This window comes from Hirundo rustica, chromosome 6 (assembly GCF_015227805.2).
Source record: "Hirundo rustica isolate bHirRus1 chromosome 6, bHirRus1.pri.v3, whole genome shotgun sequence".
Taxonomy (NCBI): Eukaryota; Metazoa; Chordata; class Aves; order Passeriformes; family Hirundinidae; genus Hirundo; species Hirundo rustica.
The window spans coordinates 6,358,286-6,646,643 of NC_053455.1; the positions used below are offsets into that span (position 1 = coordinate 6,358,286).

The window sequence follows — 288,358 nt, forward strand, 5'->3', positions numbered from 1 at the left end:
TTCATACTTTTCTTAAGCTATAGTTAGTTACATTCAGGTAACATTTTTTCAGATAAACTCAAACTTGCCTGAATGTGTTGGTGGGCTGAGATGACCACACATCTGGGGTCTCTACTTAGCAAGAGAAAGGATCTACCACTGTTTCTCCCAAGATTTGGTGTTATACACTTTAATTATTGCCAGTCATATCAGTGAAGCTGTCTGTGTAGTAAGGTACTTGTAAATGTTCAGAAAAGTGATAGAATCCAGCCCCAGCTCATTTCCATGGCTATAGTGAAATGGTAATGGTGGAATAAATTGCCTGGCATAATTATGTATATGCCAGATGCACTTAATCATTCCACTTCAAGCCTCTTTTGCTAACTGCAATTTTGAGCCCTTTCTGAATTGAAAAGGAATTGGTAAACATGAGTAATTAAAAAGAAATTAAATGGATTTTACAAGTGAATTACTGCAGTTCCTGCAGCATTAATATAATTAGCACCTCTAAAATCAGTCTGAGCTAGATGTCGTTCTTTATATGGCAAGGAAGATGTCTCATTTGTGGTCTGCACTAAAATCATAGTCACTGTGTTAGTGTGGTTAAACATTTAAATAGAACCATGCAAGACTAGTAAGGAGAAACTCATTCTCTCCAATGATTTATTAAAATAGAAACAGAAAGCCATCTCTCATCTGGTGTAAATCACAACATTTCCACTGACTGTTCGATGTGTTGAACTTGCACCATCCTCCATTTGGATTCATGCAAGCAAAGGTCTGTTGGTATTCCTACCCATAATAAATGCTTTTTGGCTCTCTAGCTAAAATTCCTCTTTCAAATGAGACAAAGTTCCTGTAGTGAAAGCAGAAGACACGCTACTAACAGTTCATTTTTTTTATTATTATTATTATTATGTTGATATTTGAAGTACTTCTCCATTTTCAATACTTAGAGGACATGAAGAGCGAAAACAAATTGCCACAAAGAAAAAAAATTTCTGATCAAAAAGTTTCCTCAGAGGCTCAAAGACACCTGTGCTTTGTCAGAACTTTGTGATATACCATAGAAGCTCCATTTATCTGTGAGAATGAAGGTTTTACCAGCAGAGGAAGGTGGGTAAGAATGGCACATCTGTTGCAGGAGTCACCCTGGAGATCTGCAGTCTGGTTTACCAGTCGGGTGTGATTTTGTCTATCTGTGTCTTGGAAGTCACCAAGAATGAGCCCAAAATCACCTGCCTGTGCAGCTTGCTCAAGCATTGTAACACCCTCCCAATGAAAGGTTTTTCCCCGAACCTCCAAAATGGCAATTTGTATTGTCTGCTTCCACTTGAGCTGCCTTTGTAATTCCAGCTACAGAAATTTGCACATCTTTTCTTCGAACTCCATGAGTTTTCTGTCATCCCAGTCAAATTTCTCAAGATCCCTCTGGACCAAAGAGAAGCACCAAGAGATAAGATTCCTTTTCTGTGTATTTTGTGCTGAATACAATGCACCTCCTTGATTTGATCCCAATAAAGTCTTCATTTGCACCTAATTTTCCTATCCCAAGGGTATTTCCTACAGACTGGGATGGAAGAAAACACTATTTGTGTTCTTAAACACAGATTTATTGGAAACTAGGGCGCACAGCTAGTTTGCAGAAACACAGATACCTGGGCACTCGGAGCACCTTGGCTGCTGCCTGCCTCTTGGCCCTGGCACCAAACAGATGGGGATTTGTCTCCTCTCACCAGGCTGCAAGCTGAAAAGTGGAAAGTTGCTCCAGCCATCCATATGTTCAGAAGTACTGGCGAAATGTGAAGGAAAGTTTTTCTGATGAGACGCTTGTCTGCATCCTTACAAACACGGTGGACCAGATCTTCTGCTGTTCCTGAGATGGTTTTCATTTCATTGAAGATACGGAGTTATTCCAGCTGACAGCAGGGCCTGAGCAACAGCACTTTAATGGTTTTTGCCTTTTTTAACTATTAACATTTGGTACGGCATCGTTCATTAGATGAGGCATAAAGTACAAGCCTTTTTTATTAGGTTTTCATCTCTCCTCTCCCATTAGGGAAAGGTTCCACTTTCAAATTAATGTTAGAAGGACTTTAAAGTCTTAGCTATCCCTAATCTTTACGGTTTCATTCGAGTTCCTAATATATCGTTTGGTTTATCCCATGAGCTGGGAGCTATATATTTGAGGGACTTAGTCCAAAGATACAGTATAAGCAGATAGTTTGGTTAAGCTGATTTTTTCAGTTTAAGCGGGTCTAAAGCCCATCATGCCCAGGATTATTTTTGTACTTGTGGTTGAATTTGACAGAATTTGAGCATTCTTTGTGCATTGCAGTGTACAGCTGGGAAAATAGAAGGCAGCAAGGTTAGTAGTTTGTATGTAAAGTAGAGCTTGAAGGAGCACGTAGACAATTTACATTTTCATTCTTTTGTACATCACTCAGGGAGAAAGTAAATATTTTGGCAGCCTAGATCATGTGATAGTGAAACAAGAGACTTCATTAATTCAGATATTTCAGATTCAGCAACAGCAGAAAGGAAGGATTATGAGTGCCCAATTTGAGCCAGCTGGAAAAAACTAAATCTAGACCAAGGTCAGGTACATCACAAATGAAGGAATGGTATAAAATGCATTTAATTTCCTGAGAGCTGTGATAAAATTAAGATAAGAGCCCTGGGAAGAGGGTTTAATATACCACTCAGCCCTATCAAGCCTTACAGGTATGCTAGGTGTGACATAGCTGATTTGAAAAGATGATTCTTAAAACAAACAAACAAACAAACAAAACCCCCCCCAAAACAACAACAACAAAAAAACCCCACCAAAAATCCAACCTGCAGAATGTTCTATTTTTGTTCTTTAAAGAGTTCTTGTCTTTCTGAGTACTGCCATTCACAGAATTGAATGATATTTTTGTACAATATTACTTAGTGAAAACATTGGTGCTCTTTGTCAGTGACCAGGGACAGGACCAGCCTCTCACTCCTGCAGCTCACAGCTCTGTGCTTTCCCTCCCATGGCATTGCAGACCCCAGCACTGCAGTGGGCTTGGCACTCTTTAGCATTTGCCCTTCACAGCACAGGCTTGCTCGTGGTGGGAAAGGCTGCTCCTCACAGGCAAAGCAAAGCCCTGGAGGAGTCCTGCCTCACTGGGGCTGGGAAGCATTTCCTCAAGCTTAACTTATTTCGCAGAGTCCAAAAGGGAGGGAGCAGCACTTGCTAAGGAGAGACTCTGGGAACATCACTGCTTTACACTGTTGTCTCAGCAGTCCTTCTAAAACCAGCTTTTCTTCCAGTGGGTGAAAACTTGCCATCTTCCTCTACTTTTTCCATTTCCCTTCAGTCCATGCCTTCAATAATTTTATTTACATGCACATGGGAATATGTGAATCCACAGGGATATGTTCATGTGTATAGCACACATTTATATAGGGGTGTGTGTACATTTTGATTTGAACTGCAATCACGTTGCTGCTTATCTCTCACAGACTAAGGGCCTTGTTCTAGATGGTAAATTTTCATTCATATTCAATCCTGCTTGAAAATCACACACAACATTTTCTTATTAGACCAGGTCTAGGTTACAGGGGGAGGGAATTTACATTGCCCCCTAGCCCAAACCTATTTTTAATTCCTGACATAGCAAAGGTTTGACGGGTCTGGGGAAGATTCTCTCTGTGTTCTCCCCTCTCCTTTGCTCATTCAGGTAACAAAAATCCTCTGCCCTCATCCAAAGACCAGAGTGTAACAGCTGGCTCTGCCGCTCAAGCAAGAGCAGCCGAGAGCAGGAGCACTGAAAGCGACCAGCAATGAAAGGAGAGGATGGCAAAACACCTGCAGGCCACTGAACATTTCCCAGCAATTCAGCAGTGGCCAGCTGTGAGTGCTAATTGGAGACATTGCATCACTGACCTGCTGGTAAAAGGGAAGGAAAATGAAGCTGCAAAGTTTACCTTTGTTGTGCTCAGTTCTGCTCACAAAGGAGCGACTGCTGCTCCTGGCTTTGCCAAGTGTGTTGCATGTCTGATGCTGTATCCCGAGCACAGCTCCAGCAGCAACTGAGAGGATGCAGCAGGGCAGGAGAGCAACAAGGGCTCAGCAGTGAACTGAAAATTCAGCCGGACTCTGAGAAAAAAAATCTGCGTCACTGTGAAATTCAGATTGCGTGGAGACTCTCTCCATACCAAAGTCAGGTGAAATTTATGTTTAAACAGGAAGGAAACCAAAACTGCTTTCAGAGCTCAGTGTCAATCCACAGTAGCCAGCACGGTGAGCACTACACAGCCAAAATCCATGAGCCTGTCTCTGATAAAATCTTGGCATGTGTCTAGAGTAGAATGAGACATGTGAAGATTTATCTGAGGGTGTCCAGCACTTCTCAGAATAGCTTGAAATAATAGCGAGACAACTTCTCTGGACATGCTTTGTAAAATAAAAGGTTTTCATAAAAGAAGAAAATAATAAACATAATCAAACAGAGAAATATAAGTCGAACACAGTGTAGAGAGAATTCTGACACTGGTAAGACAGTCCAAAAATGTCATTGAGTTCTTTTTGCAGTCCTTTTAGTACCTAGTACTCCAGGTGGTCTGTTTGGCATCTTTGCCCAGTGAGATTGGCAGCAGGCTTTGAGGTACAGTCTCAAAGCCCACTGAGTGCTCCTGTGCTGGCACTGAACCAATACTGATGAAAAGAGCACAGAACTCTCTAGTTTGGTTTCCTTATCTGTTTAAGGTAAGCTGAAACTTTTTCCCTTTCATAGAAACACCTGCTCAGGTGTGGGGGTGCATTCCTACACTCTCCTCAGAGATCCAGGGGGTGCACGCACCAGTCCAAGGTATCACTTCCCTTGATGTTTGCCTGTTATTCCCAGGGGCTGGTGAGCATTTATTTACCTTGAAATGCTGGCTCTGGTGTGTTCATATAGCTGTAGGGTCTAATGCTTGTACAGCTGCCATGTGTCAAGAAATTTTCCATAAAAATAGTAATAAAAATACAAGATTATTACTTTGTGTAACCCTCAGCCTAAGCTGGCTTTGTGGTAGACTAAACTCCACCTCTTCTCTGAACACCTCTGTGCTACCTGCTCATTCCTGGTGTGCTGCTCTCCTGATAATCAGCTCCTAGTTGCAATTGTCTGCCACACTTCTCTGAAGATAACTCTTTGCTTCATTGGTTTGGGATTTTATTGCTCAGCATGAAAAGATGTGATTAGATAAAGAACACATGAGCTGATTGTTGTAGCCCTGTACCAGCAGCTTGTTTTGCCTTGACACCAGGGTTAAATGGAACACACAACTGCGAGCCTGAGGAAGAGAGGCACAGGTCTGAACACTCACAGCACAGGGGCCACAGAGGTGTTTCTGCAGAAAGGACAGTGTGCTGCCCAGGAGCTGTGTCCAGCTGGGCAGGCAGCTGGAATGGACCATCATTTAGCAGAGCCAGCAGTGGGGTGCAACTGGACGTGTGGAAGAAGCCTCTCTGGTGATGGAGAACCTCAGACTGGAAACCGGGACTGCAATGTAGGCTGAAATTACTTTCTCAGGATAAAGTTGGAGACCTCCACTGCAGGGGAGGAATTACCAAGACACCTTGGTCATCTCTGAGGAGAAGTTACACAAGTACTGAGTCCTCAGTGGGTTTGTAATAAACAACCCAACAAGCTCCTCTTCCTCTGGTGGATCCCCAAGTGGATCCCCAGTCACAAGGGTGAGGAATTTGCTGTTTGCTACAACTGAGCATGGCACAACCTGCACCTCTAAGTAATGCCAGAAGAATGCTGACTTCATGCAGAAAGGATCAGCTGAGTGTTGTAAGCTGCCTGTTTGGAAAGCAGGTTTTCCTGTGTCCCACATGTAAATGAACCCTGGGATTGCCCAGGACCTTGTGGGCGAGTTTTACCCTGCCCTGGGAGAAGAGCAGGGGCTGCACCACCCACCCAGGCTGGCAGAGTGTTCTGGCAACGTGGGAAACAAAACCAACTCCACAGAGACATTATGCACAGTGCTTCAGGTTGGGTTAGAAATAGGAGCAAATGACAAACCAAGGGCTAATCACATGAAACATGCTGAGAAAGCGCTGCTGAGAACCCTGTTCAAACCCCAGTGAGCCCACCAGAGTTTCAGGTTGATAATCTGAGTAATAAAAGTTCTTGTAGCCAAAACATGGAGCTGAAACAAGAGGAAGCAGTAGCCAGGCTGCTGTAACCAGAGGCTGAGAGCGCTGCTGCACTCTGAGGGCCCTGGGACCAAAAGTTCATAGTTATCTGCTGGTCACAGAGGGATGCTTTGCCAGATCAGAGCCTCAAAGAACAGATGGGATTTATCCGTGCAAAAGCATGCACTTACCTCTCTGTGAGGCCAAATTTAAACAAGAGAGGAAGAGTTGTTCATACAGCATGGCTCATCTGACCTATCTAAATGTTTTATTTCAAGAAAAAGTTTTGCTTAGGGAATTCTGGGACAGGATCATCTCTCCTCTCTTCTTCTCTCTTCTTCTCTCTTCTTCTCTCTTTTTACGGTTGTTGCACAAATCTTTTGTCTATTACCCTGGGCCTTCAGGTGCTCAGATTGGCAGTACCCATGTAAATGAGCCCTGCTGGGCTCCAGGTGAGCAGGTCAGGACTAAAAAGCCCTGGGTGGAGCTGGACATGGCCTGAAACAAATGGGAGCACAGAGGAGTCTCTTGGGGTGAAACCCCAGTTCTGCAGGTCACCAGGACACCAGCACTGGCAGCAAGCTGGGCTTGGGTAGTGTCCTCTCTGTGACTCCAGCCCAAAGGCTTGGCATCGATTTTTGAAGTATTTGAAAGCCCTGAAATGTTCTCTGCACCTTGCTGCTAATGAGATTTCAGTGTAAAATAAAAGGAACGTTGTCTAACTCAGATTAAACTTGCTCCTGAGTTATTTTTAGCTCACCTAAACTCTTTCAACCCCTTTGGTAAAACTCATCAAAATTCATTTCTACTAAAAGGATGTAACTTCAAAGAAGGCATATGCATTAAATGTCAACATGCTTTACTCATTATAAATTACAGTATCATTAAATCTAACTTGAGTTAAATTGGAAAGATTTAATTTCACTATCTTTAAAATGAGGGCATTTTAGCATGGGAATAAAATTTACTTTAAAAATGTTTTTAAAGTAAAAGGGGGCACAGAAGGTTTATTTTACATGTTATCGTATTTGTATGTAGAAACAAAAGCAAAAAAATGCAGCACTCCATTGTTCTGAGGAAGATGTGGCTTACTTCTGCTCATTTTACAACCCTCTTTTTGGACTTCTAATTTAAACTGTGGAAACCGAAAATGTTCCTTTAAAACTGGTTGTCATGGTTATAAAATCCCGAAAGAAATTATGTGCGTCTGCATCTGCTGAGGGAAACATTTATGGCATGCTTTAGCAGAGGGGGGGCAAGCAACCACCCACCACAACCCATTTTCAGACTCGCTTATTACATTACTGGAATTAATTTATCACCCTCCCCAAAAAGCCACGGAAAGGATTCTCACACGTTTTTCACTGCATGCAGTTCATTAGCAAATATCATATGGCGAGGGGTTAGTTCTGTCAAGTTCTAACAGGTTGGGGGGGTTGGTTTGTTTGTTTTCTTTAGTTGTCTTTGTTTCAAGCAAGCTTATCTAGAAATATAGAGTGTGCTAGACTGCCAGCATACAGTTGCTGTCACAATTGATGTCTTGGATCTTTTCCATTTATTTTTTCCTCCCCTCACACAGCTAGAAAGTCATCTGGCCAGAATAAAAAGCCAAGCTGAATGCTGCAGGTCAGACTGGCCTGAACAGAAGTCTGCATTTCTTCATGGGGCTCAAAAGGATAAAGCAAAGGACAAGAGGGAAAGAAAGCTAAAGAAGAAAGGGGAAAAATAGAGAGAGAAAAGGAAGGAATAAAGGGAAAGAAAAGAGAAATGGGGAAAGGGAAATGGAAAGAGGCATCACCTTACTGAAGGAAAACGAAGCCTTCTGTGAAGCCACTGCGCTTTCATGTGCTTCCAGGGCAAAGTTTACCAACCTGTTGAAACTGTAGGTTTGTTAGAAATGAGTCTATGTTGAGTCAGGCCTCCTCCCTCACAGTGATGCAGAAGTCTGCACATGGCTTAGAAACCATGGTTTGGCGCATTTCATTTTTCATTAAGAAAAGCTGACTGCATAGACAATTAAAAAATTACACCGTGAAAGGCTGAGGTAGCATTTTTTAATCTTTAGGGTGAGTGATCTGTTGATTGCAGGAAATCTGTGCTGTTCCTGGCCCTGCTGCAAGATGTAAATAGCAGATAAAAATGATGAGGGCATTTTAGATACACAATACATTTTGTGTTATCAGATTGTGAGCCTCAAATGGGATTCAGGGAGTCTCCCTATACCCTTTGGTCCAGGGCTTTTGCCATTTAAATATTCTGCTAGAGAAGAAGTCCCAAGCATGAAGCAGAACCTGTGTGAGAAAGTTTGGAATGTAACAGGATGAGCTACTTCTGAAAGGCTGTGGATGTTCTCAGACTCCTTGACTTTCTCCCACCCATGAAATCAGGGATTCTTCACTGTTCTGTTTCTGTGGAAAATTATTTCTAGTGAATATTTTCTACGCTCCTGATGGAAGCCCTTAATTTATGGCACCTGAATGGAAGAATATAAGAAGCTGGAGAAGAGAGAAAGCACCAGGGACAGAATTATGTTCCTCCAATCCTCTTGCTTCCGTCCTTTACATCTCAACAAACAAAACCTTGCCATTGTTTTCAAATCCTTTATGTGACTTCTGAACATCCATGTGCTGCATGATTATAGATTTGGCTTTCCTCTTGCTGCCTGTTAAGTGAGAGACGTGCTTTCCCATGTCTGCACTACCAGAGCTCCTCACTCTGATGTTTCCTAATAGCTGGACTAAACCTGAGAACAGGCAGGCAGCAGAGCTGCATCCACCCAGCTCCCTGCAGCTGTTCCCACTGCTCACCTCTCCTGCTCCCTGCAGCTGTTCCCACTGCTCACCTCTCCTGCTCACTGCTCACCTGCAGGGTACTGCCAAGCTGTGGAGCAGTGGAGCTGAGGTCTTTGAATGTTACAACACACACACATATATATATATATATATATGAAAATCAGATAAATAAACCCAAATTCTCCTCTCGTGTTGAATAGTGTCTGCTCTGCGGTCCTAGATCTCACACAGCGATGTGCTTTTCTTTGAGTAGTGTCTATGTCACTGATTTATAATCCTGTAAGTGGATTGCAAGCCTGATTAATCCCTCATTTCTGTCTGTCCATCTATTTCTCATCTCAGTTCTTTTCTTTCCCATGATTTATTTACCTAGCAGGAAATAAATTGATTCAATCTATTTCCTTATCCCATTTTTTTTCTTATTTGTCTGTTAATTATTAGTACACAGACTCAGCCCCCTGTGGGAGGGTCACCCTCTGCCCTCTGGGTACTTTTGGAGCAGCAGTCTCACCTGCTCTCAGCTGGGATGGATCTTCTGTTCTCTCCAGGGGCTGATGACAGCCTGCTTCACTGCAATCAGATTAATTTGGGAGTATGTTACTTTCCTGGAGAAAATGTCGCAGGATTACAGAGGGGAGAGATGGAAGAGGTTCATTAAATTGGTCAGTCCATCTTCCTGCCAATCAGTGGCAGCTCCTGGCACACTCCAGCTCTGCTCCAGCAATGTTCCCTAAGTGCCTGGTGATGTGCTGCCAGCCCCTGTCCTTGACAATGTTCACAGCCAGCACCTTCCCAGGTCAGGAGCGCTCAGAGCCGCTCCTCCTGCGCTCTGCCCTGCTGCCTGATCGCCTTTCCTCCTCACATATTCCCCTCTGTGAGCACCACAAACAGCTCTTGCTAAAGGAGGTGTTGAGTGACACTAATCCTGGCGGCAGCACCTGTGAAGGAATCCTCCCTGGGAGAGCTTTGCTGCTCTTTGGGAAGGACACCTCAATGCCTCTGTCCCATGCTGCCCACACTTCAAGCATCCCACTCTCAGGCTTGCAGGAACAGCCTGCTCATGCTTGAAAGTAATGATTTAAAAACTTTCTTTAGTGCAACCAAGTGAGCAAGAGGCTTTACTCAGACAGACCTGGCTAGATGGAAATTATTGACCAGGAGAGGGTCTTAATGTGGCTAGAAAAATACCTGACACCAGTGGCATCTCTCTTTATCCATTTCTGAGTTGTGCATTACAAAAGTTCAGGTGGCTTTCGATGCCTGGCTCAATTTGTGCCCTGAACTGAGCAACTGTTTTATTTCTACACAGAGACTTTTCAGCGCTGAAGAACTTGCTTGGTCCATCTTCATTACTTCACCTAATCAGATGTGTAAGGCAATCGCTTCAGCCTCATTCTCTGCCAAATAACAGAATCGTAGAATCACAGAATGGTTTGGGCTGGAAGGGGCCTTAAAGCACATTCAGTTCCACCGCCTGCCATGAGCAGCGACACCTCTCACCAGACCAGGCTGCTCCAAGCCCCGTCCAGCCTGGCCAGTTTAACACCACTGTGGAAAATCAGGAAAAAGCTTCTGTAAGAAAGGTGCCTGTAAAGGGTGCACTGATGTGAGGAAGGAGATGGACTGAACTAAACCTCTGTCTCTGCCCTGTGCTCCTGCCCTGTGCTGGCTTGTACATGTTGTTTATATCTGGATCCTAAATCAGGATTAGCATCAGCCATGGAGAATAAATCTTCATCCTGGAGTGTTGGATGATGCTCTCATAAAGGGAATGGGATGTGCATATATTAACTTGTTTCCCTGGCTTCCACAAGGCTTGTTTAGGCAGAAGTTATGTGCATAGGCAAAGCACTCTGCAAAGCAAAATGGGTGCTTTGTCTCCCCCAGGGCCTCAGAAATTTTGGTGCCTGATCCTGCATTTTTGCATTTTGGAGAGCATCCTGACTACTCGCAGGGTACAATACAAACCCTGTCTGGGGTTGTGGAAGGAGCCTGGGACCTGGTGAGGACTCATCCCATGGATAATGACAGAACTTGCCAGCTCGTTCAGGCACAGCTGCAAGACCACACAAATCAGTGCTGTCAGCCAGTAACAAATCAGCTCCTGCAAATAAATCCATTCCTGCTTCATATCCCATCCTGACAGTTCCCTTTCCAGCGAGGCTCCCAGGGCTGGGATGTGCAGCCTCGACACTCTCCCAAACGCCCACTTGGAAGAAACTGCTGTGCTGATGCTGCCAGTCCCCAGTCTGGCAAAAGCCAACCCCAATTACAAAAGACAAGCAGCAGGACCAGTCCCTGACACTGTTTTCTTCAGCAGTGGATGTTATGGCCTGTTCTACCAGTGTTTGCCATGAAGACTTTAGCCTGTTCTCCCTCCTGTGCTGAGGGTCTCCTCAGCCCAGATGAGGATGCTGAGAGAAAGCTCAGAGAGTAAAAAAATTTAAATGCTCACCAATTAATATCTTACATCATAAATTGAAGAAGTTTTCTGCCGATGTCCCTAGAGATGGCAAAACCTATCTGTGGACAACTAGATTTGGATGCTTTGTCCTCAAACTGAATTAATGCCACTCTGTCTCTCACAGCTGTGATTGCTCCACACCCAGACACAGTTCCTGGCTGGGACAAAACCTGTAGGATCTGGTCAAAGCCGCTTGGAAGGGAATAGAAAAAGCTCCACCAGTTTCTACATGCTTTGGTTTCTGCACTGAAGGAGCACCAAAACAACAGTGGTTTCAAGAACAGGTCAGCAATGTTTTGTGTGTTTATGTCAAAAAATCTCTTCTACCTTGGCAGGGAATGTCACTTGTGAGCAAGCAAATGATACAAAAAAGCATGTCTTAGAAATTATTTAAATTTCCAAGTGAAACACTTCTGCCTCTATGCTGCTGTCTTTCAAAATCTTCATTTTACATCTGAAGTGTAATTTTTTTTGAAGCAAGGTTACCTACTTGCAACAAATAAAATGAAACATTTTATGAACAAAAGGTTATAAGAAAACACTTATTATCTACTAAGATAAAGTATTCTCTCTTCTGACTGATTTGCTTGGGAGAGGGAATTAGATGCTACAGAAGTTTTATGGATGAGGTATCTGTGACCAGTTCAGCTTGATTAATTTCTTATCGTCTTCAGGCTAATGAGAAGGAGGGTCAAGAACTGTTCCTATTGTCTTGCAGAGAAGCTTCATTCTAACAGTAGATTTATGTATCTCCCTCATGCTCAAACCACCTAAAAATAAGATTATGTTTTGTGCATTAATCTCAATAAATTGTGTTCTGCTTTGGTCAGGAAAACAAGAACTATCGCTTTTATGGTGCTCGAGAAAAGTAAGGACAAGAACACTCAAGGTCAATAAAATGCACTTTTTATTCTGTATCAATGAAAATATAGCCACATGTAAATAAAGACGTGTGGAAAAAACAAAAAAAATCAACATTGATCCTCCCTGAAGAAGTACAGTTCATTGTGCTAAAACCCATTTTCCTCTGGGTTAGAAACAGTTGTCTGCCAATGCTTTAAAGTGACCCACGATTTTCCTTGTTGTTGAATATCAGCGAACAGAAAAGTGCAACAAGAAGCTTGCTACAGATAAACCAGTTCCACCCGACCCCCTCACAGCAAGGACCAAAAATGACAGGGGAGTCACGATTAACAAAAGTGCTCCCACTTTGGGCACTCACACGGGTGGCCAAGGGAGCATCCACTCTGCACAAACTGACGTGTGATTTTCAGTAGAAAGATGGTCCTTCCCTTCCTTGACGTAATTCCTGATTGCTTTGCAGGTTTCAGATATGGTAGCAGAGGTGCATTCCTTTCATAGCTGTTCAGTTTCAAATGCTTTATTTTTAATTTTTTTTTTTTTCTTCTCTAGGTTTTTATAAGCTTCCTGCTGTCAAAATACAGTTCTCATTTGCTTTTGTAGAAATAATCCTGAAAGGCAGAGGCATTTAAAATCCTCCCAAATCCTCAGTATATTAACAACAGCAAAAAAGATAGCTGGGCTGTTCAGAAATATTGTTGGGAACATGAATGTCATTTGCATTGGCTAGTGTACAAAGAGCAGCAAGTAGTAACAAAAGAAACATCACCCAAGCAATAACCCTTCCCCCCCAATTTCTTCCTTGGAAAAAAAAAAAAAAAAAAAAAAAAGAGTTTTCTCAAAATACTTTCCCTCCTCACAGTCCAGTGTCTGTGAATCACATACATTCAAAAGCCGTAGTCACTCTGTAGATCGGGTTTTCCAACATGAGCTTTTAAAACCAGTTGTTTTGCCCAACTTCTCCACGAGGGTTGCACAAACACAATTATACCAGCTGGTGCTTTTTTAGCTAATGGGACACCTCCAACTCAAAAAGTAAGGACCTCAGGGTGAAAAAAAAAAAAAAAAAAAAAAAAAAAAAAAAAAAAAAAAAAAAGGGGGGGGGGGGGAATAAATAAAATAAAATAAAATAAAACAAAAAAAGGAGGATTTAAAGCTCATTATGCTTTGAAAGTCCTGATAATGTTAGTGGAAAGATTCCCACCACAAACCAGGTATTGCTCCCTGTTAGGTGCTCAAGGGTGGAGGGAAATACCAGAGCACAAATGTGGGGTGGGGAATGCTGGGCTGGCGACACAAAGAGAAGGAAAAAAATTCACACTGGCATTTCAGCAGAAAAAGTAAAAGCAATAGAAGGCAGGTTGTGCCGAGGTTGGGTGCTCAGCACAACCCCGTGGGGACCTTGTGAGGGCAGGATGGTTTTTTAGGTTCAGCATCTCTGTGCAGGCTTGTACAGCAGCTCCTGCTCAGTTTAGTTTTCAGTTGTCATTTTGGGTGAGGGGGGAAGCCTAAGGAAAAAAACCTCGAATAACAGTACAATGTTTTGACTGTAATGAGGTCCCCTGTGATAACAATTCATTAAAAAATAATCTCCCCCTGCCACTAATTGTCATTATTCTGTGAGCATGCTCCTACCAGGATACTTCTGCAGACACCACTGCAAAGCTGAGGGTGCGCAGACATGGGCAAGATCATGCCCACCCCTTGTCCCTCTTCCTTCCCGGTATAAATTCCCTAGATTTTCTCCATTTAGGAGCCTAGGATGACGAGTTGCCTCAGTGTCTGGGAACTCATAAGCATATCAGAGGGATGGGGGAGGCAGGGGAGGAAGCCTAAAACCCAGGCTCAAGCTCCTGTGTCCCTCACAGAGCCAGCACTTCAGCCTTCAAAGCCTGGTGGGGTTACACTTCAGGAACCCCCACACCAGCTGGCCCTTCCCTGCTCCGCTCTGCTCTACTCCAGGTGTGGATGGAGAGAAGGAGACACAAACAGGACCCAGAAGTTGAGCACATCTGCCCACACCTGGATCAGCAATGCTCAGATGGAGGGCTGCGTGGCAGGATTCAGTCTCACAGCACCTGGAGCTCAGCCTCTTGTCTTTGTCATCCTCTCTCTCCGTGGTAGCAATAATAGCTTTATTTTTAACTGTGCTTCTCCCCAGAGAGAGTTTGCACAGCTTATGTACATATCTGGCTTGTGCAAGGATATTCTAGACAGTCATGAATTTTGAGTAGTTGCTTTGGATGGAAATTACTGACAGTTCAGACACCAAGAGTGTGTCTTCTGGATTCAAATACGTGTTAATTAAAGAGCGCCCTTTCCCTGATTGGTTCAGCTGATTTTTATGGGAATTCACCTTGCTGTCCCAAACACATCCTCTCCATTTCTGCATTCAGCATGCAGCATTTAGTAGGGCATGAAATCTTGGACCCATTTGCATTAGACAAGGGCCTGAAATTAAAATTCTAGTACCCACAGCTCTCAGTTTTGAGAAAGCTCAGCCCACGCTGGGACTCGGTGTCCTGGTCCCTCTGCGAGAACTTGGTTGGAGTTAGAGAAATTAATGGAAAGACTTCCACTGACCTCAGAACAAATATTTACACAAGATGCTCAAAGCTTGAAAATATTTACCTCCAAAACACAATTTAGAAGATCTGCTGAGACCACTTTACCGAACCACTCAGTCACTGGCTGGTATTTAAGCAGGACATGAAAAAATCAGCTCTTGCTACAATTCTTATTAGCATATTATTTCTTCTGAACACAAATAGCAAAACAGATCATTACCTCATTAAACCTGCTGATGCAACATCACTTAATCAATCTCCCCATTTCCACAATTTGCTGGCCTAATGATCTAGGCAAGAAAACAAGGGAGGAAGGAACGAGAGAGAAAGAGAAAAGGTATAAACAAACAAGTAAGGAAGGAAAGCACCGCATTTCATGGTGGGAGATATCCTGCTTCATATTATGTTGCTTTCAAAACACAAAAATTAACCCAAGATAGGCAGCTACACCTGCACACGAGAGCCCAGCCAAGTCTCTACACATAAGAACAGTCAATAGGTATGTAAGGTTTATGAAGCATGTCATGTCCTAATTCACGTGAGAATGGTTGGCAGTACTAATGGGATTTTGTTACATAAACTGTGCTGATAAGCCATTGGAGCTTTAAACAGTTAGCAAGAGTATTTTTATGGCTGGCATGTTTTCCAGACAAAATATGGTGAAGCTTTACCTCTGCCTGCAGCCCCACAAAGCTGCAGCTTTGTTGGAGTGTCCCATGTCCTTTACAGGGCTGCAGATCTCTTAAAGGGCAAAAAAAATCAACAACCAGTGACAAGTAACAGCGGGGAACAAACCTGCCCTAGAAGAAAGTGCTGCAGCACCAGCTTTAGGAGCATCTCTGAATCCCTGTGAAATCAGGGGCAGGGGGAGGCTGACACTGAGGTCAGCTGTGAAATGTGCCCATGGAAGTGAAATAGTGTCAATTTCCTTTTAGCCTATTTCAAACTATTAGTTTCAAACTAAGAGTGCCTATTTAAAACTATTACATTTGAGAAAACATGGTTTGTGTGCAAGTTTTCTGGGAAAGCTCATTAGCCAGTTCTCCACAGAAAAGAGCCACAGCTCCCCTTGTCTGAGTGCAGGGATTTTATTGGGACAGCTGAAAAGTACATTTACAGATCTGCTTTGCACTTCAATGCTGATGAGCTTTTCCACTGGTATCAAATTAAATTCTTAAATTCTGCTTAAATTCTCCTGCTCACATGTTTAGCACTCCTTTGGCATGCATTGCCAGATAAATCCTATTTTATCTTCCTGGTAGCTTGCCCAATTCCCACCAGGCAGATTTTTAAAACCCAAATCCTGCCTTTATTGCTGGCTACTGCCTCTCTCACCCGATAAATTCAATTCACCACCTGATAGAATCAGGCAGCTGGTGGCCCTCAGCCCTTCCTTTAAATAGAAAAGAGATATGTCCGGGAATCTACAGAGCATCAACAGGCAGTAGGAGGAGTTGGGAGGTGCCATTGCACCCTTACACTCATAATCCTCTCCTAAAAGTCCCATTATGGGAGGACTCTGCAGAATAAAACCCTTTCTGTGACTGATTTCAGCAGAAGGATGTTCACACTCACCTACTGCTGACCTCAAAGGGATGAGCTCTGAACACGCCCTGAGTGCAATGGGGTTGTTGGTGTGTTCAAAAGCTGGGTGTAAACTATTACTTGAGGTGACATTTCAGCTCGGAAATTTTAAGGTACATCCTGACTGAGCTTGTTTGCAATGCCAGGACTCCTAATTATACCTAAAATAAAATAAAAAAAAAAGAAGCTGTTGCCAAATAGCATTTGATGATTGGAGTGAAGCAGGCAGTAATTAATCCTGCAGGGACAACAGAGGACTAATTAGAAGCAGAGGAGAAATTTTGTTTTCCTTTAGAAAAAAAATGCCTTTTTCCATGAGAGCTCAGATAAGACACCCAATTTACAAACTGAACTGTGACCTCCAACTAATGGTCCTGGCAGCAGCCTTGGATGCAAGTGAATTCCCAATGATTAGTCAGAAAGTGTTGGGGTTTTGTCTTTTTCTTTTCCTTTTTCTAGGAAATAAAAGTGGTGACAGAGAAAAACAGTGGAACATGTCAGGAAATTCTACTGAAAACAAGTCCAGGACAGGAAAGTGCCCATATGTCTTTGGCACAGAACACATGGAGAAGCTGAGCAGAGCCCTAGGTTTGCATGAGGAAAATACAGAGAACTTTTACTATCACTGCATGGCACTGGTTCAAATTGCTGCTGGGGCTGAAGTTCACCCAAAGCGTAACTGGAGTAGGAATGGTCACACACTTGGCAAAATCTGCTGTCCCTCTCGAGTTGCCCTTCTCAAAATGGCTCATTAAAACCCACGAACACCCCAGTCCCTGCCATCCTATGGAACACTGCGCTGCTCAAGTGTGTACAAAATGGCCACAAATAAAATAAAATAAAATATAAAATATAAAAAAAAATAAAATTAAAAATTAAAAAGTTTGTTTAATAAAATAATGTCCTGAGAATGGCAGGAGGCTTGCCCTGTTATTCCTGTTTAATTTGGAGACTTGTTGCTAAGCCACAGATTGGAAAGGATTTTGTGAGTAACCCTGTGAGCCATCACAGAGATCGAGGAGGTTAGATTCTGGAAAAACATCTAATAATAGAGTCAGGTGTAAACCTTTGAATGTGCCTAGACAAGCAGGGAATAAGCCTGGGAATGGGGCTTCAGCAGACCCTAGGAACCTTTGGAAAATCCCAGGCCTTTTCAACAGTGATGTCCACACAGAATCCAGATGGATGAGAATCCAGAGGGACAAGAATCACCTCCAGATCCAGCCACTTATGAGAAACCTGTACATTTCCTACAGCCTACAGTACAGATGTGCACATCTGGCAGGGCAGCACTGAAAACCAGCTCAAATGCTGTCGATATTTTGATGGCATTTTCAGACACTGTAAGCACCTTTCCTTGGACTGGGGAAGAGGCTGGAAGAGGGTGTGGGTGTTGTTGATGTATCCATATCAGCCCACTGCTTCCAGAAACTGCATAGTCACCGAGACATTATTCTCAGTGTTTGGCACCAAGTGTGGATTTTAGCTGATGCCTGACAAAATGCTTAATTTATTTATATGCCATAGTTTTAGAATATGCCAGATTTCTCTGCTGTCTGTTTGATGAGTATTGGCTCTCACAGCTGTTATCTTGAAAATTGGCAACATGCTCATCAGCATGGTACTTAAACTGAAAACCAGAAAAAAAAAAAATAGGACATAACTAAGAACCTTCAAATTTTACCTCCTGTTTGTGCTATTAAAATCTACAGAACCACCAAATGATAAAACAGAACTTGGGACTTTCTGGAAATCATCTGGTCCAACCCTCTCTGTTCATAGCAGGACCAGCTGCAAATACAGAGTCCACACACTAATAATACATAATTTAGATACTCTATGCCCCTTTCCAAGAGGTTTTTGGGACACTGGAATTGCTTTGGCTCTCCTGAAGCCCACCTTTTCCCCTAACATAATTGAATATCCTTTAATGGGCTTTCCCTGTCCCACAGATGTCACGCCAGAAAGTCTTGCAGCCTCATCCTGTTCTGAAGCAGGGAGGGCTGAGCCCAGCCTAGTACAAAATCCTTTTTATAGGGATTTTAATTAAGGCTAATTGATGTATTCATGGCAGACAGCCAGACACGGAGCTGGTGCACACCACACTCATACTGTGGGCCAAGCAAGCTTGCATCTCCGAGAAGAAAATAACGAAGAAAAGAACTTAGCTGCTTTATAGAAAACAGATAAAAAGGTTTGTGAGAATACTGCCTCAGATTCCTGGTTCCACGTGCCATGCATCGGGGGGCTGATTAACATAAATATAAGAAATAAATACAATTTATTCAGCATGGCCTGGTCAAGCCCTTTTCGAATGCTTCTGCCGTTTGAGTACACAAAATCAATACGTGCCTTCTTGTCCCACTGTGCACTACAAGGTCAATTTTCTGTCTGACTAAATGCAGCCTCAGTGAGGATGATTTTAGTTTGTTTGTCATTTTCTAGATATCACAGCACTGCGCTTTGCACAATATTCTTTATGTCAGTAAGAATATTCACTGCTTCTCTGCCAGAAGAAATGTGAATTTTTTTGTCAGTTTTAGCTCCATTCAGCACTTTGTTTTAAGAATGTGTTTCATTTGGAAAAGCACCACATCATATTGAACAAAATAAAACATGTAGAGATTGTGTTATCCACTTGCACCAAAAAAATTAAGGGAGAGTTATAAAAAATATCCCCAGATGTGGAAATCTAGATGGATCAAACTTTTCCTCCTACAGCCTATTAAGAGCAATGTTAACAAAACCCATTCAAACCCTCCTCTGCAGGAAAATGGTATTTGAAATTTTTATTTTTTTTTTTTTTTAATAAAACAGGTATCACTTTGACACCACCTCGCTTACGGAAAAAAATATTTAAGAAAGAATCTACCCAATTCTGACATCCAAGAAAATAGGCTTGGGTTTTCTAAATGCTCAAAATCCTTGTAAAAAATTATAAATTTCTCACAATATATCCCTCTATGTCCTCACTCCATAATTCCATATTAAACTTTTTGCTTTTTTATGTTTTCCCTTCCAGTTCAGTACATCTTTTCTCCCCAAAAGACTCTAAGCTATTTCATGAGCACAACATCTGTTTTCTGACCCAGGCAATGATGACGTCTGTGGAACGTTCTCAGTTACTTCCAGAGCAACTGCTCTTCGCTTTGCAAAGAGTACAATATTATTTCTGCAGTTTCCAGTCCTTTGAAACTGTCCTGGGATTCAGAATACACACTGAAGCCCGATTTGATTATCAGATTCAACCTTCACACCTGTGCAACAGGGTTACTCTCCATGTGGTGGTAAATGAAGACTGAACTTGAGTCTAGCAAAATGAGCTCAAACTTTGGTGCACATCAAGCCCCTATGGTTGTGCTACGTCTTCAGAACAGGGAAAAGCAAAATGGACAAAGCTTAAGTCTGTCACTTCCAGAATCAGCTCTGCTCTAACCCTCGTGCCCTGGCAAAGACAGAAAAAAAAAGATTTACAAATACAAATTCAGAAGAACTGAATCCTCACAACAACAATTTTTTTTTCAGTGATTATCCTGAAGTGCTGTTCTATCTCTTATATGCAACATTACACAAAAAAAAAAGCTATTAAAAGTACTCTAGTTCATTTGCTTTGGGAAGTGTTTACGTTTTCTGTACACGTTTTGTTTCTATTCCAAAGTTCCCGAAAGATAAAATCCACTCATGTGCAGGTAAGATGCTTTGGACACACAAAGCACGGGGTAGGTGCTAAGGATGCTGCTCCCAGCATCTGGCAGGAACATCTGTACAGGTTTTGAGCTCTTACAGGAAAGGAAGGGAAAGCATGCAGCCAAGAGCTCCGTCCATGTGGTGTGTCGCTGCTTGAGCACTGGCCTGGGTGGAAGGGACACCTTGGTGTCCTTGTTTCACTTCATGACTACAGGTGGTTGTTTTCAGTCCAGCCTGAATTACAGGACTGGGACTCACGCTTTTTAACAGAGAAGGAAAGCTCCAGTCACTCATCACATCATGCACAATGTGAGACAAACCGCTGACAACTCCATGAAACGACATGTAACGCTCCCAACACGGATTTTGGAGGCAAAGTCCTTCAGAATTGCACCAGCCAGAGTCAACCCCACAAACTGGGCCTCTCCCAGCACAGAGATCCTGGGACAGCCCGGTTGTGGGACAGTCCATCCACAGGCTGCTCAGATTGTGCCTGCAGGGCACCCATCGCCACTGCTTTGTGCAAGGCACAAGCTGGGTCCACTGAACTTGCAGGGGACAGTGTGGGAATATCAGAGTCAAAGCACCACTACAAAAAGACCTGGAGACACTGTATTTGTTTCATGAACTTGGTATTTTACACTATTTAGCCACTAAGCATTTGAACTGCTCAAGCTGCACTTGAACAGTCACAGACATTCTGGGCCCGCCCAAGAGATTCTCAAGGTCAGACTAATCCTGTTAACACATTCTCTCGTTGTAAAGTGGCACAAAGTTACACCTGACTTGCAAGATAAACCTAAACAGAGATCCCTTTGCATGCCATGCAGTTCTACCTAGAATTAATATCAGTTATAGAGGAAGAAAAGCAGTCTGTCAAAAAGACAGAGGAATGCCACTAAGGCTAAAGCTTTCTAACAAAGCCAACCCCCATTATCCTGCAGTGCCAACCCCCATTATCCTGCTGTCTCTTTTGCAGCATCACTTCATGGCAGGTTCACGCATTCCAGGAGTTTTGACAGAGTCTGGCCCCCAGACCGAGCCTGTGTGACTCAGCTGTTCACCAGGCAGCCCTGGGCAGTGGCCCTGTGTCTGTCAACCAGCAGACCAAGTCGGGCAAGAACATTCAACATCTGAAATCTTGGCACTTAAACTTTACCCACAAGGTCTGTGCAGACTCCTGCAGCAGCCCTGTAACCACGTAACTCCCTCCATTCCTTCAGAGTCCCGGGGTGGGATTTATCACAGGAATGGGAGGTCCTGTTGTTCTGCAGGTGCAGGTTGTTCTTGCAGTCCAAACCATGGCTTTGCAGAGTCATGGATTTGCACTTGTGTCAGAACAGCAGCTGCAAAATACAGCTGAAAATTTTAACAGAGGCAACTGCAGCTGCGGAGAACTAAAATGAGCAAATGAGCATGTGGCCTGATCACTAGGCTTTGAGAAGAGCTGTCCCTTACTGTGGCCTTTTGTTCTACCCTGTTTTATTTTTTTTTTTTTTTTCTTTTTTTTGGTATCTCAAATTTCTTAAAGAAGGGGGCAGAAACAGGACAGAAAAAAACTATCACCCAAAAAGCCTCCATGAGTTGACACAACAGCAGCAATGACTTCTTTGACTTTCTTATGAGCTTTTGGAGCTTTATGGGCTTGGATTTCACAGTAGAAGATATGTTCTCACCCTAAGATGTAGATTCCTATTGCCACTACTGCAAAAAATGGTTTGTTGGGTTTTAGGGATTTTGTTAATTTTTGGGGAAGTGACTTAGCTCAGTCTATTTTTCTAATGTTAAGAATTGGATCTAATACTGGTGTGTGTTTAGAATGCTCACTAATTATAACCATGTATTTGATATAACTGATTGATAATGATGCCTTGTGGTACGTACAAATTTTACTCCAGGCACTTTTACTCCAGGGATCTTGATACAAGAGGTCATTTAAGCTGGAGGCAGGGAAAATCCTTCTCTGAAGGAGCCACACTGCTCTGCTGGGCTGGCCTCAAGCCACACCAGAGAACATCTCTGAAGCTGCAATGACAATTTCTGCTATGCATCTTGTGTAGCTGCATTCAAACCAGTGCAAATTAAGAGGAAAAAGCCCCCACCACACTCAGGGGCAGACCCAGGCAGAGTCCAAAAGGCCAGCTCCAAACAGGAGATCAAACAAGATCCAGTGCAAAGCCTGCCCTGCTGCAGCACTGCAAAGCCAGCAGCTCCAGCCCAGGAAGGAGAGAGGGAGTCCGAGCACGGCCCAAGGCTGGAAGATGCTGATGGGAGTCAGCTAAGAGGAGGGTCAGAGCCTCTGACAAAGACCTGGGGTCTCAGTACACGTGGGACCTGGCTGTGTGGGCACTGCAAGCCTGCTCTTGAAATGTGCCCCTCCATGCACTGAACCCTTCCATGAGCCCAAGGCATGAGCAGCACTCCAGGCAGAACCCCATCCCCCCAGCACACCCACCACTCTCCCACCCACACATCATCATCCAAGTGCCTTGGACTGAAGAGAATAACATCCTGACCAGTTATCTTCTCTCTTTATAAAGGCAGTTGCAGATAAATGTCCTCGTGAAAGAGAGTGGAGGGGGATTAACTGCAGACTTTTAACTTGAAGCTTTCAAACCTGCTCACGTGGTTCCCAAGAAGCTGAACTACAAGTTCTCTCCATTGCTCAGACCTCGTGCTAAGTCTTTCTGCCAGGGGCAACAGGGGAGACACTGGGAGAGCAACCTCAACCCCACAAAAATGGGACATGCTAATGAAGATACTGACAGAACTGGACACCACCACTTAGTGCTGCAAAGAGAATTTACATAGTCTTACTCTAACAGTTCAGTAAAAAAGGCATCAGTAAAAAGAGGCTTTCAAGAAAGAAGTTACCCCCAAACACTCAGGGAGTGCAACTGAGAGACTTTCTGTTAGTTTCATTTTGTTACATAAATCACCATCATTATTATTATTATTATTATTATTATTATTTCTTACTTATGATGTTAAAAGAGCAGGAGGATACTTGAAATAAAATTGTGCATGCACAATACCCACACAAATAAATTCCAGTGATCCACCCTAGCACCAGGCACGGTGCCCTTCCCTGCCCATTGAGCTGAGCCCTCCCTTTAGGAGGAGTAGGGGAATTCATCACCAAATATACAGTATATTGTCATGGAATGATAACAGGAAACAATACTAACAGGAATCTGAACGTGTCCTTCACGTCATATTAATCTACTGTTTAACTCGGCAGAAAAGACAGTGACGAAATAAAAGCTCAATTCACCCAGCCTGAGATCAAAACTGTCATGGCAATATTGGCAGGTTAGACCCTGATTCTTTAAATAGTACATTGCCTTTGTTAAACAAAAGTCATTCTTTTATTACATAATAGAGATTATAAATAAATGTAAAGTGTGCATGCAGTCAACTGCATATTATACAAGCAATATCTATGTTAATAATTGCTTTCTTTGGCAGGCCAGAATCCAGCTGGACATGCAATATTTACATATCAAAATCCTTGGTGTGTTCAAGTCATATTGGATGCAAGTGAAAATATATATGTATATATATTTACCGTATACACACACACATATATATATGTATAAAGGTATATATACACCTTTGCATATATACTGTATACATATATACACATAGGTATATGCTAAAAGTGGATTTCATCTTTTTCAGATTCGGGTGATTCAGGCCTTGAAACACTAAAAATATCCTGACAGGATATCTGGGGAGGGGACTGGGGTGATAAATGAGACTTGGGGGAAGAGAGCTGAGATACGTTCTTTTCAGACAATATCTTTAAAATTTCTGCCACCTGCTTCTCAAGGGCAGCCATCCTGCTGCTTAGCAGCTGGATATCTTCTTTGAGTTCATGTTTGACTTCCTGCAGCGTGGTTTGTAAGGCCTGCTCAGGAATGGGGTAGAAAGGACACCTAGCATCCGCCTGGATGGGGCTGTGCTCCAGGGGGCTGCGAGTCTCACCAGCTTTATCCAAGCGAAGGTCACTTTTTGTTATCCCACTGTCACAAGAGTCTGTTTTCCTCAGCGGGTTTTTATTTACACCGTTCTCCGAGTTGTTGGACTTGGGGTCATCGGACAGCAACCCCATGGACTCAGCCTTTGTGACGTTGTTCCAGTCCTCCTTCTTCTCCTCATGGGTCGCCATCGTGTTCTTCAGCCGAAGCCAGCCCTTCCCGTTCCCGTTTTTCATCCGCATGGGGCTGTTCACCTTGAGACACTTCTGGTCCCCGTTCCCGTTTGGCTTGAGCTCCATGGCGTCGCGGTTGTTCTGCTTGACGGCCTCGCCGGTTTTCATGTAGGCCAGGGTGGTCTGGATGGGCGTGATCTGGGACACGGTGACCACGCTGGTGCCCGTGATGGAGGCCCCGTTCTGCACGCTCCTGCTTTCCACCTGCAGCTGGTTCCGCTCCGGGTCAATGTGGGTCGAGCCTTGATTGCGCATCTCCTTTTGCTGCTTGAATTTCTGGAAGAGTTTCCGCACAGGGTGGTCCACGGGGATGCTCAGCGTCACCTCGTTCTTCTGGCGCAGGCGCTCCTCTTCCTCCTTCTTGACATCGCTGATCTTCCTGAAGATGATCTGTGGGGGATAAATCCACAGCAGAGTCAGGGCCCAAAGGACATCATATGCAAATATCAATTTCAGATGGGTAAACAGTCTTGAGAACAGCTATTTCTCTCTTAATTCTTAATTCTGATCTCCCATCTTAATATTTTGTAGTGAATTCAAATGGAGCTGATCAAGACACAGCAACCTCAAGGTTAACCACTATAGACAGGGCACATACACGTACACACACACACACACACCCACCCCCTTTCTTAACAGGGTACATTAAAAGTGGATTTCACCTTTTTTCTTGATGCAGAAGATACTACTACTCCAAGAACTAAAAATACCCCGACACCAACAGAAGGAAAGAAACTGAACAAAGAGAAGAAAGCAGTCGACAAAGAACCCAAATACTGTGATGCCAACCTACCCATTACTCACACGCATACCTGCTCCGTCACTATCTTTAGTACAGATCAAAAGGAAACAGTAATTCAGCAGGGACTACACAGCTGCAAGATAAATTCAATGTACACACCCCTCCAGAAGCTGGAAAAATCCCAACTTGCTCAATACTTTTTGGTTTTGCTGTTAGGGTTAGGATTTTTTAGGAGTATTGGAGGGTGCAGTTAGGTCCCGGCACAGGTTGATCAGCCACATGTGTGGCTTCACACACTTCACAAGAGTGCAGAATTAGTATGTCTAATATGTGTAGGTGAACTGGGAGCACCAAGGAGAAGCAGTGTTAACAGGGGCTGTGTGTGGCTCAAAACCCCAGCAATATTCACTATCTCATCATGCAATGCCATTTAATTCTGGGTTATTTCACATGGCAGCATGTCTCAGGCTGCTACAGAAAAAGGAATTTGAGCCTCAAGCTGGGGGAGGATCCACAGAGCAAAACAATTTTAATGATTTTTTGCATGTTACTCATATGATTTTTTTTTTTTTAGGTTCATCCAGTTTTCTTAAATGTGGGACTGAGGCAGAATGGGGAAACTGGTTCTCAGTTTGACAACACTGTGAAAAGCAGCCTATAATTAAATACAAATATGGACTGTGAAGGGATAGTGTGGTTAGAAAAGGAAAACAAAGGAATACATTTGTGTATTTATTTGAAATACACAAATAAAACCCTGTGTCAGTCAGCTGTAGGTTTTTGAAATAGCAACTGGAGTATCCATATTTGAGTATCTATTTACTTTCAAGTCTCAGCAGAGAAGTGCCACGATGACAACAGATCCTTCACTGCATGAATCTGGGATGAGCTGGACTTCAAAGCTTCATCAGAGAGCTTTCAACTGCAGCAGCTATATACATCCTTGCCTGCTGCTGATAGATGCAGCTGCTTATAATAATTTAGTTAATTTGCTTATTAGAAGCCCAGTTAAAAAAAATATAAACAAAACCAAGGGACAACCATGGAAGTTACTTTCATCTGACTCCTCTGACCTAGATGCACTGACGCATCCCCTCATTTGGAGGCTTCCCTTCATCAGCAGCTGCCCTCATGGAGCCACTCTCTCCCCCTCTCTCTCTCTCTCTCTCTCTCTCTCTCTCTCTCTCTCTCTCTCTCTCTCTCTCTCAGGCCACTCTTGCCAAATAATGGCAAGAGAAGTTGCCCTTGATTCAAAATTGAGTGATTACATGTAATTGAAGCCACGCTCTCTAAAGGCAGATTTGGAAGGTGGGTTGTGTGTGATGTTTTGTTTGTGCTTCTCTTTCCCCGGAGGGCAGCACAGCACCTCTGGCAGAAGATACAACAGTGAAAGCAACCAGCTGCGAGGATGTGTCCCCAAGGTGTGTCTCAGGGGACAGGGCTGGCTCCTCTGCTGGTGTTCCTGCTTGGCAGTGCTGCTCTGCCTTGTGCTGAGTCCCTGAAAACATCTGCAGTGGGGGAAGCATCAATGCTTTGAAAGGCTGTGTAGTGACAGGACAAAGGGGGAAGGGCATTAAAATGAGAGTAGGTTTAGACTGGATGCTAGGAAGAAATCCTTTCCTGTGAGGGTGGTGAGGTCCCGGCACAGGCTGATCAGAGAAACCGTGGGTTTCCCCATCCCTGGCAGTGTTCCAGGCCAGGTGGGATGGGGCTCCGGGCAACCTGAGAAAGTGGAAGGTGTCCCTACCCATGGCAGGGGTTGGAAATGGATGACCTTTAAGGTCCCTTCCAACCCAAACCATCCTGTGTTTCTGCGATTCCCCTGCTTTGTGGCCACAAATCTGTTTGACAGCTTGAGCATCCTACCCTCTGCAGCCAGCCTGTGCCTGGCAGCTGCTCTCCAGAGGCAGTGGGGGATGCTGGAAGGGAGGCAGCTGCCAGCAGCCTGGGACAGGCCCATGGCCAGTGTGGCACTGAGTGTGCCACTGGGAAAGGCACCAGGCAACTCTGATAACTTCTGTCCTGCTGCAGGTTTATAATAAGCAGAATGACAACAACAAACACCACAGTAGCATTTTTTGATTCCTCCCCCAAAAGTCGCACTTCACCAAAAATTACCCTCACCTCTCTCTCTCCCCGAGTCCAATCTTGGTTCTTTTGTCCCTCTTCTAGACTCAGTCCAAACCTTCTCCAGACAGAGGTGATCTCCCTGCACAGAATATAATTACCAGAGACTGCTGCTGCTGCGTTTGGCAGAAGAAAAGCCAAAACCCTCTCTAACCTGACACCACCTGTACCTCATACTCCTGAAGTGTGTCCTCATAGAAGTCAGGAAATTACTTTTATAACCTTTTTGCCCCAGAACCACTTGGCCAGGTGTCACTGGGTCGAGCCCAGTGGCAGGGGGGTCTGAGCCTGAGTGCTGTGTCTCAGAGCAGAGTGAACACTTTGGGAGAAGCTGAAAGGGATGGTGGCCAAGGTGGCAAATGCCATCAGATACACGATGCAAATCTGGTCTGGCTGTGTGAGGCCAAGGTCCCACTAACCACTCACAGCCATGAGCTTTACCCCTACTTTATCCCCATGCAGTGGAGAAGACACACACCCAAATCCCTGCTGTCACCTCCTCAGAACATGTTCTTGCTGCTTCTCGCAGGGCACAAGCTGACAGAGCTCTTCAATGAATTATTTCCCTTTTCTTCACTTGGGACAGAAAATGCTACAGCCTGGAATGGTTATGAGCAGCTCCTTTGAAGAAGCAGGTCTGCTAAATGCTGGACTAGTGCAGAAAATGCCCAGGGACTCAGAAATCCAGGGGTTAGCTGAGAGTCAAGAATTCAGGACTGATCTACTTCAGTGGAGCCCTGTTTCCAATGGATCAAAGCTGGGCTGATGCACAGCCCTGGGCCTACTCCCCCCTTGGCTTTCTCATGTAACCTGTATGTCATCATAGCTGTTCATTATTTTCTTTTTCACTCTGAAATGCACAATCAAGCAGACTCTCACATCCCAACTGATCCTGTGGGAAAATGGCACTTTGGATGGAGACTGAGGTCTTGGTCCTCACTCTCCCACTGAATTCCTCTGCCAAGGAAATCATTGCACCCCATGGAGAACTTCCCCCTCTTCTTTCCCCTCAGCCAAGGAAGATCTACCCCTAGCCCAGTAAGGATGTAGTTTTGGTCAGGAGTACTTTAGATCAGTAGAATATGTACAAGTAGAAGAAAAGAAAGATCTCACACAGACAAAGGACAGAAGAAAAAACAAGATTTGAATTTTAGCACTAAGAGAGCAATAGTTATTTTCATTACCAATTTTTTCCATATTAGGAGATTTTTCATGTGGCTGGATTTAATCCACTTCCACGGTGGTTTAAACTAAACCAGAATAGTTAAAATGTGGTTACATTTACAAATGTTTACATGGAGACTTAATTCTATCCATGTCTAATAACTTGAACCAGCTTTTTTTCTTTATAAATAAGAACAGAAAAACATCTCATGCAATCTGACATCTCTATGCAGATTCGGAGAGCACTATTTTGAAATCTTAAATTGGATAAGCTATTTCATTTGTTCCTGACCCTTTCCAGAGAAGTTACACATAGACCTGCCCAAATGTATGTCCCAGACACAATCTTCAAAAGAGTTAATCAGAAAAAGCTGAATTAAGTGTGTATAGAGTTATTCTCAAGGAGTAAAGAGCCACACTCCTGTCTCACACCAAGTTCTAAATTCATTTATGTAACAGACATTAAGTGCAGGACTCCATTTCCTTTATGGATCAGGTTGTGAAAGATTGTTCCATGTGGCACAAGTTTTGTCCCACGGGACCAAGTTCCTGGGTTTCTTTTAGTGCATTTATTTTGGGAAGAAGGGGCAACAGAGATGACATTAATTACTGAGCTGGCAAAGATGAAGCAGAAGTTAACTGATAGCCAGCCACAGGGATTGAAATACTCCAGTTATTTGTCAGACAACAGCAGTTTGAGATTCTCCATCTGATCTCAACCTCAGCCTCCCTTCCCTCCCTTCCATACCAAGAGGTACCTCATGTGAGTGTGAACTCTGTCCCTTCCAAAGGGGGGCCTTACCAAAGGTACTGGCAATGGTTATGTCACTGCTGGAGCAGCTCCTGTGAGGTGCCAGCTCGTAGAACCAGCCCCAAAGCCAAGTGCAGACGGGGGCAACAGCAATGAGGAGTCAGGGAGCCAGCTCAAGGCTGAGACACACACACTGAATTAATGAGTAAAGCTGTGGGCTTTTCAGGTGCTTTGAAATGCATCCCTTGCCTGCTGTCTTTTTATTTTGTAGCAGTACTGTGAAAATCATCCCTCCGTGACCTTGCTCCGTACAGGAGATCTACGCAAAGATCCCTTAATAAGTGACTCCAAGGCAGGTGCGTGAAGGGATTAAAGAACTGGTAAAAGTCTTGAAGTATTACAGTGAGTTGATAAAAAGGGGCAGCTGTTTGACCAGAGATCTTCCTGTCCTGTGCCTGAACATCCCATGCTGTTGTTAGTGGCATTCAACGTGTGCCCGCTCCTCTCCACAGAAACCCACAGAAAGGGACAGCCGTGGATCCAAAGGGAACGCAGTTGTCATGGTGATGGATGCAGCGCGTGTGCACTGACTGGGAGGGAGAGAGGGGAGGAGGGAGGGGGAGCCACACAAAGCCATCAAAAAACCAAAGATTTTCACGGTGTGAAGACCCTGTCCTGGGAGAATTGGTTTGACTCAGCTCACTGGACATTTCTGCAGCAGAAACACCACACCAGTCCCCACAGCTACATCCACTCAGTAACCACGATCACTCTCATTAAAGCACAGACCAGGCTGATGTCGGTGCTGATCACCCCTCAAATGTTTGTTTCAGGGGTAATTATCTTGTCTGCATCAATGTCTTGTAGAAGCCCCATCTCCCTTGCATCTGACTGTTCACAACTCAATGTATTTGCCCAGATCCCTGTACTTTTGTTCCTATTTAATACAGCAACATCTTAGAAGGTATCTGAGATCAGTGAGATAAGGATCATTGGAATCACAGAATCATTAAGGTTGGAATCAAGACCATCAAGTCTGAACCAGGTTAATAAATTTGAAGAAATATAAGGCTCTTTTTAATCTGGACCCATCTGACAGCATAGGTCCAGAGCTGGACTTGAAAACACTGCAGATGGAACAAGTGGGATAAAGCAAGTTGGAGCTTTCCAAGTGATGGAGGCAGGATCTCAGGGAAATGCACCCTTCCTTGAACCACACTGCAGAGCTGGCAGCTGGTTTGCAGTTGGCTGAGACACACCCAGCAGCTCCCTCACCAGCTTTCAGATCCCATCAGAAGGATTTGGACTGGTCCACCTCCTCCAGGAATGTCAAATTCCCATCCAAAGAGGGAATTAGAGTGTCCTCACAAGGTTTGTTGGTCTTGGCCACTTTTATATGAGCTGCTTTTTTTTTTTTTTTTTTTTTTTTTTTTTTTTTAATAGGAGAGCTGCCTTCCCTTGCCTGCTTGGTCTGAAATGACACAAGCTTAGCTGAAGCTAGCAAATGGATTTTAAAAGTTTTAAATGGTATAACCAATATCCAATACTGCAATAACACAGAGCTAATTTTCTTTGGCAATAATGCTGCAAGGCTGTATAACGTAAATTTCCATAAAGACGTCTGCAAAAAATACTATTAATTTTCACATCTTGGAGTGCACTGTACAAAAAAAATTTACACTTTTGTCATTCTAATGTGGAAGGCAGATTTGTGTCAGATCCAGGATTTAGACACAGAATACCCCAGCGCAGATGAATGAGCTATTTCCTGCCCCTGAAAATACATAATACATAAATCCATTTCCTGCTCCATAAAATACACCCAATCTCCAGAGCACAGACACTGAGAACAGGGCTCACCTACAAAGCTTCTGTCTGCATCTGAACTCACCCTCCAGAAGCCCTGCACAGCGGAGGGAGGAAGACAAAAGCACTTGGAAGGTGTGAGTCATTTCACCTGCAGCTGGATGTTAAAGCAGGTCAGACAAGCTGTGCCCTGAGATGCCTGTTTGTCTCTGGTGTCTGTACAGGGAGCTCTGTGCCTGTCGCCTGTGTGCAGACATCCTCCTGGATGCTGGGGATGGAGGACTCAAATTCCTTCCTCCAGCAGTGCAAATGTCAGGGTTTGGTGCAGACTGTGTAAAAAAGCCTCCTGTAAAGTATTTCTCTGTGTATGCATGTGTGTTCTGCACCCTTCATCTTGATGCCGTTTTCATTTCCACCCCAGTGTGCTGAGGTATTGCCTCACAGCCTCGGAGCCCAGCCAGTCCTTACAGGCAAACATTATTCTTTCAAAAGCTGCAGAAGGAGGACAAGCCACGACTGCCCAGGAGTCCCTGCCAGACTGCTGGCTCTCAGTGAGAGCTTGTGGGAAACCAGATGGTTTTGCCTACATGGAGCAACTGGATGATCCAACAGCAGGGAAAGGAAAGCCACCCCTTCCCCCTTGTTCTCACTCCACTGCCCAGGAAAACCTTCCAGCAGGGGAATGGAGATGTCCTTCCCACAGCCCCTAGAAAAATGGAGATCACTTGAGATGTGTCTGTTCTGTACACTCATCCTTTTGCACTGCAAAGCTCATCCCACTCCCAGGTATTGCAGGATAGATCCTGCTTGGATCACTCCCACCACTGGCACCAAGCACTGCCAAACCCAGCAAACCCTTCCCAGACCATTGCTCTGATGGGCTCAGGGGGGTCTAGGATGCTTCATCCCTCAGTCCTTGAGGACTGGTCCCCTCTAGGAGCCTTTAGCTCTCAAAACAGGGACATATCTGGGATCCTCTTTTCTGACATTCTGAGAACTAGGCCAGTCAAGCTCAATTCCTAATGTGTAACCCTTGGTGAAAAGGCTTGCTCCAAAGCTAAAGTGTTTTTAAAAATTTAGGCAGGTCCCAGAGAACACAACTCGTTATTAATACTTGATGTAAAAATGCTTTTAAATCTTATTTTTCAGATACTATCTTAAAAAAAAAAAAAAAATCCATAACCTTCCATAATATTAAAAAAATAAATCTTCCTTTTTTGTTTACATGAACTAAAATGTGAATTTAAAAATTATACTATGAAAGACTGGACAGAAATGCATGAATTGGAAGTGACCCCATACGAGACTTTAGGCTGCTTCCCCTAATTCACTCCTGCAAATCTCCACAAACTCTTAGCTCACTTTATTAATCTGCTCTCCAAGGATGCAGAGTAGATGGTTTGAAATGATGGCTTTATTGTTCTTCTGCTCTGTACACTCCTCAGATAGATTCACTTTGATGTGAAATTCAGCCTCAAAAACAAACTGCTTTAACAACTCTTTTAATTGCTCTCCAGTAAATTCCCCTTAATCCTCCTGTCCCAGGAACTGTTTTGTGTTAAACCATTGCTCCATCTGCGTGTGAGAAAGGAATCGCTGTCGTTGGCTGTGCAGTGAAAATGACTGACTGCTGAGCAATTAGTTAATCTCCAGGATAGGGATGTTGCACTAAACAGTCTTTCATGCTGGATTTTGGAGGAAAAGAAGATTTCTGTAGGTTTGTCTTCCAGCTGCTTGAAAGAAACAATAAGTAATAGCCTTTCTGCAAATTTCCATTGATCCTGACTTCACAGACACGGTAACATGCTACAGCAAAAGCTTCCTATCAAGCACATTTTAATTCTGCTTTGGAGAAACTGTATTCACATACATCCCTCCTAAGCAACTGCAGAACTGACCTGTAAAAGATGTGAAGATTTCCAATCCAAGTAACAAAGTGATGTCGCTTCAAGGAAATGAGAATTATTTCCATGATGCTGAAAAAGCCCTTTCAAGGGATATGTAATGGCCTTGTATGTGCAAGGAAGAGGTTCATTCTTTTATGATTACTTAATAAAGATCTTTGTCCCCCAAGCTGCTCATCTAAAGAAAAATCAGGACATGCAATGAGGGAGAAACCCTTCAGAAGCGCACAACAACAACCAATAGCTGATTTCCAGACTCCAGAAATTCCATTGTCTCTTTACTGCTTGTCCTGTGGTTTAGAAATTGATTACTGTAGGTCAGATTTTAATCTGGTTCCATTTCATGTTCACAATCAATTCTCACAGCACCTGAGTACTCTTGCAGAGAGACATCTGTGCATGCTGGCAGCCAATTAGGCTGATCTGCATTTCTGAAAAAGCATGAATATTAAGAACAGAGTGGTTGAGAGTTTGACCTGTCCCCTTCATACTTGGTATGGATCTGACATCATCCTGATTTCATTTAAAACGCGTCTGGATGGAAGGAGAAAGAGGAGAGAAGCGGGCAGAGATCCAAGTCTCATTTGTCACATCCCCAGAGCATCGTGGCCAAAGACAGAGAGCACCAGGCTGGGATTCACAGGGATGGATTATCCTGCTGGCCTGACCTTCAGCCAAGTGGGAAGTCCTGTACAAATCACTCTGCCTCTTTCTTCATGTCTCCATCTCCCCAGTGTAAGAGAGGATAATAACACTGCCCTCATTTCCCCAATTAACTGGAAATCCCTCTGTCACTGCTAACTATTCACAACTGAGGAGACTAAAACCCATGGCTGGCAGCAGAGAGAGGTCACTGTGCTGTCCTGTTGCCAAAACTGAGGCAGTTCATTAAGAAAAAAAACCCAAACATTGAAAAAAATGCACACAGGTGCTCTCAGGGTTTCAGCTCAAGATCAAGGGCCCAAGGCACGGCTGCCCTAAGATGTTTTGGGCAACAAACCATGGATGTGCAGTACAACATGAAGTCCTGTCCTCATCCTCTGAGACATCAACCCTCTGACTGATTAAAGGTACTAACACCTGCTGACACTTCCTCTGCAAGGAAGGATCAGTCAGATCACTCTGCTGGCGTGATGGACACTGATTCTCTAAACAGTGTGATCACATGTTGGCCAAGCGTGGGGTGAACTAAGGAGTCAGATTTCCAAACAAAACGCCAAAATCTTTTCCTCCTCTAGCAAAATTGTACAGTTTTTCACCAGCTACAAGAGCTCATTTTCCTGAACCAGGAGCTCTCAGTCACTCAGGCCTGAGCACCTCCGGCCCAGAGATGACTGCACCTTTTCATATCCCAGGGGAAAACAATTCACGGTTTTCCTGTAGCTGCAGGTTCAGCTGTTGTCTCTGGTTTCTGCTGGGGTCTCTCTGCTTGGAAAGGATGCTGAAGAAGGGCACTGTGCACCTTTGGAAGTGGGGAGTCTTCCCACTGTTTTTAAATGAGACTCCGGAACTGGAACTGATGGCTTATTTTTGCTGCTTTTTCACTCACTATTTTCTGTTTTCTTTGCTGTAACCAAACAGCAGATGCTTTAGCATGTTGCAGAGCAGACAGATTCAGAATGATTTCGGCAACACTCTCCAAGTGAGCAAAATGCACCTTCCACATACAAAATTATTGCAAACAATAAAAAAGAAAAGCTACTTTGTTTATGAATTTATGATGGGTTTCAACCAGGGTCTGTTGCTGCCTGGCCTTGTTCAGGGTCACTCTGTCACAGAGTGAAATATTGATCAGGAGGACTGTCACCATGGTACAAACACACACAGCCCCTCTTGGGCTTCTGTCACAACTGGCAGCAAAAAAGCCCAGCTTTATCCTCCTAATTCCTTTTCAGGACCCTAAATCCTACACTGAACTCAATAAAAAGACTAAACTGGACCGGGGAGCTGAAATAATGCATTCAGTCAGAGTCTGTTTTCTGCTTATAACACAGAGTTGGTTAAACATGGGGAAATTGAGCAGAGAACAGTTTGAGTCTGACTGCTGCTGTGTAACTATTACTGAGCAGTGTCTCGTGGGGACCCCTGTTCCCTCTCACTGGTTAGCTTTATCCTCTTTGGGAGTTAATCTCACGCCTTCCTCCACTCCCCAACAACTCTCCCATGTAAACAAGTCTAATCTGGACTGGGTGAGCAAACTACTTGCAGATGTGCTCTTGATGGAGACTATCACATTCATCTCACCTTTCCTTTTCTCTTTTCTTCCTTGCAGATGCAATTACTAGAGAGCAAGGGGCAAGGGAGATATTTCTCCTATTTCTTTGTGTCATTAAGGCAGAGAGAAGAGCAGATTTCTCTTGACAGGGTTTCTTTTTTTTTTTTTTTCCATTTTGCAGATGTTTCTTTCTCCTGCAAGAAGGGAAGCTGAGGTACGTACAGAGGGGGAAAGAGAAGCCCTGCAGATGGCTAAAAGATGGCTAAAAGTCTAAGCCCGCTAGACCCAAGATCTTTCACTTCATATGGAAGTGAATCCCAGCAAAGACAGCCTCCACCCACCCCAACCAGATCATCTCATGACTTGCAGAGAACCCCACTGATGTAGAGAGATGGTGACATGTGGCACCCCATGGCACACTACAACCACGTTGTCACCACCAATCCTGCCAGCACATCACCATCAGGCGCCCCAGGGCTCAAGAGCTGGAGAGAGCTTCCCACTGCCTCCCAGGCCAGCTGAGGGGTGCTGTGCTCAGTGCCAGACAGTGCCCCCATCCACAGGACAATTCCCAACCCCACCAGGCAGCCTGGGTCCTTGCAAACTTGCATCGATTGGCCACCGGGTCGATATCTGCTATTGGCACCGGCCTAATGAAATGTCAGTCAGCAGCACTGCTGATTGATCCACGCTCATCTGCGCTGCAGATGAGCTACCTTCCCTGCATTTTACCAGAAATGATTGGAAGAAGAAAACAGCCTTCAGCTCTCCAAGGATGTCCTAAGGGGGACACACTCCTGGGCAGGGAGAGGGAAACACGGTTCAAAGCCTGCAGATGACAGCAGGGTGGTTTGAGCTTGGGGCATGCTGCAGAAACAGGGAAAAAGTGCCCAAAAGAATTTACAAGCTGCTCTTCAGCCTGATTTAACTTGGAGCAGAAAATCAATCATCAATAATAATAGGCAGCACTAATCCACCACTCCCCTTTCCCTGTATCAGAGGAAGTTGGATGTACATAGCTGCCAGAGGCCAACACCAGGGCACAGAGAGGTCATGCATCACTCTCCCAAGGTCACTGAGTTGCTTAGTGGATAAGCTGGGAGGATGGAACCAAGGTTTCCAACCTAAAGCCCCTATAGTAGAAACATCCATACTGCAAAAAAGGTTAAACATATAAATATTCTTCTTAGAATTAAAATAAGATTATTAATGTAATAACAACCTTCCTTTTCACCACTGTCCTGTATGGTGTGTAGAGTTCTGGATTTGAAATAATTGAAAGGGCTCAGCTTTAACTGCAGTTAATTGCTGGAATTAAACCCAGACTAGAACAACTTACTGCTGTGATTTGTGTTGGGAGAGGGGTGAGGAGGGAAGCAGAACTATTACTGTTTGTTTAGTGACAATTTTCAGAAGGTTGTGCTTTTCTTCCAATGAAAAGTATCAAAATCCTCATATTTGGCTTCTGGCCAGCCCTGTTTGTGCAGTGTTCCTGCATATCCCCAGCACAAAGCCACCGGCACAGAGGATTTGCAGAATTCGTATTCTCTTCTCTGTGTTTTTTCCTCTTACTGCTTTTTGCCTGAACACTAAATGGTCTCACTAAATGCCTAAGAGAGTCTCTCCATTTACAAAGTAATACATCAGCAAAAGAATTGCAAATTGTTCCCCAAATGTACTACTCTCTCCTGTCTGCTTTCAGTGCAAATTTAAATTAATTTGAATCATTATGGCTTTCTTTTTTAACTTAAATATTACTGTACCAGACTATAAAGTGCCTGAAATTTAATCTGAAGTCTTCAGACCTGAAAAGGCGCTTTGCAACTGAAAGATTTTTGATTTTTTTCCAGCTGTATCCATTGGTCCAATAAAAAATAACACCCGTTGCTATCAGCCTTTCTTCTGACATTGAGAACATTCTACCTGGCTTTCAGACACCTTGGTTTTATATGAAACGTGCCACCAGCTACTCTGTTCACTTCATCACTTTCAAGGCTTTGTTAATTTATTGAAAAGCTTTTACAGCAGGAGCTTCAATTAAAACAATGCATTCCATTGCCATGTGATGTAGAACACCATCAGTTTTGTTTGGAAGCGGTAAGTCGGAAATTAAGAAATAATTTGAAAAACCCAAATGGAAGGGACAACAGGCAGCCTCTGTACCTAGAAGAGCCAAGACATAATCACCTTTTATTACAAAACAGGGAGGTAAAACATGCTGTCAGATATTCTTCACCTGAATCAGGGCTAATAACAGAGACCAATTTAGTCACCGACTCCAGACTCAAGCTAACTCAAAATCATTCCAGTATTCCTGACTGGAGCAGTTTTAGACTGGTGAATGGGCAGTCATTTGTTTCTTTCCCATTTGATTCTAGATGCCAGCCAAGGACCTGATCTTTTGGAGCTAAAATTAAGGGCCTGCCTGTGTCACACCACAGGGGAGGGTACTAGGACTCCTTTTTGTCCCAGCAGTGTCCCCCTGCAGAAAAGCAGGATCCAAGAGGATGGAGTGGTGCCAAGCAGGAGAAAATGGACAGAAACTGCTGCACTGGAGCTCAACCTGGACGTAAGGGAAAACTTCTTTCCTATGCAGTGATGGAGCACTGGAACAGGTTGCTCAGAGAGGGTGTGGGGTCTCACTGGAGATATTCCAGACCCATCTGGACACAGTCTTGTGCCCTGTGTTCTGGAATGGCCCTGCTTGAGCAGGGAAGTGGGACCAGATGATCAACTGAGGTCACTTCCAGCCTGACCATCCTGGGATTCTGTGATTCTCTGAGGAGGCTGCATTCAGAACTGCTCTCATCTGTCTCTGTGTTCAAGCCTGAAGCTCACACTGCACCGTGGTTCTGTGTTCAGCCAGCCAACCACACCAAAATTACCCCAGTTATTCCTTTTCCTATACAGCCTACTTCCGTATCAGAGAAGACTGAAGCTGTCTAGATCAAAGTCAGGACACTTTGCCAATGCTCACTCTATTCCTACAGATCTTTTGGGTGAAACCCAAGCTCAGATGACCACTGACCATATCCCAGTGTCTACCTTACCCATGGGATGCCCAGCAAACAAAGCCACCGGGGTGATGCCAAGGGAGAATGAGTTTGGGCAGTCCAACAACTCATATCTGTGCTTCTAAACTCAGAGACACAGCACAAAATCCACTGGCAGGGTGACCTGGCAAGTCTTTTAATTTGAAATCAAGACTTGGAAAGGATTAACACCTCTGAAAGACAAGGTCAGCCCACTGCGAAATAGATGTGAAATAACTCAGTTAAACCATTGGGAAATCCAAATTTGACATGAAAAAAGACCAAAAGGTTATTTAAACTTTTAATATCTACTTCATTTAACTATGGAAAACTTGGTGAAATAACCTTAAAAAGTATCCCAGGGATTCTTCAAGTGAAACATCTCTCCCAGCAAGAGCAAAGCTTTTCCCAGTTGGGAGCTCTTGGTTGGCAGTGTGTGATTAAGGAGTGCTGGCTGTTGGAACATGCTGAAATTGCCTTTAATATGATGACAGCCACTGCTTCAGTGGGGAGGAACCACTTGGGATAAAAAAAAAAAAAGACCCAAGACACAAGCATGCAAACATTAAGGAGTATGCTGTCAGGAATAAATAAACCATGAAGAGGATGTGCTACCTTCACCTAAAACTTGTCCCTTTAGCCTTTAGTGGTTGGCATAGCTCTGCCACTGAGGGTGCTTTAGCTACAGAGACTGATGGAATTGCAGTTTTTAGAGGCATCTGTAATTGTCAGCAGGGCAGGCGCCTTCTACTTATGGCATAAACAAATTAAATTAATTTTTAAAGAGCAAAGACCACATTAAATGATTTTGCTAATGTTTTCTCATACTTGAATGTGTACCAGCAAAGAGCTCTTCCTTTCTGGGGCAGAGAGAGTCAAGGGAAATCACCCACAGCCAGGAAAGCCGGGGGAGAGCTATCCACCTAGGGAGCTCTCTACCACTGCATGGAAGCACAGCATCAGCCGTGTGAAAATTCAGTGTGCTGCTCTCTGAAGCCACTGAAGAGATGCCACATGCAGAGATGGAGCTGCTGATGACAGTGATGGCAGAACCATTTGTGGACAGCACCACGGGGCTGCCTACGTGACACACACACACCCTGAGGATGAAGTGCTCTCCCTAAGGGACCAAGGCATATCTTCCCAGCTCAGGAGATGTGAGTGAGGCACTTGGCAAGTGGTGACCCTGTAGAGCCTGCATTTATTTCTGAAGGGCATCCACAGGAGGAATTCCGAGCAGCACAGGAGAGTTAAGTGGTGGGGTTATGGGGATGGCATGAACAGATGGTGCGGTGAAGAACCATTTCCTTCCCACTTGCACGCTGACTGCATTAAATCAATCCCTGGGCTTTCAGGGCAACGAGCTAAGGCTGTGCTGTGAAGGGTTTTAACCATCTGACCATATCCTGCTTGTGGGTATCCTTCTATTGGGCCTCCACACTTAATCTGCTCTTGGGGAAAGCTCCTTCCATGTTTCCCATGTGCTTCTTGGTGATCTTGCCTACCATCTGTATCACAGCCATCACCTCTTTGCTAGCTGCCGATCCCTGTAAGGCTCACCATCTTTACAGAGATCCACAGCAATCTACATTTACATGTTTTTGTTCCCATCCATGTACTCAGGCACTGACACGGGATGCTCCGTAGGAGCTGAGCCTGCTGTTTTTGCAGCCTTCGCTTATCTCACTGCTCCAGACCTAAAGAAATTAGTTTGTAATCCTCAGTACTGTATACTCTGGAAAACCGGGCTTTAAAAGTGATCAGAAATGACCTCCTCATGTAAAACTGGAGTCAATCCCCTCTTCCTGTCTGGGTCTAGAAGAAAACCCTGTACCTGCACCAATAACAGGTCTTAGCAATCAATAACATTGACGATTCTGTATTTGCCTATTTGTGGCCATGCTTCACTGCGTTTACACAGAGTTTGTATTGCTTTCTACCACTCCCTGTGCACACACAATTAATGAAACACCAGCTGGTGCAGGATAAACACTGCTGCAGGGATGTAAAAAGACACTACACAAAAGTACAGATCTCTACCTCTGTTATCTTCTATCTCAGATGCTGTGTTTGCCTCCCAGAGCTCATTCTGAGCTCAGAAACTTTGGCTAAAGCATCTCCCTGTTTATTTCTTTGATTTTTTTTTTTTTTTTTTTTTTTTTTAATGTCTGAAAAATCCAGCTAACACCAAGCCTCCCATACAAGACAGCAGTTCTTCAGCCACCTTCTCCCAGGAAGGCCCTGTCCAGGAGGCTGACTCTCCTCAGTGGGGCTTGTCACTTGCCTTAGATGCTGGGGAACACCTACAAACATGCAACTGTGTCAGATGTTAAGACCATAAAGGTGCTCAAAGGGCTGGAGCACCTCACCTATATCAGAGAGAGTTGGGCTTGTTCAGCTTGGACAAGGCTCCAGGGAGACAGACCTGAGAGCCCCTTCCAGTATCCAAAGGGGCTACAAGAGAGCTGGAGAAGGGCTTTTGACGAGGCCATGCAGTAACAGGACAAGGGGAAATGGCTTTATACTACCAGAGGGTGTTGCAGCAGCCCTCTTGTTTCTCACAGCATGAAAAGGGTCCTGGTTTATTCCTCTTTACAGCTCAGCCATCCTGACCCCAACTAACCACTGACTCTGGCTGCAGCAAGCTTCTGCTGTAGGTTTCCCTTGTGGCCTCGGACTGCTGATTATTTCCTGCTGAACTATGACTGCAGGGATCAGTTTGCAGACTCTGACTGCAGGTTTTCACCCAGCCAGACTGTGACAGCAGGTTCCAACAACAGGCTCTAATTGCAGACCCAGAATGACCTCACAACAGGGATTTTCACTCCTCAGAATCCTTCTTCCTCATCCTCTCCCATTCATGATCCTCACCTCACCATCTAACCCACTCCTTTTATCTTACTTATCTTTACTGGATATAGCTGTGACTCATCAGGGGTGAGGCTGTACTGGGCAATTAACACAGCTGTAACTTGTCAGGGATGAGGTCACCTGTGTTCCCTTCTCCTACAGGAGGGCAGGTTTAGTTTCAATTTAAGGAAGGAATCTTCCCTATGAGGGTGGCACTTGCACAGGTTGCCCAGAGAAGCTGTGGATGTTTCATGTTCAAGGCCTCACTGGATGGGGCTCAGAGCAACCTGTCCTAGTGGAAGGTGTCCCTGCCCGTGGCAGGGGATGTGAAAATGATCTTTATAAGCCAAACAGACCCAAACTATTCCGTGATTCTGTAATTCTATGTTCCACCATGGCACCAGAGCATCTTGCCCTCAAGGAGGCCAGCAAGGATAAAGAAGACTGATGGGGTTCTGCAAGCCCAGTCTCTGTCCCAGAAGATTCCTTACCATCCCTATTAGCAGCTGTCTGACATGTTGGACTGAATTTGAGCCCAACTGGTCTGGCAAGAAGATCTTCATGGGACACGTACTACAAAATTTCTAACAAATGCTTTAAGTTACAGCTGATGGTTCATCAGGCTCAGTCAGGCATCTGTTTGGTACATTAATGCATGGCTGCACTGAGCTTGTAAATTATTATTCATGTACTTCTGTACAACATCTTGAGGTTGTTGGCTGAGTCCTTCACTAAACGGGAACAGGGACAATTATTCATACATGAAAAACATGCATGATTCAGTTCGTCCATTTACATTTCTAGTGTAGCCTTCCTTGGCAGGATGGCCAATACAGCCTGGGAGAAGGATGGTCATTTATAATTGAGCTGCTCTGACCAACAACTGCTCCATTTAAAAATGGATTTACCTCAGACACACGATGGAGATGGAAATACACTACAGTGGCACAGAGTCAAGGCAGGCAGAATTGGTGAAAATCGGGAGGTTAGACATAGAAATTAATTACAGAGATGACAGGATGCTCTGTTAAGGTCAGGGACATGGACAAGGAAAACTGGATGTCTGCGCACTGAGCGGGAAGCAATGGGCATGAATGGAAAAGCAAATTTAATCATAATAAGGAGGCTTCCTCTGACCAGTTAGAAATATCCTGATTAGAAATGGCTGTTCTTTGCTGCTGTCATTTTCTGGTTGCTGAGGTCCCCATTTTCACATTTTTAAGGGAGTGTGAAGTGTTTTAGGCTCTCAGAAAAAGCCAGAGCCTGTTCCTGCGGTAACAGGAGTGCTGCTCATAACAAAAAAAAAGAGGACAATGGACTGCTTCCAAGGGGATATATACTCAGAGAACACGGAGAGGTAAGTTCCCCTGCTCTGGAGGTACAGTGACTGATGGAAAATTAATATAAGAAAACAGCATATAGAACCTTTTTTGGCAGCTGAGACAGCTTTGTGGAGTACTAATAAAAAATCCGATATTCACCCAGAAGTCAGAGGGGAGGTGCCAAAGTTCAAAATATCAAAAGATCACTGACAGTTTAATTAACAGAGTTAAGAGAAGAAGAAGCTTTTATAACTGCTCACACTGTACTCCTTTTTTTAACAGTAACCTACAACTAAAAACTATATTACGGTTTTGTTATCTTCAGGAAGGGAAACAAATTAAGAGCTAAGGCTGTAAGCTTGGAGTAGTAAAAATATGGGAGGGGAAATGAATTAATAATATATATTCCTTCCTAAATGCACGGAATATTTTTGGCTTTCAGTAAGTTACTCAGAAGTGCAATAACAGGGGATTCAGCTTATTTCAGGTGCTTCCCAGAATGTCCCTGTCCCTCCTGACAGCTAAGCCCACCTCTGGAATATATTTAAGCATCTCCCGAATTTGCTCCAGCAGACTTTCTTTGCATGGGACCTAAACTGAGCCAGCTTGCTAATCACAGCCACTGGCAGACAATTAAAAAAGGCACAGTCAATCAGCCATCATTAAGTTGGAAGTGACAGGTTGGGTCTTATTTTTAACTAAAACTAGCGGGATTCATGCAAACTTCCCCACAAAGTTCCTCTTGCACTTTGTTTATAATTTAATACTTTCCCACATGCACTGTAGAAAGCAACCCCAAAATACTTCTGGAAGCAAGGTAAATCTGGGATTTGCAGGACTGAAATGATTATTATGCGCTGAACCAGCACATTTGAGTACTATTACATCTGTGAAGTGTGAGCTGAAAAATAATAGATTAATGGATTTATACTCACACAGAAGAGAAAGGCCTTACACAGGGAGTTTTATTTAGCATTTGAGAACCTATTTATTTATTTAAGGAGCCTTTTTGGTCAAGTCAAAACCTAATAAATGAAATCAGTGCTGTCTCCATTGCAAAACTGCTGTGAAATTGTTACTAATCATTTCCGGATCCCATTTTGGGCAGAGACAGACAACTCCCACTTGGATGAATGCTCTGCCTGTGCCTTTTGAAGCCTATGGGGATCCACTGATATGATTCCAATGAACAGGCAGAAGTTCTCTTTCCTCAGCCATGGCTTTGGGTGCATTTCTACCAGTGTTCCCAGTCTGGCAGAAGTAAGGTTTAGGGAATGAGAAGTCTGTGGTAGAAGCTCATTTTATACCCTCAAGTCATACTATGCTGTTGCTAAAATGTCTGGTGTACAGCTCCAGGAAGTAATGACAGAATTAATTATCTCAGTTTTTTAACATTTCCCCCTTTTCTTGAAGTTATCAGGTTGAAAAAAAAAATCGTAGATCTACACAGCAATTAGGCTCAGCAGCCCCTGTAAGAAGAAATCCATTCCTCTGGAATAATTGCTTGGAGGGGTGTGAGGTAACACAAACCACCTCTGTCCCCACCTTCAGTGCAAATCCTGCCTGCTGGCAAAAAACTTTCTTAACTGGAAATCAAAAATGAAATGGCAATGTTCCTTCCCATTGCACCATGCACATTCCCTCCTGTTCCTTTGCAGTGGGAAGAGATTAAAATCATCAATTTTAATTGATGAGGGGAGGTAAACACAAAATGTTCATTTTTAAATATTTACAAGGTTTAAAATAGCAAACCTTCGATTTATTTTTTTTTTTTTTTATTATTAGCAGTCCTGTCCTATGCAAGCACTGCTGCCTTGAACTGATATTAGCAGACAGCCTGCAGAATGCTTTCTGTGTCAGCCAAGGAGAAGATCTTAACTATGAGACCTTTCTAAACAACAAAATAGTATTAATTCACATAAAGCACAATTGCAAATAATCATCAATCTGGATCTTCACTCTAACACATCCAGTCACATTTTTGTCTCCCTATGGACATTGCCCATTCCTGACATTCCTGTTTAATGATCTTTCCACACACAAACAAATCACCTGGGTTGCACCGCCTGCCTGAGGAAGGGATGCTCATACCTTTTACTGGGGTAGATCAGCTGAGTGCCTTTAGTATCAGCTGCTGAGAGTCTTTGAGTGCAGAGAGCATCACACCATGTCTTGGGTTATGTAACCTAAAAAATGTGTATTCTTTTTCATCAGTTGAAAGCTGTTTTTTGGGAGATGTTTTGTCCTTCTCTTGCAACTCCAGGGGGGAGGGGGACAGATGCCTTCTGATAATGGCCCAGCCATTAAACCCAGGTGGGGCAGTGTTTCTTATCTCTTTCACCACCCCTCCATCCTCCAGGGGGACATCTTCTGATAATGGGCCATTAGAGCCCACCAATGACAAGACACATTCCATCATCCCATTGGGAGAGGCTCCACACTGTGGGGGAGGAGCCAGCTGTTCCTAGCTAGATAAAAACTGGGACTGAAGGACACAAGGGTTCCTGTTTTTCCACTGGATTCCTGGTGGAAGACTGGACCCATTTCATTGCCACTGGACTTTCTACAGGACCATCTCTACCCCACAGAACCACATCTGTTACTCCAGGAGGATTTATCTGAACTGCTTCCAACACCCTGACCAACAGGATGCCAGGTTGTATCCCTGACTCTGTCAAAGTTTTTTCCAGGATTTCTGTTTGCTTCCTTGCTTGTTTTTTTGTACTACTACATTTGTATTTTCCTTTTCTAATATTCTTAGTGAAGAACTGTTACTCCTATTCCTGTATCATGGCCTGAAAGCCCCTAACTGCAAAATTATAATAATTTGGAGGGAAGGGGGTTTACATTCTCTATTCCAAGGGACGCTCTACCTTTCCTTGGCAGACAACTATACTTCAAAACCAAGACACACCAGCACACAGGATTCTTTTTTCCTGCAGCCAGACAATGCTGTTCCAAGATCCTTGGATGAGAAGTATGCTAAATTGCCTTGCATTTCTCAATAAAGACCAGCAGACAAACAACATAAAATGACCTTTTGATTTAGATTTAGACAGGGAAGTTACACATACAGGGAAAGAATAAATCTACCTCTGTAATGCCAAAAGATCATCAGAATTGGGTTCAGTCCTCCTTTTAACAGAGCTGGTGACTTGTTCTTTTTTGCTGCTACAGAAGCATGGTCACAACATCTGAGGAAGGTATTTAACTCAGAGATTATATCCAGAATAGAATATTGGCCTGCTGGTACCCTGGGGGATTAATGTGGCTCTGAAACACCACTGAAGATGATAGTGCAGTGGCTGATCTCTGCATCTGCCTGCAGTCTGAAGGCAAAATGTGCTAATCCAGACTGTGCTATGAATCCACAGTAGACCAAGCTTCCCAAAGATCCCACAGGATATTCAGTGCTGAGGGGAGGGGAGAGGAGACTCTACAACCATCATCTAATTCAATTGCTTGACCACTTCAGGGCTTCAATTGCTTGACCACTTCAGGGCTGATCTCAGGTTACAGCATGATTTTTAAGGGCAATGTCCAAAAGCCTCTTAAACACTGATGGGCTGAGGGTACCAACCATCTCTCTCGGAAGCCTGTACCAGTATTTGACCATCCTCTCAGTAGGGAAATGCTTCCTAATTTCCAGTAAACCTTCCTGTCCATCCCCACACATCCTGTCAGTGGATCCCAGGGAGAATAGATCGGCAGTTCTCTCTCTCCCCTTCCCCTCCTCAAGCAGCTGCTGGGGGAAATGAGGTCACCCCTCAGCCTCCTTTTCTCCAAACCAGACAAGCCCAGAGTGCTCAGCTGCTCCCCATGCTCCTTCCAGCCCTTTCACCAGCTTTATTGCCCTGGATGCATTCAAGAGTTTCATGCTTATCACCAATTTCTGCACTCAGCCACGAGTGCAGCCACAGCCAAGCAAGAGAAAACCTCTGAACTCTGCTCCACCAGGGAGGGGATCCAGAGGTGCAATTGCACCTCATTTCCCACGGTCAGTGTGACCTGAATAGTGCCCAGAGGAGATGAGTGTACGGGAGATGAACAAGTGGCAGAAAGGAGAGGGGAAGGAGTGAGGCACATGGGAAAGAGCCCAGCTCACAGCCACAGAAGTGAGACAGCAAACCCACGCCAGCCCTTGCAGCATTCACTTTGCTCAGACAGCTGTCCCACGCTGTCTGGCAGGGGCTGAACTTGGAGCTGCTGCAGTTCTCCCTTTCAATTTTTATGCTGCTCTTCTACCTAGCAAAGTCACACATGGTCCTCCAAGGACTCACTTCCTCGCTTTGAATGCCTTAAACTCAAGTGCCTGTGTCCCTGAAGAGGGGCAAAGACACAAGGAATTGCTCAGGGGAACAGGAGATGGGTAGGAAGAGCTGCAGAAAAATTCTTGCCTCAAATCTGTAATTCTCACTTGGAAGAATCCGTGGGGCTCTCAGTGGCAGAAGGTGGAGAATGGCCTTTGCTGGGCTGTCAGTAACCACACAGCTACAAATACACAAGGAATTGCTGCTTTATCTGTACTGTTAAATTCCTCATGTGGGTTTGGCCCCGATCCCTGAGCAGTTTCTCCAGAAATTTCCAGCCCAGGACCACCAATCAACAATTTGGACAGGGTCACTTATTTGAAGTCTTGGAGTGGGCTCTTCTCATGAAAGCACATTTGACATACAAGTGTAGACACCATCAGAGGAGGTATTAGATATAAATCAGTGGAACAGTCCTTCAGGAAATATTGCAATTGAGTATTAACATATCTGGAGAGAGCTGTGAATGCAATAAAGCTCAACAATAAAAAAAAGGCTTCAAAAATTTTCCAGAGTCAGTCTTTTCAAGCATAATGGCAGCTGCAAAGTCTGCTAAGATGTGAACAAAATAAAACCAAATTGATTTTTGAGAGTGTGACTTACTTGCTCAGTAATCACATGAAATTGTCACTAAAGACAAACTGTAACTATAGCACCTAATTTTCTGGGACAACATGTTAATATAAAAGAGAAAAAAAAGAAAAAAAATCCACACAACAACAACAAACAAACAAAATAACCAAAAAAACCCAGACAACTAAAAACCAGCGAGGGAGAGAAAAGGCCTGAGACAAGGACGATGTTCTGACTCCTTTCCATGTAAGCAATTCACTCCCCACAGCTGATGGGGACTGAGTGTAAGCACCGGCTGGTGAAGCGCAAACAGCTCTGAACTAAGCTCCTGCAACTGTGAGTAGCTTAATTCAGAGCTCCAAACCTGTGAAAGTGCCCAGGTCACCAGAACACAAGTGACCTGCAGGGGCAAGGGCTGATAGCTGAACAACGCTCTCTGCCTCTGGCATTGCTTCTGCATCACTAATACAGCACACCACTGGGAGGGTCTGGAAAATGAAGATAGGGATGGTGAATGAACCTTGGGACAACCTTCACTTTTAGGACACGTGAATGCAGAATTCAACTTAAAATAAATCTTTTCTCAAAACCATGTGACACAACTGATGAGTGATTCAGTCAAGAAACCACATATGATGCATTAAAACCTCAAGCAAGAAGAGGAAGGCAATTTAAAAAGGAATTATTTTAATCTGAAGGAAAAAAAGGAAAATAGGAAAATAGGACGTGTGTTAACACAGTCTGATGGCCTCACCCGCTAAAAAAATCCCAGAGATTCAGTATGCTGGAGGTATTAGACAACATCAGTTGCTCACAATGTTGTCCCTGCCTTTAAGAGCATCTCAGGCAAAAGAGCTGAGCCTCCCCAAATGGGATTTTGCTGCCTTAAAGGCACTCATCTCTCCTCATATCCCCTTGGCTCACTCTCAGCACACCTTCCAGGAGCAAACGCAGCAGGGGTCAGACACGAACAGTTGTCCTCTTCCCCGGCTGCTCCTGACTCATCCCTTTAACACAGCACAAACCAGCAGGAGGTGACTGTGTGCCTTAACAGCTGTGGCCGAAATCTATTCTGTACGGACGCACAGGAGAATTTTAGCTGTGATCTCAGGAGGGGCAGGATTTCATCTGGGTTTCTCCCCTCACTTGTGCAGGCTGTGGTGGGCTCACAGCTCAGCAGAGGTGGTACATTAGCTGGTACAAATGGAAGCTATGATGAGAAAAGGAAAAAAAAAAAAACAGAATGTGGGTGGAGCAGAGGCCATATGGAGGTAGGGCAGCACTTTTCCAGGACAAATATCCTTGTTCTGGCTCCTGGAAATAAACACGAGACAGCAGAGCACAAGTGCAGGAATGACGTCGAGATGTGGGCATGGACAGTAGCAGGGAATCAAGACCACCCAAGACCCTCAAAGCCTTCCAACCCAGTTCCAGGAAGGCCAGGAAGAAGACTGACTAGTTACCTGATTAGTTACCAGACTTTGCATGGTAACAAATTTGCATAGAAAATGAGAAACTTACCTCCAGGATGGGGAAGGACTATCTAGAAACAGGTACCGCCAAAAAGCCCGGGCATGTGTGCACTCCACAACCCTGGACACCCCAGCTGGAGCAACGCTGGAGCCAGGACTGGTGATCTCTCTTCCTCACCCTTCTTTTGCTTGTTTGCTTGCTTTCAATCATCTCTCTCTTGCTCTGCTCCCTTTCACCCCACCACTTTATCCAAAACCCACTGCTGTGTGCTTACACAAGGAGAGCAGGGACTAACTCATAAAAATTCCCATGCCAAGTGTGTAATTCACTAATTAAACTGCAACCATTTGTAGACCCTCTGACTTCTGTGGTTCCTTTTGAGCCAAGATTTCCATCCTGGGTGCTCACTTCTCTTTGACAACTGGATCCCATAGAGCCCCCTAAAAATCTGTCAGGAGTCCCCTCCTCAGGCCAGGCTCCGTGGCTCAAGCTTGCAGAGAGGCCTCCCTCCAGCTATGGGAAATCTTGAGAGGCACTTAATGAATTAGATATTATTACTATTCTCTTCCAGCATCAGAAGGCAGTAATTAACTCTTTGAAGACTCATCCCAAGCCCTGCTTTATTACTCAATCCTCAGAGGCAGCTATGTAATCTCATTGCTATTTTAAAGAGTATCTTTTCAGAAAAATTATTTTCCTTGATTGAAAACAAAACAAAACAAAACAAAAAAAACCCAAACCAAACCAAAACAAAACCAAAAAAACAAAAACCAAAACAAAACAACCAAACCAAACCAAACCAAACCAAACCAAACCAAACCAAACCAAACAAACCCAAAACCTAGAAGTTCAAAGTCCCAGTTCTGCCTTGGAATGTGCATTAGTGATGCCAGAAATGCAGTAAAGATATCAGAGCATGAAACATGATATGCTGCAATACTTTTGCTGAGCAGATGCCTTAAGGAGGTCATTCAACATGCCAGGCTCTAAATGCTGTTTGGGAGTGAGAAAACACTATTTTCCCACTTCAACAAGACTTTCGCTTCCCTGTCATGTGGAAATAACCTTTTGTGCTTGGTGCTATTATTAATTTATTAGCCTTTTGAACGTCTGAATGTTTTACAGTCTATGAATTGCATCAAAGGACAGGGCAGCACAAACACATGGTGTGTGCACCCAAATCCATGGGTGTGTGTTTCAAAGAGCAGACCTGGTGCAAGAACACTTCTGCCTATGTATTTTTGGCAGGGAGAACAGCCATTTTCTCAGGCACAAACCCCCAAGGAGTGTATTTATGTCATAATTAAATGTCAAACCTTATGAGTGATGACTATGTGGAAAAAGTGCTAAGTATATATTTCTATAGAAATCAATTAAAGGAGACAATTATTTTCTTTCCATTTAGGTTACATGACTCCAGCACAAGCTGCTGCAGCACAGTGCAGCTGTCAGCCCAGCCTCACTGCCTGAGCAAACTGCTTTCTGTTCACCTGATGGAACTGTCCTGGATGGCACCGATTTTCCCGCCAAACGCTTCTGTGATTCCCAACAGGGAATCACGGATCCTTCCAGCAGATAGGAGGTTTGAAACAATCCCCTGAATGACTTTATGTAACAGGACTTGGAGTGTGTCCCTGGTGTTGAATGTAGCATGATCTATTTTGTGCCCAGAAACAAAACACAGAACTTCCACAAAGCAGACTCTGGCTCGGCACATCTGACTGCAATGCCAGGCTGCTTCCAAAACAGTTATTGACTGAAATTGCAGGAGAAGGGGGGAGTTTATCTGATGTGTGTGAGGTATTTAAAAGTTACTGATCATGGGCTCTGTGAAATCAGAAGGGGATGGTCTTCCCAGACTGGGCAGCAAAGAGGGGCCAAATTATTTCCTCCTGGAGGAACCATCCCTCATGGGCTGTGGAGGTGATTGGTGACTACCCTGGACATAATCACCCAATTTTTAATAAAATTAACTCCACTCTGCATGCCCCACATTGACATGACCCTTCTTGGACTCTTCCTCCATTCTCTTCTACTGCCCACACATTCCCCCAGCAGCATTTCCTTTCCTTCTGCAAAATCTAGTGTTTCCTTAGGAATGTTGTTCCTTCTCCCTGGGAGTCACTGCCCCCATGTCAAAGTCCATGTACCTGACACTGAGCTAAACAGCAGGTATCTCTGCTGGGAACGTGAGTTCCATGTATTTTTCCACGTGGGTGATTCTCCATGCCAGAGCCCTGCTGGGAAACCAATTTTCCTTAAAAAACGTGTGTGTGAGAAAAGAAATTCTGTGACAGCCAGGAGGCTACTCCTCATATGCATCCCTGGATGGCAGAGCTGAATTCCAGCACACTGCCCTGTCAGGAATGGACATGTCCTTGTTTTTCTCGGAAAGCCAGCTGGAGTGACAGGTTCACAGTTTTAAGAAGGAAAGAATACATTTTGGTACAATGTACGTGGCATTATCTTGTCCCATGAAATCACCATCAGCAATGCCTGAGCAGAGCTGTCATTGCAGGGCTGTAGCTGGTGAGGGGGAAGAATGCTGAAGTCAAGGCTTGGAGCACTTCTTATCAGCAGAGAAGTGATAAGCTAGAAACCATGAACCAGGTTTCAAGCCCCAAAGCCCTCCTTCAGGTCTGAAGTGGAGTTAACAACCTTCCAGTCAGAGGTAAGCTGACAAGCTGGAACCAAACCTGATTATAACTCAGCTCTTTCAGGCTCCTGCACAGAGAGAGGGGCATTGCAATCCCACTGCATCTGCTTCTTGCTGTGGTAATTTGTGCCACACTTGGGGTATTAATGAGCACAAAAAATGAAACCTCCTCTGAAAGCAGCATTTGTACAATGGTGCAGTGGCTAAGGACAAATCAGACTTATAAAAAGTAAAATTCTAGTTGTGTTGAACTGTTACTGCAGGAGCTGAAATTGTCTTGTGAAATACTGAGGTAGCCTTGGTACATTATCAGGTGAGATGCCAAAGGTACAGCTGCAGAAAAACGTGTTTCAGCAGCTAGAGGATCACAGCTAATGCTCAGTAATCTATAAATCATTGTTACGCGATTTCTCTATGCAAATGAAATTTATATAACCCTCATCAATCGTAAAAAAAATCAAAAAGATGAAATTTTGCAGCCGCAATGTGAATTAAAGGATCCCTTAACCTGTTTTCAAGATACGTTTTTATAGCTAATTAATTTTTAGATGGAGTGTTCTTTGAAAGAACTAATGGATAGTGAGCATTGCTGATTGATTATAAAATGAGCGGGGGGGGTTAAGAAGTGAGCTGTGAATTTAAAATCACTACCCAGCTTTATTAACCTTGACGTATTAAAATTCTAGACTATGCAACTGCGAGAAGCAGGTATTAATACAGCACCTTTGATGAGTGTATTTTATTTATTTAATATCAATGAATTTCTCTTAGTTGGTCTAAAACATGGAGCTCCATCAGACTGTCCTCTGAACTGTATCTTAGAGACCTCAACTTTGGGAAATCTAGAATCTGGATTCTATAAAATATAACTTCACGCATTTATGCGATGGGGTGGAAGAAACCCAACAAAACAAAAAACAGCGACTATGAAGGAAAGCAAAAGAAATGCAATTCATATGTCATCCTGCTAGGACTGCTCTCCAGAGCTGCAAATCTACAGGTAACTTTTGTTGAGCCATCATTACCAACACTGACAGCATTTATCAAAAGGCCACTCAATCTGTGACGACCTGAAAACATCAGGAGGAAATGCGGGGTTGTTAAACACTGCCAGCACCTGCAGGACTGTGCAGCCTCCTGGTGAGAGAAAGGGGAAAATAAAGGGCTTACCCGCTTCCTCAGGTTGCAGGTGAGCGTGAGGTTCCTCGAGAAGGAGTTTGCAAAAGCAGTGTAGAAGTCCAGCACTTTAAGCAAGGCTTCTCGCTTAATTATATGCAAATCGCAGTAGGTCAGAGCCCGTACGTTGGCACACGCGTGGGCCAGGCTGGTTTCCTTCCAGAAGATGTCACCAAACACGTCACCTTTACCTGAAAAACAGCAGGGCAGACTTGTTAAAAGGCAGCGCTTCGGCAGAGTTTCTCAGCACGTGGATGGTTTTTGCACATCCTGCCTTACGCTCCCAATTATCCCAACGCAAGCTCCCAACCATGAAAACTAACAAGGCTAAAAGTTTTAAAATTAGCTGAGGTACTTGAGCATCCTTAGCAGTAGCCCCAGGTTTTTAAGGTATTTATAGATTGCTCTGTGAAGTGTCACAAAGCATAAGAGCCAGATTGTAAAGGTCTCCTTGTAGCTGAAGATACAAGTAATGGATTTTTCAAAGGCTGCCGAATATATTGAGCTTAACTAATGTCCAGGTGATTTAATATTTCAGGTGTCTGTTCCCAAGTGATTTAGGAGTCCTGCTCTTAAAAAAACCTTCTGGCATCTAGGTTCTTTCATCCTCATGTCTCTACAGTGAGGGGCAGGAGCCAGCTTCCAGGGCCCAAGGACCGCATTCTAAAGGACGCTTTAACATTTTTAATTCAGTGTCAGTGGTAACACTCCTTCTGGAAAATTCACCAAAAGCCTCACTGAGGCTTTTAACCTTTAAAAAACCACTTCTAAATCTTAAACACATCCAAAAGTATAGTTCTAAACCCAAATTTATCCATTTAAGTAGAGGCTTAGGCTTAATTCTGTATTTCAGTGTTTGCTGACTAAGAGAGGGTTTGACAGCTGAGACACCTACACATATAAATACCTTCCACCAGAGGGGAAAATTATACCTGGAGGCTACTTCTGCACTGGCAGGCAGTGTAGCAGAACAGCTGATTGAGGACTTGGGACTAGTAGTCCAGTGCCACAGACAAAAGAGCTCCAGGGACTGGGAGTGCTCTGACTTAGCCTAGTTTTGTTCTCTCTGCAAGGAATCCACACCTCCCACACCTGTGCTAGACACCCAAGCAGGAGAAGACGATGAGGACACCAGAGGATGAGACACACTTCCGACCCAACCAGAACCCCAGCATGGGTACAGATTGGAGATATGCTTTCAGGATTGTTTCTTCTGGTTGTCCTGAGGCAACAGAAAACATATTGGAACATTCCAAAACTGCCTCTTGCTGCCTGGACACACGCTGGGCAAGGAGCACAGTGTGGTTTGTGGCTGACACCTCAAATCCTGAAGCAGAAACCGTGGTACAAAGGGAATTTTTTGTTTCAGACCCCCAGAGACATCCCAGCTCTGTATTTTAGCAGTTACTATAAGGGAACTCAAATCAGTTAGTCAGTGGCTATTGATTCCAGGCACCTCCCCTTGGTGAAGGTTAGGGTTGTTACAGTTTTGGCATAAAAAAGGTAATGAATTTTTGTATTTCCTCTTTTTAGAACTCTTAACATTTTGCTCCACTCTATTGTGGGAACACAGACCAGAGGGGTAATCTATCCAACCTTATTACTTTTAGAGGTCAGAGGCTCTATTTCTCTATTCCCATTTCTGCTTTTGCTATTGTATCCAGTAAAACATATCTAACATTTCTCAGGCAGAAGGAAATAAAATGTGCAATTCCTTATCTTCCCTTCTCTGTTTTTATTTTCTAACAAATGTCTCTATAACAGAATTATCCCTCAGAAAGGTTATAACTGCATCTCATTGAGCTGCTTTTAATTCTACATATTTTTATGTCATTAAAATTAACTACAATACATAACACAGCTGGTATCATTTATAAAACAAGGTATTTAAAAATGTTTTCCTTTATACAGAGCATTTTCTAGTAACATTATAATTTATCCAATGTACTGTTTTGAAATTACCTTTAGCAGTTAATTGTCCTTATCTCTGCTTAGAGCTCAAAACCCAGTTTACAGACATACTCAGCACGGTTACATAATTTATAGAAAACAGACCATTTCTGAAATGCAGAAAATTGCTTAATGGGTTTGCTCTCTGAGGTGGACACAGGACAGAGCTGAGTCCTGCTTTCAGTGCAGAGTGCAGTTAAAAGACAGTGCGTTTACCACTGAAATGTGAGCAAACCTCTTGTTCTCTTCTCAAATTTAGGCTAATATGTAGTTAATTTAACCAAGAGGTTGAAAGCAGTGGATGCTCACCCCAAAACTCTGGACAACAGTGTGTTACAGACTCTGTACACAAATCATGGATAAAAGAAGCTTGAGAGGATCTTGTTGTTGTCTTCAGTGTGGCAGGGGACTGCACTGGTTGGGACTTAAAGGCTGGGACATAATGAACTGATTCACTCTTCCATGAGCCATCACTCACTGGATTTGAAGGGTGAAACTCTAAACTCCTCTTACACTGCAGTTTATACTCTTCAGAAAGTACAAAATCTTGGAAGCCTTTAAGGGATCTTGAATTTGACATTTCCCACACACACTTCTGAGCTTGTTTGCTGGTTATAAATGTGCTAAGGAATGTACAGAATTAAAACAAAGCCTACCACATTCTCCAAAACAACCCGTCTTTTTTTCATAAATACAGAGATTAATGTACTGTATTTTATCCCTACTAGCTGTAGTTCACTGTGCAGAGAGAGGTAATTATTCACTCAGGACAAGAACAGATTTAGGGAAAAAAATTCTTTACTCAGCAGGTGGTGAGGAAGTGAACAGGTTGCTCAGAGAAGCTGTGGGTGCCCCATCCCTGAAATGTTCAGGGCCAGGCTGGGTGGGGCTTTGAGCAACCTGGTCTACTGGAAGATGTCTCAACCCATTCTATGATTCTGAGGTTAATTTTATGCATTGCAACTAAGTAAAAACAACATTCTGAGGGTTGCAAACCAGAAAATTTAACTGTATAGGTCTGACACAGCTACCCAGAGACACATACAAGTATTTTTTACTTGCAGGGGATGTTCAGAGCTCCAGGGAAGGTGCTGCTGAGGCTCAGCTGGGAATGCAGAGGTGCTGATGCAGCCTGCATCATTTCCAAAGCTTCTCTCTGGAGATTTACAGTACATTCCCTCACAAATCTGCCCTGTCCTGCATCCTGAGCACCTCCTGAATGGAGGCAAAGCTCTGGGAAACCCTCCTGTCCCTGCTCACAGCGCCCAAAGGATTGCTGGAAGAAGGAATGCTGTAAATTAGAGTGGGAACTACTTGCATACATTTTACACATCACAGAATCACAAAATCCTTTGGGTTGGAAAAGACCTCTAAGATGATCAAGTCCAACCATTAACCCAGCAATGCCAAATCCACACTAAAACATGCCTATAAATGCCACACCTATAGAATTATGGAATCACTGGGCTGGAAAAGACCATTAAGGTCATAAAAATTCAGATTTTGAAATTGAAAGGAACATGGACAACAAGAGGACATGTGAAGGGTGTTGGTGGCAGGCATAATTTCTGCTGAAATAGCTACACTGCTGTCATTCTAAATACGATGTATGCATGCCTATACATAAAATATACATATATATTCATGCATATTCACATAAAGATATTTAGGGGCAACCATATGGTATGCAGCTGTATAACAGGTCAGGATATTTGTATGCATTGTTCTATCTTCTGTATTCTGATAACCTTGCCAAACAGATTTGGGGGGACGGATGTTCTCTGCAGCCTTACACCATGGGCTGACATGCCAATTTGCCACACAGGAGTTCATGCCTGGACCTTTCAGGCAGAAAAATTCTTAATGGCTTCATGGAATCCCCCAGGAGTTTGCAGATGGAATGAAAAAGTGCTTGAACTCTTTTTAAACAGCATCTCAGAACTCACATGTGTATTTATGTAAAGACAAAATTCATCCTCCTTCAGATGGGGACAGAAACTGAACTAATAAATATCCTAGCAGGCATAAGAGCTTGATGGGTCCTTTGGAAGAAAGTTTAGGCAGGCAGTTTAAGAATAAATTCTTGGTGGGAAGTAGCACTGGGTAAAAACACATAAAGGGCACCAAGTCTTCTTAAGGAGGTGTTTTTCTGTGCAGTCTTAGCTAACAGACCAGCTACCTTTAAACCATTTTAAAATATCTCCAAAGCCTCATCAGTCACGCTAGCACGAGCCAGACATGATGAATTATGTTGGCTTTCCATCAGGATGCACTCAAATCTTACATTGCTTATGAAAAGCTAAGGCTGATGCTGTTTGAAGATCAGTAAAACTGTGTCACAGAGAGAAAACGTTCATCCAATCAGCTCAAGTGCCAATAACCATGAAGTGATGACAGCACGCACACAAGCGGAGGTCATCATTACAGATATTGGTGTCTATATCCATAGAAATTCATATTTTTATGTATCTGCAGCAAAACCTCCTGCTGCAGGACAGACGTGTCCCAAACTGATGTAGAAACCCGATGAGCAGGGAGTGAATCAGCTCCTGTTCCCCACAGCAGCCCCATGATGGGCCAGTCCTGCATCTCCTTACCATGGCACACTGGGACTGGTTGCACAGGTTTACAAAAAGTGATGCAAACATTCATGGAATAAAATCCATCTGTGGCTACTAAACACAAAAGGTTTCCCTTTGGGTGAAACACAGCCCAGTGGAGGGTTGGAAACACTCTGGGGAAGCATCACAGTTTTCTTACTTCACCTTTTTACTTTCTCCTGCACATCTGCTGTTGATCACTTTTGGAGACAGGCTGCTGGGCTGGCTGGATTTCTGGGTGTCCCAATTTGAGACAAATTTGGGAGGAAACAAATTTGGGAAAAATTTATCCCCTATTTTTTCCCAAATATTCCCAGATTTGGGAAAAATAGGAGATACCATCCCAAGACATTTGGCTTAGCTGAAATAGTTGTTTCTGCCTAAAGAGGGTATCTGGAGAAGGTGGGGGTGATGCAGCAGTGCAAATCCACCAAGTGCACTTCCCATCTGGGACATCACTGCAAGCGCAGCCCATGATGTGCAGAGGTGATACTGAACAGTGAGAGAGGTCCTCTTGCCCCTGCCAGTGTTTAATCCTCAATTTCAGTCTTTTTCTGGAGCATCCAGAAGGGCCAGAACTTCATCAAAAACCAAAGCTGATCATTGAGCAGCTTATAAATCCACCTTGATGGGACTGCATGTGAAGGGGCAGAATGATGGGAGAAAACAGCATTTCCAGCATCTGAAGCATTGTCAAAGCAGTCAGTAAAGCAGCAATGATACGAGACTGTGCCAAAACCCTGGTCCATGCAAAGGTGCTTTGTGTTATTTAACACAGTGCAACCTTCCCCATCTGCACCTGGAAGCACAAAGGAAGTGACCTTTCTTCCACCATTCAGGACTGCTGCAAGCAGGGCCCAAAGTCCGGAAAGATTTCTCTCCTTATCTCTCATTTTTAGTGTAAGTATAATACTGCCTCACATCTTTTTAGAAGCCCCAGCTCCTGGAGACAGGTTATTTCCATTTTGATTTTATACAGAAATAGGTTTCTATCCTTCCTGACTGAGGAAATAAACCTGAAAGCATGACCATTCCTACCGCCTTGAAAACTCGTAGGGCAAATCAGATTGCCTCAAAGTGTTAGTCTGATTTAAAAGAGCTGTACCACATGATTTTTAAATAATTTTCCTATTCTTGTGCTGGCAAGACTTTCGAGTTTTGGCAGTGAAGCATGCAGGTCTAATTCAAAAACATATCAATTCAGAGAAAGGAATATTTCAGACTCTGGAGGCTGTGGATCAAATCTGTAACACACTAGCTGTCACTAAATTAAGATTGATGCTTCCTATCATAATTAACCATCACGCAGAGACAAAAAAATAAATTAAATTTACAAAATAATATGAAAAATTCAGGTTTGCAAGGAAGAACGAATGACACTTTTGAACGAGCATCAGTAGGACTAAATCTTAAAATGGTACTGCAGATGTCAACCCAGACCTACATGATCTGACTGATTCCAAGGCATTTAAGAAGAACTGCACAGTGCAGACCAGCAAATCACACTTGTTTTCAGACCAGTAACCCTTCAAATATTTTGCAAAATACTTCCAGATTCAGCACTTAAACCCCAGCATAAATCACATTAATTATTTCAGTTCTGCTAGCTGAAAAAAAACCCAATCCTTTTCTCTATGAATCATTTTCCTCTTAGTTAGAGCTTTAACTCATTGGAACACAGGGACTTTTCCTATAGATGAAACAGGACACAGCCTGTTCCATAAACTGCAGCCAGGTGCATGCTACTAACCTGGGTAAATGTTCACAATCTGCCTTGGTTGACTTCACATGGAAAACAAAACAAAAGTTCAGTATAAATTAACAAGAGCTGATTTGATGCAGGGGCCAATTCAGCCACCTTCATTCGAGAAGAAACCCAAGCTGCAACTAAACAAATCAAAATCAGGGTATTAGCCACTAATACTGTGAAATGGAACTGGACTAACAGGTTTTCATGTTCCAAAGTGCATCACATGCATAGTCAGTCTTGTCCTGCACAAAGCACATGCCCACCTGCCCAGGTATGGAAATTCGAAGTGCTGATGCATGGATACCAATACTTGTTAATGCCCATGGATGAGAGCAGTGGAGCTCCTGGGATTCCTGCTCACCCAAATGGGAGCTGCTACTTGATCTTCCTCTAAAGAACTTCTCTCTGTGTGATTTGGTGGGAGACTCAATCTTTTGACCTCCAAACACAAGTAGCATTGAGAGTGGAAAAAGACTCATCCCTATTTTCACCTGCCATACCAAATTCAGGAGGACACTTGTTTTACTCCTCTGATACTGCATCATATCCCCCTCCCAGATAAAAAATTTGGAAATAATTAATGAAGCAGACCTTGAATAAGGTCTGGTTTGTCTAATAACAATTAACTGTGGGTTACTCTGGAATTATATGCAGAACATGCCAAGAATTAGCATGTAATACATAAAGGCAAATAACTGAATACTATGGGATCAGGACCCTAAGTGTGGCTGAAACATGAGCTATTAAATTTATATTCATTCTGACTTGACTAACATACTGAGTTCACTCAGCAGCAGCCCCACCAGGATTTCACTGCTCAATATATTTTTATCGCTATGCAGCTTGAGCAATATTTTTGATCAATTCCTACAATCAACATCTGAACGTGGTAGGCCATTATTTTCTGCTGAAAAAACAACTTCTTTAAACCTTGTTAATCAATATGCCCCGTTTAAGTTACTGCACAACTTCCACAGCCAGCTGTGCAAATAACAGGAGCTGGAAAGCAACTTTCAGAGCCACTTGGTTGGCAATGCCACCGATGTGCAACTCCTCATCAGGAGCAAATGCAGGTTAATTGCAGCAGGGTGAATTATGAGGTGCCCTCTGGTAGCTGATGCCTCTTTTCATTAGCCTGGGGCCTCCAAACCCCTGGTCCTCCTGAGATCCTCTGCTGGCAACACGTCCCCATGCAGAGCAGTGGTAGTTAAATTGTTTACTCCTGCTTGAGACGGTGGAAAATTACTGACGCGCTTCCTCAGGGTCACCTCGCTTGCTGGGAAAGTTTGGATAATTAGAGACAAGATTGCTTGCCCTTCTCCATTCTCTGGCAACTGCAGATGAGTTATGTTAAAGTGTCAGTGTCTCCTTTTCCCCAGCGTAGCAGCACCCCAGCTCTGCACATGGAGTGCTCCCAGCTACAGCCAGGACCTGCCAAAGGTGGGACACTGTCCTCGAGGAGGGGAGGTAACTAATGAGGGGAACATCATGGGCCAACTGGAAATCTCCATTAATGAGTCCTAAAAACTGCAGATCTACAACTGGAGTCATTCTCTTACTGTTACTGTTTCTGAAATGATGATTACTGCAGCAGCTGGGCATTTATTTATCCAAAAAGGAGAACAAAATCAAACCAAAAAATCCCAAAATGTCACAGTGCTGCAAGTTGTCCTGTCAATCACCAGGCTCCACCTGATTTCAAGCACAGGAAACACCAAAGCTGGCACTATTGAGACAGGGAAAATGCTGCTAGATGAAAGGATGGTTGTTCTGTGAAGGTGGAAAAAAAGAAAAGCACCTGGATGGGTTGCCAAGTCTCCTGAGGACACCATTTCTGCAGGCAGGGAGGCTGGATGTGCCAACTCACCCTGGCTGCGAGGCAAGGGAACATGATATGGGAAAATGGACAAAGGGAAAAAGCAGGAAGATTGTGGAATGATTCATGTCAGGACCTGAGTGAGGGTGAAGCCCTGCACTTCAGATGGAAGCATGAATGTCAGAGACAGGACATGATGGCTCTTAACCTGTTTAATGGCCCTACCTGACTCACTTTTCTAGTATATTCCACATTTAAAAATACATCACATCTGCAGGTGAGCATGATTGAAAAAAAAAAAAACCCAAAACACCCCTTTCTCCCTCTCTCTTTCTTTAAGCAAGGCAACTAACATGCTACTGTATTGAACCACACCGCACTATTATTTCCTCTGCAAGGAGCAGAGGCTGCAGACAGCATGTCCTGTTCGTTCCTGCTCTCATAGAGGAAATTAATGAGGATGAGTTTCCAAAGGGTACTTATCGCATTTCCTCTACTCTCGGTCACTGCTGGGGGGTGGAGGAGATGGACAGACTGGCAGCATGATCCTGTGAGTTGACTTTCCCTGGGAAAACCAGTGTGGCAGGAGATGCTTGGAGCACTCAAAGCAGGTACTGAGGTTTTCCCATTAGTCAGTTTTTTTAAACCTGGTTTCCCCCTTAGGCAGAGTCACGTTCCTTGTGCTTGAACTTCTCAAGGCAGAACAGGTCAATAAAAATTATGTTTTTCACTGTCTGATCTGCAGTTGCCAGTGCCACAGCTGCCACTAGAAATGCCTTTGCAACTGCATCTGGGAGAGTTTTTCTTCCACAAGTGAATTTTTAGGACCTAATATCCCACAATTACTCAGTTCACTATTCTGCTAAATAATCTGTCAGAGCATGAAAAAACTCTTCGGTGTGTTCTGTGACTAGAGGAAGCAGTTTATCTTGCTTTAAGTTACATTTACACGTTCTGCCAATCCCTGTAGTACATGATGAACACGGCTCTGAGTCATGGAAGAATTGAAGGCACTTTTGGTAATTAAAGGTAATGCATTTAACTAGATATGGTTAAAAGTCTCTCTGGTCAAACGGGGATTAACATAGACAGTGGATTTAATACACCTAAAAGGTAGAAACAAAAATTTCTTACTGTCGTGTCATTCTTAACAAACAATATTCATTAATAAATGCAATCAAATTTTGCATGTAATCCATTTAGTGATAGCTCTTAGTTCAGTAAATTGCATATTTATTATTTTCATAGTAAAACCCATTTATTTGTTTAAATACTGCTACTTCCTCTTAAACATTTTGTTTTTTAAATAATTGTAAGCAAATATAAGATATCAGCACTGAGATTAATTATAAAAATGAAATGGTCCAGTGAGCTGGAATACAAGGAATCATTTCCTATGGAAATTGTTGATTTAGGAGCTTTCATCGTAATGACTTCACATCTGAATATGGAAACAGATTAATTCTTACATTAAACCTCTCTTTTTCAAAACCTCAGTGTACACTAGGATACAGAAAGGTGCAGCAGGAATTTCCAAAGACCGTGGAAGTGTGTTTTCCTGAGCTCATACTCCAGCTGGGAGAATCCAAGAGGTGCCCTGGGGGAGCTGTTTCCATGCAGCCCCATCCACACACTGCCCAATCCCACCCCAGTCCCAGGCACAGGCACATTTTTAGGGAAGTCAGGAGCCCTCTGGAGCCACCCTTAGAGGGAAGAATCAGCACAGAGCTTCAGTGGGGTCTGACAGCTGCCCTAGGACCAGAAATCCACTGGATTTGCCCTCAGGAAGTGACAGCTCCAGCTTAAGAGAAAGCAAATATTCAACAGGATATGAGTTCTACAGTAAACAGGTCTATTTTAAACAGGCAAGACAGGCTCTGGGTAGTTTTTCTGCAGAGCCACCAGTTTTTCCTCTGTGTAGTTCTGCCTCTGAGGAGGATTCCTGCCCCCAAACCGCTGCGGACCACTCAGTCCCACCGTGTGCCACACCCTTCCCCATCCCATACAAGCTAATGAGGGTCTGCACTGGGCTTCTTCCCAAAACCAGACAGCACACTGGAGTGACAGGGTGATTTACCTAAATTCCCCCATTACTCAGACTTCTCATGACTGTGGCTTGACATATGGTGTAACCCCACCCCCTTGCAAAGTCAGATCAGACCCTTTATTTTCTGTAAAGCCAGCTCACTACAAACAAAAATTTTGCCTCCTTGCAGAGACTGTTTGCAGGTGTTATTCTGGGCTAGAACACAGACAAATGAAAATCCCAGTGCGAAGGTTGATGTGGAAATCCTCCTGAGGCAGTAACATAAAACAATGTGCATTCCCTCCAGCAGGCCGTTTAAAAGATGTCAAGCACACAGATGTTGTTCTCTTCTGCTCAGAGACACTGTAGCTGTGACCAGTGAGCCGTGCTGGGCAGAAAGAGCATTCCCAATGGCACAAAAGAGGAAGGATTTGCTTCTAGAGAAGGATCTCTGGAGACACAGCATCTCCATCTTATGACAACTGCTAGCCCCCCGCGGTCCCAGCTGATGTTAGGCAAGACTCGTTAATATCCGGACCTCAGCAAAAAGAAAACGCACACAAGCCACAAGCACTCCAGCAGGGATCACAGTACCTAAAATAGCCACCACCTCGTCATCCTGGATGACTTCCAAGGATCCTGAGACCACGAAGCAGAGAGCATCAACGCTTTCCCCGGCGTGGTAGATGAGGTCCCCTGGGGCACAATGGATGGTCTGGAACTCCACGGCCAGGGCTCGCAGGCAGCCGTCGCTGGCCAGCCGGAAGGCAGGGTGCTCGTTGAAAACTTTCCGGTTCAGGTGCACGCAGATGTCTGCTCTCATGTCCTTTGGGCAGATCGAGAGGACCTGGATGAATGAAAAGATGGGAAAAAAGATCAGCTGGGGGTGTGGCACCAAGGCCATCGCTGTATGAAATAACCGGATGGATCGGTCTGATGATGTGCCTGAGGGGGGTCTTGAAATCCGTCAGTCTATCCATCCCTCCATGTGGGCCTGACATTTTTAAGTCTGAAGGGATTTTAGCTTGCCAGCAGTGCTAACTGTCTCCCAAGGGAAAAGTTCTTGAGAAAGCCTCTTCTCAAAACAAGCTTGGCAAAACAACTATCCTTTCCCAAAACAATCTTTCTCCAGGTGGTGTTTTGGTGTTTCTCTTGTTCCACCAATGGGATCAGAGAGGTGTCGTTCCTAGTCACCAATCATGTCAAGTCTGTATTGGAACACCTTATAAAAGGTGTTAAGCGTCACACAATAAAGCCTTCTATACTCTTTACCTTCTGAAAAATACTTGGAGTCTTTCATCTTTCTTTCGTGTCCAACAGCGACACATCCAGTCATTTCATAAACCTTTTGGTGGGAGTCTGATCCTGATTTGGGGTAGTCTTTCCTACCCATCTATGCTCTCACTTTGTCTGAAAGGTGATGTGGAAGGCTGTAAACAGACTGTTCTGTTACACTGTGCTCACTCTTAACGGGTTTCACACTCATTTTCCAGAATTGCAGGTGGAAATGCTGTCCTGACTGTGGCTGTCCCTCCAGACCTGGTGCCCAGACTATCTGCCTGCTGCTATGCTCAACCCCTGCAGGAGCACAGAACAGAAACACAGAGCTGAAGAAGCTCGAGGACATGCAAAGACAGACCATCCACAACAGAAAAACACCACATTTTGTTCACACACAGAAAACCCAGCTTTCACAAGCCTTGATGTAGGTGACCACTTACCAACACATGCCCAAACAAGCCCAGGGCTCAGTTTCAGTGAGATATACAAGGAATTACCTGCCCAGGAGGGCTTACAGACTAGAAAACCCAAAGTGATTGGAGGAAAAAGGAGGTAAAATGAAACCTCATGAAATGTAAAGTAAAGGTGAGTGAAGAACTGTCCACTATGAAGATACCTTCACTGCAGATCAATTAAATAAGCCCTTCAACTGGTTTCTTACCTTAAATAGCTTTCCCTATTAAAACAGTAACACAAATACATCTGAATAAAGAAAGTGAAAACCTGTGGGTCCTGTTGGGTTGGTGAACTGTGTGTTTAATATTTGCACACCCTCCTAAACACACTAACATCCTTATAGCCCCAAAATGCACAGTAGCTAATTGCAGTGAGAAACATAAAGCCTTTTAGTGTTTTTCTAGGATAAATGATAGAAAAGAGCATGAGTCTAAGAGCACCCTGGAAGTCTCATTATCAAGAAGACTGCAAATCAATAGCACTGATTAATTTCTCATTGTATGGAATTAATCTGGCAGCTTGCTCTGTAGACAGTGCAGGAGACAGGGACACTGGGTTAATGAGTTGACTATCATGGAATAATAGCAGAGGGAGACTCTGGTAACCCTGACTAAGCTTTGAGGCAAATGGTCATGTTAATGAACTCAAACCATGATTTCTGTTTAATGCAGGAGAGGTATAAAACAAATTACTGCAGAGTATTACTAAAGCTCCTAAAGCACAGAATGTGAAAAGAATAAATAACTTCTATTTTAATAATAATATTTAGTCATTTTCTTATTTGGATAGATCAAAGTTCCTTTGGGATCAAACACAAAATGAATGCAGAAAGGTGAAACAAAAGTTATTCTCCCATTCTCTGTACTATGGCAGTGTGTGGTGAGGAGGGGCTACTGTAACCATCTGCAATAACCTCTTCCACTCCAAATGTTCCCATGAATCCCAGAATACCTGCTGAAATTATAGCCTAGAAGGTCTAAACTTAATGGTTTCAAATGCTAGAGGATATTTGTTCCTATGGTCAGCTACTCTCTCTTTCAAAACATGCATTGTTTCTGAACTGATTTTTTTTTTTTCTTTTTTAATTTTCAGCCAACAGCCAGAGAATCTATGATCTTTTTGAGATAAAAGACCTGCAATAATCAGAAATCTCTTCCACATGTAGTTGTTCATAGAGTATGACCAGGTCACCTCTCAATCTTGAAAAACAAGAGAGGTAGAAGATGCTTTTTCTGCCTAACACTATGAAGCACAGGCTCTCTTTGGAAACTTCCCCTGCGTGAGGTTTTCTCACTTACAACCAACTTCCCAGAGCTACCAGATAATTAGTTTTTATTTTAGTTTACACAGAGTAAGTCAATTTGGGTTAATGATATTTTTCTGCAACAAAATGTTGTACAGAACACATTAAAATCCTCTGCGTAAGTACATTTTATCATAAAAAATAGTAATAAACACATTTGACAAGGCATATTCTCTATAAGCCATCATTTGCATTAGTAATAGCATCTTGTCTGAGTCACTATAGACCATATTCTGTATCACATTTCCATAATTTAGTAGGGGCAAATGTCAATTTTACAAACATCTATTTACCTGAGTCATTCCATTTACCAGTTGAAATATGGGCACACCTTAGTTTTTTCAGTAAAAAAAAATTACTTTTGAGAGTGATTGTTTCACCTCGCCCTTACTTGTGGATCAAACAGAAACTTTGTCTTTATTATAATAAAACAGAAACATGCCATCTTTCTTCATCTCAATAGAAACTTAATGAAAAATTCTGCTTTGTTTTCTACCTTGATTGATGATTTTTAACATTTTTATCTACTCTTGGGCCTGAATCATGGTTATAAGTTTTTCACGTCCCTTTAATACTTTCAGAAATTTAAGTGCTTTTGACTTAACAAGGCCACGAGCTAGGAATTCTCAAACATTGCTCTTAAGAAAAATGGCTGTGTTCATACATGACTGATTACCAAATTTTAGCTTTTGAGCTTCCAAACTGCAGAAAAAATCAGTTAAATTGTTGCAGAGGTTTTTTTCTGTAAGATTCTGAGATGTTCCAGGACTCTTTGTTTGTTTGGAATGTCAAATAATTGTGTCCCTCAAGAATAAAAGCCACTTGGATGCAAAGCAGCACACCATTTCCTCACAAATACAGACTTAAATACAGAGTATTTAAAGTGAACACTCAAAGAATTACTCTTTTTATAGACACAAGCATCATATCTATCATTACACACTGTAATATGAAGAGACGGGGAAAAAAAAAAAAACAAACAAAAACACATTGCACAGAGAAAAGCCAGTCTTAGAAAGCATAATTCAGGAATTTTCTGATGTCATGATAAAGTGATTCTCCTACTGACAAATCACTGTACAGAGATATATGGAGATATCAGTTACCAACAATATCAGCAGTAAATTAGTAATGATCTAAGAATTAGCCAGGAACAAATATGCTTAATTTGAGTTTTCCTGCCTGCTACATAGGCATTGAGAACAGAGAATGAAACAGATGACAAGTAAAACAAATATTTAATATTAGAAGATTTGGCAAGGCATTGTTGACTGCTATAGGTAAATGTAGATATAGGTAGGGGAAAAAGAGAGACAGATAATTGCAACATTCAGCTATGTATTTACTGCATGCTCTTACTTCAAATTCAGATGAATATTTGCCTGAAAAATGATCTCTTACTGATAATACAAGACTTTAGACATTCTTATTGTGAATTGCTCTCACTGAGATCTCAGCATTTTTAAGGCAGCATGCAGCCAAAGAAATACAAACTAGTAGCACCATGGCTGTCCCTGAGTCCATATTGTGTACAAATGCACACATATGGGTGCAAAAAAGATTATTCAGGTTAAGGGAGAGGACATCCTGAATGCTCAGTCAATCTTTTCGCTGTGAAGGGAATGCCTCCAACACATCCTGGTAGCAGAACCAAAGCTCAGCTGGGACATTGGCTCTGCCCTGTGTTGTTCTTTCAGCAGCACCAAGACAAATTTCTGAAGAGGAGATTCCCTTGGAGATTCCGTGGCCTTTTGCAGTGAAACGCACAGTGTGTGAGGCAGGCAGGGTGTTCAGATCACTGATGGAAATGCTTTGCTAAGTGAGGGGCTTTGAGCACTTGGAGGGGGCAGGGGCTTGTGCTGCTACACAATTTGCTCCGTAATAAATCTGCAGCCACAGATTTCCCAGCCAGCCCTCCCCGACATGTCCAGGCAGCATGACAGAACAGAACCTGCTACATATCAGTGCACAATCAGAGGAGAAACTCCTCTGAGTTCTACCCAGAGGAGAATCTTTGCTGGCTGTACCAACTCTGATTTCACCGGGAAGGAAGCAAGGCTCCCTGAAAGGCACGCAGGTACCCACAAAGACCTGAACCACTACAAAGCTGAGGGAGGAGAAAGGAAAGCACAGAATAATCACATGCCCTCTTTGCAAAGGAAACTGAATCTCCTCAAAGTCAGTGTAAGAGAATTGCTGAGCTCTGCCATCACCACCTAGCACCCAGATGAAACAGACCCCAGCACAATGACTCCCAAAGCACCATCATCTCTAGATCATCTCACATGGAAAATGCTGGCAGTGAGAGAATGGCTTGTGGTTGCTGCTAGAACTTGGGAAAGGCAGGAACCAGCTCTAGGAGACCCACAGAGAATTGGCACAAAACATCTCACAGTCTTTTCAGCTTCAGACCTGTAGGGGTGGAGAATTAAACCCCCCAGGAGGCTCCATCTGATTTTTTAACTCTCTCATCCATTTCCTCAGCATGTACAGGCAGTTCAAGATAAGCTTCCTGAACTGCTCAAAGAGCTCTACGGGGAGCAGAGATTATAAAAAATTCAAACAAAAGCAAATGAATCAAAACAAAACCTGCACAGATTAAGAGTGTGTCCAAACAATACCTTTTAGGATGGATTTACAGGTTTAAGTATTTGTTACAAAATCTTCCCCAGCTGGAAAACACTACAGTATGGCTTAGCAGGTATTACAGAATCTGTTAAGACTTGTCAACAAAAAGAGCAGAGGCCAATGAAACATGAACATGAGCTATCAATCCTCTTTCAGCACACAGGATCCCCACATTTTGGGGCTTGTAGGTAGGGAACATATTGACTGATAACTAAGCCAAGAGCTTTGACATTCTGTGGTGTAATAACTAGGGCTGTTTCCTAAATGAATAACTGTAACAAATATCAGAGGTACTAAAAATGCCAGCTTTGAAAATAAAGAAAATAAACTCCTCCAACCTCAAACCCATTTGAGGCCACAGACAGGCTTTTTATTTTGTGGAGAAAGGCTGCTCTGGGTTTGTAGACATATTCAGCAGTCAGAATCAATATCAGCTCTTTTCAAAACACCCACAATATTCACTAGGCAGCTGACCAAGTTACTCAGATTTTTAGAAAGATTTGGCTCATTTAAATACGGAATTCTTTTTCAGGCCTGGCTCAAAATGTTACATTCGGCACTGGATGGAAGCCAAAGAGACAAAGGCAAGAAAACAGCTGATTGGCAAATCACAGCATTTTTCTGTGATAATCAGGTAATTTTGAAAGGATCTCAAGGATGATGTATGGATCTGAGCAGTAATTAACCCTGCATGCATTAGGATAGTCTTTAATACATCACTGAGTATCTTGGCACTAGGAACAGAATGTCAGCAGCAATGGTGTGCTCTGTTTTAATTGCAGTAAGAGCCAAGGTCACTTGGATTTACATGCTCTGAAATCGAGATCTGAAAATCGCATCTAAGTTGAGTTTGGCTTGTTTTCTTATTAATAATAAATGAGGTGAACCAGTGATTAAAATGGATAGATATAGTGGTATCTTAACAAAATTAACTTGTTTTTTTTAACTGAGTAACCTGTTAGAGACATCAAAAAAATCCCTAGAAATTTGCCATAGAGTCCATTAAATTCAGTTTTGTCAAAACAGATAGAATCTGGGTAAGGATTTGAAAAACAGGGCAAGGCGAGAGACAACAACATGTCTTTTACGGAATCAAGTGGTTCACCAGCACAGGGGCTACTGGTCTGTCCAATGCACTGAAAAGTGGCACACTATTACCACCCACAGATGACCCCAAGTAGTAGATCCCAGGCTGCCTAAAGGTTGCATATTTAAAGGTTTTATTGTTTCAGTTTTGTTGTCATATCTACAGCAAGCAAAATTATTGCACAGCCTTCTAATGGGGCAAGGGATATCACACTCCTGGGAAATCTATCCCTAAAAACCAGTTTTTTAGATAAAACAAGAAAAACAAACATCAAAAAGAGTGTGTCATACATCAAAGAAATTCTCAAGTCACTACAGTTTCTGTCACTTAAGGTCACCCTTGGAAGAACGGAATTGTTCAGTGCACCATTTTATTTTGTGCTGCTTCTGGAGGAGGCTTTATTTTCTCACATGCAGCATTATGTAAAGACACCCGAGGACATGAGGGATGAAAACAGATGTGGAGAAGACCTTCCCTGAGATGCGGTCTGGAACTGACAGCCCCTTTGTCTGTGCCATCCTTCTGGTGGCAGTGCTCAGGAAATTGCCTGGCCCATCCACTCAGAGACTTATTCCCCCAGAAATTAAGCTTGTGAGCTGCTCCATTACCCTGGCATCTCCTCAAGCACGACAAGTTCACCATTTATTCTGTACTAATCCCAAGCTATTACATCCAAGAGGCAGAGATAACTGTGAACACTCTTTCCTGGTCCTGCAGGGTGCATACATGAAGCAAACAATCCATAAAGGGAAAACAGAAAGCCCCATCAGCGCACAGGCCCTGCTCACAGACCCGTGGGAAGGACAGTGAGATCCTGAGCATCTCTCCTGCATCCTGTTCTCCAGAGATTCATGGATTCCAACTGTACCTGCTCCTGGCTCAGCTCTGTGAGGTGAAGCACAACTCTGATCACCTCGACCCGACTGGCAAGGAATGACCAACAACCTCTACAGCAAAACAAAAACGCTTGTCTGAAAGATTTTTACCTGCCCTTTCCGGCAGGGAGCTGTGTGCACCTGTCACAGCTAATGTTGTGGAAGTTCTCTTTGGCCACGAAGCTTGGCAGCCTTCTGCTCCTGGTCATCCACAAGGAAATCCAGCCAGCACTTAAGGAGACCTCAGTGTGATGGGACATGGCAGGAATGGCTGGGATGGCGGCCTGATTCCTCTTTGTTGTCTCAGGGTATGACTAATTATTTCTATAGCTCTTGAAGTTCTTATTAGCAGCAAACATGAATAAGCTGGACTGTCCTCATGTAGATTAATGTTTAATGAAGTTACAACCTGCGTCTATTTACCATAAACCCATCTCCTTTATGAAAGCTTAGTGGACCAGCAGTGAATAATTCTAATACTGTGTTATGGTCCTGTGATTTCTGTTTCGGTCAGTGCAATGTGGAATTGCCTTTCATTATCCCAATTGCCACTGATCTTCAGGTTGAAACTAAATAAGATGACTTTTTTCTCATTCAACCTATGGCTTTTGTGAAGGAAACTACTGTTAAAACATGACAGACATTTATTTAATTGCTTTCTGAGCAATTTGTAAGCCATACAACAGCACAGAGGTCAAGATGAGAAAATCTTTGGGTTTTACAGACATTTCAGAGTGTTATCATTAGATAAGACCTTGAGACATCTGCATGTTAGTTAATGGTTGTTCCATTTTCCTGGATAATGACCTATTTCTTACAGAAGAGCTAATATCTATAAATTTCTCATTTGCTGCCTGGGTATTTTAATAAAAACTAAGATATTTGAATTCAGCATGTTTCAAATATCAAATTATTACTGCAAAGATTTTTTCAGTCTACTTAAAAATGATCATATACACAGAAAGTACTGCCTCTTTTTTACCTCTCATGAAAAAGCCCCCAGGTTCTGATGGATGAGAGATACTGTTTAATGCATAAAGACTTTTCAATTTTGTCATGTTTTTATTAGGTGAGTAACCCCAAAATCTACATCACTAAACATTAAAAAAATAAATAAATAAAATAAAATATCCCATCTTGTTTGAGCCACTATTACACCAGGAGATAAGTGTCCATGTATTACATATCTCATCCCAGCTGTCAGAGGAGGGCTCTCACATTTAAGTGATTTAAGATTATGGATCAGAGGCCACTTGCTTCCCCTTAGGTAATAATAATAAATATGCTAATGCTTTTAGTGTCATTGTTAATTCCTTGTTTGTGAGCACTCAGAGACAGGCTGAAGCAATGCGATCTGAAGGCAGGATTTGAAGATGAGCTATTCCCAAGGAGATCAGGAAAGCCAAAATTCTGAGCTTAAAGCAGCTCCAGTTCAATGTGGGAGATCAAGTCCTCTTCCACATACAAGGAAAACACACTGAGGTTTTAAATTTTTTTCAGGGTATCCTGCTACACAGGAAGCAAAGACTAGATCTTCACTTAGCCTCCTTCACTCTAACCTCCACCTTGCCTTCAGTTCTCATGTAAGGACTCATCAGTTTTGGCCAAGGTCTTATTTGGGACCACACACCAAGTGTGTCCTTCAGGGATAAATATTTGAGGCAACAAATCAACACATGTGAAGTGGTAGCAATTTAAATCAAGTTTTTAACTTATATTTTGATTTCAAGCATATTAATTTAAAAGCTCTAGTTATCAAAGAAACACATGTTAACTCTTGCTCCATCAATGCTAGGATTCAACACCACTGAAACCTACAGTAATACTTATATTAAAAAACTCATTCTTCCTTCTTGTTCTTTAAATTTGGGGTTGAAAACAAAGACATTTCAACATGCTGAGTGACTGAATGAAATGTATTACAAATTTGGGGCAAATGATGTCGCAAAACACACCCCAGTGTGACAATGGAGATATATTTGGAACCATTTAGGATGTAGTAGACTGTGTTAGGCAGAAAAACATCCTGGGATGATGGAAACTGTCTGATCTGTCTGATGGAAAATGAAAAGCTGAATTTCCTCAGTAATTATCCTGTGTCATGAGCACATGTGTGTTTTGAAGGATAATAAGAAGCTTAACAAAAAGTTCTTAAAAATTAAGGAAAATGGGAAATCATGTGATGCAAATCTATCCTCACAACAGACTGCTCAGAATGTCATTACTGGAGGTTTGAAAATTAAACTGGCAGAAACCTTTAAGGCCAGGTCCAAGATGTCAGACAAAGCATGGCAGAGAAGCAACCCAAGACCTGGAACAATCATCCTCTCTTCCAAGCTGGAGCTCTGTCTGGACTCAGTAGCTCAGCTGCAAGTGCAGGGCATCCCATTGGCCCCTCTGTACCCACAAAAATAAATCTGAGTACCTTGGGGGTCCCTCTGCCCCCATCCTCCTGCTGTTCTAGGTTTGGTGCAGATGGATGCAATTTAAGTTCAAGGGGTCTTACATCAAGGCTTGAAGGATTAGTGAAGGACCTGAGGCAAGAGAAACCACTCACTCTGGATGACCAATCTCTAGGACTGTACCACTGCTTCTGTGATTTTTTTCAGCTGGAATTTACAACCATTTCTCATTTGTTTGGGTGACATACATCGTAACGCCCTCCTGAGTGGAGACAAACGTAAGACTGGCTGCAACACGGCTTTCCAAACTTTCACTAAAGTTTGCAGCAGTTTTTTTGCAGCAGAAAGCAAACTGCCTGATCCTTGCTCTCGTACAGACCCTGGGATGCTCTCTGCAGGCACTACAGGCCGCTGGAGCTGTTGCTTTTGCAGACTTGCAAGCTGTAAGGGACACAAAAATACCAAAATATCCAACCCGGTGCCCAAGTTCTCACATTTCTCTTGTCTCTGTTCTTCTGTACCATGGGCTTTTCTGGGAAGCTCGATTAGCTGCAGCTACTGATGTCCAGATGCAGAGGTTCCTGAAATCCTTCCACTGTTTTACATAGGGTTTGGATCCAGGCCTACATTTGGGCAAGCTTTTACCAGGGGAAAATTGTTAGAAAGCCTAAGTCACAGATTTTACAGGTAAATTAATTATCTAGCTAAGCAGCCACTTCATCTTACAGACCAGAGAACAATGCTTGCCATGAGTCGGAGATTATGGCTCTAACTGCGTTTTTATCATCTATAAAACCGGACATGCGGAAACTATGGTAGGAAATTTCAGTAATTAAAGCATAGGTTCTCCTAATTAACTGCAAAGCATCATTAAAATCTAATGAAACTGTAGTGGAGTAACACAGGACTCTGGCTTAACTGCAAGGAGATAAATGCAAACGGCAGTTAAATTTTCATGTAGTTTGAAGTTTATGCAATAGGGCCAAATGCATTTACAGTAGTTTAGAATAGAAAAGCTCACTTTTAACATGTAGGAATTAGGATTAGGAAGTGAGGGTATTAGTGTATAAGAAGTTAACATATTAAAAAATGTGGCATACAGAAGCACAAGAATCAAAGAAATAAAGATTTTGGCTACTTAAAGTGGTTGTATTTGTAGTGGTAAACTGAATTTCACAGCAGATGGTAAAATAAGACAACTGTTGTTGCATCAGCGTGATGTAAGACTAAATTTTTTGGTGCACAGACTTCATCCAGGCACACCTGAACAATCTACATCACCCTCCCACGTTGCACCAGATATTCAACTGAAGAAAAAACTTTAAAGCTTAGCAAGCACATTTCAAGAGTCATCTGTCATGACTCTTCCTTAGCTCCTTTGGACCCTTGGCCTTTAAGTCCTTAGGAGGGAAATCATGGATACTGGAGTTTGAATGCCTCATTTAGTCTGACATGTACCAGGTCCACAGGAGCCACAGGAGCATCGCTGACCCTCACTGAACAAAAATCCATACCTAAAACTGTTTTATCTTGCCTTATGTTCAAAGCATTGTAGGTGGAACCCTTCCCTCATCTGACTTCAGCTCTCTGAAAAATCCAAGGCTGGACAGACTCACTGCACATGCAATGAAGAGAGAGAGTTCTTGAGGACAAGTCATGAGGTCAGTCCTGACATGTCATGAATCCCTCTCCAAAGATGACCTTCTTAAATCAGCTTTTGAAGAAACCTAAATGACCAGTCCCTTCTGAGGGCTGAAGTCCTGTAGGACTTCCACCCTTCTATGGATGCCAAAGGTATCACATTCTCTGTACCTCCCTACCAAAGGCCTGAAGTGCCAGTCCACAGATCTGAGCTCAGGGAGATCAATCTCTACTGCCATTAAATCCTATACCAATTATGCTGATGGACACACCAACATCCTGGGCATCAGCAAAAGGTCCAAGCCAATCAAACTCATTTAATTGCAATGCACAGATGCCAATGCTGCTCAGGATAATACAGATGTAGTTTAGACACCAAATTATGCTCTTGGGCTAATTTGAAGACCGATTTCCCATTGATTTCAATAGTTAAGTACATTAAAATTATTTAGTTTGTCTAAATACTATTTAGATAAGACTGGAAAGCAGAAAACGTTTACCACAATGAAAAGTAAAGGCATACATTCAAAGCAGCAAAACAGTCCATTTAAAAAACAACAGTCCATTTTTAAAACAACCTTTTTTTTTTTTTTTCAAACACAAACATAATAAAGGCGTAGCATGCAGTTACGAATTTGTTAGTAAATTATATATAAAGTATAAGCTGCTATACAGGCCACCTTCTGAGAAAGCACACCATGGACACAAACTCTTGCTATCTAAACTGTTACCTCAGGCACTCATACCTTTTCCGTGTCAATTCCTTTAGACATGGACCAGGTTGAGACAATGTAATCCATGACTCTTTCACTAAGGCCTTTTGGGACTTGATATAGCTTTAGGAAATCCCTCACATTGTTCAGCATCTCATGGTACCGGTTGGTGTTGGCATACATTTGCTGGAAAATGGTGGTGACGTTCCCAAAAATAGTTGCATAAAGAAGAGCTGGGGAAAAAAAAATAAAAGATGAAAATTAATATGTATGCTCTAGTAAATGCTAATCATAATTCAAGGACAATGTCAGAGAATTTTATGTTTTTTGCTCTTACATTAGACATTACAGACTTTTCAGAAAAGAGAAATATTCTGGTATCTCATAACACCAGTGTGCTCCACTACATCTGTTTTTGACATTATCAAATACACAGAAATATGCCTGTAGTTTTTAATAATCTTTTCTCAAAGGTACTTTATAGCAGAATTCAGCTATGCATTTCCATATTGCTTTAAAAAACAAACAAAAAACAAACTGCAGCCTTCAAATGGTAAGAAATAAGCCACTGTGAAAAGAAAAAATGCCTTCCATCACTCAGTGCATAATGTCTTCCCGCTACACAACCCATTTCTACCTCATTCCAGAAATCTCACTCTGTTTCCCACCGATTTACTACTGTACATCACCCCTACGTGAGAGGTGGCATTTTTAAAGAAACATGGTGCTCTTCTAACACCTATCTAATAGAAGAATTGTACTTCCATTTCACACAGTGCTTTTTATATGAGCAGGTAGAAATCAGATGTCGAAGTTCATCACAAATACAGGATCACACCAAACTAGGCCACACAATGTGCAGCACAAATGAGCACAAGATTTCTGTTTAAGAAAACACAGCGGAATAACAGTCTGTGTGATGTTGCAAGGACAGTTTTTTTCCTTGTTTTTCTTTTTGCATCATATCTGCAAGCTACAGAAAGATTTCTGTACCTCTGTATCCATTCAGACATATATCAACACTTGAGAGTACAAGTATATGGATTATAGAAAAGTTTAGATGGATGAATGCCACATGACCTTTTTATTTCTTTAGCTTTCTATGCACTTTTGGACTTTTGCAGCAGGACAAACCTGATGAAATATCACTTCTCTTAAGTGCAACATTCCTCATCCTTCTGAACAGCTACTGATTTATCATGCACTCATCTCATCAGGTATATGAGAGCACAAACATCTCTGATGTTAGATGCTATTCCAAGTCTTTTTGTAAATGTATAGAGAAGTCCTAATTGCCCCCAAAATGCTGTGTTTCTGCAGGATTAGAGTTTCTACAACCCGTAATTACAACTAGACTGCATCTGCAAATCCAATGCCTACAACCCAACTGGCCATGCAGACCTACCCAGAAGACACAGGCTGATTGAAAATGGGCCCTGTAATGCTTGAACAAAGAGATTCAACTGTGACACCTGAGAGGCTGGAAGCAGCTAAGGATGCCATGGAGAAAACAGCCTGTCTGAAGCAACTGGCACCTATTACCTCCTCTTGGCAGAGAAGATTTGCAGAAAAATATATGGCCAGAGAAAAAATTATAGTACTGTGTCTCATAATATAGGGTCCTGGAAAAGCTGTACTTTAAAAAAAAAAGGTTTCTTCAAGAAATTAAGGGTAGAATAAATCAGTGGATGAAGCACACAAAATCCAGCAACACCTCACTAAGCCAGAATCCACCAGGCAGTGGAGTCTGCACAGACAAACTCAGCATCATCTCCCTGTTGGAAACCAAAGCCTTCCTTTAGAACTGGAAATTGTAAAAATGGTTGAGTTCATCCAAATACCCTACTCCTCTCACAGGTTACTGCATAGGGGAATCTTTGGCAAAGACGTAAAGAGAACCTACTTTGATCTTCACAGCTCTGGAGCTGTGCCTCAAAGGCTCTCCTCACTCGTGGTGCTCCTCCATGCCCACACCAGTAGCTGCTGAGGGTGGTTTGCAGCTTTTGGAGGGGAGAGAAGATTTTTCATAATTTACCTCTCTCTGTAAATCCTCTCCCCATCCCTGTTTTCTACATGATAACTAAAAAAGGAGGTCATTCATAAAAAGCTGATTTTTATTGTTTTGCAGGTCTTGGTATGCAACAAAGGTTTGAGGATGCTGGCAAACATCCAATGCTGCTGTCACCTTCAAAGAGTTAAGGCTCTCCATCAATAACCCATAGTGTCCATAATTAGCAAGTGAAGATAACTCAGAGAACCTCTACTTAATGAGCAAATATTGAAGTGACAAGAGTGAGGCTTACCCCTCACCTATTGAAAAACAAAGGCAGATGAGCGCTACCAGGGGCATTTCACATTTGGTTGCATTTTAAGTATTTTTGGCAGGTGGAATTGGTGGTAAAAAACATTTGCAAAAGGTTCTGAAAGAAAATAAAAGGCTGTGCCTCTCTTTACAGTAAAAGTATTTAAACAATATCTAAAGAAATCTCTTAAGTTAGTCATACACTTTAATAGTTTTAGTTTAGTCATTCAGTTTATAATAAACAGGAGACATGAGGTTGAAGGTGAAATTAGCAATTTCATGATAGGACTGCTTAAGTCAAACCGCATTTATTCACCTTCTCTTTAATGACTTGAATTTCTCCAAACATTTCCTGTTATGTTCCCACAGTCATGCAATGCTCATTAACTCAATTGTTCTATGTGTGTAAATCTGGAACAGTCTTCACTAACTTTTATAAAGATAAATTTGATGTAGTGATGCAGAAATATTTTTTCTCAGTCCTAAAGGTGAGGTAAGTGGTCCAACTGTAATTGTAGTTTCTATTTTTACTCTTCAGTGTGGAAAATCTCCCCAAAATTACATATAAGAACCCAAGTACTATATACTTTTACATATAAAATCTGTTACTATATCTGTACTTTTATAAAACATTTCTGAATGATTTAGCAATGGTGTTACATAAATGTTTTAGCCTATTTAAAAATAAGAAACTTTCTGAAAAAAAAAAATGACTCAGAGTTACCTAAATAATCCCAAAGCTTATCAGATCTCTTATTATCCTGACTGTATGCTAAATACCTCCAGATAGGAACACCTGCCTTAAAGAACTGAAGGCTTAATTGAGAGATCTGATTTTCCTTATGTCCTGCTCTATGCTGGAGTATTATTAACCCAAGCATACACAGTGTTCCTCTAAACTGTAATTGTAAATGAGATTAGCAAGGGGGTACCAGCCTCTTCTCCCAAATAGCAAGCGACAGGACAGGTGGAAATGGCCTCAAGTTGTGCCAAGGGAGGGTTAGATTGGAAATCAGGAAAAAAATTCTTCACTGAAGGAGTGTCCAGCAGTGGAACAGGCTGCCCATGGCAGTGGTGGAGTCACAGTCCCTGAAGGGATTTAAAAGACACACAGATGTGGCACTTGGCCCATGGTTTAGTGGTGGGCTGGGCAGTGCTGGGTTAATGGTTGGACTCCATGACCATAGAGGTCTTTTCAAACTTAAACAATTCTGTGAGGAAAAATACAGATTTTCATTTCTGCATGTTGAGGTTAGCTGCGACTTCTTCTTCAACTAATTTTTGATATTAGCTATTCCTGCAATATTTTTAGTAAGCATTATTAAAGTTCTATCATTCAGGAGAGATTGGATAAAAACTCCCATATACATTTTTGTGCTGTGTTTGCATGACCTATTTTTGGTATTGAGAGGGTGGCTTCTGTGTACACAGGGGTGGCTTCTGTGAGAAGCTTCTGGAAGCTTCCTCCACATCCAGCAGAGCCAATGCCAGGCAGCAACAGGACAGATGTGCCACTGGCCGAGGCTGGCTGGGCCAATTAGAAATTATGGTAACACCTCTGTGATAGCACATTTAAGAATAATAAGGGAAAAAAGGTATTGTGCAGATGTAACTGCAGCCAGAGAAGAGCAGCGTGAGACTATGTGAGAGGAACAGTATTGGAGACACCAAGGTGGGTGTCTGGCATCCAGGCAGTGTCAAACCACTACAGAGAAACCCAGTACCCAAAAATCTGATTTATGATTTTAGAAGCTGAGCAGTTTTCTGTTATTTCTTTCCACCTCACCTTTATACAACTGCTCAGACTGCAAAATGTTTGCAGGCACAGTTTGGTGCAACACCAGGCAGTGGCCATCTCCTACGTCAAACAGCCTCGCTGAGATGCTGCAGCAGCAAAAAGCTGCCACTTTCCTGACAGAAATAGCTTTCCTCAAACACACCAACACATTTCAACCAAGTTACTACTTGGGAGAAAATAATCCTCCTAAGCCCCGTCCCCCATCACTGTTTTATAGCACTTCTCTGATGCCAGCCCCAGCCTCCCACCTCTCCCCCTCAGGGACACTCCTGTCTGCCAGCTGTGCCAGTGAAAGCACCAACACAGCCCTGTGGTTTTACAGCTCCTCAAAAGGCCAGCCTTGAGTCTGAATCCTTGGCCCCACCAAATATTTTGCTGTTAAAACACTCTCCTCCATCCCAGCAATGTTTTACATCAGTGCTAATCTCTGGGAGATGCCAACCCCAGAGCACACTAACTTTTGCATTTTTCTTCCAAAATTACTCAAAGGAAAAAAAAACCAAAAAAACCACACAACCAAAAAAACCACCTTTCCTCCCCTGCAGCCAGATCACTATTATCCCATGACACATCATCCAATGTATTTATCCTCCTATAAGCCCAAATTGTCACACCCACTTTGCAGAGGAGAAGCTAATGGGCAAAGGTCTGGATTCAGCAATGAAATTCAGCTCTGATCTCCTCACCAAAACCATGTGACTGCTGAAATCAGGGGGGATTTGCACACAGTTGTGCCTGGTCAAAAGCCCACCACGTCTCCAGGTTCCAGTCAGGTTCCACCACCAGCCTGGAGCTCCCAGATGTGCGTCCTGCATTTCCCCTGCAGGTGTTGGTGGCATTCCTACATCCCACTCTGCAGTCACAGAAGGTGCACAACTCCTCCCTGGGTCCAGCTGACATCACCCCCACTTTCCTGGCCCAGCAGCTTCCTGATACTACAGTAATGCAAATCCTAAATTAAGAGGATAGTGATAATAAAGATAGGCCTGTAAAATCCCTGTTAACATTGATATTTGCTTGACAAGAACTAAGTTATTATGTAAATTAGATGATTATCAGTGGTAAACTGTAGGAACTTGCACTCAGTGTTCTTCCCTTTGCAGGGGACACTGCACAGAAGAGAGGGACAGCTGCTTTGGAGGCAACTGGGAATTTGGCATTCCTAATGCATAAATTCTTATTAAAATGAAGGTTTTCAACTGTACTTGTACGGTCGGTCACTGATTTTTAAATGGTGAACCTGGGTACGTTTTTTCTTTTCATGAGCCCACTCAGCTAATGGAAAATAGTTACTTTAAAGCTCCAATGCCTCGCCACCATGCAAATGTGATAACCTGACCACCTGCACTTTTGCACAGAGCTGCAAGCCAAGACTGGATGAAATGGTATTGTGAAACACAGCCTCAAATTAAAGATACCATTGTCCACAGCTATCTGTGGGTTTGGCTTCCTGTCCTGTGGCAGTGGTGGACAAGAGCTGGAGCTGGCTAAGGTTATCCAGCAGCACAGACAACAAAATTCCTCATTTTAACCCCCTGAGGATGGAGAGCCAAGGGTCCTGTCCTGGTTTAGGGCACATTTGGGAGAAAGGCCTGATACTAAGCAGCTTCAGATCAGTTTGCAAACACATTCCCTGCCCAACTTCCCCTTCCACAGCCACCTCAGGTTATTAGATTACTTTGTTCCTTCACCTGTGAAACAGTGCCAGTCACCAGAAAGAGAGCCCTGCACAGGCTCAGGGGGATTCCTGTTGGTATTTGGATTGAATTTCCTGCATTTCTTTCCATCAGAAAGCATTACAGGTCTTGGGACTGCCAGGGCCTGCTTCTTCCTCATCACGTTAGTCAAGGGTGTTAAGCAACATAGAGGAAAGCGCAGCCTGAAAAATGGTGGCAATTACACCACAGCAGGCAGCAGGGCAAACAGCAGCACCCTGTGTTAACTGAATGGTAAAAGCATCACTTTGCTGGAAAAATCCTTATTTTGCAGTGAAAAGGCCTTCATTCTAGAATTTTTTTTTCTCTAAGAGCTTTGAAGTAAAAGGCTGATTAGGGCTTCTTTTACACATTTCATATGCAGTAGAAGTTGGGTTTAATGGGTCACAGCTTTTCATGGTGACAGTTGGGGCAGGAATATTTAACTTTCCATTTATCAGAACAGTATGACACAAACACAGGTAAGAATTAACTAGTGAATTGCATTCTTATTTTATTTCTTATAATAACGCTTCATCTTCCCTGTTTCTTCAGAAATCCATCACCTCCTTGCCAAATGGCATTTCACACACTTCACAAAGTCCTGTGCAAAGGTAAATGTTAAATAAATCACAATCACTTCCCTAAAGAAATTACAGTGGGTGCAGAAGGAATGTAGAGAAGCAGAAGTTAACAAAAGTTCATGAGAATTATGTTCACTATGAATGTCAGCAACTTCTGTGCCTCTAGCACACTTTGCTCCATCCTTATTTATCATTTTCTCTATTTTGAATATTATCTCCAACATTGTCTCATTTCCATTCAAATCTCTTCAGTATTTCGGAAAAAAGCTGAATTGTGTCTGCCAGACAGTCATCCACCTAACACATAAATCTTTCTCTTTCCTTTCTCCATCAAAAAAATATTCCCAAGAGTGCTGTCCTTACTCTTGTTATTGTCCAGAACTAAGACCCAGGGATCAAAACCATCCTGTGCCTTCCTCACTGCGCCTCAGTGTGTCAAAACTGTCACCAATAACAAGCACAGGACACAAAGGGTCTCCAGCACTACTGAACTGCAGCACAGGAACCAAAGGGAACATCTCAAACAAAGAGTTCCCTGAGCAAAGTTGGCAGCTGTCAGTATCCCTGTGTGAAAAGACTTCACAGCTCCGTGCTGGATTTGAGCCGTGAGGCTTTCCTCTCTCGTTGATTTTTCCCCCCCAGTTTAATGCTTTTAAAGGATTTTTTTTTTTTTTTTTTTTTTTTTTTTTTTTTTTTTTTTTTTTTTTAGTGGGACACCAAGTTCTTGTCACATTAAGACGAACTCAGGATAGCAATGTTGCTGGAGGCAGGATGCCAGAACATCACTCGCACACTGAGGGACACCACCTAAATTGCCTGTCTTGTGAAAATATAATGGAAAATTTGTAAACACACCTTCAAAATACTGCAGTGTATGAAAAGGTGCTTCTAGCTCTCTGCTGCTAGGTTCTTTTTTTATGTGTATGCCAGTGGAGAAGTTTGTGCTGTATAAATCTGTGTGCTGGTGTGGTTTAGATACTCATAAATATACATAAACAGTGTAAAGATGAACATACAATATCAATGGGCACAGACTTTCTGCAACTGCAAATTTTCTTTTGAGTCTTCTAATTTGCTTGTTCTTTCTAGTTCTTTCAAATCAAATTTTGCCTATTGATTTAATGAAATGTTCGGTTTTATCTCAGCACAAATAACAAGAATGGATTTGGGACAATTAAAGGAATTATTCCAGCTATAAAATACAGGCCACGTACAGCCCTAAGCAATGTGGTAAACACACCTGGTACCATAACACTGAGATATTTATACAATATCTGTCTGAAAATATTAATGAGACAGGGAACAGGTGAAGCAATATTGCTTCTATTCAATAGAACTCAGCCTGAACTCTGTGTGAAGATGGATTTTTGCGAGTAATTATAGGGTATTTTTAGGAACAAGTAAAGTACTTAACCCTTAATATTAAAAGCCTCAAATTTGTAGATGATGTTTCCATCCTATTATTTTCAGAGTAATTCTGCTTCATAAAAGACCGCAAAACTGATTCACTGAACTCAACAATAATATTTCTTACTCATCTAAGTCATCTACAGAAGCACTTTCTCTCTAATCTTCCATCCAGCAAATTCTGCACTTCTAGACAGAGCTTAGCAAACGCTTTGTATCCAAAATTTTTCATCTGATGCTGACAGATTAGCTCTGATTATATTTCTCTTCCCTGACATGTTTGCACTAAAACCAATGGTAAATAAAAATAGAGTTTCACAAAAAGTTGAAACAATTCACCTCCAGCTTTTATAAAACTAAAATAAATCACGGCAAAACATTTTTCCTCCAGTCTTTTGATTCTGAATATTAGAAACCTGAACAATGGAAGAAAATCACATTTTGATGCAAAAAAATGAGCCTTAACGGCCTGAGAAAAAGTGGAACATTAATTATCTTCACACATACGCTCAGTTTATACTGTAATGGATGTTTTCCACAAAATCAAGCCATGAGCTCCTAGCACACTGCTAGCAATAAGAGCCAATCCAAACTCTTTTTTCCCCAATTTATTAGCACCAGATTTCCATTTTATCAGTGAATTTGTGCACATGACTGGTGTGAAGCCCGCTCCCCACTCCCACGCTTGGGCAGAGCTCAGGGCTGGACCCCAGCACCTCTCCTCTTTTGCTGGAATAATGCTGGTTTTGTCTAAAAAATTTCACACCAACGTTTTCAGACTTTCAAGGTGAATTAACTTTATTCTACTCTGATTATTCACTTTGGGAACCTGTCCTTCATGGCAGTATTGATTTAGCTGTGGCAGATGCTGAGCTGTCACTGAGCCTGACAGCTTCTTCAGAGCTTCCTCTGTGGTTGTCTTGTAAAAGAGTCAATAGCCAAGCAAAACCCAACTGTGAAAACAAGCACATTTCCCACTTTTATACTCTATGAAATCTCGTGTCCTGCTCCGTGCTGCATCCTTCTGGGAGGAGCAAAGAAGCTGGCCTCTCAATTTGGCACTCAGCACTACCAATTAACCCTTTGTGTATTCAAAGCACGTCCAACCCCTGGCTGACCCGTTGGTGGGACCATGTTCATCACAGGTCTGTGGCTGGGCAGTCACTCAGAGCTGCCACAAAACAACTTCTTAGCCAGGGAGAAGGATCTTTGGGAAGGGTGAATGTGCTTAGGAAAGGGTTCCATTCCCTACACAATGCAGATTTGAATTCCAGCATGTTTGGGTAGTTTTTACGTCACTTCAGAGAACACCTACGGTCCTACGAAGGACTGTGTTCACCCTTGTAAAGGGACACAAACCACCCTTGTAAAGGGCAAAATGGCAGGCAACACCCCAAAAACGTTTTTGCATTGCTCATCAGAGGATCACACAGCTAGATAGTAATATACATTTTTTAATTATTATTTATTCATTTATTCATACATTTATATGTAGAGCTGGACATCAGCACTCCAAAGGCTATAAAAAGATCAGTTTTCAGGTAAAACAAGCTGTCCAAATCATACCATACCTCCACTTCTCTCCACCAGTCCCACAGCTCTCCATCATCCCCTTCCCCATAATACCAAAAATAAAAAACATTCCTGGAAACATTGCTAGCCATCGATGTTGTCCTGGCAGAAGGGGTTTGAAAATATTCAAAAGAACAACAAAGATTGCTTACACCATCAAACTAAGACCAAAAAAAAAGCTTGGCTTTTCATTTTGGCCTCAGTGCATGTATTGCTGAACTCTCCATGACTATGTGAGACTGGAAAAGTATCTTTATTTCCTGGCAGCAGCTCCTGGAGCTCTTCTCCTCCCTGTCCAGCTCCTTCTGATCAGCACTTGTTTCTATCTGATTACCTCTGTTTTCTTGCTCACTATTCCAGGAAGGAGATGCTGGAATTAGATTTGCTGCATTTCCATTCCTACATTAACACTAATTTCACTGAAGTCAATGAAATTACACTGATGTCTGGAGAGTGTCTGAGGAGAATAATTGAGTGTATTTTATCACTTTCCTTTGACTTTTTTGGTGACTGTTTCATGGCATTTTTAAATGTCCCATTTCACCAAAATGCACTTATTCAATGAAGTTGCTCTGTGGGACCAGGGAGTTCTTGCTGTAAAGCTCCAGGCACTGCCTGGAAAATGCCCAGGATAGGAACACAGAGAGTGTTCAGTGATAAATGCGACACGTAGCACCACACTAATTGCTCATCCAGCCAAAATCCATCCCCTGACTGCAGCCCCCTCCAGATTTATGAGAAGAGCTCAAGAAAGAGGGTGCAGAGTGATTCCTGCCCTTGGCCACTCCTTCCCAATTTCCACAAACCCAGAGAGCCCAGAGACTGTACCCACATCATGTATTAGCCACCAACCATCTCCACCAAGAATATCTAGTACCGCTCCACAAATCCATTTCTGGGTTTTTTTCCTCACCAAAACATTAATTTTTTCATGCTATTCTGCAAGACTGGCTGCCCCAGCCTTTACACTGACCACCCTCAGCCACCCTTTCTAGAAAGTGAGTAATTGCTCCTCTCCACCTCCTTCGCACCACTCTTGTTTTTTTAAGCCTTCACCCACCGTGTTTTTCCAGTCGTCATCCCATGTCTCATTCCTGTCACCTTTTAGACACCCTTTTTAATCTTACAGCATCTTGCTGCAGAGCAGTGCAGCGTTCTGAAACAACATTAATTTCAATTGCTTGCCCAGGAACCCTATTTGCCTTTTGTTGACTGGTGCTGAATCTTGCACCGATATTTTCAAGGAACTCTCCGCAGTAAGAGTCAGGTGTCATTCCTCAGTGGTAACTGCTTATTTAGAAAACATTACCGTGTAGGTATATCTACCTATTCATTTGTATGCACTGACACTGAATTTCATCAGTCCTTTTCACAATCCCTTCCGTGGTGGGATTGCTGGATCAAACCAGAAACCCTAATTTCAGGATTCAGCAGACCTGCAGCACAAGGGACTTTTCTCCTACGCTTCTCCTAAGCTAAGCTGTCTTCAAAGCTGCATTTAGATACAACTGTGAGTTAAAAATAAAAGTCCGTGCAAAATTTAATTGGTTTAAATTTTTTTAGGTTTATGCCGGCATCACAGCTTAGGTCACAATAACTGGGAAGATTTTATCATCTTTCCACTACAAGCAGGGCTGACTATTTCCCAGAGCAAGACAAAGCTGTTCTTGGATGTTACCCAAGAGTGACTAAGCCAACTCTGAAAGTCCAGTGAAAATAAACGAGAGATTTGACAAAATAAAAATACCAAGATTTGACCCAACAGTTGTAAGTTATGGGATGGGATATCTCTCAAACAGAAACTCTTTAGCAGCAGGAAAAAAACATGAATATCTAAAGGACAAGTTCAAACCTCCAGTCTGGTAGCCCCCGTGTGCCATTAACACCAAATATCTTGTTGTCTTTTTTCACACACCGGTGAGATCAGGCACAAATGCAAGAGGTTAATTTAAGTGGCCTTGACGCCTTTGACATATTTGTTCACATGTTAAGAGCTGAGGAAATGACTGCAGGGTCTCTCCCCCCACTTATTTGTTATCCTCAGTTGTTTCTCAGCTGTTGCAAGGCACTCATAACTGGTCACATGTGCCAATAATGTCCTTTTTTTGGGACAATGACATCTGAAATAACACACAGAATAGGCATTGCACGTGGAATGAAGAGTTTGATGGTATATTCATGTTTTTTGAGCGCTACTAAACACCTGCAGGTATCATTCACGTCGGGTTGTCCTACCACCATCTACTTCTGTGAGTAAGAAACTGCTGCAAACCCTGCAGGACAGAGCCTTCAAACCCCAGGAATATTATATTCAACAACTCATCTATTAGCACATCTTTTCAGGCCTTCCAGCCTGCTTCTCCCCAAGCCTCTGCAGTATGGTACATTAATTTCATACTGAACTATTAATTGCAGTTGACTTTGCAAAGCTCTTTTCTTTACATTTCTTATTCAGTTTCACAAACCCAGTCCCAAAGGAGTTCATCTTATTCCCCACAGTTGTTTGATCAAATTGCAAATATTTCTTTTAATCTTTTCAGGCATTCAGATTTACTAACTATGGAGCAGAGCCTATTCATCACCTCTGCTGATGGTCTGGGAGAAGCAATCTTTCACATATTTCTCATTTTAGGCAAGTGCTTATTCCTGCAAGTACATATTAGTAAGCATAACATTAAAACACATTTACCTAACCTAAATAAAAACACTTTCAACCAAATTTGCAAGCTAACCTGCTTTAGTTCTTAATGATATAAATCTGAAGTCATTTTTCCCAGAGGTTGTCGTCCATAATTCACTGAGGTCAATAAAAAGTAGCTGCTGATGTTAGTGAGTTTTAGGGTTGGCAATAAACACATATGAGTGTATTTTCCTTTGAGAAGCTGTATGAGAAATTTCCCAAAGGCAGGAGAAAAGGTCTTTGGGACACAATTTTAATTTTCTTCATACCTATTCATAGCTAGAATTAGGAATAATAATAATAATCATCATCATCATCATTTCACAGTCACTTCACATTTCTCATTAATGCATACATTTTACAAAGAAAAGTAAATTATTCAATTTTGTTTGATACTTAAACATTTATGATTAAGTTCCACATTTAATCATTTATGTCAATTGTCCCTGCTCTATTTTTTACTAGGAAATTCAGAATGAAATATTTTATGAAATTGAGATGTGCACTCATGGTTTAAAAAAATTACTATACCTCACTTCATTATTTTGCTGCTTTTATTCTATGAAATAGGATAAACTCTAGCCAAAAAAACCCCAAAACAACCAAAACACCTTAACCTGAGTCTTAGTCTGAATTTGTAACTGTAGAAGATCTTCTAAAATGAAAGTAGAAGTCAAATGTCCTTTTTTAAAAATATGCTCTACTTTTCCACCATCCAAGCAAAGTTTTTAAAAAATAAAATAAGGTCTCCTCCCATTTTTAAAACTTTTCCAGCAGAAAACCAAGGGAAGTATTTTTCTCGTTTCGTTGTAGTGTGAAAAAAAAATCTGAAAAGCAGAGGAGTAAGAGAATGAGCAAGAGAGGACTTTCCAGTTCTCTTGAAATCAGGGACATATTAGTTTGAATGTAAAAAAAAACCTTGTGTATATTAATTCTTTTCCTCAAAATACATAATTTAGAATAAGAATAAATTTTCAACAAAAGCAAGGATTTTCCCAAACACTTTTTATTTTACCTGAATAAGTTTCTACCACAAGTTTGGGGGTTTTTTTCACAATCTCATTAACTCCCTTCATTTCTTCCTCCTCTCCACATCTCCCTTCAGCCTCTGCTGAATTCTTCCAGAAGTGATACAGCTTATTTTTTATTTTGTTTAGTAGCTTAGCTGCCTCCCACCTGACATGACTCTAAGCTGTTTTTCTTCATTTTACTCAATGTTGTTCGTAATTATTTAACCTAATTGATAGGATACCTCCTCTGGGTAGAGCTGGTTGCCATGACACTGTAAGAAATTACTCCATATTTCTCCATTCCTGGAGAAATCCTGAATCTTCCTGAAGAATTTATGCAGAACATCTTGCCTTCACCAGCTCCCTACCTTCACACACATCCATAAAAAAACAATTAATGAGCTAATCCTTGAAGGCTTGAAGGCAGACTTCACTGGAATAAAAGGGCTAAAACCGGGGGTGTTTTTTTGTAAAGCCTTCTGCTGACACTGACCAAGACTGCACAGCTTTATGCAATCTCAGCATTGTTTAGGTTGGAGAAGACCTTAAAGATCAGCAAATCCAACTCTTTACCCAACACTGCCAAGGCCACCACTAAACCATGTTCTCAAGTGCCACATTCACATACATTTCAAATCCTACCAGGGATGGAGACTCCACCTCTGCCCTGGGCAGCCTGTGCCAGTGCTTGGCAATCCATTCCATGAAGAAATTGTTTCTAACACCCAAGCTAAACATCTCCTGGAACAATTTGACGCCATTTCCTTTTCTCACATCACTTTATACCCAGGAACAGAGCCTGACCCCCACATGACTGCATCCTCCTGTCAGGGAGTTGCAGAGAGTGATGAAGGCTTCCCTTGAGCCTCCTTTTCTCCAGGCTAAACACCCCCAGCTCCCTCAGCTGTTCCTCATCAGAGCTGCTCCTCCTCCAGACCCTCCCCCAGCTCCGTTCCCTTCTCTGCACGTACTCCAGCCCCTCCATGTCCATCTTGTCGTGAGGAGCCCAAAACTGGACACAGGATCTGAGGTGCGGCCCCACCAGTGCCCAGCACAGGGGACAATCCCTGCCCCCTCCTGCTGCCACACCACTGCTGGTGCAAGCCAGGATGTGAAGGCCCACAGGCCGTGCTTGATGTCACAAGCCAAGGGCAACCAGAGGAAGGCAACAAGCAGTGAGGGGGCACAGGCACAGCACCATCAGCATGAAGACGCTCGTGATATGATTTAGGAGACAAGCTGGGTCACAGCTGAGTGCTTTTGCAAAGCACTCCGCCCCCTCCCCAGTCACATCAGTAAAAGACATAGAGGATAAAACAGAACACAGATGCCCAAGAAAATGGAGCCTAGCCCTAAAGTTTCAGGCAACCTTCCTGTAATTCCAGCAATGAGATTTGAGACAGAGCATTTCAGAGCAGACATGAAAGGCTGAGATGCTTTGCAGGGCTCTGCAGCTCTGGAGGAGGTTTACAGCTACTGAAAAAGGGCCACGTTGAGAGGAGTTCCCGCAAAGAGCAGGGCCACAGTGAGGAGCTCCAGATTAATTTCACATCCTACTGAGAAGAGTGGTCCTTGGTACAAGTTCCCCTCAATTTTGGCAACCCCAACTCCTCCTGCCTAGCTCCTGTATCACTTCAAACTTTATTCCAAATTTTCTCACAATCTCCTCTACCTCCTGACCCGGACGTTTCCAACCAGGACATTCATTTGAAAACATGAAATGAAGCCAAAGCATGTTAAGTACACACCAAGCAGCATTCAGAGCTCAATCTCTACAATCCATTTCGACCTGGCTTTGGACAGTGATCACACTGCTGATATTTGGGCAATTATGAATGCTTTAGAGAACCACAGTTTGTACCTAAGGCAGTCTGAAATGCACAGCATGGACATAAAGTGCATTTGTCCTTGTGAATGTTTCTAGCAAAGCAGAATATTAACTATATTCATTATTTTTACTTACACACCTCACTAGAGCTGTGGTTCTGCTCTTCAAAACTATGCACTCAATACAGCAGAAATTATACAGATTGGGAATAGCCAAGCTTTTCATGGTAAGAAAAAATCCATTTATTTTCATTTATACTTTATTAAGAAACTTGCTGAACAAAACCTGCTTTTATTGTTGTTGATGAGGATTCACTCACAAGGCTAGGATAAAAAAGCTGATAAAAACTTAAGGAAGAAGTCAAATAACAAAACTGTATCTGAAGTCTCTTTCACACTTCAGAGGCATAAGGCTATTTTGAAATTTCTTTATTATTATTATTATTATTAGGGACAGATTCACACCAGATTCAGGAACTGATTTATTCAGCTAATATATTTATTTTCATTTGTGAAAGCCATTTCCAAACGCTGCAACCAAAGTAACAGCAAATTAGAATTCTCAAAAGCTACAATTTACTGATTAAAATTACTAAGAGCTTGCCCATCTCCGTCTCATTTACACAAAATGAATTTACATCCCATTTCCAGGTTCCTCCCCTACAAGCAGTCGGCCAACAGCAAGTATTTCAAAGAACACAGACTCAGAGGGACTGTGCGGAGGGTGAGAAATAATCTTTTTTGACCCTGCACAAGCCCACAGATAATTTAAGCAAACCTGTGCCGACCTCGTAAATCTCCTGCCACAAACAGACACGGAGTCATTAACTGCTCCATGATTTGACAAGTAAAAGAAGTTAATGTCACCAAGAGTCAGTGTGAAGCACACGTGGCAAAGCACGTCCCCTCATGGTCTCCTAAATAACAGATACCATACATATATTTATATTTGCCTTTGCCATCTCCCCCAAAAATATGTAGAGATTGATATGGTTCAGATTTTCTTCTTCCCAGGAAGCTTTGATTTTGAATCCAAACAGGAAAGAAAGGATAATTTTTAGATTTAAAAACTGCGGGCAGGTGGGGGTGGGTTATGGTGATAGGAATTCAAATTAAATCGGTTTTGCACTATTTTATATTCCACTAGGTAACATGAGATGATAAAAAAACTCAAAGCTAAGAATGCTTAATGACAAAATTGATAGGTCAGTCTGTCCCATATGGAATTTATCAGCCTATAATGGAATGAAGGGGACACAGAGTGCTAACAAGTTTTTAAAAGACGTTTTGACAAGATCAGTTAAACGCCTCCTTCTTTGACAAATTAGCTTCTTTTATTGAAATAATATTCTCCCTCAAAGACTTTAACTGGCTTTAATAAGCTCTCAATTTGTTTCCTAGGAAGGGATTTCTGCAATGCTCCAATGATATTTGCATTCAGGGCATTCAGACTCACCAGAGCCACGCTGAATATCTTTGTATTGAAACTCACGGGGATGCTCAGGCCAGTTACCACTGTGGCACAGCCCAGTGCCAAATTACTATGAGTGATTTGAAAGCAATTTTTCATCCAGTATCTTGATTTTTCTTAATTACTGGAAGAAGAAAACTCTTCTCTTTTTGATCTCATGATCCTCACACAGGCTGAGATGACATCTGGGAAAGGCTACTGCACACATTTACCATGACTGATCCCCACACGACATTTTTCACTTCCCTTCAGAGAAAAATAAAAAATAGAACTTCTCAGTACCAACTTCTAAAAATACACAGCACAGTCTTTCAGAATCGAGTCTATTTCTTGCTATGCTTCACCTACTTTATTTCAAATGGAAACGGAATCATTAAAACTCCTCTTTATTAAAATCATGACAGGGGCAGCACACCTGTCCGCAGAGAAGCTGTGGCTTTGTCCTCTGCATGGATCTAAAAGATGACTTAATACTGTACTGTCACTGATGAACTGGAGGCTCTGGAGGCTGTTCACCAGCTCTTTGAATCCAGCAGTTGGTCAGAGAAAAGAACATTACCCAGCACTTTCTTTTCCTAACTAAAAATAATTTCGAACAGGTTCTAAATTTACGGGCTTTACATTTAAATGACAAAAAGACAAGAAGAGTCTGTATTAAGTGTAATGTCTTCTATTTAGAGAAGAGTGACAGTAGATGTTCGGGAGGAAAAAAGTTACATAGAACTGGAATCAGAAGAATCAGACTCAGTGATTGCAGCAGTCCTTCCCTATATGAGCTGACAGAACTTCTTTTTCAACAGTCCCTTTGCTGGGAAGGGAAAGGAAGGGAATGGAAAAGCATAAAAGATGAAGAAGGAGAACTGAAGACTTTAGGTTAGACTAAAAATATGCGATATTTTTTCCTGTTGTTGATAGTAATGGTTTTAGAATCTTTTTACCATCGTTTACATGAACTTCTCACAATCCATTCAAAATCAATACAGAAAAGCTGCCAGCAATTTTGAGAACCCAAAAAGTGCCAGTGTGCTGACAGTTTGACTGCATTATCTGCATTGTTGGAGGTGCTGAATTAACACCACTCTGACAACAAACCTCCAGACTGACTCCTTTGCCCCAGGCAACTCCAGAGACGTATCTGGGAGTTGTGCATTGATTTTAGCACCAACAGAAGCAAAAAGGAAATGAAAGGGAAAAGGCAAAGGAATTTAGATAGTGCTTTGCTAGCCAAGCACTATTTCTGACTGAGAAAAGAAATGACAAACTGGGTGATCAAAGATTTTAAGAAGTCAGCTGCACTGGGATGGCAAACACAGGTGCAATCATCTCCTCTCTGCCTGCATCCCCAACAATCACCTGACCACGGTTATTTTAAGCTGCCTGTTTTCAGCTTTTCTTCTCAAGAAACGTACTATAGCTGCTGCTTTTCCCACAAATAGCAGTAAACATGCAGTGAAAGGCATTTGACAAATGAAAGCCTATTAACTTATGCAAAAAGTATACCTTTTTAAAAACAAAACATTATCTTCATTTTCTCCATTCTCTGTAAGGAGTATAAAATAGCTATAGTGTTTTCAGATGTTTTTTCCATTGCTTGTTAATGTACTCAACTGTTTTTGCAAAAGTTGAAAAATGAAGCCTTCATAATGTAGGAAGCGTTTGCACAAAAAAAAAATACCATCTTGATAATTTGATTTTTTTCAAGAAGTAGGCTTTTTTTCAAGTCTTTTAAAACACCAATTTTGGAAGAAGCATTCCATTTTAAAAATTTACTTTTTCTACTAATGCAATTATGTAATTGTATTAAATGCTCTTAGTCACAGAATTTTTTTTTTTTTAAAAAAAAGAAGCTGGGGCAGGGTACTGCAGGCAAAACTAGTCTGAACACACAGCTTTGCTGTAATGCCAGGGTATTTCAGCAGAAACATTCAGGACACAGAATTTCACTTGGATGAGTGCCTTGCAAAGTGAAATCTGAATCATTGTTAGGGTCTTTGGACAGCGTGGAACATATACAGAGAAAATAAACAGAAGTAGAAAGCATTACTTTCAGAAAATTCTGATGCCTGCACCATTGCATTGCAGTAAGAACTAACCCTGGAATTACTCAGAATCATCAGCTGCTTCTCTTTTTAATCTAAATATTCCCGAGTCACCTTCAATGCTGTTTTTCTGCAGAGACAGAGAGACTCAGCAAAGATATGGGAGGGACCAGGAAGAAGAACTGGCAATCAGTGGAGGTTGCTGAAAACTCGGAGGACGTGGGAAAGAGCTCAGAAGAGTGGCCAGGCTTGGTCATAGATGAGTGAGTTCACCTGGGAGAGAGCACATGGGGAAGAAACAGGCAGGAACCTGGTGCAGGAAGAGGGATAAGCTAGAAAGGTGACCTGGAACCTCTGGAGGGTGAGTGATGAGGGACTGAAATCCCTCAGACCATGGGTGGTCCCTCAGAGAGATTTTCCTAGGGAGAGAGATGAGCAGCTTTCCCTCAGGACACAGAGGGGGGGCATGGGGAATCACCCCTGGATCCTTTCAAAGAACAACTTCTGACTCCAGCTGCCTTTGTGGAGCTGGGTCTCAGATGGGCAGAGCATCCTGGTAGCTACCCTGCCTCATAACATTCTGTTCATGGGACTCCCACTATTTAAAAATACCTACTGTGTTCAACAAGAAATCCACCAAACCTTGGCAAACTCATTTGGCTATTTCCACAGTGTCCTGCCCCATGCTCCCATACAGGAAGCAGGGAAAAGGCACCTTTCCATGGTCAGCATTTATCAGGTTTGTAGCTTCAGCCAGTGCTTTGAAGATTTGTCCTGGTGGGGCATTTTTGTAACCTCTGGTGTTCATCCTGAAAACAAATCCTTGGAGAAGATCCTGTGGATCCAGTTCAGCTGTCCATGTTTACTCACATTTACTCACCCTTGACAGTGGGTATTTATTTTTGTCTTCAGATAACACTCCAAAGCTAGTTTCCTTTCACTAATACATCTCTATTAAATTTCTCTGCTAATTAAAGAAGCCAAGGCCATAGCTAAGGAATTGGAAAGTGCTCTAATGGAATTACTACTCTGAGGTGGCTTGAATGTCATAATTTCCTTCTCCAGCATAGCAAAATCTTAACAATCACCCTAAAGACAAAGAGCAAGAATAAATGCTGCTGGCTTTTTCAGGGGAAACGTCATTATGGATATTAACACATTCAGTGGTAACAGTAATACAGGCATTAAATATAGCAGCCTTGGTGATTGAAATGCCTATAAAGCATCTGCCACAAGACAAAGCATAAAGAAAACTCCGGGCTGAGAACCATCCTGGAAAATTGCAATTAAAAGATCTCCAGCATAATTAAGCTATGGGTTCCATCAGACAACAAGCACATTCCATTTCAATTCTTCTTTCTATTTAAGAAATTATCTAAGCTACTTTAACATCAGGTTATACAGCACCTGTGGTTTTGTCATAATATCAAAGCTTCTTTTCAGTGTAGTATTCCTATAAAATAGGGATACAGTCTTTGCACTATCACATCATCTTAGGGAAGGGGTTAAATGGTCCCTCACTCTTTCCAGTGAACAAGGACATGGTTAAAGAGCCTGGCTAACATCAGATCTCATCTCTTTCACACCACCACTGCTTCTGCATTTAACAAATGAAACACAACTACGACCAACACTAAAATCTAGGGTGCACTGGGACCCCTGGTAGTGGGGAGTTTTTCCAAGGGTTTTTTGCATTTTGCATCTTCCAATGTATCATCTCTGAAAGTCAATGTACTGTAAGGTGTTTAATGTTTAAATTGCTGAGGCTGTTGAGTGGACACAGAGCTGGCATTTAATTTTTTAAAAAGAGGAAGAAAACAAAAAAAGGAGAGGTGGAAGAATAGCAGACAAAATCTTCTCTTTAATTAAGAAGTGCTATTTAAATAATAATGGTGGTGCTAATTTGCACTGCTGACTTTTACCCCAAGTCAGGCAGGTTAGCTTTTAAGAAAGAGTCATCAGGATGGAAGGAAGGAGAGGATGTTGAGGAACAAATTTGACAATGCATTTCCTCCTCTTTTTTGTTTGATACCCTTGACGAACCTCTTGTCAGCAGTTTTAATACGTAGCTCAAGAGCTGATCAAAAACTGGGATGAGAAAATGAAGAAGTTGTAAAGCAGTAATCTGTGGGTTTTCCAGCAAAATGAGAGTAAAAAATATACCAGCACTTGAAAAATGCCTTCCTGTTGTTTGTAGGAATAATTGCTTAGCAGTAGTTAAGCATCAAATCCCAAATTTACTGATTAACCTTTTCCCCCTTTACATCTTCTACAGAAGGTAGAACACAAACCAGACCTTCACAGGGCTCAGAAAACAAATTACTGCAATGCTGAGCTCAAGGCTATCCTGAAAACAAGTTCCAGGCCACAGCTGCACAATAGCACAGCCCTGCAAAGCTGCTCATGTGGATGCTGGGAGCCAGCACCATTCCCAGCCTCCTGCACTCACTCTGCCCTTGGAAAACCAACTCTGAATATCAACTGCACAAGGGTGTCACAGGACCTCCAAGCCTCATTGTGCTTGCCAAGCCACTGGACTCACCACAAACACTGAGAAACTTCCAAATCCCGTGATTATTTCCACAGAGTGACAGACAGAAAGAAACAAAATAAAGAAAGGGATGGAGCACTGAAAGTGAAAAAATGTAAGCAGCAGATGGTTTTACATAACTGGCAAAAAGGGAAAAGTAAAAGGGAAAAAACACCCCACCTTCATTAAAGGGGTTAAAATATTGTAGATTTAAGTCTCATTTTAAAAATTGAAGCATCCTGGGAAGCTGAATAGCTCAAAAGGAGAGAATAGAGGACACACAGGTTTTCATCTCTCCATCCTCAGTCTCTGCTCAGTGCTGGCCAGTAAATCCATATTCCTGGCTGGGTTCAAATACAGGCAAAGTACTCTCAAACCCAAACCTTCCTGTTACTCTCTGAGCCTCAACATCCAACTCATTTGCAAATCTTCCTAACTCAAATCCTCCCAGAGGACTCCGCTGCAATAATATGATAATCACGTTTACAAGACTCATCACAGGAGCAGTTTAATGTTCGTCTCAGCCAACGACACCCCTGGCAAGGTAACTTGCCACTGCTCGCCTACATTTCCTGCCCTAAATGTCTCACAATAACTTCTGGGATCAGAAGTAGCTGCTTGTCCCTTGGAACATATTTGTGTATGTTCATAAAAGCATTTTCTAATTCTCTTCCCACTATGTCAGCCTTTAATCAGAAACAAGGTAAGAAGGCACTGTACCATAATCAAAGATGTGCTTACACAAAACTCCACTCAACCTGGGGCCCTGGAGTAGAATCAAAACCATGAGACCAAGGAATAAAATTTATGATGGAATCAGGATCACGAGGTAAAGGAATAACTTCTCATGAAGGAGGAGAAAGTGCCTTGAAATTCCTCCCCTGCATGCTCCGAGCAGAAGATGCTGTCCCTTTCTTTTCCTCTTTCCCCCACTGCATTGTTTTTTCAGGCCAATAAAAGGACTGACAGACTAACAGCTCAGAACATTTCAACCTGGCTATGTTGGTTGTTTTACTTATGGAAATTTTAGAATTGAAATGCACTTACTTTATTAAAAATCAAATACTGCACTGTCTTTTCCATGAAGGCGTTTCCAATGCAAACAAGCCCCTTGCATGGAACAACCATTCCAGTTTCACCCAGGTTTTAACATGAGCCAGGGTCACTTCTGACATGCCAAAGTCTGAGCCCTTCTTTCTCCATGAAGTCTGGATGAGGAAAACCACACTTCTCTGCCATTTTCCCCTTGGACCATTTCTGCCTGTAGTTTTGCTCATCCTCTGCAGAGGTGAAAACTCAAGGATCTGCACTAAACAAACAGAAACGAGCTCTGCCAGTGCAACCACTGGAAGGAAGAGGCAAACTGAATCCTTCTCCTTGCAGAATTTAGCACAGCTATCTGGTATTTGTATTTTCTTAAAAGTGGGAGTCCTTTGTTTCTGAAATAAGTTTGCTGCACTCTACTAAGTGCTTGATTAATGGACAGCTCTGTAGGTACTGACTGCAAAAAAGGTGGGAGTCTGTCCTTTGTGTGGGAAAAGTGTGCATCAGATTTTCCAGTGAGAAATGGGCAAGATTAAAGCCAAAGCAAACAGAATGACTGCTACGAAATGGGCCCAAAGTGCCTTTTTAATATATGTTTAAAATGTCTCCAATATTCTCTACTTAAAGACTTTGACAACATAATTCTGTGAAAAGGCTTATTTATCCTGCATAAAGAACACAGAGTGCTCACCTCCCAAAGGAAAGAAAATACTTATGGCTGTTGCCATAATAAATGTTTCTGACAACAGCAGAATCTCTCTCCTCTACTAGCACAAAGAAACACAGGGAGCAAACCTCACACCCCAGTTCATTTACATAGTTAGGGTTGGAAAAGAGGAAGAAAAAATCCTGACCATAATTAATTTTAACCTTTTCTAATTTCATCATGATTCGTGTTCAAAAATATTTTCATTAACCAATCTATACAATACTGAGCTACATACTTAGCCTAATTACATTACAGAAATGGTTTTAAATCAGGAAGGATTAATTAGCAGCAACTATTTCCCATGTTATTTCCACTACATGATGGGATCACATGGATTATTTCATAACAAAACAAAAAAAAAGGTCTTTTTCTTACAATTCCATATTGTGCTGTGATGCACAACACAGGCTTCACTCTCTGCCTATACAAACAGATCAGCCATAAAAAAGGGAAGGGAAGGGAAGGGAAGGGAAGGGAAGGGAAGGGAAGGGAAGGGAAGGGAAGGGAAGGGAAGGGAAGGGAAGGGAAGGGAAGGGAAGGGAAGGGAAGGGAAGGGAAGGGAAGGGAAGGAAGGGAAGGGAAGGGAAGGGAAGGGAAGGGAAGGGAAGGGAAGGGAAGGGAAGGGAAGGGAAGGGAAGGGAAGGGAAGGGAAGGGAAGGGAAGGGAAGGGAAGGGATTTAGGATTTCCTTGTTTTATTGAAAGGATGCCCTGTAAATCAGCCTCCAACATAAGACACTACATGCTCTACCTTGTCACAAAAAGTAAGCTGAAATTATTATCACTTCGCATAGCTGAGCCCATGGATCCTGTAGGTCTCCCCTCATTGTCAAAACAATGGGGTAACATGGAAATCAGGATTTTGCGCTGGGATAACAAAGATGGCCTGATCTCAATTATAGCCAAACAGAACTCCATATCTGCATGCATAGTTGTGCCACAACAGCAATTTGGGGAGAAAAATTAGGAAAAAAAATCAATTACCATCTTCACAGAAACCATTTCAAGAAAAACAGTGTATGAGGACAGAGTCACTGAAGATAACAACAGAATAACTGACAAAATATCTCAATCTGATCTGTGAGACACCCAGACTGCTTAAATGGAATCGAGTAAAGTCCACTGTTTAGTACTGGGTTCTGAAATGAACAAACAGAATCAAAACCTAAGAAATGGATTTGTCAAAAATTCAATTTGTCCTCATTTTGTGATACTCTCAACCAAATCTTCTGACTAGGATATTAATTTTCTTGATATTTTTATTTAGGTGTCTTGAACGTGAAGTGACTATAAAGCAAAGGAAAGAGGATATAGCAAATATAAAGCTGATTGCCAAATTTCATTTGGGGCAGGAAATGGAAGTAAGGCAATACTATATCTCACAGAAGTATATTCAGCATTGGGCTTTTTTTTTTTTTTTTTTTTTTTTTTTTTTTTTTTTTTTTTTTTTTTTTTTATTAAAATGTAAGAAGGTTAAACTCTCATCTGCAGACTGAACACTGCATTCCCCAGCTGAGACAGTTTCACCTCCCACTCCAAACTTCCTTCCTTTCGTCAGACTAATTTGTTTTGGCCTGATATTTTCCAACATCAAGGTGAATGTTCCCAGGAAATTTGAGGGAAAGTTATTTTGGCTGGTTTTCGTCTGCTGTAGCTCTGTGTGAAAAATACAGATTTTTTCATTAATTTTTGGAAGTAGGTCTAAGAGTACCAGCAGCCATTGGCACACACCTCAAATTCAATGCAATTATCAATCACATTAGGATAAAATGCACATAAAAACTTCGAAATATCCTTCTAATATTAATCTAATATATAGTTCTAATATTATTCTAATATTAATTAAAAATATCCTTTTCATATTAAAAGTATTCAAAAACAACATTTGTTCATCTACAGAACAACTGGATTTATTGGGGTTTTTTTTAAGCTTAATCCAAAATGTTTCAGACAGAAATAGGTTGAAAGAACAAAAAACCAAGGAAATCTAATGCAGAAAGCGTAAAGCAATATAAAAATGAAAACCAGTGAGACTGTGAATTATGAAACAAAAAAGAAGTGTCTTAGCACACCAAGACCTCATGCTCAGAGGTCAGGGGCCTCTGAGTGGTAGCTTGATGGCTTATCTTAGCCTTGCTATTGTCTGACATTTCCTTCTTGTGACTAATATTTCTGCGTTGTTTTGGAGAGCAAAAGGAGAGCGAGGAGCAGATCCAGTTTGAAATGTTCTGTGATGATTGCAACTGGAAAGGCTTACAGAAAACAGAACATGATGTTAAAGCTAAGACCTCTCTGACAGTGAATGGGACACCCAAGATCTCTCTGACAGTGAATGGGACACAAAACTCCCCAAAGCTGGGTTGGTTTTTTCAATATGTGCATATTATCCTATACAACTCCCATTTCCAGTGTCTGTTAGGGGACTTTTGCATATTTATAGCAGATTCCTGTTGTGGCTTTGCCATGTCAGCCAGGTATTTCTTGCCATTCTACTAAATAATATCGGTTCTGCCTTAAACAAGTTACTCTATCAATTTAAAAGATCAGGATGTATCAGACCATTGCCTTTATGCCTACATATGTTCATCCCATTTGTCTGAGAAGCATGAGACAGGGACTAATTTCAGCACAAATCTGTACTGTTCCCATGTACCCTGGCTATATTAATCCTGGAACTATTTACCATGGAACACACTGCTCCTGGTGGAAAGAACTGCCTCCAGCCCTACTTGTTAGGCTCTATCCACTGAAGCAAAACAATGCATGTATTTTATTATTTTTTAAATTAGGATGAACTACAAGGTTCACCTGATTTATTCCCACAAATGCTAGAGCCCAGGCCCACATGAACTCTTGGCAATCATGGAATATCCTGACTGCAGACAATTAGACCAGCCAGAGCAATGCACAGTTATCCTACATTTACCTCTGTCTTCACCTCAACTTTTAAGCTACAGATTGACAAGAATTAAATGCCTCTTGGACTCTTGGAATTTAACCCAAGGTCTGAACCAGTTATGTGGAGTCACCTACAGAAATTCAGATTAATTCAGTGGAGTCAGACTTTTTTTTTTTTTTTAACTTCTTTTCTTTTGATTCCTGGAATATTGTAATTTGTTTTTCTTCATTCCCTGTAACTCAAAACATGGTTTGGAGGGCAATTTACAAAAACATGTGGAGTTCCTGCCCTCAACCATTTAACATTTAAACCAACAAATCGTGCATGGGTTTGGAGAGGAAAAAAAGCACCACAATATTTATCAAATGCCAAAGTTCACGATTCTACCAAATGTCAGATCTGGAAATAAAACCAAAAGTTTCACTTTCCAGATGAAAGCTTCAACCTTTAGATATCTCTACCCAAAAGCTCTTACTTCTATATCAAACACTGCCAATTAAAAGCAGCCACAGCTGAGTCCTTCTCCTGTTAACATACACATGAAAACACATCAGTAAACAACCTCCATGTGTAGCCACTACACCTGACCATGCTTTGCTGCTGCAATTATAACCTGAGAAACAGCAAATTTATGAGAAAGTCTGATTAATTCTGACATTCTCATTGTGGTAACATAAAACCCATTAAAGCTACCGTGCCACTGCAGAGAAGTCTGTGTCAGATTGACACGATGATCTGCCTTTATCCACAGCAGAAATTTGGTTAGAAACAGTAGAGCAGTACACAAAGGAAGAAAGGGATAAATGCCTTTTGCAGAGATAAAGAACAGAGGACTCTGCTCCCTTTGAATTTATAATATTTCAGCAAACATCCTCTTTGTTGCCTTCCCAGCAGGCTAAAAATGGATTAGAAGGTGAGGATGCATAACTTCTCTGTGGCCCATTATTTCTTATTATCATCCAGATGGAGAGTGGCCATTAGAGCACCACTAAAAACTCTAATGAACTGCAGTGTTGCAGATTACTAATTCTTCAACAGCATGTTTGTGTATCAATAATAAACTGTAAAAACAACAACAACCTGACTAATTAGGCTGGATGAAATATGCTCAGCTTGGCTTCCTGTCCCTCCTGTTCTGGGTGTTCATGCGGGTGTTCAGAACAGGTGCAGCTTCCATTAAACTCCTTTCAAAGTCTCAAATCACACCCCACACCCCCCCCCCCCACACACATAATATTGGAAACATTTACAAACATTTGTTTAAATGCTTATAAAAAGCATTTAAACAAGTGCACACCCATGTTTAAACCATATGACTAATTTTCTCGCTGTTTTGTCTGTAATGCAGGGGAGTTTAAATCTCAGTTGCTCCTAAGACAGGAAGAAGTGGGAGGGCCTCAACGTTTATCTTTAAGTCCTCTGTTTAGCAAAGCACTAGGGATTTAATTCATTAATACTTTCTGCTATTCCTGGGCTCGTTTGGGTTTTTAACAGGGTAAACAGAAACTCGTTCTAAGCTTGTGCTTTCATTTGCTTTGCTCCCTCAGCAGTTGGTGGAACATAAAAAAAAGCTGCAGTGCTGGGCCCCGCTCAGAAGCTTGGGAAAAAAATACTTTTTTTAAAAACATGCAAAGCAGCCTGTGTGATCTACGGAGTAAAATCATAACTCAGCTCCAAAGCTCATCAACACACACACAAATAAGCTGCATCTGTTGCAACCCCTAAAAAATATTAAGGAAGTTCAGCCAATGAAGATTTATTCTTTTGAAAGAGAGTAATGTTTCAGATAAATCTCTCCAATTCTGTCATTTTACATCCCATTTGATAGCCAGTGCCACCCCTTGACTTCCCAGAGGAGACAGAAAGTGAAATGCATGATGGGGCTCAGCACAGCATCCCTGCCATGGAATCACACAAAACTCAGCCTAGCACCTCACTGGACAGGGCTCTGCTAAAACCACCTCATGCACGGGGCAAGGGAGGGTTGGCCAAGAACCTCCCGGGGCTGGAACCGTGCCACAGGTTTTGTAGGGATCTCACACGCTTGTCTTCCACTTCTCTCCTCTTCCATTCTTCTTCAGACAAGAAGATTTGATTACAAGATCCTTCTTGCATGACCAATCTTCACTCACACGTAATTATTTCAGACTCACAGCTGTTAAATAGTTTCCAATACAGCACTGATGCCAGCAGCTTTATTCGGAACTTCTTTCTTACCTTATTGACTTTCCTTTCTTTTTTTTTTTCTCCCACTTTCAAGTGCCAATGCAGAAAGATTGTGTTTGATTAACTAGAAAGTTACATTTCCGTTAGGTAAGGTGGATTATCAATATCAGCAGGAAATGCTAGCATTAATGAAGCTCAGTAGTAACTTTCTTTATGCCTCAGTCTTCTATTCAAAAATAAGGGAGTGGAAGCAGGCATCAGATTTTGTGCTTTGAAATGCTCCTAGTTGAGGAGGGAGAAGGGAAAATGAAGCTTGTCCTTTCAACATACACAGAAATGATGGCTTGCTCCTATGTGTTTACCAATCAGGTGTCATTCAAACATATCATGTAAAAAAAAAAATAATTCCATATATGAGACCGCATGGAAATGGGTGCTGAGCTTTTTACAATACACCTACATGGATTCTAGGCGTGAGCCCTAGTGAATGGGACTAGGGCTTCAATAATTCCCTCTTGTCAATACTTGCAAGATCCAACACTGAACCTGAAATGTCAGAAATGTTCCCTTCATCATGGTTTGTGGCCAGAGAACATTTAAAGGCAAGTTATCATTAAGCAACAACGAGGTCAGTGGGACTACTCCAGTGTTTAAAAGTGCACCATGAGTTTAAAGTTCCCAGTTCAGGAAGCACTGAAGGACTGGGTAAAAAGAATTTTAAATAATAGACAGGAATTCATCACACCTCATTGTGCCCCCATAGCCTTTAGCTTAACATCATTTGATCCCATATGAGGTAAGAGAGATGAGACCTAAGGGATGCAACACCCATTCAAAGGGTGACAGTGTCTGGACGCTGATGCTGACTTCAGGTTGCTCAACCTTGCCAATACAACATAAGAATCATAGTTTTTCTGTAGCTGCCACCATTACTGTTGGAACGTACATGCAAAACCACAAATTTTTTAGGGCCATGGATATGACTGCTCCTCCTAGTGTTCCAGCTTCAGGAAAAATCCAATTTAAGGGGCTTTTAACCTCAGAACTGACCAACTTCCACTGAGGAAAAACTGACACAACTGTCCCAACACAATGCCATTCCTAGAGAGCTGGGCTTTTCCTGCAGAGGAATGCAGCCTCCACTCCATCTCCCATTGTCACATCACCATGCAGAGATCAGCAGCAGATATTTATAAACCCTTTTCCATCAGCTTCATCCTATTTCAATTCTGATTACACTACACAATGGAGTTTGAAATGTGCTTTAATTTTCATGAGACACTTTAGAAGAAATTAAATATTCTGATCTATTAGAAAATCCTTCATGTTGTTATGCAACAAAAATGTAGACAAAGTAAGATAAAAGCTTACTAATCTTTCAACTTTTTAAAAATATCTTTCTCTATCTGCTGGTCTTCTTTTTACCTGCTTGCTTAGCTTCCCCTGGAAAAAGAAAAATGGCTGAAAGCAAGAAAATTGCTCCTGAATTCCTCTTTTTTTTCCTCAGTCTTTAAGGAAAATTTTGCTTCCATTCTTCTACTATACTTCCAGTATGTTATACCAAAAGATGCAGCATTAAAAAAACCCCAAACTTTAAAGAAATAAAGAAAAGGATGGGAACAAAATTTCTTACATAGTTTTTTTTTCTTTCTTTCTTTAGTGTAAATCTTTATTAATGAAAAAGTCATTATGAAAACCCAGAGGCAAGAAAGCTTTAGCTCAGAACTATATTTAGTTACAAAAATTTTTAAAGCCAAAAAAAAAGTCAAAACTCCTGTACTGAAATTAATCACTAGATGTTTAGGGATGGTCAACTACCTTAAAAATGTGAGCTTTGCTAGCTTGGCCTTGCTAAGATGAAACAGGGATTTGTAGCTCTCCCTCCAGCATCAGCGATTTCTAGACTTGGGAGGGACCTCAAGGAGTGCAATCCTGAGGGAGGAGCAAGGAGACTTGTAGCAACGCTCATCAATGAACTGGAGTCTACCAAATCTTGTGCTGGCTCTGCCCATGATCTGCAAAGCTTTGCCCAAGCTGAAATATTTTGGTGGACTGGTGTTGGAAAGCCCCGTTTCCAACATGAGTCTTTCGTTCCCTCCTAAGTGACCTGACTGCCCTCCAGGAAACACAGAAGATTAATATTTTTTTGCCCTTTCAAGCACACTCTTTCCATGGTAGAAGTCAATCTTTGTGTTCCCCTTAGTCTTCCATCAGCTCAAGCCAAAGTCAGTTCTTCCAACTGTTCCCTTGAGATCCTGCCTTGTAACACATTTTTATGATCTCCTCTCCCTCCAGCTGGTCTACAGCTTCCTTAAAGTGCTGTATCTAAAAAAGAAAGGAAAAAGGTGACTACCCAGTCCTAGAACCAGCAGAATAAATACCTTTTCAGCTTGTTTGCAGCACTGCTGCTGATACCTTCTGAAGCAAAATTCATAGGTTTTACCCCACTGTCATGTTTTTTACATTCAGTCTGCAGTCGCCTATCCCTTTCCTCCTCCAAAATCCTCTCCAGCCTCGCAGCAGCAGACCCAGCTATTCCATAGGCTGTGCTTATGCATCTGATTTACCCTCTTTGCACGTGGTGCACTGCATTTCCCTCGCTTGACATTCACCTTGCTGATTTGGGGACATCTTTCCAATTTATTGGGATCATTATGGATTCTGATGCTGTCATCTCAACTGCTTGCAACCCTTCCCAAAACCCTCCCAATGTGCTCTCTGTTCTGTCACTCATCTCTGCTAATGAAAGTGTTGAACAGAAACACACGCAGGGCAAAAACCTCGCTGGCAATTCCCTCCAAGTCCTACAGCGAAGCCCTTGATTGTATTTTGAGAGAGACTGTTCAATCAGCTATCGCCAACTTTGTTATGACTGTGTTGAAATCATCTTTCACCCATTCTCTGTGAGGCCACTAAGCAAAAACTGTCAGAAGACTTCTAAAATGTTCAGATATATTGCATCTACTCAATTCCTTTTATTCTCTAGGCAGTTATCTTGTCAAAGAGAGAAATCAGATTAATTTGCCATGAACTCATCTTGACAAATCCATGCTGGCTGCTGGCCAGTGGAAGAAAACTAGTCTTAATCATTCATGACCAAAATATTCCCACTGAAACCCAACTGGGTTTGACTCAGCACTCACAGGGATGCACAGCAGGTACCCAGGGGAGAGAAGTCAGTTTGGATGCTCTCCTGTCCTTCCTCCAAAATGGAAAGGGGTAAAGCTCTTTAAGGAGGAACCTGCAGTTCCTCCTGCATACTCCCACACAGAGTATGCTTCCACCAGAGGAAAATTTTCCCCAGTTCTACTGAAGCTCTTGCAGAGAAAGCCACAGGAAAGATGAACAAGGATGAGAGACATGCAGGTTGAGTCCTCTGTGCTCTCAGAATGCTCAAGAGGAACACGACATTGTACGACTTCAGACCTACAGAAAAGAAGCAACCAGAAACCAAGAACTGGTATCTGTCATCTTTCATCCAATTACCTGATATCCCCAAGCACCACCAGACGTGTTACAGCACCACGGGCAGCACTGTGATAATGAAACTTCCCAGAGACTGGAGCTTTTTATATATTTTACAAAAACAACACAAAACCCCCAGCTCTGTCAGCATCTCTGGATGTATGACAATGTCACATGGTTTTTCAGTTCTGAAACTCAACCTAACAAAATTTAAGCACAGAAATCTCTTGCTGGACATGAAAAATAGTATTTTAAGGCCTGATTCAGTGGCATGATTCAAATTTTCTACAACAGGGCACTTGTTAAAACAACTTGTCTCCTTGCTGAACTGCCTATCCTGACTTCCACTCCGGTTGATAAAACACAGCAGTTATCTGCAAGCAAATGTGGGCCAATCTCAGTAAGACTTAATAGAAAATACCTGTTTTTCCCACTGAAAGCAGGGCCCAGTGAGGAGCACAACCCCACTGATATCAGGCAGGACTTAGCTCTTAACTGGCCTGACTTACTTGGGCTATTCTCCCTCTTATATACCAAACACACAGTGATATTATTTCTTGGGTATACAAAATTAACCAAGGATGTCTGTGCAGACACAGACTCAGATCACTCACTTGGCCCTCTGAAACTTCAGAACAGGCAAACACAAAGGATCTCCCGAGCCCCTTCCATCCAAGCAGTGTGATACCTTGGGGGTTATCTTTTATCTCAGATTTGTTTATCCCTCTAGCACAATATGCTATAAAACTGAGCTGTGTTGTGTTCTTAGCCAGTCAGATATATTTGCTGATCTAGCTGGGCTAATTAAAACTTTCTGCTTCCTGAGAGATACAGTTGTTGTGAGTAATCCAGGACTACCTGATAATACCCCTGGGACCATCTCAGGTGATTGCTTGCACTCCGTGTGTGACCATAAAGGTTCATTTTCAACATTTACGTATCATTTATTCAATAACAATTTCCAGTTGTTTTAAATAATATAGCTCAACAGCATGAAATAACATTTCCTTCTTCATTCTTACCCCTCCCACTCTCTGTCCTATCTCTCTTGATACCATAATTTCCTTTAAACACATCAAGCCAATGACAATAAAAGTAAACCTTATATAAACACATGCTAGCTATAACCTTGACAAAAAAAAAAATCCCATAAAGCTTCCCAAGGAGGCTGTTTTACAGTTTTAAAGCTCTTTATATAAAGACACATGTTTTTGCTATAAAGTAGAACCTGAATATCTAAAAATCTCCTGCTCTGACAGAATTGCAGCAAAACAAGGCACATATGGCCCCAATCTGGTGGGTACAACCAGGTGCTGGAGCATGTCCTGAGGAGGGAAATGGAGCTGGGGAAGGACCTGGAGCACAAATCTGATGAGGAGCAGCTGGAGGTGTCTATCCTGGAGAAAAGAAGGCTGGGAGAGATCTCATAGCTCTCTACAACTCCCTGAAAGGAGGGTGTAGCCAGAGGGTGGTGCTATCTTCTCCCAGGTAGCAAGCAACAGGACAAGAGGAAACAGCCTCATGTTGTGCCAGGGCAGGTTTAGATTGGATATTTGGAACAATTTCTTCATAGAAAGGGTGTCAAGCAGCAGAACAGGCTGCCCAGGGCAGTGGCGGAGTTGCCATCCCTAGAGATTTTTAAAAGACATGCAGATGTGGTACTTGAGGACATGGTTTAGTGGAGGGCTGGCAGTGGTGGGGTAATGGCTCTGCTCAATGACATTACAAGTCTTTTCCAACTTGAACAATGATTTTACTATCTCACTCTTACTCTCAAGTTCCATTAAAAAGTGGATGATGCTTTTTCTCCCTAGGAGTAATTTGGGGTTTTTTTACTGCAGGCTACTGAGATGTGATTATACTCTTACGGTTTTTCCATGCAGCTACTCAGAGAATATTGAGATTGTGAAGTTCAACTGCTGCACTGACACAAATAACCTGACTCAAATGCTTCATCTGCCCCAGCTGTGAGACATAAGATTAGTAACAACTAAAAGATATCACAGAAAGATCCTGATATCCTTTGTTTGTAGAGGTAATAGTACTTAGGCTGTGGTTCAGCAATCCGAAAGTGTCAAAATGCTTTTTCAATGGCACTCGAGGGGGAATTTTCACTTGCAAGGCAACTTTCTGTAACTTTCTGTGCCACTTTCTTCTTTTTGCACTAACGGGTAAATGTGAATTAACAGTTTTACTCTCTCCTTGGATGCTGAAGAACTTATCACCTTTCTCATTGCCTCAGGATCACATCTGCTTTTAGCAGAACAGGTTGCACAGTGAAATTGTGGATGTCCCATTCCTGGAAGTGTTCAAGGCTCAGGGACACTGAGCAACCTGGTAGGTGTCCCTGCCCATGGCAGGGGTTTGGAACCAGATGATCTTTAAGGTCTTTTCCAACCCAAATTATTTTATCATTTTGCTATCCTAAGAAACTATTAGGAGCTTGCTAGCAGGGCCGTATTGTTGTTGAAGAGACATTCCCCATTTTAAGAAACTTTAGGAGCAGCACAAAAACTGGCACCTGTCTTCTACTGCTGAAGAGATCAAACAAACCCTTCTGCAGATGCAGAGCCACGTCTGTCCCACATCCCAGACCTCTGCAGGAAAAGAAACTGCCCTTCCACAGATCTGACTCTTGTCGGACACCCTTAGGGGCAGGGCTGGAATTCAACCATAGCTAAACACTCCTATGTATTTCTACAGATGCAAAACTTTCTCATATTAGTATCTGTTGCTAGGAAAAGTACAATTTAATCTACAGTGCTGGCAGTGATTTTTGCTGGAAGGTGCTATCTTACGCACATACACTCTCCTCAGGATCAGAAATTAAATCCTATGGGCTCCTGGGATTGCTTGTCTGGGAGCCTGCCAGACAAGCGCTTTCCTACAATGATACACTGTTGTGTCAGCGCGTGGGCTTAGCCACTGCTTCACAAATTCGCTAGATAAACTTCCATGATTCATCCAAATGGCATCCAAGTGGCTAACTACCATATATTGGCAGGGAACTGACGAACGCCGCTCGAACAATGAAAGAACCCACTTAAATAATGAATTAAGTTTGACAGATCAATGGAGGCTTGACTGACGGCCCCCGGCACCCCCACGTCACAGCTCCAAAAGGGCTGAGCAGCAGCAAGGGGGGGTGCCATGAGCAATCAGCAGCCTTTCAGCATTGTTTGCCAAATACAGGAGAGTTTAGGGCCAGAGGTGGCTCAGATGAGAGCATCTCATTTGGTTTTTGTCTAGGTTTTGAAAGACAGTTGTCTGCCAAGGAAAGCTAGGGCCTCCCTTGGAATGGAGAATGTAAATCCCCTTCCCTCCAAATTATTATAATTTTACAATTAGGGGCTTTCAGGCAGAGGTATGGAAACAGGAGTAACAGTTCTTTGCTAGGAATATTAAAAAAAAAAAAAAATAAAAAAATGTAGTAGTACAGAAAAAAACAAGCAAGGAAGCAAACAACAATCCTGGAAAAAACCCTGACAGAGTCAGGGATTCGACCTGGTACCCTGTTTGTCAGGGTGTTGGAAGCAGCCCAAATAAATCCATCTGGAGTAACAGATGTGGTTCTGTGGGGTAGAGATGCCCCTGTAGAAAGTCCAGTGGCAATAAGATGGGTCCAGTCTTACACCAGGAATCCAGTGGAAAAACAGGAACCCTTGTGTACTTCAGTCCCAGTTTTTATCTAGCTAGGAACAGCTGGCTCCTCCCCCACAGTGTGGAGCCTCTCCCAATGGGATGATGGAATGTGTCTTGTCATTGGTGGGCTCTAATGGCCCATTATCAGAAGATGTCCCCCGGGAGGATGGAGGGGTGGTGAAAGAGATAAGAAACACTGCCCCACCTGGGTTTAATGGCCGGGCCATTATCAGAAGGCATCCGCCCCCCTCCCCCTGGAGTTACAAGAGAAGGACAAAACATCTCCCAAAAAACAGCTTTCAACAGATGAAATAGAATACACATTTTTAGGTTACATAATCCAATACAGTTTTAAAAAGGAAGGAGAAGGTCCTATCCTCTCTGTTTAATAAAATTAGGAGGGCAGGATGTCTATATGCTCAGTGTAGGTAACAAAGACATCAATGATATCTCTATTTATGTGTCTAGCAGGCACCTTCTGGTGAAATACATCCCAGCCCATGGCAGGGGGGTTGGTACTAGATAATCTTTAAGGTCCCTTCCAACCCAAAGCATTCTGTGATATCAAGATGAACCCACCCACACTCTCCATCATCTCTCCCCTGAACAATAATAACTTGGGGTCAAAGTGACAATTACATCTCTCTCCTTTTCAAAGCTGAAAATCATGAACCTGGGTATTTTAGGAGGAAAACAATAAGTTAGCACTTTGAGCCATTAAACTAGAAACTCTTAGAAAGAAGAGTCTAGAAATTACTCCCATTTTCCAGTGAAGGTATCCTGTAGAATCACTACAACAAATTCTTCTCCTCATATGCAAAACCAGTGTGAATTGTCAGGCCTGTTTTCACCATAATTTAAAACCAGTCACTGAAAAATATCATCTCTCACACAACCATCTCCTCATAAAACTGGAGCAATTAGAAGCCAAAGTAATTATGTATACAGATTTCCCTAAAGGAAGAACAACAAAGCACTCTTTGCTCAGTAATTCTGGGACACAGTGGATAACTAAGAGATTCTTCTGAGTTTTTCACAACCTGGGAAGCAGTGAATTACTCAATGTTCATTGACACTCCTGTCTTCAGTATCTCATTCTGACCTTCCCTTGCTGCACGGATCATCGGAGCATTTCAGTGACTGGTGGAATATACTGGATTTCTCCAACTGCCTGGATGTACATGCCAGGTCCACTCAGCTAGACAAATATACTCCTGTAATTGCTGTATTTATGGGGCCAGACTGATGCTGCAATCTGCTCTGTGCCATACAGAGCCATTTCACTGTTGCACATGGACAGGGGCAAACCCATCACTCCAGGTTACACCAGAAGCATGGAATGTGTCAGAGACCCTCTGAGCCCCAGGCTGGGTTTTGTGCTTAAACCTAGCAGGCAGCTAGAACTCCCCCAGCCACCTGCTCACTCCCCCTCCCCCCTCTGGAACAGGGGAAAGGATCAGAAAAAAAAGGTAAAACTCATAGGTTGAGATAAACACAGCCTCACAGGACAGAAAAGGAAGTGGAAAAAAATAACAATAATTATAAAAGAATACAAAAAACGAGTGGTGCACAAGGCTATTGCTCGTAACCTGCTGACCAGACCCACTCCAGCCCCCCCGGTTTTATTGTTCAGCATGATGCCATATGGTGTGCAATGTCCCTTTGGCCAGTTTGGGTCAGCTGTGTCCCAGCTGTGTCCCCTCATGGCTCCCTGTGCCCCCCAGCCTCCTCGCTGGCAGGGAAGGAGGAGCTGAAAAGTCCTTGACTTCATGCAAGCACTGCTCAGCAACAGCTAAAACCTCAGTGTTTTATCAACATTATTCTCATTCTCAATCCAACACATGGCACTGTACCAGCTACTGGGAAGTAAATTAACTCTATCCCTGCCTAAGCAAGGACTTTGGGAAGCTGGCTGCTCTTCTCACAGTGACAGTATAGGAAGGAAGAAAGCATATGACTGTACTTCTGTTGTTTAAACATTCACACTTGTTCCTACAAAAACCCCCATCTCTCCTGAATTTTTCAAGCTGTTTCACCCACACTGCCACCTTCCCCAAAATCCTTTTTCCCTTTTATTTTCTACTTACTAAAGGCCTGGCTGTGCTGAGTTGCAAGACGGCGGTAGTGGGGTATTAACCAAAAAGTTTCTTTCTGTTCTCTTTCTTGATACTTTTTTTGGGGGGCAAAGTCACAAACCCAGTCAGTTTTACATCTGCATCTACAGCTGAGCTGCAGAAGCCTTAAAGCTGCTTGTGGACAGAAGTAGAGCAACACGCAGCAGCACAGGGTGAGATTTTGTTTGGAGGCTCTGAGCTGACAGAAGATAATGGGAGGTTTACAACAAAGGTCCTTCCTGAATGATAAACGATTCCTGGTGCATCCAAAGGATCTGACAGACCTACCTATTTGTTCTGCTCTGCACAGAGAGGGGATGAGATGACCTAGATCAACACAAAAGGCACTACAAAAATCAGATTTTCAACGCATATTCAGCAATGCTAAGCAGCAAATGCACAATAGGTATTTAAACAATAACCCTTGTAAAAACCTTGCTCCCTTGACATAGGATGCTTTGTTTGCTATTTTTAGCTTTTCAAGTGCCAAGAAGCAACAGAAAAAAAAATATTGCTGAACAGCACTGGACACTAAGTTAAAACAAGTGAGGCAAAAAAGAAATCTGAAGCAAGCTCTACAAGATGAGGTTAAGTTATTCAAAGCTCTCTTTCCAGCAAGACAGGTGATGCATTTCAGCTTAAATATCCCACTCGATCTGCCCTCAGTGAACAAGCAAGTGACAAGCTGCCAATCCAGCTGAAAAGCTCCCCATCCATCAGGGCTTCCCCCGCCCCTGCCCGCACCAAGCAATGCTTTATCAGCACCTACTGAATCCAAATCTGCCTATTTTTAACAAGAACACCATCCTGCAATCCTGCCCACTAGAAGGATTTGCAAATGTCTCCAAATATTCCTCCCAGGTCCTGATAACTTTGCCAGCATGAATAGGAAACTTGGGGCTTTCAGAACAAGCCACAGCTCGCTGACAAGGCAGGGAAGATTTCCTTTCCTATCTGCAGTTTGCATGAGTAGGCAGCTAGGATTGTGATGAATTACTACCTCTGATTCCAGTGTTAAGTTTAAAACATTTATTTGGCATAGTCTGTTAGAAAGAAAAAAAAGAAGAAAAAAACCCCCCAAAAAACCCAAACAACACCCCACAGCCGATATCAGCCATTGGTATTAGCAAACTTTTTCAGGAGAACTACCAAAGGTATTTCACAGCCTCTCTCTGCTTCTAACAGGAGCGTGTTTTGTGGACCAGACATATTTATTGACTGAACTGTAATTGAATTTTACTGAATGTTTATCTCAAAATACTGTTTCAAAAGAGAAACTAAAACATCTTGGTTTGAAAATAACTCAGTTCTTAGTTACACCTTCACATGAGGCCAAATCTTTCTCCAAAGCTCAGCAGACACTCTGAATGCCTGGGAAATTGCATTTTCCATCAACCATTTGTTGTGCCTTCCTCTTTCATTTTGGAGCTCAGAGAGCCAGGCTTTCAGCCACCAGCTCTGCAAAGCATGTCTCTACAATCCTGCAGGTTTGATCTCCTTGCACAAATATTGCAAATATTAAGCCCATGACCAATGCCTGTTCCAAAGCTGGTTTGTTTTCTAACCAGTAGAAAAAGATCAGCCAAGGTTTGGATATCAGTCAGAACCACTCATCACACTGATGTGCACGGATTAGAGATCTTTGAATCCGCACTGATGTCGTTGCAAAAGATTCACTATTTGATGAAAATTGAGCATTTTTACTTGTAAATTTTACTGGTAAATAAACCAAAAAGTTTTCCTGCCTGCCACACTCCTCTTCAACCCACTTGCAAGAGAAGGCACATTCATTTTGGTGTTATTATTTTGATGCAATAAGCAACTCAGTAGTCCTTTTGCCACACTCCTTAAATTTTAGATTGTACTTTTGACTTTGTCTAGCAGCCTATAATCCTACACACAGTTTCCCAACTGCTAAGCTCACAGTTGCCACTTAAAAATTTGATGTGAACATTTTAGTAATTTTGTAGGTAACACTTATGGAAATTATTTGCCAGTGCCACATACACAGGCTGTTGTCTACTTTTGATCCTGTTTCTTGTATTCCCCATCTTTAACATGAATTCCAGAGATAAAAAAGCAAGGAAACAACCCACCTAGAACAGACACAAAGCAGGTTACAATCACCCCTTCTTTTTCACCCGCTGAGGCCATGCATGTGTTTTGTTGTTGTTGTTATCATTATAAATAGTAGTAGTGGCACTCATTATGCTTTTATGGGTCTCATCACACCCTAAGTCATTTACCACTTAGCTTTTTCCTGTCAAATCCCCCTCAACAGGACAACAGAAGTCCCTACCAAAAAAAAAAGAAAAAGAAAACAAACCAAAACCCAAAAGGAAACAAGGGAAGCAAATATTACAATATGTTCTATATGCACTTTATTCTCCAAATCCCCAGCTACTGTAAATACCACAAATCAGTGTCAACAAACAGCATATCAGCTCCTATGGGCTTTTGATGATCTATCTGCAATAGCTCACTAATGCTCTGGCTTGGGGATTTGTTTTTTTATGGACTTAGAAATGTTTTGGAACACATCAACCCATCATGTAAAGATGGTATTCAGTAGAAATTTCATTGCACCATGCTGCAAGAGTCCTAAAATTGCAACCTCTCTTTTTAAAAAGCATTTTAAAATCTCCAAACAAATGTCTTTAATCTTCTAAAGATCTAGAAAGGCTGTGGCAAGAAAACTTGCTTTTTATAGTTCAGTATTTCTCAGAGATGTTAGCTAAGATAATTATCAGAGAGATTATGCAGATCTTATTATCAAAAGGTTTTGTTTGCTCTCTTGCTACATAATTGCTTTGTGCTTGCATGGTGCTCAGAAAATAGCAAGCACCAGAGAAATACCAGGAGTTATTGATTTAACAGAAAAATAATTCTCCCAAATGGTATTAACATTTTAAGTTGTCCCTACTATATTTTGAAGATTTCTGGTTATCTGTAGAGCCACTCAGTGATGTAACCTTGGCAGCACATGAAAAGAGAGTCATGCCTTACCACTCCTGATTTTGGACTATTTCAGCAGAGCTGTGAAACAGCAGGAAGCAGGAAAAAAAAGGTGCAATATATTGTGTCATTATTTCCTTCACTTCTAGATTTGCTGGTGACAAAGGCAACCACAATCAGAAGATAAAATCAGGATTTATACCGCAAAGCAATGTCATAAAGTAAACAATTAATTTATGGAATCACTAAACGTTTCAAGAATTGGATAAAACCACATCAAATGATTCCAGACTTATGTAAGTTTATAAGCAAAACTCAAGACTACCTGCATTCAAATACACTTTGTAACTTTTTAACCAAATTCTAGCAAAGACCTTACAAACATGATAAAAGCCATCTTGAAAGCGTAAAGATAAGGCCCCAAGTATAAACTTGCCATTGGGCACACTTATGTACCCAGGCCACTTGCAAGCAATTTAAAAGGCACAGCAACTACATCATTTCAATACCTGTTTTCAAGAATTCCAAGTTAATTTCATGACTATTTACAGGTACCACAGGCCTTACAGGTTTTTTTAGGATGTCAAGAAAGCTTAAAGCAAGCGCACCCTACAAGCATGGTACTTTCCACAGAACCTCCCATAAACATGAGAAAATCGGATTTTACTTACAGCCAACCATCATCATGGCCACCGAAAAAATCTTCTCCCCATCAGTAGTCGGGGCTATGTTCCCAAATCCTATGGTTGTAAGGCTTGTCATGGTAAAGTAGAGAGAGGATATGTACAAGGAGTCTTTGCTGGGCCCTCCTTCCCACTGCCCCGAGCCCGTGGTGTTGTAGCGATACGGGGTCCCGATGCTCAGGGCCAGCTGGTAGAGCCAGCTGTCTGTTTTGATGGTGTTGGTCAGTTCATCTATGACTTCGTAGTCCCCAATGCTGTACCAGATGCAGGCCAGCCAGTGGGCCACCAACCCAAACACACACACCAACAGCACCAGCACAGCAGCACCGTATTCCAGGTAATGGTCCAACTTCCTGGCCACCCGACCCAGCCGTAGAAGGCGAACCACTTTTAAGGAGCTGAAGAGGCTGCTGATGCCCTGGAAAGGAATGAAAAATCATTACTTGATCTGAAATACCCTGCTGGTTAGCACAGAAGGCTGTACAGCAATTCCTACATCTGCTTAAAACCTTTCTATGTAATTTTTGAGGCCTCAGATAACAGAATACAAGATCAAACCCTCCTCCCCCTCCAGTGCTTTTGTCCTCATCACGCTAAATTGAGTTTGGCACTCACTAGGTGGATAAATTACTTTGTTCAAACTCGGTCTTTCAAAGTAACAGAAGGGTTCTGTAGAATCCAAAGCGGAAACAGCAAGTTTATTACAAAAAGGGGTGGTTCAATGCTTCACTGGTTTGAAGTGAATTGGAGACTCTGCTTTAACCTCAAGAAGATAAAAGGAGGTGGAAGAGGAGTCACAGATGGAACTCCACCAACCCTGTGGAGTCTTCCTGAAGTTTCCCAGAGAACAGCATTCTATTAAACCCAAGCAGAGGGTTGTTTTTCTGGCCAAAACGGGGGCACACCTACTTCAACAACCCTCAACATTAGGAGATGCTTGAGAGAAACATCAGAACGTAATCGTAAGCGGAAAACTCAGAGAAATCTGCCTGTTGTTACTCTCTTCCACCAAACAGGAGCTGAGTAACTTCCTCTAGTACAACACTCTCCACCTCTTATTATCCTTCAAACATAACTCTGGGTATTTTGTTATTTACAAGAAGTCTCACTGAGTGAGCATGGAATTAACCACTGTGGGCACATCACCTTTCCGAGCAAGGGAAATACAGACCACAAGGCACGTGCCTTTGGATACAGGATTAATTTCCTTTCCAGCCAACAGACACTGCAGATATTTTCCTAAAGCAAGTGTTGGTGCAGTGTTGTTTTTTTTTCCTGTCACGCAAGATAGATGATATACAAATAAATGGAAATACAAATATTTATGGAATAAGAGCACAAGGACTACCAGAAAGTTAATAAAAACATCCGGGAAGGGATAAGAAATGTATATGTCCTTCCCAATGCACAAATGGTTTGGGAGTTTAGAGATGCAGAAAGAGAACAAAAAATATGCTCTTGATCTACTGCAATCCCATGATCTAACTAACTTGTGCATTAAATTAATTAGTGGCTCAAAAATAGAAGGTTTGTAAAGGAAGGTTTCTAATATAAAACAGTCAGAAGCTGAAGACATTTAATTTAAAGCAGAAATTAAGACATAGAAAGCAATGAGGCAAACACTCCTAGTTACAGTGCCAAGATTAAATTGCCCTTTTCTATGCATCATTATGAAATCAGTCTAGTCAAAACACTGGCTAATTATATTATCAAACAGTAAAAGACTGGAGTTTCTGGAGCTTTCCATACCAGAAAAAACATTTGTCTCTTTTGTACCTCTGTTTCTTCTTCTTTTGCACCTTCTTTCCCTTTGCCCAACATTTGAAGGGTAACACACATCTGATATTTCTAGATGTAATCTGTTTGGCACAGTTCTTGTATGCTTTTCAAATCCTGTTGGAATGTGTTTCAGATCCCCAAATCCTTAATAAATTGAAGCTCTATATTTGCATTCAAGCTCTCATGATGACTAATACCACAGAGGGAAGTGGAATTTTCCCATTTTGATTTCTGCATTTTGCATTTACACAAGACAGCAATGTAGTTTATCATCCTTATTTCCATCTAAATGTATATCTACTTATTTGCTTTAGGATATATGACTGGGAGACATTCTGAGCAGCCAACTTTTCCAATAAACTGGGAAGCCCCGTCCAATATTCCTGAGACAATGGACTGTGGTCAATGAACTACTGAATGAGGGTCCAGCACTACAGAAATAATACCTACATTTAAAAAAAAAAAAAAAAAAAAAGAGAGAGAGAGAGAGAGAACTTCAGAGTAGTTTAATAGTTATTCTGCAGTATGTTATTCTGCAGTATGTTTCACTGAGTGAACCTTGATTTTGAACGCTTACAACTTTCAAAAGAGGGAGAAAACAGCAGGGTGTTTTCCTTATAGGATCAAATCCTGTCGCATTGGTCAAGCAGAAATGCATTATTTCTGTTTTAATTAGAGTCACCATTCATTTACAGGATTAACACTAGGGAAGGACTTAGAGACCTGGAATTCAAACTTGGGGGCCCTTTTTAACACCCATTAGTGTAAGTTTGTCCCAGTGGCACAGCTTACACTGCACTTTTTACTGCACAAACAACCTTCGAACAGAAGAGCTTACACTGTGACCTCCATCCCCCACCCACACTTCATCTTCTCTAAGTTATATGGACAATTTAGCAGTTATAAAAATAATACAAAAATACAGAATTTATTTCAAAGCCTGGGAGAAAGTTTGTACTGTCATTTTTCTTCCCTAAACACAGGTAACAATCACACCTCTTACGTATAAAAAAAAGAGAAATATTTCATTTTAGCTGACATTGAAATGTATTATTTCCAAAGAGTACTTAATTTAAGTAAGTTTCACTGTAAATCTTAAAGCTAGTTCAGTTTGACCCCTTACTTAAGGCTGAAAAATCAAGAGATATATTGAACATTAACATTTCATGTCTAATCTTCCAAAATAGAAAGACAATACTGGAAAGCCTCTTCTGTAAAGCACTACATAGGAGAGAGTAAATAAACAAATGCTAAATGAATATGTGATGTATCACATATAGAATATATATTTTATATATGTGTGTGTGTGTGTATGTGTATATATATATGTATGCATATGTATCAATCACATATGCATTAAGTACTGGTTGGGTCAAGTTGGTACCTTCATACTTAGAAAATTCACAACAATTAATGCACAATTGTTAATATGCAAAGCTCTGCCTCAGATTCAGCAACAATGTCTTTGATAGAAGTTATGTGAAAGACTAACTGCCTTGAATTACATTTGGGCAATTAAGAAATTCAGTTTTCTAAACTCGATTGCAGGCTGCCTTTAACTTCATTTTTCTTTTAACTGTATTTATGCTCCGTAATGAATACTTTGGAAAGCCTTCGACTCCAGGATGAGCATCTGCTCTGACAGAAGTAACTTCAGCACTCAAGGAACAGAGATGTGATTAGAAATTGTGAATAGGGCATGTAATCCAGTTTGGCACTGTCATTGTTTAGATAAAGCACGCCTTGGATACTGGAGATCCAGCCTTCTGGGAGGAGCATTTGTGTCTCCATTCCCATTTCAACTGGGCCAACTGTCTGTAACAGCTGCTGGGCTGTGTTCTCTAACTGCGAATATCTCATGTTATCAACCATCCACACCAGCCCCTTGGGTTTTGGCTAATGCATTTCATCATGTCCTAATCAGATGAGGACGCTCACCTTGCTCATCATCAATCATCTCAGCTGCAGAAATCTTTACACTGAAAAACCACCTACTCCAAAGCTGTGTTTTGGGTGTCAAGTTTGGAACCAAATTCCCATCTGCCACACATCATCAATTTAACTATTCCAAATGTGAGTCACAGGAACTCCTAAGGCCATTGGATCAGGAGAGGAAAGGCCAGTGGCTCTGAACCAGCCGTTTTTGTACCCCCACTTCAATTTAGGAGACAGCTGAAGCTGTACAGAGGATGTAGACATTGTCAAATTTATCCAGAAAGACATTTTTGAGGGATGGATGTTTAACTTTGGAATTAAATCAGACATTCATGATTAAATGAAGCCCAAGTTTCTTGACACAAGCACATTGCAAAGTCTGTGTTCTCAAATTCTCTTGATACACTAAGAAAGGAAATTAAATTTGATAATGGAGGCACAACTGATAACAGCACTCGGTCTGACAAGCAGAGGGACCAATCCTTCCTTTTAAAACTATGTGACTCTTGCCATTTCAGACCCTGGATGTTTACCAGGCTGTCAAACTGCCATCTTCCAGGACAAAGGAAGTGTCTAAGCTGTATGCCTGCATCTAGCTGAACTTTTCCAGCCACAGGACTGAGACAGGTGTTTCCCAAAATTGCCATGCACACCATGGGAACAGATCTCTGCACCTCCGGCAAGAACAGGGTGCAAAGTTCTCTTGCACTAAATGAATCCCTGAGAAGCCAGGCAATAGGAAGGATGAAGCTGATAAAGTTGTGTTATACACGGGTCAAGAGCCAAACATGCAAGAGCATGAAGGGAACATTGTCACCAAAGGAAAATGAAGGTTAACAAGGACAGGAAATCATCTGAGTCCACAATGACTCTACCTAAAACCTCCTAAACCGGAGAAGAGAGCAGAGTCTGTTCTACACTAAAGGAGCAGCAGAATAGCAGAGCTGCACGTTTGTAAAATCTGAAAAAGAATAGCTGGTTACTTGCTAATCTATTTAATCTTTTCTGAAGTTGGAAATTATTGTATAAATCGTCTTTTAAAAGTAAAATAAAAACAAAAAACAGCCATTAGTTTCAACCATCTAAATATAAAAAAAAATCTGCTTAAACCTCGAAATTAAATCCCAGTATGCTGAAATGGTAAATCATGCATAACTTTTTCTTTCTACTAGGGAACAATGTGTTTTTAACTCTAGGCACTTTTTCAATTAGATTTCACTCCATGATTTTTTATTTATTTGTTGCTAGGTCTGGGTACATACACAACAGCAACAACAAAAAGAAACTAAATACATTTTAAATGTGTTCTAAAACTGAAATACTCTGAGCTTTGAAAACAGGGATCAGTACTGCATCATTTAATAGAAAACACTGTCTCAGAAAAGGTCAGAAGAAAAAAAAGAAAAAGTATTCACTCAGTTTTAATGTTCAGCACACTGGTTTTGAAGAATTTATGGGGTAGTGTAGTAGGTTTTTTTGCCAATTTGAGATTACAAAACCAGCACAGGTGGCCAAGAACCAGAGCTATGAAATCTTAGTAGGACATGCTGCTACAGCAGTCAAAGGGCAATTACACCATATACAGATATTAAACTAAATTTAAGCTAGCATCCTTATGCTGGACACGAGCAATTACAGCAAAAATGCCATGAAAGTGATCAAATCCCCAGAGGAATTTGCAGCCAGGGCTCATCCTCTGTGCAAGAGCAAAATGGTTTTGTGCAGCCACAGCATGGACTGAGCCCCAAGCACCCTTCTGGATCCTACAGAAAGCATTCCCATAGCAAGCTGATGGCCAACCACCCTGTCCCTGTGGACAGCCCATCCTTCCTCCCTGGAGATGAGGAGTGGGGCATGTCAGGGGAGTGACTGACCCCATCCATCCTCCAGCTGGGGAGGGGATGAATCAGCTCCCTCCCCTGGGCACACAGGAGCTGAGGGTTATGGCTTGAACAGCTGCTGTGAGGAGAAATCAAACCCATTCTCGGAAACCCGGAGAGCTGGATCTGCACAGCAACCCAATCTGTATTGTGTGATCAGAGACAGACACTGCGGAGCACTGCCTCCCAATGTGAGACTGATCCACTGATCCTGCTCCAGATGAGCTTGGGGAATAAATGCTATTAATAACAGGAGGATGAGATGCTCTGCAGATGCAACAGTGTGCTGATTTCTTCATTCAACAGCCAATTACTTCACGTAATGTGATGCTACACTGCCTTCGGTTCTTGCAGGGTTTTGCAGAAGTCCCCACTGGCTTGAAGAAGAAATTGAATCAGTTCATAAAAAAGTGAACAATCACAAAAGTAAACTGGACTGGGACTCTTGCTCTCAAAAAGGCAAGAGCTGGTAAATTATAAATATTGAACTAAAGACAGTAATAAGTGAAGACAGGTGGACTATGAGAGGTAGAAAAGTCAGACACCTGGCAGCAGAGAACACCTGGAATGTCCTTACATCAAAGGGCACAAAAGGTTGTAACTCAAAGAAGGGCAAAACTTGTAAAGCTGGGCATCAGTTATAAATGAGTAAATAATCATCCAGAGGAAGGAAACAGAAACAGAGAACTGACAATATATAAGAAATAAAAAATTGATCAACAGAAATCTACACCTTAGAGAGGAAGCAGAGATACAGTAAGAATGGCCATATACCAGGCTGAACACTTCCTTGCAAAGAATACTAAAACAAATACCCAAAGATCCTTCAAATTCCAAATTAAACAAAACAAAAACAAATAACAAGTAAAGTGATTGAGCTGCAACGAAGTAAAATTAATCCAGGCTTGGGCTAAAAAATTAAATTAATCCTGAGCACTAGTTTCCAAAAGTGATGTTGGTATTTCCCAGAAAATCTAATGCATCAAGAAGGAAATAAACAGATACGTTACCTGAACAAATGTTAAGGGAAAGCATAATTAGAAACTTTGACATAAATCAAAATCCAATCAGTGAAGCAATAGGTTAGCTAAGCTTAGGCTAGCTGGGATCTATCCAAGGTTTCCTGATAGCATTCTCTGATAACACAGCCCATTTTCTAAATAAAAGAAATGCAGTGGTTCAGTAACATGAGGTGAAATTGTTATGAAACACAGGGAAAACAGGGACCACCCCGGGATACCAGGGTAACTGAAGAACTTGTGGACAGGGTGGAAAAATGGAAATTGTAAAAAGGAAGTCTAGCAGGGATTACAAGTATTTTTGCTGGTTTCTTAGTGATGTAAACAGAAATAGTATATGGTCACAGAATCTTCTAATGGCACCTTTGGAACACGCTGTCAGGTATAGAGAATAACCCCGTGGGAAAAAAGGAAATGTGATAAAGCTCAACAATATAGAGTCCCAAGGCATCCATTACAGCACAAATTAACAAAAATGTCTGCAACTACAAGAATCTTTAACTGAAGATTACTGAGAAAAATAAATATTTGGGTATATGGGTTAATCCCACATGACTCAGAGCAATCAGTGCACTGCACTCACAGCACAGGTTAATCCAGCTTCAGGACAGATCAGCTGAGTGTTTCCACCACCAAGAGGAAAAGCTGTTGCAAAGTGAAGATGAATTCTCCACCTGGAGTAATCTGTAAAGCTCAGCCCTAAAGAGATGCATTTGAACTTCACTTCCTGCAGAAAGAGGCAGTTGGATCAGCCACAAAAAATGTTCATAAAATTTCATAGATGAGGTGTCTAGACAAAATCAGTTTGTTTAAACTAAGGAAAGGAAAATAGGGGTGTTTATGCAGAGGAGAGATGACTCTTCTTTCTAAGCACATTGAGGAGATAAATATGAGGGAGGGAAAAGAAATATTTAGCCAAGGAGGTTGGCAGAGGGAGGAATGCACAGACTGCAGATTAGGAGAGATTTAGTAAGACATCAAGAGGAAAGATGGATTTAGACCAGTTTATATGACTGGGTGGTACTATGAACCTGATCACCAAAGCTGATGCCTCAGAGACTCAAAAGGACCCTGTGAGTTTTAAGTTTATTTTTCTTCTGCTTTTGCTTTTATTCTTTGAAAAATCAAAGTGAGGCAAATACAGTTTCAAGGGGGGGGGATATATTTCACACCAGCCTAAACTAGACCACAGAAGACTTTGCATCTGAGCTAGTCACACTAGAGTCACTACATTCAAGGGTGAAAAATAGAAGTTTTAGGGCAGAATGACTCCTCAGACCTGTTTTGGAGGCACATCTTAGAATACGAAGAGCCATGCCCCAAAGGTGCCTGTACCTTCTTGTGGACAACTCCTGGCCCCATGTTTTATCAGGTGAATCCCCTACTTAGTACATTTTGAAATACAGTCCAAACACTTTATTTAAAGATGTGTGGGCAAAATTTCCCTAACCTTTCTCTCACCAGAAGTAATTACAAAAACAAAGGATCACCCAAATAAATCACGTAGCTGATTCTGTCAGCTGAATATCACCACATTCAGAAGATAAAATCAGGATTTATACCTCAAAGCTGTGTCATAAAGTAATCAATCAATTTATGGAATCACTAAATGTTTCAAGAGTTTGGTATTGAAACAGTGAAAGGGGCAGGATTTTTGTAAACCTTGGGCAATCTCCACCAAACAGTTGTCACATGATGGCACACAATGTGAGAGAAAACAAAGTGCCTACAGATTTTGGGGATGACTGAAACGGTGAGCCCTGCCAACATGAGCAGGTGAGCCTGCAGGCACACAACCAAAGAGTCCTATCCTGTGCAGTGCAGGAGGAGTATCCTGGAGGAGGTAAAAGATGTTTGAAATGCAACCAGCAAATCATTCCCAAAAGAAATTTTCAAGTTTAGCTACTTAAATACAGCTTAGCTCTAAAATCCCTGTTTAGCTCCTTAATGCTGCTTTACTGGAGTTGTTAAAATAAATCTTCCAATGTGTATCAGAAATCTTTATTTCTCAGCAAACAATCAGTATAACCAAGTTGCATAGTTAGAAATCAAGATGAGTGAATGACAAAAATAAGACAGCAACATTTCTGGTTTATCACCACTTCAAGGGCAGAATTTAAAGTTGTATTCAATTCTGTAGATACACACAGGAGTAAAAGGCTTTGCCTCCTGTGTACCAGCTATCTAGATACCAGGTCCAGATATAAGCAGACACAATTAATATTTGGTCCTGCACCACTGGAAGCAATGGGAGCAGTGGCTTTAGTGAACAAAAATTTGATCCTTACAGCAAAATATAAGAAAGTAGGTTTCTTCGTGCATTTTCTGAAAGTACCTCTAATTTTATTGCTTGGGATTTATCTTCTGTTTTTTTACCAGGGGGATGGAGAAACTTTCCCTTTTTTTTCCTCTAATACAAATGTCAATAAGCTGTAACATTATAAATAAACTTTCAGCGACCTGTTTATGGCACAACTATACAGTGCAGCACATTTCAAACAGTAAATAACTGAAGTCATAAAGAGAAGGTTGATTTCAACATATTTCTTCTAGATGCAAGACAATGGGAATGTGGCATCTTGCACTACTTATTTGTTAGTGCATCACAGTGTGCCCCCAAAAAGGGGAAAAAAGACAGTATCATGAAATATGATAATTTTCACTCACGTAGGGAAGGGGGGTGGAAGACAAAATGGGAATTTATGCTACTCTCATCAGCATCACTTCAGTGAGCATCTGATCAGATTATTTCATTTCCTCATCTCCTTTGTAAGCCAAGGGATCACACAGGACTCCAGCCTTCCCTTGAAAGTGCTCCACAATTTCCTCTGTTGGACTCTGTATCAGCTTATATGGTTCTGACGGACTATTTTGTTTTAATGGTTTGTACCCAACATCTGCTTCCCAGTAATATATACATCACATTAAAAAAAAAAAAAAAAAAGTTAAAGAAAAAAAATTAAAGGAGGGGAAAAAAAAAAAAAACCACCAAAACACAAACAAACAAAAAACCCACCACCACTGGGACATCTAATTACAGTTCAGTGTGCCACAACCCACATCAGGGAGGTGTATGAGGCTATCAAGTCACCCACCACCCCCTCCACTGGCTCTGGCTCAGCTCCTTCCTTTCACAAGTTGCCCCCTCACATCATGGAGACATTCAGGTTTCTCCACAGGGAAACCTGCAGACATATCCCAGATATTGTACAGCATTAAAGTAGCTGGTTAATTAATTAAGAAAAAGAAATTTAAAAGATGATTAATTAAAGAGCAGCAGAGCTCTAATAAAACCTTAGAACAAAAGCCAAAGAGAAGAGGTGTAATTCTGCAAGTTAGTGCAATGGGGTGATAGAGGTGAATAAGTGAAAGAGGTGGAAATGGCTGAAAATCTACAAAATATGTGCCTCCAGTGGATACATTTATAACCTAATACCATACCCGTGCCACTGTATTATTCTATTGTGGGTTTTCACACACTACAACAGAATGACAGCATTCTTCATGTTTAATTGTCTCCTGAGTGCGTAACAAGGGGGGAAAAGCCAGGTCCCAGGGTTAGTGCTTCTGTTGTTGCTTGCTAGGAATTTGCATCATAGTTTAACACTTGGTTACAGGCAGGACTTGGTTCTGGGAATTATTTTCTCCATGTCAGCCACCTAGATTTTTAAAAGGTAGCTAGCCATAGAGTGTACTTCAGAGCCAAAGTCACACTCTTGAAAAGCACCAATTTATCTTCACATTGCATCCACCACTCAGCCTGCTGCCCAAACCCCCTCCTTCAAATTCCTCCCACAAAGGGAATGTTTGCAGTAAAGCACTGCAGGTGTGAACATGGCTACACCACCTTAAACAGCTTTTATTTGCTTTCAGTTTACAGACACTGCAATTTTAGTTTCTATTAACTGCAGTGATACAAAGAAGTTTCTGACAGTGCTGAAATAGATCGATAATAGTAATTAAAATAAAATTACCATTACAAGGAGTCCATGCTTTAATATGCCCTGCATAGATCACTAAATTTTAAAGGCCACTGGGTCATGTAGTCTTACATTATTAAACAACAGGCACAGAACTTTGGTTTAAGTCATTTAAATTTCTCTGCTTTCACTTCCAGCCATTGGCTTGCAAAAATTAATTTCTGCAGAAAGGATGATCTTTTATGCAGCTCATCTGAAAACCACCCTGACTTTGTGTCCCTTTCTTCACAGTACATGACATGTCATTTCAGGACCATATTTCTGGCAGAGAAGGGACCCACCTTCTAGGTTTTACTTCATGACTCAGAAATTATTTCAAACTCAGAAATTAATGAAGCTCTGTTAAAATTCCCAGAAAAACAAAAAAAATCATATTTTTCAAAATAGTAAGAGGCTTTTTCAGCTGAATTTAACCCTTAATTTGTGAAAGCATTTTCCATTTGGCCAAAAGCTTGTCCATCCATCTAGTTTGGGGAATATTTACTCAACATACTTATTTGCAGAGGCTCAAATGCATGTGAAGACAAGAGCTTTGCCCAACATCCTGGTGTCCTGGGATGCAAATCAATGTATTTAGTCTCAAAGAGAGATTTTACCTGATACCTGATCAACATCCTTGGGCACCTGCAAATTTTCTGACAATTTCATCACAATATGAGTCTGATAATTTTGACTTGTATGGAAAAAATGGTTACAAACAACTTTTTGGTAGCACAGACAGAGAGGTCAGATATTTATATCTCTAATAGGCAGAACACATACAAAGGCTAAGTCTTGACGTAATATAATTCTCCAGCTTCAAAAGCAGGGAGTCATGGTTTTAGAAATTTTATAAACTGGTGCATACAGCAGTGGAAGAGTTGTTACATACAGCTTATTACTCAGAGAAAAGAAAATTAGAAGCACTACAGGTAACATGTAACTCCAAGACAAAAGTCCAGTTTCCAGTCACTACACACTTCACATCCTAATACCCACAGAAACCTCATGGGACCAAAATCTTCAGATTCAAACACCATATTCCCCATTAATCCAAAGTTTTCTCTCTTTTTTTTTTTTCATAATGTTAAAGAAGAGACGAGCAAACGCCTTTAGACTAAATCTGAAGTTTTCAAAAACTCTTATGCTAAAATAAACAAACAAAAGAAAAACCCTCAACCAAGTTTCAGAGACTCTGAGCAGATACACTCTCTTCCGGTTTGCTCCTTGAAAACTGCCTGGATTCCCCTGGATTCCCTGAGCTATGCTGTCCCCTGTGACATTTCTTTATAGGAAAGGTTTTCTGTATGGTTTTGCTTTAGCCAGAAAGTATTTCAGTGCAGGATATGCTGCCCTGAAAAAGAATATGAAAAGATGTCATGAATTTTTCTGTTCTTCTGGGACTATCCTCCTAGGAGGTTTCCTAAATCAAATATCCTACTAAAGATTCTACTTTCCTCTCCATAAGTTAATTTTTCTCCAGCCTATTTTACCTTGTTTCCCTATTTCAATACCACACAGCCACTTAATTCCTCATCCATCACATCAACTTAGATCACTCTGTGCTATCCAAGGTGTCTCTCATTATTACCTTTCTCCCCTCCCTCTCACACATCCCAATCCCTCTGAGCAGGCTCAAACAGCCTGGCTCTGTAACTCCAGGCTTGGAAACCCACACCTCTAATTCTGCCTCAAATAATCTTCACCCCGCTCAGTTCTCAATTTGTGTGTCATAATCCTCTCCAACAAATTCTTCTACCAAGGCTCTATACATACTCAACAACAAAATAACTTTGACTTGTAGTCATATTTGCCTCAGGTGGAAATTCCAGCCTTCACCTAATGTTGTCTGTGAGGGAAATTACATGCTTCCAAGACTCTGGAACTGGCTCTGGCCAAGACTGGCTGCATTTGAAGAACTAAAACTCTTGGTAAGAACACCCATATTTCCTTTTTCCAACTTTTTTTTTATTTTTAATCTTTCAATTTATCTCCTTAATGTTGGCATTATAAATAGCACTCTAGTGCTTAAGGCATCCTAATTCACTTCAAGCACCTGCATCACATAGAGCTGTCTACATCTACAACAAAGATCCCAAACATCCTTGGCCATATCCTTCTTCATGAGTGAGAGATCTGGCAATAGGGAAGAGAAGAAACCCCTCCAATGGCATTCCCCCTCCTCATCTAGCTCCTTAACTGCTAGCAAAAAAGCCTTTGATGCTTTACGTGGGACAACAAGGGTCAGATGTAGGAAAAACAAGGGAAATTTGGGAAGACTCCTTTCACTCAGCTGGGTTTTAGGGCTGCTCACTTTGATTTGGGTCCATCCCTCACCACCATACCAAGAACTCAAAGAGCACCAGGACCTGCACACCCAAGGTCTTTACTGCTAAGCTCATTTTCTGCAACTTTAACAGAATGCCACTGAAATCATCAACTTTAACAGTTTTATCCAAAACCCAGGGCCAAGAAAGAGAGCTAAAACCTAGCAGAATCAAGAGCTAAAAGAAGTCTTCTCTCTCCTGTTTGCCTTTCTAAAGGGAAACATTGCTATTAATAAGAGTGTCTCTCCCAGATTAAAATTATGGATTTACTTATTCTTCACCTATGAACAGTGTTTGAACACCCTGCTGCTGGGGTGGGGCAGAAAGTTAAATCCCATACAAGAAACACCAGTTAAAATAAATGTTAAAAATCAAATGAAGATAAAGACCATTAATAACTTCAACCATCTAGAACACACCAACCAGGCTCAAAAGACTTAAATGTTACAAATAAAGACATATCACCAAAAAAAAAAAAAAAAAAAAAAAAAAAAAAAAAAAAAAAAAAAAAAAAAAAAGATCTCCCACGAAGGACATGGAAAAGAGAAAATGTAGACCCAGGGAGGAAAGGCTGACTGTTTACATACTTGTTTTCAAAATCACTGCAATTCTTTTCAGACACTAGGGAAAGCTGGAGTTGGAGGGGATGGAAATCAAATAAATATAAACCAGTACCTGCTGGAGGCTCCAGAGCCGTAACACAGAACTTCATGACAAGGGAATCTTACTGTTGGCTCCTTTATTAAAAACGAGTTAATGTTTCATTTGTTTGAAAATGACAGCTGCTCTAGGATCACTGGAGTTCATGATACCTTGCTGCTGTTATTACATTTTGATTAAAGTTTGTCACTTTAGGTGTGTCTCAATTACAATGTTCTGCATCAAGATTCTCTTCCCTGTCACAAATATTGCAGTTGGTTTATTTCCCGTGTGTGTTAGAGAAAGAGGTTAACCTCATTCTTTAAATCTGTCCTGCTTGGGCACAGAAATTTTCTGTTTGTTTTACATGTTAAACCATGAAAATCTGGAGATAACACTGCATTTTTTTTATAAAAATCAGGTTTCTCTGAGTCTGAAAATGGTTATGGTAAAAAGAAGTGCCTTGCTAATATCACGTTCTTACACAGCCTGACTAACAACCTGGTTTCAGATGGGCAGCCCTCATAGGATCTTGAATTTAAGCAGCAAGTATTATCACTTCTGTCATATTCGCTATAAATAAAATGGAACAATGTCAAAAGATGCTACTCAGCACACAAAGGCAGGGATGGAATTCTAAGGGAGCTCTACAAAGTTTGCAGCAAAGCCTGCATTAAAAAAAATAAACAATGTAGGTTTTATATAGTGTGGATATGTAAGTGCAGAATTGAGAATTAAAAAACAATCAACCCCACTAAATGGTGTTCTAAGAAAAAATTGTTAAAATGTTCAAAAATTAACAAAGTCTTTTTCATCTGTTTATGGCCCTGAAGACAAAAAGCTCTAGAGAAAAATTAAAACAAGTCCTAAAGCCATTACAGTTCCATTTTAATAATGAATTTCTGTATATTGACTTGTGCATGTATTATTTGTTGTAGTTATTGCTTGTTTGCTGTACTATCTTAGGCCACAAGCTCGACTGCATAAATGTTAACATATTTAGCAGTTAAAAAGCTTTAATTCAGCATCCATCTACAATATTTATGTTTTCTGTCCTCAGACAATTTCTTGAATTTTAGCTGCAGTTGATGAATTGTACAAAAAAAAAAAAAAAAAAAAAAGAAATAAATCTCCCTCCAAATCAAACATTTCAAATGGCACTAAAAACAAACAAACAAAAAAATTACAGCCTGGTTCAAAAGGTAGTCCTAGGGCAGGATATAAAAAAAATGTTATTTCAGAGCCATTCCCAACTTTCCTGTAAGTGGCAAATTTGCCACCAGCTTCAGCCAGAGCAAACACAAAAGTGTAATCAAGCCCTGCACTGGGTTGGAACTGCCCAAAGACTGAGCTGAAAAGAAAGGCTGTGACAGGGGACATCCCAGCTGGCCCAGCCCACTTTGACAGGGACTTGCACCAATGCTTTTGGATGACATTCAAGCCAATTCTAAAACCCCCATCACTAAAATAAACACGCACACATGGTACTGGAACAGCTCTGCACCAAGACAGGAATGTCTTGTTGGTGAATCTCAAGACCACTCCCCTGTATTTGCACAGAGCATGAGCTGCCTCACTGGGAGCAAGCTTCTAAACTAATCCTTAGTTAAAATAATCCTTTTGAGACAGCCTACAGTCACTTACCTCGTCCACATTCTCAAAGGCATTGATGATGTCATACGGTAAACAGGACAGAAGATCAATTACAAACCACGTCTTCAGGTAGTTCATCCGTATGAGCTTGGGATCAGATATAACCTCTCCCCCGGGGCCAACAAAGGTCGTGTGAAAGTTCAAAACAATGTCAACCAGAAAAATAACGTCCACGACGCTGTCCAACACGAGCCAGGCAATGTTGTTCTGCTTTGTCTTGAAGGACACGTTGTATGGAACCATGATTGCCGTGTAGAAGGTTAGAATTAAGATGACCCAGTCCCAGGTGGTCTTGAAAGCACAATAGTGGAGTATAATGTGTGGTGGAGTCTTTGGAGCTTCTTGCTTGTACTGGGGAAGAATATCAGATCCCAGCTGGAGAACCTGTGAGAGACAGAGGCAAATGTTACTGTTATCAGTGGACGGGTTCCAATGGGGGGTCTTACAGATTTCTGTGAGGAGCAGCAGAGACAGGACTGTGCTCGTTGGACATTGCAAGGCAATCCACAGTTTCTAAATAATCTGATTTATTTAGGATGTGTGGAGGCAGCTATCACTCAATGAATGGGAGCAGCATGGCATCGGAGGATACTCCTGCAAAAAGGGAGCTCTTTGCAGATGGACTGAGGGGAAACCATACCAACAGCAAGAGAAGAAAGGCTCCATATAAAGAGGGTTTGGGTACTGCCACACCAGCTTATGCTTTGCAGTTGTGAACATAGAATCACAGAAAGGCTTAGGTTGGAAGGGACCTAAAAGCTGATCTACCTCCAACCCTCCTGACACAGGCAGGCAATCTTCCACTAGATCAGGTAGCTCCAAGCCCTACACAACCTGGCCTCGCACACTTTCAGGGATGGGGCAGCCTCCGTTTCCCTGGAAACCTGTTCCAGTGCCTCACCACCCTCACAGTAAGGGGTTCCTTCCTAAGACATTATTTAAACAAGAACACTCATTCAGATTTGTAATAGTTACGAGACTAATTCTTTGTGCCTGACCTCTCTTAAATCACTGGTGAGCCAGAGCAACACCCTATCAAAGGTGAAGTAGACCCCAGCCTTGCTGGCCAACCTCCTAAAATGAGGCATTGTACCCTGCCAATATCTTCCTTCGTATTTTCTTCAGAAAGTTGTTGCTCCCACAAGCTCAATATCACTAGTGGGTTCTCTTTTATTTCCAGTAATTACTTTTTTTTTTTTTTTTCCATAGAACTATAATCTCCTGCATGCTCACTGTTGTAAAATTGTAGAACTGGAAGCACTGCAAAAACCAAGCCAAATTCACTTAAGGCACACCCAGCTAATCTAATTACCTCTTATCTCAATCCAACACAAGAAACAAAGGCACAAAGGAACGCACACAAGGCAATTTATTGCACTGACAACTGAAAGATCCATTTGGGGATACATCTGGGGATCTGAAGTCTGTATGGGATAAAATAAATAATTACAGCAACTTTAAAACTCATTTCAGGCCTACACATGCCCCATACTGGGGCTGTTGCATCATATTTCCAGGGACAGTTGGATTGAAAACAGCAGCCTCAGATGTGTAAAATTCATCAAACACAGGATGCTTCCTCAATGGAGAGGAGAGAATGGATCTGAATAAACTGTATAATAACTAAGAATATGAACTCAAGCACCACAGATAGGGATTCTCCATTAATTCTTTGCGGTCTGGTCTTTTAGATGTTTTTAAGAGAAAGCTGTTACTGAGATCAGACAGTAGAAGTCTGGTTCTGTTGAAAATCTGCTCTCCAGGAATCACCAAGGGACAATAAAAGCAGCCTCCCTCATTCTGTGATGGGGGATGTGCCTTCCCAAGATGTCAAATCTGGGCCAATGTCAGGCTAAAGGGATGCAAACCTGCTTCTGCCCACCTGTTCCCACCCTCTCTAAGGTCATATTTAGCAATCACGACCCATAAGGAAAGTCAGTTGAGCTGAGACAACAAAAAACTAACTTGTTGCATTAATTAGCCATTTGCTTTCTACAGAGTCAGGTGGTTTGCACAGATTTATGCCATGGCCAGAAAAGCACAGGACCCACTACACAGGCAGCAGGGAGAGAGCAGAGACCTCCAAGAGCCCCTGGCTGCCCCCTTTGCCACCAGCCCCGTGTCACAACCAGTTCAAGTGAAACACAAAGCCCTCTGTGGAGTGGTGTGGTCCCAATGGCACTTGTCAGAGACAACCACAGATGCCAAACCCCTGGTGAGTCCTATAAAAACATCAAACTCCAGGTGTCCCTCCCCCAATGCCCAGGATTCACTATCAGCACTTCCATAACCACTGCAGCACACTGAACTTGCTGGTGGGTCCATGGGGTTTTCCCTGGAATTAAAGCAGCCATCAAACAATCATTTTCTCACAGCAGCTGTGTGAAAATTTCTTTCAAAGTGAAAATTTTCACCTGCACTTAACACACCATTTTAGCTTTGCCTTGTAATTTGTTTGTTACCTTCAGGTATCTCTTTGGACACATCAGTGTCCAACACCTCGCTGGCAAATCAGCACTGGGACTTCTTTCCCTGGTTTCTTTGGGCCTTTTTGTTCCCTGCCTTGTTCACTGGGGCAGGAGCTGGAAACATCCTCACTAGAGCTGCAAAAATAAGCTACTTAGGGCTCAAGCAGAATGCTGTTAACATACGCTTGATGGTTCCTTGTGCCTCTGGTGGTGGAGTGCTTGGGAGCTCCCACGATACTGTAAAAGCATAATTATTATTCTTAACATAATATCATGCTGAGTTTGACATGGTGAGTGGGTGGCAAGTGGCTGTGGAGACCACTGAACTATAATGATTATTTCTTTCACGCTGCATGGATTTTTAATTTTAAATCACCGAAGAATACACAATATCTTGATAGTCAGCAGCATTTACCACAGACTGTCTGAATTATTCCTGTGTACAGCTAATGGAAATAACTGGTAACTGTTAAGTCTGATAAGGTGAGCAGCACATTCTGCAAGGGATGAGCTATGAAGATAATGATCCTCCTCAGATACAGAAATATGTAAATTGGGGCCTGTACAGCAATGGTGAACCTCCCCTCAGACTGCCTCCCTCACAGCACTTTCCTACAAAACACTTTCCAGCCATCAAATACTTGTAAAAGTGGAGATTGCACACTCTGAAAGGAAAAATTCCTGAGTACAACCTTATCCCACCTATTCCTGAGCACATCTACTCCCTTACTTGAGGTTTTGCTGACCTAAATCTCCCTTGCTGTGACCTGATGCCATTTCTTTTTCCCCTAGCTGTAGAGGTCCTGGTGAACAATTTCCTCCCTCATTCTATACAGCTGCTTTGGACTCTTTGGAATATTTTTGCCATATCTTCTCCAGCCTTCCCTTTCCCAGACTAAACCAAGAACAGATTAACTGGATTTACAGGACACTGAAACGCCATTAATTTGAAAAGTCTGAGGTGCCAGTAACCCAGCATCTTTTCAAGCTATTAGTATTGGATCATTCAAGGGAAAACACAACACTGCTAATACCTGGAAACTCTGAGTTTCCATTCTCATAAATTGAGTTTTTAATTATCGAAGTTCACTAAAACCAGAGAGGGACTGGAAACCAAAAAACCAAACATTTAAAGCCACTATCAGTTCTACGGGACAAGTTCTCTGGCACAAGGGCTGCCTTTTTCAGTAGCTCATATATTTTGACCCATTTATTTTTCATTACCAGTGGACATGAAGATGAAAGCAGTACCTCTGTTTCATCAGTTAATCTGAAGGTATTCACTTGTTGCACCACCTGCACTGTTAAGGAGATACTTGCAACATGTCAAAGAGCTCATTTCATCAGTTCTGAAGATAAAAGCAATGAGGGAAATACTGTAGGAATGGCTTTGCAAAAAAGTCAATGTCAGGGTATATATCCAGGCCATGGGGACCTGGACAAGGATGCTTCCAAAGAGGTTTCTCAAACAATCCCATTTTCCTGGGAGAGAGACTCAAGGACATCAATCCTGGTTCCATGTCACTGTGAGATCATAGAGCAGAGAAGCACACTGTGCACCCCAAGTTAAAACACCCAGAAAGCTGAGGACTGTGTGCACAGAAACAGGGTTATTTAAGTAAAAGTGACCTACAGAGAGTGCTTTTATGACCTGTCTTAAAAACGTGAGCATGCCACGTGGTGCTGCTTTAGGGCGAGGAGAGGCGAGGCTGAAACAAATCAGAGTCGGGGAAATATTTTCCTCTAAGAATATCCTTCACCAGTGGGAATTAGGGCGGGTTTTCTCCCCACCCTTGCCCTAGGAAGGGAGCAGGCTGGTATCCACCCCACTCACCTCTGCCAAGCGGGAGTGCTTGTGCACCACCTCAGCCTTGTTCATCGGCGTCAGCTGCTGCAGGACGCTCCGGCTGTTGGTCAGCGCCCGTGTCAGCCGGGCAAACTTGGTCCAGCCTGCAGGGAAAGAAGGAAACCGGGTCAGAAATCCCCTCAGAACCACTCAGGCCTCATGCAGTGCTAGCAAATCTCCTTTCTGCTCGACGATATTCAGTCTCAGACCTGAATGGTTTCTCTAAATTCGCGTGCAGAGCAGCTTCAGGCTCTGTGCTTAAAGACCTTGCGAAAGAGAAAAAATACTTCTGCTTCAGGGCAACACAGGTAAATGTGAAAGGAACCAACACTGTCTTTCTTGTGCCTTCTGGAGACATTGTGTTAGAAGGATGATATCCTGTTTTCAGCCTTCTGGGGACATACTCTGCTGCTCAAATCTAATTCTAAGCCACTGAAGTTCACGCAAAGGCTTCCCAAGTCTGCAAGTCCTGCTGAGGGAAAATCCTTCCCAGCTACAGAAAGGCTCCTGCTGATTCAGGACCACTGGAGCAGCCCCAGAAGTCTGATCCTTAAGTCTTGACTGGTTTTTGCCCCAACTAAACTTCAAGGATAAAAATAAACTGGGGAGGAGGAAAAAAAAAAAAAAAAACAACACAACAAAACCAAAACAAAACTGCACCAGCAGCAATGCTTCAAACTAAAAAAAAAAAAAAAAAAAAAATCATTAAGCATTTAAAGCCAGATTAAGAACTTGATTTTAAATAGCATTAAGAAATAGATTTAGCTATTATACTAATGATAAACAGCTGCTTTAATTGTAGCCTGGGATCCACACACTGAGCTGACCCTAAAGAGCATTTTCCTGCAGCACCCAGCAAGGAGCAGTTTGTTCCTGACAGCAGCACCAACCCAGGAATATGTGAGCAAAATCATTCCTGCTGGAAAAACACCCCAGTGCTCGTGATGCTGTGGATGCATCAGTGGATGGGATAGATGGGTGCAGCAAAGAAAACACCAGGATTTTCAGCAGTGTAGCACCTCTGCATTGAGCAGGAAAATTGAAAAACCAAGTATCTTTAGGAAGGAAACATATTCCTAAGGACACAGAAGGAAATGTTGAGCATTTGTTTTAGCTAGGTATCTCATCATTTTTTTGTGGATATAATTTCAAACAAGTTACAGGCAAGAAAGGAGTTCAGGAGAAGGTTTAACTCATTCAATCTGAATGCTGAGTAGGTGAAAATTAGGGAAAATATTCCTATCTCAGAGAGGAAATATAACATTTCTATGTTAGAACCACCACAGAATGGTTTGGGTTAGAAGGGACCTTAAAGATCATCTCATTCCAACCTCCTGTCATAGACAGGGACATCTTCTACCAGATCAGTTTGCTCCAAGCCCCATCCAACCTGGCCCTGAACACTCCCAGGGGTGAGGCAGCCACAGCTTCTCTGGACAACTGGTGCCAGTGCTAGGCTTATTTTTAAACGCCTTTTGCTGATAGGAGTCAGGGACTTGGAATGTTAAGGGAAGCCCTGAGGGAGATGAAATAACAAACAGGGAACAGAAAAGACAGTAAAACTTCAAGAAAAAAAATTATGTACAAACTTGGCTTTGCCATTTACCACATACTTACCACATTCACACAAATGTACATCCATTGTTCATCATTTAACAATCAGAACAGCTTAAAATATCATGACACGCCACCAGCACTGCACAAACATTTGTGTCTGGCTATTTATACACGACCTCAAAAATGCACATAAAAAATTCACTGGGAAGAGGTAAAAAATAGAAGCATTTTATTAACTTTTCAAATGTAAACTTTCAATGTGAGCTTTGGATACATCTCATGCTTCTGGAGCTTTCAGGGATATTCAATTAGGAACATGCACTTTCTCTATTAAACAAGGTCAAGGCAGACTACAGTGATCTATGAACTATTAATTTCTAGGAAAAAAAATCCTTTCACTTTTTCTTTTTCTAATTATCTATAAAACTGCAGGAAGGAGACAGCTTTAAGACAGAAGTCAGGGCTGTTCTTTATCTTTCTAAACCAGCAATTTCAAAGACCAAGTGAGCCTGGTAACAGCTCTGCCCCAGCATTTCTAGTAATTGCTGGAGGCCACATTGCACTCAGGTGATTTATTTTGGGTCACTGCAAACACAGAGCAAGAACCAGGGAAAAAGAGCAGCTCTCCTCCAGGAAGGTGTTCACCCACTTCCAGACCTGGGCAGGTACTGACACACTCAGGTACTCAGTCATGGTCCTCTTCCCCTGGGAAAATATTTCCCTGTGGCACATAAGGACAAACATGGGCCAGTCCCCAGTCTTTATTTTGTCCTCCTGCCTCACAGCTGATATAAGAGTAATGGAAAAGTGCTCAGCAAAAACAAAACCACTGCAGACAAACTGCTGGGCGCAGCCCCAGTGGCTCTCACTCGTCACATCTCAGCATTGTCAGCTACTCCAACTCCTGACAGGAATGTGAGGACGTCCAGAAGGGAGAAGCGCAAAGCCCTGTATCCAGGGAGGTACAACCCCATGTACCAATCCATGCTGGAATGTGGTTTGGTAGAAAATCACAGAACCACCAGATTGGAAGAGACCCCCAAGATCATCGAGTCCAACCCAAATCTAACACCTCAACTAAACCATGGCACCTGCTGCCACATCCAGTCATTGTTTAAACACCTCCAGGGATGGTGACTCCACCACCACCCCAGGGAGACCATTCCAATACTTTATCACCCTTTCTGTAAAGAACTTTTTCCTAATATCCATCCTGTATTTCCCTTGGCGCAGCTTAAGACTGTGCCCTCTTGTTCTGTCACAGTTGCTGCCTGGAGAAAGAGATGGACCCCCAGATGACTACAACCACCCTTCAGGGAGTTGTAGAGAGTGATAAGGTCATAAATGGTTTGGGTGTTCCCAGAGGACCGAGTTGAACGCGTCCATGGTGGGAATCCTTGGCTGAATGAGACAGAGAACTGCCAGCAGGTCCAGGAAGATGATCCCTCCCACCTCCTCCTCACTGGAGTTCCTGCAGTACTGTGTCCAGTTAGAGGTGGATTTGGAGAAGAGTCAGTGGCTGGCAATGACAGGAGATGGCTTCATCCACTCTCTCGAAATCCTTTGTCTTGGTGCTTTGCAGGCTGAGTGATCTCACTCATTAAAATATCTCTCTTATAAAAGCAGAATTGGTGAGAAATCCCTTGTTACTGATTTAGGTAAGAAAAGCATCTGTCCTGCACTAACCACAAGTGCAGAATTCCTGGGGAAGCTAGTAAGCTGCGTACCAGACAACAGCAACCCTTTTGCTGTAAAAATAAAAAGAAAGGAAAAACTACCATTTTTTTTCAAATCCTTCTTTACCACCATGTGAGATCATCAATGTCATGTGAAAGAAAGAAGCCACACATTTTATCATTCAAGGTTACCACTCTGCTCATCTGCTCTGACCTCTTCTTTTCACAGGACAAACCATTTAATCATGTCCTTTCTCCACCAAGACCAAAGCTTTGCTTTGCACCAGAGCAGACCTGCAAAACCCTTCCAGCCTCATTTAGAGGCTTCCCATTTTCACATTTCTTTCAGCCCTGTGAAGCCCATGTTTCTGGATATTGGAAGCACAGAATACACTAACATGACTTTTTCTCCAATTCAGCACCAACTCCACCATTATTTTACCTGCTCCAATCTATCCATCTGCAATAGTGTGGAAAAAAAGCACCAGGTTCTTTTGTCTCCTATTTACAACCCAGGAGAATTAAAAACACAGCAACAGCAGGATGCTGGGTTATGAGTGGGAAGGTGAAAATGTATACGGGCTGCCTCGTGTCTGAAATAATCTGCACAGGGTACATTTCTCTCTTTCTTGACCTTGTTGCAGACTAGACAAGTTCAGAATTATATTTAAAACCAATGGGTATGTTTAAATAGACCAGGAAAAATTTGCATAGCTGCCTACTGCTGTCAATGTTTCTTCAAACGAGTCTCTCCTTTCTTTTCCTCTATAGACAGACACTTGAAAAGAATGGTAATTTTATCCCAAGTATTAGTGACCGCCTGTCCTCACAGATATTTTCAATCTGGAAGGAGTAAAGGAGATGCACAAATAGCAGGTGCAAGAGGGGAAAAAACAAAAACGTACTCGTGAGAAAATGCAACACTTTTGATGTTCTCTTCAGCTCAGCTGGATTGCAACTGCCTGAAAAACAGCACCCTGAACTTTGCACCAGGGCACAGAGATTCTTGGGGAAAAAAACATCATCATCAGATCACACACCAGATCAGATCATCAGCTGCTTCTCCTTCCAAGCAGTTAAACTGGGTGTTCCAGACAAAGACGTGAGCCACCTCTCATGGAAAATTCTGGAACAGCATATAAATAAAATTACTGTTTCTCCTGGTTCTCTTTAATTACTTTTTTATCCAGAGAAAAAAATAAGAAGTATTTGTTCCCCCGCTTAAAAAAAAAAATCCTTCATGATTTGCATTCACTCTCAAAACAATGATCTCTTAAACAGGAACCTAGCAAAAGATTTGCCTGTTTCTATCCATTATTCAAAGCAAAATCACTAACCCAGCAAAATATTTACCTGTTTCTATCCATTATTCAAGGTAAAATTACTCATTCTCAGTAAACTGGAGGTTTAACAGTTACAAGAACAGGACATGAAGAAGGCAAACATGCTGACAAACATGGGCTAAACTAGTCCCTGCCTTGGCCCAGCTGTAATGCTGCCCTTCCTTCTTCCTCCATGCATTTTAGACACAATTAAATATTCTACATCCACTATTTCCCTTGTCTCTTGCCCTAAACAGGACTGCCAATTTGACAGCTCTCTGACTGTGGGTCTGAGACAGAGATGACTTTGTGATGTCCTTCACACAACACCTGAGCCAGAGGTTTCTCTGAAGAGAAATAAAAACAGGAATACCAAATTAATTTTTTTTAAAAAAGGTATTTTTTTTCTAAGCCTTAGATGCTGTGACACTGGTTGAAGCTGTTGAGGTTGTGACAGGCTGCCTGGGGGAGTGCAGGAGCACAGTGGGGGAAGGTAGGCAGTAGTCAGGTGAAGCAGAGAGAGCACCCAAATACCTCCTCGAGGGAGGAAAAGCTTTCCAGAAGGATCTGAGGACCTCATTTAGCCACTCAGTGGTGTATGAATGCATATATTTACACACCACTACAGAAACTACACGGTGCCTGAGGGGGAAATGGTATTTCAAGGTTAGAACTCCATCCTGTTGTCCCTCCACCACCAAAGAGCCCAAACTATCCCACTCACAACAGCACACGCCTTTCCACCAGGACTCCTCCAATAAGAGCAGTATAATGCCCACACATCTTTGTCCCTGAGTTCCCAAATCCATCATTCTGTTCTACACTGGACAGCTGGGATGGGCACAGCTCTGTGGCAGCAGCTCCCCAAGACCTCCCCTCCACTGCCACACTCGCTGCTTTCTCTGTGTGCAAAATCCTTTCCAGATGCACTTAGAGACCTCACATTCTCACATTTCTGCCAGCTGAACCCTGGCACTGCCACAGGGACATCTCTCTGCCCTTCAGGGTCACCAGCCTCCTTCCCAACAACACACCCTATAGATGGATGCACAAACATTCCCACCCATCTCCAGCAGCCCCTCTCATCCCTGCTGCCTTCCCTGGGTGAGGAGAAACTCCAGCCAGGTCCAAAATGTTGTTGCAGAGCATAAAAAGAACCAGAGTAAAATCTGTCCAAAGAAAGTGCAGCAAGGGAGGCTTCCCCAAGCAGAAGTGATGCTGGAATGGATGAGACAGAATCATTGAGTCGTTTAAGTTGGAAATGACGTCTAAGACTCTTTCCTAAAGGTTATGTGGAGACAAAACCTTGGAATCAGAAGGATTTCCAAGCTCACAAAACAGAAAATATTTTCAAATATAACTAAAGGGGATAAACACTCTAAAGGAATAAAACCTTTAGAACTCTCACCATAATTTAATTAGGAATTGAAAATCTGCAGTCTCTCTGACTGTGTTTGTGTACAGTTCCAAAGGCAGATCTAACCACCCAGCTAACAGCCACACTGAAAAAAAAATACTTAGCTCATAAACTATGTTACCTTATTTTAAAACTAATTTCATACATCAGAGTTTGTGAAGAGTTTAAAATCTCAAGGTGAAATGTTAATGTCCTTTATGGTGCACTCGCTCTGAAAATCCTAGACATGGCTAGTTCCCCCTAATAAAGCATTCGTGTAGCTCTACTGGGTTGCAATTAACCTTTTTATCATCGTTTGTCTGGTCTTAAATAACGATGACTTTTAAACCAGTATAATAGGGAATTATCCCCTACCTGGGACTCCAGGGAATACACTTGAGTTAAGAATTCTGTGTGGAAAAAAAACCCACAATTGCAGAGGACAATTCCAGCAGCGCTTGTGTTGATTCTGGCCTGCAGGAGCACAGGGAACAGATCCCAGCCATGGAAAGATCGTTCTGATCTCGTTGTGAGGCACAAAACAGTTAATATGCAGAATGCTTAAATAATACATCATTTATGACTTACCCACATGAGCAAAGAGCTAACACTGCTCAGAGTCGGGGAGTGTAGAATTCAATTGGCAACATGGATCATCCTTTGGCATAAATAGTTAGCATGTATAAATCCCAACTATTTCTAGATTTTCAAGCAGTAAAATCACGACAATGGCTGGCTGTTTGCTCTTTACTGCAGGCAAAGTATGTCTGAAAGAGCTCACTGTCTCTTTGAAAAACTGAATAATCCTGGTATTGGGTTTTTAGAGAGAGAGAGGAATAAACAGGATTCCTGAATAAACAGATTAATAGTCAAACAATGTTCAACCATTCCCATGGTGCAGTAAAAATATTTCTGGACTTAGAGTCCATTAAAATGAAATTCAGAGCGTTGGGATAAATTTTCAGAATTGAAATTCTGCGTGTTCCTCTGTCTGATAATGCACTGCACTTCTGGGATAATTTTTACATCCAACCTCTCCTCTTGCTCGGTGTTGTCTTCCCAGTTACCATCCACCCACTGCAGCTGCTGGGGAGCTCAGTATGGATGAAGAACTAATGGGTAATCTTGGGCATATCATTTTACCTCTCTGAGCTTCAGTTTCTCCTCCTTAAAATGAAGATAATGCTAATTACCTAATTTGCAAGCCATTTTGAGATCTACTGATAAGAAGAGCTAAGATTTATATAACTCTAGACTACACTAGGCATACATTTTAAAATTACAATATATATTTTTAATTTAATTCTCAAATAGCCTTAAATGTACCGTGCAAATTTCTTACATTTCACTTTTCTGCAAATAAGGGCTAAACTTTATACACAAATACAGGGCCACTGGGGAATTACTTCCCGTAAGTGTATAAAAAACAGGTGCAAATTTGGGGAAGAAGAAGAGGAGAAAAAGAAAATACTGATTAGTGTAAATGTCAGTCAACTGGCTTTTAGGAGTTGGTCAGATAGGGAAGTGCTCATCCCATCACATCCTCTCATCCTGGTTCTGCATTTGAGTCACCCCAAAGACACAGAAAGGCCAAAGCCTCTTGCACAGCAATCTGCACCAAACTGATCCTTGTGTGACACTCTCACTGAGACACTGAGGCCACACAGTTCAGTAAAATACAGGTTAAATGGGTGAAGAACTTGTTACTTGGAAAGTATCAAACAAGGAGCAGCGGGAAATAGTAAAAAATTATTACTGGGAGCCTTCTGGCCACCAATGGCCTGGCATCCTATTCAGTGCTTGTCTCCGGGGTTTGAAAGTCTTTATAAAATGTCTGATAGAAGTGTCAAATGACAGGAGGATTAGAGGAATGTTAAACAGCACTGAGGACAGACAGGATGATGTGCTTGATAACTGGGCACGTGCCATTAAAACATGTTTTAAATGGAAAACTGACATCCAGAGACAAGCAACGAAAATTGTAACCCCAGCATGGGAGGGGGAAATGTCCCAAGCAAAGAACAGTTCTGGAAAGGATCCAAAGGTGTTGGTAGATGAGCAATTCAGCATGTAATTGGCTTTGGCAGAAAGTCACCAGCTCCTTGGATACGTAAGTGTAAGAACTGGGCTTGGAGGCTGAGCTACGGGCAGTAAAGAGGAATCAGCTGGAAACCCACCCGGCCACAGTAATTGCTGCAGAAACTCACTGGGGACCCGGGAGGCTGAAATCCAGGCCACCACAGCTTCATCCCTACTGCTGCCAATGAGCTGGATTAAAGGACAGCTAAAACAGCCACGTATCTGCCATCACCAGACCTCCAAATTCAGTCTAGACAGAGGTTTAAGCAGCTGAACTCATTTGCTTTATCAAATGAAAGCGCAGTGATGAGCTGATTATATGTGTAAATGCCTTAGTGGGACTTTCTCAATACAGTGGAAAATAAGACATAAGGAGATGCCACTGCAAGAAGCTGAAGCCAGGCTAATTTGACACTTCTTTAATGCCAGAAGTGTAATGGAGAAGCACAAAAAATATTAAGCAATGTAGTGGATGCTCAGCCTCTTCTAAATCAATACTGGATGCCTCCCTGGAGAGAATGATTTAGTTACACACAAGTTCATGGGTTCAGCAGAGGAGCAACTTAGTGGAGTGGAATGCCTTGTGTTACACAGATCAGACTTTTAAACTCCCCTACATTTATACTTATTATTTTGGATTTGGCTGATGAACGTTCAGTTTCCTACATACAAAGTGTATCCATCTACAAACAGCAGTTGCTGCTCCAAAGATCAGCTTCCAGTTTAATTCAGTTTCTCACAGGGTTAGATTTCATTTCAATGGGATTTCATTTTCGTTGCACATTAAACTCCCAGAAATTTGCAGACGGTTAATGTGCATTGATGGGTTGCTGATGGAGCACACAAAGAGCTCCAAAGGCTGTATCAGATTCAGAAAAAAAGTACTTCATTTCTGTGAAAGAAACTAAACAACCCCGGATATGGAAATTCCCTCTTCACCACAATGGGTCTCCAGCAGCAGTAAAGAAAAAAAGGATACAGAGAGGGAAGAGGGAGTGAAAATAAAGGCTTGGAGCATCACTCCTAAAAGCGAGGAAACAACTCTCTCTGTGACTATTCAGCCTGTGCAGTGTCTGCAGAAAGTGCCGGCAGCACGTCACTGAAAACGTAACAGGGTTGATCAACAGAGATGCTTGTCCTGCAGGAACAGGAAAAAAGCAACCTCCAAAGGTCTTCCAGGTTACTGGCAAGCTGTGCCTACCCCAAATGGATGGTTTAAAATATTATCTAAAATAGTATTTTATCTAAATATTATCTACTTAAATATTAAAAGAGATTATATCTCAGCATCATTGCAGAGAGTTGTCTGCTCCTGGCACTCAAAACCCACCTGGGGTCCTGGCAAGTGCCCATTCTTGCCATTCCCCCTCCCCACCAAAGTCCTTTCTCCCAGCCCAGGAGCCCCTGGCTGCTGCACTCTAGACCCCGGGGAGAATGGAGAAATGGAGGTGATCTCCTCGCTGCCTGGAAGGGAGTGAAACTGCAGATCACAGCAAGAGGAAGCAGCATGAGGACAAGTGGGTCTCTACTGCACGAAGACCCTTGTTATTACAGCTGCAGAAAAGTGCAATAAAAACATGTTAAGGATATCCAAATTGTAACCTATTAAATTACTGTGATGGATTATTGTCAAGGTGATGTAGTCAACAGGGTACACTGTGCTTCAGCTAAAGGTAGAAATCTTATTTTCATGCACTAATCCCTCCACCCACTTCTTCTATTATCACCAAGATTGACACCCCCTCAAGGAAAAAAGGTTCCCATGTGCAACTAGTTATATATGCTTAATAACTTGCACTTATTAAAGATAAAAAAGGATCAGAATTATAGGCTTAGCAAGGATTAGCAAGCCATAAGAGCGTATTTCTGCAACTACTACACTTTTTATAGCCCTGTCACACTCTGAGATAGAGTTGTATCATTATACAGGGTTATATAATCGTAAAGAGTTATATCACTGAAAGCATTACAGCATTGTCCCAGACAGACTTGATTATCAGAGTCTGGCTCTATCAAGTGAAAAGGAAAAAAAAAAAAAAAAATAATTAAAAAAGATAAAAAAGCAACTTCAGGAACCTGCTGTGCCATTTCCTGATCCCATCTGTTAACAGCACACTGTCCTGAGCTGTAGTGTGCTCGTTACCACAACTTTGCATCCTGATTCAACATCCCATCAGTATTCACCAGAACCTCCCCATCACTCCAGATGTGACAAGCCTGATATTTCACTCCACAGACACTCCAGATAACCAGTGAGAATTCTAGCCAAAAAAAAAATTCTAAGTTTACCCAAAGGCCATGTTTTTTCTTCACTGATGATGACAAAGGGAATAAAACATTGCACAACTAGGTGAAACTCCACTATTAACCAAAAATGCTGGTAATTTTTTTTTACTTTTCTATACTTAAACTTTCTGTTCAATAGAATCTACAGCACTCCTGGCTTCAAATGGTGTTAACATTTTAAGTGGCCCCATTCACCCTTCTAATAGTTAGGGCCCAGAAAAATGGCTTCTTTTTTTTTTTTTTTCCTGACAAATAAACAGAAGATTATTACCACTGTGTGTCTTTGGAAGAATTGAAAGTCTTCAGATGTTTTTAAAAGGCCATTGGGTAAAGGCAGAATAAAAGCTCAGCAAGCTGATAAAAGCATCCAACTGTGACCCAACAATGGTACAAACATTAAAAAAAAAGATTCTTTGGGTTTTATTCGCTTGAAGAAAATACATAATAGGATCTTTCATACGCTTGTAATGGCCTTCCACCTCTGCTGTGCACAGCCTCGAGCCAGGACACCTGGGGATCTGGCCCTCTGCCACCACAGGTGGCACCTGCTGCTTGCCTCTGAATCCAGATCAGACAAATACTCCTATTAGCAAAGAGGAGCAGGAGAAGGAAAGGAGAGATCAGACAAACACAGCTCAGCTCCTTAACCAAGTGCAGCCATCGCCTCCTGCCTCACCATGAATTTTCACACCTCTTTTTCCACACTGTCCCCATGCACAGCCCATCAGCCACTGTCTCAGGAGCTGGGGCACTATAAACCAAAACCCAAACCAATGGAGGGTGTTCTCTCTATCCTCCAGACCTCCACAGCTGCTGGTGGCACCTTCACCCAGGAGCGAGCACGTCAACCAGGAGGCTGATCCTTCCTTCCATCATCATTTCTGCTGCTTCTGCTGGAGTTGCTGGGGGTTTATGACACTTTTGACTGGTTAGACACATTTTAAAGTAATTTTCCATTTACAAGGAATGGCTTTACAGCACTTTTTGGTCACTGTTATATTGCCATACATCATAGGTCTCCCACGCATCACCCAGCAATAATAGATTGGAGCACAAGTAACAAGAAAACAAGTCAGTCCAATCTTTAGTGCCGGCTGCCTGTACCCTCTCAGAAAACAAGGGTTTTGATCTCTGTCACTGTATTTTATGAGAGAAAGGTGGCTTTTAAATATCCCTTTTCTCCAGTCTTGCTTACAGTCCAGTAAGTTTCAACAGCGTTCTGGTCTGCAGCAAATTTACAGCCTCCTGGGTGAGCCCGGGAAGAACTTTCATTACTGTTACTCCCTCTCGCAAGCAAAGCTCCCTCCTCCTCCCTTTTCTTCTCTCCCTCCTTTCAGCATTAACAGAGCAAGTGGTGAGCACACAGGTAAGCAGAGACACACACCATCTGTCACAGTGTCCCAGACCTCTCCGATTCCCCCTGCTCACACGGGGTTTGTCCCCGTGAAGTCAACTGCCTTTTTTTTTTTTTTTTTTTTTTTTTTTTTTTCTCTCTCCACTCAAACATGTTTTTAAGCCCACATCAGGGGGAAAAAAAAAAAAAAATCCCACCTCACCCCAGCAATGTGAGACAACTGTTTCATTTGTTTGTCCTGTTTTCACAAACCCCACAAGCTGCTCAACACTTCTGGGCAGATCTTCATCCTCAGCACCACTCCCTGTCCCCCAGAACTGCTGTTCCCTGGCAAGGTCTCCACAAGATGCCAGATCTGGCCAACCCAACCAGGAATTTCCACGAGTGGGGACACACAGACACTCTGCAATGTAGAGACAATCAGTGGCATGATTTAAATACCTCACAGAAGCGCGATGTACTGAAGCTTCACAACAAAGCAACACACCTTTGAACAGTGTAGAACATTTTGGTATGGAGAGATTATTGCATAATGGCATCAATATTTTATTCCTGCTGAATTTTTTATCTCAAATTTACTGCTCCCATAAGTAACACACAGTAACTCATCTGTACCATAGTTATGTATTATGTATTGCATGGTCCTGGCAGAATTTCTTAAGAAATATCCTTCTTTTAAAAAAAAAAAATAAAATAAAATAAAAAAAGCCCTTTCAGTGGAAAAATCCCAGCACTCAACAGCAGTATTTTATTGAAACCCTTTTCCACAAGACTTTAAAAATCCTCCACTACATTTTAACAGATATGTTTACCAATCTCATAATTCAAAAAGAAAGTGGCCCAGCAGCATCTAAGCACGTTGTAATGTTATCAGCAGGGACAATGAATTATGGATCTCTCATAGCACCATGTCTGACACAAAAACACTGTGATCCCAGTGCTGTGGGATCCCAGAGACCCACAGGGTAACGCAACAGTGCTGTTTTCCCACCCCTGTAGTAAAGTGCTGCAAATATTTGAATATGTTTTCCTTATGTCAAGAATGCAAAAGACAAGCCTTAACTTATACAGGAACAGAAGAAAAACTGGGTCAGTGGTTTGAGATGATGAGGTTTGTTGGAGGCACAGATCAATGCTCTAATCAAAGCACCCTAAGCAGATTCTTAAGGCTTCAGTTTTATGCCTTAAAGGCATAGAATGTGGGAAATGTGGCTGCACTGCCTCTGCAATCTTCTGTTTGAGTTTTGGAGGATTTAGAGTATGACTTTGACAGAAGTAAGGGCTCTTTAGACACAGAGCCAAACCTCTTTGGCTGCTGAGGGCAATATTTCATGATGTCCATCATTAATACCCAGCATTTTAACTAATGGTGCCCTTCAGTGCAGAGCAGCAGCACACAAGTCTTGCATTTCACTGCTATTGCTCTTTCCCATAGGAACATAAATTCCTGTTCTGGATGCCACATGGGTTCTGCTCCTCCTCAGCCACAAGATGGGGAAGGGAAGAGCTCAGCCCCTGGAGCACATCCCTGCCACCCCAGGGAAGGCAGCAGAGTTTGAATCTCCCAGGCTGAGAATCTAAAGGAGGCAACAGTCATCGTTTCTGCATTTGAGAGCCACCTTCAGTATGTTTTCTCTGTCCTGCTGCAGTCCAACACTTGTCAGTGTGACTCAGTCCTGCAGGAAGTGGGGCAGAGCAGGGAAAAAGGGGGGATTTGGGAGCTGGTTCTATGTGAGACACATCTTGGTTTCCCCAAAAAGTATCAAATAGGAAACCTTACAAGAGGCTTCTTGCAAAGACTGGCTTTTTCCTTGATGAGCTCACACTATGTATTACTTACACTGCAGCAAGGAGGCTTCAGATACCTATAATGTCCTTTTAATTAACTAGCATTTACCCTAAAAAAATTCAGATTATTTCCAGGCAGGAGAATTACACATTATGGAGCTGAAAGTGAAATAAAGAACATTTGCAGGTTGCTAGCTAAATTGTAGAGGCAATAAAGTTTATGATGGCTGAGAGGGTATTCCTATATCAGGATCTTATAATTTTATGGATAATACTCTCTAGAAAAATAAAAATCATATTTAGGGTTAGCTGGGAGGGAAGTCTTCCATTTTAAGTCTGCCTTTATAAACTGACTTCTCAGTTATCCAAATACTTGCAATAAGTGCTATCTAGATATTGAGAAATTACTTTAAACGCTGTTTGCATTCAAATGACACCAACACATTTATCCTAAAGAAGATGGTTTACAGCACACCAGCCCCAAGTGAGATATCAAGTCCTCCAAAAAGGGAAAAACATAGAAAAGAATTAATCACCAGGAGGCAATTTTCAAGGGACATAGATAATGTCCTTCTTTATGTAAGCATGCATTGCTTCACCCAAAGCAATACACATGTAAACCTGACATGAGACACGTGTTTTGTAACTAAAGCAGAGGATGATGCTGCCAGATCCTCTGCACCTTTCCCCATCAATTTCTCCTGCAAGGCTGCAGGCCTGACCGTGAGCTGTTCAGTGACAAGAGCATTCCAACAAAATCCTGCCCTGCAGCTGATAAGTAACAAGCACAATGTCCACTGCCATGTAGCCATCGCTCCTGAGCAGTAATAAATGACTGAAGCACACTGTTTCTTTCACATTTCACCTCCAGGAGGGAGAATGGGAAGAAACACCAGCATCTCATCATAAGGAGCTGGGTTGTTTTTTTTTTCTTGAAAAGATGATACCTGTCCCGTAACACAAAGGTCTCCCAAAACAGCACAGCATTCAATTGACTCAAAACTGTGTAATTTTTAGAAAGTGCCAGCTGTAGTGATGAAGAAGTGAATTACAAAGAAAAAGGAATGCTTGTGACTCCAGAAAAACATTGGTAGGTAACTTCCACTCATGTTGATTTACCCCTTTTATTTTTTTTTTTTTTTTAATAATTTAGGAGAGTGGCATTGAAACTCGGAGGTCATGAAACATTTCCTCAGTTCAACACACATATCACAGACATGACAGGTTTGAGCTCAAGCATTTACTTCCATCATTCACAAAAAATAAGAATGTATTTCAAATTTACCTTTTGTTGAATCATCTTCGATTGGTTGTTTGAATAAAGTGATATCCTTAAAAGTGCACAAGAACAAAACCACTTTTTCGTGCTCATTTCTTATAGGTGCAATTTGCATGTAGAACCAAACTGGGGTTCCTGAAGCAGAGAAAAAAGTGGCATTGGAAAGTGGTGTAGCATGAACTACCCCCAACCCATGACATTTACACATTACTAAAATACACATGAAGTTTAGGTGTGTATCACAGTATTTCTGCATCTTCCAGACTTCTTAATTTTACTTCCCCCCAGTAAAACAACATATTCCCATTTTTACAGCTTCATTAATCTAACTAGATGATAAACAGAGACAGGAGGCTATATAAAAATTCATTCTGTAATAAAACATATTGTTCTTCCTCTCTTGCTCTTGTTTATTCCCAGCATGTAGTACCAACTTCAGTCTGAAAGGTAGAAAGGTGAGAAAAAAAACAGTAGATGGCATCTTTGATTCCCTCTTTACATAATGTGGAGCTATCAAATCCAAAAACAATGGACTATACTGTGAATTGCTCCAAATTTTATATGACTACATTATTTAAGAGAACCTGAGTCGGACTCTTCACGTGCTATCAGAACAAATCAGATTTGATCTCTTTTTTGTGTTTCAGGTCACACCTCCTCACTGCCCTGCCCAGTGTAGCACTCTCCTGGCATAGTTATCTCTACTTAACTTCTGAAATGAAACCAAGTGTTGTTCAAATCCTACCACCCATCAAATAAACAGCCCCAAACAGTCCTTGGTTTTGGAGTGGTCAGCTTGGCTTTTGGTAAATCCCCACTGTTCGCAGAGGGCTCCTGCAGGTGCTCAGGAGCTGGAGCTGGTCTTCCAGGCTGACACACACGTGGCAGTCCTCTACACACACGCAGGTGTGCTCCACAAGGGGTGAAACCCTAGAACACTTAGAGCAATTTTCTTAGAAACACTCTGTTCCCCCGCAGGGCTGTGAACGTCAGGTGCTCTCCATCCAGCAAAGCTCCGTGTGCCTCCCTCCCAAACGAGCACCTACACACGCTGCACCATAAATGCCTTCACAGCCAGATAATTACCTCTGGGATTTGATGTGCTTTCAGCCAGTTGACAGAATGGCTTTTCTCCTGAGCTGCCTGAGAGCTGACACATTGACACGAGCCTTTTGCCCACTGTTATCCCACATGGGCACTGCTGCTGCCCCCCCCCCAAATCTCCTCTGATGCACCAGGTCCGGGAGCTGTGCCAGGAACTGCAGCATAGATCCCAGAGGGCAGAGAAAACCATTTGGGCTAGGACTGCTGTGGGGAAGATTAAAACCCACAAGGGTTTATTGAAATTCAATGGGGATTAAACCAGTAACTCACTACCAGTAAACTGGAGAAGTGGGAGAGATGTGGGACTGCTTTTTGTGATAATTCCAAAGCCATTATGCTGATTACTTGATGATCTTAATTCCCAATTGCTAACCCAAGACAAAAGACTTCTCATAAGTACTAAAACAGAGCACTGCAGCTTTCTGGAGAAGTAACTTCACTTACACCTGGGAATCCATTGTACCCTTTGGGATGAAAGCAAGTAGGCAAAACACCCTGTACAAGGGTGCTGACAAAAATCAAAGACAGAGGCAAGGTGTCTACTGCTGCAGAAGCAGCAAAATGAGGAAAAGCAGATAACGAGGTTTCCTGAGTGTTACTGTATATAGAGAGAGGCATCCACAGACATACATACATATATATGTGCGCATATGCAGGCATGCCTAATGTGGCTGGTGAATAGTTGTGTGGGCAGAGGTAAGGACTATATAATAAGGGAATGCAGCAAAGCAGAAGAGAGTTGTAGCAAGCTTTCAAGTCTTGAAGCTGGAACCTGCAAACTGGGTTGGAACACTAAGGGGAGTGTGAAGGCAGCAGTCAAACAGATGCTGGCAGAGAACATCAGCCCTTAAAGATCATCTCTTAACACAGCAGAGAAGGATGGGAAAACCACCTGAAAACCTCAAAATCTCCCTCTGCCAGAAGCAAAAAGGAATGGGTAAAAGGGAAAAAAAAAACTAAAAACAACCCACATTGTGCCACATTATCAAAAATACACAGCACACCTGGACCTACAGTTTGAAAATGTGGGTGGGAGGGTGCTCTGAAGGCACTGCAAGCCTCATGTAGGTGAGAAACACAAGCCCTTCCACAGAGTAGCCACCTACACAATGCAGAAGTACATTCATACCGACAGATAACTAATCTTTATTTTTTTTCTCTGCTCCAATTTTCAGCCTGGAGGATAAGCAGGCAGGGTCTTGAAGGACCATCCTCCACAAAGCTCAGAGAATGGCAAATGGAAGCAAACCCTGAGCACACCAGTTTCTGAGCTGGAGCCTGTTAGCATTAGTGAGAGGTTGAGATTCTGGGCTTTGGGTGATGGAGAAGAAAGCTGACAACAGATGTTATGGATGGGAAGCGACTCAAGCCCAGAGAGGAATATTGAGTAATTTTCCATAAAGTCCTTCTGTAATCCTGCATAACTCATGTAGAGTGTAGGCTTGGAGATCTGGGCAAAGGTGAAGATTTTATTAAGGCAACTGCAGCTCAATAAATCTCTGCAGCATCACCAAGTCCCAGCAGAAAATCCACAATCCAAAGCAAAAAGCGTCTGCCTTGTTACAGGAAAGTCCCCAAGAGAAGACTTTTCTCTTTTCATATGTAAATAAAACAGGAATTTAATTCAGGCCCATTCTAGAGCAAGAGCTGCTCCAGCATTTACTAAGAGAAGCCAGAGTTAGGGAGAGCATAGGGTCTCTGGGATGCACTTTGGAAATCACACAGACACAGGGCATGGCAGCGCTGGGCACCACCACCGGCAAAGACACCCAGCATGAAACTGTCCCAGGGAATTCCCCTGATGTGAGGTGGCATCCAGGTGAGCTGCACAGGAAACAGGAAGAGAAGCAGCAAATCTATGGAACAGACACATTTATACACTTAGGAACCAAGAAGAGGTCATTTGGAGGGCTCCCCTGGGCACCTGCAGGAACAGCTGGACAGCAGAGCTGCTCTGGCTTCTCTCTTTAATGAACATCTTTGCTAAAATGCCTTGATGCAGGCAGAACTGGAGAACTCTACAGGCATTTCCTGCTATTTTAGTGCCCACACAGGAAGATTTAGTCTAAAAAGGGAAAACAGAGGTAAAGTGTAAGAGGAGGTGTCCAGGACGCTCCCTTCAATGTCATGAAAGGTTTAGGTGAGTTTGCAGTGAAATGGGGCAGTCAGGCACAGAGAGCTCTTTCCTGAGGCACAACATTCCCTTCCCTCAGCCACAGCACGCAGGGAAAAGCTCTGGTAATCCCATGCCAGCAGCAAAGCCCACCCAGGGGAAGCATGGCCTCAGATTCTGGGCTCCAGGCAGGTGAACCTGGGGAGAATATCCCCAGCCCCACAGTACCTGCACCTTGTACAGGGCACTGAGAGCCAAACTGAAGGGAACATCTCCATCAGGAGTGGTCTCTGGCTGCTCTTGGCTGCCAACACAGTGAACTGGACTAATTCTGTGCAGAGCACAGGAACCAGCTTTACTGGAGCATATTTAATCTGAGTTTTGGCTTTCTACCCTGGGAGGATGGTCTGTGCTAGTGAAGGCGGCCGTTCATTTCCACTGACAACAGCAGGGATTGCAACCAGCAGCTCAGCAGATCCGTCCACCATGCACAAGTCCAGCGTGAGGCCACACAACAGCACGGGCCGTGCTCACAATGTGCTCTAAGGTCAACAAGCCACTGCTGCCCAGGACAGAGAACACGACTGGAACGGCTCGTGGTTAAGACAAAATGAAGAAAATCTCCAGTTCTGGCAACCTCCTGCAAACCCAATGGCACCAAGAAGGAACACAGAATTTCACTAAGCTGTGGAAGCCCCTGGTTTTCTAACTAATCCCTGGGCTATGTGCCAGGCCTAGTACTCTCCCAGAGCTCGCACGTGTTGGTTTACAACCACGGAGTTATCTCGACACCGCCGGGAGCAGCCAGGGCCCGGGCTCTCACTCGTGGAGACATGGGGGAGTTTCCTGAGGGATGTGGGGGAACCTCATTCCGCATTTCTTTTCACTTAACCCAGTCAGTTTCCCTTCAGGGAAACAATTCTCAAAACCAAACATATCTTTGAAAGAGGGAGTCAGACTAAAGACAGCAGGGAACAACTACTATTCTTGGCAATCTGAATGCTTGGCCTGAAAAGAGAGCTCTCTTTCTGAGCTCTGGCAACCGAAATACCTGCTTCTTCTCCAAATCTTGCCCCAAATTTACCCATATGTCAAAATGAAAATTTCTTTCAGTCTATTACACGCTTTAAATATGCTTTTTCACTCCCAGCACCACACATAAATATATACATACTGTTTTTCTTGTAGAGGAGAATTTCGAAGCAGTTTGACTCATAGTTGTCGAAAGTCTGTCTGACTTTTTCAATGGTCTTCTTGTCTGTCAATTCACCATACATAAAACTGGAAAAAAAAAAAATCTCTTTTTCTAGACAAGCAACAACATTGTTACAGTCACTTTAAATAGCAAAAGCATTGAAGATGTTACGAACTGTCATTTACCAAGGTTTAATTATGATTTACACTTCATTTAAATATTCAGAGTGTGACAAGGACACCTACAGTAGCGAGTAACCATGACCACCTTCTTACTGTAAATGACTGCAAATAAATCCAACATAACGCTTCATTAAGTGCTTCACTGAGTAAATCTTTAAGGATATATGGTTAGAGAAAGAGCTGACAGCTTATGAAACCATTATCACCACAGCTGCAGGCCATGACAGCATTGCTGTCAAAACAAGAGAAAAATGAACAAAGCCTCCAAAATCTCCCAAATTTTTTGTTAAACCCTCCTGAAAATCCTTCTGGAGGAGGGATGTAAGCTACTACAGGTAAAGGCTGTTGGCTGAACCAATGGCTGCAAACCTAATCTTGTCAAGATGCACCCAGGACAATAAGATAACTGGAATTCTTTTACTAAATACCAAGAGAAATAGAGGTAGGATTTAAACAGCGAGGAGCAATGACTGCAATGTGTAGTTATGTCTGCACTATTACCAAACAACCAAATTCATCCTCATTTTCCTTACTGTATATTGCATTTCTTTAATAGTTCAGTGGAAAACACTAAAATGTTTTTGGAGACTCACCTCTCTGCAGGCTGAGAATATAAAAATTTAATTTTAACTCTGCTATTTCTTGCCACTTAGCCATCTCATCTTTGCATTCTTTTCCAGGTCACACCTCCAGGTGGTGTAAGCAAACCCAACCCCCTGACCTTACTTTTGACATCCTTTGCAAGGAAACTGACAAGCTTTTATTGTCATTCTCAACCTGGATTAAAAATAAGTGACGGCTGCTCTGTGCAAATTCCCAATTACAGAACTGAAGGAAAATGGAACATCAGATAAAAGCTTTCAGACACTTGGATGAATATACTTTTAATTGATCAGACTTTTTTTTCCCCTCCATTCTCTTAGTTCACAAACAGTTTGAGCCTCAGCTGAAACCTCCAACACAAAACCCTGAGAATAGGAAAGGAGAAAGCTATCAGTGCCTCTGTGGTTTCAGTGCAGCTTCTCTTATTGATCAACAGACCTCCAAAGGTTCAATAAACATTTATTTTATGTCTACTGCTCTGAAAGAAACAATAAAACAACACAGTGGTTAGAGGCTCAGCAAGCATTAAAGTACTCAATGAAGGCCAGCCCATGAATCTTCCTCTCTCCACAGCCAGCCCATGGAGGCAGTGGAGCTGCTCCCACAACAAGGTGATGCCTGGTCTGGATGATGGAAGCATCAGCGTGGCTGCAACATCTGAGTGTCACTACAGCTGCCTCTTCACAGGTAACACAGGCACAGGCATTTATTAGATTGGATATTAGGAAAAACATCACTGAAAGGGTGGTCAGGCACTGGAACAGGCTGCCCGGGAATGCTGCAGAATCTCCACCCCTGGAAGCATTCAGAAAACACAAGGATGTGGCACTTGGGAACGTGGCTTCGTGGTGAAGGTGGCACTGCTGGGGTAGGGGTTGGTCCTGATGATCTCAGAGGTCTTTCCCCACCCAAATGATTCTGTGACTCTGTAAATGGCATGGCAAAATTGTCACCTTTGGGACAGCAAAGGAGATGCCACCACAGCAGCTGACAGCAGGGAATGGTTTTACCCAGGCTTCATTAATGTCCTCGTTATCATTAACATGCACAGCTGTCTCGAGGACATGCAGAACACAGCCTACTGCTTGTTTTCAAATGACCTGCCTTTCTCTCCCCATTTCACCAGATAGACCTTTTACACATTTATACATGAGATGACATCAAAAAGTGTTCAATTTTTAATTTTTTTTAATCTATGCCTTTTTTAATGCTCCAATGCATCCTTTTTTTTGTTGTTTTCCTGGGACTCAAAACAATGTTTCTCAGTCCTGAAGGAAAAAATGGCAAGAATTTGTTGAAGTGCTTGATTTTGCATGACTTATAATACAGAAAGTCGTCATTAATTAGTGTTAAAACGACAAACCCTACTTGATGATGAGAGGTGGACGATACCAGTTAGTGCTGCAGAACATGATCAATCCACTTTATGTTTTAAATTACAGGCAGCTTATTGTTGCAGTAAACCTGTAATGCTTAAATCTTATATTATATTCACACATAAAGAGACATTTTAAAGACTTCTGGAACAATAAAAACATTTTTCAGAAGGCAATTTTTAACAGCACCAAAGGAACCTCAGTGCCTTTCACTGCATGAGTTATATAAGATTTTTGCTTATCACAAGTTTAATTTAATTTAGTCTGTCCTATTTTGTACACATGGAGGGACTCCTACTTCTTTAGTCAATCACTGTCTTTTTCTGCCTTTTTTTTTGTTATTTAGTGCTTGTCAAATGTCTTCAGCGCAAACTGTACAAGGCATAAATATCAAAACCATTCTGCTACTGGGAATCTTACTACATAGAAAACACACTTATCAAAGAGAAGCCAGACTTGCTGAAATACACAGAGAGAGGCAGAATCTTAATTATTTTCTCCACCTCTAAAACAGTCCAGTTGTCATTTAGGACACCTGGGCTCCCACCTGCCTCTTAAAGCATCTCTTGTCACAGAAAAGCCTCGTCTGAAGTTTCACATCGTGCTCCTCTGTCCTCTGCCAGGATGCAGAGCAGCAGCATCAGAGCAGGTCTGGGTTTGCAGGGCAGTAACAGCTGTTTGAGAGGAAATATCCATGACAGAGGAAGAGTGAAGCACAGAAGGCATCCAACCCTACACCAAATTTACAGCTCTCTTCATCAAAAGCAGTCAGAGCACCAATTACAAGAGACAAACATCCACCCAGGAGGAACAGCAAATACAGATAACACCTCCATAGCTTTAAAACCCTGCAAGGTGAAGAGCAGACACCATTTCTGAGGTGCCGCTCTGGGAATCCCACAGGCATCCTCAGTGGGGCTTCTTTGCACAGCTTTGGCACCGCAAGGACACACAAAAACCAGGCCACAGAGGTGCCATCCCAGCACCAAATCTAACCTTTTTCAAGCCCAGCTGTACCCACCACGCATAATCTCATTTCTCAGGCACAGTGGGAATTTTGCCATTGGCTTCACTGGAGCGAGGATTTCCCTTGCAGACTGTTTTTTAACCCCACTTGTCAGGGCAGTAAATCAGAACAAGGCAGAACAGAGATGCAGAGATGGACCAAGTGTTCCAGTGGGAACAGAGGCTGTGAAAAATCCCATGTGCAAGGAAAGGCAAGCAAAGCCTGGAGTGAATGCCAAATGTCAAATCCCAGAGTAGGCCCATTAAAGGATGCCTGCTCTTCCAAAGGCATGATGAAATCACAGAGCTTAGCTGATAAAAAGCAATATTTAGAAAACATTGATATAATTTGCAACATTAAACTGCATTTCAGTGTTTTACAACTGTTTATTCTTTCAGTGTGTTCATGAAGACACACATGGTCATGTCTGTGGACAGCTGGGCACGAAACCAGTGATTTTCCTGGATGCTGGCAGACCTACTGATATGCCTCCACGCAAGGGGTTTTTTTTGGTTAAATGAAGGTTGGAGGCATCTCAGTCACACATGCCCATCCCTCCTGGACTGTCAGCTCGTTTCATCTGGCACAGCAGATGAAAGTCCTTCCACCTAAAGATTCTATGCATTTTAGCACTCGCTTATACCAACTATTCTATATTTCAGCCCAACTTACACATGCAATTTTGAGTGCCATGTGAGCTCAGAAAGAGCACATATCAACTCCCATCACCCAACACAGCCTGACTTCTATGTACAATGTGTTTTTTATGTAGTGCCTGTGAAACTAAGGAGACTGGCACTCATACTGAGGGATTTCTAAGGGATTTTCCTGCCAGTGGGCATATTGTTGATTAAAAAGATAAGAGAGGTGCAAAATCAAAGGAATTACCAGCCTATCACAGGACTAACTCATTGCCTGAGCTGGAACAAAAATCACTCACACCTCCAGTGCCTTCAGTTGATCTACCCTCCCTGTGATCTCTATCAGGCAAGACCAAGTCTTTAAGCGAAGACTTAAAAATCACAGAACTAGAGAATAATTTAGGTTGGGAAAGACCTTTAAGATCATCAGATCCAACTGCTCACCGAACACTGCCAAGATCATCACTAAACCATGTCCATGAATGCCAAAGCTGCACAGCATATGAACAGTCCCAGTGTAGGCGATGGGGTGGGAAAGAGAATATAATGAATTCTCACTGGACTACCAGGAAAAAAGTATGGCTGAAAGATGATTTTGAGGCACTTATAGCCTGAGGCCAACTGACCAATCACTTCAATATTTATTAATTGTCCTTTATCACACTCATGATCAGTAATAAAAACAACTTGAATCAGGGGCTAGACTTATATCCTTTGTATCTGTATATTTAATTTGGTTGGATTCTTGGCATTGAAAAGCAGACCCTTCCGAAACATGCAATTAGGAGGTGGCACCACAGCACTCTTTACCCAAAGCACTTGTCTTAGAGCAGTAAAACAAACCCTAAATATAAAGCAAATTTTATGTATAATGTAACATGATCTGGGCATAACGGCAAAACTGGACTGGGAGCCTGACTCAGAAAATACTGTAAATAATAGCCCCAGATATAAAAAAAATCCCTTCAGTGACACTCTGCTGAGTAGTATAAGCAGGCACCATTGGCCTTTAAGACTCATCGTCTCCATGTCTCTCATCAGAGAGCAGCTCCAACTGCTCTGGAAGGCTGCATGTTCCATGTTACCTACACTGAAAATCTGTCCAGCTCTCACTTAATCCAAAATCTGTCCAGCTCTCACAGGTCTGGAGTGCCTCCTAACAAGTTAGAAACATCACTCTGCACATGCAACTCATAGAATCCCTGAATGGTTTGGGTTGGAAGGGACCGTAGAGGCCATCACGTTCCGACCCCGGCTATGGGCAAGGACACCTTCTACCAGATCAGTTTGCTCAAAGCCCCATCCAACCTGTCCAAGAGCCAGACACAACAGTGTTGGACATGCTTCGAGTGTAGAGAGGGCTCCCCTCAAAATCCAGCGGTTAGTGTCTAGAATGAAGATTAAAAAAAAAAAAAAAAAAAAATCTTTGCTACCAATTCCATTTTCCACAGTAATTCCTCCTGAATTTGTATGATTCACCTCAATGACCTGATTCAATGTGCTCAAAACAGGATCCTTGTAAATGCTAACGGGATTATCACGTTCACAATAAGCACCCAGGTAGAACAAACCTTTTGGTCCCCTCAATATTTGAGGCACATGCACATCATTATCAGACAGGTATTGCTAAACCGTCCCTTCCTCAACAATTTCCTACAATCCCATTCTGTATTTGTAATTATTTTAACGTGCACAGGCTATAAAAAGCACCGGCTCACAGCAAACACAGACAATTCGATATAAAGGGTGGCAGAGAGCAAAGGGGAAAGTGTGTATGCATCTCCAGAGCAGCCGTGATCAGGCTGTTTCCTTCAGCCCCACGGAGTGTATTGACTCTGCTGCTACTGTGTGAATGAAAATTTCATTTCAACAGCTCGTGTCCATCTCCTGCCTCTCACCCCTGAGAGGACATTTGGCTGCACAGAGCAATCCTAGATCTTGCTTCTTCCTCTTCCCTGCAGATGAGAGCAGTGACCACACACTAGCATCTGTTGCTTCCTGGAGAAAGCAGTGACTGCCATCCAGGGACAGGCTCACTGCCCACCCTGCTCCTACCAGCTGAAGCATCAGCTGACCAATAGTGCATGGCAGCATCATCTCCCAGAAATTATCACTGCAGATCACAGAATGGTTTGGGTTGAAAGGGACCTTAAAGATCCAAACCCCCTGCTGTGGGCAGGGATGCCTTCCTCCATCCAACCTGGCCTTCCAGATGCTCCATCCCCTCTCCCCAATGCCTGGAATCAGTTGCTCCCTGAAGGCAGAAAGGGAAAACCTACACAAATTTCTATTCAGCCCTCCCTTCTTGCCTCTGCCCTTTTTTTGCTTTGCTCACACACATCAGGGCTCCAGTCCCACCCCAAAAGCATCTCTTTCTAAAGAATACAGCAGGCAAGGCTCAAATGCACATCCAGCCACAAATCACAGCTGCTTGCTCCTGAAAGTCCACCAATAAAAGAAAAAAAGCCATAAAGCTGCAATGCTTAGAGTAAATATATCAGCAGCCTAATCACTCTCTTGGGAATAAAGATGCACTTTGTGTATTACTGGGCTCTGTGCATGCTTAATAACAGGGGCTAGCGTGGGCTACAGAAGAGCCCCTGACTCATGGCATGGTAACAGCAGAACTCAGAACAATCTAGCACAAGTGCCTTCGAACTGCATTACCTAAACCCCCCCTCTCTTTACTGGATCATTAACTAGACATATTCTCACCAACACTAGCCAGGATAAATTTCAAGGTGCTTTACCATATTCTGTCTAAGTTGCTAGTTTCATTTAAAGCCAGTTTTAAGACTACAATATCTGCAAAACAATGCCTTTCTTACCTCAATCCCTTCTCCCAAGATGTTACAGCAGTCCTCTTGTTAGAGGGCAGAAATAAGCCAACACACTGACTTCTTGTTTATCACAGCATGAAAAGAGTCCTGGTTTATTCTTACAGCTCAGCCATTCTGACTCCAGCTATTCACTGACTCTGGCTGCAGCAAGCTCCTGCTTGAGGTTTCCCTTGCAGCCTCTGACTGCTGGTTATTTCCTGCTAAACTCTGACTGCAGGTGTTAGTGTGCAGACTGTGAGTGCAGGCTGTCACCTAGCTAGACTGTGGCTGCAGGTTCCAACAACAGGCTCTAACTGCAGACCCAGACTGACCTCATAGCAGTGAGTCTCTCACTTCAAAATCCTCTTTCTTCATCCTCTCCCATTCATGATCCTCCTCTCATCAGCTATCCCACTCCTTTTTTGCCACACTTATCTTTATTGGATACAGTGGTGACTCATCAGGGGCACGGCTGTATTGGGCAATTAACACAGCTGTTACTTATCAGCAGCAAGGTCACCTGTATTCTCTTCTCCCACACTCAAAACCTCACCATTCTTCCCAGAAGATTAAAAGTTTTCAAGTGCCCCAAGTGGCAGCAAAAAGGCAAAGGGCGTACCTGCAAGTGCTGCTCTTCTGCATGACGTCAGCTCGGTGGTATCCAGAGAGTTTACAAAATCCGTCATTACTATAAACTACGGGCCAGTCCACAATCTGGGCGTTTCCCAACAAAAAACTTGATTCTGAAAGGACAAAGTGCAAAAGAGAGAAAGGGCTGTTGTCAGTGGCAAAGTACAATGTGTTATCTCCTTGTGTGACACAGCAGCTGCAGAGTTATTCATGACAGTAACTTCTATCTTGACGTTTCAGAGCAAAATCCAAATGGACATTCGAAAAGAATTTGTGATAAAACAGGATAACTCCTGGTAATGCAAGTAGCTTCCTACACCACAAAACACTGATATAAACCCCAGTGCTTTAACAATTTAGAAAGCATTAATTGACTTTCAACATCTGGGCAAGATAGCATGTTTTTGCTTTTATTTTATTCGTATCTTGAAATCAACATTAAATTAATGTGCAAACTGAGTTTTAAATGCTGAATTGTATGCCTGCCCAAAGTTGATAGTGACTCTTTTGCTTGAGAGAGTTTTTTCTTCCTGGCAGGTCTGAGTCTATTTTGCAGGACACAGCCAGGATCCCTGGGATGAGGGACAGAATGCCAGATGACATTGGGGAAAGCAGATGTTTTTAAATTGTAGTCCATGGTAATCTTCAGTGTTTTCTTTATTTTTACTGTTAGTTTTCTATTTCATTTTGACTACAGGAATGGAACTATATTGTCCCATTTGCGGGTGCTAAAAAGCTATTAAAATGTAACTATTAATAATCATGCTGTATAAAAATTATAGGAAATGTTCCTTTCAGCAGTTCTTGTGGAGGAGGGAAAAAAAGTATATTTTTACAAATTTTCCTCGTAATAGCCAAAAGATGGTTATGACAACAACAGACATTTACTCAAGTGTGTATACTGATTTTAACATAAAAGTTTGCATGAGCTACACATGCCCTACTCAGTGTGTTTATAACTGTGACTGGATTGTACATTCTGCAAAATATTATTCTACTGAATATGGAACATGTACCAAAAAAACGGTGTTTCTATCTTTTTTCATTATAAGCATGAATTTTGAAAAAAAATAACCTGGAGATTACTGGATTTTCTACAGAAAAGCAGATTTTAAAATATTTAAAAGCCACCCAATGGGAGAAATAGAAGTTTTGATTTTGTGAAATCTAACACTTTTAGGCTCAAGGCATTTATTCAGATCCATCACAAATATTCTTTAAGCCTGAATGTCAACTTTAAAAATTTGCTTTTCTGCTCACAGGTAGATGCCCTCACTACAAGCAGCAGGAGACAAAGAGTAAAGCCTAAGCATTACATAAAATATCCCTGGATTCCACCATCCCTCTTCTGCTGGGACTCAGCCCAGCTCAAGGGACATCCTAAACCCCTGGGGACCAAAAGGTTTGCTGGAGCTCATCCGCCTGTACTGGCATTCCCCCCACATCTCCACTGATGCCTGACGATTTTTTTAGCTTTTTATATATTTTCATGTATTTTTAACCTTGTAGATTTTTAATACATAGTTGTATACTTTCCAGTATTTTCCTGCTCTTTCTCATAATAAGCTAACCCTTTTCTAACATTTTCTTGAAACTCTGTTTAATCTTATCAGAGAATTTCTGATAAAGACATTTTGTTTTCCACCCGAACTTAACAGATGTAACAAAGAAATAGAGCAAAGAAGCCCTAGGACCAGCTCCAAAGGGCTGACCCAAGGGTGGGTTACTAGGTTAACTGATTTCCTATTGGATGTATTGGCTAGATATACTAATTAATTAACCTTATAAAAATTGTGACAATCCTTTTCCACATGTGCACAGAGCCATATTTGTTCACCTGAAAGCTTTCATTAAAGAGCTGCTTTCTATCTTACCACTTTAACACTGTGGGAAGGTTCTTTCCTCTAGTCATTAGGCAGCACCTCCAGTTTGGAAAAGGGGAGACAACACCCCCAGCCCCCCAAAGCTGGGCTCTCCCTGTGGCTGCCACACCATCACCACCACACTCCAGAAGCTGGAGATGCTGGGAGCATGAGCAATTCTGAATTTCTCATCCCAGAGGGAAACAACCCAAGGCTGCAAGATAAATTTGGAAAGATTTTCTTTATAGAACCATCTCTGGCTGAAATTCTGCTGACGTCTCGACACAAAGGGCACACCCTGGTGATGATGCAGTCAGGGATGCTCTGCACATCCCTGAGCTCCCTAGAGGGTCACAGTCCAAAAGCAGATAACCCTCCTGCAAAGCCTCCCCATCCACAGACATGAACTCAGTTGTGTATTCCCACCACGTCACTGTTTCAGGACACAGAGCACACAGCAGAAGATATGTGGTGCAACCAGATAAATAGCATTTAATGGTTGTTTTCTATGGATTTTATACTTCTTTGCACCTGAGGGTCTCAAAATGTTTGATAAGGCATTCACCAAACTGATCAAATCCACAAGAAACTTGGGAGGGGACAAAATATGAAGCCAAGCTATTGACAAATTGTTGTGGGTTCATTTTTCTTTTAAATCCCACAGAATTTGAGGTAAAAAAGACACTAGAAACATCTCGGTAGATATTTGTATTTTTAATTTTAAGGTTAGATCAGATCCATAATATTCATATTAGAAACTTGACCAGATATTAGAAGGCGCTTTGTCACCTTGAATTTTCCTTTACTCAATTGATTCCTTTTTTTACCTTTGTCTCCTAAGCAAGCAAAGCTCCTTCATCCATGCTCAGCACAGGAATATGAATCATAGAATCTTTTAGGCTGGAAAAGACCTCCAAGATGACTGAGTCCAACTGCAAACCCAGCACTGCCAGTCCACTACCAATATCTCTGTGTGTGTGTGTCTAATTCCAGCCAAATGGTAAATCCTGAATCAATGTATGCCTCTTGTTAGAGACCAATAAATCCAACTGCAGGCACAAAGCCACAGGAATCCACGTTTCATTAATGCTGCTGCTCACTGAGCAACTTGATAAAAGTGAAGGAAGAACAGGTCAGTGTCTGACCCTCCTGTTTTATTGGGTTCTGAAATCTCAGTATTCACAAAACTCTGTATTTAACCTACCTTATATTTTATCAGGAGTCATTATTTCTTCAAACAATTAATTCTTTACTATTTCTATCTAAAATATAACTGCAGGCTGATTTATTTCTATATGAGCCAATCCATACCCAGCTGTAAAAACCCAGTAAAAACCGTGTACTTGGTGACAGGATATTTCAAGAGAACTTCTCTGGTTTTGACCATAATTTTATAAAATCATGTTATCACCAGTGACTACTCAAGGACAGTCCATTTCTGCAGTTCCCTCCAATGAGGATGGATCCACAGACAGTTCTGGACTAAATCCACCTGCATGCCTGACTTTCGTATTCCTACAGTTCAGATTCATGATTTTCTGGCTAAGAAAGGTCACCACAGTTGTGTCTTTAATTATGATTTCCTCAAGTCTATGACAAATTCCACTCTGACCAATTTCCAGATAGCTGCCTGAACCAGGTGTAAGAGAGAAGGGCTGGAAAATACTTCATTTTATCTCCATCTCCAGTTACCACAGGGCAGCCAAGAATGGAGGTGTTCAGACTCCCTTCATGGGAGAGGCAACCTCTCCTTCCCTGCTCAAGTCTTCCACAGATAAAAGGGGTGTTTTGTGCCTTCTTCAGAAGAAAAAGAAAAGGAGCCAATAAAAGGTCTGGAAATGGCAGGGTGATGGACATGGCAAGGACACCAGCACTGGGATCTCCATAGCCATATTCCTGTCAGATCCAATAGACAAGAACTATATTCTGCTGGAATATAGTTTTGAAAGAATGTATTCTGTTGGAGGTATTCTCAATAACAATTGTTTCTTAAGAGAGTTTAGTTACTAATAACTGGGCATCACTGAATCCAGCCACTACACCTACACCAGAACACATGAATTTATTTTAATTATGTCACAACTTCACAGAAAGATCACAACAGGGATTGCCAAGGATAGCCAAAGTTACGAGTAGCAGGGCAAAAACACAGCTGATGTCAGCTGTAAGGTGCTGTAAATGAAGACTTGTGCCATATCTGTGCTGTGGCCCAGAAAGGAAAATCTCTCTCTGTGAAGCTCCCAATCTCAAGAGTATTTTTCTACAGAAACTGGGGACTTTTCCACTGGTCAGTGAGACACTGGTCACTGCTGAAAACAGAGCAGGAATTCTGACAGACTCTGGTCTGACCCAGCATATGGTGAAACTCCAGGAAGCTGGGATCCAGACAACCATGGTGTGGTATCTTGTACTCTGAAAACACTGACATGCAGCCAATTTCAAAATTCACGTGAAGATTTCCTGAAATCTCTGGTGATGTGATCATCCTTCTCGGATTTCTCCAAGGCACTGAAAGTGCATGTCCACTCCCCATTTCCTTACAGATAAAACATCAATTTTTATTATTTCTAAGCTTGTCTTGATGACATTGCCTCCACCAACCGTCTTCTCCACCCATTCCCCTTTCTGATGCGCTGTAGGGAGCCCAAACAACAACTCTGTAGGTTGTGCGTGCTCCTTGACTAGACACCTCTAAACACCAGTGTCTGTCTGCAAGGAAAGCAGGGTCTGCCAGCAGATTCGTCCGTCTCAGAGTTGCCAGATTTCTCTCAGGAAGGCAGCAAGCTTTTTATTAGCTAATATAGCTCTCCTATTCACAAGGTTTAATGCTGATGGCAAGGAAACAGGGTATTAGAGGCATTCAGTCAGCAAAACTTCAGGTTGGAAAACACAGTTGAGGAAAACAATTTTTTAAAAGGCACTGCATTTGCTGTTGCCACGCTTCTATTTTGTAAAAAGGCTCTTTTGTATAAAAGCAGCCTATGCTGTAGAGCAGCAATCCTTTAATCTTACTCTATCCTGCAGTAGCTAGCACTCAACATGGTGCTGAGCCTTGTGTTTGTTATTAAAATGAAATAAAAACACCACAGTGTGCGAGCAATTTTTTTAACTAACAAAATGCCTAAAGCTGTGTAAAATTCATGTTATGTAATGACAGGAGAGCAAGAACAGCTAAATCATTCCAGGAGATATGCTTAACCAAGTGAGAAACATTGTCTCTAATCATCTTTTCTCAAGAATGCTTGGGTACCACTTGCAACCAAAATTGTTTAAATCACCATTTTTGAGAATTCCCTCTCTTCTCAAAGGAAAACTGGCAACTGACCTTTTTCAGAAAGGTCACCACTGAAAAGATGTTCTAAAGAAAATAAAGTAGTAGCAGAACACAAACAACAGTGATGATTATAATAACAAAAAGAAGCAGCGTTTCCATCTAGGAACAAATTCCTACCTCTATCAGCTTTACAAAGAGCTGTCCTTCAGAACTACCACCCTCCCACTGCACAGCAAAGGCAGCTCAGACCTCACGGCGGCTGGGAAATATCTGCAATTTGCCCTTTTTCTGCTAATATAAAAGCCCCAAACCATTTCAACTGCTGTCAGTTGATTCTCCTCAAAACTACACAGGGTCAGCATATTGCTGCAGACTTGTTTAGAGCATCTTGGAAAAGTGGTGGTGCTCCTCTGTGGGTGTACTAAAAAAAGTTTTATTTTTTAATTTTCCTAACTTTCCTGAGTGAGTTTTCACCCTGACAATACCCGGTGTTGTCTGTGGTGACTCCAACCACGTGCTCAAAACGTGCTGCATCCCCATGGAATACAGAAGAACCGGCACCAACATCCCTCCAGCTCTGGAGCTGGCTGCAGACGAACCTCTGTTCTTGAAGCAGCAACCTCCACCAGCACTTTGTACTCCTGTCTGTGAAACCACTGTGCTGTTTTCCAACTAAGCTATAATTTCCCCAGTGTCTTTAAAGCATGCAAAACATCAGTGTCAACCGATTTACCCAGTACATTAAGCGTTGCTTGCCTGCAAAAAAACAAAAACAAAAACAAACAAAAACAAACAAACTCTCAAAGGACTGACTCTTTACGTCACCTTTCTGTGCCAGTGTTGTCTTTATTTACTACTCATATTATGGAGATGCAGCGAGGGCTAAACCCAGAGCAAGGTGTCATCACATCAACTGTGCTGAAATTATCCACTTCCTGCCCCAAAAACATGCTCCTCAAATAAAACAGAAGACGAATAATCCAGCACTGGCTGAAATATTAAATCCACATGTAAGCCACTCAGCTGGGAACACAGCAATTTCAGCAATTTAGCAAGTGAGCTCGAGAAGATAAATTAGAGTCTGCCTGAAATTTACCTCCTCGAAACCCAGAAAATTAACCGCAATCATTTGGGATGTGGAAGCCGATGAACAGCCCCTGCTTTTACTGTGGCACATCACTGACCCCAGGAAGAGCTCTGACACAATAAGGAGATCTCTATGAGTTACCTGAAAAATGACATTTCATACAATTCTGATCACAGTTTCTCCCTCACACACCCATTTATCCTAGAATTAAACTAACCCTCACCTATCCCAGTTATCATCTAAATTCCCCTGCTGGATCTGCTCTCTATTAAAATTATGCACAACACAACAGAGACGTACTGAGACTAAATTTAAACCAGAGCACACTGTAGCTCTCACTCAAGACACACAGGCACCCTCAGGGAGAACCAGAATCCGGACTTCCAGCTTCATACAGAAGAGAGTGCTGCCTTCACACTCCCAGAGGAGAAAATTGTGGTAACAAGAGCTCTTCAGACACAGGACTCCTCTTGCAAACACTGAGCCCGCAGCGAGTCCTGGCTGCAGTTCCACAGAGCCTGGCAGCTTCTCAAAAAAAAACCTGTTTGGGCAGAAGATCGGCTGCATCCCCCATGTTTTCCTCTCTGTGCCAGTGGCTGAAGCAAAGCTTCCAACAGGACTGATCCCAGAACTCCTCCTGGGTTTAGAGTCAGGTCCTGGCCACTTGGGATACCCAAGGCTTGGCAGTTACAATAGCCAGTCCCCTGAGTGTGCTGATTAAACAAGGATTGTCCTTTTATTTTTTATCTGAAAAGCAGATTATTAGAGCGCCAGCTCCAAAATCTTCTATTATTTAACGTTATCAAATCAGAAAATCCTATTTCCTTCAGCTATCTAAGAGAATAACCTCAAATCCCAGTTCACCACCAGACAGCACCCTGTAAAACAGGCTAATTAAATGTATTTCCACTTCCTGGCATTATTCTCCTGTATACTCCTTCCAACTGCAATAAAAAAACACTTCCTAAAAAAAAAAAAAAAAATCAATTTAATTTTTTTCCTTGTCTCAGGTTTCGACATTAACCTGGAAATGCAGCAACTCTTGCAGTGACCTCTTGTGGCAAGTGCTCAGCAGCGCTCAAACTCCCCCCAAAAGGAGAGGATGGATGCCTCTCCCGCCACCCCATCCCACCAACCACAGAATGAAAGATAAGAAAGAAAAAACAAAAAGAAGAAGAAAAATAAAATGGAAGGAAGGAATAATGAAGTAAGGGAAGGAAGGTAGCGGGAGGAGGGACGAGGGATAGGGACGGGAGGGGGGGGCAGGAGGGACTGGGGGGAGGGAGGAATCACGGGACAGAGCGATCCCGATGGAGGAAGGGAAGGAAGGAAGGACCAAGGAAGGAGGAAGGGAGGAAGGGAGGAGGAAGGGAAGGATGCAGGGGAGGAAGGGAGGGAGGGAGGAGAGGGAGGGAAGGGAGGGAGCGGAGGGAAGGGAGGTGAGGGGAGGAGGAGATAGGAGGGGAGGAAAGGAGGAGGAAGGGAGGGAAGGAGGGAAGGCAGGAAGGGAGGAGGGAGGAAGGAAGGAAACGGAAGGAAAGGAGAGGCGGAAGGCATATAAAGCGAGACTGGGAGGACAGGAATGGGAAGGACAAGGAATGGAGGAGGATGAAAGGAAGGAAGGGAACCGAAGGACAAGGTGAAGGAAAGCTTAGGTAGGAGGAGGACACAGGAAGGAAAGGAAGGAGGAAGGACAGGAAGGAAGAGGAAGGGAAAGGAAGGAAAGGAAGGGGAAGGAAGGAAGGGAAGGAAGAGGAAGAGAAAGGAAGGAAGGAAGGAAGGAAGGAAGGAAGGAAGGAAAGGAAGGAAGGAAGGGAAGGAAGGAAGGAAGGAAGGGAAGGAAGGAAGGAAGGGAAGGAAGGAAGGAAGGAAGGAAGGAAAGGAAGGAAGGAAGGAAGGACGGAAGGAAGGAAGGAAGGAAGGAAGGAAGGAAGGAAGGGCCACAATTAGAAATAAGACCACAAAGCAGCTGATCATATCTTGAAGAAATCCAGCTTTTCATTTTCTAAACAACATGGCATTCTTTAAGTTTCTAAATTAACAAAATGGCACTTCCATAACTATTTTTTTAAAGTAAAATAAACATTTTAGACCATGCAGACCCCCAATTTCAGCAGGAGTCAGAGATGCTTAATCCATCTGTGCTCAGAGAGCCCACTTGAAAAGCAGGGGAAACAGGGTGTCTGCAACTGCAAACCCCTCACATGTGTGATCTAGTAATGCTTGTCAGTGTAAAAATCCACTTTGCATTGATTCCCACGTCAGCAAGCACCCTGCAGTGACAGAAACTGCAGAAGGAACCCTTTGAATGCCAAAGAAAGTGCTAATGATATGAGCACCTTGGTCATCCCTTCAATAACTTCTGAGCTGAATTGGAGGATGGAAACACCCCACGGAGCATCCTGTTTTTATGCAGGGATTTAGGGAGCTGCCGAGCTCTACACTTTACTCAGAGGATCCCAAGTGACAGGCATCCACTAAACTTGAAGTACTTTGCTTTAAAGAACTTTCTCTGTGCAGCATGTGTAATTTAATTGGTGCCGGATGAAAATGCAGCTTGTTTTAATATAGTGGAGAGAAGCCCATGAGTATCACGTCCCACATCCCTGCCTGGAAGAGAGGAACCCTACACGAGCTAGTAAGAACAGAAGAAACAAGAGACACTTACTTTATCTGCAATACCAGTGGAATAAAAACTTCAAAAGTGTCTTACTGCTACAGATGTGACAATTGTTTCCATCCCCTTTCCGAGTAAACTGCCTTGACAAAAATCACCTGTGAACAGGGCTGATCCTTTCACCCACCACCCAAAGGACCCAGCGGGGCATAAAGGTCTGTTCCTGCTTTTCAGGAACATGGCATAAAGCTGAAAAGGGCCAGGAATTAAATGTTAGCTTCATTAAAACTCATGCTGAAATTCCCATGTAAGCCTTACAGAGCTAAGATTTCATCCCAGTGTCAAAATGCATTTGTGAAATAACCACTTTCACAAAGAAGCTTCTAAGAGTTATTGCAACAGAAACCGTGTCCAATAATGATTCTTATCATACAGATAAGATTATATACAGTTTTCCACAAAATTCATCCCCTCTTCCAAACTGTTAGCAGTCTTTATTGCAGATTGCTGCCAAGCCCCAGAGTCACCTTTTCCACAAATTCATGCTCTAACATAAAAGCAGATTATACCATTAACGTATAGTTAATTTTTCTGCTGCTAGAATTTGTGAAGGCAAGACAGACTTGCATGGCTCAACTCGCTGGATGACTCTGCCCATGGGACAGGTCCGTAAACCCCAATCCTGATCTAGAGACTTGCCCAGTTCTGTACCCTCTGCACTTCCACAATGCTGGGCACAGGTCAGTATCAGAAGGAGCTCCGAATGCACTGAAGAAATGAACAATAATATCAGTAATAACGGGCACAGCCTGCTGAGAACATCTTGGGAGAGAACATTGCCCTTAGGATGGTCCTTATTAAACGTCCTAAATACTAATGGCAGTAAAAGGCAGTCACCTTAATGTGATTTAGCCCAGTGCTCTTACAAAACACCTTTCAGCTCAGAAAAACACCAGGTGCTCTTGAGATCTAGGGCACAGTCAAGGCTGTAGCGAGATTGTATCAATCTTTGTGAGCCTCAGATAAGCCTCAATGTATTTTCACTCTGCTTTAAAAGAAAGAAAAAGAAAAAAAAAAAAAAGATTGCAGAGAGTGCACTGAGATTACCCTGAAGACAGGTCTGCTTGTCCCTTTCACCAACCACAGCAGCCCTGAGGACAGACCCCATGGGCTTTGGCTCTCCTTAAGCAGAGCTCAGGTGTGATGAGGGCAAAGACCCTGCAAGGAAGAGGCTGCCGTGTATCACCCCATGCTTTGGGAAGCACCTGCACCTTCTGTTGCTGCCCAAACACCAAAGCTCAACCTAAAACACTTCACAAGCTCCAAGGCGTAAAGCTGTCTCCAAAAGAGATGTTCCCCAGGCAGGGTGGCACCGTGGGACTTCTCCATGGCTTTGACCGCTGCTCCATCCTTCCCAAACACACTGGCATGGAGAGGGGCATCCAGCAGGGCAGCCCAGCTCTCCCACTCTCCAACACAGAGGGCAAAGAGCCACGGTCACCCCATTTCATGGCCACCCTGGTGACATCCACCCTGTTCCTTTTTGCTTAGCTCCTTGGTGCTTTGCTCGTGGCTGCACACTGTGAGCGCTTCTCCCGCAGTTTTAACTCGATGAGCACCCAAAGCTGAGGTACAAAGGAAGGGTTCACAACATTCCTAAACAGAAAGTGCCCAAAGAATGCTGAAAATTCAATATATGATTGCTTTTAACACCAGGCTAGACACCACACTAAGCCTGCACACCGTGTTCCCACTACACCCGCTCTCTGTCCTGACTTTCACATTTTAAAATTATTACAGTTTTGTCTATAAATTTTGTTATTAGGATCCATCTCCAGTAACTCTGAGTAATCTGTCTCCATCAACACTTCATTTTGAAGCCACTGCTTCTGTTTCACCTAAAGAAGAGCCTATCTGCTGAAATACCTGCCTGATTTTTTCCAGCAGTACCCTAACAGAAGTTATCACCCATATCTACAAACCTTCTCTTGGTTGTTAAGAAAAGTTTTATGATCAAGAAGTGCAATGGGATTGCATAAAGGTGACAAATCTCAAAGGAGAACGTTCCTGAGCCAGGAACAGTGGCGGGGAATGCTGAAGATGGATTTTAAAAAACAATCACCCGTCTTCCCTTCATCCCATTCCTCAAATTGTCAGTGAAAAACCCATTGGAACCTGGTGAATCCAGGTCTGAAAACAAACCCAGCAGACAGACAGCAGACCAAATCCTTGTCTTCTACCAAGGACTGGCAGGAGATACTTGAACCAGATTTGCTCCACTGTATACTATTGAATTTGGATTGAACAGTGCTGAATCCAATGAAAATCACTATTTCTCTAAAGGATAAATGAGGCTATGTTCTGGATGAGAAAAATAAGAACTAAATCATGTTTCAGCACACAACACATTTTACAGGAGTTAAATGCAAATTCCCAATCTACTTTCCTCTTTGTGTCCAACAGGAAAGATTTACCTCTCTAGCTAGCACCATGTTTAGACATCATCAGTGGCACTAAAAAAGCAGAATTAATTACCAGATCAGCATGATTTATGCTCCTAAAGTAGACCAGGTCAAAAACTGGAGGGGATACATTCTTTTGAAGTATAATGTTCGAAAGCCCTCTGAGCTTTTCCAATTTTTGATATCTCAAAGCTTTACTGAGCTTTCACCAGGGAGGATATGTGATTTAATTAGAGCACGATACAAAGGCATGGCACTCCCAAACCGTGCTCCCAGCTCTGCCACCAACACGATGCTGCATGACCTAGGGAAATCAGCTGTGATGCCCCAAGACCCCATTTTACGCCACAATTTGATGAACACGTTGAGAAAGCCTCTGTATCGTCCTCTTCCACAAGGAGCCATGAAGTGTAATTAAATTCCACCCAACACTTTGAAATTGTCAGAGGGAAAGTGCTATATAAATGCCTATTAATTAAGCCTGCATTTAATATTCTGGGAAATAAATACACTATTGCGGGAAACCAGCTCTTGGAGATGGTGCAGCTACGGGGTTTGATAGGGAATCAGCTGCCCACCACAGAACCGACAGAGGCAACACAAGAGGGAGGAAGCCCCCCAAAAAACAGCTCAATACAAAGCTGGCATTTTAACACACAACATTTTAAAACAAATTCCAACTCCTCGTCCCACTTCTGCTCATGAGGAAAATCCATGAATCACCAATTCAAAATCCACTCCACGCCAGCACACCACAGCACACTGGTGTGACTGTGAGGTACATCCAGCACTGTGCAACATGGAAAGGTGGAAAGGAACATTTTTCAGCGTAATTTCACAACCCATTGGTGCCTCGATTAACATTAAATGGAGTAACTTTCCTCAATGCTCTGCTCACCTTTCCCACTCCTGTCCCCTGCGTACGCTGGGACAGCAGCGCTTCCCCACAGAAGTGTCACCCTAAACTTGGGCTCACCAAAGAGTTATCTTTTAGCAAACCCAAAGCTGGGCTCTCCTGCATTTGTGCAAACACTTCTGTGTCTCAGTAGTTACGTGCCAGTGCAAAAACTATATTTATAAAAATGAATGCAACTAGCACAGGACTTGCCTAAAGCAGCATCTACATCAGCACACCCAAAGAGACAGCGGGCTGCAAACACAACGTAACTTCAGTGGAGGTGTGTACAGTGCTCTTGATCAGTGCTTTGGCACTAGAAAGGGTGAAATTAACCCCAGCAGCAAGGAATAAGTGAACGCCACGCAGTCCTGAACAGCCCTGTAAATATTCACCTAACGGAGGAGCCGTAAATGACCAGCTGCAGACAGTTCTTTACCCATTTGCCCAGCCCCAGGATTACCATCATCCAAACCACAGTCACTCCCTCACCGCTTTCCCGGCACCGTCGCCACAGACTTTAAAGTGTCACAGAATTGCAAAAACAACTTCGAACCCCCTGAAATACTTGCAAGTCCTAATTATTACAAAACTAAAGAACAAGAAAAATGGGTAGGGGGAAAAAAAAAAGAAAAAAAAGAAAAAAAAGAAAAAAAAAAAAGACCCGGTGAGCGGAGAGGATAAAAATTTATTGTCTCATAAAAGAGAAAAAGGTTCAAATTGGCAGTGGCGTTTGCGGTGTAAGAAGCGCGGGGAAACAGGCTAAGGACCGCGAGGGGATGCTCCGGAGGGGACGAGCGGGTCCCGTTCCTTGAAGGCGCCGCTTTGGCACGGACCCACCAGCGTTGCAAACGCCGGGGCGAGAAGCCGGAGGGACGGACGGATGGATAGACTGTCTGACGGATTCATGACGCGCGGGGAGGGGGGAATCTCTCACCGCTGGAGCGCCGGACGATGTTCTCCAGGAAGGTGTTCTGCGGTGCCACCAGCCCTCTCTTGCCCCCCGGCATCCTGCAGCGCCGGGCTCGGGGGCCGGGGGTGCGCGGCGGCAGCGGCGGCGGCGGCGGCGGCGGGGGGGTGCCGGCGGCGGCGGCAGCGCCCGGTGCCCGTGAGTCGCGCAGGGGCGGCCGCGGCCGCTCATGGTAGAGGCGCCCCCGCGGCGGCTGCAGCGCGGATCTGGGGCCGCGCCGCGCTCCGCGCACCCAGCGCCGCGCCCGCCCCCCCTGCGCCTGCGCGCCCGCCCCGCCGGGCCGGGGGACGGCGGCGACGGGGGGGACGCGGAGGATGCGGGTGGGGCGCGGCGCGGAGTCGGCGAGCGTCCCCCGAGCATCCCCTCCCCACCCGAGCCCCCCCTCGCTGATCCCCTTGCGAAGTTCTGCCCCGAGCGAAACTCACCCAACCCCTTGGGTTTGCATTGGTTTTTTTTGTTTGTGTGATTGTTCTTTGGGGTTTGTCGGTTTTTTTTTTATTATTATTTTTGTTTTGTTTTTTGGGAGTTTGTTGTTGTTGTTGTTATTGTTTGTTTTTTGGTTTTTTTCCCCCAGCGGTTGGGTTTGAGGGAAAACGCTCGGGAATGCTTGTTGCGGCACGCTGGAAGGCGGCCGCACTCTGCACTTTGCGTTTATCTTTCGCCGGCAACCTACAGTGTTAAGTGCCACTAGCCTTGCTTGAAGCCATCAAGATATTTCTTGCAGGATTTCCCTCCCCTCTCTCCGTGCGAGGCAACAGGAGGCGGATTTGGGGCTGGAAATCTCTTTTCCCCACCTATTCAGGGAGCAGGCTCTGCTGCGCCGGAGCCCCAGAGGAGCAGGTGAGTCAGTGCCGTGAGACAGTGCCACACCCGAGGTTCTGGGTGAGCTTTGCCCTGTTCCCGAGCCAGCCGCCGTCCTCCCTCCAGTCGTTCCTTGACTAGGACAGTGGGTTTTTAAGCTACGGACAGTAAAATCGTGGAAGGAATTTCTCCACCGCTTCTGCTAGTTTTGCGTGCTGCTGCAGACAGGTAAGGATCGTAGAAGGAACTAAGACATGGAAAATCAGTGTTCGTGCAGAGCACATCCCGGTGTGCCGCACTCTCCTGCCCTGGCTGGCACAAGCAGCAGTGTTTCTCCCAGAGGACATCATTCCACTGTGGAAAAATCAATTTATTTGTTTTTTCATCCTGCTTGCAGCACCTGCTCCTTCCTGTGCTGTAGTCTTGGTCCAGCAAGTCACACTGAAGTCACCTGCACGCCACGGCTTAAAGATTAAAATCTCTACCACTCCCGGAGCTGTTGCTGGAACAGCTCTTTCCTGGGTGCCAGTACTGCTGTCCCTGGAAAATGTCCGGATTCCCTTTCATTTAAACAAATGCAGCTCAGTTACAATCAACTTGGGAATGCTGACAGAAAACAAGTTTGAGGTGTGAAACACACCCGATTTTTCAAACACTCATTTATTCCCCCCCAGGTCTGGCATCTTCAGGGCTTTCCTTAGAGTAGTGTGGTTAAAAAGATGATCCTGCTGAGTCTGCCCCGAGGTACAGGGAAATTTTGCTCCTGGTAATTGGAGAGTGGAGGGCAACACCTTTGTTTCAAGTCAGCTGTAGCTCACCTAAGCCATCTGTGCACAGGCAAGTACTGTGTGACTGATCTGTCTGGGCAGTGCTGCCAGGACCTCTGCTCCCCAGTTCCCTCCCTCCCAACCAATCTGAATTTTTCTCATTTCCCAACCTCATTTCAAAACCTGGACTTGCTACCTGCCCTCCCACTCCCCTTTTCATCAAAGCCCTTCTTGTTCAGCCTTTCCAATAAACTTTTCTATTCTGATGTGGCAGCCATGCCCAAGAGTCACTCCATCCTCCTGGCTCCATCTCAGCTTCAGATGCCTCCTTCGAGTTCTGTTGCTGTATTTCCAGTGGCACTAATTAAACAAGAGGTTATGGAGAGGGATGAGCTCCAAAAACATATCTTTAAATGTCACGGATGTCAGATAGAAATGGCAAGATGCGGTGGGATGTTTTTATACCAAAGCTGCAAAAAACTCCAGAGGACACTTCTTTCTCTTTCTGGAATGCTGGACGAGGCTAAAGATAACCTTGAAAAGAAGAGTCTGACAAAGAAAGCAAACTGGGAACTGCAAAGAGACTCTTGTCTTTTGGGAGTCTTCAAATTGTGCTTGGAAACAGCATCGAGCCAACATGCAGGAAACTGTCAGAAAGGTCTGAGGTCAGTGGAAGTAGGAAAAAGACAACTAGGCAGCTTCTTTCCACATCAAAAATACCCCAGTCTCAACCAGCTGTTCTTCAGTATAGCAGAAAACCCACTGTGATTCAAAATGCTTTTTTTTTTTTTTTTTCCTCAGTATAGGTAAGTCAAAACCGTTTCAATTTTAAGGAATTAATTAATTGTTAAAACATTAAAAAAAAAAAAAGTCTAAGCTAAATGTAACAATATTCCTCATGGATGATCAGAGAAGTCCTAGTTCTTCTTTATTCCTGGCTTGCAAACTTTATTTCTTTAAGGGAAGAAACTTATTTTCCTTTCCTAAGAGGAAAAAGGTATAAAGGGAATGAGCACATGGCTGTACCAGAGTAAAAGTAATCACGATTCCCTCCTCTTCTGCTTCACCATTTCCTTTCTTCTGAAGCTTGAAGCACCTGCTCAGGGTGATTTACGTCTTTTCTGGTATTTCTACAAAAGGCACAATACCCCAAACCCACCCAGCAGCGGCAGGCACCGAGCTGCCACAGCAAGTGGAGACAACACACACGATGAAGTTCAGCTGCACATGTGGTGAAGAGCTGACCCTTGGAATCTAAACCTACAGGAGAGGCTTATTTTACTTCGGGGACTATTAAACATTTCAGAACTGGTTCTTATTCACAGCGCAGAGCTCTAAATGTGTCTTCCATGAATTTATGAATTGAAGAATCATGGCTCCCAGGGCTCCTAGAAGAGGAGGGAGACACAGACCGGCACAAACAGGTCAGGCACTGATCCAGTGCAATAGCCTGAGTCATTGGAACATCCGAGCTGCCGAGCAGATCCACGTTTCCTTTGCTCTCAGTGCTGTGTGTAGCAAGGTGAGTCAGGTTCCCTGGGACCACCCTGGGGACCCAGTGAGACTCACCCACATAGATCTAAAAATATTGTGAGCAGAACTGAGTCATGGGACACCCTTGGCAAGGCTCAGAGCTGTTTTCTACCCCAGGTGCACACAGAAGGCTTCCCATTCAATAAACCGTCATCAAGATGACCGTGGGATTTTTGCTGTAAACAATGTGATTTGTACAATATGAACTCCAAATTAGCAGTATTTGATTTCCAATGACCTACAGGAATTACTGTAACAACAGCTCAAGTGGGAAACAGATGCCAGAGAGAGACATTTGAAGGATGTTCAATGGTAGAAAAGTAGGTAGAGTTTTCTCCTTAAAGGCCAAAGAATCTGCACCAAAGAATGTGACAGGAGAGACTTTTCTGCTATGAGGCATGAGACCCTTAATGAATCTTTCTCCATAAGTAAGGTACATCTGTTGTCAGATACTGGAGTGGGACAACAGGAGAGCTCATACTGCAACTTCTCCTCAGCAGGGAGGACTATAAGGTCAGGGGGTTTTTTACTGGCTCCAAAAACACTACAGAAGAACTGTTTGTCAGAAATCTGCAGGAAGCAAAGCAACATCTCTGAGCCCATCATCCTACTCACCATAAAGGTGGAATCTGATTCTGAAAGTTGCTGAGGGGATGGCATCAGATCTGCATTTCTGCATTGCCTTCAGACTGCAGCCTTGAGAAAGGAGGAAATACTTCTGCTCATAGAAGCAGCTGATAACACCAGAGAAAAATACTTAGGCAACAAAAGAAAAAGAGGGGGAGGAAATAAATTGCTGTTTCTTTCCTAAAAATAAAAAATTGCAGTTTCTTTCCTTCTTTGTTTTGGGGTGTTTTGCTTCTTACCCCATTACAAATTTGAAAAAGCACTTTGGCAGACAGGAAATCAATAAAAACTTGACAAAAGTCTCTGTTTTTGGTATAAAAATTGATGGAAAGTATTGATGAAACCTCAGACCTGAAGTACTCACTGGATTCTAATTTTGCACCGATGAGAATTTTTTATTCTCTGTTGTGCTGGGCAAGTTAAGTCTGGACAACTAGACCTGGAGGTTATAAATCCATCCCTCAGTCCCTTTGGCAGTACAAAGCAAAGGAATGCAAAACTTATGGGAGGCAACAGCATTCAGCTGAGTCAAGCACACAGGAATTAGGAAGAACTAAGGCTCCCTGTGTATCCTGCACTTGGGATGCACTGAGGATGGCTCAGTGCATGGATAAAGCCTAAGCCTTTCCCTTTTACACTTCTCATTCAACATGGCCCTGTGCCATGTTCCTGGGACCCCAGCCAACCTCTGCTCAAGTATGGCATGATTAATTTTTTTTGTTGTTGTTATTATCTTTTTTGCATGGTGCTCATCACTAATCTGCCGGTGCTTTGTAAGCACCATTGAATATCTTCTGCATTCTACCTCATCACACTGGGATCAGACAGGAAACTGGGGCACAGGGAGATTAAGGTCAAAATGTCAGAGAAATCACAGTGTCCAACTTGAGACATCCAGGATCCTCTAGCAGTGGAGTCCCAGTTCAGCAGAAGTGTATGCACTGGGTATCTGGAGGTTTTGGTTACAGCTATGAGAGCAAAGCACTTCTCCAGATCACAACCTCTGCATGCCCCATGAGCTTATGAAAAACACAGGAAGAATGGGCAATGGGAGACCCTAGGTTTGAATGACTTGCACAGCTTCATGGAAGATCCATGTTGAGATTAAACAATAACAGCTCCTGCTTGCTTTTAACATAACACTTTTTATAGCCCTTGCCTTAGTATTTCATAGCTTTCATTTTCTCTTGTGGGCACACCAAAGATATTACAGGTCAAAGTTGCACACAAGTCAGAAGGCAGTGGAAGAGGTTTATAAACACACATATATGAAATATTGTTGGGACTGTATCTGAAGACTGTGTTGCAATGCACAGACATAAGGGCAGAAGCAACCCAGCCATTATACGGGCATTGCCTCACTTTGGAGTGCCTAGAAACCAAATTTTTCTTTTCCACAGCTTTTTCTTAAGCCAGAATCAGACACTTGGGAAAAGAGCCTTTAAAACATTATCATTTTATTAATGTTGTTTTTCATATTCCTTCACCTGCAAGGTCTGTGCTTCAGCTATCATGAGTCCAGCTGTGCCGTTACAGGGAGCCTCTAAAGCTTCTGAAATGACCTAAAATAACACCTTGAACTGAACAGCATCAAAACTTTCAAAGTCCATTATCACAGCATCAGGCAGGCGCTGCAATGTCCAAGCCAAGACTCGTGTGTACTTTCTCCCTGGAAGAAGGAAAATCCCTCATTTTTGAGGGTACAGAGCTCATGATTCTAACTCTGAAAGGAAATCCTGAAACGTGCTGCAGCACATTTGTGGGTAGGGAAGCATACACTGATAAGAGTGAAAGTTTTCATGTCTTCAAGACCTTTCAGGAGAGAAGAGGTGGAAATCTCAAACTCCTATTTGGAAAGGAGAGTCCTCTGATTTAACCTAAAACCCCAGTATGACCAGTACCACAGGGTGGCAGCTTGCAGATGCCCAGGAAGCAATGTTTGGGACAAGGGTAAATCACAGTCAGAGTAAGGTGTGAAAAGGAAATGGTTGGTGTTCAGTAGTCAAAAGGGTATGTGGAATAAGGGAAGGCAATGTTCTCCCATCATAAGGACAGCAAATATCAGCAGCCACATTAATTTCTGGGAGCTCTAATGAGTCCATGGCAAACTTCCTCTCCCAGGATTTCCTCCTGAGAAATAAGTTGATAGCAATCAATAATTTATTGGCAGGCTTTACAGAGATAAATCACTGTATTAATTACAGCAGACCAATGAAAATGGACTTGTGCCCTTTTCTTCTTGCTGTCGTTTGTTGTTTTGGGGTGGGGTTTTTTAGTTTTTTTTTTTTTAGTTTTGGGGTTTTTTTTTAAAGGGGAAAATATTTTCACCCTGAACAGGAAATACCTGAAATAACAATCACGTGAAGATGGCATGACAGTGCTTCCACATCGTACTCTTCAGCTTATTTTGCCAATAGCTGAATCATCACAGAAAGGATTCAGAACTGGAAGCAATCCATTGGTTTATCTTAGAAGAAGCATTTTGCATTTAAAGTAGCATCCATCTAAGAACACGCCACATATGCACATTCTGCTTCCCTTGGCCTTTTTGACTAATCCTGGATTTGTACCCCCAAATCATCCTTGCAAGCATGCCCTAAGGAAATCCATGAAAGGGGCAAGGACTGCGCAGGTTCAGAGGTCCTTCCTGGGTGCAGTTTGCAATACACTTTAAAAACCCTGCTCTCCACTCCAGGGTTTCATATTTTGGGGTGTCTTTGGACTACTTAAACCAGCAATAAATCCTCAGCACCAAAGGGGCAGGAAACTCATAAATAAATGCTATCCTAGTAGCAGAAAGGGATAATTCTTTTCAGGCAAGAGTAGATAATAGTCTGGATTAAGGCTGATAGAAGCCTCAAACAGCATGACATCCCCCTTACACCCCAAAGGTCACAATCCCAGCACAGGGGAGCTGGGGGAGTGTGAAAGGAGTAGCAGCAAATAACCCCCTCTGTTCTGGAGCCATGGCCACATGTGGGAGAAGAGAGGAGAACAAGCACCCTGCTGGAGAATAGAGCCATTTTCTGCATCAGAGCTCTTTTTCAGGCTTCCTGCAGACTTCAAGACATGAATTGCTTCATAGGCTGTGGTCTGACCAGGTTTCCAGGCTTTCTAGGGGATTCCAAAGTGAAGAAATTTTCTTTGCTAAAGAAGGGCAAGCTAAGTCCCTCATCCTATCTCAAGTATCTGGGGCTCTAGTTCTGATCATGTCTCCTTTTCTTTTTTTTTTTTTTGGATGATGAATATTTTTGTCCTTCCACAGGTAGTAGCACACGCACGTGGGAAGCAGGCAGCAAAGCTGCCCTGACAGGAAGGGCGACAGACCAGTCAGTCATCACAGGCACCTGTGGCAAAGTGAAACACTTCATTTTCCTCCCCAGAGGTGGTACAGTGTCGCTAGAGGTCACAAAAAGAGTAGTACTTACATAGCTAAGCTCAGGGCAAAAAGAAGGGAAGTTTATTTACTTGACCTCGCTTATATAGATTCTGGACAGTGACCAGGGATTGGAGAATGAGGTTGCCACTTCTCCACCCCACTGGCCAGACTAGAAGTCTATCAATTGCTCCTCATCAGAGAGGAATGCAAAAACAATCAGTTTATGTTACAAGCGTGAGAAGACTCCAGTACAAAAATGTAAACATTTCAGAAGGCTAACAGAATATGGCGACAGCACAGGTTATTCCCACACCTGACACCTCTTCTGGACCCTTCTCCGTGTGAGAATTGTGCCAGTTTTGGAGCCTCTTCTGAAAGCAGCAGGAGCTACCAAAAAAAAAAAAAAAAAAAAACCACCAAAAAAACTTCCCCAGAACTGAAAGCCCACTCTATTCACCACATTTCATGGTACAGGGATACTTCTGAGGGCCTGGGGATTGTGCCTCAAGTACACTGGAAGGTCTCGAGACTTTCTGGCAGCTGAAGGATGGACACAAGTGGGTGACATTAAATTGTCCTGGAACTTACGTACCTAAAAACCCAAACACAAGAAACAGGTGTTAAACACAACCTTTGCTTCTAACACATGCAACATAAGGGGTTTTTAAAATATATTTGGGGGAATTTGTTATAATAACAGTGATGCAGTTAAGAACAAAGTGTTGGGGTTTTTTTTCCAATTTTAAACTTATTTATATACATTTGTTTATAAAAATTATCTTTGGGAAGGAAACTACTTGCATCAGAGCTTACCTTAACTACAATTTATTTATTTATTTTTTCTTTATAAATTGTCATTAGAGCTCATCACAGGGCTAATTTTGAGTTTAAACATACTTGCTAGAACTTGTGTTACTGGAAAGCCAGAAAGTTTAGCTGTCCAAATATAGGATGAGTGGTGGCTGGCTGGGTGCTTTTTCTTTTTTAGATTAATTCTCTGTGAGTTTTCATATTGATTTTCACAGGAGCAGAAAGAAGCCCTTAAATTGGTATGTTTATAAAAGCAACTCTTCGGAGAAGTTGAAAAAGACTTAGCATGGAATTGCCTCTTTTTAGTGCAGTTAATCTCAACCTATCACCTCACTGGCAATGTTTTCTCACATTAAGTTTTATTAGGATTTGCTGCTAGCTCTGCAGAAAAACACAACACAGAGGCAGAATCTGCTGACACACAGACCTTTCATAACAAGTCACACAGCTGCTACTCCAGCACTTCTTTGCCAAGCAGTAGCATCTTACATGACTAATTGATTAGCATGGAAAAGGTGTCCCTAATTTGCTGTTCTGTTGGATACACGGAGTAACACCGCTCTTCACTAACACAAACTGGCCCAGCAGATGAGATCCTGCTTAGAATACTGTTCAGCCTGAGTAAAGTATTGAAGGACACTGAATTCTGCTCCAAGAGAAGGAAGGATGTGCCAGGGCATAGACCAAGCAACTTTCAAAAACAATAAAAAATCTTTGTAGGTGATTTGGTTCATTCCCTTGTGTTACCAAATGTGCCAGGTAAACAATGTAAGATAAAACACAGTTTTCTGTTTATAGTGGGTGACCAGCCTGAAGCCTACAGACCTTGTATTGCCTGTAGCACATTTGGACTGTGGAAAAATGTTAGGATGAGGTGTCCCCCAGAGTCAAGCCACTGATTAATCAAATCCAACCCTCCCTCCAAACAACTTCTTGTTGGATAAAATGAACCAAGCTCATCTTGTCTTTTTTTCACTTTTTTTTTTTTAATGACAGGGGTTTAAAGAGGGCTCAGGGGAAAGAAGTTACTGTGTGCCACTGATCCATTAGATCCATTAGAATTCTCTTCTCTGACAGTGGAGGAATAAGAGTTGCTGAAAGTATCCCAGGCAAAATCTCTGCAACTGCTGGAAGTTGATAATTTATTTCAAAATCCTAACTTTTACTTTCCTTTGGAAGAAGATATTAAGTGGTGTAAAACCCATTTTAACATAAGACAGGTAATTAAATCAACTCACTGAATCATAGAGCATCTGAACATTTGGAACAATAACTTGTTTGACATTTCTTTATGAAAGCAGGCCACAGCGGTATCACCTAACTCTTTGACATCTAATTCCTTAATCTATTTCCATGTTTCCAAATGAAGCTGAAGTTAACTACAGGTTGTAGAAATCACTTCACTTAAAACAGTTTTCCAGCTGCTGGGGTGTGACAGGAGTGCAGAGCAGTCTACAGTTTTCCACTCCATGTGTGAAGAGAAAAAAGTTGCTCCTACAGTCAGTGCTGTGAATACACAATATAAATATAAAAGGAGCGTGTATATGAATAGTATCATGCACAGGCATATGAGTGGTTGTAGCCATAATAATTATCTCTGCAATAAATATTACTTTCATTTCCAAAGACCACAATTTGTGCTCGCACTGTAGTTCCTCACTGAAGTCCTTTGCATTCAGTAATCAAATAATTCAGGGCGAGGATTTCTCAAAAATTAAGGGCAGCAGTTGACTGTGCACTGCTGAATCTCATTTCCATCAGAAAGATGTAATTGCAGCCTTACGTTAATTTCTGGTTAGAAAACTGGGAATTATCAATACAAACAAATTTGTACTAGAAACACTTTTATCTTTCAAGTGCTTTTTGAGCTGCAAATCACACAAAAATCATCTGATTGTTAATCACAACTATCTCGCCTATCTTTGTCTCAGAATAGATACAGGCTAGACTTAAAGAAAAACAGACTTAAACAGTTACAAAGTCTTCTGGAAAAAAAGGAAAGAAAGGAAAAAAAAAGAAAAAAAGAAAAAACAAACAAAAAAACCCCACAGAATCTTGTATCTTTTATAGGGTAAAATATCCACATCCTGCTGTTTTCAATCAAACTACTCGGAGATTTTTCTCTGCTAGGAATAGAAATGCACATTTAATAAGCATAAACCTAATGCCCCCTGTTGGTTATATACAGCTTAAACCCTCGCCTGTGCACACGGGGACTCCTCACTCCTACTGCTGACTAAAGCATCCCACAGAACATTTAAGGTTTTACACGGGCACAGAGATTATGCTCCAGATTCACCTGAATTAATTTCTCTCCTCCCTCACAGGCACAGAGCCACATTCTGGTGTAGAAGATGTTTCTGTTCCTACAAAGCCAGCCTGTAACATCAGAGTGCTCTGCAATGCCCTGTCCTCAATCACTGCAGAATAAAACTCCTCCAAGATCGCTGAGCCCAGCTGTTAACCCAGCACTGCCAAGCCCACCATGAAACCATGTCCCCAAGTGCCACATTTACACATCTTTCAAATCCCTTCAGGGATGCTGACTCCACCACTGCCCTGGGCAGCCTGTTCCAATGCCTGGCACCCCTTCAGCAACAAAACTATTCCTAATACCCAATCTAAACCTCCCCTGGCACAGATTGAGACCATTTCCATTTGTCCTATCATGTATTACCTGGGAGAAGAGACCAGCTCCCACCTGGCTGCAGCCGCCTTTCAGCAAGGTCCCCCCTGAGTATCCTGACTAAACAACCAGCAGTCATACAGCCTGGGGCTTCTGTGTTACCTGGTAGAAAAAGGCAAAATGCTAATTGTGGCTCAGGTGTTTGAAACCAAAATTACTGGGGGTTTTTAGCTTTTCCACAACACATTTCACTGGTTTCTGAGGAGACCACCAAACTGAAAGCTCAGCATCTCCAGCTGGGTGTGTATTCTGCAGTCAATTTAACCTAACTTTTGAACTTCCCTTCCTTGAAAAAGGTCTTAGGAACAATTAAATAAAAGTACACAAAATTAAGTGAAGAGGTTTTCTACCAAAATTCCTTTGGCCAACGGCACTTTTTCTGCTGAGTAAACGTTGAGCACAGTGGTTCACCTGGCTCTGCAGAGCAGAAGATGCTGAGAGACTCCTGGTACCTGTTGTCTCAGGAGCAGTAAGGGCCAATATCTTCAGGGGCAGGAATCCCTCCTGTGAGTGTCAGAAGGCTGCTTGTACCCCTCTCTGTACCTCTGCCTTTCAGCAAGAGCCTCTGCCAGCCACAGCTGAACATTCACTGTCCCTCTTACCTGGCAGACACATCCCCAGAGGAGATGCTGGACCAATCCTCCGCGGCTGGCTGAGCACCTCGTCCCTCAGAAAGACACCACTCAGTATGGAACCACAGAATCATTTCAGCTTTAAGGTTATGGACGCGATAAATAGCTCAGACCTGTGCGGCAGAGCAAAAATGCAAAGATCATCCTCTTGTCCTCACCTGGAAATAGCATCAGAATTGGAGGCGCACAGCAGGAATTACCATCCTCTCACATTTTACTGCAAATGCCACCATTAAGGCTGTTACATTTGTGAGGATTCCTGTGTCACCCCCTCTTGTCTGAGCCTGTGATGCAACAGACTCCAGGGCTCCTCAGAGGAAGGAGGGCCAGGGCTGGCATCAGCAATAGCAGGGAAACACCTGGTGTCCACCACACACACACACGCGGAGAAACTGTTCAGGGCTGAAGTGACTGTCAGTGTTACAGGATCACAGATTGGTTTGGGTTGGAAGGCACCTTAAAGATCATCTGTTCCCAGCCCCCTGCCATGGGCAGGGACACCTTCCACCAGACCAAGTTGCTCAAAGCCCCATCCAACCCGGTCTTGAACATTTCCAGGGATGGGGTAGCCACAGCTGCTCTGGGAAACCTGTGCCAGGGTCTCAGCACCCTCACAGTCCAGAAATTCTTCCTAATATCTAATCTAAGCCAGCCCTCTCTCAGTTTGAAGCCATTGCCTCTTAAATGCCACTTCATTCCCTTACCTTAGCTCCTGGAGTAGCTGCCTCTCCTTGTAGGAGAGCCTAATTTCTGCCTTCAGATGAAAAGCATGCCAGTGACACCAGGGTTAGGAACAAGAGGGACAAACTGAACCCTCTGTGAAAAGACAGAACATTCAAATGCAGAGGAACATGAGGAGATATTTTGTGACTGCTGGCCAAATGAACCTCATCTCCCTCAGCCACACCAGGCACAGCCAAAACCAGCACCATTCCTTTGTCTTGCTTAAATCACTGCAGAGCTGTTCCTTGCTGCCTGCCTCAACCCTCCACACCTGGCTGGGCACAGCTTTCCTCAAGCCCCTTTCCTCACTCCCTGCCAGGCTGTAAGTGGCACCCACTCACTGCTGGGGTGCTGAAATCCCCAGGGACCAGAATGGGAGCCCCACAAATGCCATCCAGCCCCCTGGTGCCCTGCAGGGTAACAAGTGTCACTGGAAAAACCAGGTTTATTTGTCCAGTTTTTATTATTTGTCGCAGGGGGAGGGTGGGTTGGTGCTAATTCAGCCACCTGGGTCTCATCCTACTGCGATGAGGAGGCAGCTGGTGCAGGTTTTGATATTGCACCCTGGGAGCCAAGATTTGGGCTGCCACCCTTCCAGTCACCTCAGTTGTCTCTGGATGTGGCCAAACCTAAGTTTTCATACCCAAAGTCTCCCAGTTCCTAATCTCTGGCACAGCTGAGCCAGAACTGTAAGGTGTAAAACATCCAGGTTCCTTAATTGCAGCAGCGCATGGAGAAAGCCAGCGTAGCTGAAATTGCAGTATAAAACACAGGCAATGGAGAACCAAGCTGTAAGCATTAGTTTGAATCAAATCCAGCAACAATTTTCCAATATCCAGTTGGTCCTTCAAAAAAATCAAATGTAATTTCCTCTCTGCCCTTATTTTGAAAACATCCTACATTAGATGATTTTTGGATAGTCATTAATGAAATATCAAGTAGTTAGGTAATAAAATTCCTTTGCTGCTTTAGTCATAAAATATCTTTACTGATTCACTCTTGAAGCAGCTTTATTTGGATGAAATTAAAATGTTATTTCAGGTCCTCTGATAGAGGTTGGGGGATATTTTTGCTCCTCCTGGAACTCTCCCCTCCTGTCTTTTTTTAAATAAATTCAAGAAATCTCATCAGTGATAGGAGAGAGGGGAGACACTGCAAAGAGTATCTGGATTTATGTGTTAAAGTGTTTTGTGCAATCCAGTCTGACTTTATTCCATGCTGGGGAACCTGATGCTTATCCTCACATGTAGTTCTTTGTGACCTCCGAGGTCATGAAGATAAGAAGAGTAAGGCTTTTAAAATAATGCAGTGTCATATCTGTGAAAGATTCCTATAAATCTGCCTTTGAGGCTGAAGGGAGGGAAGGAGAATCCAGCTGAACAAAAGCTTTAAAAAACACATGTGATACACTACAAATCTGTGTAACCACTCAAGGAAACTGGAAGAAAAGGAGCAAAGAAACACCTGCAAAACAGCGCTGAAAATGGCATGTGATGCAAGAAAATGATAAAGAAACTCTTGCAGCCTTTAAGGACATCAAGTGAAATGCAAAATGCTCAAAGTGGGCTTGGCTCGCTCTCTGCTTGATTTGAATTTCAAGCTCTGATGTACAAAATGCTTTGTCTCCACGCAAGGTTTTGAAGTCCTGCAGGACTGCCTGCCTGGTTGCTTTTGCTTTGAAGCTGTCTAAAGCTTCCCTTGTCATCACTGTTTCACATTAAAATATATATTCTCCACTCAGGACATAGCAAATAGGTTTGCAGCTTTTCCATCCCCTTCCTCCCCCTTGCTCTATCAGATTGTTTTCTTCAGGCTCCAAGTATATGCAGATTTAATGGGGAGATCTTTAAAAAATAATGTTTTCCTTAGAGAAAACAATAAGTTAAAAGCCATTTGTTGTCTCATGCTGTCAGAATTTTGCCAACAAAAACCAGAAAACATAATGCAATCAGAATTATCTATGCTGTTAAGCAAAACTTCCTGCCTCTTCTAAACCATTCTTTTGGCCCGGTTACATCAATTCCTGACACCGAGGTGTTTCCCTGATTTCAGCCTCCTTCCAGGTGGTGCCCAAGCCCAGTCCCATGAGCTGAGCAGAAGAAAGTTGGATGCACTTGATGGTTCAAATCACAGGCTCTGCAGATTCCCTGGGCCCTGCATTTCCGGCTCAGTGCTGGGTCCTCTGCCAGCTCCACTGGCTCCCACATCCTCCCAGCTCACAATGAGTGCCTGTGCCTTTCCCTCCTCTTGCAACCTTTCCTTTCTCCCTCCTCTTCATACTCCTACTCACCACTCTCCATTTTCCTCCTTTTCATGGCCCTGATCTCTTGTCTCTTGAAATCATCTTCTTCCACCTACCTCCTCCACCTGCCTCTTCCAATGGTGGAAGAGATTCAGAACAAACAAACACAATGGATTCAGAGAGCGGCACTGCAATGGAGTGAACCACCAAACCTACCTGAGGATATGATGTTTTTGCAAAGGGAAAAGAACACTCCCCTCTTTCATGTCCCATAGAATGAGTAATAACGATCAGGATCTGAAGATGATCTTCACCCATTGCCAATTTTAATAAGTTTTAGGCAAAGCGTTATGTATTTCAGAAATGTGGATATATGTGAGCTGGCATAAGCAGACAGAGGAACAGGGAGCTGCATCAGTAAGGAACACCCTTAAAAGAGATTAAAACAATTTGATCTGCAAGATGAGCAGGTCTGTCCCCAGTTACTCTGTTGTCTTTGCCCAAAAGGCTGAAATACACCTATTAATTGGAAATTAAATAACACAATTCTGCTTTTAATGAATAAGATTTACTAATCCTATATTGTGCAATGTGAACAGAAACTCAGTGTAGAAGCTATTGCCTGAGATTCTTTTTATTCAAATCTTCTATGTTTTTTCTTATGCCATCTACTAGTTTATTTCTCAAATCCTGCAGTTTCAGGTTGCTGTTGTGTTCTGAATCCTGTTTCAGCCCCATAAATCACAGAATGGTTTGGGTTGGAAGGGACCTCAAAGATCATCACATTCCAATCTCCTTCCATAGACAAGGACATCTTCCACTAGACCAGATTATGGATTTTTCAGATCCCCATCCAAACTGGCCTTGAACTCTTCCAGGGATGTGGCAGCCGCAGCTTCTCTGTGCAAAGGCCTCACCACCCTCACAGGGAAGAATTACATATGAAATCTAAATCTATCTCCCTTCATCCTATAGCCATTCCCGCTGATCCATCTCCCTGTGTGATCCAATCCCTCTCATCCCCTTGGTGCCCTGCACACAGGAGCTCTGTGTCACTCACCTCCCCCAGAGCATCACCCCTAGCTTCCCCTCGGTGCTGCAAACCCCACTCCCTCTCCCCAGCGCTACTGTGTAACCTGAGATCCCTCTGCAAGTGAAACAACCCAGCCCCTTGCAGCGTTTACATCCATCCAGCAGCTCTTGGTGGAAATCATTTGAGCAGCTCTGCTTTATATCCTTGTGAGGTTTCTTAAACTGCCCAGCTCTGATTAACTCGTCAAGCCCCTGGACTTTCTGTGTTACTCCCTATTCCCTTGTTAACACAGCTTCCATAATGTTCTTGGCTTTCCACAGCTGCTTTGCGTTGTGGAGACATTTTTCACAGGGATACCTAAAGCTGTTCTTTCCAAGTAACCCAGATCCTGCGTGCAAGGGTGACTCTGGTCTACCCTGATTTTCAACTTCCTCCAGTTTTCTTAGCTAAGAGTATCTCAACTGGCAGATTTTGAGGAATTAATATGAATCTGGAGCAAAAGTAACTTTTGCTGGAAATTCACCAAACTCCAAGGCACATGATGTCTTCCACATTCCTGCAGGACATCTCATATTTCTTCGTGTTTTCCAGGCTCTGAGGAATCAGCGTGTCAAACACAGCACGCGATTCCACCTGGGTCATCAGAGGCAGGAGCTGAGTCCTGCTTCCTTCTGGGCAGATTTCTATAAAAGAACACAGAAGACCTTAATAAATAATAGAGAAATTGGTAAATTTTCTTGGAGTCTGCTGGTGAAAAATAGGCATAGCCTTATGTTACATCCTTCTGGGATTCCTCAAGCAGCTGTCTGGTTCAAATTAACCAAAGACATTTGTTAAGGCAACATGTCCTCTTAATTTGTCGTTTCCTTTTTTGAAAGGTGTTGTGAGTAAATGGTTTTTCACTTATTAAACTTGAAGTCTTGAGTATGGAATTTAGGGAACAAACAAAACAAAACCAAAAACAAACAAACAAAAAGGGATGATGTGGATGTGTACGTTTATTTTTGACAGCTGTGATATTTTCTAGGCAAGCTACCACAAGACAGGGTGCAAATACACCCCTCCAGGTGCATCAGTGTGACCAGAGATAATGCCAATGGTATCAGGCGAAGGCAAGAGGCACTCAGGACAGCTAAACCAGGTAATTTAGGCATCTGCAGAGAGTCCTTTTCTTCTCTAACACACAACTCAGCAAATTTAACCAAATTGAAGCTGTTGAAGAACTCCACTTTGTCCTGACAGTGGCTGTACCAAGGGGCTGGAGAAGTCACAGCTGAAGGTCACATCATCAAATAACTGATTATTTCTAGTACAAAGTTTTCCAAGACTTCTACATCCAGATGAACCCATGTAAGTGCTGCAGTGGCCTGAACCACTTATTGAAACTTTCCACTGGACTGCTGCTACCACGTGCTTCTTTCACACTTCCCTGGTCCAAACACTGTGCAACTCTGTCCAAAATGACTGGGACTGAGGAGAAGAATATGAGGTTGTTTCTGATTCCCTGGCAGCAGTGAAAAATGATCATTTGGGCAATCTGATTAAATCAGGTATATGAAACTAACCCATTGTTTTTCCTGCCTTTGAGAGCAGCTCTCACAAAGAATTTCATCAAGAGAACGTCAAGCCACAAATGAGCTCATGTGACCAGAGTGAACCACAAATAGTTTACTGCTCTGATTGTTGTTTAATGAAGTTTGTATTAAGCTTTTAAGGGATTTTCAGAGGTTTTGTCACATGCCTTTTTAATTTTTAGAGGCTACTTCCAAAAAATGAGTTTCCAGAGTTACTTGGGGTGCACCTAACTGCAGCACCTTTCTGTTTCAATACACGCTGGTGTTTTTGTTCCATATGCAAATTCTGCAATGTAGATTACCATATCAATGAGATGGTTTATTTTCTGCTGTGATATGCAGCCAAAGTAGCTCCAAAAATCAGGTTTGTTGCTGCTGAGAAACGTTTTCAAAGCAATAAAATTTTTGTGATTTCATAACAGAGGAACAGAAGCCCGAGATACTGCTGCAGATAAAAGACCCATTGTCCTGTTTCCAGCATTGAGATCAGGTGTATGGAAGGGAATACAAGCACCTGGCAGTCATGGGAAGGTACAGTCCACAGTTACTCTCCAAAATGGATATTTTGCACTCCAGGAGTTTCCTAAGCCAGAGGTGTTTCCTTTGTATTTAACTGGCAGCTTCTTCCTCTGTGAGTTCATCTAGCTGTTCTTTGAACACTGAGATAAATATATGAACCAAAAGTTCTGGGGGTTTGTTTGTTTGTAATAGGAAATCTGAGGGCAGCAGCTGCCATCACGACTGATTTTGAATTAAAAAACAAAAAAACCCCTCATACTAAAAGTATAATAAACCTCACAAAGGTTTATTATTCAACAAGGCCAAGTGCAACATCCTGCACATGGGTCAGGACAATCTGAGGGCTGGTTTAGACTAGGAATAGATTCTTGATTGTGGGGATGGGGCACTGGCACAGGTTGTCCAGGGAAGCTGTGGCTGCCCCTGGTTTCCTGGAAGTGTCCAAGGCCAGGGTAGATGGGGCTTGGAGCAACCTGGGACTGTAGAAGGTGTCCCTGCCCATGGCAGGAGATGGAACATGCTGGTCTTTAAGTTCCCTTCCAACCCAAATCATTCTGTGATTCTTTATTCATGGACTTGGCTTCCAGGAAAACAAAACCCAAATGAAGACACTTAAACAACAAACATTTCTCAAAGAGGTGACTTTTACACATATACGTGACAAGTTGTACATAGCAGGACATTTTTTTGTAGCTCCTAGTGGTAATTTTCAATAAAATCCTTGAACCTACTGGGGGAAGAAAAATTCCCCAAAAACCCTACCCCAACTGAAAATTCTAATTGCAGACAGTATTTACTTATTTTAGTTTCAATAACAACAACAACAACAAAAGCACCCTATTTCAATCATTGCTACCAAGTTCTACTTCACAGGACAAAAATATCCCATGGAAATGAAGGTTGTCAGAGATAATGTCACTTCATGGGTTTTGATCTCTATTCACTGTTTGCAAAACATGTTTTCCCAAAATTAACTAATTTGGTGTAGTTCCCTGAAACCCAGGTAACCCCCAACTCCTGACTCCTCCTGGGACAGCTGCTCTAACTCTGAAACACAGCAAAAGAGCCAAGGACAGCCCAGCATCTGCCACGGCTGGGGCATATATTTCTTACATCACAAATTCTGCTCAGCCCAAACAAAGATGATTTATGCCTGAAAACTCCTCTCTCTAATTGTCTCCCCCTGCCAGAAACCAACCGACCAAGAAATCTGCATGAGGTATATTTTCTCTTGGTGTGTACTTAACCACAGTAGCATATTTCTATGGGAACATCACTGTGTTTTATAGATGTGCTGGTGCTGCCACGAGCTCTGCTCATTATTGCTTCCAAAAGCTTCTGGTCAGAGCCAGGCACAGCTTTTCCTCTCTGAGCACTCACAGCTAGACACAGACATGGTGTGGGGCACATCCCTTCCAGCCTGTGCATTGTTTACTTGTGCAAATGCAAAACTTCTGGAGGGCTAAACAACTGGTTTCCCCCTTTTCCAGCTGTATAACTGCAAGCCTTTGCACAGATGCATCCTTTATGTCTTCTTTCAGATGAATTGGCAAACCTTGAAGGAAAAAGATGCTTTTGGCATCTCTGAACCATAATGAAATATGTCTGATAGACATGCAGCTTTCTGGTGACTTTAAAGATCGTTGTGGTTTCTTCTTTGATCACACTCTCAGTGCAGACACAAGCTTGAGGTAAGAGTTTTTGTATCAATTCCACATAAAGAAAGAGACCACCCAGATGAGCCTTGGACCCTGCTTTTGAGGAACAGATGTCTTTTAAATTTTATATCATTATATTGTATCATTATATTATATTATAATTTGTGTTATGTTACATAATGTTATGCAGCAATATAAGAAGATTCATAGACTCAAATTCTGCTCTCAACTCCCTGAAATCTCTGTTTCTTAAAGGATGGAGCATGTACCTAACAATTCAATGAGACTGTTTTTCTTCCTACTGTAATAATGTTGCATTCTTATTCAATGTTTTCTTTAAACTCTCCATTGAGTTAGTGGAGCTGTCATTGTTTAAAAGACATGTGGTTATTGGTTCTGCTTGTGAAGGAAGACACACTGAGGGATTAATTGCTTTCATTATGCAATAAGCTCTCTGTTCCCATCTAACTGCTGCTGCCTGTGTTCCTACAGGATCTGTACCCCTCAGTTTTGGCAAACAGGAATTGCCACCAGGCTTAATATTCACTTTATTTTTGATTTTTCATCTTTTGTTAGGGTTCATCCATAGGCTCTCTTGGAAAACTTTTGATCACCTAGGGGGCTGTTGCTCACTCAAAAGTCCTTCTCTTGCCATGCCTGTGGCCAGCAACCTTCCCACGTGTCCCTCTGCAGCCTTTGATCCACACCAGGAGGTGATAGAACAACATCTGGCACTTTGCAGGTTCAGTGGATAACACCTGACCTCAGTTTCCCCAGGGTTCACAGCTGAGGAAGACGTCAGAGCCAATGTCCCATGAGAGCCTTTTCTGAGGTCAGGGAGGACAGAAGTAGTGACTGCCACTAGCTATGGCATGGAAACCTGCTCCAGACTTCAGCAGAAGGGTAAAATAAATGCCCAGAAATGGTGGGATTTGGGGAATTTTCAGGTAATTTGCTGCTATTCTCCAAAATGATATTTTGTTTTATTTTCTGTGGGATGTTTCTACCACAAACCCTCACCTAAGCACCCAAATTAGGGAATAATTACACACCTTGTCTAGTTAATATTTATAATCCAAGTACTCACCACTGCAACTGAAGATTTTACCTATACAGACATAATTCTATTTCAGGGTATTTTAAAATTGCCAAGTGAAAAAGATAAGCAAATAGATATCACAGGATGTGAGAAAAAAAATCACATGTTTCATCCAAAATGCCTGCTGGGCAGGGTGTTGCACCTCACCATCTTCCTAAGGTTTGGGTTGGTGGTTTTTTGGTTGTTTGTTTGGTGGTTCTTTTTGTTTGGTTGGGTTTTTTTAAGTTTCTCCACACAACCACTGTGGAGCACTCAGTGCAGTTTTACACATATCCCCAGTAGGTCTAAGACAGTGTGATCTCCAAAAACTCTGTGTTCATGGAGGATTTGGCCTAAGGTGTTAAAATATTTACTACAGAGAGATTCATAGATCTATTATAATTACATTTTATCCACTGATCCAACCTCTGACTGTTTCACTGCCTTAATTACTAAACTTGGATTTCTTCCAGGAAGAGATAAACAGCAGTAGACAGATGGGGAAGGGAAGGAAAAAAAAAGGATAATTTAACATTTCCCTGGAGAAACAACAAAGAAGAAAGCATTTAACAATAACCAAAATTAAGAATAGATTAAGATGTTCAGTAGTCATTGTTCATGAACAAAATCAGACACACTAGAAAGGAACACAAGCCATGTTACAGCTTCATGTACCCAGCTGGTCCCTGGTGGTCCATTCAAGGTTCCTCTTGCCCATCAAATAGCCCTTTATACTGGACTTTTGGCACTCCTTACATGGATTATTCTACAACACAACAGTGAGAAGTTTTTCTTGTCATTCCACACAAGGTTTTACCTTCTGATCATCACAACTTTGTCTTTAAAGGCTCTGTGACCTGCTGGATGCAGTTTTGCAACACCACAAGAGTTCACCCGTTTCCTTGCAATAATTTGTTCTGGTTTTCAGCTGGGGATAGAAATTAAACTAGAGGTAACACACAGGTAACTCATATTAATCACCTCAACTTTCCAGTTGTCTTAGGTTGCAATGCAAGACGTAACCAAAAGTTACCCATGACCCATTCTCCCTCCAGGGGATATCTGCTGTTAATGGGCCATCGAGGGTCACTGCATGGCTGATACAATTACATCACCCCACTGGGAGATGCTCCACCCAGGGGGAGGAGCCCAGCATTCCTACCTGGATAAAAACTGAGATTCAGAGCACCAGGACAGCCTGTTTGCACTGGATTCCCAGAGGAAGACTGGACCCATCTCACCACCACTGGATCTTCAGAGTAAAACTACACCCTTTTACAGAATCATTGTTCCCACAGAACCACATCTGTCACTGCAGGAGGACTTGATCAGACTGCTACCAACACCCTGATGAACAAAATGTCAGGTTGTATTCTGACTCTGTTGGTGGGGTGGTTTTTTTTTTTGTACTACTGCATTTTTTATGTTAATTTTCCTAGTAAAAAACTGTTATTCCTATTCCCATATCTTTGCCTGACAGCCCCATCATTGCAAAATTATAATAATTCAGAAAGAGAGGGTTTGCATTTTCCATTTCAAAGGAGGCTCCTGCCTTCCCTAGCAGACACCTGTCTCTTCAAACCAAAACATTAATGCTACAGAGGGCCATGACAAGCTTTCCTGTGAACTGAAGTCAGGAGGGCAGAAAAGCATACAGGAATTTTTCAAGGCAGAGTTCCCATTGAACCCCTCTTTCAGTACTAAGGTGTCTGGCATGAACAAGAGCTCCAGGAAATCTGTTCCAGGTCCTTTCCTGGATGTGTATCACACACACATGCTTTTGGCTGTTGGAGAAGAGCTTTTCATAGACACCTCACATGCTCACACTTAAAAAAACCCACCTGAACAAAACACTGCCCTGCCCACGTTTTTCCTGCCCAAAGAGAAGCCAAGAATAAAATGTAAACACACACAAGAGCTGGTTTATTTGCTGTGCTGTTGCAAGGTGCTCAGAGGAGTGAAGGACATGCCAAGCTTGCAGACACTGTGTTGGCTGCTTCAAGATGTGGTATGGGACATCTTCCAGCTGGTGGCTTTCAGTTTGCTGCCAAAGGCCTGCAGATTCATTTTTAAGGGGTCGCAAATGGTAGGAAGAGAATAAGACTAACATCAGAGCATTTAAATGCACTTCTACAGAAAATAATAGAGGTGCCTGTCTATGAAAAGTTCTGGAAAAAAAACTGTTCTTGAAAAACAATGTGGGAATGCTCCGTGTCCCGATATCAAACCCTGTTACCAAATCCCAGATTTGGTATGAAGAAGGAAGATGAGAGTGTATTGCTTTGCAGTCTCATCTTTTCTGCTCACCTACCCCCACTTCCCAGGGGGATGAACTATCGAAACTCAGCTGGAAGCAAGTTCAGCCTGAGTCTTACCAAGCCCCCAAACACCAGCCAAGAACACCATGTGCATGTGGAAGACAGAGAGGGAGCGAAAAATCCCACTGTACTGTGATAGGTGGACACAGTATCAAGAGTTCAGTCCATGGTATGAGCTGGTTGTTAGAAGAGCTGCCAAATCACCCACAGGGCAGAGATTTCACTTCTTACATGGTCATTCCTTCAGTGTGAAGTAATTAACCAAATCTGGACCCCATCCCTGCACAGCACCCAAATTTGCCTCCTCTTGACTTCTTTTGGATGCTCATTTTGCTGTACGGTATAGAATAAATCACATTTCCTGGAAGAGTAGAGGAAAATGCATGCCTTGCTCATCATAACAGGACAAGACAGACATAATTTAAATACAGATGTTCTGAAGATGATGCATCTGAGACATTTTTTTCAGAAAATCAGACTTAGCTCTAAAACCATCTGGAACTTGAAAATGAGTACAGATTTCCCAGTTACATCATTAGAGTTTCAAAAATAGTCCATTACATCAGATATAAACTAATTTACCTGCATTATTAGTCTTCATTAGTTGTATTACTAATCCTCTCAGGAGACTCAGCTGTGAACAGCAAACACCATGAGCAAGGCTAAGTGCAAATAATATCAACAATTATCTTTTTTACCTGTTTCTGACATTTATACAGTTTGTGCCAAACTCATCCCAAGAGCAACACAAAAATGACACCCTGGGTCGGTTCAGTCCCCTCCCCTCAAATCTTCAGTCAATACTCATTTATTTTCTTAGACAGATTTCCCGTTTCCCCTAATTGAGCACATTCTGTCTCAGACACCACACATTAAACATTATTTAACATTTAAATATATCCTAGAATTTTTAAAAAATTTTTTTCTCCATCCAACAGTCTCTCTTGGTCTCTGCAGCACCATCAGCTCTTTCCAAGTGAGCAGAAATTAAGCAAAACCTGCCTTTCAGGAGGTGCAATGAATTTCCATTCCCTGGCAAAGGAGAAGACTTCAGCTTTCATGTGTTTTGTAGGTTATTATGGAGCTGTGCATTTCTTTGTCTCCTCAAAGACAAAGAGAAATATCCACTGTTTCCTCAGCAGATTGTCACTGCTATGTCCTCTGTACCTTCAGAGCCAGCTTCAGAGAGCCAGCAACTTGCCAGCCTGAATTATGGATAGCTTCACTGCTCAAACATCACTTAACTAGGTTTTATTTAAAAAGATAACCCCATGAGATAGGTCAAGACAGCCAATTAACCAGGAGAAAAATAAATGTGTACCTTTTCCTCATGTCCCTCTCACTGACTTAGGGTGTGGGCCCAGATTCTCTACCATTTTTAAAAGGTTACATATTTTCCAGCTTTTTCAACACCCTATTTCATGAAGTGTAATTTGCCCAGTCTCTGCTCTTTCTGGGTGGTCGGTGTCAATTCATCATCTTCGAGTAACACTCCATGGTTGATTTCTGCTATTTATTTATTTTATGTTTCATATTGACAGGGGCAGATGCTCTCCTGAGTTGCTTTAGAAGTGTTGCACCACTAAGCCAGTGAGGTTCTTACCAAAATAGAGGAATGTTTGCACCAAAGGCTGTTCAACACCTCCAGGATATTCCTAAATACCCAATCATGCCAGTGCCACTGGGGTGATGTTGTTGTCACTGCCCACTTTCACCTCACTTTTATTTAGATATATTCTTAGGACCCAATATGTTGTTTCCTTAGTCAGGGCCATTTTGTCAGCCACAAAAGAAAGAAAAAAGGGATTGTGTTTGTGTTGTGAGATGTCTCCCCAGCTATGGTTTGTTAAAATTTAAAATAAGTCTTGCTGTGACCACAGTCCTTCCTAACCCGGGGGTCCCACAGGTTTCTCCATTACCAGGGAACAGCAGGACATGAGTACCGAAGCCAGTACCCCTGCTCTCATTGAAAGCAAAGGATTCATTTCCCTAAGCAACCTTTGGGTCACTTCCCCAAGAGCCAAGGTGAGTGTACTTTGCAGCTGATCTCAACCATTTATTGCACACCACTACACTGACAAGTTTTTCTGGAGGACTTTCCTTGATGCTGCTAGCGACCCTACAGTCAAATCTTCCACACTTTAAATACTTTTTTAGGGAGAGAAGGGGTATACCTACATAAGTGAGCTGCAGTCTGTCCAGTGAGCTTCCCATTAAATTGTCCCCAATGTGCTGTGAGCTTGGCTGCAGTTCCTGTTCATTTAGTCTGCAGACACTTGACTGAGAGCTCTCTGTAATGGAAATATTTGGCAACTGGGCTTTGTGACCATTTGTTCTGCTGACTTAATTCTTCTGACCAAATACTGAAGGAATGAAGAAGAGATCTGTTTTAAATAATGAGGATATTTGACTTGGGAACATGATGCAGCTGCTTTACTATTAAGAAAAAAAAAAAAAAAAAAAAAAAAGAAACAAAACGTTTTAAAATGAATTTGTCTGTCACATGGGAAAGCACTGCAGAAAGGCACTGGGAAAGAAAGCTACTTGCCATCAGCAAAGGTTACTGAAAACTCGTGGTGTGAAGGAAAGAACACAGGGGGAGAACTCAAAGAGGGACCTGATTTGGCAACCTTTATCACGAGCCAGCTGTGCCCAGGTGGCCAAGGAGGCCAGTGGCACCTGGCCTGTATCAGCAATAGTGTGGCAAGCAGAATCAGGGAAGTGATCCACTGAACTGGGCATTGGTGAGGCCTCACCTCAAATCCTGGGTTCATTTTTGGGCTAAAATATTCACTCACATTCAGGAATTCAGTCACCCCCTTGTTTCCTTCAGAGTGTTGACTTGTATGGACATGCACAGGATGCACATTTCATAGCAAGGGGCTAAGATTGAGACACAAACCTACACTGTAAAGAGAGAACCCCAGGAACCACTGCAATCCCATCACAACTCCTCCTTAACGTTAAATAAAAAAAAATATTCCATGTGATGGTACACATCAACAGTGTTAGAAACTGAAATTCATTATGTGACAGAATGATGGGATTTCCCCAAATTTTCATTTTCTAAGCTGCAAGGAACAGAAATTACAAACACAGATCCACGATAGCAAAAGTACATTTGGATTTATGCATTTACTTTCCTTAATGGAAAGACAGGCAAAGGGAAAATTATGAAGTTATTAATGGTAAAAGTGTCTTCTGACTTCTCTGTACTTTTGCCTTGTGTTATATTTTGAACAATAAAAGCAATGCAGCAGGAAGATAATAGTTTTCATAAGGGATGTTTGTGTCTAGCACAGCTTATTAAGGAAGTTTATATAAGCATCATATCCCAGTACCTAATCCACCAAAATAGGTCAATCAAGCATTGCCAGAGAAAAAGATTTTTTTTTTTTTTTTTTTTTTAATAAACTGTTTGGGAACTTAGTTCAGTTTTTATTAAAATACAGGGTTCTTTCTTTTTTTTTTTCAACACCAGGGATTAATGTGGGTATGATTGAATTTACATGTCTGAATTTGGTCTGTCAGTGCATTCTGGAAAAAGCAAATTTGTCTTTTCCACACTGGGAGATGGACAGCAGTGCACCTCTGCCAAAATATCAAAATACCAGCAGCCAAATACCCAAATGTTTAGATTCTGGTGATGCTCCTGCACATGTAATCCTTGTCTGGCAGATGTTTTTCTCCCTGCAGATGTTTTAGCCCCTGCAGACTGAGCCACCACTGCTGCCACCCACCCTCTGCAAAGGTGAGATGCTGCTGCTGGCACAGCCTTTCCCTGCTGCCTTGTTATCTCTCTGAACATTCAGGTCCTATCACTGCTGTTGTTCCTGTTTAATCCTCAGGATGACTCAGAATAGTTGCTACAATGCAATATTAGTTTGCTGTTTCTTTGCATAAAATGTTTTGTGTTGCGCACCAGGAGAGTAAAGAGAGTACGTCTCCCTCTTAAAGGTGGAAAATGAGGGTCTGGGGAGCCAAAAATCCATCAGTCTGGAAAAAAGAATAGCACAAATTATTAAACAATCTGTTTATAAACACCAGGAGAACTATAAAGTGATTTTAAAAAACTAGAGTGAATGTCAAGAACACATTGTATGCAACCCAAACTCATTTTCCTCTTTGACAGGATGAGTGGGAAAGCAGGAGGTGTTAGAGGCTGGATGTCTTGATTTCAGTGATGAGAAGCAAGGGAAGTGTGGTTTCCAGGAGCTTGCAAAAAGGTGTCCCAACAATGTGTCCTCAGACTGAGGGCACACATTACCACTGGGCTCCTGAAGTGGTCCATCCCGCTCAGTTACACTCAATATTTCCATTCATCGTATTAATGACCTGAAGTAAAGTTTCAGAAACATGCAGGTGGCCTCAGCTAAGAGGGTCCTACCCGCCAAGGAGGGCAGGACATGCCCACAGACAAACCAGCACCGGGTGTGACCAGGCAGAGCCAAGAGACCATGCTGGTGCGGAAGGGGGTGCACGCCCCCTCCATGCTTTCAGGGCTGTGTGATGCATCATCAGCCACACAGCCCTACAAACACACCCTTCAGGTGTTCAAGGTGTAAATTAGGGTTTGCTGTCCACCTAACCTAATTTGAAATTAGTCAGTTAATCTACCTTTCACTGCCTTGACAGCTTCTCTGGCACCCTCTGTAAGGGAAACATCTACTGAAAATAAAAATATAAAAACCCCAAGATATCTAACAGTGGCTGTCAGTAATATCTTATTTAAGCAAGCTGATGTGTCCACAGCCCTGTCCCATGCTGTTATATATTTCAGAACAGTTAGCAATAAATATCTGACTGTATGTTTAGAGAAAGCAGCAGCAGCTGGTAACATTGACAAGCGAGCTCCATTTCCCTGTTATTTACTGTTCAGCAGAGGTATTGATAAGAGAGCTAGAGGGAGGATGCACATTTCTCTCCATCTGCTGTATTACACCACTGCAAGGCACAGCATGCAGGTCTCTGTAGAGTCAAGTGGAGAAAATAATCACTAGGTTTTAGATGAGAAGGAATTTAACTTGCACTTCTTCCATCCCAAACTGATCCTACTGTGGATTTCAGAAACGTGGTGTCACATGTGGAAACCTTATGCCAGACCCTTTTTCTCCTCCTCACCTAAGCCACAGGATAATTTCACCCCTTCCCATGGGCTTTCAGATTCTCTTCCTGGTTTAGGTATTTATTAAAGACAAAGTCAGCCTGACACCTGAGACAAGGGGTGGGAAGTCTGAGGGGAGATGTCTGTCTTCTCTCCAGGGAAGCTTGTCCCAGTTTGTTAGAGCTGAGAGCAGTTCAAATCTCAGTTAAGAGACTTTATTAGCGTGCAGGAGGGAAAAGCTCATCAGCCAGCAGTGAATTGGGTATCCCAGGGTGAGATGATGGAGCAGCACTGTGGGTGAGAAACCTGAGTCCCTCCTCTACCCAGTGTCCCCGCAGATCGCCTGGGTCTGCGCTCAGAGGTAAGGGACAAAGAGCTCAGTGCAGCCTTAAGTTCCAGGCATTTTCTACAAAATTATTCTGGGAAGTTTGTCTGTTGTGGAATGAGCTGGTGATCCAGACCCCTGCCTTGGCCCTGCCTCCACAGGTGGGACGGGACAGAGGCTCCCTGGGACTTTTCTAACTGGAGGGAAGGACACTCGAGCTTCCCTGTAAATGATAAGCCTCTGTCAGCACTTTTGGCATAGCTGCAGTCTTTAATTACAGTGTTCAGCTTTCATTTTCAAAGTTTTATTCACAGCAAGAAAAATATCATTAGCCTCATTTCACAGCTACAGATTAACAAAATTGCAGTGAAGTTCTGGGAAACGCAGCAGGAGATCATCTAGTTCAGAGGCAGGGAGACATCCCTGGGTAAGCCAGAGTCAGCACAAAGTGCCACCAGGGCTGGTCTCTGTGATGTCTTGTGACCTGCTCTAAAAGAGGGGTAGCAAAAAAAAACAGAAAAAAAGCACTACTTTTCCCAGAAAGGACCACTCCCCACAGGATATGTGTGGTGAGTAGTCTCAGGAATAGCAGTGGAATATCTTGTAAACTGTGACCATGTTTTTGCCTCACATATATTTTCCACATGTTACTGATAACACCTTAGGGCATCGGAATGGGAAGAATTCAAATTTTGTTTTTACTGCTTACTCTCCTGACTTCCTTATTCATATTCAGGTGAGTCAGCATCAGCTTTGCTTAACGTCCGTATTCATCTTAATTTCACATTCTTCTCCCCTCACCTGATGCCACGCTATTGGCAGAAAGAATTAACCACAGCCAGGGCAAACACACTGCTGAGTAATGAAGATGTTTCTGTGCCTGTCACATTCCAAACTTGCTCTACCTCCCGACAAAACCCACAGAAGGAGGATTCGAAAGGAAAAATCAGCAGCTGCAGCCCAATGATTGGTTTGCAGTCATTTCCTACCATCAGTTCAGTTTCTTACCCTCGCCGTATTTTAAGAGTGTACTGGGAAAAAAAGATAATCCCCCAGGGATCCTCCTCTCTGCTTTCATCTGAGCTAGCTAACCTAAAGCAAAGGGAGCAGCCATCTCCTCCCTGATTTTCCCATTTGGTCGAAAAATCAGAAAATGGATCTGCTGCTGAGCGCCCTGGTTGAGGCTGCTGCTTTGTTAAAAGGATCTTAGTGACCACTAGGTGGGGAGAGAAACTTAATGTCCTTAAATCCCATGAAAAACGCGCAGGCAGCACGGTGTGGTCTCTCTCCAAACCCTCAGTGTTTAACCTGACCTTTTCCCTCCCTTCCTAGAAGAATAATGGGGCCATGAACTCGAATGTGATTAGGAGAAAAAAAAAATCTCAGTATGATCTGAAGTTTTCATTTATGATCTGTAACTTTTCTGGACTCTGTTGCAATCCCTGAGATATAGAATCTTAAATTTGTTGATGGTGGGGGAGTAAGTTTAATATCATGTACAGGAAGTATTGGGCCAAAGTAATTTTTAGGGGTGAGTTCCTTACTGACAGATCTATTTGGCAGAGGGATTTGGACTATTGTGTATTTCTTTGGTTATTAAATAGAAGGTACTTTTAAAAAGAACTGGGTTTATAACTTGTGAGTCCTGGGAGAGAATGATCAGGTTCAGAGAGTTTAGGAAAGATGACTGAAGAGATGCAAGACATGAATTATCTCTCCAGTTGTCTCAGAGATGCCAATATTCCCTCTTTCCAAAGATTCGGTCATCCAAGTTCTCATTAGCTGAGTACTTACAGGGGTGCTTGGGGTCTGTGGAGAAGTGAACCTCCCCAAAGAATCATCAATTCTCTGTTGGCAACCAGAAGCCTCGTCAGCCACTTTTATGAGCTGCATCCAATTGGCTGGCATGAATTTGAGCCTGTGTGCCTAAATGCTGCCTTGCAGAGCACCATGGACCCTGGCAGTGCCAGCTCCAGGCTGAAATGCATTCCTCACCATTTTCCCGTGGGGACAGACACAGCTGGTGAGGGGGTTCAGCACTGCTGTGGCCAGACCCTGCTCACACCCAGCTGGCTTCCCTAAACCTAGGCTGGGTCTGCACTGAGAATGGGGCTGCAGCACTAACACGTCGTCAGAAACCCAACCTCCTGCTGTTTGCTTTAGAGACAGAACCAGCAGCTCTCCTTCTCACTTGCAGCCTGGGCTGAGAACTACAACAGCGCCCACAAACAACTGTGGTTGCTATAAAAAATTGTCTCTTAGTCACCTTTCAGTAGCAAATACCTTGAAAGCATTGGGCTTCAGTATCTGTAAGTTTCTCACTTCCTGCCTGGTAGTAAACAACATTATCCTTCAAACAAGATGTCAAGGTTGCCATGGAGCTCCCAAATCTTCCAGGCCCAAGAGAAGTTAATGTTTCAACTACAGCATTTTGAGGAGAATATTCTGTGTGGTCTTTCTCCTCCACATTCCCTGATAGAGGGATCATTACCTATGACCAAATAAGAGAAGCACTTGGCAGCTACTGCACTCATCTACCAAGTTCGGTGTAATGTGCTTCCAAGAGGAACATCTGGCTCTGTAATTTTGTTCCTTGGCAGTACAGCTGTTGTTTGCATGGCTGGCTACCCCTCTCTGCTGGCAGCTGTGAGACTGCAGTGGGGTATGCTTTGGACACAGACCGCTGCTTTGTGATGTCTGGATGTTCTTTGTCCTTTCCTTCTTCCCAAAACTGCCTACACCTAGGAGCAAGTTTGCTTTGCAAATGAATGCAAGGTGCAGTCCCTCAAATTTCACCTCCCTGCAGATGGAAACAGCTAGAGAAGAACAACAGCGTGGGCCTATTTACCTACTCAGCAGAATTAGCAGCAGGTGTTAGTGAATTTAACACCCCACCTGCAGTTAGCAGGCACACATCGCCACATATGCTGCCCCCATACAAGGGAAGAGAGGAAAGAACTCCTGTCTCAATCACAGGCCATTTTATGGAAGCTTTGCAGGGATCTTAAGTGAATCTGAGACAGAAAATAATGAGTTTTCAAGGGAATTAAAATGTCAGATTTATCTGTTTAGCAATAGTAAAAATTTAGGGTGTACAGGTCTCGGGCCACCACCTGCAGAGGGGGAACGCAGCACGGATAACTACAGTGCTGCTTAAACGCAGAGGAAATAGCATGAACATGAGTATGGGGAGGTTTGAGGAAAAGTCTTTCTCCCAGAGGGTGGCTGGGCAGTGGATCATGCTCCCCAGTGATCACAGCACCAAGCCTGACAGAGCTCAAGAAGAATTTACACAGTGCTCTCAGACACATGGTGTGATTCTTGGGGTGTCCTGTGCAGGGACAGGAGTTGGACTCCATGACCTTGATGGGTCACTTCCAGCTCTGCATATTCTGTGATTCTCTCATTCTACACTGACAGCTGACTGGTCCATCACTCAACTGCCCAGTGCGTTCAAATCTTTTCAGAAACAATACAGATTTTACAAAAGATTTATGGGAGAAACATTCCAGAGCAATGCCTAACACTAAAAGAATCAGAGATTTTCGTTTATGCTGGAGGAGAAACTCTTGGGCAGAAGAACCAAGGCATGGGCCAAGAAAAGGTGAAAATGCCAATAATGCAATGGATACCTTTAAAGCCACCTTTGTGTTGGGAGAAATGAGCCTTGCAAGGGATATGTGAAACAAAACGGTTAATATTCTATAATCACAGAATCACTGAGGATGGAAAAGACCTCTGAGGTCACTGAGTCCAGCTGGTAACCCAGCAGCACCCTGTTACCACTGAACCATGTCCTGAGCCACCAGAGAGCACTGAATGATGTCTTTGTGTTGAGCACCCTGCCTCGCTGAAGGGGCGTCTGCAAGATGGGCAACAACAGGAGAAAAGACAGAATAGACCGTAAATTACTGAAGAATGATGTATCAATACGGGGAGGACAGAGTCCTTGACTGTAGCAACCAGATCATGACTGGAATTTGGAGCTAAAGTCAAGATACTTCCAACAGAGCACTTCAAGTTATTCAAGGAAAGGATGAAATGAAATACCCCTGTCCAGGTAGAGCATACACTGGGTGAACGCTCTCCACGGCAACACAAGTTGCCATCAAATTTCATTACGATAAAGGACCCTGAGACAAAACACCACATGAAACCAAAAATTTGGGTCCACTGGGAAAAACAAAACAAATAAACAAACCAAAACCCTTGCACATACTGTGGCCCAAAAAAACCAGGCAATCTGAGGTGTCCAAGAATTGCTGCACAACAGCGTGCTCCCACCAGAAATGGGCAGAGCTGGAGCAGAGTGATCACAAGAGCACTGAGAACAGGTTTTTTTGTAGAAACACCAGAAAAGCCCACCTCAGAAAATGAAAAATTTCTCCATCAGCTAACGAATGAAAAAAAAAATTATTAAATTATTTTGGAGGTGACAAGGCAGTGTCCACCCATTAAGGGTGTTAGAAGTCCCCTACCTGCCTGCTCCACAGGGAGTGGGAGTTTGGACAGACCACAATAACAGAGCTCAGTAGCTCAAGGTGACACAAAACCTGTTTCTAAACTGTAATGTTCCCACTTTAGTGCTCCATGTTTTTTTCCATCAAACAGTTGGAGCAGATCCCCAGGATCCAAACCACAGTTGGCCTCTGATGCTCAGAATAACCTTTTGAGCAGATAAACCCCCCATTTTCTGTCAGGTACAGCTGAGTGTTTGTTACAGCTCCCTGTTGAGTTGCTATGAAAACCCGTGTCAAATTAATAAAAGCCTTAGGAAAAAGTGTCGCAGGGTCAGACACTGCTCCATATTTGGGGCTGCTAATTACAGAGAGGCAGGAGAGGCTGGGATTTCACCTGCTGGCACTCTGCTCACCGCTACTCGTAAAACAGAAAATGTTTTTGCGGCTGGACACGGAGGTCAGCTGTGGGAAAAGAGAGAGAAGGAGAAGCAAATAGCTTGTTAGGGTTTGTAAGCTCAAGTTCTCCCCCCGCATCTTAACAGCAAAGCTGTGTGTATCCACTGTGGGAAACAGCAGCTGTGAGCAGCTGCCTGTTGTGAGAAGTAACCTCGTGGTTATGGGAAGCTGCTTGCCCCATCAGATGCCTCCTGCTCAGATGTAAATGTGGTTTCTACATTCTGGAAGGAAGAAAAGGTGGGACGCGATTGTGCCCCTGAGAAGTTCTCATATTTATACTGTCATACCCTTTTGTATTCCAAGCCCGCACTTCTGAAACCCCAAAATTTGCCAGCTTGTTGGTTCCCAAACTGATTTGTGTTGGCTGGGAACCAAGGGACTTGCCAGCCAAAGAAATTTAGTCACAAGAAGTGTCCAGACTTGGATTTTGCCTCTTGGGGAAGAACGGCAGCAGCTGGCAGGAGTTGTGTGATCCAACAAGCTCAAGCACAAATACAAGCCATCAATGGGATGGTCTTGGCGTCAATGGGATAGCCTTTGCATCAACAGGAGGATGAAAGAGCTGAACTAAGGAAAGGCCCCTGTGTCATCAGGTGTTCATTGCTGACGTCTTCAGAATGGTTCGGTTGGAAGGGACCTCAAAAACTGTCTAGTTCCAACCTCCCTGCCATGGGCAGGGACACCTTCCACCAGACCAGGCAGGTCAAAGCCATATCCAACTTGGCCTTGAGCATTTCCAGGGATGGGGCAGCCACAGCTTCTCTGGACAATCTGTGCCAGGGCCTCAGCACCCTCAGAGTCAACAACTCTTTCCTAGTATCTAATCCAAATCTGCCTTCTTTCAGTTTGAAGCCGTTCCTCCTTATCCTATCATGCTCTGCCCATATAAATAGTTCCTCTCCAGCTCTCCTGGAGTCCTTTTTGGTACTGAAGTCACTCCAGAGCCTTCTTTTCTCCAGGCTGAACATCCTCAACTCTCTCAGCCTTTCCTTGCAGCAGAAGAACTCCATCCCTCTGATTATCTTCATGGCCTCCTCTGGCCTCGTTCCAACATCTCTGTATCTTTCAATTTTAGCACCTTACACTCAGTCCTTCCCAAGTGCTGCAGAGCAGCAGGTCCCACAGCAGGAAAATCCCATAAACAGCTACTCTGGCCCCCAGCTTGCACTCAGAGCAACCTGCTTTAGGCAGGGCGCATGACTCAAAGGCATTTATCTCAGCCAGAGATAACCTGTGGTCAGGGGTCAAGGGCATGGGATGCTATTTCGGGCAACCCCAGAACCTCACACGTCAGCTGGACAACACTTCCCCTTCTGGTTCCCCTCCTGTCCCTTGCACCTTTGGCCTGCAAGAGGCTGGGATTGTCCCTGTCCCTCTCACAGTGCTGGGTGTGACAGGAGCATGTCCCCCTGCCATCCTAAAGCACTCCGTGCCAGCACAGAGCCCTTGGAGCCGGGGCCGTGGTGACAGGAGGGCATTTAAACCAGGATGTTATGCAAACACTGAATGAGAACACAAACCAGGCCTTTTACGGAAATAAAAAAGCACCAGTGAAGTTCTCCCTGGTTTCCACGAGCAAGCACTCACCCCAGTTCCATCAAAAGCGAGGCAGGCAGTGACATGGTTGAGTGCTGAAAGGCTGTTGCTCTGCTATTCACGGCATGACAAGTCGCAGAAAGAGCTGTCACATGAACCCACTCTCGGATGATTTCCCAGTGGACTGTTTTCCAGTCCTCCTTACCTCAGCACAAATTTGGAAAAGGACCGTTAACAGAACCTGGACAAAAAAAGTTGGGAAATCACATGAGGACAGATTTCTGGAGAGCTTGACAGCTCCTTTTCTGGGAAAACTTGTAAAGTAAGTTTATTTGTGTTATTCCATGTATTTCTCTTTTCCATTTTTCCATTTTTGTTTGTTTGTTTGTTTTTTTCTTTTTCACCAAAAATTAAAATGTAGGCCAAAATTATCTTGGTGAAATTGAAAGAAGCATTGAAATGGTAGCAACCTAAGCTGGACTTGCAAACTGGTAAAAATAAACAGTACTCAAGAGATCTAAGAAAGAGGAGAAATGTGTGTAAGCATCATGCCATTATTCAGATGTCACACCACTATTCAGATATTTAATGAATGGCTTTAAAGGGGGGTTATCATTTGTAATGGTTCACCAGTGACTAAAATAGGAAAATTGGTCTCAACGAGCCTTTTGAAAGTGGATGAAATTCTGAGGATGAGCTACAGGAAGGACTAAAGGCCACTGTAGGATTTCCAACAGTGTGACAGCAACAGGCTGAAATGAAGCCTCTTATTCCTGCTGTTCATTTGCAAACAAAGGATGGGGCTGTCACCCATGACAGAGGGAACATCACAACATATTCCAGGGTTCCAGGCTTTTCCCTCCTCAGGTAGGGCTGAGACACCTGCAGAGAGGACAGGAAGGACTGAAATGCTCTTGGAAGCCATCTGCTTTCTTTGCTGTTGTGCACCTGAACAGCATGTGCCACCTGGGTTTCGTGGCTCAGCTGATGAGGGTGATGAAGGCTGGTGGGCTCAGGACTGGGAGTGGGAGCCTGGCTGTGCTTCACCATCATCACAAGCCCTGTGGCCCAGAGGACACAGAGGAATTGCTCTGCAGGGTGTGACTACGATGGGATTTCTGCAGCTCTGTGCTCTCAGGCTGCTTGGGCGCCCAGGTGGAAAAAGACAACAGTCTGTGACAAAAGGAAGGCTTCACAGCTTCCCCTGGCAAATCCAGGGCAGCACATGGTCACAGGGCTCAGATGAGCACAGTGGGCTTTGGGAAAAGCCTTTCCAAGGAAATGTTCTACTGGATGATGCCTTCTGAGATCAGGCTGTTCCTCCAGACTGCCAGCAGAAAAACTGGGGGCTGTTCTGCTCCTAGCAGTGATGAGCAAAATCCATCACAGATGGATTCTGAAGTGTAAATTACTGATGCTCATCAGTTGCTTGTTGTCTTCAAGTCAGTTTCTCTAATATTTTGCTTCATTTGCGAAATAAACCCACTTGGTTTGAGATGTTTGTTCATCTCCACGCTGAGAGGGGACACAGAGGCCTCTGCCCAAAATCCACCACCACAGGGAAGGAGGAGAAATTATGTTCCCTCTGCATATCATAAAATGTAGAGCTCATCACAGTGCAACCCAAGTAATCAGGTCTGTTGTCTGCAGGGTGCAAATCAGAGAGACAAGAAAGAAAACGAATCTTCCTGACCACTTCCTAAACATTTGCCGTAACAACAGCAACCTGTACCTGACTATTACCAAATATCCCCTGAAAACAGTAGGAAAAATAAGTTTAAGCTCAGTCAATAATATTTCACTGGGAATGGATCCACATGTTATTCGTTGTAGTTGTCATCTACATGTTATTTGTTTTATCAAACAAAATTGGAAAATCTTAGGAGTCAATTTTGCCCGCTAAATCTCCGGAGGTATCCCCAGTGCAAAAGACACTGCCATGAGGACAGGGTGGTCCCAGCTGCTCCTGAACCAAGGAAAATAACCCACGGGGATTCCTGTCATTCAATGGCAGGCACTGGGAGCAAACCCAGAGAGCTCTGAGATGGTGCCTAATGCTCAGCCAAGCTCATTTGACATAAATGTGCCACTGTGGGAGAATGGGGAGCAGGGAAAGGGAGCCCTGACCCTCGAAAGCTTCACAGGGCTGCCTCAGCTGATTGCAGCCCAGTGCAGAGCACAGCACCACTCTGCAGGATCCAGCAGCCACAGGTCCCCCGGGACACATTATACCTGAATTTCACAAAAGGCCACTGCTAAATAAGCAAAGCTTCCCCCTGAGAGACGTCAGTGCCCTCTCAGAGAAGGAATGAATGAGCCAGACAGTGACGAGAAAGAGGAGGCGCAGATGGATGAAGAGTTTCTGAATCAGCCTGAGTGTGCCAAGAATGGCCAGCACGGTGTGTCTGCAGGGCTGTGACTGCAGCTCCTGCCACACACAGACCACACACGTCAGCGCAGGTACGCTGACAGCTGCATTACCTGCAGCTGCTTCTGAGTATTTTCCACCTCTGCCTTCCCCTTCCATTGTGTGCTCAGCTATTTGTGGGTCCTGAGGCTTTGACCTAAGGCCTTAACCCTAATCCTCATGCAATTTTTGGACATTTCAGCAGCCTAGGTAAGGTGGCCCACGTTCCTCACTCATTTTACCACCGCACCCAGACACCTTAAAGCAAGAAGAGGATTTGGCAGTGCAAATAAAACCTCCAATTCCTACAAAAGGAGCAAAGTAACCCGCTGCTGCCAGCACATCGTGCATAATTCTCATCACTTGTGGAAAATCAAGCTGTCCCTAAAGCGAGCTGGGGGATGTCAGTCTGCAGAAAACCAGTGCAAAGGGGGGGAAAAAGAGCAGAAGTGTTTTCTGTGCATTTTCTCCTTTAAAAACCTCATTGTCAGATTAGACCAAGCACTTTCTGCGTGGCAATCAGCAAGCTGGCTTAGTTGTGTTGTGGGCCCACACCCTTCAAACAAGGAGCTGGTCCCTGCCCTGAAGATCAACTGTATAAATAGAAAAAAAAAAAAAAAAAAAAAAAAAAAAAAAAAAAAAAAAAAAAACCACATTCCTCGTTCCTATTTCACTCATGAGCTAAGGGCTTTACTTGGATGATGCACTCTGCTTGTGCCAGTCTGAGCAGCAGGTTTGGAAATGGTGCTCCTGTGCTTTGGCAGTGCTTTGGCACAGGGCTCTGCTGAGAATAGGCTCAGCAAAGAGACACAGCATAAAAACTGTGACATCCCTTTGCTTGCCACCTTGGTCCTCCTCCGTCTGCCTGCTCCTGGAATGTGGAGGCAGCAGCAGCCTTCTGCTTATTTTTGAGAGGAGGCAGAAAGATCACATGAAGCAAAAAAGCACATTCCCTTCCTGGAAGCAGCCTGCTCCCTTCTTTCCAAGAGAGTAAAAACTCTGCATGAATGTTTTATGAATCAGATGTGTGTTCATTTCAACGATAAAGCCAGCTTGGCAATTTGGGCTGGAAAGGGGGAAGCTGAAAACCTACAGATTCCAGCTGGCATGTTTTTAGACACGAACCTCTTCCCCCCATTGGAAACATTACTTTTGGACCCAAATAACTTGGGGAAGTTTCTCTGCTTTTAAAGAAATTGCGGATTATGTCCCAAGCATTACTCAGAGGTGAACAAAACAGATTTGTCCCTGTAATGACTTCACTGAGTACCTGCACACACGGTGCTAATTGATCCCAATGTCGGTGCCCTCAGTGCTGCTTGATTTCCTGATTGCAGCCCTTTTACATTCCCAGCAGTCCACCATCTGCAAAGGCAAATGCCATTTCGAGATGCAGAAGAGGCATAGATGAGGTTTCTCTTTGTTTAACCTCCTGCTGTCCTGCTCAACCTAAAATAAATGTAATTTAGGAAAAAAAAATTCTCTATGGAAAACATCATAAGTAGGGAGAAAGAAATTGCCTGAAGTGATGTTTTTTTCTGCTATGCTAATCCCAGGCTGAAGTCTTACCTAAACCCATTTCTCCCCACTGTGATAGGGAGAGGTAAACAGCTTTTGTCAGAGAGAAGAGAAGAGAAGAGAAGAGAAGAGAAGAGAAGAGAAGAGAAGAGAAGAGAAGAGAAGAGAAGAGAAGAGAAGAGAAGAGAAGAGAAGAGAAGAGAAGAGAAGAGAAGAGAAGAGAAGAGAAGAGAAGAGAAGAGAAGAGAAGAGAAGAGAAGAGAGGACAGCCATGCAAGAACAAAACCCAAATGCAGAGAAGGCAGAGGCAACAGCCAGTGATTTTCTGGAAGGAAATGAGAGAATTCTGATGCATACAGAGAGAATGTGCAGCAGGTGCAGATATTCCACTGTCCAGAGGGAACTTTCACACCTCCAAGGAAAAACTCATCCTCAAAGACCAAATTCAAATACCTATGAACAGAAACAGCTGGAAATGCAGGCTCTGGATGAGTATCACCATCTGAGGGGTGGTGGCACACACAGAGCATTGTCTGCAGTCAGTGCTGCAGAATTTACTGAAAGGCAACAGGGAGCACAGCCTGCCTGAGCTGAAAACTGCCCCCCCCATTCACCAAAACACAAACACAACATGAGCAGCTCTCATTTTACAGCAGCCCCATCTGGGAAGCAAGAGGGTTCTCTCTCCTGGATGGGACATGGGACTTCCTTTGCTTGACCTCTTCTCCCAGAAGCCTCTTGTTTTATTAGCTCATCTTTGCTAAAGGGAAACCCAATGGCACTAATTATATCCATGGCAGCAGCTTGAGGCAGGGAATCCCCCGCTGCTGGCATGGACCACCACGCTGCTAATGCTGGTGGCAACTGCCTGATGCGTTGGGATGGCTGGAGAGAGGCTTGCTCTCTCCCAACAAGCCTCAAAGCTGACTCTCAGCACCTGCCCATCAGCAAGATGTCTCTAAAAGGGCTTCACACAGAGCACTTCCACCCCTCCTGTGGTCACTGTTAAACTGTCTTTTTTCTCTTTTTTCTTTTTTTTCCCCCTCCTGAATTTCCTGCGTCTGCTTTCCAACATATCAAATTCACTGGAGGTCTCAGTGAGCACTTCACTGGGGTGGGAGGCTGATGAATGGGGCTGACAGAAAGAAAGGGGAAGATAGGATGGAGGGAATAAGGATAAAATGTTCTCATTTCATTAAATCTCAGCACAATGTGGAGGGGCAGCTCTAGAACAAACAGGAACCAGCCCAATATCTAAGACTGGAGGTGAGTGATATGGTGACTGTGGGGATGTCTTAAAGTCCCCAAGACTTTTTTTACTGAAAAAGGCTGGCTCTTACAACAGCATAGTCCAGGCAAGATCCTAAATCTGACAGCCAGGGAAACTTGGGTTTGAGCAGCACAGTGATAGTTAAGCTTAATAGAGTTCTGCTATGTTCAGTCCAATATCAGCAAATCCCTGCCCTAAAAAAAACCTCAAAATCTAAACAGATTAGACAAAGGATAAGAAAAATGTGAGAAGATTTGCCTGAAATCAATTTACAGTTCAGTAGTAGTGCCAGAAACTTCATTTCCTCATCAACACTGGTAGGTGGAAGGAGAGTGGCTGAATGTGTCTATTTCTAGCAGCAAGACAGGGGGAGAGAAGCTTCACAGCAGTGTTGTCACCTTCAGAATCCCCCACCCTGGGGAGCTTCTTAAGGGTGAGAATGTAGAGACAGATCTGTTTGGTTTAGGCCAGGAGAGGATTTAGGAGAACAAGACCTAAGGAAGCGTAAGACCCCCTTAAAATCAGTCAGGTCTGGTGAGGAAAACAGTTAATGCAGAACATTGCTCTGATTGACGAGTTTTAAACTCATAAGATTGCACAAAGTTAGACCACTGCATTTCAGGAGGTGCTGGAGAAATGTGGGGATGGCCAGGGGAAGAGAGCAGGAAGAGCATCATAGCCCTGCAGAGTAATACAGAATAGAGTTAATCAGCCATGATATTGCTAATTGCAGAGCTAATTTAAAAATTTGTGAGTCCTTCGTGTCCTGCAGATCTTCTCACCTAAATTTTTTGCGCCAGCCTTGAACTTGCTTATTCCCAAGGAATCCCCAGGCACCCCTGTCTGACCTGTGCTGATGAAGATGGAGTTGATGCATCCTCACAGCACATGGGAGCTGGAGATACTCTGCAGTCTTAGGAATAGATCTCCTGCCAGTAAATCCATTAATTAACAAAAGGTCAGAGGCACTTCATCTAGAGCAGAGATTGCCTGGGAAACTTGGCTAGGAAGTGCCTTAAGTGACGTCTTCATTCCACAGTGCTCATAGCACCTGCCCTTACCTGTTTGTGCCGTGGTGCCCTTGGCTAGAAACTTGTAAAATCAGTGGAAAACAAACTGGGCTGGAAACCCGAGAGCCACACACATTTAAACAAGATTCGCAGGCATTCAGACTAGTTGGGTTTAATTTTGTTTGGTTGGCTGTTTTTTTGGTTTGGGGGTTTTTTGGGTTTTTAGGTTTTTTTTCTTGTTCAGACACACCTTTCCAAACTGTGGCTTGTAACCAGCCTGCTCTTATTGGGTTGTGAGATAGTAATGACCAAAATCTTGTGCAAAAATCTGACCGATTCTAAGCTGATTAGTGAAACAGAAAAAAAAAAAAAAAAAAAAGACCCTGGGTTTAGACTAAATCATTCGACCTTCTGACATTTGCTAATGATTACCAATAACCCCTTGGCTTCCAGGCTGGGGCTTGAAGGCAGCTCTATTGTTCTGAAGTGCTCTTAGGGGAGCTGAAACTTGCACAGCAGTGCAGGAGGGTCAGCTTGACCTATAGAATTGCCACTTGCCATTTGCAGGTTAACAAAGCTCCTGTAAAATGCAACAGGATTGCCTCAATCTTTGCCAGACTGCTAGATGACAGGTCTGGCCTGTTAATTCACACAGCAAGGTCAGAGCCAACTTGATAAGTAAAATGACAACCCCAGAGCAGCAGAGAGTAAATGCTCCCCCAGTCCTCTGAGTGGAGTGGTGTAAAACAACATGATCAAACTTTGCTGAAGCTAAACCGGCTCTGAAAATGTTTTGATCCAGCTGATCTAAATGGTGCCAAACTAAGTTAAAGTTATCAGATTAAAAAGAGCGTGTGTTTTCAGTCCAGATACAATTCTTATTTTATGTCATAACTTTGTCATAACTCCTCTAAAGCTGCACATACCACCTATATAGGTAAAGCAAACTTGTAGCACTGAGTTTTGCAGGTCAGATGTCAGCCTTCCTCACCTTCCAGATAAACTCCTCCTGTTGGTTTATTCCAGGCCATCCATGGTTTCACGGCTGCACTTCCATGATTCACAATGAAGGATATAAGGGCTTTTATTGATGCATTTTAAACTAAAACTGGTCCCCCACAAAGTGTTCCGTGCATCAGAGCTTGGAATTGGGAGGGTCTGCAAAGACCAAAGGAGTTCAGGAAGAATTTCTCCCTTGAAAGTATGGTCCAGCATTGGAATGGGCTGTCCAGGAAGGTGGTGGAGTCACCACCCAGGGAAGTGTTCAAGAAATTACTGGATGTGGCACTCAGTGCTGTGATTTAGTTGATGTGACAATGGAGCAAAGGTTGGACTCAATGATCTTGGACATTTTTTCCAGCTTTAATGATTCTGGGATTCTCTGATTCTATGATCCTCCAGTTCAGCCCCTTGACAGAATGAGAAAACCTTTAAGTTTTGGAAGATCCTTTTTTTTAAACGGAAGAGAGAATAAAGTCACTTCGATCCTCTAGAAAAAACAGCAAGGAAATTTCATCATTTAACCTCTTGCAAAGGAAGTGAAGGTGGGCACAGTCCTGCTGAGACTCGCCCAGCTTTATGATCAGGGAGGGATGATTATGAGCCACAGGGATTTGGTTGCAGGCCTAAATCTGGCCCAAGCAGCATTAAATCTTGCCTTAACTGGAGTATGTCTGATGCTGAAAAAAGCTTGCAGGTAGATTATGCCAGTGTAAAATGGGAAGCAAGACAGCTTTTCCTTTTCGTCTGATAGAGGCAGTGGGGAACTGAACCATGAATTGTTGGAATGTTTTTTTCTTCCTCAGGCTCTGCAGTTACCTTGCAACAGCATGCACCAACATATTTGGCAAATGTTCCCCAGGTCACCAGGCTGGTGAACAAAGGCACAGAGGGGATCAGGGTGCTGATACCTCCTCAGCTGCACAGCCACTAAACAGAGCACAGCCTTGGAGTTTGACCTCGATTACAACTAGAAATAAGCTTAAAGAATAAATCCCTGTAACATGTCAGGATGACTCAGCCAGATTGCTGATGGAGGGAGTGATCGGCAGAGCTTGGAGAATGGGGGTTTGGTGCCCAGAGATCACAGGTTCGCTTGGATGAAGCTCAGCCTTGGGCTGCAGTTTGAAGCTAGCAGGATGCTCCTGATCTCCTGACTCTGGGAAACATTTTAGTGATGCCTCTGACAGCAGGTGTGATGCTGGGCCTGCCACTGCCTGCTCAGATCCCTGTTTTCACCAGGGAGAGGGGCATGAGTGAGGTGAAGGTCACAGGGCACAAATTATTGGATGACCAAGCTTCCTGGTTAGAGACAGCAAACAGAGCTCCCTGGGGCTCTCCAGGTGAACAGACAAACTTTGTTCACGTGTTTTATTCATCTTCCACCCCTTGAAGCGCTCAAGGCCAGGTTGGATTGGGCTGGGAGCAACCTGCTCTAGTGGAAGGTGTCCCATGGCAGGGGGACTAGGACTGGATGATCTTGGAGGTCCCATCCAACCCAAACTATGACAGGACCCTATAATTCTACCACCTCCTGGAGAAGGTGTCCTGAGCTGATCCAGCACAGACACATCATTGAAGATCTCTGACAGACTTAGCCTGTCCAGGGGAGGTTGCAGGTGGGTCTGCTGTGCCCCTGCACCACAAAAAAATTGAAGGACACACATTTTGGCACTACAGAGTTCCATCATTACGGCTGTGTTTGTCTTTACTCGTGCAGTTTGGGGCTGAAACACTTCCTTTCTAAGGCTGTGTTGGTCTTTGCACTTCCAGGTATGCACTACCCCAGGCTTGCGTGTGCTTTTGGGCATTTACGTCTCACCAGGTGCGAGCAGGGCAGGGGAAGCCACCAGTTTATCACCGGTGGAAAGCCAGCAGGGGAGTGTTTCCCCCTCTCAAAGCCTTCCAGCCTCCTGGAAGGGAAATGCAGCCAGCAGGATGTTCTGGGCTGCTGCGCTGGGGTTTGTGTCAGTGTCTGGCTCGTTTCTGCTGGAAATTGCAACATCTTTCCTGTGCGAGGAGCGGGAAGTTTTGCCCTTCGCGCACATGTAGATTGTTGTGTATTTAAATGGGGAGAAGACTTGGGAGGCACGTGAAGCACCGGAACAAACCAGAGGAGGGGGCAGGAATCATGTCGTTCAAAGCCGGTTTTTCACAGACTGCTATACGGGGGGGCGGGGGTGTTTGTTTGTTTGTTTGTTTGTTTAAACTTTAAATTTCTCTGACTCTTAATTCCACTTTATTCTCTCCGTCTGTGTTTACATCTTTACCTGAGGAGGGGGAAATCTGTCTTTTTGGGGGGGAAGGGGGAAACGGGGGGATGAGGGGAAAGGCAAGAGCAACTGAGTCCGTGAACTGAAAAATCAGCTATTTATTCTTTACAGCAAACACCATAAAGGGCTACAGAGACAGAAGTTTGACATTATCTAGCCACTGTACCTCCTTCTCCACTTCCCCCTTTCCCAAATGGGAGAAGATACCTATCAGAGATCAGAGGAGATCATGCCTGGGATCAGCAGGAATCCCTGGAACAGGGGCAGAGCTCGCAGCCTGGCCATGCGTGTCCAGCACTCCCGCATTCCCTGTTCTCCCAAATCCTCCCGGCCGGTGCCGGCAGCCCGGGGAGCAGCGGGAGCGCTGGATGGAGAGGAGAGCCTAAAAAACTTCATTCTGCAGGGGGACCTCTAGTGTTTTCCTTTCTCCATGTCCTGGCAGAGTTCCTCCAAAGTACAAATACACACAGAGCTCCCATTGTTTGCAGCCCTTCACAAGCCCACTGATCCTAATATGGAATTCGGCAGGAAACCCATGATTTCCTGACACACAGCAAGCTGGAGAAAGAAAGGAAAAACTCCATTAAAAACCTCCAGACTCTCCTCCATGTTAGAAGTGAAATGGAAAATGGGGTGGATTTAACAGGAATCCCTGGTTCCTGCGGCCAGGCTGGAGGAAGAGAGACGCGGATCGAAGCCGCAGGCTGCTGATGTTTTTTGAAATCGCAATAAAGACTGAGAACGGCCGGGCAGGATGAGGATTTCCTGACTGGGACAAACGAAGAAGGACAGATCACCCGGCTTTTTTTTATGATATTCCTCTCCGTGCGTTTAATTTATTCACCTCGATGATTCTCTTGACTGATCTGGAAACTGTTAGAAGCGGCTGTGACAGCCTGGAAACATTAGTATGATTTCCTGAGTTTGAGATTTGCTGCTTCCCCCCCCCCCCCCCCTCCCGCCACCCCCAACCCCCCTCCTTCTCCAAACTCAGGAAAAGTCAATACAATCGCACTTCATTTTTCCTTCATGTGCTCTTGGAAGTCCTGGGAGCAGCAAGAGCAGCGGCGGCAGCAGCAAGAATGAACTGCAAGGAGGAAAATGACAACTGCACTGACGGGAGCAGGAGCAGCACCAAGAAGATGCTGAAATGCGTGGTGGTTGGGGATGGTGCAGTTGGGAAAACCTGTTTGCTGATGAGCTATGCCAATGACGCCTTCCCGGAGGAGTACGTCCCCACCGTGTTTGACCACTATGCAGGTAAGGAAGGGCTTTAAAAGAGATTTCGTCGAGAGCTGCAGGAGGGCCGGGTGGGAGGTGAAGGAAGCTCGAGGAGAGGACAGTTCAAAAGGGGTGCATGGGTTACTTCTTGTCCGGGAATGTCATTCAGGCCTGGATGGCTGCCAGGCAGCTTAGATGGCAGCTCATAAAACTGGGGCAATGCAGGATTTATTCAGAGAACTTATTTGTTTTCTTCCGATTTTTTGTCTTGTTTTTGGCCAACAAGAAGCGTTAGGGCTGCAGTTAAATCCACTGTGCTTTGGGACAACAAATGTAATTCAAACTTTATCAATTTGTATTCATGGTTAGTTTTTGAAGTTCTGAGCTTTGCAGTCTGCAGTTGCGAAGACTATATATATACATATATATATATATATATATGTTATCACAATCTTGTCCCTCTTGGCAAATGATGCATAAATTACAATATTTATATCCTATTTAAGGAATAATCTTTGAGAATATATCTAGTTTCAGGAGTGATCTTTGAGAAAACCAGCATAGTGTCTTTCCAAGCTGTCAGTGTAAAACTCTCCTTTCAGAGATGTTTGTTACTCCATCTATAAATAGATTTAAATACGACGACTTGGTGGTAGTGAAAAGCAGAAGAGGTGACTGATTTGAATCCTTCGTAGTAGGGGAATTTGTAGTACAAGAAAAAAACACAAACATAATCAAGATCATCAGTTATACTCGCTGCATTGCTGTGCAAAACAGACCCACAGATTAAGTACAATACTCACAGGCCTCCTTCTGTAGCAATTACTGACTTTATCCAGCTGTGTCCAAAGTTATCACGCAGATGTTTCATAGGCTAAAGCTGGTGTTCAGACATCTGCTTAAATGTTACTATCTCCAATTCTGCTGTTTTTCTTCTCACAGTGCTCCTTTGGCTTACGGGGATTTTTTATGAGATCCCTGACACACAGATTCTAGAAACAGTGCAAAACTCATTGCTTATCTTGCAGCAGCAGTTGGAGTTTCCCTCATTCTCTCCCCACTTCCTTAAAAACTGAGTTTTCATGGCGTGGCTTATCATAGATTTGGTATTCTGTAATGGGAAAAATCCCTGTTTGTGTTCTGGCTTTGTCTCAGGTTTAGCAGATGGACTGGCCAAACAAAGCTGTGCAATTGCAGAATCTGATCCGTGGAAATGTGAAGACCTTTTTCTCCACCAGAGTGGGCAGCGTCACTTCTAATGCAAGCAGCTCTCTCTTTTCTCTGCCCTTCCCACCAGACAAATCGAGTGATCGCTTCAGAAAAAAACATTTCCACGGGCAAGATACACAGCAGAATATTGCCTGTTGGAAATGTGTGCTCCCATGAGCCCAAATCCCTAAGGGCTGCCTTGTATTGCAACAGCTCCCACTTTCCTGTGATAACTTCAGATCTGCTCATCCCTTACAAAATCCTGATCCCAGCAGCCACTGCCCTTCTCCCACTCTCCTCCATGCCCTACAAATACTTCTGCCCATGGAAAAGCCATCCAATAGCTGGTGCCAGACCATGTGGGCATCTGTCTTTGTGGTTTTGGTGTGAGCCTGGGGGCACATTCATGTGTGGGGGCTGTGCAACACAAGGGCAGTGATGCCAGCCAGGCAGGCTGGCACTTGGTGGGGGCTGCACTCTGAGTTTCTCCTCTCTCCTCCCTAACCAGCCACAGGTGACTCGCAGGAACTTGCTTTGATTCCATTTCCCCTGTCAGAAGTGTTGGAAATTGCCAGTGGGCTCAAAAAGTTACTGAGGGATACGAGGGTTGAGAGAAGGATGGGAAGATGAAGCAGCATAATCTTGATTTCCTTGGGGTGAAAGGAGTGTGCAAGGACCTTTAAATCAAGTCTCATTTTCAGGGTTTGAAGATTAAGCCTCTAAAATATCTCCAGCTATTTTTATCTGCCTTCTTAACTACTATAACACATAAATATAAAAGTAATTTCAATGAGAAAACTCATAAAGATAAGGGGAAAAAAACAACTCTGTATATTTACATGCTGTTCTGAGACAATCCCTGTCCAGCAGCAGTGGTCAGAACTAGCATTGATCACAAATGGAATTTCAGGTTTTTTGAGAAATCCCAGAATTTATTAAACTGGTTTCACTACAAAATTGCACACAGAGTCGAGCAGTTGGCATTACTTCTGGAGCAGTGTGTTGGGAAAATAATCCCACTCTCAAAAATATTGCATGACATTACAGTCTATTTAAAATACCATGGGTATTGACTGAACAAAGAACACACTTGGGGCAACCTTGCAGCTGAGCTTTCAGTTTTTGGGATCTTCCACTGGATTTTCCACATCCATCTGTGTGGCAGCCCATGGTGAAGAGGAGAGGTGTCACGGCAGTACCACTGTCACAGAGGTACCACGGGCATGGGGACAGCACAGGCAGCACAGCACATGGGAAAGCTGCACACATGGACAGATCCTGAAAGGTTTAGGAGACTCTGGAAAATCACACTTGAATTTACCCCAGGGAACTGGTTTGTCTACCCTGTCCTCGCCACTGCAGAAACCAATTCTTTCTGTTTTCTCGAACAAGCTGAGAACATCAGATTCAGTGGTTCTTTTCTGTGCTGGAAATGCTCAGAAACAATTAATTGCTGCAGATAATTTGCAAAGCTTCACTTTCCATGGAAGGTTTTCTACCCAGGCATTACTACCAGCAGTAGTGTGTCAGCAAGGGCTTCCACTTGCCACAGCAGGTCACAGCCTGGTTGTGACTCCAGGGGCATTTATCAATTTACTTCTTTCTGATGGAAAATGTAGGGGGTGGGGAGGGGAAGCATTAAAACCCAAGGATTCCAGTGGTGATCTCAGAGCAGTTTCTCACTGCCACGGCTCCAGCGACTCGGGGGAGACAGTGATGCTCTCCAGCCCAGCTTTGGGAACAGCTCCAGCTGCACCAGTGCCGTGGCCAAGGCATTAACTGTTCATGGCCCTGAAGCACCAGCTCTGTGCACTTGCCCTGCTGCATCTCATCTCCTTAGCTCCTGCAGCTGAAGCAGGTGGATGTAGTGACAGGAGTGGTCCAGAAGAAGCAAAGAGATGAGTTCCTGCAGTATTTGATCTGCACCGTGCTTATTCAGTGCCTTTCACATGAAAGAGCTTGAAACCACTTTATAAAAGTTGAGCTCTAAGAAAATCAAAGGCAGTGGCTGAATGTGACTTGGGGAAGGAGCAGATATTCCTGCAGATAACTCACACAGCGTTTACAACTCGTACGCAGCGGTGCCTGACACAAAAAGCTCTTGGTGGCTCAGCAGGTGTGCAGCTGCACTGTACAAAAGCCCAGGCCAGTTATTAGCTCCACATTAGTAATATTCTGCCACAGATTTCACCCACAGTCCACAAAACCGAATTTCTTCAGGGCCTGTTGCCAGAGTTGGGATGTGACGGGTGTAGAGTAGTATCAGAGCAATGCCAGACAGATGGGGAGGGTAAATTTGTTACTTGGATATAAAAACGGTTCCTTTCATTGGATGCATGGAATTTTATGAGTCTGGTTATTTCTCAAGGTGTTTTTTTTGTTTGTGGTTTTTTGGGGAGTTGTTGTTGTTGTTGTTGTTTGGGTTTTTTGGGGGTTTTTTTGTTTGTTTTGGTTTTTTGGGGGGTTTTTTGGGTTTTTTTTTGGTTTTTTAAGAGATTTTGCTGAAGACAAGAGCCCTGAGTAGGTTTCCTTGCTTTGGTGAATTTCCAAGTCCTGCACTGAAAGTGTTTAGCCACAAGGCAAATGGCTGTTTCTAGGACAGGCTCACCAAAGTGCAATCCCAGGGACAAACAGGATATTGCTGGCAATAACTGTAACAATAGGGACTGTTTGGATAGTGAGTAGATGCTTTAACATGCTGGTTCCACTCCGTCTTTTGAACGTCAAATGCTGGTTTTCCATGAGCAAAGGTCTCTCAGCCAGGGTGACTTGTATTGTGCCTAGCTATGTGAGGTTACAAATGTTTATTTAGGGCTGAGGTTGGACCAACAAAAAAACTCAATTCAACAACTCACAGAGTTGGTCTAATAGTACCAAAGTTAGCTGGCTTGTCTGCGAAATACAGAAGAAAAAAGTGTGTTGTTTCTTAGGGAGCCACTGGGCATCCCATTTCACATTCATTAAGCCTAAAAACCTAGCAATTTTTAGCATGAAATTTATTTTCCCTAAACTTTATATTCAGCTTCCTGAAGAGGTGGTCAATGCCCCAAGGTTGTCAGAATTTAATAAGCCCTTAATGATGTGCTCTGAGTTTTGGTCAGCCCTGAAATGGTCGAGCATTGGACTAGATGATCACTGTAGGCTCCATCTGATTGAAACTACTCTATTCCATTCTAGTCTATTCCAAAAGTGCATTTCTTGTAAGTAAAAAAAAAAAAAAACCAAAAACAAAAACAAAACCTCTCCATGCTTAAGGAGCAGTAAGGATGGCATGCAGCTAATTTGTCAGCCCACTGTGCAGACAAGGGTAATTGGACTCATTAGAGGGCTGAAGTCTGAGGAGAAGAGGGTTGTGAGTCTTAAATTCAACTCTAGTTCAGGCATAGTACAGAGATGAATACCGTACAAACAGCTGAAGGAGCCAAAGCTGCATCTTTGACAAATGAGAGAGGTCAATCCCTCCAAAGGAGAATGGCAAAGAATCTGCAAAAAGTAGATGGTGTAAATATGTCCCTCCCTCCCCGCATGTGTCGGCACAAACTGGTGAATATTTATAAATAGTGAACCCATTTGAAAAAAATTAGCATTGGCATGTGATCAGCTAATTAATAGCATACAGAATAGCTCAGCCCTGACTGGGGCTCTGTAAATTAAAAGCAATATGGAAGAAGAGCGATAGTACTTACTGTTAGGAGACACATTTTTCGTTCTTTGGTGATGATTCAATGCAATCTGTCCGACTTTGCACTGAAGTGAGCTGGAGCATCACCAGTCTCATCACCAGAGCACTGATCCCAACCTTGTTGTCCAGACAAGATATGCAAGAAGGGAGAGTCTCCTGCTCTGGAATTTTTAGTAGCATAGAAGCAGTACTACTGCTCTTGCCCAGAGCAGGCAGCTTGTACCTGTGCAAATCCACAAATCTGTTATATCCTGCATGTATGTCACAGCACTGACCCAAATCCCTGCTCCTCGCGTCCTCCCATGAAAGAAAGGAGTTGGAAGTGGGCTATCAGTGATGCTGGGGCTGCCCATGGCTGGTTGCCCTCTGTCCTGGGGTAGGCAGGATCTCTGCCTTGCAGCCTCTCCCCAAGGGACAGGAAACACCAGCCAAGACATGGCAGAAGCCCAGTGGGAGCCCTAACATCCCAAATTTCTCTAGCTACGGACACAAGAGCACATCTATCCACGCTTTTGGTGTGCTAGCCATTTTTTATTGATTGCTAAGGCACACTGGTTTCAACCCATCCCTGCTTGCCATGGTGTGTAAGTGATAACTTTAACCCCAAGACCATCACTTTTTTTTTTCCCCATTGAAACTCTGACAGGAAGAGACTGCCCAAGTAGATCAGCAATTTCTGCACGGGTGATGCCGTGGGAGTCTTCACACTGCCACATTCTTGAGACAGTTGTCTCCTATAAACAGTCTTGGTAGCACATTAGAGAAACTCTTCATACAATGTTTGGGGTCATTAAACTCAAATAGATATAAATAGCACTGAAATGGAGCTGTATTTGGTATTTGCAGTGGGGTTTTGTTTTTTTTTTTCTTTTTAATGTTCATCCAATTTTGATCACACAGATTTGAACTTTATTCTTGAGACAAGAAAGCATTGACTCTTTCAAGATCTGTCCTTTAAAATGGTAGCCACTGAACAGATGCGCTCATTTTGCCTCTCAGGAGCTGAAGAGACTTCTCTGCCAATCCTCTTGGTAACATCCAGGGAGATATGTTTTATTGAGACCAGGAATCTCAATAAAACATGGAAGGTATGACGACACAACAGAAATGCACCAGTGCAATTCAAAAGTTTTCATGGCCGGATTTTTTGAAGATGAATTTTACAGAACCACTAATTCTCAGTCTCCCCACAGAAGGTTTAATTCTGTCCTGAGTCATACAAGTCAGAGGTGATGTAGTGGTCCTCAGGCTTTTTCACATCCAGGAAGCCTGAACAGTACTTTTCCCGAAAAGATGCCTTTTGCCTGAATCACCATGGTCATTCCACACTCCTTTGGGTAGGTCCACATACACCGCCAAGCATCTTAGGGCCTCTTCCTTCTGAAGGTGTTTCCAGTATGCAAAGACCCGAGATAACTATCACTGCTATCTCTTCCTTACACACATCCCTGTATTGTCCTGCCCCTGCACAATCCACTTGAAGGCCGTGGAGACAGAGGTGTGTGCTTTGGGTTTCTGTTTCTCAGGACAGATGGTTTCTGCAGCATTGCTCTGAGCACTGACCACTGAGTGGTGGTGACAAAGTCCCCACTGTCCCCTACCGCCACAGCTGTGAATGGGGATGAGCCTGCAGCACCTGAGCTGCTTCTTACCTTTGCCTCTGGCTGTGCTGTGCAGCTTCTCTTAGTACTGCTGCCACTCCTGGTTTGGTTTTACTTTGACTTTGTGCTCCAGAGAGGCCCAGGAGAGCTCCGCACCAATCCCACACCCACCAGCATCTTGCTGGTGAGCCAGGACTCAGCTGACAGCCCAGGAGCTGCAGCTGCCCAACAGAGAGGACTGATTTCTCCAGCCCATGTCAGCAGCCAGCGGATGTCCTTGAACTTCAGGCACAGCAGGGGACAATACAGCACCATGAATGACATTGGCAGGCTGAAAACGGGGTGTTAAGAGTAAGCAAACTACGGCGCACATCACGAAGGATAGTCTGGGAATTAGAGGAGTTGATGGAGCAGCCATGTTGCTTTATCCAGATTTATCCAGCCTAAATTCCACCTAAGCCCCGCTGTCTACTCTTTTGTATTAGATATGTGGTGCTTGAAGGGCAAGAGGAATCACAAAGAATACTAAACAAGGAGTTAGACCATTTGAAAGTGCATTGGTGGTTTGGATGTAGAGTGATGGGATTTTTCTCAAGGTCAGCCAGAGGCCTGAGGGAATGGATTGGAAAGATGGAAAAGTCAAATGGCTTAAAAAGAAATATTTCTTTGCATGGTATGTGACTAACCCAGGGAACTTATCACTTTATAAAAGTTCTTGAGGACAAAATCTTAACAAGGTTTGCAAAAAAAGGGGGTTGAACCATGTATTGGGGAGACTGAGTGCTATCATAAGCTAATGAAAAAAACTTCTGCAAGAAATGAGCTGGCACGACCTTGGTTTAAAGTTCAGGACAACACTTACATTTGCCTGGTGAATGGAAATTTATCTTAAAGCTGCTCACTGTTATGTCAGAGATGAAGACATCAGGCTGTGAGTTTGGCCCAACCTAGCACCTCATGCCCCAGGATTTAGAAAATAACTTTTTGGTGTGATTCTTCTGAAATGTGGATGGGCAAACAGATTTTGGAATTTTGCTTGCCCAGCAGTGGGCTGCTGCAAAGACACACAAATTGATTTGAAAAAGTGACCCTTCTCCCCTACTCCAAGACAGTCAGGCCTGGTCATTCCCTCCCCTCGTCATCTGCGTAGCATTGCAGGAGGTGACATCAGCTGAGAACACCAAAACTGAAACTGTGGCCTCTGGCCCTTGAAGGACAATCTTTACAGCTTGACCTTAATCACATCCACTATCTCAAAATCAATAATTGACTCAGGACATGTGGCCAAGCAACCCACATGAGGGGACAAAGCCACTTTATGGGTGGTGCCAGACCAGGCAGTCAAGCAAATGCTTTACAGCAGGAGATGCTCCACATGTAGGAAGGAAAAAGAAAAACGAAAATTTAGCAAAGGAGTCTAAGAAACCAAATTCCTAGACATGTAAAAACTTCATTTCTGCCTGATGTGGCAGTGTTTTCCCTAAATCATCATTGCAATGGCTTAGTTACTGATCAGGTCAATGCTAAATACTTCCACTAAAACTTGCTTCTCATTTTCTGCTCTCTTGATAAACTTGATACTTTGGTGTCTGCACTAGTGATACACATTGTGGCTGCTCTGCATCACTGAGTAGATTTTGCCATGCAGTCAGTGCCTTTCCTATGTTCTAACTTTCCAGTTGTTATGGCCAGACCTATTGACATCATGGAAATGACAAGGGATGAGGAAGAGCAAACATATTTCCTTCAATTGTTCTGTTCAGACAAAGTCATTAAACAGTAGTGACATCTCCTGTCAAATTATTATTTATCTTTGCAATGAAAAAATACAGGTTATTCTATTTCTCATCTGCTTTTAAGAGAGACCATTCGCCATTCTCCGCTTCTATTGTCCTTGTTCCTCAAGCTATGGGTCTTCCACCTAAGTCAAGGAATATGTTACTAAAGAATGAAAGTTTTATGACTTGTCACCCAATGTTTTATGCCAAAGGGGAGTGAATGAATGAATTCTAAACCGGATTAATGAAGTAGTATTCATCTCCCTTTTTCCCCCCCAAATAATATCTGGGAAAATGAGTTATAAAGTAATGTCTAACAATAAAAAGATTACAAAAAATGTTGCTTTACCTTATTTAATATCTAGCATCATTTGCATTCGAAATGAGAGCTCTCCTGCCTTCATAGATTTAAGACCTAGATCAAAACCTCTTCTTAAATGGGAAGTCATATGTGAGACAAGATGGCTTGGAAGGGTCCTAGGGGAGAAGGTCACTTGCTGGGAGTTGTTGTCCCCTAGCTAGTCCTCATATCCAGAGTGGTGTTTTGGGTCCCAGGGAAGGGGAAAGCATGAAAGACCATGACAGACTGTTATTTCAGCTAACACAGTTCTCCAGATTCAGTGTGTGTCCAGTGGAACAGCAAAGCCAGCAGTGGGGTTGCCCCAGGGTTGCCTTTTTACCTCGGGAACTGGCACAGCAATGAATCCATAAATATGCCAGCCACCCTCAGGGGAAGAAGAGGCTGGAAAAAAAACTTTCACTGACAGCAGAAGTACTGGGAAAAAAACAAAAAAAACAAAACTCCCAAAGGAAGGAGATGGACAGCTGAAAAAATATTCCCAAGCATAGTGGTACAGAAGGCACAGTCAGGAAGGGTGATGGCATTGGAGCAAGAGGGGAAAAGCAGCACAGTGCTGTACCAACATCCTCACTCCTGGTTCAGGACAGTGTGCAAGTGTCTCATGCAGACAGCAGTCCCAGGGATGAGCACAGGAGCCAGCACTTAGGCACCTGAAAGAGTTAAAGAGGGCTGTGCAGAGGGGCCGGACAGAAAGGTCCTGCCACAGTGCAGGAGGATGCCTGAGATGACTCACTGAAACTGTTTTCCAACCCCTGCAAACAGAGGCCACGTCTCTCACTAAAGACTCTCTGGCACTGACTCCAGCTATAACTTTGAAGTAATGGCATTAACAGTATCTGCTCAAGTTCGGCTTTCTGCAGACTTTAAGGAACAGCTTCAGCAATGAGTGGGAAAACATACATGTTCAAACATAGCATTAATTTCTGTCCCCTGGGAGATGGGACCAAAAGAGCATCTATTTGCAATACTATGCTGCTTTGCTGAGAACAGACTTAAAGGAAAATCCCATAAGGTTGGAAAATGTGTTTTAAGTTCACAAAGTGTCTCATGCTCCGTCTTCAGAGCTGGCAGCCATCCAGGTGCTGTGTCCTCACAGGCCAGACCCTCCCCATCTAGGACACACATGGTTTCTGAGCAATCCCCCCAGCTCCATTTCAGAACTGGATTTCTCCAATAACTAGGTATAAGGTCAACATCTATATCTAATTTTGGGAGCCCAATTGCTGAAGTCCCTGTCCACAAGCAGCAGAAATGCAGAGACTTGACTTTTCATTTAAAGGCTGAGGCATTTCCACCAGGGAATCTCAGCTCTGACACAAACTCCCACTGAAAATGCACCCTGAGGCCATCTATTTTATTGTCCGTATCAAGCAGTGGCTTGTGGCAGTAATGCCCAGGACTTCATGTTGTCCATTCCATCTGGGACAAGAGCACTACCAGAGACTTTGGGCTGTCCGATCCTGCTTCCCAAATGGCTCCACATGGGCACACAAACTTCACTGAGGGTTTGTGATGTATCTGCATATAAATCACAATATAGCTCTAGAGAGCTGTTTTGAAACTGCATCTTTATTTTTGTTTAGTTATAGCTACACATTGACCTTTTCAGCTGTATCAAGAACACAAGGGAGACTGGAGAATTGCTTGTAGTTTCTGTCTAGTTTGAGCCCGTTTATGCTCATTGAAAACTTGCCATCAATATTTTCAGCAAAACTATGAACTTCTAGGACTCCATTAGGATGCTGTTATTTAACCTCCTAGAAAGACTTTTAACCTCCACAGTACAGTTCTTCTTGGTTCTGGGTAGCCAGTAATGTAACCAGGGAATTGCAAATATCCAGCACTGTTCCCTTCATCTTGTTACCTCCTAGTTACTGCTCAGGATATTTTAAGTCAGTTCCAGGAATACAAGGGAGCAGCAGCTCTCATTAAAAATATATATATATGTGAAGTACAGCTTTAAGAAAATAATTTTCCAGGAATATCAGCCATAAAAACAGGATCAATCTCAACATTTAAAGAGGAGTTCATACTCAAAATAATTCAGTTAATCTGCCAGAAACCAAGCCTTATGGATGAAGTCCAAATTAGCTGAGCCAGTTCATGATATCATTAATATGGAGAATTTTCCTTGCCGACGCATAGAAATAGTCTCTCATGGGTTGTGCCACTTGAAGATCTGCTGGGCATTTACCTAAACCATTTGGTTTGGTTCAAGTCCAGAGGGGTGAGGTTGCTGTGGTTCTTTTATTTTAATATTTTAGAGTGTTAAGTGCATTTTCTCCCTTGAGTGTCCCTCACGGGAAACTGCTAAAATGTTGAAATAATTCATTCTTCCATTATTTGAATCACATTGCCCAATTTATTTCCTTTCCTGTAAAGAGCTCCTTGTAGCAATACCATAAGTCCCTCCCAATGCTTCCAGGGAAGGAAGAAGCAATGGGGAGTGTGAATACAAGATGAGGTCCCAAATCTGAAATAATGTTTGACAAAGGAAATCTTTGCCAAGATAATGGAGGAACAGCAATAACTTGTGATCTCTCCATATGGTGCTCCCAACTGGGTTTCTCTCCCCCTGCCTTCTATTTAAACGCATGAACGTGAGAGATTAGGAAAAGAAAAATAAAAATACAAGTCTTGCAACGATTTTGCAAGGAAAACAGTATTTTGAGACTACGTCCAACAGGGTGGAAAATCCTGAAGACACAGGGAAGCCTTGTCCCTGGCCAAATGCATTCACAGTATGTCTTGGTGAGGTGCATGAGACAAATCTCACAAAAAACCTCCTGACTAGAAAGCATCTTGTACTTTCCATCACATAAAGTCTTTCCAGGTCCTGATCCCATTTCTGCTGCTCCCTCCAGCTTTCGGAAAGAGTAGCCACATTTCCTTTCCTTGGTATTCATTTTCCACACTGCGTTTTTTTTTTCTCATGAGCCAGGTCTTTCCACCTGAAATGTTAAAGAGAAAGAAAGACAGATTGTCTTCCTAAAGCTTTCCTGGGTACAGCATAGGCCATGGAGCTGGCTAGAACCAGAGATGGATCCTGCAGAGCCAGCTGGGTCCCAAACCAAACCACAGACATTGCACACATAGCAGCTGCCCCACACGCCCTGGGTGATAATTATTACCAGTGTCTCTCCTGAATCCCTCCCGCGCTGCTGAGCTGGCCAGGGCCAAGGGCATGAGAGCAGATGTTCTTCCTCCTGACAGATGTCAGCTCTGCCCCATGGAAAATGTCATCTGAGATGAGTGAGAACCAGCAAGCAGCCAGGCAGGGCTTTGGGGGCGGTGGTGGGACCACCCCAGGGTGACCACTGTCTCTTCCAGCAGCCACCTCTTTCCTGGCAAACCCCTGCCACAGCATTCCATAAAAATATTATCTCAGCGTTGCTTCTTGTGTGTAACCTAGAGGAGGTTAAACAAGCCAAGGACATGCATGAGAACCAAAAAATGCCCAAGTGAAAATGAGAGAAGAAGAGGGGAGTGTGGGAAAGAAATGTACATCCTCAGAGGATGGAGGGGAAAGGTATATTTAAGAGCAGACAGTCCAGAAGAGTTACATAAATCACAAAACAAGTGATTTGTAGCAACTATGTTTTGGGGGATGTGACTCATAGTTTTGAACTTTTGGGGTTAGCAAAAGTTCTGGCCAGAGCATTTTCATGAACTGTCCCACCAAGAGAAAATGCTGATTCACAAAAGCTGAAGCATTTTTTAAATACTTGAAAGGACAAATTCTTGAGGTCCAGGGCCCTCTGGTTATTTCTGACAGTGCAGCAAAAAAGGCCCAAATTGAAAACATAATATCTTAAGGTTTTGTTTTCATTCCATTGTAAAATGAAAACAAAGTGTAAAACCTCAGAAGTTGTTGCAAAGCTGAATTATCATCCCCCTGGCCAGTTCTAGTTGGTTGCTGTTAGTATCCTTTTTACAGTTACTGTATTGCAATCATTATTATCCAAGGGCAGGCTTCTTCTAAATGAAATATTTGTGCAGCAAAGACAAAAATTTCCAAGGAAAATTCTTCAAATAACATGAGTTCAGGTGTGGTTTTGGGCTCTCTCAATAGGAAGAGCTGCAGTGGCTGCAGGGAGAGGTTGGCAATCCTCACAAGCCTTGGCAAACCCGATGGCAGAACCAGGCAAGTGCTTAGGAGAAGGGAAAACAGTCTTTGAGCTGTGTTTTGCTCATTGTGTCTTCACTCTCCCTGGTACAGGCTACTGCAGAGGGTTTTTTTCCCTCTTCTCTTTTGATGACTTCTGTCATCGCGTAAATGTCCAATAAATCCACATTTCTGATTTATAAGGTGATATATGTTTAATTCCCAGAAGAGGGAATTTACCCCAAACACTCTCAAAGGTTTTCAAGGGACATCTTCCCTCTGCCTGATGCAATCTTGCTCCTGTGAGTGATCCTCAGAGTTAGTGACACTGGAGCAAGGACTTAGCTGTGATGCCCAGTGGACGTGGAGGGAAGTGTCTGTGGCCACATTCTAGAAATGCTGCTTGTAAATTATGGAGGAAATATAAAGTAAAGGATCTGACTGGGAACTCATTCTGCATTCACTTAGGAAGAACACCGTTATAGTTAAGGGAATGGGTTATGTGCAATCAGTTCAGTTGAAATTCAACCTGTATTTCCCATTTCTGTCACGTCATCTCCAAGATCCCTCCCATATATCTGCATTTCTGTTGTCTGTCACGTTAACAAACTGAGGCACTGCTGTTTGGTAGGAGGGATTCATTCCATAAGCCTGGAGCTAAAACAGTTGGTCCTTCCCAAGAGCTTCTCCAGGGAGGGCTCAAAATCCCGTCATAAGTATAAATTACATCTGACCTAAGGAAGTTCATTTGGGGTGTTCTGAGGACCACTGAATTTCAGATTTCCTGTACGGGCAACCCTTTTGAACGTGTTCCTGCTGTGAGCTGTCAGGCAAGAAATAAAACAGAGACAACAGAAGTAGTGAGAAGTCACTACTGATGGTGCCTAATGGATTTTCTTCATTAGAAGAGCTGGAAGCACAACCTGAAGGAGACTGGTTTCCTTTCCCAGTCAGCATGGTGGGTGTGGGTGCCTAAAATTAGATATAGCCTCTATTAGTTGTAAATATTTATGCTTGTTGCCATAATAAATGGCTTTTAGTCTGGCCATCTTCAGTGTGAAGAAATTGTGGTAAATACACTTTCAGATCGAAAAAGGAAGAAGTAACACATTTTTAGGCAATCCTTTTCAAGGCTGGCTATGCTCTCACAAGACTTTGGAAGGTTCACAGAGCTGGAGCCAAGCAAATCTAAGTTAGGAAACCCTTGAAGTGAAGGAATGTATGGCATATGATAAAAAGACAAGTACATGAGTAAAATAAAAAAAAAGAAGCAGGTATTTTAATTCATGCAATTCTGTGCAAAATTCTAAGCTCCCAAGGAATCAGAATAAAAATATTTATGATGCACAGTAGATAATTTCCTCAAGAAGGAAGTGTCAATTTCCCCCTTATATATTTACAGAACATGCAGGGAAATTTCATATATTAATAATACTGTGCTTTATTTTTGTCAAAGACCTAGATTACAAAGAAACCATATGTTTGGGGATTTTTTTCTGAATTTCGTTCCTTGTTGTATTAATCTTGTAAACAATTAGAGAAGTACCTATAGTTTCCATTTCAGGGAATTTTCCCCAAAATCATCTCACAGATGTCTCTTGCTAAGCAAAGACGACAGTTCCAATGTCTCTCTCCTTTTCACAGATGCAACCCCTATTAATTACTGGGCTCATTATTGAGCTTTATTTCTCCCCATGTTTTGTAATAATCAAAGGAATAAGAGCTTGATCAGCAGGGGAATACAGAAGCCATTTCTCCGGTTCTGGGAAAACTCCCATGTACCTGCTCAAAGGAAAGCAACCCCACCAAAATCCTGGTACAGGCCAGAGTTCACCAGCAACAATAGGAGAGAACAGTAACAGGAACCAGAAAGTCAGGGCAGATCAGGCAAAATAAACACCAACTTCAAAAAATGTGCAGAGCCCAGAAGGAAACTGGGCTTTGGCATTCACACTGTACAATGGAGTCTTTCCCAGGGTGGAAAAATATGTAGTTGGCTGGAAAAGTTTTCTCTCTTGCCTGCACACCTCAGGCCATGGCCAGATGTGAGAGGACGAAAAATAGATCTATCTCTTATGGAAAATTAGGTCAGGGCTTTTGAAGCCACCTTGTAGAGGTGGAGATCCCTTTCAAGTTCAACTTTGAAGCAGACATTTTGGGTTCCTTCGGAAATCCTCTCCCCTCATTTTGACCTCCAAGATGTCCAAATCCCCTCATTCAGCTGAGCTGCTATAGGTTCCCAGCTCCTCCATGGCCAAGAGTCCTGTCACAGACATCAGGGTCCTCCGTGCAGGCCAGCAGCAAGCCCATCCTCAGCACCCACTGCATTAGTTTATAGAATGGCTTATTTGGGTGGTCATTAAACACTTGTCTATGGAAATACAAGTGCTCAGTAGAGGTCTCTATCAGAGACTTTGGGAGCTGTAGCAGAAGATGTTTGACATCACAATTTTTGCAGTCACCCAGTTGGAAGGAAGGCCACGAATTCCCTTAGCTCAAAAAATACAGAGTAACTGGGAGTTGATCACTGGCACAGGGAGTGTGATGGATACACTCCAGATGTCTCTTTAACATCTGCTGCGATTTATATTCATCCATTGGCAGATGGGAAACCTCAGTTCTGGAAAAAAAAAAAATCTATGGGCTGAGTTTATAGTAAGGTAGCCAAGACTAGAACTTCTAGTGGTTTGTTTGTCATCTAGAAATTTCTAGAAATACCTCCCTCTGCCCTCTTCGACACCAGGGTGTGTATTTCCCAGACTTGTAGCTGTCTTAAAAGAAAACAGATATTAAACCAGGAAGAAGTGAGGCTGGGGAGATCAATATGTCTGAAGGAACAGGGGTGGGAAAAACTCCAGAGAAAAATGTTCAAGAGAGAAAGCATATTTGCTAGGGAAAAAAAACCTCTGCAGTTTGCCATCATCCACGTAGCCTTGGGTGAAGAAAGAGCTTTTTTGGAGGGAGCAAACATAGGCAAGCATGGCAGCACAGGCTAAAGGATGTGGTCCTGAGTTCAAAAGGATACAGCCCTTGTTTCACCTTGTAACTACAAAGTGAACAGAAGGTTATGAGGATGAAATGATTTGTAGGATTGAGTTAATTTGTCCCTGGTGTGCTCCTGTGATTACAAGAAGATATAATTTTTCCATAACTCACCCACAGTTTACTTTAGCCCTGGTTTTCTGGACACCAATCCATCACTGACCAGGCAGATATAACCTGAGCAGTGTTTGACTTCCTCCATCCCTTGGTTAAATGTCAGGGAGCCCATTCACACACCCCAGGCTGCCTTATGAACATACCAGCAACAATTTAGCACTTTAGCTGAAGGGGATGGGTTTGAAGAGGGGTACATTTCCTGGCATTTTTCTCATCCTAATTTCTCCAGAGGGTCTCAGCAGTGGTCAATCCATTTTTCATTTGAGAATCTGCTCCTAACTCAAAGTCCAAAGATCCTGTGTGTACAGAGGAATGTTGCTGGTCTGACAGTGCACAGATTTTTGAGAAACCCCTTTGTTTTGAAATCCTCTTAAAACCAAACCAAACTAGTTTCTTAGTGGCCCTCAGTGGTGGAATATAAACAAGAATTAATTCTCATATCTTTGCCATTTGCTTACTGCTTTCCCCACTGAAATGGCACCAGCTGGCCATTATTACTTCACACTCTGGAGGGTTCAAATGTTCATGAGCTCTCCAATTCTGGGAGCTCTCATTACTAAGAGCAAGAAAGGTTTCTGGGCTGTTTGGTCAAAAACCACACTTCATATATGAGCACGGCATAATAATGCATACACTGCCTAATGTCAAGCAGGAACACTATTGCACACTATTGAATGCTTAGAAACAAAATGAACCACTGTTATTTTAGATGATCTTGATCATTAAAGCCCTGCGGGCGGCAGGCATCACAGCAGTTAATAGCAACAGCATTTAACATCAAGGAGTAGGATGTATTAAGCAAACATTAAGTTCAGCCCATAAGCAGTCTCTAGTATAAGCACAGCGATACATAAAAGCAGGTTTGTGTCAATACTCACATTTTATTTGGAGGGAGACACTGCCTCGGGAGGGTCACGCAGCTGCAGGGCAGGAATCGTGGCCAAATCATCTGTGTCATGGACCAAAGCCTCACCCACAGCCTGCCCCGCCTGCCCCCGCCGTGTGCACAAAATTGCTCCTGCCTTTATTTTTCCCTTGGAAGAGCTCGAGGTTTAAGCCCTGTCTGCTTTGCCAAAACTGTTCCAGTTGGCCATCACATCGTGATTTCTTTTCTGTTTCAGTGTCTGCTCATACACAGGGAGTGGAATCACTCTGCTGAAGGCAATATTCCCATTGGCATGGCCAGGACGGGGATTTCATCCTGTGCCCCAATGCCTTTCCATCTGGGCAGCCAGGCTTTGCCTTTACTGCCCTTCACGCTTTTTCTCCCAGCGTTGCTGAGTCCATTGCCACATGAGTGATGTTGGAGATCACTGAACTCTGCCTTGAGGGGAGCAGCAGAAACACAGAGTGAGGGACTATGGACCACAGCAAGTTCTTGTGCTTTCTGCTACAAAACTTCCCTCCATATCTTCATTCAGCCCCTGTGCAGGTGTAATTACACGTTTGTCTCCATGCATGGCAAGGAAAGTCCTTCCCATCAGCATGTTTACACTCATCTGGGCTTAAACACTCATTAAAGATAAGCACACACTTGCATGTTCCACTGAGAAAAACACCCCGAGTGAGGAAAGTCGGAATTACGCAATATGGAAAGAATACTCTCCATTTATTAAGCGTGTCTTGACAGTACATAAAAAAACATTCTGGAGCTTTCTTCTGGGCCAAATATTTCTCCCACTTCATACCGTAGGTATGCTCCAATTGTGCTGGGAGCAGAATGGCAACACTATGACTCACCCCATATTGTAGGCTGGAAGCACCATATTTTGTTCCAGAATGAAATAGATCGTAGGCATAAGATTTAAAAGGCAGCTTTTTGTAAACTCTGCTCCAGTGTGTTCTGGAGCACGTTTTGATCAGTTGCACCATCCAGTCCCTCTCCAACTACAGCCCTGGCTGTGCTTATTTCTGAATTTACAACTGTGCTGGGAATATAGCATGTCCAAATTACCTTACAGTGGCGAGTGCTGGAGTTAAATGAATTTTTTGTGTTTCTTTCCAGAGCAACGGCAGTAATTGCTGCCACACACTTTTGCCATCAATTCAGCATTGTGACTGTGCTGAAGCACTCAGGCACAGATGAAATTATGCTGTTCTTGTGTCTCATAAGGGCCCACTAAAGTGATCCAAATCTTTTTGTCTGCCAGCCTGTAGGGAGAGAGAACGATCATCCTCCTGCTTTGGTTTTGCATAAATTACACAGGGTTGGCCTCTGAAGACCTCCACAGGCTGAAGGTTCAGATTTAAGTTTTCTTTGGTAGGGTGGAAGCAAAAAAGAATTTAATTTCTGGTATTTAGCAGATGATGCAAAGGCTCTATGCTTTTTAGCACCAGTTTCATTTGTAACAATCCAGCATTGTCCCCTCTGTGTAGGCTCAGACACCAGCCAGCATCACTAGCCCAGCACAGCCAAACTGGAAACTTCAGAGGAGTGCATGCAGTCCCTAAAAAACATCTCCACAGGGTTAAAAAACAAACCCTGGGAAACAGTCCCCTGACCCACAGCCTTTCTCACTAGGGCTGAGGCATTTTTAAATATGACTGCCTGTCTCAAAACTGAAGGGACTGTTGCTGGTGTTTACTCTGGAAGTGCCTTAAGCACCAGCCATGTTTTTCACTTCTGACAAGCAAAGCCCATGTGGCAGAGCTTTGGCAGCCACATCAGCCAGCCACGCTTTCTAAGGGCTTGCCTCTGAAAAAAAACCAGCATCCGTATCCCTGTGTGGAGCACACAGAAATAAGGTTAAATGTTGGAGGTTCCTGCACACCCCAGCCCAGCAGGACGTAGGTTCCTGTACATACAGCAGCTGAAAAGCAATGATTCCTCACTGCAATTCCAGTTTTATTTGTGAGGTTTTTGTTTAACCAGCCAAGCCCCTGACTGCCCTCTGCACACCTCGGTGACTGTTCCATGTCTGAGAAATCAGGGCAGATAGAGCAGTGTTGTAAATCTCCAGCTGCCTGGCCTTGGGTTCCAGCCAGAAATCCTTCCTTCCCCCCTCCATGGCCCACTCAAACCCTCGTAAGCCCTGAGCTTTCCTGGGATCTGCTGCACCTGACGCCTTCGGTTCAGGGCCACATTCCTCCAGGGAGCTTGGAATCACTCTAAGTGTCTGCTTCAAGCAGGGTTTTTCTTTTTCTTCCCTTAGGAAACCAACAGTGCAGGATACCAGAGGCTCCCTTCAGGGGATATATGTGCAGATAAAGCCTTAAAACTGTTGGTTGTGTGGAAATAGTTGGATGGCAAACAGAGGCTTTTTGCTTTTGGTGGCAGCATCCTCCAGAGACAGCCTTCCCCATCAACACAGCAATCCACAGAGCTCTGGGAAAGCTCCACACTCCCGTGGGTGCAAACCAGAGCTGTGCACAGCACCTGTGGGAGCACGGGGAAGGACACTGCAGGGTTAAAAACACACTATCAGGGTGTAAAAACATGTCTTGTGAGACTGTGAGACTGGGTAGGGATTATTTCTATCTATATCAAGTCTGTCTTGCAAAGAATGCTCTTGAAATGGAAAGTATCCCAAAAGGTCACAAAAATAATAGGAGGTTTCAAAAATAAGGTGCGTAAAGGAAAAAAAAAAAAAAAATCCAGCACTGCAGACATCAAAGCCAGGGACTGTGTGGAAAAACAATACAGGGCAGCAAGGTAAAAGTCCAGAGGGAGTATGGAGGAAGAGAGAATAGGAAGCTCAGGGCAGAAGGATCCTCTTCTTTTAATGGAGTTCATGCCTACAGAGTAGCCTAAATGACCTTCAGCTGCCCAAAATTTAGAATAGAAGTTTTCTACTAAAATTCAACTGCCCAGTGAAATTCCAGTGGCACAGGCAATGCAGGTACACAGTTCAGAGGAAGAGTGGGCAGGGAGTGGATGCTCATTCACACGGCCCAACATCACATCTTCACCTTCAAAAGTCACACTGCCTGTTCTTGCCCTGTTTATCTCGTCAAATAAGAATTGACAGTAATGTCCAAAAAAAGCCATTGTACCGTCAGCATACTGTGATGGTTGAAGAGGGCACAGGCAAAGTAAAACAACCTTCACAGCATCCCTCCATCCTGAATCCAGTGAAAGTCCCAAGGAGCAGGGCATGTCTGTGGTGTCCCGTTTGCTGTTGATGTAGCCTCTGGTTTTAAGTTTTAAACCTTCTGTGTAATAATGAGATTTCCATTTCTTTTCTGACGTGCTTGGGGCCAGCAGGTTATTGAGCTTAAAAGCCAAAACATACAGGCACAGAATTTTGCTTCAGGGTTGAGAAAACATCTAACCTATTGGAAGGGTGGGATCAAGTTAGCCTTTGTTTTCCCAAATTTCACATAAACAAGCATGCTCATGAATCCTGTACGAGGCAAGCAAAATCAAGAGTGCCTTCCTGAACTGGAATATTACTAGCCCGTGGTGGGTGGCAGGAACATATGTGCAAGTTATAAGGCTTGAAATTTAGGGCTTTGCTCCATAAAATACCCACATGGATCAGATGGGAGGTTGCCACTCTTTGAATGAAGAAAGTTTGATCCTCAGCAGTATTATTTGCCAGTGAATTGTTCTTGAGAAATATGCACTGACAACATGTAGAGATTGATGCAAAATAAAACCACAACAATATAAAACAAGTAATTTCCAAATCCTGTTGTGGATAATACTTTATGATGCATGAAATAGCTGTGATGCAGAAATAAAACAGAACAGACAGAGTGTGGATTAATGATTTGGGGTTTTTTTTAATCGTGATAATTATCCTTATGACTACAATATAACCATATAATTATACATTGAAACACATATTCTGCCTTTGTAAAACTTCTGGTGTAATTTCTCAGCCATTCAAAGCAGTCATTAAATGATGCTGGGAAAGAGTCCACATTGTCTGATGTATTGCCTGCCTCCTCCCCCTCTGCTTTTGTGTGTTCTTCCTCTCTCCTCCTCCTTCTCCTCCTCCTCCCAATCAATTTTAGAGCTACAGAATATCACTGCCTGCCTCAAACTGTGGAAACCAGGAGCAATTCCACCAAAGTCAAACCTGGGGGAGGTGGATCTCTGCAAACAGTGAAGGACCCTCCCCTTCAGAGAAGGGCTTGAAGCCAGCTCATGGCAAGTGATGCCAAGAGAGTGCTTTAAATCTGCAAAGTCCATCTCAAATTCTTTCTAAATGTGAGTGCCTGTGTGTGTGTAAACATGAGCCTACAAAAACCCATTAATTTTAGAATACCAATTATTGGTGTAAATGAGCCCCCTAAGGACATTAACTGAGTGCAAGGATAACCAGACCCATAGCAGAGCTTATGGCAGATTCTGTTTTGTCATATTTAGCATATCTTCATGAGATATGTGTGCAAAGTATTAGACACTTTAGAATCACCTGTCAGCACCTCTGGGAGATATCTGCCATCTGCTATTTTCCTGCTATCTGCTATTTCCTATTTCCATTTCCTATCTTTGGGCTGGCAGGTAAATATGCAGTCAAGAGGTTTCCTGGGACCCTATTTCTACCCTATCCCTTTTCATGGACATGCCTGTAGCATCTTCAAGCCTCACATAATTGTCTTTGGAGAACTGTGTTGCGTGAGCTGAGAGCTTTTTCTGTTAAAGGTTACCCGTCAAAGGAACAAGGACAAAAAACAATAATTAAATCTAAAGAGACAGGGGAGAGAGGGAGAGAGAGAGGAGGAGGACAAGAAAACTACGACAACTTTCACCCCTTTATGTAAAATTATGTGCAAACATTCTCTGCTGTGAAAAACAATTTATATCTGAATTTATATGGCCAGATGGGTATGGTAACTTTGTGCTGCTTGAGTCACAGGTTCATTGGAAAAAGAATTATTATTAAAGCAGGCCCTTCCCAAGCTATGCAAGGACTGATTTTGGTAGTTGTTTTAAATTATGCTATGTTTTGCTCAATAATAGAGAATCAAAAGCACAACTTAGTTTCCAGACCAGTTCTGACTTCTTAGCCAGAATAATGGAACATTCAAAAAACATCAGGAGAGGATAAAAAAGCTCATCACAATACTTTTGCTGTCGTTGCTCTGTTTTCCCAGGGACAGCTGACGGAGGGCTGCTCCACTGGAGGTGGAATTTCAATTAAGGACTTAACATTTTAGTGAGTAGAGACTTTAAGAACAAACTTGTGCAAGGAGAACAGCCATATTAACCGTATTTATGGACTTGCACTCAGGCTGTTCCTGGAAAGGACAATGCAGGCTCTTTCATTTCCTATGGAAAGCTGGGGACAACAGAGCCATTCTCCTGAGTATGCTGCATACAGCGGAGGCACTGGCTGGTTTTCATGTTGTGCAGAGTTCAGCCCCGCTACTCACAGCAGATGGAGTCCCCATTGTGTTCCAGATGCAGCACATGCACATCTGAGTACAGCAAATGATCCAGAGTTGCCTCTCTTCTGAAGTGAAAATGAGTCTTATATTTCTGCAGAACTTAGTGATTCTGAAAGCTCCGTCCTGAAGAATTTGGTTCTTCCTTTGTCCTTCTTTCTTAGTCCAAATATGTGTATATATGAGCAACATCTCTTGTGCCCAGACTGAAGACAGGAGGGTATCCCAGCCAACAAGCTCAGCTGCAATCATCTTTATTCATCATTATGTGCAGCCTGTGAGCTTGCCTTCAGAGCAAGGGCAAGCTCTCCTGGCTGATCTGAGAGTCCAAAGCAGTTCCCTAAACTCCAGCTGTCATTTGGTGTTGGATCACGCCTGCCATGTGCTGCTTGAGTGCTGATTTCCATACAGCCACAGAGGGGGCACCATGTCAGGTGTTAAGCTCCTGTGATTTATTAATGGGACAGAACTCCAAATGACCATTTTCTTCTGGTTTGGCTGGTCTTGAACACCAGCTTAAATCATCTGACATGGCTCATGATCTTTTTTTTTTTTCTTTTTCATATTCAAAGTGACAGCTCCTAAAACTTCTGTGCCAATGATCATTACTGTCCTAAAGAAGTATCTCTAAGGCCAGAGCATAACTGAGGACAGAGGGGTGAACACAAGTATCCACTTTGCACAGTGATTTCACTTTTAAGGGTGATAGTTAACCTTCATTCCTAGGCTATTATTACCCTTCTAGTTGCATATGTTGTGAATTACAGTCAGTGTCAAGGTCAGGTTAGGAAGAGGCTATTAAAAGCCACTTCCAGCTTTCAATATTATCAACACAATTTTTCCATTGACTCACGGGGATTCTACCCAAGAGAGACATCAGAAACGCTGAAACACCAAAGAACTGAAAACATAACCAAAGCTATAGGCTGGGGGCTCTGGGCATCTACACAGAATTCACTACAGCAGCAGAAGAGCGGGCTGAAGAACACCAAGTTTGGTAGCACAGTCGGTGGAGTTTCTCTACACTTTTAAGCTTACACAGCAAAAAGACAACTCACTCAGCCTCTGAGTGTGCTTACCAGATTGTCCCACTACTTGCTGTCATGAAAGATTTTCGAGTCTCATGGTGAAACATGACCTTGGGAAGCCTGGAAGGGAAGAGAGCTTTTAGGATCAGACATCTCTTGAGAGCGCAGCTCCTATGTGCTCTCCAGACAAATCTGAGACTGTGTCACTGACAGACAAACAAACAGCCGCCTTGGCAGGACAAACTTCTGGGGCAGCTTCTAGCAGCAGAAAGACAGAAGTGGCGTGGTCTCACTTAAAATTCACTGTCTCAAATTTTACAGGAGCTCTGTTCTCTCAGCTCCCACTTCTGCCACAAAAAAAAAAAAAAAAAAAAAAAAAAAAAAAAAAAAAAAAAAAAAAAAAAAAAAATTGGCTGCACACACAAAACTGAGATCCTGATATCTGAAACTAAGTGTTCAACTATGACCTTAACGTCTGCTGGTTTGTCATCAAAAAGATTTGAGTAAAAAAATCAAGATTCACTTAAAACGTAATTTTGGTTTTAGACAATTTAATGATTTCTCATACTCCAGGAATCACAGCATAATGCAACATGTCCATGCAAACCACATGGATTTCTGTGTGTTTCCATGCAAGGCTAATCTAATTCTTTACCTAACTGGTATCTAACTGGTTAAAGATGAGGGGTTTGCATGAATAGCTGAGGGCAAAATTCAGGCCCTCATGGCTGGTAACAAGGTAGGACTTACTAGGATAGAAAAATGTAAATGTTTGGAAGAGAGAAAAGGAAAATTAGGAATATTTAGACAATTTCTTACATAATAAAGCAACTTTAGAGTTTCAAAAGAGCCTGTACTTCATTTCTGATATACAGTTCCCAGTGAGAATTGGTGGCTTTGTGCTCTTCTGTCATTCATCACTCATTCTGTCATTCTCAAAACTGCTTGCTAAAACCCTGTCCAGCAAGAAGCTCAAGGCAAATAGCTAACTTAAAAAGATGTATCCTCTCCCAGCAGGCAGAGAGGGTCTGCAGGAAAGCACGCATCTGCCCACACACACACCCAACATTAAGATCACGGCCAAAGTGTTCGTCAGTGGAACCTCACCAGAAATTTTTTTTTAGATCTGTTTGCATAAATGTCAACATTGGCTTCTAAGCTTTTCCTCAATTTGACAGCAAGTGACATTTAAAGGGACAAAAGATGTTTTCACACACAGAGCAACAGAGGCTGTCACGCAACTGTAAAGTCTGTAGCGTAACCACGCAAGTCCAGAGACACAAGCACCGTATCCGCTCAGATGAACGCTATCGTCTCCTCAGTCTTTGCAGGGAAAGATGCAAGCCTGTCAGATGCATTTCCCTGTCTTTTCACTCTGCTGTCAGCACAACTGTCGCTTGTTTGCAAGTCCACACGTGAAGTAGTGTTTCTAAGAATAGTTTTAACCTTTGCACACACAGAAGCAGTTTGATGGTGAGGGGAATGTGGACAGCACTCACAGCCTGTGATACAGGAGGAGAAAAAAGTCATACATTTTCATCCAGGTCCAAAAGGTTTTCTTCCTTCCTTCTGAGGTGTGGATAAAAAATATCATAGAACAGTGGAATGGTTTGGGTGGAAAGGAACCTTTAATATCATCTCATTTCAACCCACTTGCCCCTGGCAGTGACAGCTTCCTCTCTCTCAGGTTTCTTGGAGCCCACTCCAGCCTGGCCTTGAACACTTCCAGGGATGGGGCTTCCATATCTTCTCTGAGCTATATTGCACCAGCCACAATTCTCAACAGAACTGATTAAAACCAGGTTTCCTTTTTTTTCCTCTGTAATTTCATTCAATTCAATTCAATATTTTCCAAAGAAACACCTACAGTTCCCACATAATCTGTCTTTAGAGAAAAGTAATCAGTTTCACCTTTCATAGACAATATTTCCTTTTATAGACTTTAATTGAAAAGGAAATTTCTTAGGAAATGGCCATTCTTTTCAATTAACATATTATAAAAAGCCAGCATAAGACACAGGGAAATACTCTTTTTAGACATTCATTTCTGAGTTAGTTTTGATGCTCCGCGCACCTTGTTGGTCCAGGGGGATGATCTTTAAGGCCCCTTCAACCCAAATCATTTTATGATTTGGGTTGAATCCATGATTCTGTGACTTTAGAAGATAGAAGTGGACCCTATTAGAGCAAGCCATAAGCACTTTGAGCATCACCTCCCTGGCTGCCTCCCTCTGTCGTACACAACTCAGCCGAGGGAGGCCCGTCGTCATTCAGAGCACTTCAGCCATGAGCTGCGGCGACAAACAGCAACTCTGACTCATTGTTGATGCACCTCCAGTGCCGAGTGTGTCTAATTTCCACTGAGTGTGTCTAATGAGTTGATATTTTATGGGTATTTCCTAAGTGCTGCAATATGAGTCCTACAGATCCCCGTGCTGGAAGTTAGCCTGCTGTTCCCTCAACACGAGTCTTGGTGCTGCAAGCCAGCAGTGCTTGTAAAGTCCTGGTTTCTGTGGGGTGAGCACGGCACGGCAGACAGGGCAGAGCTTCTCGCCGTGTTGGTGTGAGTGGGGAGGGTGCAGTGCTGCGTGTCAGGGTGCAGAGGGAGGATGCAGTGCGTGAGCAGAGCCCATCCCTTTTCCCATCTGCTTGCTCTGGTCCAGCTGCCAGACTGACTCAGAGGCAGGAAGTCTCTCCCCCGGTGGGGAAGGCTGCAGGACGGGGCAGCGTGAACCACCAGAGCAAGATTAACACCAGTGATGACCTGGTGGGGAAAGGGGGAAATGAGACACCAGCATTTGAGAGGAACATCCTCAGAAGGGATTTATCAGGCCTTTCCTGGCAATGTACTGAACTGTGAACAAACCCAGTGGAAGTGTGTCCCGCTCCTCCTCTGAACCCACATGGTAAGATCAGTCCTTTTGAGCAAGGACCCCAGAGCAGCGGTGGGATCAGGGTCAGTCTCTTTCCCTGGCAAGGAGAAAGATGATCTGCAAGTCACATTGCAGCAAAATTCCAGAAAGGAAAAAAATGCCACTGGCTGAGGGAAACAATTGGCCTGTGGCCCTGGGCTGCCTTTGCATAGACACATTGGAGATCCTCTCTGCACAGCTGCTTGGAATTCACAGCAAGCACCAGCCACGGCCAGGGGTCAGCAGCAAAGTTCAAGAATTAAATGATGCTTTTGACTCTTCATTGACCTGTGGAGCTGGGTGATCTTCTAATAACCAGATTAGAGGTGGGTTGCCTTTTTATATTAGTCAGGGGAAAGGCACCAAGGTGTGAGCTTCTTAAAAATAGAGCATGTAAAATCAGGACCAGAATATCTAACCAGCCTGTCTCCAGACACACACGGGAGCAGCAGGCTCCTGCTCTCCAGGCAGAATTGCTGCAAAGATCTTTAGGATGGCAAGGGTGTACTGACATTTCAGTATCTAGGGCAAGGTGCTGTTCCTTCCTGGTGGCACAGGCAGCACTGCCTTGCAGACATCTCTGTACATGTGGACTAGAGACACATTTCAAAACAGCCCGAAAAGACAGAAATATGGCAAGATGAAAGGGAAATTATTCAGGAATATGCACCAAGAGCTGTGCTTGCCATCTGAACCTCAGCAGTGAAGCCTGCCAGCTTGCATCAGACCAGACTCATCACTGACCGTGCAGTTAAATTGCCAAAAATAGTGCTGTGCACCTCAGACAGAGAGACTCCATCCATCCTGCTCCTGTGCCAGGCTTCTGCATCACATCCCTCTGTCACAGAGCTGTGGCTCCACTGAGTTTGGGCAGAGGGATTTCCACCACAGACTCTGATTCACAGTTCCTGTGCTGGTTTTAAACTGATAGTGTGTGGTGCAGTTACCCCAACAGGCAGGGAGAAATCCTGCAGTGAGAGAAGGGTCCAGTCGTGCCTGTGCTCTCTTTTCCATCCTCCTCCAAACCCTGGTTCTGACTTACAAAGGATCCCTAATCCTTACATATTTCAGCAGTCACTAAATCAACTACTTTACGTGGCTACCACTATCTCCAATCTAAGTTGTCTCCAAGGATGAAACAAGTCAGGAAGTCACTTCCATCTTTCTGTCTCCAAATCGTTGCTCTCCAAGAAGACCAGAAAGCCTTTCAATGTTGCTGTATTTATATCCACTGAAAGAGCTGCCCATTTCTTCTGACATCTCTCTAAGGACCATAACAAACTGAAATGGTGGTCAGGCACTGGAACAGGCTGCCCAGGAAAGTGGTGGAATCACCATCCCCAGAAATGTTCAAAAGACACCTGGATGTGGCACTTGGGGACATGGCTTAGTGGCAACATGGCAGAGATGGATTTAATGTCTGGGCTTGACAGTCTTATGTTCCAACCTCAATTAATCTGTGGTTCTCTGAAATACAACCCTGTCAATCTGAAATGAAAGTGTGCGTGTCAAACCAGAGAAAGCCCTCCATGAATATTTTCAGTCTTATTTAATAATGCAGGTATGACCCACAGATATTGCAGCTTACTCATCAGCTCTGATGCTAAATGCTTTGAAAATAAACAAGGAAGTGCCTGTTTGGCAGAGGAGAGAGGAACAGCAGGTTCACTTCGTGTGGTAGGAAAGGGCAGTAATTGCAGCGTGTCTGTCTGCAGCACAGGTTTGCTGCATGCAGCAGATCAAATGGTTAGAAAGGGGAGCTCTGAGCCTGGAGGGTGGGGGAAGAAAAAGGAGCTGAAACCACAGTTGTTCAGACAAATGGGCTAATCACAGCCTAGGTTACACACATGTGCAGGTGCAGACTGATCCCAGCCAGCATCTGTGGGAAATGTCACTTGGCAGAAGGGCATGTCACACATAGAAAACACTGTGCACTCACACAGAGCCCACTGCTGGGAAAGGGTCCTCTGGGGTCTCCACTGCATCATGGCCTCCCAGAAGGGCATGTAAAATGTCCATATTCCATCAGGGCTGGGTCAGTTCAGGTGCAGCAGAGCTGTTTCCCTGACCTGCAGAGGAGCTCTGGCTGATGGGGAGCCTTGGGGGGAGCTGCCATGAGAGCTGGCAGAGGGGAAGCAATGCAGGGAGGGAGATGGGGGGCTGTGAGGCTGAGACTGGAATAAACACACCACCCCAAGCAATATTTTTCTCACCCTTCTGCTTCCAGTTCCACGTGGTCGAGATTGCACAGCCCTTCCCTTGCCTCTGCTCCCTGTCTGGTTGTGTAACATCTACAGCCAACCCTTTTATACACAGATTTTGTCCTGTTTCTTCTTTGATGTAAGAGCCCTGGATAGCCCTGGAATCAAAGAAAAAGACAAATAGATAAAGTGCACTAGGTGAAAGCAACTGAGTTCATTCTGCCTTCTGCATTTCACTTATGCCCTGCCTCCCTGTGAGAAATGTTGGGTGGAATGAGAACAGAAAAACACAGGCAGAAGGAAAATAGAAATTATGTTTTTCTCAGAGCACTAGAAATATCAGAAATTTAAACAAAAGTTATTCCTCTTGTTGTACTTTAGCTGTGCCTTCGGGCTTTTGGACACAGCTCTGGGATCCACGCTTTCTTCGTCTTCCCTTCCACTTTGCTTGGCCCCAAGCTGTGGCTGAGCACACAGTGTGGTCACTGACTGCAGAGAAGAGTTCCCAGTGCATCAGAGCATTAGCTGGCAGCTGGACAGACAGATTTACACATCCCAGATGTCCAGTGTGCAGCCTCCAACTCATGCAGGCAGCGTCAGAGAGGGTTTAAAACCAGCAGCATCCTCCCCCTTGAATTTCTCTCCCAGTGCAGCTCGGTGCAGCTCTCCTTATATGGATGGGTTAGAAAGCAGTCAAAGGGATATCCTTAATAATTCCAGTCTGTGGCAGCAACAAAGATTCAAAATTCAACCTGAGGTTGCTGCATGAGAGCCCTAGCCCCACTATAACCTGTGCAAATCTGAGTTTCCACCCCTGCAGCCTTTCCAAACCAGTTCTCCACACCAGAGCACACTCACAACCACTGGCATGAGTGGGAGTGTGGCACAAAATGGCTAAACCCATCGAAGAATCATAGAATGATTTGGGTTGGAAATTACCTTAAAGATCATCTAGTTCTGACCCCACTGCCACAGGCAGAGACAATTTTCAGTAGACTAAGTTGCCCAAAGCCCTGTCCAGCCAGACCTTGAACACTTCCAGCAATGAGCATCTGAAATTCCTCTGGGCTTGGTCTAAAATGCTTCAGACTATTCTGTTCACTCCAATTTTGAAATACCAAAGCAGAGAGCTGAGGGTTTCTCAGTCTTTTCTAAAGCTGTTGCTGTAAGAATGCACAGAAATGCTCAAAACCCTTTTAAACAACAACAAAAAGCAAACTTGGCTTTTCTCTGTGCAGAGAAGTGTGCTTCAGCTGAGCTCAGAGGTGTCTGAGTTAATATCTGTTTTACTTAATCTGGCAGCCTGATTTCTTCGAGGACGTACTTTCTGAATTGATTTCTGTGCACCTGTCAGACACATTGCTCTGACAAGGCAGGAACTGGGGAAAAAAAATGTTATCTGATGTGTTCGGCTCTGGACAAAATCAGCACGAGACCCTGAGGTGCATTTTTATACAAGCATCAGCACTGTTTCATTAAAAATCAATGAAAAATTGCAGAATGCCTAAAAACTCAGGAACATCCCAGTGCCTATGGAGAAGCAAGCCCTGCCAGGCAGCTGTGGCTGAGAGGAACGCGTGCCTTGCTGATACTCAGCATCAATTTCCAGCAGCAGTGATGCTTCACCACTCTAATCATGTTGTCAGGGAAATCAGCTCAAATAAAGTATTTCTGGGACTTCAACTTTCCACAAGCACACGTGGACAATGCGCTCTGTTCTCTGCTGCTCCACACAACTGCCAGAGCAAGGGGTTCAAGAAATGAGTAGACATGGATGCTGACATACAGTTTAGCGTGTGGTGGCATGGGTAGAAGGATGGGATGAGCTTTTCCAACCCTAATGGTTCTATGATTCTGTGATTCTGAGCCTGGGAACATCCTGCAGGGATAAGCAGGACACAACAGCCAGGCTCTGAGGCCACAGCTCCAGTCCTGTGTCCAGTTCTGGGCCCCTCATTTCAGGAAGGACCAGAGCAGGTTCAAAGAAGGGCAGTGAAGCTGGTGAAGGGTCTGTAGCACAGATTCTGTGAGAAGCAGAGGGATCTGAGGGTGTTTAGCCAGGAGAAGAGGAGGCTCAAGGGGGACTTTATTGCTTTGCAACTCCCTGACAGGAGGCTGTAGCCAAGTGAGGGCCGGGTTCTTCTCCCAGGCAGCCAGAGACAGGACAAGAGGACAAGGCCTCAAACCGCACCAGCGGAAGTTTAGGTTGGGCATGAGGAGGAATTTCTTCATTGAAATAGCGGTCAGACACTGGAATGGGCTGTCCAGGGAGGACCTGGAGTCACTGTCCCTGGAGGTGTTTAAGGATAGGCTGGATGGGGCACTCAGTGCCATGGTCTGGGTAAACACGGTGGTGTTTGGCCATACCTTGGACTCACTGATCCCAGAGGTCTTTTCCAACCCCATTGGTTGTGTGATTCCGTGGTCACTCAGCAGGATGTGCTGCCTTTAAGGATGGCCAAAATCAATCTCTGTGCTGAGATGAAGCCCTGGACTGAGGCTCAGTCCCCCAGCTGCCCAGCACAGCCCTGAAGAGCTCCATCCCTTCAGTGCACTTTGTTTCCCTTGCCATGGAAAAGGAAATTTCCTTTCTCCACCTTCATTGTTGGTGTGTTTGCTCTGCAGGGCCTCTCTTGGCCTGTTTGCACGGCCTCATACAATGGAGTCACAATCCGAGGTGTTGCCATTGCAAAAATAGAAACGGTGAACAATGTCGCTCTTCAAAACAAGGCTTTTCATGTATCTCATTGTGTAAAATACACTGCTTAAAATCCATTCGCTGTGCTAAGCAGAAACTCAAATCAAAGGCAGATTTCACATCATACTTGGTAATCAATTGCGTGAAGTAGCTGTGGATTTTCTACCTTGATTCATTTCTCCTTTATTTGCAATTTTCTGTGATTTTTCTTCAAAGTCCCTTTCCTCTGAAGTCAGATGGGATCCCCATTAGTGGCACTTTCATGTAACTGAAGAAGTGTGTCAACGTTTTCTAATATAGATTAAAGCTCCAGAAAACAAGAGGGAATGAACTGTTGGGCTCTCAGGAGAGCAGTAGGAAACAGAAAAATTACCAGGCATGATGTTTAAGACTCTTTCAGAATGCTTAAGAGCTGTGTATTTCATTCAATCCTTAAGCAAATACAGCTTTAAATAAAGGTAGGTATAAAATAAATAATATTTATACCAGATAAAAGAATAATTTGGAGACATGCCCAATTTCATATAGGCTAATATTTTGATTTTAATTGAGTTATTTCCTACTATCCTGTATTTTTCTGACTGTGTTCCTTTCTCACCTAAGCCAAATAATGAAATGTTATAAAAGTAATAATTTCCTCATAAATTTCTACTCCCTGCACCTAATGACCATTGCATGCATAACATTTTAACACCAATTTACATTAAAATGTACACTGCTTGCTTTAAAATTAGTTCACTTGTTTTTCAGAGACATGATTGATATTTCTCCCAACCAAAAGTAACTCCTCTGAGCTCAGGAGAGCTGCCTCTGATGTTCACAAGGTGGCAGAGAAGGTGAATTAAACCTAATAAATCTTTTCAAGAGAAAATACTCTCTAAATGGAGTTATAGCTAACAGGCAGTACAAGAAATTCATGGAAATACCACTGAATTAGAACATTTCTTTCAGAAATTGTATTCAAGAATGGAATGATTAACAGAACAGTTAAATTATTTAATCCTAACATGACAGTTAGAAGTTTAAAGAGCTTTGGTTAGGGTAGAAACCCATCACTAATTCCTGTCACTTGGAAAAGCCACACATTTCAGAATTCATTTTCATTGTACATGCGGCTGAAAGGTTTAAAATTATAACATTTTCATAAGAACAAACTTCCTGCAAATAAAAAGAGAAAGTAAATAAATGGATCTGCTGAAAAAACCTCAACCATTTCACTTCATAACTTTTAAATCAAGGTGAGGGTCTGCTTATCCATGCCAGGAGTTTAATGCATTTCCAACAGCCTGAAAAATCTGGACTCTGTGCTAAACCTCGTTTTCACCTCTGTGTAGAGCACTCCACGGCAGCGAGGGGAGCTGATCTGGTTATTTGTGTTTGCTCTCAGTCCAGGCTGCAGTTCTGGTCTCTCAGAAATTCACCAGTTGTCCCTGTGCCCTTGGTTCCGCCCTGGCACCTCAGGGCTGTGTTCCCATCGAGGGTCACTGCCCCAGGTGCAGGGGTCATTGTCACTGTCAGGGAAACAGCTTTGCTTAATCTGGCTCAGGTCTTCCTAACAGAGGGAACAGTTCACACCAGGGTCAGTTAGTTCACACCATTTCACCTCATTTCTCCCAGTGGAAACATCTGAACTCCTCTGTTGAAAGGGATAGCTTCCCATGGAAACTTTGGGTACTGTAGAAATCACATTTTATAGCTGAAATTCTTCTCCAGCTCTACAGAGGAATTTGGATTTATTTTTTTTCTGTTCAAATGAAAAATCATCTGGCCTCAGCTCAACCAGGCACTTCAGCACCTTTGTACACCCTGGGCTGCAGCCAACCTGCAGCCTCTTGCTCTCCTCAGAGGAGCCTGCAAGACCCAGTTCTGTGCTGAAAGGGCCACCAAATCATCCCTAGAAATTACCCTCCTGAGATCATGGGATACCACACTCTGCTTCATGTGAGTGCAACCGTGCTGAAATAAAGAGCAAGGGTATCCAGAGCTCAGGTTTGCTCTCACCTCTCCCTTCCACAGGCAACAAAAAACACACTGAGGGTTAATACCATTTCATCCGTCTCCATCTGTTGCTTTTCCAACATTACAATCACTTCATTGTCTGCAGAGGCTGCCACACTGGACAGGAAAGTGGAAAGATCCTCAGCAGGGCGTAGAGAAAGCATTAGCAGCACTTAAAGCCTTTGTGGTAGCCAAGAGAAAAATAATAATTCCTAGCTTCAGATTTTTCTTATCAGAAAGTTTAAATATTTCCAAGACTTTTGTTTACAGTGTTTAACATTTCTGCTTCTCAAGTCATACAGGCTTAGAGCCGCTGCCCAAATGTTTGGCTAATCTCTGCAAGCTGCAGGGCAAATAGTAGCTGAGGTTTGGTCCTGGTGCAAAGGACAATGGGCCTGATTCTTTTTCTGGGAAATGCAAAGCAGAGCTTCTGTCCTGGTCCTCCTTAGGTTCAGGAACAGGTGTTTTGTTCTCAAACCTCTCAAACAACACCTCATGGGGAAAAGTGCATGGGAAAAACCAGCATTAAGGTCAGACTTAAACAAGATGCAGACAAAGTGTCAGAGAGGCTAGTGTTGAGAAGGGATTGCAAAATATCATTTTATCTTTCCGTGCCCAAAACTGGAGCAGTGGCATGTAAAATGTCAGCTACAGAAGCAGTGGAGTTTGGGCAAACCTGATGCTCCTGAGCTCTCGCACTGACCTCAGCATTACACTTCAGCCTGCTGGATTTAGTTCAGTGTGCCAAACATGCCCCTGCCCCATCAGTTCACAGCTCAGAGGACCAGATTCTATTTCGAATCACACTACCCAGAGTCACCAGATGCTATTTTAAGTTACTAAGCTGCCCTAACTCTGGAATAATGCCCAAGGCACTGTTGCGCTCTCTGAGCCAGGGAGTGGTTCTGCCTGCAGAGGTCTCACTGAAATGTTCATGGCAGTGCCTGGGGGACACACACACCCAAACACACCCGTGTCCTGCATGTCTTTGCCCAAATACAGCACCCAAAACACCTCAGCCTGGCACTAGAAACATCTTGGCTTTAGTTACCACAGCCAGCTCAGGACAGACCTGCCCATCTCACCTGGCACTGAGGGTGAGGAAGAGGAGTCCCAGGCTCTGCACAGACAGCCAAGCTGTGGCTGCTTCCTGTTTATATACCTATATTATATCATAAATCAGACTTCCTCTAATATCAAGTTCATATAGAAAGAACATTCTTGTCCCCATCTCATATATCAGGCAAATTTTTCCTTCCCTTCTTGCTTTGGTATCTGTATATTTTGTTGAAGATTCTGGTGAGCAGAAAAACCAGTTTTTTCCCCCTGAATCACTCCTGGTGGAGGTAGAATAGTGCTTTGCCAGTATTGATAGGGCCTTCTGCCACTGGGACAGAGTCACTCCATCACTGGAAGGTCCAGCCCACAGCAGGGACAACCCACCCAACAGCAGAGCTTTCTGTGCCCTTCCATCAGCATTACCTGCTCCCACCATCATCTAACCCAGACCAAAGCAGATCACCACAGGTTTTAGAAGGACGCCTAGAGCTCTGTTAGGCAGCACTGCCTCTCCAGGCTGCATTCCTCTCCTCTCCAGGGTAAAATATCCCCCAATTCTGACCTTTGAACAGTGCAAGAAAGTCTAGAGATGAGCTGCCTTGATTCCACCCCCAGCCACACAGGAGGACTTGTCCTCCCATGCTCTGGGAAACACCCTGAGTATTGATCCAGGGAACACCCTGGACACATTTCAGTGCAATTTGTTTCATTTTGCCACTAATCTCTCATTTATTCTGATGCTATTTACCAAGTCTCATGTTCCCTTGATAAACAGATGCCTGACATAACTTTGGGGATATTCTTTTCCCCAGCACTCAGCTGAGTTAAAGGAATTACTTTTGCCTCACATGAACAGTAGAAAGGAGACAGGAAAATGTCTCTTTAAAAACTCTCTTTATTCCCATATTTTTCTCCCTTTATTCCCACTTTTTTTCCTTTGGTGGAAAATTCCCACTCCTTTCTCTGCTTACCATGATCTCAGCATCACTGTTAGGAGGCTCCAAATACACCCTTCACTGTTAGGTTTCAAGATTTTATTAAAGAATCCTGACTGACTGTATCTGGATTGAAAGAAACTGAAAATGCTGCAGTATCTGGTCCTTTACAGGTCAGGTCAGCATAACTAGTTAAAATACTAATAAAGATACTCCAATTATCAGTTACACTTTAATAATCTAAGAGCTTTATTTTTTGCTATTGACTTGAGTTATAAACCCAGGTCTGAAAAATATGTTTTCCTAAATATTGTGCTATGGATGGAAACTTCAAAAATATTTAGTAGAGCTAAAAATATAAAAGAATCTACATGCTGTCTTTTTCTTTTCTTTTGTATTAGGTTTACACTACAGTCGTAGCCAAAATTTTGTTCTTTCATTCATCTCAACGTCACAGACAATCACATGGTCTCAGAAAAGGCATTTCCCCTCCATCAGGATTAAGATAATATCCAGTGTTCCTCATTGTTTATGAACAATCACATTTTTTTAAAGAACATGATCAGGTTTTATCTAGTTATATTGCTCAATGCTACAGCGGTTACTCTGTCTTGCGTTTGGTCGGATTTAGTTCTGTAACTTTCAGTAAAGAGCAAAAATACCTTCAATTAGATTACCATTGAAATTCACACATCAGAGCCTATTTGCCTGCAAGTTTCCTACATTTATCTGGGCAGTTATTATTAGTTACTGACTCAGGAGCAGAACTGCCTTCCATGAGGACAGCTGATGGTGCACAGGGAGCTGAAACACTCAGGAAGCACCTCCCAGCCCGTGGCAGTGCTCAGCCCTCCATTTAAGACAGAGCAAAATCTAACAAAACACTCTCTTGAGCACAATGTCAATTCCCCAAGCACTGTAATCATGTTTGCCTTTTCCATCCAGCATGACTTTGCACAACCTTGAGGTCCCGAGAGCTCCCTCCCAAGAGCACTGTGTTACTGGAGAAACTGGGCAAGGTTTTCTTGCAAACAGAGACCCCAAGGTTCCTTGGACTCTGCTATCAGTGGAGCTGAATTTGCTCAAGGATTGATTAGCACAGCAATAATTCATGGCGATACAGGGGAAATCCTCCAGTGCTGATTTTACAAACAATGAGGTCGATGAGTCCAGTAAATCAACTTCATTCATGCTGTCTATAAATAAGTAATGTCCCAGACTGGGAAGAAGCTGGCTCATGATGTAGTGTTGTTCTTGTTCTGAAAGCTTTGGGAATTTCCATTCTCTTTCATCCATTTCTGGACCAAATTCATTCTGTTTCATTTTCCTAATCAGCCTCCACTGCTTTTGTGCTCCATGTCATGTATGCTGGCCAGCGCTGAAGTCTGACTTCTCAATGCATTTTGAAAGATTTAGAACATTTCATTTGAGCTGCTTGATTAAAAATGATTGATGGACTGGTACATCTCCTCTGTTGTGTCTCTGAGTGGCAAATACCCGGCTGTGAAGAGCTGCATTGCTTTTTCTCTCAGGTTCAAAAAAACCCCACACAGCACAAGTTGTGCATCCTGGGATGTGCTACAGGATGGCACTGTCTACATCAATCTATTGTTGTTGCAGAATGGGACAATAGAACTGTAAATTGGTGCCAGCCTCCTTCCCCAGTGAGGCTGTAGCACACATCAGGATTGGGCATTTTCCCACTAATTCCACTGGAATCTTCAAACCTATATGGACAAGGAAGAGGGAAGATGGTGCCCCTTGCTGTGTGGGAGAGGCAAGAGCCCAGGGTGAAGAGCAGTCCCTGAAGGCAGTGAAAAGAGAACATTGAGAATTGTTTAGATATCATTCTCTGACCTGAAATGTTCTGTTAAAAACCTTGTCACTGCACAGACAACCCCAGACTTCCCAAAGTCCTTAATGCTGGCTTCCAAAAAACCTTTAATGTTGACTTCTGTGCTCTGAGAGCATTGCAGGAGCATGGCTGTTCCCCTCCCCTTTTGTGAGATGCCTTCAGTGGGTGTTTGAGTTACAGTCTCCAGATTTTCCACTCAGCCACAGAGTTGAAAAAGAATGTAATAAAAAGGCTTCAAATGCAAAAGCCAAGAATGACTGGACTTTAGCCTTAAGAAAGGAATAAAGCACTGCAAGACTCATTGAATAATGAGGATAATCAACCAGTGAGAGCTTTAGATGAGCCATTGGGGGGTGACAGGTAGGAATAGGAAAGTCATGTTACCTCTGGCTAGACCACTAATGAAACCATTGCTAGACCACACTGTCTGGTCACAGCAACTGCTCAACAAAAAAAATTTGAAAAACAGCTGCAAGAATGATTCAAGAACAAGAAAATATGCCTTGTAGGAAGACACTAAATAAGCTATTTAGAGCAGAATAAACGATGCTATGAATCCTATCTGGCTTTAGAATCACTACATGTCTGTGGCCTAAAGACAAAGCAGCGAATTCCTCACCACCTCATTAGACCAAGAGCTACATGGACTGAAATCAGCTGAATCCCAGCCCTGGAGGCCTGTCTGTGCTCCCACCACAGGGAGCAGGCTGGAAATGTTTTTCAGATATTGTAAATATCAGATGGGCAGAAGCATTTGCTCAGCAGAACATAGATGTCATCCATTGATGAGGTGACAGGAAATGGTGAGGTTTACTCAGAGCCCTTCTTCTGGAAAACACTGGCTCTCAGAGGTCTGCGTGTGACTGGTGGTAGATGATTACAGGAGCAATTAAAATCATTTAGTAAAATTTACACATAAAGTGGGGTATTTAGGCAAATTACAGGGTAAAATGGCATGCTTCTGATTTTCTTTTCAGAAGAATGTAGCGAAGCTGCAGGGTAGGTTTGGGGTAGAACATTGATTTGGCTGTAATCAAATCTTGTTTGTCATGAAGGAGGTAGTGAGGGAACATTCCTTGAACATCAAGTCACTCAAATTCCCGGAGATGACCCTTATGCATGGAAGTGAAGAAAGGCCCAGGTTTGAGTCACAGACCCTTGGTGAGCGAAGGGTCCTGTAACACCAGCTCTTATCTGCCCTGGGTGTGTTGGCCATGAAATGCTGCAGGGTCGCCTTTCAGCCAAAGCAAAAGAGGATATTTCCAAGGGCAACACTGCAAGAGAGCCTTCTGGCTAAAGTGGCAACCAGTCACAGAGCTCAGCTGAGCTGATTGTCATGGACTGGCCTGGACGTCTGTCCTTAAGGTATTTCCTTACTCTTTTTTTTTTTTTTTTTTTTACTGTCTTCCTTTGGTGGCTGCTGGATTGTAGCATCCCCAGGCCTCTGATTTGCAGTTTCCAGAACATTCCCAGCTTCAGTTGCAGCAGGGCAACATCTTCTGAAGGGTGGCCCGCAGCAACAGAAATGAAGTTTCCTAGACAGTGACCCAAACAAAATCAAAGCAGTGTGTGACACCTAATCCCTGAGTTTATTTTCTCCACCTGGATTAGCCAAATGAAGATATTCTGAAGAAAAATATTACCCAAAATAGGATTCAGAAATGAGGCGCTTAGAAGGTGCTATAAAAATGCACTGCCCACATTCACTTTGTTTTCTGATGGAATATTCAAAGCTCCTATTTCTTAGAGCCGGGGATATGTTGTTCCAGTTCAGTTACTTAGATGCCCAACCATTATGGGAACAAAAGGGAATTAGAGATTTGAAAATCTTTGATCTAAATGCCTTTGAGGTGCTTTTGAGTCCCTAGCTGGGACAGGGTCCTCAAATTCCAGCCACAGAGATCCTTATTTAGGAGCCATGTGGTCAAAAAGAAGGCAATTTATAAACCAGATTTTTGAAATCACTCTTCAAACAAATTCCTGCCAGTACACTCCTGTCCTATCTGGGGTAAGCTTCAGAGGGCAGAAGACATCTGTAGAGTGAGGGGGAATCCCCAGTTCATTACAAGAGGTTCCACAAAACTGCATTTAGGAAGGAAAGAAAAATGTTACCTGGTGAGCAAACCTACAGTCAGTATCCCCAGGGACATCAGCTGCTGGAGAACAGACCACATTCACTGTATCAGTAACTTCGCATCACAGAAATTACATTGAAAGGAGCCTTAGAAGGAGTTTGCTGACCAAGATCTGTCCTTTTACCCATGTTTTGATTTTATCTTTTTTTCACAGCTGTAAAAAGAAACAGACTTGGGCATTTCTGGTGCCAGCAGGTCAACGAGAACTGCAGCTGTTCTCATACTCGTGGCCATCCCTGGGCATGTTCATGGTCAGGCTGGATGGGGCATTGAGGAACCTGGTCTAGTGCCAGATATCCCTGCCCATGGCAGCGGGCTTGGAGCTAGATTGTCTTTAAGGTCACTTCCATCCCAATCATGTTATCATTTTATGATTAGCCTGTGTTAGGTAACATGCACCAGGTAAATATAACCACAGTGAACAGTCAGATGCATAGACTAAAACTCAAAGCTTGCTGGCTAGGACAGAAGATGGCCCTTGTGAAAATTTGAGCCTTGAAGCAGACTAATTTGCCCAAAACCATGAGAAAGTCTTTGCACCCAGGCAGGTGCCACCATCCCTGCTTGCTCACAGGCTCCTGGCTTCTTTCTCTGAAGCAGCTGGACCTTAATTTGTTGGCAGGAAGGCATTGGAATAAATAGATGACTTTTCCCATCTGATGTCATGTTCGACACTGCTTGGCTGGGGTGTGTGTTCTGGCTGGTGGTTTCACAGTCTCTGGGTTCTGCAAGCATTTCTTCACTGGATGGAAAAATTCCCCCTGATGTGCAAATCCCTTGCCACAGCTAAGCATGGCTGAGGTATTGCATCCTAGCTTGGTGTCATACCAGAGATTTATGTGTTGCTTTGCTCCATTAATCAAACTTAAGATATTCTGAGAGTTCAGCAGACAATTTACGTCCCATTTCAGGCACTGAACATTGAACATTGAACGTTGTCAGTGACCATTGCTGCTGTCTGGCTGAAGGGCTCTTCCATGGGTGCAGTCAAGCCCCAGAAAGTTACCAAACAAATCACAAAGAATGGGAGAAGAGTTTGGCAAAGATTGGACACTGACAGGTGTATCTGGGGCAATCTGGGCATTGAGAACACCAATGAAAATACACATTGTCCCCAGAAACACAAACTAAGCAGATATGTAAAAACAGAGCTCCCAGCTCAGACCAGGTCATCCAGGTCCATCCCACATAATATCCATCTACACCTTGCCCTCCTGCTGTGTTGGTCGAGCCCTGTCTTGAGGTCCGTTAGCAGTACCCCAGGCACACAGACCTGTGACAAAACTTGGAAGTGACCCAAAATGGTTATTCATACTCTAGTGAGCAATACCCAGCTAGTTTATGACCTACCAATCATTTTTAAAGCAGTGTTTTACACCTTCTGCGCTTGGTTAAAAGCACCTAGTGAAGGGAGGGGAACATCTGCCCTGCTGCATCATCTGGTGCGACCCAGACTGGAGAAATGGGAGATAAGACTGTGCAAATATTCAGCCTCATTTTGCCACAATCCCTACTTCACTCAGCGCTAAAGGCCAGGTCGTTTCAGTGCCTAATCAATGCATCAGTAGAGACAGTAAATGACAAGGAGAGTTCATATTTGTCTTGTTACTCCAAGACTGCTCATAAAGTTGAGTTCACAATCCCATAAAGGAGCCTGCATTACCCCAGTGGCTGGGAAGGAATTCCGCATTGGCTTCCCATAGGCCTGGCCACAGAGAGAACAGGAAAAGATAATGACAGGGTAAGTAAGAGTAAACTGGAAAAAAGCCAAAAGTAAGGCCTACAAATCTAGCAGGGCAGTCTCAGCTCATAAATTTGACCCACCAAGTGGATACTCTGAATCGGCTTTTGCCTGACAGAGGCAGACTGATAAACCCGTGGTATAAAAACATCATGAGGTTTTCACAGGCAAAAGCCATTTGTTTCCACATCTGTTTTGCCTGCTTGAAAGTGTGGTGGAAATTTTAGCACCAATACATTAATCTGGACATCACTGCTTCAAGAGCCAGGGATCATTTGATTTGCCAGTGGGAGCCTTTTGGTCCCCACTGCATTCAAAGCCAGGAATCCAAAGACAACACTCGAGGTTTAGCCAACAAGGCAGTTTTGCTGGGGTGGTAGCTGCAAATTCAGAGGTGATATGGGCAGGAAGAATGTCCTCTGATGATCAGACAGGTTAGAAAAATAGACAAGATGAAAGAAAATATAAAGACTGATGGGCAAAAGAAAAAACAGGGGAGGGGGGAAAAGGGGGAAGGAGAAGTAGAAAGGAGAGAAAGAAAAAGAGAAAAAGAAAGAGAGAAAAAGTTAAAATATCAGACTGATGCCATTCAGAAATCCACAGCAGGACCCATAAGGGGCAAGATGCTAGGGGAAGAATTAAAATGTGATATGCAAGCTGGGTAGACTCAGAATGTATTTTTCCAAGAGCCCTTGCAATTCTTATCCCTTGTGCAGGGGAAGAGTAATGGTAGGAGACCACCAATCTCTTTATTCCCCCTCAGCATTTCCCAGAGGTGACCAAGAGCCAAACTGAACTGCACAAACCATCAATCACTGCTCAGTGTGTGGCTCCACAGACCTGCTGCAAAACATCCACCGTGACTTCATGGACCACAAAGCACAGATAAAGAGTCTGGGAGTTATATCCTTCTGGCAAAGCATAGCACACTCGAGGTGGACTGATCCCCTATCCAAACAGCTTATCTCCAAACCATATTAATTACTGGAACACGGCAGCAATTTGAGTCTGCACCAGGGCTTTTTGCCAGTGCGGATCTCTCAGTCAGATGCCACCTAGAAAGAGATGAGCCAGCAAAGCTGCACAGCAGAGCAAAGTTCAGTGCAGCTTTTAAGTTTTTTAAACACTGAAGACGTGAGCTGATCTTTGCAAGCAGCACCCAACCTGGTTTGCCAGCGCCCAGGGTGAGCCAGCAGGAGAGGCAGAGCTGGATAACCCTGTCAGCACGGATGTATGGCACATGTCTCTTCATGTTCATCAGAAACATCACCTGGCCTGCACCTCCATGTGCCTCACAGCTGTCCCAAGAGCATCCTGCTTTGGAGGAGCTCTGCAGGCTCCATGAAAACTCCACCAAGGACTGACAGTGCAACTGCTGTTCGCAGTCCTAGAAACCATGTGTCCTCCACAACCTCGGCCAGCTGTGCATTGCATCTGGAAAATTGCCTTCAGCTGAGGGGTACATCTTCCCACAGCTGGTCCTTGAGCAGAGTGAAATCTGCAGAGCAGGTCTGGCTCCTGCATTTCTTGGCACAAGGGCAGATTGGAGGCTTGCCAAGGTTGCAAGACGGGGAGAAGAGGAGCACATTTCCTGCTGCCTCCAGTGAGCTGTGCTGACCACCTGTAACCCCCACTGCTTCTGCTTCTGAGAAGGCAGCAAAGAAAAGCAGGAGTGTTGCCAGTAACTTACACAGTTCATACCCCTGCTGGGACATCCTGGGATTTCCTACACCACAAGAAGTTGAAAACCACAGCACCAGGGAGGATTATTTTAAATTGTTTTATTCGAGTCAGGATGAAGGAAGAGGATGGGGCATGTGGACTGTCTCCTGTCTGTCAGTGCCCATCTCCCCAATCTTGCACTTCTTCAAGTTCTCCCACCCTTGGACATCCCTGCCCAATGTCCATTAGTCCCCCTGGAAGCTGTGCAGTGCAGTGCTACCTCTGAGATGAGGAGAAGGAACTCCCTTCCCTTCCCCACCTCCTCTTCCAATTCGATGTGCAAGGCAGCCCCAGCAGTGGGTGAGTGCAGCCCATCCTGCTCTCATCAGCAAGTCTGGTCCTCACTGAGCCTTGTACCTCCAGGATGCCAGGTTTGCTCTGTTTATGTGCTGACAGCACTGCTGTGTCTCTTTGTAAGCAAATAAAGCTGCTGAATAGTCAGCATGTCCAGTCACACTGGCAGAGACTTTCAGTCCAAGAGATTTCAAACATGACATTGTTCCTCAGTGCAGGAGCTGTTAAATTCTGTAAATTTGTTGCTGCTTTTCTACTACAAATTTTATCACCCAAAAGAAAAAAAAAAAAAAAAGAAAAACAAAAACAAGATACCACATGGTGTTTTCAAGTCTCTTTGGTTTTTTGTGGTTTTTTTCTTCCAAATTAACTATTACTCATTCCTAGCCCTCATTAATTGCAAGTTGTTACCTGATGGACACCAGTCTGAGCTTCTTTCCCCATTCCCCATTCCTGACAAAGCTTTATGTTCATTCCTATGTTCAGCCACTTGTCCTCAGGTTTAAAAAAATTAATAATCCATATGCTGCAACAATATCATTATTTTAAGCAACCTTCCTGACAAAGGAGGTTTGAAGGCTTCCTGTTGACTAATGGGTGGAACTGGACTGCCCCCCTTTCTTTCCACATGAGTAGTAATGATTTAAGCAGATTAACAGTTAACTAAATGTCATTAACCCAGATCATGTCCTTTGCACAAAATAACACTGGTTACAGGAATCAGCTAATAATGGGGCTCATCCAAAGGCAATGAGAAAACATTTTCTTTGATGTCAAAATTTGTCAATGGGCTCAAAATGAAGTTCAAAGTGATTTCTGCTAAAGGAGTAAATATGCTGGATGTGATCAACAAACTAAGCCGTGCTTTCCTTCATTTGCAATATCCCTGAAAATATGCAAGCTCCTCTTCCTTCCTGTCCTTCAAATCATCCACCACATAGCCACAGGTACTAAACACTGCCACTTCACCTGTGATGGCACAGGGCAGGACAGCTGCACCTCCAGTGAGACCCACCAAACACCAGCCACTGCTGAATGCTTCATCATTTCACAGCCTGGAAGAAATTAAATAATAACAATAAAAAAAACCTCCCAATGATCCATGACCAATGCCCATGGTGGGGAGGCAGGAATCCTGTGCTTTCAAGTCTAGGACATTCAGTTGGTGGCTGCAGAGACAGCCAATGTCCCCCTGTCTCTGGGACTTGATGGCAGCAGTGTGTGCAGCTCATCAGCCTTGGCTGTCTGTGCAGAAATAAGATCTTGGCACCAAGGGTTTGCTTTTGCTGTGACTTAGGCTGCCTTCAGTTTGGGTTGAATGGATGTGCTTGGTTCAGGATGCCCAGTGGAGGACACGTGCTGATGGCTCTATTGGCATTTTGGGATTAAAACACATCCAAACAAGGCCACTGGCTTGTGCATGAACAACATTTCTTGTTTCTCTCTTCCAGTAACCGTGACTGTGGGAGGACAACAACACTTGCTGGGGCTTTATGACACTGCAGGGCAGGTAAAGGACTGCAAAACATTTATCATTTTCCTTTCCCATGGTTTGTTTGTTACTGTCATACACTGGGGTTTGTTGTCCATAATGTTTGTGGAGTTTGTTGGGGGTTTTTTCACAAATAATAACAATCAGTTTTGAGTTGCAATGGTTGAACTGCTGACCTTCTCCCTTTTGTTTTCATTCTGTTTGAGCAGTAAAATACACACAAATACACTCATCCCTAAGACTGTGTTTGGCTTAATCAAAAAAACAAGGCCTGATGAGGCTATGCAACTCCCATATATCCATCCCCTACTACAAACACAATGTTTTGTGTAGTCAGTGTTCTCTTACCTTTACCACATGGTGGCATTGAAGATAAAGAGAGTAATTCCCATTTTCAAGATCGGAAAACTGGTATAATTCACCACCAGTCCATCAGTCACCAGATGCTGACTTTTTATGTGGTAACCCAGCCAGATTTGCATCCATCCCAACATTCTTCTCCCAGGACAAGGGAGTCCACTACAAGAGAGTCTGTATCCCATTCCTACTTACATTTAGATTGTTTTTGCTGTTTCCACTGTCCACACTCTGATACGGTGTGATTGCACTCAAAGCTTGCAGAATAATTTCACCCTCTGAAGAGAAGGAGAAATTATTTCTCACTGCTTCGCTCTGCTAGAAGGAGGGCAGAAGAAAGTACAGGGAGCAACACTTTTTTTGTGGTGAAGTTTCCCTCTCCTTGACTCCAAATGCCGCTGAGTGACAAAATAAAGAAAGGGACATAGTCTGCACAGAGACCTTGCAAAAAAATCGTCTGCTGAGAGTGGAGGGAGCAGGATCCAGGTTCCTCACAGTCTGGGAATGTTTTAACCCACATCCACCAGCTCCTCCAGTCAGAGCTGACACTAAAGCCAGCAGGAGAGAAAATAGATTTGGGAACTTGCTTCACTCTCTCTGGGTTCCAGCAGCCCTGGATGCTGGGCTTTGCTTTCACCAGGAGCTCTGCTTGGCTGTACCAGTTTTGGCCATGGCTGACTGCTATGAAAGGCACAGACAGTGCAGAAGGAGACCCTCCTGTCTGCAAAAGGCCACTTCTTGCAGAATATACTTAGCAGCACTGTGCAGAGAGATCAAAAAACCCGCACCAGAACAGACTGTCACTTCCAGAAAAACCTGCACTCTCAGCAGAACTGGGGCTTTGATGCTCTGGGTTTCATTTTTTTTTAATTTTATTCTTAACATGTTTCTGTAGGCAGCAGCAGTCTCAGCTGGTTTGGTGGCCCTTACAGACCACACATCTCTCCTATCCACAGGGTGCAAACAGATGATCCAAAAGCCAGTCCCAAAATATGACCCAAGTCCTTACCCTGTGTCCAAAGCCTGTTTAATCTTTTATTGTGTGTTCACAAACTCAGAGCTCAGAGCCTGTGTCATGATCCATCAGCCCTGCAAGCCTTTGCATGCCAGACTGGAGTTACATTCAGTCCCCAGTCAGTTTCCACCCCGGGCTTTAATATTCCTACTTGTTTTGTAGGGCTGACAGCTCCACCTGCCACCCATTTCCACAGCAACACCTCCTCTCATTTGTCCTCCCGAGCCAGAAGAAACACTCAGCTGTCTCTTTGACAAGCCTCACCCCTCCATTCATTCCTCCACATCATTTTGCCATCCCCTGCTTCAAGCTAGACAGTTCACCACCTGCCTCCAAACCCTTTCTCTGACCCCTCAAGCTCACATCCCTTCCAGACCCTGGTCCAGAGGATGTGGCCATCTAGCCAGAGCTCAGAGGGTGAATCAGCCCTTGATGACTGGATTGTCTCTGTGGAGGCTGGAGGGATGATGCTTCCCACATGCTCCAGTTACAACAACAGATCATCTGGGTTGTTTCCTCCCTCCTTCTCCTTGTGCTGTGTGGCTTTCCAAAGGCATCAGTGTGAAGTCATAGCCAGAAATAGCCCTTGACACTGCGATGCTATAAAACATATGCTAATGAAATAACAATTGGAGAGTGTACTCCTGCTGCAGGACCCTCTGTCAGCCTGAAGGGAGAGCTGGCAGAGACCCCAGGTTTGAGGTATCTGGCTTTCTGTATCCCTGGCACAAACGGTCCTTGGAGGAAAAGACTGTGGTTGTTTTGCTGGGCTGGACTCAGGTGCAAAACGCTTTAGCAGAGTGTACAAGAGATCAGCACAGCAACAAATAGAAAACAAAACAAAAGCCGGTTTTGCTGCCTTTTTGGGGCCCAAACACTGCTGAGCTGATGGAGGCGAGGCAGCAGCACCAGCTGATCTTGGCCCTGGCAGGTCACAGGCAGATAACACAGCAAAGCCAGGTCTGGCACTGGCATTTCCAGGACAAACCAGTGGCCAGGCAATGTTAACTGGGAAGCCTCCAGCTCCCTAAATAGCAGGCAGCACAATGCAAGCACAAGCTGGGAAAATAAAAAAATAAAAAAGAAATTATTGATCAGCCACAGCCCAAGCCCACAAGGACTTGAGTCCCTTCCCAAACACTGCTGTCACTCGCTGCAGCTCCTCTGGATATTCCCCACACCCATGCAAATGTCCAGTCCCTTATTTTATATTGTTTATTTTCTTGACTTCAGCCATCTCTGAATGAGAAATGTCCCTGTGGGGCTGTCTTTTCTAAAGGTCCATTACAAGGTTTTACAGCCTTCTCCTGGAGAGCAGGTACAGAGAAGAGGTCCTTGTCTGGAGGATCCTGTACATCTGCAGGAGCCCAGATCGACTCTTATCCATGATGATTTTTATGTTTTAACCTGTCTGAGAAAAGTCCCACGTGCCCTGGTGGAAGGTGAGACCTCTGCTATGAGATACATGGCTGTCCCTGCTTACAACTTCCATGATGCTCTGTGCTAGTAGTTCCAATCAGGAATGCTCTTCCTGAAGTAGGATTTTCTAGGGATTCGGAAGGAACAAGGAAAATAAAATTAAATGCATGCTCTTGTAGCTGTCACAGCCAGGCAGAGCGCTCATGGGTTTAATCTGGAGTTTTAATGGTTCTGTAAGTCCCAGCTCCTCTAAATATGCGCGTCTGGAATATTGAAACTGGCTATATTTAGCCAATTTCTTCCAAAACGCTAGATGAGGATTCCTTGAGGCTTGCTGCCACCACGTGGATGGTTCAGGAGCCTGACCTGCAGCTAAACCAAAACCACAGGAAGGATCTTTGCCAAGCACCGGCAATCAGCCCGTGTCTGTGCCACAATCAGTCCCAGGTTTGATGTTCTGGGTTAACATAATGTCCCATAATCAGACCAGGCTTTCCTGACCCACAGCTTCCACATAAAACTGTCTCTACAATGCAATTTCTCCTCTGATCCCATCACCTTGGCATCCACTTCGTCTCTATTAACCTCTGCTGGGAGCCAGCTGACATCTCCAGAGCCAGGGATAAATCTCCTGTCGCTGACTTTGCTTCTTCATGGCCTGCATCACTGGTGTCCCCACAAATATCCCTGAGGGGCTTTTTCCTGCTATTCCTTGAGTACAGAGAATCCTCTTTCTTGGGAGGTGATATATCCAAACATCTCTTCTTGTAAATCCTTCTTGAGATCCACACTTTCTATGCCACTGGAAAGACATCATAGTGTCAGTTAAAAAAATACTCTGGTTTTACCCCAAATACTGTGGCGGGGCGGGGGGGCTGGAGGTAGGAAATGAGAATTTACTCTTCCTGTCAAAGCTGGCTTGGGACAATGAACATCTAGTTAGACAAAACAAAACATTGTGTTTGTGTTTTAGGATGCTTTTTTAAACTTTTCTTTCATGGCACAGAGCTAAATTTGGGCTTTCAGAATAAATAATTAAAGTTCTGGGGATTTTTTTAGAAAGAGTTGGTGCCAACAGTTTTTGAGTAATCCACTAGTATACTTTGGAAACTAGGGTTGATGCAAAAGTAGTCGGGGTCAATTTATTATCGTATAGTCAGAGAAAAAGGCTTCAGAAAGGTAATTTACCAGGCTCAATTCGCAATTAATGTGTTGACCCAATCAAAGCAAGGCAGAAGTAAGGCTGCACTAAAACATCATCTACTCTGACACACACTGATACAGTCCTGCAGCACTTTCTCCTGCAGGACAGGCAGCAGCTTGCATTGCTCCTGCCCCTAATGTGGGTTTTCCCTGCCTAAAATAAATGTTCTTGAGTCTGAGAAACAGCACCCAGGTGTCCTTTTTACCCCCTTTTATTAGCCTTATTTCCTTTTATTAACTAGTCTGCATCTGCAAAGCAAATCCACACCAGTTGAATTTTCACACAGTTATAACCAAAAGCAACCAGACTGCAGAGATTTGAGACTTGTCCAGAATGCAGAAACTATAAACTGCAGATCTACATCGCAGTCAGGCTTAACAGCAGCATGTATTACTGTTTCCCACACTCCGGCTTTGTGCTCCTTTCCCCCTTTTTAATTCTGGACCCCCTAAAAAAGCCTTTGGAACAGATGTATTCCCTCTAAAAAGCATCTGTTTCATTGCACTGAAGTTTTCTAACAGGTTTCATTGAACAGCACCCACCAGACACAGCTACAAATGCTCCCACCGTCAGAAAGAGCCAGGCTATCCCTTTCACGTGGCTTGCAAAACCTCTGCTCACTCTCAGCTTCTCAAGCCTGAAAACAGACGCAAATTCTTCCTTGAAACTCAGCTACCAAAGCCAGTTTATGACATATCACAGCTGTGATTCGAGTGTTTGAAAATTCACCCTGTCCACCACTGGCCCATGGAGAAAACATCTCTCCTTCCACCATCCATGGCCTGTGGAAACACTAAATCACCCACAGTGAGTACCCAGGTACTGCAGGCTGGATCTGATCTGCTTTCTGCTTTCTGCTTTCAGCATGAGTGTCTTCTGCTGGCTGGCACATTGCTGTGCTCCATGTGGGGCTGTTCAGCATCACCTTCTGCACCAACGACTCCACAGATAACACAAACAAAACTTGTTCACACAGTCACAGGATGATTGAGGTGGAAGGGACCTGCAAAATTATCTAATTACACACACACACACACACCCACACACACCCACACCCACCAGGACAGCTTTTACTAGAACAAGTTGCTCAGAGCCATGTCCAAAGTGGCTTTGAACATTTCCAGAGATGGGGCATGTCCCAGCTCTTTTTGGAAGATAAATGCTGATAAATCAGCACCCTTGTGCTGTCAGGGGTGGTCCCTCTCCCTCTCCAGCTGCCACATGGAGCTTAGGAACGTGAATGACTATGGACAGTGCTGCCCATTTCATCAACATGACTGCCCCACCTGCAGTCATCCCCTCCTTGTGACGCTCTTGGTGCTCTCCCCTGGCAGGAGGACTACAACCAGCTGAGACCCCTGTCCTACCCCAACACAGACGTGTTCCTGATCTGCTTCTCCGTGGTGAATCCTGCCTCCTACCACAACGTGCAGGAGGAGTGGGTGCCCGAGCTGAAAGTCTGCATGCCCAACGTGCCTTACGTCCTCATAGGGACGCAGGTAAAGCTTCTGCTGAGCATCTGCAAAGGTTTCCTGTTTAACTCGTGGGAAATTCAGACAGATTTTCCCATTAGAGGAAAACTCAGGGGCTGGGAATGGAAGTCAACGTGCTGGAGTCCACACCGGCAAAGCTCATCCCATCTTTTTATTCAAATGTGTTTTAACGTGACAACAAGTCATAAATGCCTACGGGGAGAAAAGTTTTCATACAGGTCTCCAATGAGGAGAAAAAAAAAAAAATCAAAGTTTGTGCTTAGAAGCTGAAGCTAAACTTCAAACTAAATTTTAAGAATGGGAGTAATAAGCCAAATGACATGGGAAGGAAGCAGCCTCCTTTCATGCTTTTAAACTAACATTACAGCTGGTGACTCACCATCCTTCTTGTGTTACAGCGATTGTCAGACTGAATGGCCAAACTCCTTTATTTTGGCCTTAAAATCTGTGAATCTGTCAATCAAATAATAATTCCCTTAGTATGGGCTTGTAACCAAGACACAAAGTGGATAAAGGCTGTGAGGGTATGGATACAACCACATGGAAAATGTCAGAGCACTGGACAGTAACCTAAGTCAAATTAGAGAAACAGATCAAAATCTGGTCAAAACCAAAATCTTCATGCCACAGGAAAGACAAATAATTCAAAGGCTGGCTTTGTTTTCCACACTGGAATAATCAAAAACACCCATTTAAAAATAAAAACATTATCCTTTGGATCACACCGTCTGAAAATGGACAGGTTTGAAATGCCAGGATACTTCCCTTTGATGTTTCCTGTGGAAATGAAGGATTTTGTTTCAAGTCAGACTGAGCTGTGTCTCTCGGGCCTGCCAGGGTGGGGTGATACAGTGCAGGGTTGCAGCAGTTTCCCCTACCAGTGGGGCTCTTGCCTGTACCACACCCATCTGAGCTGTGGCCCGATAACCTGCAGAGGAGAATTAATTCATGGTAAACTGAAAAACAGAAACAAAAAAAAATATAATTAGAAGGTAAGTAAAGGTGCAATTAATTTCTGAAGTATCACCTGAGTTGAGGAGTGATACAGATGCCCAGATATTGGTCTGTAAAGCCATGAATATCTGCCCTAAGAATTACAGCACAGATTTTGTGTGTTTTCCACTAGATTGACCTCCGGGATGATCCCAAGACTTTGGCGCGGCTGCTTTACATGAAGGAGAAACCACTCACCTATGAGCACGGAGTGAAGCTGGCAAAGGAGGTAACAGCTTCTTCTGATGCCACAGATCTGCTCACAGCTTTCCACTGGGTTTCTTTCATTCAAGGCTCCTCCAAGGCCTGTTGGTCCCAGACAGAGATTAAAGCCTCTGTTCAAACAGGCTGGACCCAGGCACGCATTGTGACCTCTGAGCCTGCTGCAATATCAGTTCAAACATAGAATATCCTCAGTGGGAAGGGATCCAAAAGGGCCAACGAGTCCAGCTCCTGGGCATGCACAAGACAACCCCAAAAATCACACCACGTGTCAGAGAGAATTGCCCAAACACTTCTGATCTCTGGCAGGTGCCACGACCAGACTCCAAGGAAAGCATTGAGGAACACAGGGCAGCAGGTGGCAAATGGGCATCAAAACAGATTTTACTGCCTGTTTTATCTAAGTCAAGTGTTTCTTGCTCAGGGTTCTGCCTGGAGGTGCAAGTGGCAAACCCCTCTCTGCAGCCAGGCCACCTCCTGTCAAACTCCTCCCTGTCCCTTACAAAAGCACACACGACTGGATTCCCATTTATCCGTTGCACTTCAGGCAGCAGAGAATGTGCTCCCCAAGTTTCTGTGGTATTGTACATTTCTCCTGGAAAGGAAGGGGGTTAGAAGCACTCTCCAAATCCTGGGATGAAGGGTTCTGGATCCTGGCCTTGTCCCTTTATATGCTACAGGTGCTATTATTGTCCCTGGCCCTCAAAATCAGAGCATCCATGAGCAGAACAAACTGAATAAGCCACAAGGCTGCTGAGTAAGCTGAGGCTGCTTTCCCAGGCTTCTGTGGGTGTTTGTGTCCTGCAACCATACCTGGGAGACTCCTGTCTCAAAATGATGCTCCCCCATTCCCAGAAAACTGTTGGAAGCCCTCCCCGGGTGGCAGCTCCCTGGAACTGGAAGAGGCAGGACACAGGAGTGACAGCTCAGGGGAGAAGAGCCAAGTGTGTGAAGGTGTTCAGCTACACCCCAGCATTTCCTTGGAGCCTTCCCAGCTGCACAGGCAGGAGGCCAAGCTCCTGGTCCAGCAGTCAAACATGGGTGCAGCCCCCTCTCTCTGCAGGGTCATGCAGGGAATTCCTGTAGCCCATTCACCCCCCATGTGCTGAGATTCTCATCTGGGTGCTGACTCCTGCCCTCTTGCTCAGGATGACCACGAGAGCTTGTCCCTTCATCCCACAGACAGAGGAACGGTCTGACCCCTTTCTGAATGTAGGAAGATGTTGGAACAGCATCACTCTCTCTCTCCCAGCATTGGATGCTCACTCTCATTTTCCCTCTTCCCTTTCAGATCGGAGCCCAGTGCTATCTGGAGTGCTCAGCACTCACACAGAAAGGCCTTAAGACTGTCTTTGACGAGGCAATCATGACCATTTTCCACCCCAAGAAGAAGAAGAAGCGCTGTGCAAAGTGCCACAGATGCTGCACCCTCGTGTGACGTGCCCTGGGAGGCAGAGCCAGCTGAGTTCAGTGAAACCAAGCAGGTTAGAAAGGCAATGAAGGTCACACACAACTGAAACGGGGAACGTGACCAGAAAAGGGTCCTTCTTACCCAAATATAGGAGCTCTCCGTTCTGTGAAACCTCCCAGCTGTATCACCCTTGGCCATCTCCTGTCTCTGTGCTTTCCTAACCCTCCAGAGCTGTTTTGCAGCCTGTTCCCACTGCTGCAGACTGCACCAACAGAAACCAGGATGCCTGCCTGGCTCCCCACCTTAGGAATAAGGTGAACCTTGTCTTGTGACAAAACAAAGAGCTAAAGATGGCAAAAGAAACAGGAGAAATCCTTTTGTGGCCTTAAGGAAGAATTGATCAAAATTTGGAATTTGCAGTCCTTAGGAATTGAATCTGAATTGACTGAAAGCGCATGGAGATCTGTAGAAATCTAATATGTAAGATATACACTATAGGTAGGACGTACTTTAAAATTGCTTTTCTTTTATAAGACTTGCTAATTCAGGAGATACTTTAGTTTGTTCAAACCACATAGGAAGCAAAGGTGGAGTGATTCCAGTTTGTTTTCACTTAATGGTCAAACTTCACAGCAACAGGATGTTTGCTGCACCTGAGCTATCAAAATGGATCAACATTTACCTCCAGACTTAAGGAATGTTCTTACAACTAAAAAAAAAAAATGCAAATAACTGTATTTTTACAGGGGAATGTTCAGGCTGAGCCATGTTTCCATAAGCTTGGAAAGGAAGTACAGAGCTGTAGCATTAATGTACTGAAACAAAGAAATTCTGCCACCAAAGAACATTGCCCTAGACATGAAATAGCAGCATGGAACAATCTCTCTTCCAACTGAGAACAAGAACTAGACACATTGCCATGGCAACTGAGAATTTACCTTATAGATCAGCTGGATTTCTACAACTCACCCAACAGCCAAGAACAGGGAAAAAAAAGTGCCAAAGGTCATACTAGCTTTAAGTGCTTTGAGGTGATCCAATTGCCTTAAAATTATCCTTTTTAATGAAGTATTTCTGTAAAAATCCTCATCAAAGTGGAGTTGTGAACTTGTTGACTTATTGTAGCCTCCTTCCTCCCATTCATTTCTCCTCTCTCTGCTCCCATTTTTCCACCTTCACAGAGAGTGCTGTTTCAGCTGCAGCGCAGCTGCAGTCCTCAGGAGTGGGTTTTTCCACCAGTGGCAGATGATGGGCTGCAGCCAACAGCATGAAGATGGGAAATCCAGCCCACAGGGGAAGGGAAGCTCCTGTGATCCCCCTTGCTGCTGGGGAAAATGTGCCTTTTCACTGAAGCCTCTCCCAGGGCCCTGCAGCTTTGCACACCACAGCAACATTCAGAGGTGAACGCCAAGCCTTATTACTTGCAGCTGCCTCTGGGTACCCTGGCAGTGCCACGAGACTGTCTTGTCATGGATGTCGTTGCCCAAGCGGGAAATCCCAGCACCAGCGCGCACAGATTTGGAGATGGAACTGCTCACAAAAACCGTGTCTGTAGCCAGCGTGTCCAGAGGCACCGGGAGGGAGCAAGTGACAGCAGTGCATCCTCCCCGCCCGGGGACACGGGCCCCGCTCCCCTCTGCACCCACTCCACGAGGCTGGCAGCCCTCTCCTCTTGGGAAGCACAGAGTCCTGCCTGAGAACACGGCGGTCACTGGACACACCAGGGAGCTCCAGGGCTGGTGATGCCCAGAGCGATGGGGACTGCAGCGGGAACGGCTCCCGGGGCACGGGGAAGGGACCAGGCTCGGTGCAGTGCCCAGCCCTGCATCGGGACCAGGCCTAGGGATCTGAGCTCCTCCCTCAGCACAAATTCTATTTCATACAGTCGTGGAATGGTTTGGGTTGGAAGGGACCTCTAAGATCATCTAATTCCCATTTTACCATGGACAGCGACAGAAACCAGTTCTGACACCCCAAAACATTTCCGTGTAGAACTCAACGGTTCTCTCTGACAAAAGCCATCAGACTCGAGGCAAATGCTTTGCTCTTTTTTTACCCATTTGGCTTCCATTCACCGTCCCTTTCCCCTTGCACACAAACATGGATGTAAACACAGTTGTGCCATACCTGAGACAGACAAGTTCTCCTCATTGCTGGTGATTTTTTGAGCATATTTTCTCATATTTTCTCATATTTTCTGTTCGGTTTTATTGTGTCCCAGGCATTGACTTCAGATGGTCTGGCTGCTAAAGCCCAGCTCAGAGTGAGGTGCAGGGGTCCATGCCATGCCACAGAGTTTGTGTCCATGCCCAGGCAGAGCAGAGAGCGTTCACCTCAACAGGACACTCTCTATCAGCTCTGTAAAAATATATTAGAGGAGTGTGAGGAGAACTAGTCATGGATTAAATAAGTTAATATTTAGGCTTACAACATGACTAGAAGTCCACTAAAGCAACAACAGCAACAAAGAGTCTTTAACAGATTTCAAGGAAATTATATCTGCACTGTGCTGCCTTTTACTTCAGTGGAAATTAATGAGGATGATTGTTTTAGCTCACGTAGGTTGCTGGAGAGTGATGTATGAGTCTCTGGTGGAAGAAGGTGAAGTGTGGTTTAGCTGAAGCACAATGCAAATGCTCAGGCTGGAGCTGCCTGGTTTTCTCAGAGCTTCAAAAACCGTAGAAATAGAGGAAATAGAAAATGCAGAGTGACAGCTGAGCTCATCCTAACGTAACGTGCCCACGGGAAAAGTGAGATGGAGCACCCTGGCATGCATCAGGGAAAGCCACAAATAATCAAAGTGGTTTTTTGAGGGCCACTGAGTACCAGGGGTGATTGTTAATCTCAATGGAACAGCATAGGATAGGCAGTAAAATCAAAAATCAGATTAGAAGTTGTAGCATTAACGTAACTGCAGTGGTTTGAGGGAAATTAACTGCAAAACATATGGTGATGGAGAAGCTAAAATGCTGCTGTCCTAGTGTGTTAAACTGCAGCATCCTGAACAAATCCTTGCATAGAGGAAGCAGACAGAAAACTGATAATATAAATACAAAAAATGTTAAGGCTAAGCAGGGGTTTCTTTGCACTTACAAAATGGAGCATGTCAAGCTTGTGAGGCAGTAAAATTTCAAGTTTTTCAAACTGATTTTGACCAAAATTTGAATTCTGGGAGCTGCAAGAGAGGGGCAGTGATCACAATCCACTGAGAAATGGCTCTGCACTCCATTTATTTTAATTTTTCTTCCAGCAAAAATAAATGTCTTTTTGAAAAGCCATGTTTAATGCAGGTCCCATAAATATGATTCCTGTGTTAGGTTTCAAAACCAAGACAGTTGTGTACACACACCTGTCCATGAAATGTGGCAGTTTCTCAAGGATCTGCCCTGTTGCACTATTTTTTGGGGGAGGCAGGGACAGCTCAGGCCAAGAGGCTTTAGAAAGGAATTGTAGGCAGATGCAAGGAGAGTCATTGACTATCTGGCAAGTCATACCTAATGCCTTTTTTAAAAGCAGCAGATGGTGTGTGAACAGGCAGTGAAGCTTATTTTCAGAAAAACCACAACACCAGACATAGTGCAAGTGCAGGCATAAGGCCACAGATACAAACTTCAAGTTATTTTCAAGCACCATTAGTAATAAGGAAGGAAAATCAATAAAGGACTGCCAGGTGAAAGGAGAAGGGTTTACTCACTGTGAGATGAGCTAGAAATCAGATCCCAATTTCACCTTAAAAGGAGCACTGCTAAAGAGAGTCATAAAGGTTAGAAACTATCCCTGGAGCTTATTTGACAATATCCCCTTAATGCAGCTGATGTCAAAGCCTTTCCTGACAGACCTGCCTTTGCTAATAGTCTGCTGTCATTTCAAAAGCACTCACAACTTATAGGAAACATGCTGGATCCTGTAAAACCCATCTCCTTTGGCCTCTTCTGAAACCTTCCTGCTCTACTAAGAGCTCTCAACCTGAAGCTGCAGTTTCAAACAGAGTTCCCAAAGCATTTTCCTACAAACCCCTGCAAGGAGATATTAGAGGTATTTGAGAGAGATCTCGATACATCCGAGAGTTGCTATCACATTAAAACCACCTACAGGTGCCCTTCAGAGTTCTGTGCAAACACAGGACAGTGGAACTGGGACAGTCCTGCCACGTCCAGCATGACTTGAAGGACGTCCCACAAAACCTCACAGTTTTTCCTGTGCCTCCCAGAGCTCTGAAAAGTTGGGGAGAAGACAGAAAGAAGGCTCCAACCCCACTCAGGTCGATTCTCATTTGTTCAATTGGGTATACACCCTGTGTAGGTACAGACCTCCCCCCAAGTCCAGTATGGCAATCAAAACAATCATTTCAGCAGCTGACGTTAATATTTCTCACCTTTTTTCTCTTTCAAAGCACTCAAAGCAGTCAAAATAGACACAGAATTAAATATAGCGCTGCATCTTAATACGAAATAAAGTTATTCCAAATACTTTAATTAAAGGGACAGATTTTGGTAGTCCTCCTCATACTGAAGAGAATCTCACTTCTCCAAGTTGTTCATGTCTCCTTCAATCCCACTGGCACTGCTCTGGTCATGAGGGAACCTGATTGGTGACACATCCTTGTAGTTTAATTACCAGAAAGCCTCTTCCAGCTGCTCTTAGTGTTGGTGGCCTGTGCTCTTTCAAATACCTTCAGGAATGGTGCCTCAGTCACTTCCCTGGGCAGCCTCTCTCTCCCTTTAATTCATATATGAAAGGTGCCCACCTGCTTTTATACCTTGTTTAGGGCCCGTGACCTTTTCCTCTGCCTTTTTTCCCCAAGTGACGCAGCAAATACCTCTTGACGCACCGCACGGAAACCTCATCTGGATTAAAAATAATTTGCTGTGGCATCGATCTGTCTCAGGCCAGGATCGTCTGAAAGCACATTTGTCTTCTCCAGCAGAGCAATCCATGTGCTCACGTTGGCCTAGGGACCATCTGTTAAACAAAGAGGTAGAATGTAGGAATCTGGCTGCACATGCCTTTCTCCATGTATTTTCTTCTTCCCTGGGGAGGACCTGTAATGTTGTTTTATCCTACATTAAGAAAAGGAAAATCTGGAAATAACAGAACGTTTTGTTGGTTCACAACTCTATAGGACTGAAGGAGCATCTGCTGTGACAGGAGGTGAGCATGGAGTGACCCACGTCAGATAACTTCTAGACACATTTGAGCTCTTTGCAAAAATGAAGACAAATTTCCACTATGAATGTTTATTTTACTCTTTGTGAATAAAGACCATCTGAAAGCAGGAAAAAGCCTCCCACTGATTTCTGTAGTGGCTTGTGATCTCAGCTGTCTTCACCTATCAAAACAAAACAGGAATAGAAATATTTTTGCATCAAAAACGTCAGGACAAAATCCCCAATTAGAAGCCATGAATGCAACAGAATCACTTCTGCTTCGGGGGAGAGCTGCAAAATCACAGCCCAGAGGCACAGTCAGTTTGATCCTCAACCTTAAATTTCATTTTAAGATGTTAAGGGGATGCCTATAACTAGAACAACAATGAAAAATCTTCAAATTCTCTTTTTTTTTGTTTCAGTTAAAGCTTTCAGAAACATGGGACCAAAAATATGCTCTCTTGGGCAGTTCCAGGAACCACACCATAACAGCAAAAAGAGTCGGAAGCTCATCGTAAGGGGAAAATGAGTTCAGAGACCAGAGCAACAAGCAAATAATCATGTGAATTGCTGCTAGTGGTGAAAAATCTCTTTAACTTTGAAAATATGGATCCCCATCCCTTTCCAGATTGTACAGACCATAATGCAGTCCTTGGCTCCTTCTAACGATAATGGTAGGGTGGGATTTTCAAAGATGTTCTATGTTGGCTTCATTTCAGTTCTCATGAAGGCAATGGAAAATGTCAATGGGGTCCACACATGACGAATGTGGAAAATGTTGGAGAGTCTTTATATTTCCTCCTTTTCTGACCTTTTATTCCAGCTGACCAAGCTTTGAGCGCACAGATACACTGAGGCAGGTCCAAGAATCTTTTCTACCTTCTGGCTGCTGGTTAAGGACTCCTGAAAGGAGTTGGGGCATCCAAAGACTTTGCTGATCTCACCTTTGGAGGCTGGATCTGATGCACCTCACTACTGAGCTGAAGATGAAAGTGGTTATATTAACAGTGTAATATTCAAGACATATGGTTATCTTTACTTAAAAACCCTAAACTCTGCTGTCACTTTATTTCATCTCATCCCATTCAGGACACCAGGTTTGATGTGGTTTTGGTGAAGATCAGTTTGAACTCTCACTGACAGCAACTCTGGTGATTTTTTACTTTGATTGGAGGTTAATGAATTCAGAGTAAACAGTTGTCACCAGTCTACAGTTTCCAGATCTTCCAACACATTTGTTTGCATTGATAACATGTAGAAAAATTTGTCTGATGCTTGTCAAAGTCGTTTGTGGGTAAATCACATCCAGAGGGTGGCTATCAAGTCGTCTCTCTCAGTATTTTCCGCTAAAAAGGCAGCTGCTCTAACTGCATCACAGACCTGGCAGGCATTGAACTGTTCTGTCAGCATGGAGCAAATGAGCCCAAACTCTCCCCAAGCTCGTAAATATTAATTCACTAATGAGCATTAACAAAAAGCTATGTGAGAGGGGAGAGACACTGACAAAGTCTTCTTCACTCCTGAGCAGAGGTGACCCAAGCCCAGGGTGCCAGGTGGGAAATGCTACAGAGGAAGATGTGGTGTCATGGCCCTGATGCCTCAAAAAATATGGATTGAGGGTGATGAATGGGCTGGGAGGTGCCTCTGTGGAGTCACAGTCGGGTACCTGGGGCTGAGGACTTCAAAGAAGGCTGCAGAGAGGAGCAGGGAGATGGAATGCGACAATAACTGAATCCAGTTTAATGTGTCACGATGGTGATGCACTTCCACAAATACAAGAATTTCACTGCACAGAGATTCTCTACTCCCCTGAGAACACAAAGACAAGGACGTTTCATTTCTTTCTTTTTGTGCTTACCTGATAGTAATACTTAAAATTATTCTTTAAGAAACGCTTAAAACTAACAGCTCAACAAGTTATTCTGATTGAGTTTGTGAAGCAGAAGCAATGACCTCAACGCAAATCAGGACCTAACTCGCCACCAGTCAGGTGTGAGCTAGTTAGGAGAAAGAGCCACTTACCTGATGTGAGCAACTGATTTTTTCTCTCTTAAAAGTTGCTGTGTGCAATATTGCTGGAATATGGGGCTGGTGAAACTAAAGGATGGGCACTAAAACAATATGTGTGACTTTTGAGTGGCATGCCTTTTTCTCAAAGCTTAACCAAATCTTCAGAGTTCAAAGCAAAACAATTTCAAACCAAGGAAAATCAGTTTTCAAGCAAATGCGTTCTGCATCGTTTAAAAATCATGTAAACACTATTAATTTCCTATTTACAGCACATAATTCTGTACTCTTTTGTTTATCATCTTTTAAACATGTAATTACTGTATATTGTAATGCACATTAATATCGTGTATTGTACATAGTTTATTTTAACAAAATAAATGTATTACAAAGTATTTTGACAGCATCCTTTGGGGGAAGTCTGCTGTCGTGTTTACTTTCTCAGATGCTAACCACATGCACCTTGCAGGATGTATCAGGAAGGAAAAACACCTACCAACACATTGGTAAGGAAGGTGATGAGCTGCACACCGTGTGGTCCAGCAGCCAGGGCAGGCAGAGTCAGGAGGGAAAGTGAAAGGCTTCCAGTGATGAAGTTACATGAGAAAAGACAGCCCTGCTCATCTGTAAATAAGAATATTACTGGCTCCAGTCTTCCAGGGACTCAGTGCAGTGATGTGGATCTTGTTTTTTTTAAAAAAATAACAAAATTAATTAAAAAAAAAAAAAAAAAGACTGCCTTTGTTGCCCAGCTGTTCATTAAAATTTGTTTCAAGACCAGATGCAATCTCATTGACCAGCTGGTCTGGGCTTCAAGTTAAGCCTAGAAATGCCACCATTCCTGAGCAACATCCCTCATCTTGATTGGACCAAAGCAAGTTTCACCTGAGGAAGGCTCTTTTCCTGCTCCTGCAGCTTGTGAACCTCAGCAGGTTTAACTAACCCTGCCTGGAGCTCTTGCAGAGAAAAGACAAAGCATATTAAGGTTTATTCCTAATAAAAAGGCACTGCAGCCCAAATCCCTGGCTGCTATAAATGGGTACATCCTCAGAGGAGCCAGGACAATCCGAGAGGGCACAGCATATAGCCTGGAATATATTTTATTCACCTTTCCCCAGGGGAAGATGATATTACTCACCAGACTTCCCATGGCCTGACTTTACCTGGGAAGACGTGACAGAGGATGCACAAGCCTGGGCTTAACAGCAACATGCCAAACTCATCCCCCAGAGCAGAAAATTCCTAAATAAGATTAGGATGAGTGGATGTAGCCAAGGGAGGGATACCTCCATGCAGCCCTGATGCTTTCACATTTCCCTGAATACACGTGGCTGGCTACACTCCCTGGCAGGATGTTGGGTGAGATAGGCTTTGCTCTGACCTGGTTCCAATGTTTTCATGCGGGCACAGTGAGAGCAGGAGGCAGCTGCCTGTGTCTCCCAAAGAGAAATCCAGCCAGTGCAGGGAGCACCCATCCAGGGAAGCATCCTGCCCTCCCTCTCTTGGAAACTGTGGGTGGGGTAAAATACTCTTATTTCTGGCATGGTCATTCGGGCTGGGCACACCAGCTTGCAGGGAGCTGAGTTTCCAGGGCCAGAGAACTTTTGTGGCTGTCACAGAACAGGAGGATGTTTTGACAAATCAAAGCAGTGCATGGCAGTGACAATTGCTAAATGAGCTACAATAAACCTGAGGCACTGAGTGCACTGCAGGATGCAGGTGTGACTGGTCACAAGGAGGCTTACAGCCCATACACTGCACTACAGAGAGGAAAAAAAATCATCTGTAGCATCATTCCTGGTGTCCAAAAGGGAAACTGAGGCACGAAGATATTCACTGCTTGTTGTGGGAGACAAGAATACCTGAGGCATCACGGCCTTCATGGCAAACACTCCTTGCAAACACATACCAAAGACAGACAAGCTGTTCAACTGCTTTGAAGCAGGATCTAAATCCATGGCTTTGAAGAGCATTTAAATGCTCCCAAGGAGGTGACATTTTCCTGGGAAGAAGCTTCTCATGCTCTGAAATATGTGGGCTGTGTTGACTGCCCACAGATTCTGAGCAGGATGTGGTACCACCCCAGCTGCAGTGCTAAGGATGTGAAAACTGAAGACCTGGTCACAAGTTGTGACAGGACAAGGAATAATGGCTTTAAACAAAAAAAGGGTTGATTTATACAAGAAGGTTTTTGCGGTGAGGATGGTGAAACACTGGCTAGCGAGGTGGGATGCCCCATCCCTGGAAGTATTCTAGGTGAGGCTGGACAAGGCTCTGAGGAACATGGTCTAGTGGAAGATGTTCCTGCTCTGCAGACTAGAAATAAACTATTCTGTGACTCTAAATATGAGAATTGATGTGAATTTAACAGAATTAAAACCTACTCGTGTGATAACTTCTGGGGGAAAGTTCCACATTTGCAGTCTGGTGTTGATTGGACTTCGGTCACTCAGGGCAGATCCACAGCATTTCTTTTGCTCTCCTCCTTGAAAGATCATCTCAAAGTGGCCTTTTGCTGCCTTGGTTTCAGTCAGTATATCCTTCCACCTCCCCCTTCCACTCCCCAGCCTGGCTGCATCAGTCAAACCTCTTTTCCCACCCCACAGCGTTTTGTTCTGATCTCTTGTTGAGGTTTCTACTGTCTGACCGTGTCCGGGTACAGCCCTGATTTCCTGCTGGCTGCAAAGGAAGGAAGTTTGCCACTTTCTAACCCTGCCTCTAATCCTGAGACTGCAGCACAGCCAGACTCCATCAGAGAAATCCAGTGAAGGAAATGACTTCACACCAAGGAGATGTTTTGCAGGTGTTCACAGCTCTGGCATAGAGTTTGTAGGAGCTTACAGATATTCTACGTGAGAAATCTCTACACACAGAGAAAGAGGGACACGTTGCTTTAAATTGCTTTCATACTACAGTTTTGAGGTTTATTTAGGACACAAAGCAATTTGCAGGTTTCCCATAGTAACTGTAATGCCAATTGACAATATCAGAAGGATGGTGAGGTGTAATTTGAAACAAAACATGAGGACTTTTTAAAGGGTAGTTAAACTCTCCATCAGCAAAAAAACTGCTCCTGCTGCCGTTGGACAGAGCAGCCTCTATTCAGAATTACAGAAAGTAGGGTGATGAAATCACCTTCTTCCTACTCAGTCACAGTGCAGCCTTTACAGATAATATATATATATATATATATATATATATATATATATCAGCTAATAAATTACAGGTTAAATTTAATCTGTCTCAGTGTGGACAGGACACCTGGGGAAGCTTCAAGCTTGCATCCCTGCAAATGAAGGTGACTGCATCCAGGACACAAGGCACTGAGTGGGGGGAGACAGGTGCAGGTATTAGTCTGAGCAACAGTTCTCTCTTAATGGTTGTCTGAGAAGGTGTCTTTGGTGAGCTCCTGTGGGCCTCTCCCATTTGGCAAATCTTCCTTCATTCTCTTGATTTCCCATTTTGCTTAGGGGAGAAATGAGGGATGAATGTGAGTGTGTCCTCCTGCAGGTGGGAACCAGGGAACAAAGGCACTTGTGTGGCTGTGGTCACAGGGGGCTCTTGTGGCGGCTCCCAGGTGTCCCCCTAGTTCGTAAAGAGCGGGTCTGAGGAGGTGTGAAGGGTCCTGTGGAACGTCTGCTCTCTTTCCTGTGCTGGACTCGTCTCAGCCACCATTACTGGACACTCCACAGCTTTCCTGCGAGCCCATCTGGCCGTGCCCCAGCTCTGTGTGCACCCCCCGAGGAGCAGGTCTCTCTGGAGCTGAGCAGCTCAGGGAGCTGTGGGAACACCCTTCCTTAGCCCCCTCTTTCCCACCAGCACAGCCAGGGGCTCGCTGAAACCAAACTACGATCGTTGCAGTTTGGCCGGGTCCCTCAGACTCTGGAAATTGTCAGGAGAGATGCCTTGGGCTCTGCAGAGTCTCACTGATTCCACGTGAAGCCATTTCCCCTCCAATCCCTGGACAAAAGCAGATGGCTCTGCACATTTAATGTGTTTCTCTCCATTTTTTTCTTTTTTCAGGAATTGTCCCACGTGAGATAATTTTTTTTTTTCAATAAAATCGTTCCAATTAAGCAAAACACTGAAATACATGTTTAACTGTAAAAGTCCACTGCTATTAAGCAAAACACTTAATCATGAGCTTAAGTCCTTGGCTGAGTTAGGGCTGAGTATGCACTCCCCCTAATTTCAAGGTAGTGATCTGAGTACTTATTTCCATTTCATTGGCCTTGGGACCTCTTTCTTTGACTGTTATTCCTGAACGGCTGCAGGGTAAGATTAACTAATGGGCCTGGGAGGGGGATGTGGTGGAAGTGTTGGTAGCTGCATTTATGTTACTGGGAAGAAGCTAAGCCCCAGGTGAATCAGGCTGTAACAAAGGAGGCAATTCCTTTGTGGGGTCTTTCCACACCCCAGTGGCTGTTCTGTCCACGTGCCCTTCGTGCAGGGAGAAAGGTCACACAAGAGTGAAAAACTCATGGGAAGGATCGGAAACTGCAACATTTCTTTTTACTTCAGGGTTTGCTATTGTGAGGCTGTGGGTTTCTACTGCAATAATGCTTTGAGCAGCATGAGGAGAGGGGATTAAGCCTCACCTGCCCAGAAGAGTCAGTGATTAGGAGCAATACAGGGCGAGATCAAATTCTGGGCTGATTTGCACCCTCCAGAACGCCGCAGGGACCAAGGATATGAAGCTGGGGGAGAGCTCATCCCCTCCTGGCCCGAGCTGGGCCGGGAGGTCAGTAGGTCTCACACTCGGTGGTGGCAGTGGAGCAGAGGTCGCAGTCACAGCGGATGGCCACCGGGTAGGTGTAGAAGGGGTCCACGTCGGGGGCACACCTGGGCAGCTTCACCGTCACCATCCTGGTCTCGTTGTAGGTGCAGATGCGGTGGTGGGACTCGATGTAGGGCGGCTCCAGGATCGGCTTCTGCGCGGGGGAAATGCACGATGCAAGACAAACGCCTGGCGCCCCAGATCCCTCAAGGGGATTTTGTGTCAATGGAGGAGCTACCGGATCAGGTGGAAGGGGCCATGGAAGTAAATTTTAAGCTGCATCCTTCAACGCTCGCCTCTTGGAGCCCTGCCACAGAGGGGGAGTGGGTGCGTGTACGTGTTTCAGTTTGTTTAAAGCATAAAGCTCCAATTAAAACCTGCTTGAAAGAAGACAAAAGATTATCCCAAAAGCTGGGTTTTAGCAGAGTATGAGTGTTTCGACCAAATGCTGCCAAAAGCAGCTGCTTTCTTCCAAAAGCACTGATTTTCCATTATACACATTCTGCTGGAAACTCTTCATGTGCACAAGCTGCCTAAGAGCAGGAGTGCATCCAGGTGCCAAAGGCTGGGGTTTATTTCTCAGCCAGACCAGTCCTCCCTGTCAGGCTGCACTTCCCACAAATCCCGGTGGCTGTACACTGTGGGGAAAGCTCTCAGAACAGCAGCCAGCGTAGAAGTCTGCAATTCCTCCTGAGAAAATCAGCTTGGCCAAAGACCCTGGCCATCAGAAGATGATGGGAGCCTGAATGCCTTGAAACCCACCCTGCCATGTGGTATCACAGTGGCATTGGTTGTGCTGAAAAATCACTTTCCAAAGACTCCAGGAATGGGCAGCACACACAGGAATGGGGACCCACTGCCTAAGATAACACATCCAGGAGATATTTTAATTTATTTCTTTCTTTTCCTCTGTGCTGTGCAAGGAGCCCTCCCTGGGAAGCAAGAGGGACTGAGTGGGGGAGAACAGATGCAACATTTCAGCAAGAAGATGTGCAGACACCCTCCCTCTTACAAAGCCCCTCTCCAAACACATCGTGGTGCCTTCTGGAAGCTGTTGAACCCACAGCCAGGTGCATTCAGCTGAATTACACCCCAGAGGTACTGCAATACAGCAAGAGAAGCTGCAAGGTCTGAACTGCCAGAAGAGCTTGGGAGTAAGGGAAAGCAGAGGTCAAGAGATCCCTCAAAGGAACTTAATCCCAGCGTGGAATCTGGCCACTGGTGGCCTTTCCCCTCATCCCCTCATCATCAAGGCATGAAGAAGGGGAGTCAGGGCTGGCACACAGACCCTGTCTCCTCCTCTGGTCACTTATGTACAGTCTTGTATTCATGTGGACAAAATCCCCTTGAGTTACTTGAGATTTTCTGAATAAATGAAACTGAGATTGGCCCCTTGAGTTTTCCATCTGCAGAACAGCAAAGACAGAAACTCGTTCTATCTGTGTAGATATTCTTTCTTTCTCCCTCTGTACACCCCTAAAACTTAAATACTTCATATTTACACAGGGCTGTGACTTAAAACAGGACCAAATTAGAAACAGACATTATCTTTGGGATTTGCTTTTTTGGAACAAAATATATTACCCATCAATCGGGAGCTCCATCTTAATCTCCAAGGAATACTTTTTTTTTACAAGCGAAGTAATGAAGTCCCCCTCTCCTTAAGTGTTCAAGCTGTAAGAGGCTTTCAGACTGTGTACTAAGAGCATTACATAAGTGCTTCATTAATGTCATCACACGGCGTCCATCCCCCTGTGGGGCAGTGGGAGGAGGGAGGGACAAACAACAACAAAGGTCATGGAGCAGGACACTGTGCTGGAGCCCTGGGCAGTGAGAATTTTAGATTTTCTGTGCTGAGAGGCACTGACCCCCAAAAGAACACTACATTTGACCTAAGGCCTTGGAAAAGTCTTCCAAAATTGACAGCCCTGAGATTATGGGTGTGTAGTTTGAATAGAAGTGTGTAATATCACATGGTGAAAAACTTTGAGTTTAAGGTTTTAGACTACAGTAATATATATAAAGCAAGGTGGAGGTTTTAGGGTATAGGCTAGTCCTTCTTTTTCACCTTCTTCATGGGTCTGGGTGGCATTTTATAATTAGGAAAGACTGCATTGCAGACCATGGGTGGTTGGTTATTGGGTTAAAAGTAAAAATAATTTAGGTGTTGTTTCATAATTGGACAGTTTGTTCTTAAAAGACCTTGTAGAGTGATAGAGACAGAGCCATTTTTCACTTTGTTAACCAGATCTCACAGCTTGTGAGACTGTAACATAGATAAAAATTAATCAACATCTGAGTCCCTACACGAAACATCTCTCAAGCATTAATCCTGACTCTAACAGAAAAGAAGATAAAAAACCAACAAGTGGGTGTCCTTGGAGGGGTTTTCCTGGGGCTCAAGGGACGTCCCTGGGACACAGCCTCACCTCCCAGGTCTCGCAGCGTCCCCAGCAGGCGTCCGTGGTGACCCTGAGCCCGCGGCAGCCGGGTTTCCTGGCCAGGAAGGTGAATTCCCTCACGGCACAGCCCACGAACGTCCGCAGGTCGATGGCCGAGGCCTTGGTGGCCGCACTGCACCTGGACAGCAGCAGCAGCAGCAGAACTCCCAGGACCAGGCAGGGCAGCTTCATGCTGAGGACAGAAGGGAGAGGAGGGTTGGGTTGGGTTGGGTTGGGTTGGGTTGGGTTGGGTTGGGTTGGGTTGGGCTGGGTTGGGTTGGGCTGGGTTGGGTTGGGTTGGGTTGGGTTGGGTTGGGTTGGGCTGGGTTGGGTTGGGCTGGGCTGGGTTGGAAGAGCCAGCACTGGTGAGAAGTACAAGTGGACGGGCTCAGCTGAAGCCCCTCCTCCCTTCAAACACAGAGTTATCTATCCCCACTCAGCCTGGGAGAAGAGGAGGAATGAGTGGTCACTACTCCCAGAAGTGGAAAATCTCAGTGAAAAGGTCTGTCCCAGAAAGCAGCAGTGTGAATACTTCCCTTGCAGAGCAGTGGGAGTTTGCCTGGAAGACACAAAGTCACCAGCCTATGCTTCAGCCCCACTGATCTCTCCACTTTGCAGACTTGTTTTGCAGCACGTGCCTATCTACCACCCTGTTTGGGTTGTCCTGAGCTCACACAAAGCCTATAGCTGCAGAGTTGGGAGCCAGGCACCCCTGAGTTTGTGCTATAATCTCAGCATCTCCCAGAAGTATTACTGGATTTGCCAGAACCAGCGCCCTGTGCCCTGGACTTGTGTCTTTCCTCTCCCAGGGCTGCAGCTCGAGGGGCTGGCTGTCCCTTCAGCACAATTCAGACCCAACCCAGGCTGCCAAGCCAGGGATCAGAGCTGCTCAGACAAGGGGGGAGATGGCCAAGGTGACCAGAGGAACCCTGAACTCCTCACACCTGAGCAGCCCAGCATCTACCAAGACACTCTGATACCTGTTGACCTTCTGTCTCAGCAAAGAAAGCAAACGACTCCTCTGGAACAGCTCGCCTGTCAAAAAAAAAGAGAGCTGGAAAGTAGCTCTAAGCCACGAGGTCCATTTTACAATTCACATACTATCATTGCATTTAAATACATCTGTCTTAGAAACCCCAGATCTGACAATTTTGAGAAAGTCAGCTACTGCACGTGGCACAGACTGGTGTGTGCTGGGGTTGGTCCTCAGCTGGACAAACAAAAATTAACTGAGCTGGGGCTGCCATTGGCCTGACTGATTCTTGAGTCTCTAGGCTCCTGTTAAACAAAATTATTTAGATTTGCTAAAATCAAAAGCTTTAGATCAGCACATGGTGTTTGCATCATATATGTCACCATGTATACACAAGTCTTAAATGTGACTAAAGAGAGTATGTTTATATATAACCTTCAACAGGGTAAAAAAAATGCTAAAAATCCTTATTTTTAAAAGAAGATATGTAGAGCAAAATAGACAAACTTCAGAACAAATGAAACATTTATCCTTTGCCACTTTAGCAAATCCTGCTGCTTTATTCATGAGCCAGAGCCATGACAAGGAGCAAACACAGACATGCACTCACCTAACTCGTTGGAGTCAGAATTTCTTTTGCAGTTTTAAATTGCAGATGGTGTTTCAGGAGGTCAGAGCGAGCAGCAGGAGACCTGCACTGCAAGCTCTGTGTTTGTGATCAGTAGATCTCCCCAGAAGCTGCTACTGGGGTGTCTAATTGCTCAAATTTATAGAAAGGGTCTTGTCAATCAAGGCAGATCCATACTTGAACTACCCAAGGCATCAAAAGCATTGACTGTAAAGCAAGGCTCCCCTTTCCAGCAGTGATTAGCTTCAAGGGAATTATTGTTCTTGCAGGTTATTGTTTCATAACCTGATCAAAAAAGGAGTATCTCGATGAGTGAAATTATGAGTACGCACTGGGGCAAAATGGGTCTTCTTCTCCATAATGGAATATCAACACCTTTGCAAAGGAATCAGAAGCTGGCTCTGAAAT

General features: G+C 43.3%; 3 protein-coding genes and 1 long non-coding RNA gene across 8 annotated transcripts; 1 reads left to right on the forward strand and 3 right to left on the reverse strand.

The window, feature by feature from the left end:
- Window positions 1-22,986: 22,986 nt before the first annotated feature.
- On the reverse strand, window positions 22,987-174,664 carry KCNH5 (potassium voltage-gated channel subfamily H member 5). Its single transcript, XM_040068574.2, has 11 exons — window positions 174,571-174,664; window positions 161,426-161,549; window positions 154,159-154,265; window positions 149,774-149,902; window positions 135,019-135,134; window positions 130,708-131,100; window positions 115,514-115,943; window positions 74,970-75,169; window positions 63,145-63,397; window positions 52,403-52,599; window positions 22,987-24,697 (listed from the first exon to the last, which is right to left on the reverse strand). Exons 1-11 carry the CDS (start codon window positions 174,641-174,643, stop codon window positions 23,750-23,752), a joined length of 2,970 nt encoding a protein of 989 aa, XP_039924508.1. The 5' UTR covers window positions 174,644-174,664; the 3' UTR covers window positions 22,987-23,749.
- A 4,730-nt stretch (window positions 174,665-179,394) lies between these two features.
- Window positions 179,395-186,755, reverse strand: LOC120754357 (uncharacterized). 4 transcript variants are annotated; one of them, XR_005701398.1, is made up of 5 exons: window positions 186,543-186,755; window positions 185,809-185,951; window positions 185,198-185,308; window positions 182,191-182,302; window positions 179,395-181,678 (listed from the first exon to the last, which is right to left on the reverse strand). It is a non-coding gene; the product is annotated as an uncharacterized LOC120754357 (long non-coding RNA). The 4 variants fall into 4 exon arrangements; XR_005701400.1 differs by lacking the exon at window positions 185,198-185,308; XR_005701399.1 differs by lacking the exons at window positions 179,395-181,678; window positions 182,191-182,302 and adding an exon at window positions 181,691-182,097.
- A 32,085-nt stretch (window positions 186,756-218,840) lies between these two features.
- On the forward strand, window positions 218,841-279,502 carry RHOJ (ras homolog family member J). 2 transcript variants are annotated; one of them, XR_005701281.1, is made up of 6 exons: window positions 218,841-219,601; window positions 263,823-263,881; window positions 269,193-269,357; window positions 270,478-270,573; window positions 271,858-277,128; window positions 277,547-279,502. XR_005701281.1 is itself a non-coding variant. In XM_040066657.1 (5 exons), exons 1-5 carry the CDS (start codon window positions 219,424-219,426, stop codon window positions 272,002-272,004), a joined length of 645 nt encoding a protein of 214 aa, XP_039922591.1. In that variant the 5' UTR covers window positions 218,841-219,423; the 3' UTR covers window positions 272,005-279,502. The 2 variants fall into 2 exon arrangements, 1 of the variants encoding a protein (XP_039922591.1); XM_040066657.1 differs by having other exon boundaries at window positions 271,858-279,502.
- Window positions 279,503-283,873: 4,371 nt separating this feature from the next.
- GPHB5 (glycoprotein hormone subunit beta 5) lies at window positions 283,874-286,541 on the reverse strand. The gene is made up of 2 exons (XM_040068367.1): window positions 286,338-286,541; window positions 283,874-284,062 (listed from the first exon to the last, which is right to left on the reverse strand). Exons 1-2 carry the CDS (start codon window positions 286,539-286,541, stop codon window positions 283,874-283,876), a joined length of 393 nt encoding a protein of 130 aa, XP_039924301.1.
- Window positions 286,542-288,358: the final 1,817 nt, after the last annotated feature.

Bases quoted from the DNA above. Each gene is read 5' to 3' on its own strand.
- KCNH5 (XM_040068574.2), bottom strand. From the start codon at position 174,643: ATGCCGGGGGGCAAGAGAGGGCTGGTGGCACCGCAGAACACCTTCCTG. The intron at 63,398-74,969 runs GTATGAGTGCCT...TCATTCATCCAG, and splicing joins AAGGAATTGACACGGAAAAG to GTCCTCTCGATCTGCCCAAA. The intron at 24,698-52,402 runs GTAAGCCCTTTA...TATCCCCCACAG, and splicing joins CCTGCAACCTGAGGAAGCGG to ATCATCTTCAGGAAGATCAG.
- RHOJ (XM_040066657.1), top strand. From the start codon at position 219,424: ATGAACTGCAAGGAGGAAAATGACAACTGCACTGACGGGAGCAGGAGC. The intron at 219,602-263,822 runs GTAAGGAAGGGC...TCTCTCTTCCAG, and splicing joins CGTGTTTGACCACTATGCAG to TAACCGTGACTGTGGGAGGA. The intron at 269,358-270,477 runs GTAAAGCTTCTG...GTTTTCCACTAG, and splicing joins ACGTCCTCATAGGGACGCAG to ATTGACCTCCGGGATGATCC.
- GPHB5 (XM_040068367.1), bottom strand. From the start codon at position 286,541: ATGAAGCTGCCCTGCCTGGTCCTGGGAGTTCTGCTGCTGCTGCTGCTG. The intron at 284,063-286,337 runs GTGAGGCTGTGT...TCCCCCGCGCAG, and splicing joins GACGCTGCGAGACCTGGGAG to AAGCCGATCCTGGAGCCGCC.